The sequence below is a fragment of the Ambystoma mexicanum genome, chromosome 1p (assembly GCF_040938575.1).
Source record: "Ambystoma mexicanum isolate Mex_15411 chromosome 1p, UKY_AmexF1_1, whole genome shotgun sequence".
Classification (NCBI taxonomy): domain Eukaryota; kingdom Metazoa; phylum Chordata; class Amphibia; order Caudata; family Ambystomatidae; genus Ambystoma; species Ambystoma mexicanum.
The window spans coordinates 1,080,806,399-1,081,094,756 of record NC_090921.1 but is presented as its reverse complement, the minus strand read 5'-3'; the positions used below and the strand labels follow the sequence as shown (position 1 = coordinate 1,081,094,756).

The 288,358-nt window shown below is 44.9% G+C and overlaps 1 long non-coding RNA gene across 1 annotated transcript; it reads right to left on the bottom strand.

Annotated features, from left to right (window-relative positions):
- Window positions 1-99,076: 99,076 nt before the first annotated feature.
- On the bottom strand, window positions 99,077-274,138 carry LOC138568798 (uncharacterized). Its single transcript, XR_011302989.1, has 3 exons — window positions 274,019-274,138; window positions 101,895-101,970; window positions 99,077-100,301 (listed from the first exon to the last, which is right to left on the bottom strand). It is a non-coding gene; the product is annotated as an uncharacterized lncRNA (long non-coding RNA).
- Between the last annotated feature and the right edge of the window lie 14,220 nt (window positions 274,139-288,358).

Genomic DNA, 288,358 nt, shown 5'->3' with positions numbered 1-288,358 from the left:
AGAACCAGCATTAACTCGAAACACAGCAACAGAAGAGCCACGGAAACCAGATAACAAATTAATTAATTAATTACTTCACCCTGGAAAAGAAGGAACAGTCAAGGCATGGAAGTCGGCCTACAGACCAAAGGGGTTCCGGCCAATGCAGCTGCCGGCTGCTCGCACCTGGCTTGACCACCAAGGCATAGGTGATGGTATATGATCAATAGAGGCTACCCCTGCCTACCTAGGAATAAGAACCTAGAATCCTGCACCGGAGGAACAGAAGTAACTATGCTTGACTGGACGCTCTGGAGAATCATGCACCCAGCCTCCCATCTTAAACCTCCACCAGGGACCTGGAAACGGGCCCTCTGAGTCCTACTACAAAGCGTCGGGAAAAGGAATGCCCGACCAAGATAACACAGCACACCCTCACCGGCCAGTCTACCTCTCTCTGAAATGCATTACTGCGAACCACCAGAGCAGACACGGCCAGCGCACTAAGCTCTGAAAGCATCCCAAGAAGTGGAGCCTCCCACTGATAACCACAGACACTCATTCCTACCAATATGCTCACTCTCCACTTTACATCAACAAAAAATAGAACACAGCTACACCCCTCAATCAATTCGGCCTAGCTGTACACATACCTACATCGCTCCTAGAAGACCTCAACAGCCTGGTAGACTACAGCTATATCCCACTAAAAATCGGCCTAGCGGGACACATAATCTCTTACACAGGCCTCCCGGCAGCCAGAATGCAGACTTGGAGACAACCCTACTTGTTGCGCGCTTTACACTGATCTCTCACATCCACTGCAGCACACCTATCATTAAAATCCAACCAACCCACGCAACTACTCTGGCTGCACATGTACCAAGTGCACCCAAGCACTTTATGCCACACTACTCTCTCTACTGATACAGACCACGGTCCCCGAGGACATTCAACCCACAGTGCTTTGAGGCCATACCAATGGAACATAAGACACTTTACAAATGCACCATAACATAACTGAAAAGGTTGGGGACAGAGCAAACCTTTGCTAAAGCAATGGCAACTTTTCGCTTTCTGGCCATGGTTAGGCAATCTTGCACAACAAACCTATATGCAGAATCTGCAGGTTAGTAATGCTAAAACAAATTAATCTTGTGAGTAAGATTCTGAATGTATGAAACGTAGGCCTTTGTTACATTTGCCAAAGGACCGCCTTATCTGAAGTAACTACACCTGACACTCAATGGTACTTAAACAAAAAATGTGTGCAAAATACCCACCCCCTTCCACTAAAGGAATGGTTGCGTGCATGCCTCCAAGAGAAGTATTGATAAGGCATGTAAACAGAGAGGAACATTGCAGGCTGTCGTCGTCTTCTTCCCTGACCAAACAGCTCAATGGGCACCAACCGTAAACCCACAACGGCCCTCCTTATGTGTATGACAGTAATGTTAAAATGAGGTGGCATTTGAAATACTACCTGATTGCGAATCTTGAGGTACTTAACTCGTGGGGTGTTCAAAGGGAATATTGTATACTAAATATAACATGATAATGAGGTTTTAAACCTACAAATTGACATATTTGTACCTTCACCTAAAAGTTTGAGGTAAACATCTTCAATGTTTAAACGTTATTTTTCCTGAAGGGAAGGAATATGCCACCCTACCCTTAACTTAAAGAAATTAAATATGTTGGCACTGCGGATGGGGTGGTAAAGTGGGCATCCCATATCCCCACCACCTCAAACCCTTTGTAAGATACTGAAGAGAAGAGTTAATATTGGCCCTTAAATGCATTATTGGACGTATCAAAGCTGCTGTATGATCTACCACATGCACCTAATTCATTAGCATCCCACAAACAGGTAGGGAGATTGATATATTCTGGAGGATGCATAAAATTCACTAGCAGTTTCAGAAAAACTCCACGTTTCACCACCCTGTACACAACAAACACCAATGTGGAGGTAGTAGAGGCGGTTCGACTGTTAGAGTATAGTCTCTCTCTCTCTCTCTCTCTCTCTCTCTCTTTCCCTCTCTCCTTTTCGAAGAGTGCACCAACCCGTCTCCTGCCACCAAGATGGTGGACACTTAAATGGAAGACTCTGGGCTTTATCATTTCTGGAGTAAATTCCTGTAACTGGTTCTCAATGTCTAAGCAGCTTAAAGGCCTATCAGCGTTCGGGTTCCCTGGACGGGTCATACCATAGAAAGTGGTCAAACAGAAGTGGACAGACCCCAGATGATAGCGTTATTTGGCCTCTCTATTCTGGTAGACCTGTGTGCCTTTGCCGGATAGATGGCTAAATAAGAACGTACAGACTCCAGAGAAGTTGGTGTTGCAAGGTGCATGAACTAGAAGCGCCCCATAGTCCTCTTTGGTCCTGACTGTAGAACCCACTGCTGAGAAATAGCTTATTCTAACGGTGGTGACTGGGAAAATAACAGTTCTAGCCAAGCACTGCTGCCAAAGGGATCTTGGCAGCACACAGCGGTCCCCGAAGTACTCAGCCTGAGGCCATGATGTCATGGTGCCAGGATGAACTATGCCCTCTGGCCTCAAAGGGTGACTGCCATATGGCCCTAAGGGAAAGAGCTAGTGCTCCTTCGTCCCTGCAATTCCTCCCTGGCATCGAGAGCCGCATCCGGGGTAGAGGAGTGTTTACCATGTGTACTGAAGTGTGTTGTATATGAAGCATGCCTTAAAACTGCACACATATTTTGGAAGTTGGTGGAAAGCATTAGGAAAAAGATGTGAAAATACATTATGCTGTCAGCTGTCGAAACATAATCACCGAGTGTTGGTGCCAGTGTCAGCCTCTGGGATTTTCCTCGCCATGAGAAAGATTAGGTTAGTGACAATGTGCTTCTTAGCCTCATATTTCCTGCCTTCATAATCTGCCACAGGCATGCTACTTAAGAGGCAAGTGTCTATGTGTCTCCAGCAACGACTTTTTGGGGCTATTTTGTTCTTAAAATGTGCTTGTTAACTACTCGTTCCCTATATTTTCCCCATACACTTTTCAATAGATTCCCACTTCATGCCGACCAATGCAACATACACTAACCGCTGAACTCTTTGTTTGTAGGGGCGTAGTTAATGAAAAGAAATTGCATTTTCATTTTCATGGTTAAAATCATGTACTCCTGAAAGATTACTCTCCCTATGTGAGCATAGGGCGCAGGGGTGGACTGGCCTATCCTATAGGGAACTCTGTAGATTTCCCAGTAGGCCTCTGCACCCTGATCCTCTTTTGTATGGTAACCTAATTTATTTACAAATATTCTCATAGGAAAAGGGGTGGGCTTGCTGAAAATGTTTAATATGGGGCCACTTTGAAAACTATTTCCAGGGCCTCTTTTGGTTTCCAGTCCTCCCCTGATAGGACTCGGCTCTTCTTGCTCACTTCTTGGTTATGAGAGTCTCAAGCCCTTGCTTCGTAAGTGTCCAAGTTCTTTCTCAAGTGCAAAATGGCGCTCTAATACTTTCTACAGCCATCCTTCCAAAATGTCTGATAGTTCTCGAGGAAATCCTACCAACTAGAAGACCTCATCGCACTTTCTACACTCCCAACTGCATGCAGAAAACTCACCAACACTGCCACGTCAAACTGCTACACAGTAACTATCATGGAAGCATTCAACGAGAGCAGAGTGAACTTCCAAGACATGAAGCACTGGGTCAACCCTCTGCTGGACCCTGCTTAATGACAATCCACTGACAAATGCAATGCCATCAACAACCTCTTCACATACAAGATATATAGGCTAAGGCTGATCCTAACACACCACAGACATCCCACCCATACCAACCTGCAACATATCAAGCTGGACCAAATTCAGGAAAATTACTCATAAGTCCTGACCAACACTCTTGTAGCCCACTAACTACAAAGACAACATTCTCCCCTCCTACATTGTGAAGGTCATCAAAGGTGAAACACCAATTCTCAGCGTCATCAATGCATCCCTCATACAAGGCACTTTCCCAGATGTACTCAAACAAGGAGAGATCTTCCCTTTTCTGAATAAATCCACACTCGACCCAGAAGACCAGGCAACTACCAGCACATAAAGCATCTATACTTCCTTGGCTCAGTGATTTAGAAGACTGTTGTTATCCAGTTGCACAAAAGGATCACTCAGCACGATCTCCTACACGACTACCAACCCAGTTCAGTTTCCAACCACAATCCAACATGGAGACTGCCGCCATCCAGTTTATCAATGATGTTCTTGAAATCCTGGACAAAGGGGACCCCTGTTTACTCATCTTCTTCAATCTCCCTGCTTCTTTCAATGCTCTTAGCATGAAGCCATCTTCGGCATCCTTGGTACCTGCATGGGCCTTGAAACCACAGTCCTGCCGTGGTTCACCTGAAACCTCTTGAAGAGAGACCAACTCACCTAGATTGGACCCAGAAGATGCCAGTAATGTGAAGAGTTCCACAATTCTCTGTCCTGTTACCTGACATATTGAACATCTACATGGAGACTCTAGAGGAACTCCTCTGCAACACAGACATCAAGGTACACTATTAAGCAGATGACACCCAGCTTTTCCTAAGATCAATTGCATCAGCCACATCCATCAACTCAAGCACTGTCTGTCCCTCATCCAAGACAGGATGTCAAGCATCAATCGGAAGCTTAGCCCTACAAATACTTATATCATTGTGTTAGGAAACTCCACCAAACATGTCTAAGTCCATAGGTGCAAAACAGGGGGTGGGGGTCTGGGAAACTCTCTACCAGCACAAACACAGCCCATTGACTTGTTCTTGGGTGGATGGCCCCTGGGAGAGTCTCAACCAAGTCTTTAGCTCAGTGTTCTTTTCACAGATAAGAAATATCACCACATATCAGTCTTTATCCTGACCAGGGCCAGTTCAGCACCGAAATGCTAGGCAATTCTCCTCTGAACAAGAGTACCACAGCAACCCCATACACGTGTTTCAGCCTAGTTGGGCATAATCAGTGAGGTGAAGCTGTGTCTCCCTAAGAGCAGTGAGCAAGGGATCCACATCTGGAGTCCCCTGGTAACTTAGGGTGAGACCCAAAGTTACTTGGTATGCAAAACAGGGGGTGTCTGGGAAACTCTCTACCAGCACAAACACAGCCCATTGACTTGTTCTTGGGTGGATGGCCCCTGGGAGAGTCTCAACCAAGTCTTTAGCTCACTGTTCTTTTCACAGAGAAGAAATATCCCCACATATCAGTCTTTGTCCTGCCCAGGGGCAGTCCAACACCAAAATGCTAGGCTATTCTCCACTGAACAAGAGTACCAACAGCAACCCAGACACGTGTTTCCGCCTAGTTGGGCATCATCAGTGAGGTGAAGCTGTGCCTCTCTAAGAGCAGTGAGCAGGTCCACGTCTGGAGTACCCTGGTAACTTAGGGTGAGACCCAAAGTAACTATTGACTGTAACCTGTAATTCAAAACATACCTCACAAAGACAACCCATTCAGTATGGCACCAGTTTGAGCTCCTCTGCAAAGTAAAGCCTTTTATCGGTGCCCTGAGTTTCAGAACAGGTCTCCAAAGCCTAGTCCTCTCCCACCTGGATGATGGCAATTCACTATTTGCAGCAGCCCCAGCTGTCACCATGGCCCTTCTGAAAGACATCCATCACGCTGAAGCATTAGAAGGCAAATTCAAGCACATAACTCACATCCCGTACTTCACTGGCTACCCTTTCAAGCACACATCATGTTTAAGACTGCCTGCATCACCTTCAAAGCAATCCCAACCAAAACACCACTGTAGTCAGTGCCCCACTAGCAGTCACAACTTTGCCAGGCTGGAAACAAAGAACTGCAAAAGGCAAAACCAAAGGAAGCAATCCTTTTCTGATTATGCACCCTTCCTAAGGAAAATGCACCAATGCAGATAAGGCCGGCCCCTCCATCCACTTACACTTGAGGGTGGAACAGAAGACCTTACTCTTCAAAGAACATCTTGCCAATCACTGATCCCGCCACTCAACCCTGTTTCTCTCCCTCTGGAGTTCCCATCTCTGTGGCCCCCCCTTAACCCTCTCAACTACTGAGCTACCCCCGCACCTTACATACAACCCTATGGGTTAATCCCCTGTGTACCTGCTTCCCAGCTAGGTTTCGTGTGTGATAAATCCCATACCTACATACATACTTCATGGGGCAGACCTACCGCTACTGTCCCAAACAAATCCACTTTTAACATTCTCCCTAACCCTCTCTGAATTCCTCCTTCTGGAGCCACCTAATGCCACCTTCTCATGCCACCTTCTTAGATTCATTCTGGCTTCCTGATTAGCTGATTGGTTTTGTTTGTCACACCCCTTGCACCTTTCTACAGACTGTTTCCAGACTGGTTTTCATCGAAGGTGAAAGAAAAAAAAATCTCCTGTTGCATGATGTATGCCGTAATTTCACAACATGTCAATTGAGCCTGCATAGTTCTACTTCAAGAGTCTATTCTCTTATAACAAGACATGATCTGTCTCACAAATTGATTTAATTGCTAAAGGTATTGCTTCCTCAGTAGTTGTGTATAATGGGAGGAGATAAAAGTCTCTCTTTCAGCCCTTGCATGATGTATGCAGCCTGACTATCGTTTAGTAACTTGGCTTCAGAATGTCTTTCGTCCTATTAACCGTTGCAAGTGTATGTGGCTGGTCATCTCTTTGCATCTTAGTACATATAGTTATAATAATTATTATATCTGTGCCATAATCATTCCACTTAGGGGATCACTCCATACATTCAGTATCGGCTGCTGAAGTTTGTAATTGGAGGGGAGAACGTTTTTCCTACAAATTTGCAGGAGCGATCGAGCATACTCTGGGAGCCTGAACCAACCGAAGGAGTTTAATTCCCCCCGGAGTACATTTTTCAAATAATGGGTTAAAATTGTGCTTTTTGTAGCACACTTTGTGTGAAAAATTGTGTAAAAAATGTCAGTGTTTGTAATCGGTATTGCAGGGTAACTCATGGGAAAAATGCAATAGATGCAAGTCCCAAATAGTGCACAGGAGACTATTTCAACACTTTTTTTATGATGCCTTTTCCCGAAACATATGCCAGTGTAAAAAACATTTTTATGCTGGCAGTGCACGCACATTTCCATGCAGGCTGCACCAATATATACGCCAGTATTCCCATATAAGAGCATACTCATGTTTGCTATACAACAAGAAAATGTATCCATGCTGGTTCTGCAAGTATATGTATTCCAATTTAAGAACATACTACTGCTGTCTATGTCCGCAAAAATACCATGTCACAATAATAAAACATGTCCAGACTGGTTGCAGCAGTATAGGCTAGTATGGCCACATATACAAAATCATAATGTTGGCTTTAACATTGGCTGCCGGTTAAAAATGCTGTGCCACAGTAAGAAAATATAGCAAGACAGGCTGTACTAAAAAGGCCAGTCTATCCTTGTAATAACAATTATGATGTTTTCTTTACGTTTTATTGCCAGAAAAAACGGCATGCCACATTAAGAAAATATAGCCAGGCTGGCTGCACCAAAGTAGGCCAGAGTAGCACATAATAACACTCATCATGTTTACTTTATCATTGATGCCCAATACAAATGCCATGCCACACTAACAGAATATAGCCTGGCTGGCTGCACCAAAGTAGGTCAGTGTAGCCCATAATAACACTCTTCATGTTTGTTTTACCTTTGATGTCCATTACAAAATGCTGTCACACGAAGAAAATATAGCCAAATTAGCTGCACCAATATAGGCTAGTATGGCCACAAATAAACAATCATAATGTTGGATTTATTTGATGAGTAGTGAAATATGCCCTGCCACCGTAAGAAAGTATAGCCAGACAAGATGCAGTAAAAGACCATTCTAGCCATGGAATATCACTTATCCTATTTGCTTTAGACTTGATACACATTAAAGAATGCCATGCCAGATTAAGAAAATGTAGCGAGGGCGTCTGAACCAAAGTCGGTCAGCCTGCCAAGTAATAACCTTTATTGTATTTGCTTTACAATTGATGTCCAGTAAAATCACCCATAATGCAGTTCAAATAGCAAAGGTTGGAGCATGCCATATTCACAACAACCCCCATGTATGGGTGCTGGTAGCTAACTATATCTGTAAAGGACGCAGTGTCAGGCGTGCAAATTGTGGTTTGAGTTAAAACAACAAATTAGCCTGATTGAATACATGACTAAATTACACTTCCTGGTCTGGGGAGCCTTGCAACAAAACAGTGCAACACATTCGATTACACGTAAATACAGCCTCCCGGAGGCTGCGTTGAGTGACTTCATTTCGCCGCACATTTCCTCAATACCATAACGAAGAAGTGAGTGGGCACTCTGATATGGCACACACTTCAGGACTAGCTATCTCTGAGCCCTGATGTGCACAGCCAGCGAAGAGAGTGGGGGGGGGAGGGGGTTATCAGCTAAAAAGAAAGGTCTTCAGCCTGCACCTGGAGGTCAGGTATTTGGTTTCAATTCTGAGGAAGGGTTTTCCATAATGCACGCGGTGGAGTAGAAACACCCTCAGTAGAACAGACTGCTCTGACAAAACGTACCAACAAGCTCTTCAAGCATACTGCCAACAAATAATGTCATACTCACGCATGCACAGTATGCCTAATTATGCCGAAATTGAAGATAATGGCAGTAAGCAACTCATGGTATCGTTTGAGGCTGCAATATGTCACCTTCCTAAAATCAGCACCAAGAAACACTTTTCATATGTGCCAGCGCCGCATTGTGTTACAGAATTAAGGAATCAGCTTGCCAAAGAGATCCTTTTTTCTTTGCAAAATTATTGCACTGGAATAGGCAACTGGAAAACAGGGAACTGGGAATGGTAAACTCGAGAGGGCAGCCAAAACAAGTCACAGGGAAGTACTACAGTGCTGCATATTATGCCCGGGAGACAGTGCACCACCGTGAGAAGGAAGTACATACCGCTCCCAGCAGCCAAAGGCGATGAAAACCACACCCACCAGTTGACAAATGAGTGGGAAAAACAATACAGTGACAGTTTCCTTGTTGCTCATTTTGGAAAGGCGCGCGCAGGTGTTTGCGCTTTCAGTTGAACTAGCTTCCCACCTGCTATCAAATAGACATTAAGATTCAATATGCTGCTGTCCACTGTTCTCAGGAGCGTTCGCTAAACCGACTCCTACTTTAACTCCATGGTCCTTCCAGGTGAGCACGTGTTTCGTTTTAATTACTAGAAACGTCACAGAGAGAGGGCAAAAGAGATGGCGAGCACTGCATATTATAAGCATAGGCCTAGTTGGAGCAAAGCGGATATAAACGCATGAGGTGCCTTTTCCGCATCTGCCATTATCTCCAACGTTCATCTGCATGGAAGGGGACAGGGAGATAATTTCACCAAAATGCCTGGGGTAGCGGAAGTGACATCAGATGACCCTTGACCTCTGATGACATCACAGGAAGTGATGTCATTTGACCCCCACCCCAAAGTGACATCAGGGGAAGCGATGGAACACGACCTTTCACCCCTCTACAAAACAGCAAGTGGCATCACATAGCATTGTTTCTGAGTACACTACGAAAAATATGGTTACGAAATCACTGTGAATGGAAGTAGACGTCCAAGGCAAAACGATAATGATGGGTTATTATATACCATTTATGCTTAAGCGCTTCATATAGAACAAATATACATACAATATCACCCAACCTGTGCTGGTACTCATTTATCAACCTCAGCAGGATGAAAGGCTGAGTTGACCTTGCTGGCAGTCGAACCTGCGACCTGGAGATTACACACACATTACAGCAGCCAGTGCTCAACCCATTGAGCTATCTTACCGGCTATAGCTATTAGAAAACCAGCCACTCCAGAAACAAAGCGCCACATACTGCAGGCCATAGCCCATGAGTCTCAATTGAAGAAAAAAAAATCCCTTTTTTTGCAATATTTTTTAGGGATAGCAACGGAGACCACACGGGTAGCAAGGGAGACCGCGGGGATCGCCGTTGCAACCCCTGGCGACCCCTAAATGACATCCATGGAAGGGGAACTCTGCGAGGACACTTTTTCCCCTCTGGGCTTACTGCACCATGTGGAAACCTTGCAGCCTATCCAAGGAATCATTATTTTCTGATCCCTCCTATGGGCTGGGTGCCTACTGACTGCAGCTCACAAGCGCTGAAAACCACGTGGCACCTCGCAGGGATCCGGTGTGATGAGGTCCCCGTGCTTTTCAGGGCATGCAAAGGAAAAAAACAGGACACTGTCCTTCTCTTGGCATGTCCCTTCCTACTAGTACACCATCCCTGTGGCAAGCCAGACCCTGCCATCGCGCCCAGGGCTGGACTGCCCCACCGGGACACCGGGCCATCCCCCGCTAGGCCTCTGGCCGTAGGGCCTCTTTGGAGCGGAAGGATACACATGCAGCACACTGCGCGAATCCGTTTCTGCCTGGGGGGTTTGCCTTGTATTAGCTGCCTGCAATGCCGGCTGCCACCACCAACGAGGCGGGCGCTGCATTTATCTATTTTCTTCACAGCACGTCTCGGCCTGCGCCTGCACATGAGGGCCTCCTGGGCTGGCCTGGGTACCGGAACCACACATGCACTGCACAGTACAGACATTACAAGCGACTCGAGGTCAGCAGGGCAGGCTGCAGCAGCCGGCCCGGGCTGCATCACGTGAGGCCTTTGGCTGGCAACTGCAATGTCGACTAAGGTAAGCTGAACAATGATATTACTATTTGTATGAAGGAAGTTAAGGAACTTTTGTTATGAATGAGTTCCTACTGGAAGGACACCTGGGTGCACCGTGCTGCGAAAGGGTGCATGAAGACTTCCACACACCCACATGCTGGCAAGCAAACGCACCTAGTGTCAGGGTGACCAGACGTGCCAGGACCATCCCGCAAATTCCAACAACGATTTTCAATGGCCACCTTTGTACTGACTGACTAACACTTGTGTTCTAACACTTCTCATCTATCTCAATCACAGGAGAAGGATCGACCAGTGCACATACGTGCCTCAGTCCTGCAGCTCTAGTACTGGGACACAGAGGATGGTATCACAATGCCTCGCAATTATCCTGCATTGCATCCCCAGCTGTTCCAGAACTGGCAAACACGCTCGCACACTGGTGACTGGTCGGTCTAGAACCAAAACTACTCTGCCGTACACATCAGTCAGGGGAGGGCACACTATTACAGGGCAGGGTTGCACAGGGACACAATCCTGAAATGTAGAATGCGCGGCTGCTGCTCTCCGTGCAGAGTGCTGCCAATGCACCACCTCTGCTATTCGTGCACTAAGGACTATAATCCGTGGGATTTTTCAGCAGCAGGCATGGTGAAAAATGGTATTTGGTTGAGCAAAAGTGACTGATTGCTTGCCACCATGCCTGCCATGAAGAACGGGACAATAGAGGTAACGCTGTAGAAGCTGTGGCATTTGAAATGTGCTTTTTGTCACACAATAAATGTGTTTGTGGCAGAAATATACTCGCCCTGTTACAAAATTCTGTCATGGTCATAGTCCATATATGTGCCCAGCTGATGACGTTTGTTTGGCTTGTGCTTACAAATGCCATTATACTTTTAAAACAACAGCAGCTCCTGTGTCCACAAAATGCTCATTGCCATTCAGATGAGCCATGTGCAAAAAACAGAAGCCCAGCGTACACGTAAGCTGTCACCTAAAGCCACCTCGCAGCGGTCGATTCCTGGGCTGTAGATGGGGTGACCCTCTAGACTGTAGGGTGTCTATCCCAGTGTGTCTAGGTCCCAGGGCATGCGGTCAATGTACACTGGCCACACTACTGAAAGGCATGGCACTGTGGACCATCATATGGGAATCATGTTCGGGTGGGATGGAAAGGTCAAAGAAGCACATTGAATAGCAGCACTATTTTTTATTTTATTTTGATTTAATTTTGCAAACAATGTTTACAAAAAGAAGCAGAGTTATTTCGTGTTCAAGTTCTCAAGTTCATTTGTTTTGCTGTAAATTTATTAGGACTGACTTGAGTCTTATCTATTCCTCTCTCATTCTTTAATCTCTTGTATATTTAAACTGCCAATTGAGTGTATCCTTTTACCTCAAATCTCTTTATTTTAGCAGCACTATACAGCGACCAATGGCAGAGCTCACGCTTCACAAATGATGTACACAGTACGGATCTATGTGATCACTGCGACGGCCGAAAATGCTGACTTTTTCTTTTTTGAACCCTTTACACCACATATATATGCGGGGGGAGACCACCGCAGCCCCTCCATATTAATATCATACCATAAACCCCCCCACATATATATATGGTGTAAGGGAGGGGTTAAAAAGAAAAAAAAAGTCAGCATTTTCGGCCGTCGCAGTCCCCAGGTCGACATTTTTGTACGATTCCCATAGTACTAACCACTCAGCTTTAATTTAGGGCAGTAGTCTGCAACATTTGGTTCTCCAAATGTTTTGGACTACAACTCCCACCAGCCACCACTCATTTACCACAGAATCTGCTCTCCATGAACACCCATTTCCTACTGTTTGTTGTGTTTTCAAGCACCTTCTATCGGACAACTCACTGTCACGAAAAACATGCTATACGGCCAAACTACTCATAATAGAAAACGCTAACCAGGTGAGAGCTAAATCTGTCCCTTCTTTGGTTATTAATACAACTGAATTATTTACACGTGCAATGGTCTATCTGTGGCAACATTAAAAAATACAAACTTTCAGAACGTCGACACACGGGGCAACATATGCTGTGAATAGAGGTTACGTTTGTACAATAGAGTATAGCCTACTGTATAAGTATGTGTTTTTTTTCATCCCTTAACCGGGCACCAATGTTTTTTTGCAAGAGGAAAGTGGTATGTGACGGACATTGATGTTGCAAGGAGGGATGGGTAGTTGTGTGGTTGCAAATGGATGGGAGGAGAGTATAAGTCTCTTGCTTTGGGGCTAGAATGGTAATTCCAGTTCATAGTCACTGAGCGATGCTTTGCGGACTTGCAAATTAGCTGAAAAGCTAGAAAAAGAATTCCTTGCTTCTGGACGCTGGTTTATTGGGAAGATACATGGTTTCTGAAATACGCCTCAAGAAAGTGCCAAGCCAATCCTTTGCCTAGAAATAGCTGAATGCAACATCACAACAGGGCTTCAAGTTTAAGCTGAAAAGCATGCCGTTGTTGTTGTACTGGAAGGATGTCTTTGTCTTGTGAGGCAGCATTATCAATACATAGATGTATCGACCCCAGATAGGCAGCTAGCTAGTAATTATTGTGTTTTTGGAGGTGGCGCTCTAGTGGTCTCTGAATCAGCTGCTGCGGTTGGAAGTTGTGCTTGATTGGCCGAGCCGCAGTTGGAGGTTGTGCTTGATTGGCCGTGCTGCGGTTGGAGGTTGTGCTTGATTGGCCGTGCTACAGTTGGAGGTTGTGCTTGATTGGCCATGCTGGATGCATGGTTTAGTGGGGTTACGGGGAATATGCTGCAACGGGAAGTACTAGGGGGATGGGGCACATGAGATGGTGGAAGATTGTAGTACAGTGTGGGGGTTTGACATTTTTGAGTTTGCTCATAAGACACAAGTGTGGGTGGACTGACCTATAGGGAATTCTGGAGATTTCCCATAGGCCTCTCCACCCTGGGCTCTTTTATCTGGTATTTCTAAAATTCCCCATAGGAAAAGGCTTGGGCTTGTTGAAAACGTGTAAGATGGGGCCACTTTGAAAATTATTTCCAGGGCCTCTTTTGGTTCCCAGTCCAGCCCTGATCGCGCCTGCAGTTCAGGAAGGAACTCGAGGCCTTACTCTTCAATCAATAGGGGCTGCCTAGGCTGCTTGTGTTCCTGAATCACATCCCACTCCCCTGCCGGAACATTCCATGCCACACATTCATTTATATGTTACCCTCAATGAGATGTACAGCACTTTATTTATTCCGAGCTAGGTTCATGGCATGTAAAACCAAAATATATATACATGTGGGGTGGCACTGCTGACCGCGGCCTTGCGTGCATGCAAGCATGGCAGATAATATATATATATAATTGGTTATTTATAACGCACTTAATACCCAGAGTTTTCTAAGCGCGGACCCGTGGATCAAACCTGTGTTGCTCCGTGTCGTCTTGCTTCCAAGGTGAGCGCGTTGCCCGAGTCATTCGTATCCACTGCCTCAACCAGTGCCAGGTGTGGGAACAGTGCATTCCTGTGAACCATGAGTATCCGGCAATGCGGGCCCTCACCATGGAAGTGCTTGCTCTGTCCTGCAGGCGTGCTACAGCTCTTTCAGCGTGAGCCCCACGTAACAGTCCAGGGGCGGAGAGAAAAAGTAGCCCTCCTTGAGGACCGAGCCCGAGAATCAGCCACAAGACCAAACACTTTCCGTAGCACTCTTAATAAAGCTTTTTTAACTTGTTTGTATTATAGCCAAATGCTACAAATCAATTACATTTTCAATATCAAACACAATAATTACAGTCTTATGGTGTAAAATGAGAGGAAATATCGGTGCAACACACGGCAATAAATTAATTATTGCCCAGGTACCTCGCACCTCTCCCCCTATTGTGGTATCCCTTTATTGTCCCTTACTTGGTTATCCCTTACTATCAGCCTTCATTCTGGATGGACTGCCATTTTGTAAGGTCTGCAGAACGGACTATCATGAAGGATCATATCGCCATCGTTTTCAGGAGCAAATGCTTCTTCAAATGGTACCTCTTTCCCCTTAGTGTGCTGCTAGGTTTCCTACTGCAGAAGCAGGGCACTCTAGACCCTACAGTGCTATGTGTATGTTCTGACGGAGTGGCTGAACTCGTAGCTCCCACAGTCCAAAAGGGCCACATTGGCAGGCGGGGTCTGAAGAATTAATATTGCAGAGATGGACAGGGAAACCGGTGTCCTCAAATCCTGCCAGGTTTTGGGTCATAAGATCAGAAAGTTGCAGGAGATCCGTGGATCACTGCATGTGCACCTGGCTCCATATGTGGAAGTGCCTTTGCATGTTCCAGAAGATTACAAGCAGAGATGTACTAAGATGGAGGAAATGGGTTTTCCCAGGTCGTTCAATACGAATAATTCTCTCCCTCCAACCCCCTTCCTTGTCAAAGAGCTAGTGTTGTTTCTGATCAAGGCAAAGCTTTGCCATTTCTCTGCTATTTGCTGTGCCTCGTTTCGTTTCTTTACGGTTTGGACGGTACCACACTTGTCTGTAAAGGGGAGCTTTCTTGCTGAGAGTGAGACTGCGACATCATGAAAGAGTTCCTGAAGGAGACTCCCAGGTGGACGGACAGTCCACCTTTGTGTTTACTTGAGTTGAGCCCCCTCCTAAACCGGGAGCCAGGGAAGGAGTGTACTAGCTCACTGTCTCCAACAGTGTGCACGGTCTAGCATTCAGAGCACAGCTGAGGGTCATTTGGTGCAGGTACCATATAGCTCGATGGCTGAGGCAGTGGTTGACTGGCATCCAGCGGACATTAACTAGGGCACACTGCTATTCCCTAAGAGCTTCAGTTGGAGCTACCCAGCCCCACTGGCCTCTCTCTGGACTTCCCTAATGTGGTAGCACACCTGGAACTTACTCGAGCCAGGCCCTTGCCCCTTCTCTATGCTCCTGAGGGTCTGGGCACTGACTCACACCAGCGCTGCCACAGCACTAAGGGCCCTGCACATGGTTCTGCTAGTCAACAGATGCTGCTTAGTCTGAGGGGGCATAATTGACACCAATGAAAATCCAGCTCCAAAGCCCCTTGGCATAGGGCAGGGGTCTGCATTCTTGGCTTCTCCAGATGTTTTGGACTACAATTCCCATCAGTCCTAGCCAGTACTGTCAATAGTGAGGCATAATGTGAGTTAAAGTCCAAAACATCTGGAGAGCCAAAGGTTGCAGGCCCCTGGCATAGGGGGACGAGTGGGACACCACAAGAAGGCACCAGCAGCCTCCCTCACCAGCTGCTCATATCTGCAGCAGCCAATCAGGGAGAGCCGGCAGCCCGGTGGCTCGAGCTCCCTCCTTCCAGTACCCATTAGGGGCCACCTTATGGCTTCTCTCGCACTTAGCAGAGGAGGATTATCTCATTCTGGTCCTGGTTGTTCTGTCACTAGTTTTTAGGTTTATTCAGAGACTTGGGCAGCATCTGCCTCGGGCTCGGGAACGTAACGCGGTGTGAAGACCTTTAAACATTAGTTGCACCACAGAATCCTTTCTGAAAACTATATGAGGAAGTGGACCTTGAAAGGTTCAACGGAATGCAAAGGGTGAATGTTCGGGGTGGTCCGCAAAAGGTCCCCTGAAACCAGTGCATAACACTGATGACTCTGGCCCCGGCTGTGTGGAACTCACTTCCCGGGCAGCGAGGGGAGATTGGCGACCATCTAAGCTTCCGAAAAGCTTTAAAAACGTATCATTTTTTTAACAGAACGTTTTTTTTTCTTCTCTGTTCAGTGCCGCTCTGTATATTAACTGGTGTTTCTCCTAGCGCCTAGATGCCTCCACCCTTCGTTTGCGCTTTACAAATTCTGTTACATTACAAAAAATGTGGGGAATACTTGCAGTATCAATCCATGTGCATTTTACCCTCTAATATATTTGTTGACTGTGGGAAAAAGTTCAAATATATTCACATATCCCCATCTAATACCACTGCTGCGTCTTATTCTTTTTACCAAGGACATTGATTTAATATTATGTATCAAAGTGGCAGCTCAGAGTGATGTGTCCCTTACTTCAGCATGCTGAAAACGGCTGATAGATCAATGTGAGTACACATTTCTTAGGTATGATAGTGTACTAGTGCATATTAATTTACCAGCAAGCCAAGTGACAAAAGTGAAGGACTGAAGTCTGAAGAAGGATGCAGTCTGTTGTACCAAAGTGAGACACGAGGACAGGTATTTCCATAGGGCTCAGAAGAATGCAAAACTGCTTGGAAGCCCTGCAAAGTGAAGATTTTTTACAAGGTGGCAACTTTGGTGTTTTTTTTGGGAAGAAGAGAGAAAGTGTCCATCCCTGACAGCTGCTAAGGCACAAAGTTCGTGCAGTCAGAGGTGGCTTTTTAATTTCTGCACCCCTTTTTAAATTATAATAATTGTATGCATAACTGTGTCTGGTGGCACGCCAATCTTTAAATATAAGCCATGCAAAGTTGTGGCATGGAGACTGCTAAGAGCACACAATTATATTGCCACAGCAATTTGATATGACATCAGTGTCAGCTCTATGAGCAGAGTCAAGCTATGACAGGACTGGTGTTTATTTGGGTCCAGTCGGGCCGTGAGCAACAATAGCCAGGAAGCTGACTCAAATTCTCCTGCAGTAAGGACACGTTCCCCCAGGGCATAGGAGCATACCCCAGGAGGTACCATGTGAACCCTTGCTTCAATGGCAGGACTGACATAACAAAGCCACTCTCACGCCAGAGTGTTGATCACTGGAGCCCCTTTGAAGTGAGCAGGCAAGGGAAGGGGTGGTGATAGATAAGCCAAAATGGGGTGGCGCACTGGGAGAAGGGCCCCCCATATTGGTTTTTGTCCTTCTGTCTCCTCTATTTCCTTAAGGCAAGGCACTCTGTCATAATGGAAAGGGCACTGGTTACAACAACAGGGGATTGGGCCCTTTAGAACAGGCCTGCTTTGGAAAACCCCTCTAACATTTTGCCTTTAAAAGGAGAGGAAACCACCTAATTCTTTGATTCACCTTGGACTTCTAAAAAGAAGCTGTAGAGGAGGAGCCAAATACCCCTGCCAGAAGCTCCGCCCCCATGTTGCCTATATGTTGGGAACTGGAAATTGCAACACATGCAGTACCAGTGAGGATGCCTATACTGCAAATAATTCTTGAGACAAGGTATCCAATGAGAAAACCCTATATGCATTCACAAAGAAATGACGGTCTTCTGAACAGAGTCCCGGAAGAAGTGTGAAAATGGATGAGAATGAGGACTGGTGACGTCATGAAAAGCAGAACTGACGCACCCAGAAAAGACACAAAAGACGAAAGAACATAGACATTCTGTAAGATCTGAAGAGGAGGTGTCAGAGTTAAGCAACATTTCGGGATCGAAATGAAGATGCTCGTGCAAAGAAATGCTGAAGAAAATGCACAGTCATTTTACACTTGTACAGATGCTGTAACACAAGTAGACAAAGTCATCCTGAGGCTGGCTACGTAGTGAATAGATTGCGGCGATGCGCCAATGCATATACATAGGAATGTATAGAATCTGGATGTTTCCACAATGCATTTTTACAAACTTGAACCCCGTGAATGGAAAGAGCTTAAGTGTGGCGCAGTTAGAAAATAGCTTTTGGTGAAGGAGAATTCAAGAATGGCTGGCTGGCCCAGCACCAAGAGTCGAGGCCACCGTGAGCCTGGTTGTCTGTCAAGAAGCTACATTAACATGAGAAAGAAACAAACTTCCGTTTGAGGTGTGATGAAAAAATACTGAAGGAGTTAAGAGTTAATCATTTAATTGTATTATATGCAATGAAGAGCTCGAAAATGTGGTCTCCAGTCACATGATCAGATCGAAATAGACTTTGGGTCGAGCTACACTGAAACCAGAAGATAAGGCCATGCCATGCTCCCTTTTATTCTCAGGGACAGAGAGCTTCTGCATGGCCAAGTTCAAAGCCTCAATTGAATGGCAGACAGCAGAAGTGATGATAGATGTTGGGCTAATTGGGTGTGGAGGCATGACCGAGCTGACCCTCCCAGCACCTGGGGTAACCAGCTTGCATGCTGCTAGCAAGTGCAATATTCCAGAAGGGTTCAAGCGTGCCAACCATTTGTAGAGGGCCACGTATCAGAGAGTCCTATAGTTTGTAACCAATTAATTTTCATGTATTTTGTGACAATGAAGATGACTTGCACTAGAGGAGTGCTTAGTTGTTCACCTGATAGTAGAGAACCAATCACAACCCCGTCAGAATGGAACGTATACCAACATGTTCCCTGTAAGCCTATCACATCCCAAAGTAGGTTTTTGTAGTTTGCCAAGTAGTGTGACATCAGTAGTGACACATTTGTATTATATAAGAATGCTTTTTATGAAATTGTTGAGAGATTGCTTGTGCCACTTCCGTTGATGTCATTTGTACTCCCCGCTTTAAATCATTACTGATAAAACAGTACTAAGTTTTGGCAACTTCCTGAATCGGTTTGATTATTGATGTATGAGTAAGTTCTGCATCCCCATCCATCTGTAAGCATTGCTGCCTCGTCTTAAAGGGCCCCAGGTCCCGGGGTTCAAAGGCAAGAAGGACTCACTGGGCCTCTCTCCAAGAAGGATTCACTGGACCTCTGTTGGAAGTATTGGTCAATTCAAAGTCCTCTGCAACAGAAGTGAAGACAGAAGGCATCCAAGGTACAGGCGAGCTCTGCCCCTAGCCACCCTCTGAGAACAGTGTGAGTGACTGCTGTTGGATCAATGCCTCACTGTGGGCTGAAAGGGAGCAAGGGCCCTGTTCATGGAAGTGGAAGAATCCCCCATAGGCACCAACCAAGCAGCCTGCAGTGGAACTGCAGAACAGGAGGGCTCACCTTTTCCCTGGAAACCCTGGACTGGGTCTCTCAACAACCACAGAAACAAGGATGCAACCTCCAGTTCTCCCTGCATCTCCGAACCATCTTGAGGCCAGTTTGGGCTCCTTTGATGCATCCAAGCTGCTACAAGGGAACTGCTGCAGTCACACTTGACCTGACTCTCAATTGCTTCTGCATCTCTTAGCTCGACCGCAATGATGAAGCTCCACTGTATCCTCATTTGGAAACCTCCGAGTCTCCTAGCACCTCCAACTCAACATCACTAGCTACCTCAGCCGATGCATCTGGATTGCCCAGATGCTGTGTGGAGTCAGCTGTTCCCACTTGCCACTGCCTTGTTCTTGTCTCTTTCTCTGCCTTGTTCCTCAAGACATATCCTAGAACAGTGACATTGTGCCAATCTTGTGCCTGAGCACCCCTGCCCATCTACTCAGAGTGCCCTTTGCACAAAAATGTTGCTTTCTCTGTGTTCTGTTACAGGGGTGGGTTTCCTATTATTTCTGATAAGCCCTTTTGCATTTTATTGTTTAATTAAATGTCGATATTTTTATAGAACCTTGATTGGACAGTCTTTTATTTCGGAACCATTGAACGTAGGTTGTTTGAATTGCTACTGTTATCAGCTCACACCCCTCCTAAAGAGTGTAGCCTGCCCTCGGGCCATGTTCCCAAAAGAGTTGAAGGAGATATGCCTGTCAGGATGAGTCTGTTTCACCTTTATGATTGGGATCGTTGCTGGTTTAGTAGTAGTGTGCAGCTGAGTACGAACGTTAGCCACTACTCATCATGTGTACTCCTGATGTAGTAGTGCAGTAGTCACTTCATCACCCATGATCTCTCACCATTGACTATGCTGGCTAGAGCTCACAATAGTTGAAGTGCAAAACATCTGGAGAGCCAAACAATACAGACCCCTGCATTGGAGGAATACACTATAAAATATATATAACCAGTATTAGGGCAACTATTTTTTACTGAGCCTCTCCAAGAGAAATGCTGTATGGAGGGTGGCGGTGAGTGAGGTGTGGCAAAATGGCTGCCCCTACATCAGTGTTGTGCATTGAAGTTCAGTAACATCTGGTAGTGTTTTTCCATTATAATAAGGCGGACATTGAGGGTATTGAAGGATAGCCTACATGTTGGATGGAACAGTGTTGAGGGCCTCTTTGATAGTGGTCCTGGTGGGGGCTGCACATAGACAGCAGAACTGATGTTACACTGGATGGGTGCATTGAGGGAATATACTCTGGGTTATGAGAAGGTACATGTTGTTTTTGGTATGCTGATGTTTGGTTTGTAATCACAAGGGTCTGTCAGAGTTAAATTTACGTAACAGCAGTTCCATGTAAGGGGGTTAGTCCTGCTGTGGCATTGAACATTAGGATGAGGATCTTGTATAAAGACTTGCCTCACACGGTCAGCAATCTTTCCTGGTTTTAGTGCGGAAGGTGGATCTGAGAAGGTTGTCGAGGGAGATGGTGACAAAGCTGAGGATAGAGGCTGTAAGAAGTAGCAAGGTAGGCGAAGGATGGCAATGTTGTGGCAAACTTTGATCAATGTCTTGGTGGAGTGGGGGGTGATGTGTGGTGCATTTAGTGGATGTTGATTAGGGGATGTCAAGTGGAGGCAATAGTCGAGCTAATTAGCGTGCAGTGATAGATACAGTTGGCTGTGAAAAGGAAAACCAAGGTTGTGGGATGAAGATGAAGTGTGATACAGTTAAGAGTTTGGTGGGATATGGGATGCTTTTGTGTGCAGTGGAAAAGAGGGAGAGTGGGGAATATGTAATTTCAGTATTTGCATGGTTATGCATTAAGCACTGGATTGCCATCCAGCATTGAATGGCAGGGAGAAAGTAGTGCACACAAGTGTGTCTTTGAGAAAACAACGGGTGGAAAGAGTTGCAAGCCAAATTCAAAGAGGTTGTAAGATTGGCAAACTGTCAATATGTCATCGATGGGAGCGGTGTACAGGAAGAAGTGGAGAAGGCACATGGGTGAGGTACAGAGGGTACAAGAAAAGTTACTCAAACTAGTATGAGCAAACTCTGAACCATCCTATATTGGCAAGTTCGAACCCATTAACCTTTCTAATTGATTTTGTGGTTCTAGAGAAACGAATTTGAGCGTGTTTGACTTTGGCATGCATACGGCACATCCGTCCGAGGAATTCAGAAAGGCAGGGAATCCTTGTTAATCCTCTCTCTACACTAGGGAAGTGCTATTACATCAGAATTAGTGTTAGAATAGGTTTGAAAATTGAATTAGATTAGTGATTTATCTGAATTAGTCGAAATTTGAGGGGGAGGTGCAGTACACACATTTGTCTTTTTTAGTGAGACACTCAAACAACAAAGTGGGGGCGGGGTCATGTGAATGTTACAACTAAATTGCATGGAGGGTACAATATGCATTTCCTCCCCTCTATGCAATTTTGAATTTTTACACCACTTAAACCGGTAAAGAGTAAAACAAAGGTGAAATCTCCTTTTCACTTTACTTTGCATCTGCGTTTCTGAAAAAGTATAAATACCTCCCACCCTAAACAATTGTGGCAGGAATTCATAAGGGATCCCTAAGGAATCTGTCTGCTTTTACCAGGCGGTAATGTCAGTCAGATTCCATGGCAATCCTTCGCTTTGCCACCAGCATAAACATTCATGCTGGAGATAATACGCACACATTTGCTGGGTGTAGAAGGAACAGCAGGGATGGGGCATCTAAAGTCTGTCCTGCTTCCCAGTCCCGCCACACATATTGTGGGAAAATCCTGGGGATCGTTTAAAAAAGTGTTAAAAGTGTATAACCACTTTTATTGCCATCTTTACCAATCTTTGGGACCCGCAAAATGAAGCCCAGTGATTTCCTGCGGTGTGATATACTCAAGCAACCTTTTTGGGGACAGGAGCAGATACCACACTGACTGGTATAAGGTTGGTACACATTTGTGACTCTGTGAGGCGGGAAACTATATGCATATGCTTTTAGAGGTACTAACCTCACTTTACTGCACTTTTGTATTGCTATTTCAACATTTTATGTGATAGACACTTCAAAATCAGAATTAGGCATGACAATATTGATATATTTCCTTGCAAGTTTGTGCTTGTAATTATTAAGATTTCAACAATCACCCATCCCTCCAGACATTTAGCCCCTTTCCTGTACATAAACTGGGCTTAATTCACAAGGATTTGAACTGGAGGAAATGATACCTTGGAGTAGCTCAGATGTGCACAGGATACCTTACACCTGACCCACAAAGCCCGAAGCCTGAGAAAATCAGTAGCTGTCTTAAAAAGCTCACACATGTCCCCCAAGCAAACCATTGTAACCCCCATTTGCATGTAAGCATCTCAGAGATATCCCTGACATCTCCAGATGTGTTCCAGGTTTAGGCTCTGCGAATCAGGTGTAAGGTAGCGAGTGCGAATCCGGCAAGATCAAAAGTCTCTTCTCATTTACACCAGTACAAATATTTGTGAATCAGACCCATTAACCAGAACCTCACCCGTGTAATTCATACATTCTGAAACCAGATAGTTGCTATGTTTAAACGTTTTAAATGTATAACCTTCCCAGCCAGTTTCAATTTCTGCATTATACCTGCAGTCCTGAAATTGGTGTGGGTTAAGAATGTTACTCACTAGATTGAGATGTAACATGCATGTGCCTTTTCGGGTGTTACAGCAGAAGTTCACAGTGATAGCTTGAGAGTGCTATACACAAGAGATATCTTTCGGTGCCTGAGCAAAGCATTAGTTATTCCTTACATTTAATTTTGGGAGAGAGCCAAAAGTCACATTTAGTTAAGTGAGGTGCTTTTTCAATTCCACTGGTTCACTCCCTTGGGCTAAACGGGGTTTACCCACCAGTTTGAATCACAGTGTGTTCCAGTAGTTCTTGAACCGCGGGGTGAGGATCAAGCAGGCACATGAAACAGTTAATTGGTCACGAGGGAGCTAAATGTCTACTCATAACCCCTTAAGGATGTTAAGAATGTGCATGAGGAACAAATGAAGCTAGAAGAGGACAGGTTCACCAAGGAGCTTGGATCTTCAAGGACGTCCGAGAACAAGGACAGTGCAAGCTTGACAAGGTGTTCACAAGTATACTCTGATCCATTGGGACAAAAATGGTAGTGGGTACCAAATGGGCTAGAGGGGAAAAGTAATGAGATGTCCATTTGGAAATAAATAAAGGACTGTTCAACTGGTAAGGTGGAGACGAAGGTGGAGCAGGAGGCTTGCAAGAGATGGACGCCCTGGTCATTAGGCTCGCCAAAGAGGTCAAACTAAAAAAGTCAAGTGGGGATTGATATGCAGGAATTTAAAAAGAATTATAAACATGGGGAACACATTTCAGCGATAACAGTGAGAGATGACAAGGGACTGGTAATGGGATGATCTAGAGAGGGCAAAGCGAGCGGTATGCTTGGTGAGGTCAGCCAGTGGAGAGGGCAGCTCGAAACTTGCAGAAGTGTAAGTGCATGGAATTTCTGCATTTTTACAAGCATTGGCGGAAAATCATTAGTCCGGACAGGGGTTGGTGGTAATGGTGCAGATAGACAGGGAGCCAAGTCATAATGTGCACAACACACTGTTGGAGTTAAGTTAATCAATGAAGGCAAAGCAAGGGTGACTGGAGGGGTACTGAGCAGTCGGTGGATGTAATCGCAGTAGGCAGGAATGTATTTGGGTTACGGTTCATCTGCTGAAAAAATTGGCACGATTTTCGGTACAGATATGTGGGTGCAAGCCTGAGATAAGCATATGGATGGTAGAATGATCTGATCTGGGAGATATTATCTGAGTTAGTGCGGATATCTATAGAGTTAGAGGAGGATGTCGTTGAGGGAATTTCTGGTTGGGTGGTGTTGACCATGTGGGCGATCTTAGTTGCAGTTTCAAGTTTCGACATACACCTATGGTTCTCCAGAAAACCCTGTGTTATACAATGAGCTGTGCATTAAGTCAGGAAGATGGTGGAAGGAGGCAATTGGATTCTGGAGGATACGCCCAACCACCCTTTGTGTTTTTGTGTAACGGCGCATTGGGTAAAAGTTGTTTGGTGCTTGTCGACAACGGCTGGTATGCAGTATTTTGGGCTGGAGTCAAGTTTTTGTCAGCAAGATAAAGGCTAGTTATCTAGCCTGACAGTAAATAACAGGTTAACTCATTTTCAAAGACATAATATGTCCCTTTTTACATCCTTTTAATAAAAAATAGACCGTGAATAACACAAACCGAAACCATACTAGGACGCGCAAGCAATTCATTACAACAGCAGACAGCTACAAAAAAGTATGACAACCTAAACCAATAAAAATACATGATGTAATTAACTCAAAAATCAGGGATTATACACTTCATTATAAATTAAACTCTATAATGCAGGTGGCACACTCCCAAATGCATTCCACTTGACTCTGCCACTCCTAGGTTCTCTGTGTCTCTTGGCGAAAGGACCATTTTCTGTCACCGGGTTATAATCAGGTATTCATATCAACAGGAACTACTCTGGCTACGTTCCCAATGGATGTGCAGTCACATAGAGCCACAAGGGGAACAAAGAAGTCTAAACGATGTGAACTTGGCCCAATGTTTACCCAAACAACGTAAGTGCCTTCTCGAATTGCTCATGTGTTCAGTCTTTGAAAAGTGCCCCTCCTCAGTCTCTTCCCAACACAGTATGCGCAGCAACAAGAGCGCTCAAGGTCATGGGTGCATGAAGTGAGATGTTGCAATCCTGCACTAGAATAAATGCATGCCTACTTCCCTACCAAAGGACTTAAATGAACCAACGCTTGTGAAGTACCTTGTAATCTCTTTAAATTGGATGGCTCAATGCTAGTCTCATTTTGGAAGGGGTATCCCATTCCCGCATGCCCCGACGAGTGTTTGGCTTTGCTCGGGGGAGTTCCCAAGCGAGGCAAATCGGAATTTCAGTAAAAAGCTATTCATTTAATGGGGGTCGCTGGTGGCACATTGCCTTTGTGCAGGAAAATTGAGAATTAGCCAGTAAATAAACACGTGTGAATTGAGAAAGAAAACGTGGCATAAAACGAATGTAGAAAATCTATTTTCGCTTCATAATCAACAGTGGATTTTTAAAAAGAATTTGAGGGATATTTTCCGTATTTTTTGCAGACACTCCAATTTATATAAAATGATGAATGATTATTAAGAAATTGTATGCTACGTCTTAATTTTTCAACACAAATAATAGCCTGATGAATTTATAGAGGCCGACTCTCAAGTAAATTATTATGAGTAAATTTGCATTACGGGGAAGTCGGAGTAACAGAGTAATCTCTTATGTTAAAAATTAGCAGAAATATAGAACTCAAAATACCAAATTTTCAGATGGAATTGATGGGCGACAGCTGATGGGGTTTATGAAGAGGATTAAGCAGAGGAAGTTTGCACATGCTTTTTGTTAACCCTGCATTATTTTAAACATTATAAATGGGATGATTTCTGATTTTATCAGTTTGGTAAAAAGTTAAGGATTTTGTAGTAATTACCTGAAATGATAGGGGCCATCGCCCTCTAAATCTAGCCCTATCCACATAAACCAGGAGAGCGATGAATGCTGAACATATAAATAGTGCAGTTTCCTTGGTTGTAGAGGGGCACGCAAGGAAAGCCATCAGGTGAGACATGATTCAACAAGCAGATTCCATTGGATTTGGCAGATTTCAGCACAGAATTCCCAAAATCGATCCCCGTGGACCAAGATCAGGAATGCAAGTCTTGTATTAGTTAGTTGTACAGTATTGTACAGTAAGCACACGCCATAGCCTTTGGAAGAGTTTGGAGTCTGCAACCTTTGACCCTCCTTATGATTTGGACTTCAACTTTGATGATCCTTCACCATTGACAGTGCTGGCTATGGCTGATGGAATTTGTAGACAAAAGCATCTTGAGAGCCACAGGTTAGAGATCCCAGACTGTAACAATGTGTGTGTTATTTTGGATAGCATAAAAAGGGACTAACGTGCTATGTTTGCTGTACCTAGATATGTTGTGGCTTTATAATACCATAGAGCAGTGGCATATTTCGCCATGCAGTGATGACAAATCTGCCAATTGCAACAACAATGCTCAGTCTTTCCACACAATAGGTGTCATGTGCCGTACATCAAAAGTTGGCAATCATGTCCTACTCGTTGGCAGTGGCGGCTGGTGCATTTCTGAACTGGTTGGATGTATATGAATGTACCTAATATGCGTGAGTTACGGAGAGCAGCAAAATCCAAGTACAAAATCAGGGGGCATTCAGATTGGCCCCCCGCCCACTGAGAAAATGTTTTAAATAGCGGGTTGAAATGGTGCATTTTACAGCACTTTCTGTGAAAAAGGTCGCACAGTTTGAAATCAATTTTGAATGGTAGCACATGAAAAAACCCAATAGATGCAAGTTACCAACAGTGCCCAGGACCATTTTCCAATGGATTTTCATGACGCCTTTGCCCACAACATATGCTAGTAGATAAAATATTTTCATGATGGCTGTGCCCATACATGTCTATGCATGCCAAACTAACATATGTTAGTATTACCTTTTAAGGACTCTGAGCCAGTAAAAAAATGCCATGCCACATAAAGAAAGTATATGCAGCTGTCTATACTGGCCACATTGTATGCAGGCCAGTAACAACACTTGTCATGTATGGTTTACCCTTAATGCACAGTTAAGATCCACAGTAACTGTGCATCAAGGGTGAAGCAAAGCCAAGTGTTATTATGTGGATAGGCTGGCCTACATTCAATATAGAACAGTCTAACCAGGTAATAACCAGAGCTGTCAACTGCCAGGACTCGTGGGTTTGACCCACAAAAAATAACAACAAACCCTCAAGGCCTTAAAAGTGTCAGACTGCCTGCGAGCAGGGCAGATTAAGAAAAACAGTCATCACTTACTAAAGTGGTGACCCTTTTACATGTAAAACAAGCCTTTCTTCGCCATACAATATCTTTACTGAGGTCGCTTCTGCCAGCAATAGAGATTTGACCTCCTGTGATCGCCTGAATATGGCAGATTTCACAGTCCAGAAGTGTATAGCCTTGCAGCCAAAAGAAAAATGAAAGTGCTTTTTTTTAATGTGCCATAGTTTACCACAAGACCGTTCACACAAATTTAAAACATCAAAAAGGTACAAAATGAATAGTACATAAACATGAAAACAACTCTCAATCAGATACATAACATATTCTCAATTTCATTTATAAAGTGATTATATTAATACATAGTTCTTTAATGAGTTACACTCCTTACTTTATTGTAATTGAGATAATATTGTTTCAAAACCTCCATAATGATATTGCCAATAAAAGTTCATTCCCTGCTACTAGATGTTGCCAAAAAGGAAAGTTTTTGCACTGGAGGGACGTTCAAGGGCCAGGGGAGCGAGAGTTTCAGAAACTCAAGCTCCTCACAAAATTTTCAGGAGTTCTTGCTGATTAATCCTTTACTTCTTATGTAATTTATTTCACCTGATGGCAGCACATTCATCCTGCATCTTTATAATTGTGCACGCCAATAATGTGAGTTTAGTATACAGGTCAGATATTTTGAGATAATACCCTGACTCCTGATATGCCAAAAAAGGTGTTTGTACAGTTTGTATTTTGAGATTCCCTCCCTTGTGTTTAACCACTACATGCTAAAAATCCTCTTTTTCACCTCGTTGGGGTTAACAATTAAAAATGATGTTCTTGTCGCGATCAAATCTAAGATGTTTTCAACTTTTGATATCAAATCAGACAAAAGAGTGCATTTCTTTTTGTCATGTATTTGAAGGTTAAAAACTTAATAGAATGAGTTTCATGGGGGAGCTAATAGCTTCCCATAAAATTGTGCCAGTTTCCATTGGTACCAACCTTTGAATAACACCAGCCCCAATTCATATCTTAGTGCTGTGGATGGAATACAGTTAGGTAGCACCAACACCCTTTACCACAGCAAACTCCCCGGTTTAAGTGTTTTGGAGTACTGGTGGGTCTGGGTTGAAATAAATGCTACATTCTGAAAGTAGATCATGCACTGATATACAAGTGTTTACAATTGGGTTAATTGTGTAAGTCCAGATGATTGTGTTTGCCTCATCACTATATATATTCATTACTGATGTTTTAATTTGTCAAGAAAGTCACTGCTAGCATATAGAAATCATAGCTTAACCAGAAGTAGAATTACATGAAGCCACAGGCCTCAGAATTTGGGACTAAGGAAAACAGATTTCACAGCACACTGTCCAGGGTTCGTGCTTGCAGCAAAAGTCAGCGATGCGCCCACATTCCTGGCCCCAGAGACAAGGAGCCACCTGCAAAATAGCAAGCTCAATTTTGCGGTCTTCACCCACGTGGTGCGGCCGAGCTGAACAATGGCCATTCACCCGCGGTGGGAAGAGGAACAGTTTCCAGCGAAGCAGAAACAAAGTGATGCTTGTGCTGTTTTGCAACATTGGAACCCTGCAGGCACTCTCAAAGGCAAAGTGGTTACACTGATGGCAACAATGGGGACACATAGTCTTTCTCATCACTTTCAGAAGATACACAGAGCGCTGAGAACAGAGCTGGGTCCCAGGCCTGAAGAGACCCACTCCAGCCAATCATGGAACACAAATCCAGGGTGGATGGCAAAGGGCAAGGGCCAATGGTAATCCTGCGACCCTGCAACAATGTAATAGATAGTCTTTGGGGAAGACTCAGGCAAAGCCACCTGACATGAGAGGGCAATCAACTAACTTCTATAGATGCCGACTATAGGCACTACCACCCCAACCACCCAATCATGTGAGCTCATAGGTGTTTGGGGCAGAGCCACGACTTGCGATGTCACACCACAACAAAAGCTCCTGAAACGGGCTCTGGAGCTGTGATTATTGGAGATTTTTCTATTTCCTGTAGGATCCCTGTCTGTTATGGAAATTAAAAGACAGTTCTTACTTGCCCTTGGCTGAGTCCTGCATCTGTACACCGGGGAGGGTTCATTGGGCCCTGGGTGCTCTGAACGGTGAATGTGTAGTGGGAACTCGGTCCTCTGGTGTACCCAAACAAGTAGTAGCAGCGGGATGGTTCACTATGCCCGTTCCGCATAGAGCCGCCTCTTCCGTCCCAGTGCCAGTGCACCCCATGCAGAGGCAGTCAGGTGCCTTTTTGGAAATATACTGCCCGCAGTCCGTGAGGAGCCCAGCAGACCAGAAGAGGGGTGTGGCAATTTTGGGGAGAGCCACTGCCCGAGCAGCGTCAGGGGATCACAGAGTGTAAGTATTGACTCAGCCACATGGCAATTGAGGGGGGTGGTAAAGAAATGTTGGCAGCGGGGTGGTGGTGAGTATTGTTGAGTATCATTGAAGTATTGTTGAGTATTGTGAAGTTTAGTGGAGTAAGGAGAAGAGGTAGATGTGATTTGTTCACGGTCAGGGAACATTTGATCTTGAGGTAAAAGGTTCAGGCGGTTAGCCTAGACGATTGACTTAAAGGTATGGATAATAAATCAGAGAAGGGGACCAGTGAGTTAGGGAATGGTATATATTAAACATTTACCTTTTCATAAATAACAATAAATGTGACTCTTTAAATTCAAATTTAGTTTATCATAAAGAAATAAAAAATATCAATTCTAAAAAACATATCTCAAAGCATTATCACAATTCAACTCACGCACATTCATTCACTCCTACCGTCCATTCAATATCTTAAAACATGTATCAATCACACTTAGTTTGTTAACCCCTTGGTCAACATACAGTTTAATTCATAGTACAAATGTCCTCCACCTCAATAGCCGATGGTACTATCTGTGTTCAATCAATTCCACAGATTCAGAAAGTCTACATATGTTTCGGTTGACTATTTGGACTGCCATAAATTCGTCCACTCGATAAAGCAACCTTCTTCAGGACCACATATGGAAATTAAATCATTCCCATTTAACCAATTAGAGTGAGTTACACCAACTAAAAGATACAAATACAATACACCATATTAAAAATATATACATTTGACCATTCCCTATTTATTTGATTTGTACTATTAATGTAAATACACATGATTCGAATAAGTAATCATTAGGCCTCTGTCTTTGGATGTGGTGTCTATACATGGCAGAGAAAGAGATATATTTTGGATCAATCCTATTCACACTTCAAAAATAGGAATCAACCTGTATCATCCCACTTCAAGAAATGCAATAAAAACAGCACAATAACTTTTAGTTTAAGTTCTCTTTAAACTCTTTACAAATTTCCAATGCAACAAATACTTACTAGTAGACATAAATCGCAGCGTTTTTACTTTCTCTATCTTGTCACTCCAAAATATCGTTAACAAGTTGAGAGAGGTTCTCCATAGCCCAGTTGAATCTCGGCACTTAGCACAGGGCCATCATCTTCTTATATATCACTTGATATCCTGTAGTAAGGATAGTTTATCAGCACAATTATTAGTAAAGGGAACCCTAACTAGAGATCCATTAAAGAATAATGTTAACATTTCGTAAAAATACTTACAGCTTTACTCTTTAGAATTGTCTCACATCTAGTTGCGTGCTGCCTTAGAAATATTCTTGTCTTTCACAGCGCATCCTCTGTAACAGAACATAATGATAGTCCTGTGGTAACACAAAGAACATACCAATGGAATTATTGTGAATATATCTTCCTTACTCTGTTTATCTCTTTTATGTATATTCATAGCGCTAAACTACCGGTCTCAGCTATGCTGCTCTTTGGAGAATAACTTCTTTTAGTAAGTCAGCAACCTATATATATTCGTTCGTACTGCACATATTCCAATAGTACATACCATATTTGTTGAGACACCTGACTCACATTTAATTCCCCCACCCCTTTTTCCAGGAGTTTTTAATGCACCCAAGAGCTCGATAGGTGCTAAATTCCATAGGACGCCCATCCAGTTTGTGTGTCCTCGTAAAATGGAATTCACTTACGCTTATGACTCTACCTGCTGTCGTTGACCATGGAAGGCCAGATCTGCCCTCCGCACAGCCTGCTAGGCTGGCATTCCCACCCTAGCGACAGCCCTGCTGGCCCATTATCAGCCTCACTCTCTGCTTTACAGCTTAGAAATCAAAGACAACGTCGTAAAAGGAAAAGCTTTTTGAAAGCCCGAATGTTGCCCACTAGCACATCCAAATATTAAGATCAACTATCCCGACCGCGTTCAGATGTCTGTGCTCTCACCTCTTTACTGTTTATTTGCGTCTTAACTTGATGACAGTGTCCTCTATTCATGCTTGACCTATTTTCTATGCCAGCTGATGGCAGTAAAATGGTACAAGAGCGCTGCCTCCTGCGCACAGAACCCGGTGGATAGTAGCTGCCACGGCAATGGTATTTGGGGATAGCTGTCACAAAGCCTTGTGTCATGCTTAGCACTTCCTTTCAGTCCTAATGTTTAAGGAAAGGAGCATTTGCATATGGAAGACTTTGGTTTGCTTTACGCTTTCTGAGTGTGGGCCTATTAGTCCAGGAATGCAAAGTGTTTCTAACTAAAAAAGCCAGAACAGGCTGCAGGCCTTGCTCTCAACTAGACCCATTTCAGGTGGGTGCTGTCCACCCCGTCCTGTTTTATTCTTTGCATTATGGGACTTGAAGTCTTGAACTTACAATGAAAATTGGAAAAATACCAGTACCAGAATGCAAAGAATAAAAACTCTGCCTGCATCTAGTTGAGAGCTCTGCTGAAGGGGCCGCGCGGCATGGGGCTAATTGGCTGCTCCGTAAGGAAGTGCTGAGAGTACCTGGAACAGCTGCACCCTAAATAGGCGGACCAGGGTTATGACCAGTGAAAATAACAATAGCACTTTGGGCCTCCTTACGAGTTCGGGAGTATTGCCTTTTGAAATGCTGCTAAACTCATTTACCGTTCCTATATGCGGTAATGATGCAGAAACTGGAAGGGTCTGCCTGGTTTATTCATTGGAAACCTTTAGTTAATCCCCATGTGGTAATACCCAATGAGTAATACCGCACCTTATAATGCTTTTGTGCAGATGTAGGTTTTTGACTTATTGGTTCCGTGTGGAGCAATACTACAGGCGGTATTGAGAAATGCTGCAGTAATACCACAGGTGGCATTGTGAAATGCGGCATGTTTGAACATTACTGCAACACTCATAAAGAGGCCCCTAATAATGCAAGTTTCTAATGTTCACACCAGGACGTGGTGAACATTACATCAGTGTGGCCTAGCCTGGCCTCGTACCTTCTGTTAATATATGCACAATTACAACAACTTAGATGGAAGTTGCACCCATTTTTGGATTAAATCATTACCTACCTGCTAGGGATGGGGCTCGGCTTGTAGCCGGAGTAGACTGGCTGGCGGGTGCGGGAGGCTGTGTCTTGCTGGCTCCTGCTGTAGAATTTGAAATGATCGGATCCTTCTGGTGTTTAGGCTTGGCCCACGCTTGCACATTGTGGGGCACGTGCAGTTACAGACCGTAAACCCCTGCTCAATGTACAGGCATGTGCCAAGGCTTACTTTGTGTGACTCGGGCATTGCTGCAGGCCTGCAGCTCAGTCAGACAGAGTGCTGATTTATTGACATCTCGGTGCTATACCTTTATTTGAAAAGGAATCGCTCCGTAGCGGTTTCTTTTTAAAAGTATAGGAACAGTGGCACTAAAAAAAAAAAAGTATAGGAGCACCGCTCCCAGCCACTCCACCTCACTTCGAATACTGGCGCCGGACCACTCTGTATACAGTATCTGCCTTGGTTTACAAAATGTCAGGTATTCCTTGGATATTCAATTACATTTGCGTCGCTCTCCATGCACGCCTTGTAGTTTGTTCTTTGCAAATTTCTTCATACAATGTTGCCACTTGCAACCTTGGTTCTAACACAGACCGGTCTGCTATCAGTGTCCCTGACTCACGGGCTGTGCTGACTATAGTGAAGCAGCTTTCCTTTCAAAGCCAAGGACCGTACCACAGCGGCAATTGCTCCTCCCTGCCTCGGCTGTCGATGCAGGAAAACCCGGGTACCTTCGACACACAATGCACCTTTCTTCAGCTTTATCTCTGGGTCTTATGTTTCTTATCCTCGAGGGTTCATGAAAGCAGCGTTTTCTTTCCTGCGAATGGTCCAAGGGCAATCCCCTCCTTTCAACCCTCTCTGGTCTTGCTGTCTTTCTCCTCGTAGTAAACTGCCATCTCGAAACTGCTGCTTCCTCGTGTGTTTTGCCTTGCTCAGCGTGTGCTTCTGTGCCCCACCTTTTATCCCTATGGGGAAGAGAAATGGAGGTCAAGTGTGTGTTGTCAAGGTGTGGTGCCTGACTCTGCCTGAACTCATTAGCGGGGAACAGGCTCACAGGAAAAAGCCAGAAGTATTTCTTTTAGCTTTGTCTCAGGGTTTTGTGTGTGGGTCGTGAAATGAATAAGGGGGATTGTGGGAACTGGGAGACAGGGAGTTCGGAAAATAATAATCAGAGGTACGGGGAGAAGAATGACAGGGATGGTGGGTGTTATAATATTCCTGAGTAGGTAGAAAAGTAGTTGTGTATCAGCGAGACAAGGGAAGGTATATTGCGGAATGGGGGGGGTTTCGTGTTTTTCTCCCTTTCCTTGAACGTCCTCCTTTACTTCCAGTGGATGTTAATTTCAGAGGGTAGAGGTCAGGTAGATTATTGTTAAGAGGACTGGTGGGAATGGTTCTACATTTCAGAGAAGGACATGGTTGGGATGAGGTTGAGGTAGAATGACAGCATCCTACAAAGGCTGAGGGAACATCAGGCAAGGACATTAGAATAGAGGAGGGGGGCACCCTGTCTCATTTAATTGTGTTCTCCTCTTTTGGCATTCTGCCCCAAGCTTTCCACTCAGCTCAGCAGAAAGGGGTAAAACACCCTTGGGTCTTTCACATCAGTTAGTGATTTCTATCATTCCCTTACTTATTGAAGAGGTGATGTCACCAGTGCGGTCTGTTTATAGGACTAGGAGAGAACAAGGAGGTGCAGAATTGGGTTTTGCCAATCAAAATATTGACAGAGGAGGCTGTTCTGTGGCGGTGTGCAGAAGGCGCATGTGTGAGATTGGTGGGTGTGTCTGAGTTGGCAGAGAGTTGTAGAAGGGTGGTGTGCAGAGCACACCTTAGAACTTGGTTGGGAGCCAGAGAGGCTTGTGATATTTTTAAAAGAACTCGTATCTGTAAACTTAAAGAAACACAAGGTAAAATTAATGTTTATGTCTGAATAACAACAGAAGTGTCGAACACCTCAACTTGAGGTCAAGTAACTATTAAAAGCAATGTATTGTGGTAAAGGTGTGGTGGGGGAAACGCCCCTACAGCATCTATGTAAGGCCCTTCTGCGATATAAGGAAAAGATTTGTAAATGTTGCGCGAAATGGCAGAAAAGCACAGAAGGTAAATTGACTAACCCATGGTCAAAGGGCAGGAGCTTCTCCAAATATTTGCAGCAACCGTTACACAAACACATAGAAGAGGTTTATAAGGGAAAAAAGTTGAGCGATCGCATGGTGATATTTGAGCTCTGGAAAATGTTTCAGGATGATGGAGAGGATGTGGCGAGGCATCAATGGATGCTGAGCCAACAGGAGACCACAGGCAAAAAGCCCTTGGCCCTGCCTCCCACCTCCTCCTGGACATGGGAACAAAGGGGCTTACAGCAGGAGCACAGGGACTATACCCTACACAGGAATTGAGAGCAACAGAGGGGTACACAAATCCAACATTCGCACTTCCACCAAACACCCAGGAGGAGGGGTAGAAAGGGGTTGTACCAGCAGGAGGTGGAAAAGGGGTTCACAGCGAGACCCAGACAAGCACGAGGGAGGGGCTGGAGAATATAGCATCGAACGAGTGGGTGGGAGGACAAATAATCTTGAAATTAGATGGGAAGGCCGTTGGAGAAACAGGTGCGGCGAGTAAGAAAGTAGCTGGTGGCCAGAGGAACAGTGAAGCACAAGAGTGGGCAGAGATAATAGAAGAGGTGGAGAGAAAAGAAAAAGAGGAAAAGGATGAATGTGAGAGAGTGTAAAGAGAAAAGCAAAGGGCAGAAGAGAAAGAGTGGGAGCAGCGAGATATGAGGAGATAGAGAGAGCTCAAGGAGATGGAGAGGAGAAGGGAGAAAAACAAGAAGAAAAAGCAATTTTTAGTAAGGAGGGAAAGGAGGAAGTGGGAAATAGAGCAGCTCGTAAGAGAGGGCAAACTCAAGGAGGAGAAGGACCGTGCAGCGAGAGACATAAGACTAAGATTGGGATTGACAACGAGGGAAGGGATAGGCAAGCAGAGAAAGAGCACAGCAAGAAATATGATTGGACAGCTACGCTGCCAGACAAAGCTAACTCAGGGTCCTCCGTGATCGGGGACTGTGAGAACTTGATTGACCTAGATGGGGAACCACAGGGAGCAAAGGTACTGAGGAGATTGTGCTTCCATGATGATTTTGGCAGTGACTTGGGAGACAGAAGATGACTTGGTAGGGAGTGAGGACGAGGGAGTAGGGTGACCTGTTCATCAATCACAGGGAAGCCCACCAATTGAAGCTCGACATGGGGAACATACAGAGACACAGGGGGATTTTGGGGCGACAAGGATGAGAGACCACATTGGTCCAGGGCTACATTGCCCAGCATATATGACAATACCCATGTGCGCAGAGACTTAGGAACTCGAAGATGGGGAGAAGTGGGTAGGGCATTCACCACCACCAAAGACACAGAGAGACTGGATGGGGAGGTTAGGCTGTCACAGTTCCCCTTATTGGAAAAGGGAGTGGGGCGACCTCAATACATACCATGGAAACATGTCGACACGGAAAATTTGAGGTGTAGGCTACCTTCTTTGGCCGCGGGTGCAGGGAAATGTATATATGAAATGCAAAGAATGAAAACCAGACAGAAATTAGCAGTGGGGGACATAAACATTGTATTAGTGGTGACCCTCACAGAGGCTGCTGATGACATGTGGAAAAGGGCGGAGTACCCAGGAGTAACAACCCAGAACACAGCGTACAATGGTTCACTGTTTGCTAACAACTGCTCGGCCATATGGCAAGCTCTACGGGCTCAGTACGCAGACACGTCAGATATTAGTGCGATTACGGCATACAGAATGGGGGAAGACGAAGACCCCATACAATATATTCAGGCTATTCAAGAGTTATGGTGCCTTGAAAAGTGAGGAACGTGGGACAAAACAGTGGCATCATTCTATTATATATTATGCCAAGGGCTACCAGAGCAGGCAAGAGTCTTCTGACTTATTATCGCCTAGACAGGTTGCCCACATGGTGCGCCTTTGAGGACCTCTATGCGGGGGATGGGAAGGTCCACTGTTTTGCCTCTAGTAGTCCCCACCTTCTGGAGCGAGAGCCCCTCCTATTTAGACAGGTTACAAGAAAAAACAATATATATATAATGTGCAGTTATACATTTGTGCCATATGTACAGTATATACAGTTTGCATTGTTATAGTTAGAGTAAGGCAGAGTCGTCAGGCGTAAGAGATAGAAAATGGTAGAGTTAGTTTTTCTCCAGTAACCAGCCAATGACTTGTTTCCTGAAGGGTTGGAATGATTCGATTGATTTAATGTTAAGTGGTAAGGTATTCCAGAGTTGAGAGGCCAGGACCGTGAAGCTAGAACCTCCAGCTCTTTTTAAGGTACATCTGGGCACTGTAAGGCATAGCGTGTTGGACTATCTGGTAACCTGTAGCCGATTTTAAGGTGAATTTGTTGGTGAGATAGGGTGGGGTTAGATGGTTTAAGGCTTTGTAGGTGAGGCATATGGTTTTTAGGTCAATTCTTTGTTGTATAGAGAGCCATTTACAGGATATTCTAGTGGTGGAGATGTGCTCTCGCCTGGGGATGTTTAGTGCTGCTCTTAGCACTTTATTTTAGAGTACCTGTAGTTTGTTGATTACGGATTGGTTGGCACCTAGGTAGAGGCTATTGCAATAGTCCAGTTTGGACTGTATGAGAGCCCTAGCCAGCTTGAGACAACTATTGGTGGATAAGAAAGGCCTGCAGGCCCTGATCAGTTTCCCAGTGTAGGCAGTGGCTGAGGCAGTTATATTAACTTGTTTGGCAAGGTCAGTATTGGCGTCGAGCTAGAAGCCAAGGGTTTTCACATTTTTGACAATGTGAATTGTGTTACCGTCAAAGATGATGTTGTTGTAGTTGGGGCTAAGTTTCTGCAGATTGTTAGGAGATCCGACGATGAGAAGCTCAGTCTTCTCATCATTCAGGCAGAGGCCATGTGTGGCCATCCATGCCTGAATGATGGAGAAGATTTTGTTTATCCTGAGGACGTCAGCACTGTAGTTACCTGAGACGGTGAGGAGTATCTGGGTGTCATCTGCGTAGTTGGTGTAGATGACACCCAGATGGTCCAATATGTCAAAGAGGGGCTTTGTAAAAATGTTGTACAGCGTGGGGGACACACAAGAGCCCTGTGGGACACCACAGGTAATGGGGATAGGGTCTGCTGCTGCCGTTGATGAAAAAACACGCATGGTTCTGTTAGCCAGGAAGGATTGTATCCACATGACAGAAGAGGAAGAAAAGTGCGCTGCAGATGAGAGGTGGTTGCAGAGTATTTTATGGTCGACCAGATCGAAAGCCGCTGAAAGGTCTAGAAGGAGTAGGATGGCGGCATTACCTTCATCTTTAATGTCATCAATCTGACTTTTGAGGTCAACAAGGGCAGTTTCTGTTCCGTGTTGAGGTCGAAAGCTGGATTGACATATTCCTAGCAGTTGGCTGGTTTCTAGATAATTCTGAATTTGCAGGTAGGCAATTCTGTCAAGGATTTTTAGCAGAAAAGGAACTGTAGTGATGGGTCTGTAACTGGTGGGAATGGCCGGGTCTAGTGATTGTTTTTTTAGCAGTGGGAGAACTCATGATTGTTTTAGGTTACTAGGTACTGAGTTAGTGGAGAAGGATAGATTTATTAGTTTAGAGTTGAAGGGGGAAAGCTGATGAAGGGGCAAAGATCTCTGCAATGATCTGGGCAGGGCAGCTGTCCCCTTTGCAGTTTGATGGTTTTAAGGAAGTTATGATTTTTTGGACTTCTGGTATGGTTACCTTTTTGAACATGAAGCCAGTGTTAGTGTTTGTAGGAGGTGGTGTGTTTTGGACTGGAGGGATTACTACTAGAGAGCTGTTGTCGTTTGTCCTCAATTTTAGTTTGGAGCCCTGTGATTTTGTTGGCAAGGGCATTTTGGATGCTAGTGCACCAGGGTTTGTCTTTCACGCAAGTGTCCGTCGGTGGGTTAGGATTTTCTAGTTCCTTTAGAATAGCGAAGAGTTCTTTAGCACAGGAGCCTGCATGGCTTATTCTAACCTTATAGGCTTCCTTCTTGGTATGGATTATCTCCTTTTTGTAAAGGGAGGAGACAGTCATAAGATTGGTTTTGTTTTCAGCCAATGGGGATGTTTTCGAGAGGGTTTCCATCTTGGATTTCTTTTTTCTCAATATTTTGAGTTCAGGTGTGTACCAGGAATTCAGGTGAGCTCTAGGTTTGCCTTTTCACAACTTTAGTGGGGCGATAGTGTCAATGGTGTTAGTCATGGCGTCATTGTAAGTGTTGACCAGTAGGTTGAGGTCAGCAGTGGCTGGGAGCGTATTTAGAGTAGGGAGGACCAGGGGTATTAGGGTTTCCGCAGTAATGTTGCGCTTATTTCTGGTCAGACAGGCTGGTGCATGGGGGCACTGTTTGAGATTAGAGTTTATAGTGTTAATACCAAGTGATATGAGGTAGTGGTCAGTCCAGGCGAGAGGTTGTGGGGCTTTGCAGGTGATATTACAATTGAGGGCTGCAACCCAATCAATGATTCTGCCTTTCTGATGAGTAGGTAGAGAGCTGAGTGGGTGAAGTCGTGCTCAGCTAGAGCATTAGCCAGGGAGGATGCTGGGGTATCATTAGGGTCATTGTATCCTAAGTTAAAATCACCAAGAATGATATTTTGTGCTGAGGGTTTAGAGTTCTCGGCTATTAGGGAGGTGATGTCTTCCTCAAAGGTACCAGGAGGAACTGGGGGTCTGTATATTAGATGAATGGTAATCATACTCTTGGGGTGCTTTGGAGCTTGACAGTGAGGTGCTCGCATGATTTAAGTGGGGGGAGGTAACTGATCTGAGGTCTAATGAGGATTTAAATATGATTGCTAGACCTCCTCCGCGAGCATTAGGTCTGTCAGCTCTGAGGATGGAGTATTTGTCGGGGACAGCTAGGGTTAGGTAAGGTCCTGCTGCCTCGTGTAACCAAGTTTCTGTTAAGGCAAGGAAGTCGAGGTCTTCTGATAGGATGATGTCAGCGACTTCTGTGGGATGAGCAACAATGGATCTGACATTAAGTAGAGCTTCTTTTAAGGGGGGGGAATTATGTTTGTTAGCGGCAATGTCCTTATTGTTAGCCTTAGTTTTGGGAGTTGCAGAAGGCTTAACGGAAGTGACATGGAGTCTAGTGCCTAATCTGCTGTTGCGGGTAGTGAGGTTAGGGTTGACTGAGGGGGATAGCCTGGTAGTATGTTGTGCTTGAGGAGATTAGGATTGATGTTGGGGTAGTCATCCTCTGTCAAGAGTGGAGCATTAAGGTCTGTGTTGGCTGCTGGACTCCCCTCTGTTGTCCCACCTTCCTGCAGGATTTTGCCTTGAATTCCCTGCCACCATAGCCTTTTCGCTTTTTAATTGTCTTGTCATGCCTTTTATTTTTGTTCATTTTCCCAATATTGTACAACTGCCTACTAGCATCATGGGACCCATTTTTGGGGATTCTAGCGAGATATCCAATAAAGTTTCATTTTAAGTTATTGGAAATTCAGTGGATAAACAAAACAAAAACAATCAATGAATAGCAAGTAAATGTAAAAGGTGTAAAATTAACAATTTACTGAATGCATGAAAGTAGGCAAGAGTGGGTGTGGATCGAATCCTGGGGCAAAGGTTGATTGGGGGTTTTCCCAGTTCATGAGACATTCAACCAGTTGATGAGGCCCCAAACTGTCACGGCTGCACTGGGAAGGTGTCCACCCCATAGCCATCGTTGCCATGGAATGAAATGGACACTGAAAGGCCTATGTGTTTGATAAGATGTATCTACGTCACAGGTCTGTAGGGTAATGGAAAAAAGCGAAATATACAAACTTCACTGACAGTTACTGTACCTCTTTTCAGATCACTTTTCTTCGTAATGTAATATTAGAAACAAAGTAGGCAGCTTAATGTGTTTAAAGGGCTTTCAGACTTCTCAACAGTATCACACCTAGACCTGTAATCAAGACACTGAAAAGTCCCTAAAAGTGTCAATGACACAGATAGGAACGAAGGGTTCTCTGGGAGTGGGTACAGGTGTTGGGGGAAGGGAGTCAGAAAGAGGAAGAAGAAACATTTCAGCACCCAAGGAAAGACGCCCAGCCAATCAGGTGGCTGGAAACATGGACAAGAACTGCCACTGTACCACTTGCGTGTATCTAGCCACCTTAGGCCCTTTCCCAGGTGTTGCCAGTTTATTTTTGTGCGTAGCACCTTGGCTGCCAGACCCTCCCCAACCCTTTCTCCTTGCCTCCCTCTGCCCTCACCCCTCTGATCCCACGTCATCCCCCACCCATCCTCCCACCCCAGTGATGGCTTTTGACACAGTCTCCCTTGCTCCTTTTTGGCTCAACCCGCTGCCATAGACTCTGTCTCTTTTCTATATCTATGGTGGGAGCCATCTGGTGGTAGGGCTCACGCAATATGCGTTGAGCCTGTCTCCAGTAGCAATTTAAAAAAAACGTTTGCACCCTGGACAGAACTTGGGGGTACAAATACCTATTACATCCCCATCGGGGGGTGGGGGTAGGGAGGTGTACCTGACCGGTAACAGCTCTGAAATGTCACATCACTCAGGCCTGTCTAGGCTTAGGATGGCGCCAGGTAGGCCCTCTGACGGGGCATGGAGATTGCTACAAACTAAGGTAATAGATAAAATACGTAAAAAAGCAACAAAATGCAAACAAGTGATGATGAATAATATTTAGGAACTTTTTAAAAAAAAAGATAAATCCACGCATATACATAATCTCCCAAGCAATATGAAAGAGACATGAAAAATATTCAGGCTTTACAAACGCCCAGATTCTGAACTTGTGGTTATGACTCAAAGTGCTTTCAATATTAAAGAAAGACACTAGCAGCAACTGATATAACTAATACAACTTAAGTATGTGTCTATCTCTGCAAAAGACACACCCTGCCAAGAGAGGAGCAGAACAATTAATGAAAGTAAGCTAGATGCAATCTGGAAAAACCATCTGGCCAGGGAAGGAAATGACAGTGGATGAAAAACCAGACTTGGATCTGGTGAGAACAGACCATATCTGTAGATTGGTAAAATGAAAAAGAAGCAACACGTCTCAGTAAGCAGGAAATATGGCCCGCATTCAGCCGAGGCAGGCTCTATTTTGCTACTGTTGCCAGAAAAGGTGATTTAGTTGGCGACCTTCTAGGCAGTCATTGGCAAATGTTATTTGCCCCATGAACCATCAATGGATCAAACATCTACACAGACAATCGATTTCCTGCGTTTATTGAAACGTGCGTTGCAGGATCTACTGCCCGCTTCCCTTGTGAGATTTATAAAAATGCAGTGTAAAATGAAAACATGAAAGACTTCCACTTTTCATCCCCATAAATATGCATTCAGGATGCATTATTTTATTTCAGAATCAGAATCAAGCATATCATTGAATGGGAAATATAAGCCCAGCGAATTGTGCGAGCACTCATAATAAAAATGAAAGAGGTGAGTGTACTTGCTGAGTGGAGGATGACTTTTGACTCAAAAGAGATTTTATGCAGGACATAGAACAATACGTTAATGAATATTTCTAAGACAATCGTGATGCATACATGTATGTACTGCTGAAGGCATGTATTTGTAATTCATGATTGTAAGAGCCTTGGATATAAGAAGGTAATGGGTTCTGAAGTAATAAAAACAATACCAGATTTGAATTTTGGGAATATGGGGAAATGATACAGAGCTGGGGAATGATATATAGCTCCATGCATAGAAGATATCCAACAGCGGAATCCCTTCAAGGTAGAAGGTTGTAATCCCCCTTGTGCAACTTCCCTGAACCCTGGCTGGAAAAGGAATGCCTGCCACTTCATAGGCCACGTGGCCTTTTTATCCAAGTTAACCCATTATTTGAAAATCTTTAGTGGAGCGATAATACCCCCGCACCCCTGCGGTCCCCAAACCAGCATGTTTAGTTGAGGTTCCCTCCCTGCGCCCTGTTGCTCCCGAAAATTAGGCACATATCTGTAAAAATATTCACCAGCCGTCACTGCCCATGAGTAGGTTGCTTATGTTGGTCCGTTCCTAGCATGGGCCTTTGCTTCAAGGTCACGTGGCATATAGCTGTAATGAGCTACAACCATTTTTTATGTTCCACCTATGATGCTACACAGGTCTGCATTATAGAAAAGTATGCCTTTGGATAAAGTTGCATGCATGCTACCTTTCATATTTGGTTGTATGCATTTGAACTGGTACATTGTTGGTCAAAACTGGTTCACATGGAGACCTCCTCCTGCCAATTAAAGAACATGATCAAATAAACGAACAATAACCCAGATCTGTACCAATCTCATGCAGAAGGGGCCAAGTGACAGTAACAGACAAATGGGTGATGCAGGCATGTCTGCTGGCACCCCTTGTTTTCAAACTTTAAACAAATGATATCCTCCAAAGAAATAGGGCAAGCTAGGCTAGCCTATCAGGACATGGGAGCTCTTCGGGTTTCTGTTGTTGCTATTTATTTGTTTGGGATTTGGAACGCTTTCTAAATGGCCTACGGGGCCAATTTGACACAGAAATGGGTGTTGGAGCTCACGGGCATGGGACACACTTTTAATCTACATGGAAACAGTGGTGGACTCATATTGTGGAAAGGGATCCTCAAAGAGCTTCCAAAGGAGGTATTGGAATCCATATGAATCCATATGAATTAATCCTAAAGTCTTGGAGTGGGCTTTTTTATTTACCAAGAGCCAATGTGAAGCCTTTAATGCAGATGAGATAGTCTCTGTGTCACCGACCAAAAACATTTGCCTTCCCTAGTCCACCTAAAGTCCCAGATCCTCCTTCTAACCATACAGAACCAAGAGTGAACTTTGGCGACTAATGGCGCCTGACTTGCTAGACAACAGAGTGCTGCATACTCCCCCGCTAATGGTGCAGCGTGCCTGAATAACTCACACTTGCCACATTTGCCCCACGTTGATGCAGGCAGCTCTCGCAAATCATTGTTTGCCATTTTATAAGCCATGTAGGGCTTTGTGTTTCATTCACCCAATCAATCGGCTTTTATTAGGTAATTGGAGCAATATATTAATGAGCACTTAAAAACATTAGGATAAAACATGTTTTTGTCACAATCATCAGAGCAAATTGATGGTCTTACAGGTGCACATGATGTTAGCTTAGCCGCATCGTCCTTAAGGATCAGACGTTCCCTATGACTCCGTGGTCTGCAGCTCAGCGAAGTAACCAACCCCACATCAGAGTTCGATGGAGAGAACCTTAAGACCATGGCTTCTGGGATTGTGCGAGTTCCTGGCTCCTGCATAAGAGAGGAGAGATAAACAAAACATTGACGGTTGTCTCCCTAGCCCTAAGATCTCGCAGGTGCATACTCTCTGGGTCTTCCATTTTTCTCCAGAGGTCTAACAAAGCATGCATGTGTAACTCCAACTAGGGGACTCTTCTCTGTCAGTGACTCTTTTCACATCACTTAACTGAAAACATTATGTTCCCTTTTACTATTACCCACCTTATCCTCACAGACAGCTCCTGCTTCCCCGTCATGTCACGGGTCCTCACAGTCATTGGTTCACTCAACAGTCAGTCATGCAGTCACTATGATACAGTTGCTCCCTTCATATTTTCCTGGAGACAACATGCTGCCACCTACTGCTAGACCCCTGCCACCACAGTGCAATAAACCGTCATCATGGCATTACACCAGGAACTACTGCTCTGAGATGGGATTTAACCAAGTTATTCTTTTTCTTTCTTCAGGTAGTATATTGGCCAGGATTTGGAGTGCACGCCTCACCCCCCTTTTATTTTTACATGTAATCAGTGGAGATCCGGACTCCAGAGGCTGCAGCACCGGGGACATTTTGCCCTATAGTGGAGAACCATAGTTATGTGTTTCCCCCTCCCCCTGCTAAGGGTAAGATGTGTGCTCCTGGAGGGGAGTCTTTCCTTGGTCACCTGAATTGAACAAATTATTTCACTACAGCTCCCATAATCCTTAGAGACTGTATTAGCAATTTAATTGGATTCACCTGAAGAGAAAGGCAACACAGCCTCCCTGAAGAGTGTTGGGACACGAAAGCGCTAGGAGGAGAACAGCAATACAAATGCAGCGGAAGGGATCCAACCCTGTGAACATTTTTGCAACAATTGGGATCTAACCCAGTGAATTGGACACTTTGGGATTTAACCCAGTTATTCTTTTTCTTTCTTCAGGCAGTATATTGGCCAGGATTTGGAGTGCGCGCCTCACCCCCCTTTAGTTTTTACATGTAATTTGTGGAGATCCAGACTCCAGAGGCACTGGGAACATTTTGCCCTACAGTGGAGAACCATAGTTATGGTTTTCCGCCCTTCCCCTGCTAAGGGGGAGATGTGTGCTCCTGGAGGGGAGTCTTTCCTTGGTCACCTGAATTGAACAAATGTTTTCACTACAGCTCCCATAATCCTTAGAGACTGCATTAGCAATTTAATTGGATTCACCTGAAGAGAAAGGCAACACAGCCTCTCTCAAGAGTGTTGGGACACGAAAGCACTAGGAGGAGGAGAACAGCACAAATGCAGCAGAAGGGATCCAACCCTGTGAGCATTTTTGCAACAATTGGGATCTAACCCATTGAATTGGACACTTTGTGATTTAGCCCAGTTATTCTTTTTCTTTCTTCAGGCAGTATATTGGCCAGGATTTGGAGTGCGCGCCTCACCCCCGTTTTGTTTTTACATGTGCTCTGAGATGTAACCTCTTAGATCCCAGGCAGGATCTTCTCCATTACTGACCAGATAAATAGGAAAAGCATTATTCAGAGGCCACAAAATGGGTATACACAAATGTGACATGTTTCATATGTATCAATGTAAAAGTTGGCTGTAACCTTTTAGTTCAGCCATGTTACCAAAAGATGACGGTTCCAATATGCTTGTTTTCAGTGCATATACACTTGAAAATGACAGATTTTGTGAATGCGCCATGGCTCCTTTTCCCCTTAAGTCCTCGTTTTCTGCATGTTTATTTTTGCGGTGGGACACTGTGATTCTACAGAAGACATACTGTGATGGGAAATTGGACAGGGAGCATATGGGATATTGCCAACGAAATAGATACGAAGGCAGGTGGAAGAGGTTTGAGGTTTGCTGGGGTGTCCCATGTACACACAGAGGCAGTGGAAAATGGTGGAGGTAGGGCAGTGACACATTTGGGGGTCTCCATATGACCGCTTGGCAAGCAGCATGCAGGAAAACAGGTTCTGTGGCAAAGTCACTGAGAATGCTGACGAAATAGTAAAGACATGGCGCATGAAAATGGTAGAGGGTAAAGTGTATTTTAGGAATTGGCATACATGACCCAAATGGCATTCAGGACACTTAGCATCTCCCTATCTATGGACTTACAACTACCTCTGTCTGACAGTATCACTCAAACCAAATTTCTACCCTCCTTCCACCAAGAGGTAACCAAACCTAATTGTACTGCCCAGAAAATGCCAAGCATTTTCCAGCCACTCACAACAGCCCAATGGATCAAGCTCTTTGCCACAAGACCCACCCCTAACCTACCTTGCGCAACAAAAATCAGGAACTTGAGACTAGGCTCCAGATTTATGACAACCAGGCCGCTACTAACTAAGGGCAAAAGTAAAACCAACGTCAAGTCCCCATCTACAAGATCAAAAGCAGCTAACCTTCTCAACGGTAAAGTCACTAATGCTCCATCTTTGCGAGAAAGTAACACCATTACAAAAAATAACTCAGATAGCACTACCTTGCTCATTAAGGGAGTGCTCATGAACGCTAGATCCCTGACAGCTCACGCTCTAGATATTGCAGACATCATTACCAATAACGACCTTGACTTCACGCTGCAGCAGGGCCTTCACTCTCACTCGCCATACCAGACGAGTACACTATCATTAGACAAGATAGAGAATCCTCCAAAGGAGGTGGCATCGCCTTTATTGCAAAAACCGTACTAGGCCTCAGGCCCATGCCAAACCAAACATTCATGTCAGGAGAGCTACTATCTATCAAGTTACCCATCACGGCATCCCGAACAACAACCACCCACCTCATGTATAGACCATCAGGAACACTATCTTCCTTCCAGGAAGACATTACACTACTTCTTACAGCAAATACCAAACAAGGGTCTCAAATTATGCTGTTAGGAGACCTCAACCTAGGACTACACGACCCTAAAGAGGTCAATGCTCTAGCTGCCGCTAACACTATATCAGAGTTAGGCTTCATACATCGTATTTCTAAGTCTACCCACAACAAAGGGAGAACACTACATTGGATCACAGACATCAATTGTGAGATCAATATCCTCTCTAACACACATTGTGCTTGGTCTGACCACCATATTATCTCATTTACCATACAGGACAGTAACCGCCCAACCACGGCAATCCACTCGCACCACCTACACTTACTAGGAACAACCGTAACATAACAGTAGAGAAACGACTCCCTTTGTTACAACCTATCATCAACCAATCCACCCCTAACAATGGCCCCGCCACTCTAGTAGATCTGCACAATGACAAAATACTCAACGCCATTAATACAATAGCGCCACTGAAAATGTGTAAAGCCAAACCTCGCACTCATATAAATACATGGTTCACCCCGCACCTTAGAACCTTACGCAATAACAAAGAAAATGCTGAAACAATATAGAAAAGCACCCCCTCAACACCTAAGAAGGACACATTTTCAAAGCCTGCCTCGACTTTAAAGCTGCCACCAACCAAACAAAAAGTGACACCTATAATGATAGAATCACTAAAGCTAAATCAAGTACCAAAGAATGATTCAGCATCCTTAGAGAGTTTGAATCTCCCATACCTCCACCTGAGACTTGCACTAAAGACATTGCTTGGTGCTTGGTGCACTGATATACAGAAAGCGCTATTAGACAAAATTTAGCTCCTATAAACAAAAATAGAATCTAAAAAACATAACCTTACCGCTGACACATCCAAATCCCTACCTTCAGCATCTTCACCTGATCCACACAATCTCTTCAAGTTCTTCCCTCTCTCCACTAAGGACGTTGAGGGCATAATAATGAATCTGAACCATCTGCCCAGCAATAATCAGTAAAGAAGTGAATTGGAGGCTTCCAGCCCTTTAAGATGAGTAGCAATAGCCTGGAGATGGGTGGGGATGCAGATACTAATCATACATCAACAATCAAGACGACACAAATAGTTTGGCAAAGTTTGTCTGTTTTAGTGCAAGTCTTAAAACAGGCAGTACAACGAATATCAGAAATCGCTCGATACCCTGACTCTAACTACTTCATTAAAAAATATGGTTCTTATACCCATAATTGTTCATAGGTGACGTGTTGACCTGCATCATTACCAACGTCATCCTACGTGTAAAACTACAGAAACTTATCGGGAAGCGGGATTGGTCCTAAGTGAATAACTAAGCATAGGTACTATATCTGTATGGAGTAACAGAGAACGGTAATAGGATAGCTAACATTAGGTGGGGCAACTAAGCCCACCCTCCAAAATAGCCATATGAACATCACTAAATGTACGACATCCCATTGACTACACAAACTATACAACCTTTAACTGTGTGGTTCCCTACAAATGGTTGGCTTCTAAGCCCCATCCGTAATTTTCCACTTACGTGAGCAGCATGCAGACTGAACAACCAGGTGTGCATAAACTTGTCTTGATACCAGCTTCCCTCCAATTAAAATGGGATCCATCATCACCTCAATGGTCTAGTGTCAATTAGTACTTTGAAGTTGGCCTTGAGTCTGTACTGTCTTTGAGAATTATTAAGGAGTATGGGAACTCTCTGGCTTCCGTGCGTCGGTGTGACCATCTCGTCCGTCCAACTTTCTTGACACCTTTTGTGATTGCTTGACCTTCTTGAACAGGCGCTTCTGTTCTTTCACGTTAATTGTATCCAATGTCAGCCAACTCCTAGTTTTATAAGACGTTGGCTTTCTTGGCTCAGTGAACTCCTTAGCGCAAATATATTGGCCCTCATTACGACCCTGGCGGAAATCGAAAAACGATGGCGGAAATGCAATACCGCCATCGAATAGCGCTCGGTGCGATTATGACCCGTCACCGTAAAGTACGATGCCATTAGCGACACCGTAGTGAACGCCAACGCTAACTGCACCAAGTACGCGCACGCGCGCCATGCCAAACCGTAATTACCACCATGGCACAACGGTACGCGAATTCTGACCCTAGCGGACATATACCTAACGCCATCAAGCATGGCGGAAAGTACAATTCCGCCATGGTGAAAAGTACGGCATCGCGAACCAACCGTAAAAGGCCCTACTGAGTGCCTGTACACCACTCCCTGGCCACATTGCACAACTCCTCGTAGGTGCAATGAAGTCACAATGCAACCAGTGAAATGTACAAGTCACCCATGCATGCCAACGAACAAATGAATCTAGGGGCTCCAAGTGCCTTGTGAGTGGCCATCCATATTTGCCATGGCACCATTGCCGTACTGATGCAGCACAGGCATGTGAAGGTTCAAGTCCAGCAACATGAACTGAAATAGGAGACAAACAAAAACAGGCCCCCCATCGCTTGACACCAGTGTAAGGCAACATTCAAAGCAGTATCCTGAGTGAGACTGCACCAGCCCTGTACTCCTGCCAGTAAACAAACCAACCATCAGCATAAGCATGTACCACACAAGTTGGCAGAGTGACTGAGCAGCCAGGCTCATCTCAAGAGGGGCCAATGGGAGCTGCAGGGCACAGATGGCACGAATACAGAAGCTATTCCAATGGACATGACCTCAGTCTCCCTCCAAGAAACGCACGCAAACACAGGCACCTGTGACCAGCCATATTCTGATAATCACATCATTCCACCAATCCACCTGGCTGACCGGCATCTGTTACACAAAAGCTAATCCCCCGCCCCTGAGCATGACATCATTAAAACAGTCATAATGGCAGCCCCTGTCGGGGGGAAATTCTGCCGGGGTCGGCCGGGCCGTCCGCGGACCTCCAGGCAGGGAGGCCCCAACTCCTCCCGTGTATATCCCAGATGAGATGAGATAGAGTATGAGACGCACACAAGGAGCAAGGTGACTCTGCTGTTTATTAGACAAAACGGCAGGGATGGGTCAAGGAGCGTACGCGTTCGTCCTGACACACACACAATCGTGGGGCTCGCAGGCCCTTTTTACGGTATTATGACGCGCTACTTACGTCACTTCAGAAAGTTAACAAAAAACCTATCGCCACTCTTAATTGGGTGTTCGAGTGGTAGGGTTAGTATAGCACACATATAGAAAATGATATTAGTGGACAAGGTGTAGTCAGGTGGTATATCTGGGTTGTCCCTACAATTAGATACATGAGAATTGTTACATGAAGACTCCTGAGGATTGGCTAAATTTGCTGGCGTCAGTGATAAGAGCCCCATGTTCTGATTGGTGCGCCCGTGAGCTTCCCAGCCTGGGACCACCGTCGTTCCCAGCTCTCGGTGTACCTGTAAATTGTAACAATGTTTCACTATGGGTACATGCAGACAATGTGAGGACTTATTCATAGCTGGACGGGGGACCGCTCCCACTGTTGCAGATGTCCATTGAGCCTTTCAAGTGTATCTGCCAGTGTCTCGTAGCGAGGGATCCAGACGCCTCTGTTCTCCTGGGTTTGGCATCTCGTCAGGTTCGGCTTGGTCACGTGGGGAGGGACCGTGAAAGAGGCAGAATTCTGCACAATTAATATTGTTTTTCTACTGCGCGTCTGGTTTAATTTGTCGGGGTGACTTTAAAGTTGGTGCGTGGAGTACGAGGTTGCAACATCGTGCCTTTGATGATTTGCTCTTGGAACGTAGGTTTGCAACATTGCGACCTTGGCTGGTTGCTTCGCCAAGCTCATTCTGCAGGATCAGCAACTGACTCTTGCCTTGTTAATGTCCACGGGAGCTCTTGTTTGAGGCCTCCTTGGGCCTGGTGCATAAGTTGTCCGTTTGGTGTACAGGTGCTTTAGGTTATAGGAGCATATAATTTCATGACCAGTATTGTCTTCATTATACTTCTCATGGCGGTAACTGGTTTCAAGAGAAGCGTGAGCAAGCTAGTAGAAGAGTTCATGACGCGTCTTGCGTTTCTGCATTCTGAAAGCCTATGTAAAAATAATAAAGATGCACGTCCGTGAATATGCCTGTCGCCTACGTCATAGCACTGAGTATATTCTTCGTGTAGGTTGGTGTGGGAATGTCCAGTGTGTACATTTGTACAGATGTGCTTCCCGTTGTCTAGGTCGTCATGGCATCTCTAACGACGTGTAGGTTTTAGTCTAGTTGATCCGTGCCGCAGGTGTCGGCATGGCCAGTGCGGGCTGCTGGGCAGGCAGATGGACACATCCGTATGTTCCTGTACCAGGGTATCTGGTCGTCTGGCAAATGGACAAACTCTTCTCGTGGCGGGTGTTTGGGTCGTGACCCTCTAGGCCATGCGCGAGAGGCGAAGGACGGGAGCCTGGTCTTCCATTCTCCCACTTCAGTCCCCCCTCTGGTCGACTTGTCGACCACAAACATATCCTTCTCGTTATCTCCTCTTACTCGCCATATCTTAGTTATTCTTCCGAGATGTCCATAGTGGTTTACATGATCTTCAAAGGACCAATACATATATTCACAGGTACCTCCAGGAGTACAGTATACCCATCTTCCTATGTAGCTCCTGGGGTTTCTTGGGTTCTCGATCTTCACGGATGGTGGGTCTAGATGGTTGGTGATTATTTGGGTGCGTAGCTTCTCCCTCTCCTATATTATTACACCTGTATGCTGGCCGTCATCTGTTGGCATCAAGGGGTGCATTCCCACCATTTCCAGCAACTCGTCAGTAGTGCGTGCCTTCCGTGCCTTCCAAAATCTAATTATGATCAGGGTAGCTCCAGCCAATATAGTACAGCCCACTATTATTTTCAGTCCATCTGACAGCCAAGATGGCATCCATGACCATAACAGTGAAAACCAGCTCTTATCCTTGTTCACACCGTTGCTTTCATCCATCCTTTTGGAGTGCATCTGGGCCAATTGCGAAACTGCTTCTGTCAGTGTACCATTGTCAGCATCATTGGCAGGTATGAACGTGCAGCATGATTGTCCTATCTTTGCACAAACTCCTCCTTCCATTGCTGTGAGAAGGTCCAATACATATCTGTTCTGGAGTGCTACCATCCTTACAGCTCGCAGCTCCTCTTTTATTGCGTTGAACCCATTTACTGTAGAATTGATGGTCATCATTAGTTCCCATCTAGTTATTTGGAGCCATTTTGCGTTTGCGTAAGCCTGTAGTCCCGGGTGTATTATTGAGGAGAAGAACATTGCTGCTCTGCTAAATAGTCTGTGTTCTGGCGGTATTGATGTTAGTGCCGTTTCCGACCTTCCCCACAGGTAATTTCCTGTCAGCGGCTCTCCTTGTCTTTTTCTTCTATTTAGGACAGTGTCATTGCTGTTGGTCCTGTTCCCTTGCTCCTCCCGAAGTGGTGCAGATCTCTTTCTTCTCTTATCCCCTTCATTCATTCTAGGAAATTTCACCACATTGACATGCTTCTTAGGTACCACTAGTGATGGCACATTGACGTGTACCATTGTGCACACACCATTCCACAGGGGAGGCAGCGTATGGTATGCCTTTTCTCCACAGGCCCAATAATGGTCCATTATTACTGCTGTTCCCGCTCCCCCCTCAGGTAACTCCGTCACACTTGCACAATTGGTGTTATATCCTACGTCCACCTCTCCTTTATGCTGGTAGCATACCTTGGGCGCAGTCAATGGTAGTATCGTTATTGGGTCTTCATCTTCTTCTACCCACGTGAGCATTGGTACATACTTGATCCACGTCGTCCAACATCGGTGATTGTGTGTCTCGATGGTTGAGATAGTTTCTTTTGTTACCATGTTGCTGCCAATCACTCCTATCTCCCAGCTGTTGTCCAGATACACCTTTCCTGTTATCGTCAGTAGCGGCCTCTCCCAGCATCCTTGTTTACCCGGAACTTCAGTGGCGTACCAATCACATGGTAAATACTGCAGTGTTACTTTCTGTGTTTCTCCTTTTGCAGGGCCACTTGTTATATATTTGAATGCTTCAGCATGTAAACTGGTCTTGTGATAACTCAAGTAGGTCTTGAGGAAGTTGTTTTCATATGGGTATGAGTCTCGTGTTTTCCATGTCATGTGCACTACAGTTCCTTGGAATCTTCCTTTCGTCTGGAACAGTGCCAAGTATATTATGGACTGCGCTATCTTCTCTTTTATTTCTATTTATTTTTATCTTCTATAAGATAGCGCAGTCCATAATATACTTGGCACTGTTCCAGACGCCAAGACGCTCTTTCTTATTTCTGTGGCAACAAATGTTCGTGAAGCACTCATGGCGTATGGTATTAATGAGCAGACGTAGCAGCTATCCTCAGTTGTCTGCTTACCAATGCGGGTCATGTGTTGGTACCATATGTTGTTTGTGACGTGTGCTGAATCTTGTACATAATTATCAATACCTTTATTGTCTGAGTATGTGCTGCGTTTAACTCTATTTTGCTTGGGTGCAATGTTACTACTACCACCTGACGTAACACCTGTTGCAGCAAGGAACGGGGGTATATTAGGTTTGGGTGCAGCAATAAAATTGATAGCACAGCTGTACTGCCAGACAGAGGCAGCCAAAAATCCGGTGATCATCAAAATCCCTATTATTTTTATTACAACTGCTAATTTCACCGGCATTTTGCTCTTACCTTGCTGCAGTCCTGGCAGCGTATTCTTGCGACGTTAAAGTTGCCCGCCTAAAAATTCTCAGAAATGCTCGTTTTTAGATGTTAGTTTTGTTTTATTTAAGCTCTCCCTATCAAATAGTCATTCAGTGCCCAGGCGAAGAGCTGCTCCCACACTACTCTAAGTGATCGGTCTCTTAGGACCGGCAAGTATGGGCGGAGGTGGGGCATGTAATATTCTATGGCCAGGAGGAAGGCTGTGTAGTAGACACGTACCCTTCTTCTTTTTAGGTATGTTGGCCTTTTTATTTCGTATACAAATTGGTGTGACAATTCTTCTGGGTAATTATCGTCTGGGAGTACCATCTACGCCTGGACAGTGGACTTGTTAATTAGCTCTCTACTTAACAATACAATAATACGCAGTTCCTGTATGTGCGAGAGAAAAAGAGAACATTCACGTGTTTACATGTGTATTTGTGCGGCCAGTGGCTTTCAGTTTAAGTTACAACTGTCCTTGGGAGTCAATGGGCGGGGGGGGTTTTTTTGCGCTCAGATGGCGGAAGTATTTTTACTCTTCGAACGTGTGACCATGGGGTGGGCAGTGTAGGGATCACCCCTTTCTTCGTCAGTTGTTGTCTCTGGGGTAGCTGGGTAGTGAATTGGGTCGTTGTCTGTGGTAGAACTTCCTTCCGCCGTCGGGGATGTTGTTGCTGTTCTTCCAATGGACCTGTCGTTGGCGCTAGGGCGGGTCTGCAGTTTATATATCTTTACATCATGTAGGTGGTTCCAGGCACGCTTGTCCTTTAGTTTTACTGCTCTTGGTGATACGTCTTCTACCAGATGTGGGCCGGTGAACCTTTTGTCGTTCCACTTCCTATTGAAATTGCGAAGTAGCACGTGGTCACCTTTGGCAAGTTTGCACAAGTTCTCTTTTTCTAATTCTGTACTGGCGCCTTCTTCTTGATTTCTGGTGGACCCGCCCCGCGTGCGCTCGAGCTGTTGAGACACAAACACAACACTAGTAATCAAAGACGACACATATTGATACATTTCATCACCTAGTACACTCGCTGAACTTTCGTGGTCAGTGAATGCCCTTGACGTTGGCGTTAGGGGAAGGCGCATTTGACGTCCAGTAACCACCTCGTGTGGGGTGAGGTGGTGGTCGGACCCTGGCCTGTTCCTTAATTCGAATAAGGCTAACGGAAGGCAATACAACCAACTTTTCTTTGTTGTTTGTTGTATCTTTGCAACTGCCTCCTTCAATAAGCCATTCAGGCGTTCACATACACCGTTAGCCTGTGGGTGATATGCACATGCAAATTTGTGCTTTATGCTCAGCAGGGCTGTGATATGTTGGAACATTTCGTTTGCGAAATGCGGGCCGTTGTCTGATCTTAACACCTCGCACACTCCCCACCTGGGGAAGACCTCCCTTACTAGGAATTTGGCTGCTCTAAATGCATCTGGGTGTGAACAGGGCCCTACTTCAATCCACCTAGAAAATGGGCATACTACTACAATCATATACCTATTACCTTGACATATGTTGATCATATCAACATAGTCAATGTGAAGGTGCCGAAAAGGTCCTTCTGGCCGGGGTATGGTACCTCTTATCACTTTTAGGGTATGACCGGCCGTAAACTGTTGACATGTGAGACAATTGCTGATAAAATTTGACACATGAGAATTCAACTCGGGACAGAACCAATCTTCTCTAATTCGTGCTGCAATTATTTCCTTGCCTGTATGGGCTGGGTGATGTAATTGGCTCAGGGCGGTATTTAAAAGTGCCAATGGTATTACAACTTTCCCAGTATCACCCTGGCGCCATAGTGCGTCGGTTGGTGACATTGTACATCCTCTTTTTACCCATATTTCCTTTTCGGCCATTGGTGCAGCCGCTTGTAATTCCATAATCTGTGTGGCTGGGAGATGGGTGTACCCTTCTCTTATTAACATCTCCCTAGCCATTCCCCTCCCTCTCCCTCTCTGTGAGTCTGTGGGGTTCCATATCTCACCAAAGTATGCAGCATATTTCGCATGTGCGTCTGCTGCTGCATTCCCTTTTGAGACGTGGTCTTCACCATTGGTGTGTGCGGTGCATTTTACCAGGGCTAGCTCTTGGGGGTCGTTTATTACTTCAATTAATTCAGCCAACAAGAGGGCATGTTGCACTGGAGTGCCATCAGCTCTCCTAAACCCTCTTCTTCTCCATTTTGATAGCCCTGAGTGAACAGTGGATGTAACATATGCACTGTCGGAATATATTGTTACACGTTTGTTAAAACTTTCCTTTAATGCTAATATTAGTGCAACTAGTTCTGCGGCTTGAGCAGAGTAATGCTGTGGTAACTGTACACACTTCATAGCCACACACACCGGCGCCTCCATCATTTTTACCACTGCTGCCCCAGTCCTCCGTATCCCATCTCCTTGATCAATAGTTGATGACCCATCAATAAACAAAAGCTCACCTCCCTCTAGTTCAACTTTTCTAGTACATGAATATATTTCATTTAGTTCGGTGCAGTCGTGGGCGTAATCTCCCTCCTCAATTATTTCTGCTAGGAACCTTGCAGGGTTAACAGTGCTACATCTAACAATCGCTAGTTCAGCCCTAGACAAAATGATCTCATAACCTGATGCCCTTTGTGTCGTTAGTGTGGACTTGGGTTTATTCAATATTGCAAATAGTGCATGTTCCACAAACAGTGTAGTTGGACACCCCATGGTTATCGCTGATGCTTTTTCTACTGCAAAAGCAGCTGCAGCGAGACCTTGTTCGCAAGGGAAGTGGCCTAACATCACGGGGTCTAAGTGACCGCTGTAAAAGGCTACTGGTTTATAGCCCATGCTTGTTTTTTGGGCCAATACTGCTTTCATTACTGCTGAGTCGCAATGTGAAAATATAAAAAAGCGTCGCTCATAGTCTGGGGATGCCAGTACTGGAGCTGTTGACATCGCGTCCTTCAATTCGTCAAATGCCTCCCTCATTTCCATAGTCCACCCCAACTTTTTCTCCCCTTTATTTGCTTCCTTCAAACCCTCAAGCAGGGGTCCTATGTATGAACTGTAATCAAATACCCATGCTCTACAGTAGTTGCACAGCCCCAGAAATTGCTGCAGTTCTCTCACAGTCTGTGGCATGGGAGTGCTTGAGATGGCCTGTGCTCTTTGTGGTGCAATCTTTCTTCCATGTTGGGATATCAGTTGGCCAATGTAAAGTACCTGTTCCTGACAGTATTGTATTTTTTCCATGTCTACCTTGTACCCCTTTTCAGCCAATATAGTCAACATTTTTAAGGAGTCCTCTCTACATTTACTTTCATTTATACTGCAAATTATTATGTCATCCACATACTGTAACACTGTGCTTTCCACCTCAACGTTACCCAAATCCATCTGTATTACTCTATTGAAAATTGAGGGTGATTCACAATACCCCTGTGGTAACCTGGTATGTTTCCATTTTGTATTTCGGTAAGTGAAACTTGTCAAATCTTGTGAGTCGGGGTGTAATGGTATTGAGAAAAATGCATTTTTAAGGTCTATTACTGTAAATCGTGATGCTTCTGCTGGGATGCCACACAATATTGTGGCCGGGTTTGCTGTTACTGGATATTCTGCTTCTACTATGTTGTTCAAGGGCCTGAGGTCCTGTATGAAGCGCCAAGACCCTCCTTTAGCCTTGCGCACTGGGTACACAGCCGTGTTACATGGTGATTCTGAGGGGACCAATATGCCATTGTTTATAAGGGCCGTTATAGTTTCATATATGCCCTCATCTGCCTCTTTTGACAGTGGGTACTGCTTTACTCTTGGTAGTATGGCACCTTTTTTCAATTTTATCCGTACACCCCCTATGCTTTTTATGCATCCTACGTCATAAGGGCTAATGGTCCATAATGATTTGGGCACCTTTGACATATCCTCCTTAAAGAAAGGGACTGGGGTGCATGCAGGTGCCTCAAGTGCCATCGCAATTTTCTGTGCTATTTGTTTGTGAGCCACTCTTAGCCATATTTCTACACTCATCATGAACATCATTTCCCCCTCCTCCTTTTCTTCTGAGAACAGCTCCTCATCTGACACCTGGGTCAACCTACATCCTTCTGCTAGTGCTATCACTGCCCTCCATGCTCTTCCTTCTTTGTCTTGGGCGTGCACAGCAATATACTCAGCTGTTGCAATAATGCTCTCAATGTCCATTACAAACACCTTTCCTTCTTGTTCATTAACAGGTGTTTCTGGTCGGAACAGATAAGCTGCTGGCCTCCTCCATATTTTCCCTTCTATCCCTGGCATCCATGCAAATGCCATGTCTGTTCCATACTGGAATAGCTCGCCATCTCCTGGTTCCGCCCTAATCGCTGTCTGTCCGCAGTATGCTTGCATAATCTGTCGTGCTGCTAGCATGTTAATCCCTGGAGTAGAGCAAATGATACCATCCTCTGTAAAGGAGATTGTCATATTTAACCTATTCATTATGTCCCTCCCCAGTATATTTACTGGTGAGGCACTATAATACAAAAGTGGAACTGACAGATCATAATCTCCGATAGATAAAGGAACGTTATCAGTAAAAGGAACCAACCCTTTAGCCCCAGAAAATCCTTGGGTGTTCATGGCTTCGCCTGACATCTTAAATTTACCTTCCCTTATGCAAGACCGGGTTGCCCCGGTGTCAACAAGGAATGATAACTTTTTGTCACCTATCGTTACCTCTATGCGTGGCTCCTCCGCACTATTAGGTGTTACTGACAGGATGGGACACACCAAGGCCGTCTGTGGGCTGTCCTATTGGGGGTACAATGATTGGCCATTCCCTGTGTAAGGGTTGTGTCCCAAGACCGTCACCCTACCCAATTGCGTTTGTTCAGTTTGGGGTTGCTGTGTTAGCGCTACTTGTTGTTGTGGCATTGAATATGTTTATGGCTGTTGTTGCGTTATTTGTTGTTGTTGTATGCCCTGCTGTTCTTGTGATGGCCTAGGTTGTGCCTGTTCATTCCATGCTGGTGTTCCTGGCCTGACCCTACACGTACGTGACATGTGTCCTAATAATCCACAACTCCAACACACGGGTGGTTCCCTACTCTGCCATGGGAAGCTCCCTGTGTTGTCCTGGTATACCGGTTGCCCTGTGGGGTAGGGATTTCGTCCCCCCACCTGCTGTTGGGTATTATATCCGTATCCTCTCCCTCTCATAAATCCTCCTCTCCCTCTGTTATAACTATAATACCCAGCTCCTTGCATTGGGTACCCTCCTCCCACGTTTGGTGCGTGTAATTGCAGTGGCGGCACTTGCTGTGTTATACTTTGTGGGGGTGCTATTTGAGCTGGATCTTGTGCAGCCACTACTTGTGTGGGGCTTTGGGCCATTGGTGTGGGCGTAGTTATTAGTGCCCCTTCCATAGTGTATTTAGTAAGTTTTTTCTGTACTAGTTTGGCCTCTTCAGTTTTCCTGTCCTCTTCCTTTTGTTTCATTTTTACTTGCCATATCCTGCAGTGATGTACTATAGTCAGCTGTATTTCTGGCCACGGTTTTGCTTCCATTCCCACTACTTTCTTTAGTTGTTTCTGAACTCCTTCTGGGAGCCCTTGTACTAGTATATGATAAAATATGGCTGGTGTTTTATCCCATTGTTCTCTAGTTTCCATGCGCCACTTCTCTTGAATATCCTGGATATAATCAACAGGATCCTCATTCTTACGCATCTTACGGGAAGTAATTGCTCCTATGTCTGATGTGTCTGGGTACTGTACTCTCAGTGCCTGCCATAACGCATGCCTGCAGTTTGCAAATGGCGCCCCATCATGCGATGTGTTCGTTATTGTTACCCCATGGAATCCTGCTCTCTTCCAGATGTCGTCCGCTCTATCCCCTAATATTGATATTAACAGGCCCTTCACATCTCCTACTGCTAGTTTCTGTCCTGCGGTGTGTTTTTCCATTTCATATATCCACTTACCCGCACCTCCACTTAGTGATGGGAGCCTACATTTTATATTTTCTTTATCCGTATGCTTCCAAGGTACATACTGCGGTCTAACCCCTCCTCTCTCCAACAGTGGCATTAAGTTGTGTCTTGTGTCACCCTTTACGCTCCATAATATTGAGTCCTCACACCCCTCCTCTTCCCCCGTTTCCTTTACCACTTCAAATTCTTCCTTACTACCCCTGCTCCTACCTCCCTCTTCTTCCTTTCCCCTTTTTTCGTCATTTCCTGTGTTTAATATGGGTATGTTTATTTGTCTGTCTTGCCTGCGGCTAGGGAGGTCTCTAAGCCGACATGCATAGGGAGTCAATTCGTCCATGAAGGGCGCAAGCTTTATTGTGCGCAGCGAGCATGTGGCGGTTGAGCATGTAGGGTGCGATGGGGGAGGGCGTGATGGAGATGGTGATAGTGTGGCTTCATGGGTTTGTTTTTCCACTAGTTGGTGCACCCTCTCCTCACTTCGTTCTAGCTCCTCCCTTCTCTTACTGATCCATGGCGAGTCTATGTTTGTTCTAGTGAGGTACAGCTTATCTAAGCTTTCCCTTTCACTCTTTCTTCCTCCCCTCTCTACTCCTTCTTCCTCCTCACTGCAAAAATCAGTCATAAATGGTATCCCCCACTCTGCCTTTTTCCCTTTTACTGTTACTGTTTCTAAGTCTATTAGCTCCATTTCTCCTCTTCCTTTGTTACCAACTGCTCCCCCTGGTGTCGATGTTGTTGCTACTTCTCTACTTCTATATACATCCCCCCATTTTTCACTCTCCCTATTACTCCCTTCTCTTTCCCCTTCACTCCTCTCCTCCATCTCCCTACTATTTTCCTCTCTTTTCCTTTTTAGTTCCTCCATTACTTCGTTGCTCATCTGTTCCAATATTCTTTCATCCTCTTTCTTCCTTTCCCATTTCACCCTTTCTCTTTCTAGTTCTTTCCCCTCTTCATATTTCTTAGCTGCCTCTGATACTACCCTCCTCCTCCATATTTCCATTTCCCTTTCTTTATCTTCTTCTTCCTTCTTTTTTTCTCTCAACACTACTCTTGACACCCTGTCTGCTGCTGCTTTTACCCTTTCAGCTTCTATCCTTTGCTCCTCATTTCGTTCCCTTAATTTGTCCAATTCGTCTTTACCCTCTTTCTTTTTCCTCACTCTCTCCTTTTCCTCCTTCTCAAGCTGTTTTATTAATTCGTTCTGCTCATCCCTTAGCTTTGCCAATTTTTCCTCCAAAATCTCTTCTCTTTGTCGTAATAGCTCCTCCCCCTTCATCTCACTCTCCCTTGTACTATCCTCGTCTGTTCTCTTTACTGCCTCCCTCTCTTCTCCCGTTAGTGAGCCCCGTAATTTTAATAATATCTGTGCAGCTACCCACTCATCATGTCCTATCTCTACAATCTGCTCTTCTCCAATCCTCCCCTCCCCCACTGTCATCTTCCTATGAACCACATATGGTGGAGGGCTGTATGCCGGGTTCGAGTATCCTTCAGCCGCCCTTAACTGTCCTTCTATTTCTCCTAATTCTCTTAAAGGGTACAACCCTTCTCCCCCTGTTTTCACTCCCGGTGTTATGGGTATCTCGTTGCTCGGTTCCTTTTTTATGTTGTCTAATTTATCAATCTTTTCTCCTCACTCTCCTTCATTCCCCGTATTCTTTGTCCTTTCACACCCCTTTTCCCCATCCGTTCCTTCTTTCTTAATCTCCTTTTCTTCCGGTGTTTCCCCCATAGTGAACATTCCATTTTGTCCTGGTCGGGACCCCTGGAACATCCTCCATAAGTTAAACACCTCCACATGGTTTGCCAACTTCTTCCCCTTGTATGTATTGTGCAGATGGTTTAGCAGTGAATGTTGGGCATATGGATCGAAACTACCATTAGGCGGCCATGGTGTTAACATTTTGTTGTCCGTCCCCTGGGTCCACTCTATGCTGTACTTAATTAATTTCTCCCTATGTGGTGGCAGTGTGGTGCATATGTGTTGTAGTGGGGTAGTGAGGGTGTTCCCCCACCCTCCCGACCCTCTCCCGTATGACATAGTGGCACTCCCCTTGTTACCCTTCCCTTTACTAGCAGTTTACAATATACAACCTTGTATTGCTTACCTTGCCCCGCAAGTGTGGGGACTTACGACAATCCTTTGACAAATTATGCAATAATAATATAAAAAAAAAAATAATAATAAAAACAAATATATATATGTATATATGTATGATGTTATATTATATTCCTTCCCCTACGGCCCCCTGCGGCCGAAGCGCACGCAGCCCCCCGCGGCTGCGTACCCCTTACGACGATCTTATACAGTCGTCCTGTTTCCTCGTTCTCCTCCCCCTTTTACACTTGCCGTGGCCGGCGTTCTCCGTGAGCAGCCACGCTCCTTTCCCCTTCTCCTCTTTCGATCCACTCGTTTATCGTTTATCTCCGTATCCGCTCCTTTATCATGTTTCTCTTCCCCATCACTCTCAAACCCAAAGTTCCTTGTGCTCGCGATATCCTATTAAATTCCTACTGGTGACGTCACCGATTTCTTCGAGCTACTGGTACATTCTTATTATGTTCTTTAAGTTCAAAATACACTTGCAATCTACCCCGCTAACCCTACAGCTGTCTTCCTGTCTCTCCTGGAACAAGGTAATCACATCAATAATATAACCGGACTGCGCACGCTGCGTCGCCTCGCGTGTGATACGCCCCTCAACAGGAGGGCTTAACCAGCCAATTATCTTCCGTATTGGGCAACTATGTAACTAGCTACCGCCTACAGGGAAACGTCATCTACCTATCGAGTTTCTTGCTCGAACAATAGGGAACCTCGTCATCTACCTATCGAGTTTCTTGCTCGAACAATAGGGAACCTCATCTACTCATTGATCAATAAATGTCAAATCGTAGGAAACCACACACACCCACCCCTACACGTTAGTCGCGATTTAGGCCAATCAGTGTCTACGAGCGGCCACACGTGATGTTTTCGTGCTCCGCCCCCCTCTTTTTTCGTGATGTAGCCGACTGCTCTCGCACTCGTCTCGTCACCTATTCATTCCATTAGCAACACTCAGTTGTTAAACCTTCGCCGCGCATCTGTACAATACCTCCCTCCTCCCTTATTTACTCCCTCCCCCTCCCTCACAATTTCGCATTGCTCGTTGTGCGTGTCATGCTCACCAAGTTCTCTCGATGCAGGGCCGCTCGACTGCGTGCACCCCTCCAAGCGGCTCGCCACCTCCCCTCGTCTGGACCACGTCTGGACACTCGCCAACCGCGGGCGGGATACTTCTCAACCGGCTCCCGAGGGCCAATATCCGGATTGCGCTGTCCGGTCTTCTCGCAGCTCCGCGATGGTCCTGTAGTCCTCAGAAGGGGGCAACGGCAGAGGGGGCCGCGCCGCCGGGCCTCCTCGCAACGGGAGTGCCTGGAAAAAGTAAAAATAAAAAGTCGATCTTAAACAGATCTCAGCAGTGCCTCCAACTTGTCGGGGGGAAATTCTGCCGGGGTCGGCCGGGCCGTCCGCGGACCTCCAGGCAGGGAGGCCCCAACTCCTCCCGTGTATATCCCAGATGAGATGAGATAGAGTATGAGACGCACACAAGGAGCAAGGTGACTCTGCTGTTTATTAGACAAAACGGCAGGGATGGGTCAAGGAGCGTACGCGTTCGTCCTGACACACACACAATCGTGGGGCTCGCAGGCCCTTTTTACGGTATTATGACGCGCTACTTGCGTCACTTCAAAAAGTTAACAAAAAACCTATCGCCACTCTTAATTGGGTGTTCGAGTGGTAGGGTTAGTATAGCACACATATAGAAAATGATATTAGTGGACAAGGTGTAGTCAGGTGGTATATCTGGGTTGTCCCTACAATTAGATACATGAGAATTGTTACATGAAGACTCCTGAGGATTGGCTAAATTTGCTGGCGTCAGTGATAAGAGCCCCATGTTCTGATTGGTGCGCCCGTGAGCTTCCCAGCCTGGGACCACCGTCGTTCCCAGCTCTCGGTGTACCTGTAAGTTGTAACAATGTTTCACTATGGGTACATGCAGACAATGTGAGGACTTATTCATAGCTGGACGGGGGACCGCTCCCACTGTTGCAGATGTCCATTGAGCCTTTCAAGTGTATCTGCCAGTGTCTCGTAGCGAGGGATCCAGACTCCTCTGTTCTCCTGGGTTTGGCATCTCGTCAGGTTCGGCTTGGTCACGTGGGGAGGGACCGTGAAAGAGGCAGAATTCTGCACAATTAATATTGTTTTTCTACTGCGCGTCTGGTTTAATTTGTCGGGGTGACTTTAACGTTGGTGCGTGGAGTACGAGGTTGCAACATCGTGCCTTTGATGATTTGCTCTTGGAACTTAGGTTTGCAACATTGCGACCTTGGCTGGTTGCTTCGCCAAGCTCATTCTGCAGGATCAGCAACTGACTCTTGCCTTGTTAATGTCCACGGGAGCTCTTGTTTGAGGCCTCCTTGGGCCTGGTGCATAAGTTGTCCGTTTGGTGTACAGGTGCTTTAGGTTATAGGAGCATATAATTTCATGTCCAGTATTGGCTTCATTATACTTCTCATGGCGGTAACTGGTTTCAAGAGAAGCGTGAGCAAGCTAGTAGAAGAGTTCATGACGCGTCTTGCGTTTCTGCATTCTGAAAGCCTATGTAAAAATAATAAAGATGCACGTCCGTGAATATGCCTGTCGCCTACGTCATAGCACTGAGTATATTCTTCGTGTAGGTTGGTGTGGGAATGTCCAGTGTGTACATTTGTACAGATGTGCTTCCCGTTGTCTAGGTCGTCATGGCATCTCTAACGACGTGTAGGTTTTAGTCTAGTTGATCCGTGCCGCAGGTGTCGGCATGGCCAGTGCGGGCTGCTGGGCAGGCAGATGGACACATCCGTATGTTCCTGTACCAGGGTATCTGGTCGTCTGGCAAATGGACAAACTCTTCTCGTGGCGGGTGTTTGGGTCGTGACCCTCTAGGCCATGCGCGAGAGGCGAAGGACGGGAGCCTGGTCTTCCATTCTCCCACTTCACCCCTATCCCTGACCTCACTGGGCTTCGTAGGCAAACGCGGCCAGTACAGTACCACGCAACTATACTCAGAAGCCGGAACCCAATGCAGATCTTCTCACAATACATCGCTCCACAAATAGGAATATGCTACATTACTTGCAAAGAATAACGCTACACGGTCAATATCATAATCAAAATTTAATGCACAACAAAATCACCAAGCCCATACAGCTATTAGGTCATGAACTCCAAAATATATTTCATTATTGTGGGCTGCATCCGCAATAAATGACCAGCTTCTTCTTGTGTGACGCCCTGTTCCTTCATGGTACACAGGGGCTACATTCACGTTCAAAAAGGCAACATGGAAGCGCCTAGAACCGCAGGGCCGTCCCATTAGGTAGGCACTAGTCCAGCTGAAAGGTCGATATGTTGCTCCTAGCCACTAGTACTGCGTAAGGGCATGTGGCCCATTGGCGATCGTCCCATAAGATCGTAATGGTGCTCCACTGATTAACACGAAGCAGCAGGTGTCGGGAGTAAAAGCCATCTGCAGGAGTGGCATACAGATGGCAGCGGCAAAAGGGGAGGAGATACCTGTCACCCAAATGAAATGAAAAAGAATAGTATGGGCATCAGAACTTCATTTGAATTACTCACTTCAATGATCACACTAAATCCACAGCCATATGCATGCTAGCCCACTCAAAAGGATTATTCCCACCCAAAATTCACTTGCGAATCATAACTATACAAATCGAGGTGAAAACACTATTACAAACGAGTGTTTGTGTGCATGCGTCTGTTAAAACAGAATCCATTAGATGGGATTAGTAACGTGCATAGACACAAGTGTTGGAAGGCGCGTCGAGACAGGGAGGGTTCAACAAGGGCAGATAGACGATGGTCCCACTATGGCAGCCCTGCATCACATAGTGCAGGGGAAGTGGATAGATTCCAAAAAGCCCTGTACATGGCAAACTCTCCATTAAATCATCTGTCCATGCATCCATACATCATTCCCTCATCCCGGTATGAAAACGCCTGATTATTTACTCACATAACATGTGAAATTTCCATTGAGTCTGTGCGTAATGCAGTCTGCAAAATCCACTGTGCTCCAGCCCGGAATTCCAGTGTTGTGAAGTAACATGTATTTGGGAACGTCCTGCCTTATCGTCCACTACGCTATTGCGCATCCCATACTATTCATATCAATCATTGCATTCTCGCCATGGCCCCTGTCCGAAGGACATTAAACAATAGAACTTTATATCAGCAGTCAGACCTGTGGGCGTCTCCTCGCCGCTAGCTGAAAACCGAAAGCGCTGTCCTTCGAATTCCTCATTTGCAACATCACGTCGAAAAGGCATCTGTGACCGCTTGAAATCACAAATCCATCCATGTAGTGCGGCAGTGTGTGAAAATGGCAACTGGCTTCACTCACAAATGGGACGCCCCGCCCGTCGGTGAACCTCGGTACAGTGCTGCATGAGGGTCCAGCGTTAATCGAGTACTACATTCCACTGACCCTTCACAAGTTTGTTCGCGACTGCAAAGATAGTATGTGAAACAATGGGACCATAGCAGAATGAACATATGAACCAATATTTCACTGCCATCGGGATTAAATACATGATTGTAATAGCAAGATGCCATGCGTCGAATTGCAGCGTTGTGTGCGGGACGTGCTCGCACAAAGGGGATTGCAGCTTGCACAGGTGGAATGAATCACCACAGGTGGAGGCTATAAAGCCTGAAAACACATAAATTGCACACCCAACCCCCTCCCACAACCACACCCACTCCAAAATGCTACCGGCAGGACTAGCGATGTTGGCCCTGGGGGACCTGATAGCACTGCAAGTACTCCAACTTCAAGAAGAAGACGAACACCAACTACTACAACAACCGGCCGCACAGAGGAGACGCAGGAGGAGGAGGAGGGCAAGGCAGGGCCAGCAAGGCCCACCAGCACAGCCACTACCACCACGCAGGCAGCCCGCAATCCCACGCCTCCGAGCACATCCGTTCAACCTCACTGATGAGCAGATCCACACCCTCTACCGTTTGGACCGGGACACCATAACCGCCATTGTGGACATGACACACGCTGACCTTGTCAGCATGATAGATAGCCCAACCGCCATCCCACCCCTACTGAAGGTGGTGTCTGTACTACACTTCCTGGCCACAGGCACCTACCAGCACACAGTCGGACAGTTGCATGGCATTTCACAGCCACTGTTCTCACGGATACTATTGCAAGTGCTCGATGCCCTCCTGAAGCACGCAGACGACTACATCTCTCTACCACGCTCGGTGCAGGAAATTACGAACACAAAAGTGGGATTCCATGCACTTGGCGGCATACCGGGTTGCATTGGTGCCATCGACTGCACCCATGTGGAATTGGTCGTCCCACATGCCATGGAGGCCCAGTACCGCAACCGAAAACAATTTCATTCTCTTAATGTACAAATGGTGTGTGACTCCAACAGGATCATTACACATTGTTGTGCCCGATTTCCTGGATGAACCCATGATTCTATGGTCTTGAGGAACTCTACAATACCACGCTACATGGAGCGACACGCAGGGAACAGATCCTGGCTACTCGGTGAGTCTCATTTCATGCATGATGATGTGGGGTATGTGATGCGGCAATGACCTGGCAGGAAGGGGGGGGGTGCGTACGAGGCAATGTCATTCCACAAACATCCTTTATTGTCCACATACAGGTGATGCCGGGTATCCACTGAAGAGATGGCTCCTTACACCACTCCGGAACCCACAGAACCAGCATGAGGAGGACTACAACCATGCCCACTCACGTACCCGTGTAGTCATAGAACAGGCATTCGGCCTACTGAAGACTCGTTTCCGCTGCCTCAGCAGGTCTGGCGGGGCACTCCTGTACCGCCATGAGAAGGTTGCAAAGATGGTCATGGCATGTGTCATGCTACACAACATGTGCGTACGTAGAAATGTGCCCATGCCCCCTGAAGCAGAACTGCAAGCACCTGAAGATGGCCATGATGAGGGTGGGGATGTGGCAGCACCTCAAGGAGTCCGCGAGGCACAGGAGGGCCGTGAAATTCGTCAGATTCTCATAGATTCATGCTTCTAGCACTCACGCCTGGTGGCTGATACATGGACACGGGACTTGTGGCACTGTGTGTGTCTGGAACATGCACAATATGGACTGTACGCCTATAAAGGCCTCGTACACAAAGATCAATGTCCACACATCTCATTGGATGATTGTGCAATGTTTATAGCATATGTGAAATTATGTTACACACCCCATCGACCCGCCACCCAAGTGAGCCCAACACACCCCCTCCACTCTCCTACCTCCCCCCCGAACACCAGTGTCCAAAGATGCTCATTGTCAGTGGGCAGACGCTATTGCAAGCCCCCTCTCCGGGTATCAGGGGCACCCCTGCCTGTGGAGCGCAGGTTCCTCCCAGATCTACGTTGGGGGCTGCCCTGGGCGGAACTTGCAACGGATGATGTCTCTGCCTGCTCACGTCCATGCATGTCCCTAAGGGTTTGTGAGAGCTCAGTGAGCACACGGCGCACAGCGGCAAGTTCAGCACATACGTCTTTGGACGTCACATGCAGTTCCCCCCTCAGGCTCTCGGTGCTTCTCTCCATTTGTACTCTCAGGCTCTCGGTGCTTCTCTCCATTTGTGCCCTTAGTGTCTCTGTACTTCTCTCCATTTCTGCCCTAAGTGTCTCAGTTGATGTTTCTATGGCTGCCTTAGTACCCCCACATTCATCAGCATGGTCCTTGAGGAGCGTGGCCAGTTGCTGCTGTTGCACGATCACCTGGTCGAGGGACTGTTGCCTCTGCTGTGCCATGGCCATTTGCGGTGGTGTCACAGAGGGGCTGATCACCTCATGTTGCCTTGCCACAGGGCTTGTGGGGGATGGCCAGTCGTCGTCTTGTGGGTGCCCCTGCGTGGTATCCTCATGGTGTACGGGATGAAACAAACAGGGGGATTGAGACAGGTCATGGATGGATCCTACATCGACATCCCCGTTTTCTGTGTCGGAGCATGCTGCCATGAATGCAGTGTCACCTATGGTGCTGCTGCCACCAGAAGCAGTGCCTTCTGTGGCATCCATTGGGGGGACCTGTGGTGGTGCTGTTGTGGGTATGCTGGCTGCTGGGGTGCCTGTTGGAGTCCCCTCCTGTGTGCTGCCACTTGATTTGTGCTGCTGCCGTGTCTTGATCCGTGCAGCTGAGGTGGAGGGTCTTTGGCCGTTGGTCTTGGCCCTCTTTGCAGGTGTGCTGGTAGGGGTGTCCTGGAGCTCGTCGTTTGAATCGGACCCTGTGGTGGAGTAAAGGAGGGCGAGCGTTATTAATGGGTCTGTGGAAATTGGAATGGCAATGTATCACATGCATTGGGGTGGTACCTGAGGGTGATTTGGGTCAGGTCCTTGGAGGTGTTTCATTTTTTTGTGGAATGAGGATGCAGTTGTTTTGCAGCCTGCAGTTAGGGTGTGCCTGCTGCACGTGTAGAGGGTGTTTTTAGGATTTTTAATTATTTATGTATTTAATGTGACTTTTAAAGTGCGCTATCAGGCCAATGTATGTGGACGTTCTCCTGGACATGTGTTTCTGTTGCACTATGTGGACACATGGTACTTCACATGATTGGACATTGTGGATTTAGCATTGTTTTATTTGGGCCACCTACCTGATTCTTCGGATGTCTGCACTCCTTTCTCCATCCCTCCGACTCCCTCTATACTCTCCATTCCAATGGTGGAGGCACAGATTTCTTCCCAGGGGGTCAACTTGATGGGTGATTCCGATCCTCCCCCGGTAGCTGTGGCAATGTTACGGTTGGCGGATAGTATGCTCCGTACGCGTATCCGCAAGTCGTCCCATCGCTTTCTGCATTGCTGTGGGTTGCGGTCCCCACCGCACTTACCCGCTGTGCCACCAGGGCCCATATGGCCTTCTTGTTCGCAAGTGCCGTCCTGGTCATTTGCGTCGAGAAGACGACGGCAGCATTCTCCTGGAGGGTCTCTGTGAGCACGGTGAGTTCCTCACGGGAGAAGTGGACCTGCCGCTTGCGGTCGCACGCTTTTTTCGCTACTTTTCCCATTTTTATTGTTTTCGCTAGGGTGGATGACGGGTTGGGATGTGTCTCAGGGTAGCATTTTTAATGGTTGTGTGGGAATTCTGATTTTATAGGTGTACGGCGTGCTGTTTCCCGTTCCGGGACCATGTTTTTACTTCCGTTTCCGTATATTTACGGTCACCGTATTTTCCGATTGCCGCTCATTACGGTGACCGCTATGATGGGTGGCGGAATTGCACCTAGGGCGCCGTACGACGGTGGTGAGGGGCGTTTTGGGGACATTTCCGCCATCGCGGACTTTGCACTTCCGCCATGGCGTAGTGCTCGTGCCCGATGGGTTGGAATTAGCCGCACTTTACTCCGTCGTGCAATGGCGGAAACGCTATTTACGCTATGGCTGTCAGGTCAGTTACTTTCCGCCAGGGTCGTAATGAGGGCCATTCTGTTTAATTCAATTGCCTTTTGTAACTGCCACACTGAACTGAGACCTTCTTGCGCTGTTCAGTACTGCCTCATACGTAGTGGAAATATTCATTCTTACTTAATCCATATGTATCTATGAGTTATATAGGTATATGTTGGTGCTTGCCACGGTCTAATCTATTTAAGCATGTGGCTAGCTTCATGATTGCTTTGCTGCTTGCGTTTCATTGAATCTGCACACGTTTAAACTAACTAAATATCTACATTGCTTTTGTGGCATAAGTTTCTTCATCTTGATCCCAAGATGTCTCTTATCCTTGGTACTTCTTTGTTCTTTATAATTGTCTGCCTCTCTGGTCTGGTTATCTTTCTATCTGGGTGTCGATGCAACTTTTTATGATGTCACCACTCATCCTGGTCATTGGTTTCCTCAATGGGTACTTTACTTCACATATTATCTTAGGTATAGGTATTCTTATGGGTACTGCACAGGGCCCTCTCTCTTCTCTTTTTTGGTTTAACTGTTCAGTATACGTCACATAATTTGGTTCATACATTTCAGGTAATGTAGGTGGAGCAGTTGGAGTGGGGTACTTGGCTCCTCCTCTACACTCCCCCCTCTGGGCAATTTATCGACCACTCTCATATCATCTTTTACATCTAGACATTCTGGTCTGAAGAAATGTTCCTATCTTTATGACTCCCTTCAAGCATCCAGCTGATTTCACATGCTCGTCCTTGTTCCATGTCATGAGCATGCACTGTCCACTTGGACTGTAGAAGATCCATCTTCCCACATACTTCTTATGGTCCTTTGGATACAGGAACTTTGTTCCCTCGGGTGCATGGATACTGGCCTTCAAAAAGTCTCTGATTTCTTCATCAGTCAGGTCTTTATGCTTCCATACTGGTTCAACATCAATCATAATCTTCATGCCTATGGCTTTCTTTGCTGTCTTCTTGTATTGTGAGATTATTATTTTGATCACACAGAATCCAAGCATTACTAATAATAATAAAGCTCCTAAAAACTTGAACATATCTGCTATCCATTGTTGAAACCATGAGAAGAGTGATCCAAACCAGCTGTCATCAGCAATGTCTTCAACCTCTTCTATCTTCTGGCCATGTAGCTTTGTTAGCATATCTATGGCCTCTGTCAATATTCCATTCTCGTCATCATGAGAAGGTATACATGTGCAACATGATTCTCAAATTTTGGCACAAAAACCTCCATTCATATCTGTGATCATATCCAGGACATATCTGTTCGGGAGGGTCATCAATCATACAGATCTCAGCTCTTCTCTGATTGCATTGAATCCCTTTATGGTAGTATTCATGGTCTGTAGCAGATTCCACCTGGTGATCTGAAGCCACTTGGAATTCGCTCCAACCTGGATCCTTGGCATGAAGATCAACCTGAACACTGAAGAAGTCTGGGTGAACAGTCTATGTTCATATCGAATAGCATCAAAGGCTTCTATTGATTTAGCTGAAAAGTAGTTCTCCCTCTTCCTTTGATTCATTAGTTCCACAGATATCTTCTTTCTTAGATGAGCATCTGCTTTCAGGAAACTATCAATGATCAGAACACCTGTAGTAATCACTAATGCAGGAATGTGGACATTCACCAATGTGCAGATTCCTCCCGAGTCTTTAGGCAGTCTGATGTAGTCCTTAGATCCACACGCCCAATAATGATTCATGATTACTGCTGTCCTGATATTCATTCCTGGTGCATCAAAGATTTGTTCACAGTTCTCATTTTCCCCCATTTTTCTTGTACCATTATTTCTGAAGCATAATTTAGAACTTTCCATTGGTACGATCTGCAGGGGTTCTCCTCTGTCTTCGACCCATGTCAGTAGTTTAGCAAGTTTTGGCCATAATGGTTTACACAACATTTGTGAATTCTCGATTGTTGGTTAATAGTGACCCATTATTACCCAGTCTCTGCAGATTACTACTCCTTCTTCCCATCCATCTTGTGATAAGACAGTTACCCAAATCTGCATCTGGCCTCTGTTCTTCCATCTGTGCATATCTTCTGTAGAGTGTCGTGGAACTTTCAGTTTTTTTTATTTAGTTCTCTTCTTACTCCAGTTCCTTTTATTCCAGGTTTCTCTTATCTGATCACAGTATTCTTTGTTTTGGCATTGTTTCTTGTATTTATGCCTAAACATAGTCATCTTCATTTGGATCTGTTACTTCAGTTGCCCATTTGAGAGAGGCTGTTGGACCCATGAACTGGCACCTGGTACTACAGAAAGCTAGGTGCACTATGCAATGTGCAGTTAGGACATCTATTTCAATAGCTATGAAGAACTTTGACTTCCCCATGCTGTATGGCAGGAGTGCACATACAAAGCATTCTTCATCTGACGTCCTTCTTCCAACTTCTTTCATGTGTTGGTACCACATGTTATTTCCCAAGTGTGCTGTGCTGTCCAAATAATCATTCAGTTCATAATTATCGTCTTGAGTGCTTCTTTTGGTCCTCAAAGTCTTCATGTATTAACTTATAACTACACCTTTGAATGCATCTGTCGGGGGGAAATTCTGCCGGGGTCGGCCGGGCCGTCCGCGGACCTCCAGACAGGGAGGCCCCAACTCCTCCCGTGTATATCCCAGATGAGATGAGATAGAGTATGAGACGCACACAAGGAGCAAGGTGACTCTGCTGTTTATTAGACAAAACGGCAGGGATGGGTCAAGGAGCGTACGCGTTCGTCCTGACACACACACAATCGTGGGGCTCGCAGGCCCTTTTTACTGTATTATGACGCGCTACTTGCGTCACTTCAGAAAGTTAACAAAAAACCTATCGCCACTCTTAATTGGGTGTTCGAGTGGTAGGGTTAGTATAGCACACATATAGAGAATGATATTAGTGGACAAGGTGTAGTCAGGTGGTATATCTGGGTTGTCCCTACAATTAGATACATGAGAATTGTTACATGAAGACTCCTGAGGATTGGCTAATATTGCTGGCGTCAGTGATAAGAGCCCCATGTTCTGATTGGTGTGCCCGTGAGCTTCCCAGCCTGGGACCACCGTTGTTCCCAGCTCTCGGTGTACCTGTAAGTTGCAACAATGTTTCACTATGGGTACGTGCAGACAATGTGAGGACTTATTCATAGCTGGACGGCGGACCGCTCCCACTGTTGCAGATGTCCATTTAGCCTTTCAAGTGTATCTGCCAGTGTCTCGTAGCGAGGGATCCAGACGCCTCTGTTCTCCTGGGTTTGGCATCTCGTCAGGTTCGGCTTGGTCACGTGGGGAGGGACCGTGAAAGAGGCAGAATTCTGCACAATTAATATTGTTTTTCTACTGCGCGTCTGGTTTAATTTGTCGGTGTGACTTTAACGTTGGTGCGCGGAGTACGAGGTTGCAACATCGTGCCTTTGATGATTTGCTCTTGGAATGTGGGTTTGCAACATTGCGACCTTGGCTGGTTGCTTCGCCGAGCTCATTCTGCAGGATCAGCAACTGACTCTTGCTTTGTTAATGTCCACGGGAGCTCTTGTTTGAGGCCTACTTGGGCCTGGTGCATAAGTTGTCCGTTTGGTGCACAGGTGCTTTAGGTTATAGGAGCATATAATTTCATGACCAGTATTGTGTCTTCATTATACTTCTCATGGCGGTAACTGGTTTCAAGAGAAGCGTGAGCAAGCTAGTAGAAGAGTTCATGACGCGTCTTGCGTTTCTGCATTCTGAAAGCCTATGTAAAAATAATAAAGATGCACGTCCGTGAATATGCCTGTCGCCTACGTCATAGCACTGAGTATATTCTTCGTGTAGGTTGGTGTGGGAATGTCCAGTGTGTACATTTGTACAGATGTGCTTCCCGTTGTCTAGGTCGTCATGGCATCTCTAACGACGTGTAGATTTTAGTCTAGTTGATCCGTGCCGCAGGTGTCGGCATGGCCAGTGCGGGCTGCTGGGCAGGCAGATGGACACATCCGTATGTTCCTGTACCAGGGTATCTGGTCGTCTGGTAAATGGACAAACTCTTCTCGTGGCGGGTGTCTGGGTCATGACCCTCTAGGCCAAGCGCGAGAGGCGAAGGACGGGAGCCTGGTCTTCCATTCTCCCACTTCAGTCCCCCCTCTGGTCGACTTGTCGACCACAAACATATCCTTCTCGTTATCTCCTCTTACTCGCCATATCTTAGTTATTCCTCCGAGATGTCCATAGTGGTTTACATGATCTTCAAAGGACCAATACATATATTCACAGGTACCTCCAGGAGTACAGTATACCCATCTTCCTATGTAGCTCCTGGGGTTTCTTGGGTTCTCGATCTTCACTGATGGTGGGTCTAGATGGTTGGTGATTATTTGGGTGCGCAGCTTCTCCCTCTCCTGTATTATTACACCTGTATGCTGGCCGTCATCTGCTGGCATCAAGGGGTGCATTCCCACCATTTCCAGCAACTCGTCAGTAGTGCGTGCTTTCCGTGCCTTCCAAAATCTAATTATGATCAGGGTAGCTCCAGCCAATATAGTACAGCCCACTATTATTTTCAGTCCATCTGACAGCCAGGATGGCATCCATGACCATAATAGTGAAAACCAGCTCTTATCCTTGTTCACACCGTTGCTTTCATCCATCATTTTGGAGTGCATCTGGGCCAATTGCGAAACTGCTTCTGTCAGTGTACCATTGTCAGCATCATTGGCAGGTATGAACGTGCAGCATGATTGTCCTATCTTTGCACAAACTCCTCCTTCCATTGCTGTGAGAAGGTCCAATACATATCTGTTCTGGAGTGCTACCATCCTTACAGCTCGCAGCTCCTCTTTTATTGCGTTGAACCCATTTACTGTAGAATTGATGGTCATCATTAGTTCCCATCTAGTTATTTGGAGCCATTTTGCGTTTGCGTAAGCCTGTAGTCCCGGGTGTATTATTGAGAAGAAGAACATTGCTGCTCTGCTAAATAGTCTGTGTTCTGGCGGTATTGATGTTAGTGCCGTTTCCGACCTTCCCCACAGGTAATTTCCTGTCAGTGGCTCTCCTTGTCTTTTTCTTCTATTTATGATATTTAGGACAGTGTCATTGCTGTTGGTCCTGTTCCCTTGCTCCTCCTGGAGTGGTGCAGATCTCTTTCTTCTCTTATCCCCTTCATCCATTCTAGGAAATTTCGCCACATTGACGTGCTTCTTAGGTACCACTAGTGATGGTACATTGACGTGTACCATTGTGCACACACCATTCCACAGGGGAGGCAGTGTATGGTATGCCTTTTCTCCACAGGCCCAATAATGGTCCATTATTACTGCTGTTCCCGCTCCCCCCTCAGGTAACTCCGTCACACTTGCACAATTGGTGTTATATCCTACGTCCACCTCTCCTTTATGCTGGTAGCATACCTTGGGCGCAGTCAACGGTAGTATAGTTATTGGGTCTTCATATTCTTCTACCCACGTGAGCATTGGTACATACTTGATCCACGTCGTCCAACATCGGTGATTGTGTGTCTCGATGGTTGAGATAGTTTCTTTTGTTACCATGTTGCTGCCAATCACTCCTATCTCCCAGCTGTTGTCCAGATACACCTTTCCTGTTATCGTCAGTAGCGGCCTCTCCCAGCATCCTTGTTTACCCGGAACTTCAGTGGCGTACCAATCACATGGTAGATACTGCAGTGTTACTTTCTGTGTTTCTCCTTTTGCAGGGCCACTTGTTATATATTTGAATGCTTCAGCATGTAAACTGGTCTTGTGATAACTCAAGTAGGTCTTGAGGAAGTTGTTTTCATATGGGTATGAGTCTCTTGTTTTCCATGTCATGTGCACTACAGTTCCTTGGAATCTTCCTTTCGTCTGGAACAGTGCCAAGTATATTATGCACTGCGCTATCTTGTCATTTATTTCTGTGGCAACAAATGTTCGTGAAGCACTCATGGCGTATGGTATTAATGAGCAGACGTAGCAGCTATCCTCAGTTGTCTGCTTACCAATGCGGGTCATGTGTTGGTACCATATGTTGTTTGTGACGTGTGCTGAATCTTGTACATAATTATCAATACCTTTATTGTCTGAGTATGTGCTGCGTTTAACTCTATTTTGCTTGGGTGCAATGTTACTACTACCACCTGACGTAACACCTGTTGCAGCAAGGAACGGGGGTATATTAGGTTTGGGTGCAGCAATAAAATTGATAGCACAGCTGTACTGCCAGACAGAGGCAGCCAAAAATCCGGTGATCATCAAAATCCCTATTATTTTTATTACAACTGCTAATCTCACCGGCATTTTGCTCTTACCTTGCTGCAGTCCTGGCAGCGTATTCTTGCGACGTTAAAGTTGCCCGCCTAAAAATTCTCAGAAATGCTCGTTTTTAGATGTTAGTTTTGTTTTATTTAAGCTCTCCCTATCAAATAGTCATTCAGTGCCCAGGCGAAGAGCTGCTCCCACGCTACTCTAAGTGATCGGTCTCTTAGGACCGGCAAGTATGGGCGGAGGTGGGGCATGTAATATTCTATGGCCAGGAGGAAGGCTGTGTAGTAGACACGTACCCTTCTTCTTTTTAGGTATGTTGGCCTTTTTATTTCGTATACAAATTGGTGTGACAATTCTTCTGGGTAATTATCGTCTGGGAGTACCATCTACGCCTGGACAGTGGACTTGTTAATTAGCTCTCTACTTAACAATACAATAATACGCAGTTCCTGTATGTGCGAGAGAAAAAAGAGAACATTCACGTGTTTACATGTGTATTTGTGCGAGAGAACATTCAGTTTAAATTGCAATTATACAATAATACGCAGTTCCTGTATGTGCGAGAGAAAAAGAGAATATTCACGTGTTTACATGTGTATTTGTGCGGCCAGTGGCTTTCAGTTTAAGTTACAACTGTCCTTGGGAGTCAATGGGCGGGGGGGGGGTTGTTTGCGCTCAGATGGCGGAAGTATTTTTACTCTTCGAACGTGTGACCATGGGGTGGGCAGTGTAGTGATCACCCCTTTCTTCGTCAGTTGTTGTCTCTGGGGTAGCTGGGTAGTGACACGGTAAGGGAACAATTGGGTCGTTGTCTGTGGTAGAACTTCCTTCCGCCGTCGGGGATGTTGTTGCTGTTCTTCCAATGGACCTGTCGTTGGCGCTGGGGCGGGTCTGTAGTTTATATATCTTTACATCATGTAGGTGGTTCCAGGCACGCTTGTCCTTTAGTTTTACTGCTCTTGGTGATACGTCTTCTACCAGATGTGGGCCGGTGAACCTTTTGTCGTTCCACTTCCTATTGAAATTGCGAAGTAGCACGTGGTCACCTTTGGCAAGTTTGCACAAGTTCTCTTTTTCTAATTCTGTACTGGCGCCTTCTTCTTGATTTCTGGTGGACCCGCCCCGCGTGCGCTCGAGCTGTTGAGACACAAACACAACACTAGTAATCAAAGACGACACATATTGATACATTTCATCACCTAGTACACTCGCTGAACTTTCGTGGTCAGTGAATGCCCTTGACGTTGGCGTTAGGGGAAGGCGCATTTGACGTCCAGTAACCACCTCGTGTGGGGTGAGGTGGTGGTCGGACCCTGGCCTGTTCCTTAATTCGAATAGGGCTAACGGAAGGCAATACAACCAACTTTTCTTTGTTGTTTGTTGTATCTTTGCAACTGCCTCCTTCAATAAGCCATTCAGGCGTTCACATACACCGTTAGCCTGTGGGTGATATGCACATGCAAATTTGTGCTTTATGCTCAGCAGGGCTGTGATATGTTGGAACATTTCGTTTGCGAAATGCGGGCCATTGTCTGATCTTAACACCTCGCACACTCCCCACCTCGGGAAGACCTCCCTTACCAGGAATTTGGCTGCTCTAAATGCATCTGGGTGTGAACAGGGCCCTGCTTCAATCCACCTAGAAAATGGGCATACTACTACAATCATATACCTATTACCTTGACATATGTTGATCACATCAACATAGTCAATGTGAAGGTGCCGAAAAGGTCCTTCTGGCCGGGGTATGGTACCTCTTATCACTTTTAGGGTATGACCGGCCGTAAACTGTTGACATGTGAGACAATTGCTGATAAAATTTGACACATGAGAATTTAACTCGGGACAGAACCAATCTTCTCTAATTCGTGCTGCAATTATTTCCTTGCCTGTATGGGCTGGGTGATGTAATTGGCTCAGGGCGGTATTTAAAAGTGCCAACGGTATTACAACTTTCCCAGTACCACCCTGGCGCCATAGTGCGTCGGTTGGTGACATTGTACATCCTCTTTTTACCCATATTTCCTTTTCGGCCATTGGTGCAGCCGCTTGTAATTCCATAATCTGTGTGGCTGGGAGATGGGTGTACCCTTCTCTTATTAACATCTCCCTAGCCATTCCCCTCCCTCTCCCTCTCTGTGAGTCTGTGGGGTTCCATATCTCACCAAAGTATGCAGCATATTTCGCATGTGCGTCTGCTGCTGCATTCCCTTTTGAGACGTGGTCTTCACCATTGGTGTGTGCGGTGCATTTTACTAGGGCTAGCTCTTGGGGGTCGTTTATTACTTCAATTAATTCAGCCAACAAGAGGGCATGTCGCACTGGAGTGCCATCAGCTCTCCTAAACCCTCTTCTTCTCCATTTTGACAGCCCTGAGTGGACAGTGGATGTAACATATGCACTGTCGGAATATATTGTTACACGTTTGTTAAAGCTTTCCTTTAATGCTAATATTAGTGCAACTAGTTCTGCGGCTTGAGCAGAGTAATGCTGTGGTAACTGTACACACTTCATGGCCACACACACCGGCGCCTCCATCATTTTTACCACTGCTGCCCCAGTCCTCCGTATCCCATCTCCTTGATCAATAGTTGATGACCCATCAATAAACAAAAGCTCACCTCCCTCTAGTGCATTTTCTTCAACTTTTCTAGTGCATGAATATATTTCATTTAGTTTGGTGCAGTCGTGGGCGTAATCTCCCTCCTCAATTATTTCTGCTAGGAACCTTGCAGGGTTAACAGTGCTACATCTAACAATCGCTAGTTCAGCCCTAGACAAAATGATCTCATAACCTGATGCCCTTTGTGTCGTTAGTGTGGACTTGGGTTTATTCAATATTGCAAATAGTGCATGTTCCACAAACAGTGTAGTTGGACACCCCATGGTTATTGCTGATGCTTTTTCTACTGCAAAAGCAGCTGCAGCGAGACCTTGTTCACAAGGGAAGTGGCCTAACATCACGGGGTCTAAGTGACCGCTGTAAAATGCTACTGGTTTATAGCCCATACTTGTTTTTTGGGCCAATACTGCTTTCATTACTGCTGAGTCGCAATGTGAAAATATAAAAAAGCGTCGCTCATAGTCTGGGGATGCCAGTACTGGAGCTGTTGATATCGCGTCCTTCAATTCGTCAAATGCCTCCCTCATTTCCATAGTCCACCCCAACTTTTTCTCCCCTTTATTTGCTTCCTTCAAACCCTCAAGCAGGGGTCCTATGTATGAACTGTAATCAAATACCCATGCTCTACAGTAGTTGCACAGCCCCAGAAATTGCTGCAGTTCTCTCACAGTCTGTGGCATGGGAGTGCTTGAGATGGCCTGTGCTCTTTGTGGTGCAATCTTTCTTCCATGTTGGGATATCAGTTGGCCAATGTAAAGTACCTGTTCCTGACAGTATTGTATTTTCTCCATGTCTACCTTGTACCCCTTTTCAGCCAATATAGTCAACATTTTTAAGGAGTCCTCTCTACATTTACTTTCGTTTATACTGCAAATTATTATGTCATCCACATACTGTACCACTGTGCTTTCCACCTCAACGTTACCCAAATCCATCTGTATTACTCTATTGAAAATTGAGGGTGATTCACAATACCCCTGTGGTAACCTGGTATGTTTCCATTTTGTATTTCGGTAAGTGAAACTTGTCAAATCTTGTGAGTCGGGGTGTAATGGTATTGAGAAAAATGCATTTTTAAGGTCTATTACTGTAAATCGTGATGCTTCTGCTGGAATGCCACACAATATTGTGGCCGGGTTTGCTGTTACTGGATATTCTGCTTCTACTATGTTGTTCAAGGGCCTGAGGTCCTGTATGAAGCGCCAAGACCCCCCTTTAGCCTTGCGCACTGGGTACACAGCCGTGTTACATGGTGATTCTGAGGGGACCAATATGCCATTGTTTATAAGGGCCGTTATAGTTTCATATATGCCCTCATCTGCCTCTTTTGACAGTGGGTACTGCTTTACTCTTGGTAGTATGGCACCTTTTTTCAATTTTATCCGTACACCCCCTATGCTTTTTATGCATCCTACGTCATAAGGGCTAATGGTCCATAATGATTTGGGCACCTTTGACATATCCTCCTTAAAGAAAGGGACTGGGGTGCATGCAGGTGCCTCAAGTGCCATCACAATTTTCTGTGCTATTTGTTTGTGAGCCACTCTTAGCCATATTTCTACACTCATCATGAACACCATTTCCCCCTCCTCCTTTTCTTCTGAGAACAGCTCCTCATCTGACACCTGGGTCAACCTACATCCTTCTGCTAGTGCTATCACTGCCCTCCATGCTCTTCCTTCTTTGTCTTGAGCGTGCACAGCAATATACTCAGCTGTTGCAATAATGCTCTCAATGTCCATTACAAACACCTTTCCTTCTTGTTCATTAACAGGTGTTTCTGGTCGGAACAGATAAGCTGCTGGCCTCCTCCATATTTTCCCTTCTATCCCTGGCATCCATGCAAATGCCATGTCTGTTCCATACTGGAATAGCTCGCCATCTACTGGTTCCGCCCTAATCGCTGTCTGTCCGCAGTATGCTTGCATAATCTGTCGTGCTGCTAGCATGTTAATCCCTGGAGTAGAGCAAATTATACCATCCTCTGTAAAGGAAATTGTCATATTTAACCTATTCATTATGTCCCTCCCCAGTATATTTACTGGTGAGGCACTATAATACAAAAGTGGAACTGACAGATCATAATCTCCGATAGATAAGGGAACGTTATCAGTAAAAGGAACCAACCCTTTAGCCCCAGAAAATCCTTGGGTGTTCATGGCTTCGCCTGACATCTTAAATTTACCTTCCCTTATGCAAGACCGGGTTGCCCCGGTGTCAACAAGGAATGATAACTTTTTGTCACCTATCGTTACCTCTATGCGTGGCTCCTCCGCACTATTAGGTGTTACTGACAGGATGGGACACACCAAGGCCGTCTGTGGGCTGTCCTATTGGGGGTACAATGATTGGCCATTCCCTGTGTAAGGGTTGTGTCCCAAGACCGTCACCCTACCCAATTGCGTTTGTTCAGTTTGGGGTTGTGTTAGCGCTACTTGTTGTTGTGGCAGTGGCTGTTGTTGCGTTATTTGGTTGTTGTTGTATGCCCTGCTGTTCTTGTGATGGCCTAGGTTGTGCCTGTTCATTCCATGCTGGTGTTCCTGGCCTGACCCTACACGTACGTGACATGTGTCCTAATAATCCACAACTCCAACACACGGGTGGTTCCCTGTTCTGCCATGGGAAGCTCCCTGTGTTGTCCTGGTATACCGGTTGCCCTGTGGGGTAGGAATTTCCAAGTCCCCCCACCTGCTGTTGGGTATTATATCCGTATCCTCTCCCTCTCATAAATCCTCCTCTCCCCCTGTTATAACTATAATACCCAGCTCCTTGCATTGGGTACCCTCCTCCCATGTTGGGTGCGTGTAATTGCAGTGGCGGCACTTGCTGTATTATACTTTGTGGAGGTGCTATTTGAGCTGGATCTTGTGCAGCCACTACTTGTGTGGGGCTTTGGGCCATTGGTGTGGGCGTAGTTATTAGTGCCCCTTCCATTGTGTATTTAGTAAGTTTTTTCTGTACTAGTTTGGCCTCTTCTGTTTTCCTGTCCTCTTCCTTTTGTTTCATTTTTCCTTGCCATATCCTGCAGTGATGTACTATAGTCAGCTGTATTTCTGGCCATGGTTTTGCTTCCATTCCCACTACTTTCTTTAGTTGTTTCTGAACTCCTTCTGGGAGCCCTTGTACTAGTATATGATAAAATATGGCTGGTGTTTTATCCCATTGTTCTCTAGTTTCCATGCGCCACTTCTCTTGAATATCCTGGATATAATCAACAGGATCCTCATTCTCACGCATCTTACGGGAAGTAATTGCTCCTATGTCTGATGTGTCTGGGTACTGTACTCTCAGTGCCTGCCATAGCGCATGTCTGCAGTTTGCAAATGGCGCCCCATCATGCGATGTGTTCGTTATTGTTACCCCATGGAATCCCGCTCTCTTCCAAATGTCGTCCGCTCTATCCCCTAATATTGATATTAACAGGCCCTTCACATCTCCTACTGCTAGTTTCTGTCCTGCGGTGTGTTTTTCCATTTCATATATCCACTTACCCGCACCTCCACTTAGTGATGGGAGCCTACATTTTATATTTTCTTTATCCGTATGTTTCCAAGGTACATACTGCGGTCTAACCCCTCCTCTCTCCAACAGTGGCATTAAGTTGTGTCTTGTGTCACCCTTTACGTTCCATAATATTGAGTCCTCACACCCCTCCTCTTCCCCCGTTTCCCTTACCACTTCAAATTCGTCCTTACTACCCCTGCTCCTACCTCCCTCTCCGTCCTTTCCCCTTTTTTCGTCATTTCCTGTGTTTAATATGGGTATGTTTATTTGTCTGGCTTGCCTGCGGCTAGGGAGGTCTCTAAGCCGACATGCATAGGGAGTCAATTCGTCCATGAAGGGCGCAAGCTTTATTGTGCGCAGCGAGCGTGTGGCGGTTGAGCATGTAGGGTGCGATGGGGGAGGGCGTGATGGAGATGGCGATGGTGTGGCTTCATGGGTTTGTTTTTCCACTAGTTGTTGCACCCTCTCCTCACCTCGTTCTAGCTCCTCCCTTCTCTTACTGATCCATGGCGAGTCTATGTTTGTTCTAGTGAGGTACAGCTTATCTAAGCTTTCCCTTTCACTCTTTCTTCCTCCCCTCTCTACTCCTTCTTCCTCCTCACTGCAAAAATCAGTCATAAATGGTATCCCCCACTCTGCCTTTTTCCCTTTTACTGTTACTGTTTCTAAGTCTATTAGCTCCATTTCTCCTCTTCCTTTGTTACCAACTGCTCCCCCTGGTGTCGATGTTGTTGCTACTTCTCTACTTCTATATACATCCCCCCATTTTTCACTCTCCCTATTACTCCCTTCTCTTTCCCCTTCACTCCTCTCCTCGATCTCCCTACTATTTTCCTCTCTTTTCCTTTTTAGTTCCTCCATTACTTCGTTGCTCATCTGTTCCAATATTCTTTCATCCTCTTTCTTCCTTTCCCATTTCACCCTTTCTCTTTCTATTGCTTTCCCCTCTTCATATTTCTTAGCTGCCTCTGATAGTACCCTCCTCCTCCATATTTCCATTTCCCTTTCTTTATCTTCTTCTTCCTTCTTTTTTTCTCTCAGCACTACTCTTGACACCCTGTCTGCTGCTGCTTTTACCCTTTCAGCTTCTATCCTTTGCTCCTCATTTCGTTCCCTTAATTTGTCCAATTCGTCTTTACCCTCTTTCCTTTTCCTCACTCTCTCTTTTTCCTCCTTCTCAAGCTGTTTTATTAATTCATTCTGCTCATCCCTTAGCTTTGCCAATTTTTCCTCCAAAATCTCTTCTCTTTGTCGTAATAGCTCCTCCCCCTTCATCTCACTCTCCCTTCTACTATCCTCGTCTGTTCTCTCTACTGCCTCCCTCTCTTCTCCCGTTAGTGAACCCCGTAATTTTAATAATATCTGTGCAGCTACCCACTCATCATGTCCTATCTCTACAATCTGCTCTTCTCCAATCCTCCCCTCCCCCACTGTCATCTTCCTATGAGCCACATATGGTGGAGGGCTGTATGCCGGGTTCGAGTATCCTTCAGCCGCCCTTAACTGTCCTTCTATTTCTCCTAATTCTCTTAAAGGGTACAACCCTTCTCCCTCTGTTTTCACTCCCGGTGTTATGGGTATCTCGTTGCTCGGTTCCTTTTTTATGTTGTCTAATTTATCAATCTTTTCTCCTCCCTCTCCTTCATTCCCCGTATTCTTTGTCCTTTCACACCCCTTTTCCCCATCCGTTCCTTCTTTCTTAATCTCCTTTACTTCCGGTGTTTCCCCCATAGTGAACATTCCATTTGGTCCTGGTCGGGACCCCTGGAACATCCTCCATAAGTTAACCACCTCCACATGGCTCGCCAACTTCTTCCCCTTGTATGTATTGTGCAGATGGTTTAGCAGTGAATGTTGGGCATATGGATCGAAACTACCATTAGGCGGCCATGGTGTTAACATTTTGTTATCCGTCCCCTGGGTCCACTCTATGCTGTACTTAATTAATTTCTCCCTATGGGGTGGCAGTGTGGTGCATATGTGTTGTAGTGGGGTAGTGAGGGTGTTCCCCCACCCTCCCGACCCTGTCCCGTATGACATAGTGGTGCCCCACTTGTTACTCTTCCCTTCACTATCAGTTCACAATATACAACCTTATATTGTTTACCTGGCCCCGTAAGTGTGGGGACTTACGACAATCCTTTGACAAATTATGCAATAATAATTAAAAAAAATAATAATAAAACACAAATATATATATATGTATGATTTTATATTGTATATTCCTTCCCCTAAGGCCCCCTGCGGCCGAGGCGCACGCAGCCCCCTGTGGCTGCGTACCCCTTACGACGATCTTATACAGTCGTCCTTATTCCTCGTTCTCCTCCCCCTTTTACACTTGCCGTGGCCGGCGTTCTCCGTGCGCAGCCACGCCCCTCTCCACTTCTCCTCTTCCGATCCACTCGTTTATCGTTTATCTCCGTATCCGCTCCCTTATCATGTTTCTCTTCCCCACCACTCTCAAACCCAAAGTTCCTTGTGCTCGCGATATCCTATTAAATCCCTACTGGTGACGTCACCGATGTCTTGACGCTACTGGTACATTCTCATTATGAGTTTCAAAATATACTTGCAATCTACCCCCGCTAACCCTACAGCTGTCTTCCTGTCTCTCCTGGAACAAGGTAATCACATCAATAATATAATCGGACTGCGCACGCTGCGTCGCCTCGCGTGTGATACGCCCCTCAACAGGAGGGCTTAACCAGAAAATTATCTTCCGTATTGGGCAACTATGCAACTAGCTACCGCCTACAGGGAAACGTCATCTACCTATCGAGTTTCTTGCTCGAACAATAGGGAACCTCGTCATCTACCTATCGAGTTTCTTGCTCGAACAATAGGGAACCTCATCTACTCATTGATCAATAAATGTCAAATCGTAGGAAACCACACACACCCACCCCTACACGTTAGTCGCGATTTAGGCCAATCAGTGTCTACGAGCGGCCACACGTGATGTTTTCGTGCTCCGCCCCCCTCTTTCGCGTGACGTAGCCGACTGCTCTCGCACTCGTCTCGTCACCATTCATTCCATTAGCAACACTCAGTTGTTAAACCTTCGCCGCGCATCTGTACAATACCTCCCTCCTCCCTTATTTACTTCCTCCCCCTCCCTCACAATTTCGCATTGCTCGTTGTGCGTGTCATGCTCACCAAGTTCTCTCGATGCAGGGCCGCTCGACTGCGTGCACCCCTCCAAGCGGCTCGCCACCTCCCCTCGTCTGGACCACGTCTGGACACTCGCCAACCGCGGGCGGGATACTTCTCAACCGGCTCCCGAGGGCCAATATCCGGATTGCGCTGTCCGGTCTTCTCGCAGCTCCGCGATGGTCCTGTAGTCCTCAGAAGGGGGCAACGGCAGAGGGGGCCGCGCCGCCGGGCCTCCTCGCAACGGGAGTGCCTGGAAAAAGTAAAAATAAAAAGTCGATCTTAAACAGATCTCAGCATAGCTTCTTCTGACTGGTCGATTTGCAGGATCATCCATCCGGGTTCCCTCAGTAGAAGAAAGTTCAGCAGGTCTTTCTTTATCCATCTGTCTTTTTCTGGCAATAGCTAAAAAAGGCCATATAGATTCTGTTATAATTTCTGATCGTGATCTTTCTATGGGACTTGGGATTGGGCCTTTCGTTGCTGGACCAGGTGTGTTTGTATGCACTATTTTTGTAGGCCCAACCTTTGTCAACCCCTTATTTTGCCTAATCTGCCGACCCTGTCTCCGGCATTTAAAGGCAGTGTTTGCATCAATTTTCTGCTTTCTGGATGCCTTTAAGAAGTGACTTTCTCTTTCTCTCATGAACCAGTTTTTCCCCGACCAGGATGCAAACGTTCCTTTATCGTGAAGAAAAATGTCCTCGGTGAGCCTCTATGAATTCTGTTTCATTTATTAGTTCCCAATCAATGCCCCGAATCTGCTTCGGCCCAGATGACATGTTGCTTCCCTGTCAGCATGAACAAAGAGTTTTGTCCTTCATTCAGTCCTCGATCTGTCTCTCGGAGCAAAGTTTCTACACAGCTCTGTGATTTCTTTCAGAATAGATTGCCACCTGGATGATGATGCTTTCCTGGATCACATTTAAGTTTGCAGTCTTTCTTGTGTCTCTTAAGAATGTTACTACGTCTGTGTGTGATCCAACGAGATGCAGGTATTCTTCAATTAGACGAAAGAACCCCACACTTTATTTATTTTATTTATTTATTTATTTTATATTTATATAGCGCACATACAGCCCAAGGGCATCGCAGCGCTGTTACTTGTGGGTGGCTTGGTTACAGGGCAGACTTATACATGTAATTCATTTAGACATTTCAAATGAAAAACAATCATGAGATACATAGATACATTATACATTGTGAGGCAGTTACTGAAGGGTTTGTGAGGCAGAACTAGTCTGTGCTTATGTAAAGAGTAATATTTTCATGGCTTTGCGGAATGCTAAGAGAGAATCTTCTCCTCTCAGGGGTGGTGGCACTGACCAGTCTATGTGCTGCGTCGGTTGATAGGAGCATTTGTGGTTTCCTCACTGAACTCAGGCAACTTCAAAAACTCTTCAGTGATGAATATGAGCAATCTTCTAATGATCTTTTCATTGTCAGGATTACCAATAAAAGCTGGAATGCAGCAACTTCTATCCACCAACGTAGGATAAGAACGTAACATCCACTCAAGATACATAAACACAAACTTAGAAAGGTCATCACTGGGTAACACCATGAGTAGAGCCAAACAAGAACTCAGTGTAAAATGAATCAGGGCATTGTACCCTCTTCCAATTGCTGTGTCCATGATCAGAATTTGGCATATCCTTATTCTTATCAAGGCTTAAGTCTGCCTTAGTCCAAAGTCAATAAGCTACTGTGGCTTTCAAGAATGCAGATCTTCTTTTACTCTGCAACTAAGATACACACAGTGTTTGAATTTGTCCTTTTACCCTTTTATTTGTAGCTGAAAAAGGAGTGTCCAAATTAAGCCACAGTCCACTAGTAGGTTCCTTTCTTTCCACCTGTCAGGTTATGCATCCTTCTTCTTCATCATTTCTCGTCTGCACGTGCTGTGGTTCTTCCCCGATGTTTGTAGTTTCTTTGTGGTGGGGTGTAGGCAGAGGAGTCTCTACGGAGTAGGTCTTTGTATCTCCCAGGAAAATCCAAGCTCGCCTACCTTGCAGTTTGACAGCAGATGGCGTCACATGCTCAACAACAAAAGGTCAGTTGAAATGGGGCTCGTCCCACTTTTTTCTTGTGTGGTTACGAATTAGGATTTTATATCCTGGGTAGTTTTTTGGACGTAGAAATTCGGGAGTTTGGGTTGTTGAAGCATCTTCTTCTGTATTCTGTACTACCCTACACCCTGGTCTCTGCAACTGTCCTTAAATTACAGAAAAACTAGATGTTAAACAGTTCAGGTAATTTTGCAATTCAAGTCCTAGAATTTCTGACATTGGATGAGCATCACTTCTAACTTCTAACTCGGGATGGAGGCATTAAAGTTATCCTCATTCGCCTGCCTGTCACAATCTCGTGCGGCGTAAAATGGTGGTCAGAACCTGGTTGGTTCCTCAATGCATACAATGCCAGTGGTAGGCAGTGCAACCATCCTATTTTCAAAGTAAGCTTCAAGTTAGCTATTCTTTCTTTTAACAGGCCGTTGAGCTTTTCACAGATACCATTTCCTTGCAGATGATAAGCCGAAGAAAATGTGTGTTTTATACCTAGCAGCGAGGTGATCTGCTCGAAAACTGTATTAACAAAGTGAGGTCCATTATCTGATCTCATTACTTCACAGACTCCCCATCTGGGAAACACTTTGTGCACTAAGAACTTGGCTGCACAGGTAGAGTTGGGTGCATGCATGGACCTGCCTCTATCCATCTAGAGAAAGGACATATTGCAAGTAATAGGTATCTATGTCCATTACAAACTTGTATCATGTCGACATAGTCGATATGCAAGTGCTGAAATGGGCCCTTAGGTCTTGGGATGAGTCCTCTCACTATGTGCAGTGTATACCCAGCTGTAAATTGTTGGCAAACAATACAATTTACCATTAAAAATGCAACATGCTCCATTAGGTTTGGTACAAACTAATCCTCAGCAATGGTTACAGCAAGATTCTCCCTAGTTGTAGGCGCTGGGTAGTGTAGCTGTTCTATACCAGTGCTGTCTTGTCACCACAATGCTTCTGAGGGGTTTAAAGAACACCCTCTTCGCTTCCACAAGTTATTTTCCTCTTACGGTGCCTCTCCTTGAAGCTCCACTGTCTGTGTTTTAGACATATGATTATATAAGCTTCCCAGTCCTAGCGACTAAAACATGGAACTCTTTGCCCCCAGCGCTAAGAGATGAACACACCTTCCTTGCCTTCTGTTTCAAAATCAAAGCATGGCTGTCCACCACAACCTAACTCAACTAGACTAACACTTATAAGCCAGCAAGGTCCGCAACTGCCTAACCCAGACCTAATGTGTAATTACCTGTACAATTTATTTTGTATTCTTCTTACCCTCTGTATTGTTTACCATTGTGAATAACCTATATGCATTCCAAAGTCACGTTTGTAACTAACCTCAATAATTACATGTATTTCTGTATCTGTATGTAACTTCTCCACAAGCCTAAAGCGCTTAGCTACCTCAGGGTTCAGCACACTATATAAGCAAATAAAACAAACAAACAATATCCCTCATCCACACTCGTCACCACAGTCATTCTTTCATTCACGTTAATGGTTTCAATATTCATTCTCCCTGTATCTGTATTTGCTATGCGCTTGGCTTCAGCGTCTGCTGCTTGATTTCTGTGTGTGATCAAATCTGTCCCTTTCGTGTGAGCTGCACATTTGATGACTGCTATGCCCACCGGGAGTTGTAGTGCCTTAATGAGCCTGTCCAGAAAGGCTGCGTGCTGCACTGGTGTGCCGTCCACTCGGAAGTAGCACCTTGTTTTCCAGCACGCTAATCCTGCGTGTAATGTCGATGTCACATATACGTCGCTGTACACTGTTACTTACTGGTCTGACTGATTCTCAATTGCGAGTATCAACGCCAATAATTCTTCAGCTTGCGCTGAATAATGAGATGGCAATCGAGTGCTCACAAGCACTCAAAATTCTCCATTTGCCTGTATATCTTTGCCCATCATTTTGATCAATTATCGAAGATCTGTCAATGAAGACAATCTCTGCCCCTGCGAGTTCATTCTCCTTTACTCTAGGGTGCTTATCACAGAATTCTTCATAGTTTGCACAATCGTGTATAGGCTCTCCTTCGGTAATTGGCTCAGCTATAAACATGCCTGCATTCACTATTTTACATCAAACTATTTTAATCACTGGAGTTGATATGATAACCTCATAGGCAGAAGCCCATTGAGTAGTCAACGTGCCTTTTGGTTTTTCTAAAATAGCAAACAATGCGTGTTCAACAAATAACATCATTGAGCATCCCATCACTATGCTTGTAGCCTTTTCTATGGCAAACGTGGCAGATGCCAAATTTGTTCTCATGGAAAGTAACCTCTCATTACTTGGTCCAAAATTCTGCTGTAATATGCAAGGGGCTTGTACCCCAATGTTGGTCTCTGTGTGAGTACTGCTGTCATAAAAGTACCATCTGTATGCGAGAACAAAAATAATTCCTCTGCATAATTGGGGATCCCTAGAACTGGAGCTGTGCAGATTCCTTTTTTCAATTCATTAAACCCTTCTTCCATTGCTTCAGTCCACACAATGTTTTCTTTTGTTGCCTGTGCTTTTTTGAAGGCCTGTAAAAGGCGCTTCGTATATGAGCTGTAGTCAAATACCCATGCTCTAACATAATTACATAGTCGTAGAAAACTCTGCATTTGTTTTATCGTGTGCGGCTTGGCTGTTTTTAAAATGGCCTCAGCTCTTTCTTGGGTGAGCTACTTTCCCTCATGTGAAATCAATTGGCCTATGTACAACACTTCTTGTTGACAATATTGTAACTTTTCCTTGTCAAACTTATATCCTTTGATAGCAAGTATAATCATCAGCTTAACAGAATCGCGTCTGCACTCTTCCTCTGTGGTGCTGCAAACTAGAATGTCAACTACGTACTGCAGCACAACGCTCTCTAAAGCAATATTGCTCAAGTCCATCTGGGGGACTCTGTTAAAAGTCGATGGGGACTCACAGTACCCCTGAGACAGCCTTGTGCTTTTTAATCGCAATTGTCTAAAAGTAAACAATGTCAAATCTTGTGAGTCTTTGTGCAATGGGATTGAGAAAAATGCATTTTTCAAGTCATTCACCTCGAAATATCGTTCATCAACAGGTATATTACATAAAATCATAGATGGGTTGGGGACTAGAGGGAATTCTGCCTCTACAATTTGGTTTATTGGTCTTAAACACAACCCCACCGTTGGTTTCTTAATCGGATAAATTGACGTATTACATGGTGACTCTGATGTCACTAAGATACCTTGGTCCATCATGGCGGAAATTGTTTTGAAAATTCCTTAATCTGCCTCTCGAGACATGGGATATTGTCATGCTCAAGGTAAAATTGCTCCTGGTTTCAATTTAATCCTTACTTCCCCCATCTCCTTTCAGTATGCCTATGTCATAGGGGCCAGTGGTCCATAATGAAATTGGCACTTTCGCCATATCTTCATCAATATATTCAGCAGGCTTTATTGCTAGTATCATTCTCTGTGGAACTTCTCTCTTAATCGCCTTTACCCAATAAGTAATGCACATTTCAAATATCACAAAATTGTCAGATATGTCATCTCCAAACAAATCATCATCAGTGACGTCAGTCGCTCTGCAACCTTCCTCAACGGCAATTATTGTGCTCCATTGTCTACCTTTATCATCAGTTGCATCAAGCAAAGCTATATTTCCTTGAACTATAGCTGCTTCCATGCCTACGGGGAAAATGTGCCCCTCCTCTTCGTCCATGGGTATCTGAGGTCTAAATAGAAACTCATCTGCTATTCTCATGGTGCTGCCTACTAGACCTGGCAGCCATGTTAACAAAACACATATCCCATAATGGGACACTTTGGGTTCCAATGGTATCGCTCTAGGTGCTACTTGCCTTGCGTATGCCCTGAGCGCCCATGTGTTCCCTCCCGTCATTTTTTCTAACTCATGTATCCATTTTCCAGCACCAGAATTAAAATTTTGGAGTTTACATTTCAAATTTTCTCTGTCCATCTGGGGCCATGGTATATATTGTGGCCTGGCCCCTCCCTTTTCCAACAAGTAGAACTGTGACGCTCCAAACCCATTCTCATCTTGCATCATGTGTCTATCTAACGCCGGGGTAATATTCCCACATCGCCGTCTACCTGGCAGTGATCTTAGCATGCTTACATAAGGCGGGGATTCCCCCCTCTGACCATGCGGTTGCCTCTTATGTTGATCTGACTGTTTCAGTGACTGTGGTGCCTTAGACATAGGTATTTCTGAATCTGACCAATGTACTCCCTTATCCATAGCTGAACATCCCTCTGGACCACATATGTCACTTTTCCTTTCCCTCTGGAAGATTTCCCTTTCTTCGTCTAATACTTCTTGTGCCCAACTTGTGCAACTTCTCTCCTCATCATCTCTATTTAACGTTAGACTGTCTAAAGACAGCTCCTTATGTCTCGCACTACAGGAGGCTTCCTCTGTGTCATACAACTGAGTGCTCTCGAGACGATCCTTTTTTCCCTTCCCATGTGATTCTTTCTGGGCTTGCATTTCATGGTATACCTTATCAATCGTGTCCCCAATGCATCGTGAGTCAAACTCGTCTTCTAGATTTGCTCTAGACGTGCCTGGTAATGACTCAGACTCAGGGAAGAATTCCTCTATGTCTTCCCATGCTACTTGTGGATTGGGATTTCTTCTTACTTCCCTTTCCAAATACTTGAGGTCTTGTGCTCTCTGTCTTCTTTTACGTTTCATGTCGTCATTGACTTCTCTGCGCTTTCTCGCTTCTTATCTTACTCTATCTTCCTTTCTTCATATCCCTTCGTTCATATGCCCTTAATCTTTCCTCATCCCTTTGTCTTTGTATTCTTTTCTCTCTTATCCTTTCCTGTTCATCATCTTCTATTCTTTTTCCTTCTAGCTTTTCCTGTTCATCGGCTGTTCTCCTTTTATTATTGCGTTTTCTTTGCTCTTCTGCTCTCTCTTGTTTTTTAACTTGCTCATCTTGATATATCTGTTCTTGTCTTTGTCTATCTTTTCTTTTCACTCCTTCATCTTTTAATCGTTCCTCCCTCTCTTTGTCTTTTCTGTCTTGTTCGTCTTGATCTCCCCTTTGTCTTACATCTTCGATGCTTTTACCATCAAGTTTAAGTAAAATCTGACCTCCCAACCATTCGCTCTGTACGAGCGCTATCTCATCAGTTTTATCCTTATCTCATTTCCATCTCTTTATTTCTTCCCTTTTGTCTAGAGATGTGCTTGCTCGATCATTTCTCTCCATATCGCGTCTCTTCTTGTCCCTCTGGACTTTGGAGGTTATATCTTTCTCTGTGTCTTTTTCGGGGCCTTCGTCACTACTTTGCATAGGTGACTCATATGATCAATTGCTATATCCCGTCACTCCTTTAAGTTCTCTTAATGGGTATAATCCTTCGTCTTTCTTAATCACGTCTTTTATTTCAGATGGGGCGGGTGGAGGAGAAGGCTCTTCACCCCCCTCTTTGCATATATTGAGTATCCAATCTAATGGAGGCTGCTCCTTTTCGTGTTTATACATTTTCCAAAGCTCTAGACTCGCTAGGAGCTTTTCTAACTTTTTTCCCGTGTACGCAGCATGCAAATATGTTGTGATATGCTGCAGAACTGCTCTCGATAATGACCCGCCTTGTGGCCGTGGTATAAACATTTTATCTGCAGACTTTAAAATTACGTATGTCGACGGCCGATGGTATCTTATCTAACCATCATCTGCTACCAAGTGAACTGGAGGTTTCTAGCCTTTTAAGATGAGTAGCAATACCCTGGAGATGGGTGGGGATGTGGATTCTACTCATACATCAATAATCAAGACGACACAAATAGTTTCACAAAGTTCGTCTGTTTTAATGCAAGTTTTAAAACAGGGAGTACAACGAACACCTGCAATCGCTCGATACACTGACTCTAACAACTTCATAAAAAAGTTGGGTTCTTATACCCATAAACGCAGACTGATCAACCAGGTTTGGATAAACTCGCCTTGATACCAGCTGCCCTCCAATTAAAATGGCATCCATCATCACCTCAATGGTCTAGTGTCAATTATTACTTTGAAGTTGACGTTGAGTCTGTACTGTTCTCTGAGAATTTTTAAGGAGTATGGGTACTCTTCGGCTTCCGTGCGTAGGTGTGACCATCTCGTCCATCCAACTTTCTTCCATCACTTGACTGGACACCATGAATTGAGTCTTTTTGTGTATTTGATTTTATTCTTCAATAGTCCTCTGACAACTTTTGTTATTGCTTGACCTTCTTGAACAGGAGCTTCTGTTCTTTCATGTTAATTGTATCCAATGTCAGCCAACTCCTAGTTTTAAAGACCTTGGCTTTCTTGGCTCAGTGAACTCCTTAGCTGAAATATATTCTGATTAATTCAATTGCCTTTTGTAACTGCCACACTGAACTGAGGCCTTCTTGCGTTGTTCAGTACTGCTTTATACGTAATGGAAACATTCATTCTTACTTAATCCATATGTATCTATGAGTTATATAGGTATATGTTGGCGCTTGCCGTGGTGTAATCTATTTAAGCATGTGGCTAGCTTCATGATTGCTTTGCTGCTTGCGTTTCATTGCATCTGTACACGTTTAAACTAACTAAAAATCTTCATTGCGTTTGTGGCATAAGTTTCTTCATCTTGATCCCAAGATGTCTCTTTTCCTTGGTACGTCTTTGTTCTTTATAATTGTTTGCCTCTCTGGTCTGGTTATCTTTCTATCTGGGGGACAATTCAACTTTGTACGATGTCACCATTCATCCTGGTCATTCATTTCTTTGTTTCATCAGGAATCTCGTTCAAATGGCCATCATATTGTCTTGGATGCAAGTATGGTTTCCTCAATGGGTTCTGTACTTCCCAAATTCTCTTAGATATAGGTATTATTATGGGTACTGCACAGAGCCCGCTCTGTTCTCTTTGTTGGTTTAACTGTTCAGTATACGTCACATATTTTGGTTGATACTTTTCAGGTAATGTAGGCGGGGCAGTTGGAGTGGGGGTACTTGGCTCCTCATCTACAGAAGCTGCAAGGGATCTCACACATATTACTTCAATAATCAACGCCTCATTTGAAACTAGCATAGTCCCTACACATCTGAAAGACACATGGGTCCTCCCTTTATTAAAGAAACCTACCCTCGACCCTACCATCCCCACAAACTACAGTCCTATTACTACAGTACCATTCCTTCTGAAAATCCTTGACAGGGCAGATTACCTTCAGATTCAGGAACATCATAAAAGCAATAACCTCTTAGGCCTCCGACAATCAGGCTTTAGACACAGACACGGCACTGAAACAACTCTGTTAGATTTAAAAACACAAATGGATAACATAAAAGATAAAGGCAATTTAGCCCTCCTACTGTTACTAGACTTATCGTCTGCCTTTGATTTAGTAAATCACAAAGTCTTATGCAACCACTTCTTGACTGCATCCCACTTCTCTGACAAAGCGACCGCATGGATCCAGCCATTTCTGGATAACAGAACAACGAGAGTGTTCACATCTACTGCATCAGCTGAGCCAGCACCAGTCAAATGCAGAGACCCCCAGGGCTCTTGCGTCTCTTGGATGCTCTACAATATTTTCACGTAGCCCCTGTTCGATGATTTAGACCATTTGGTTGTCTCCTATACTAACTATGTGGATGACACCCTAATTATCATCCCCATCACTGGAGACTACAACATTGGGCCTCATTACACGGTAGGCGGTAAGGGTTTACCGGTACCGGTAAACCCTTACCACCTTACTACGAGGTCCCTTTGCGGGTTGGTACATTAACGCCTGCTTTCATCAGGCGTTAAAAAACGAACCCGCAAAGGGACTGGGGTGCTAATTACGGTACCGCAATTTGCGGTACCGTAATTGGCGCCTTCCCCATTCCCATTATGCCCTATGGGGCAAAAATGGGAATGGGGAAGGGCAATGGAGGAAGGAGGAATTACCGCCTTCCCAACCTTGGAATAGGGCGGTAATTCCCCTTTCCTCCAAGGCGGTACCGGTAAATTACCGGCATGAACCATGGCGCTAATAGCGCCATGGTTTACCGCCTACCGTGTAATGAGGCCCATTGACTCTAAACTACTAAACGATACATACCTAATCATACAAGCTTGGATGGCAAAACATGGACTCTGTCTTAATGATGATAAAACAGAGATACTCCTCATAGGATCCCAAACAAAACAAACAGTTCAAATCTTTTATATTGACAGCAACAACATTAATGTCTCCAAGGATGTGAAAACGTTAGGCATTTATCTTGACTCCTCACTAACACTGACAAGACAAGTCAATGTGACAGCCTCTGGCACAGCCTACACCTTTAAACTAAGAGACCTTTTTTGTCCACAGCCAATTGCACCACTTTAGCTAGGGCGCTCATCCTTTCCAAATTAGACTACTGCATTCCACTATACTTAGGAACCAACCAATGCAATCTAAAAAAGCTGCAAACACTCCAAAATAATGTGCTCAGATCTGCGCTGAACATCCCCAGATCCCACCATATATCTGAGTTGAGATGTAGTGTGCAGTGGCTATCAGTCAATCAGAGAATTGCATTCAAAACTTTATCACTTACCCACAAATGTCTTTCCAACCTAGCACCCAAATACCTGATGGACAATTTCTCACGAAACCTTTCAGACTGACCATCAATCCTCACAACTACACTGCCTTAAGATCCCTAGGTTTAAGCTTCAGAAGGCAGGGGCAGCAGTTTTACGGCTTTAACAGCAAAAATGTGCAACACATGATGGTAGAACCATCTTACTTCAATTTCAGGAAAAATGCAAACATGTGGTTTATCATGCAGGAAACACAATAACCTGGACGTCCTACTTCACTGCTCATCTCTGTACTATATGTGATGGACTTTATGGTTTTCTTGTATTGTCTCAATTTTATACAAATGTGTAACATATGTAAATGTAAGAAATATGTCCAGATACCTAAGGGTTCGGTGCGCAATACAAATAAACAAACAAACAAACAAATAAATAAATAACCCAGTAATAGAGTCAACATGTCTCCTGCCCACTTTAAAATATGAAAGTATGGTTAAAACACAAGTAACTCCTAAGAGCTCATTCAATGTTACTTACCACTGTGGTTATAACTGTAATATAGGCTTGGGTAAATGGTAAAAGAGGCACATGAGGACCGAGCCAAAAACTATCGGCCAATTTCTTAAGAGAGGACGAAGAATAGGAAAAAGAAATGCAAATAATGTGTGCGTTGAGAGTAGACGGATGGAGTTTCTCTCAGTATATATTTCTAAATCTATTGTATCCCTTTATCCAAACATATAAATCAACACATTGTTTTTACAAAGCATGTATTATTTCTTTTGACATTTATTTGCACTTTCTGTGTTCATAGTGAGTGACTGGAAGGTTTTGTTTCTAATTGAAATTGCCATTTTTCATTGTTTTCTTGTTTTGGTTATAGCTAAGGAGAACCTTAGCTCTTAGCCAGATCTGTTGCATGGCAATTTTAGAAGGACATGTGTCAATCATCTACTAAGACAAACCCAAATGGCTTCTGATTGGTGCATTGCCTCATGGTTATCCCCCACTAAATATGTAACTATCCCAACCTCATGTTCTACCTTTTCCTTTCCATGTACTGAAAGAGACAAAAATGATTGGCCCAAAGCCTTCTGTTAAAATAAAAATGTTGTTCACTCATAACTTGGATATTAAATATGTGCACAGTTCATGGAGCCCTGTTTTCTTGGTTGCCTAGCGAAATTGTAGTAGTATTCTTTATCTTAAAGTATTGCCCAACATTTGAAAGCTTAAGCGTTTATTACAAATGTTTGTGCCTTATTCAGTGAAGCTTTTATTATTAAAACACTGTAAGAAAGGCATACCAAGATGGCTGCCAAGTGTATAAATCGTGTTCAGTGTGCTTATGGCCAATGTCCTTCTGCGTTAGTTGGCTCTGTTCTAACAGGCTAAGAAGAGATTGAGCTTACTCATAGGCATATTCGTGTCCACTTCTTACCTCCCATGTTCAAGACAGTGTTGAGATTGATTTGATGATTGAGCAGCGAGGAAAATGACTGCACATTAGCTAAGGTCCGTACATCCACAGACATACCGGATCTCAGCCTGTTAAAAAAGAAAGAGGTTGATTTGGATCGACCGTATTGCAAGGTCCAAGTGTTGGGCTCTGAATGACTGTGCTCTTTTGAAGCACAGGTTTTAGCCTGGGAGATCTGATCTTTGATTTCCACCCCACTCACAAAATGGCAGGCAGTGTGAAGACCAGCAGAGACCTGTACTAATGGTGGCAGGCGAAAAAGAGGGTACCAGTGTTGAAAGGAGCCTTTGTCCATAGATGACACAGGAGTCTCAGGTACAAAAGGAAGATGTTTTACTTAAGTCACAGGTTACATAGATTCAGTTACAGATTACAGGACTCTGGTACGCGGGGACATATCCAGCGGCCACCCTCTCTCTAAGCCAGCCTCTCATTAACTGCCATTCAGAGAACAAACAGAAGAGAGCACTCACATAGCATTCCACTTTCAGGCACTCATGACCTCACATATATACTGAACAGAGTAGATAGGAGAAAGGTAAGACAAACTTCATCTCCCTCCTTAGGCGGAATAACAATGAAAGTTGTACATCCCTCAAAATCCAATTCCCATTCCACTTACACCATGAATCTAAAACTCCATTCAGTAGCAAAACCCTAACACTGTCCTCGCGCACCACACAAACACATGATCACATGTCAGCAGGACAAATCAACTCCAAACTCTACCAACCTTCTGAATGCAAAAGGAGAGATGGCACACTTCAAACAATGAAATGATTACCCAACACAACCCTCTTCCTCTCCCAGACTATCTCACTCCACATTCACTGTCAGGTAACCACTCAGAGACAGCATCTACTTAGGTGTCCAACACCTCTTCTTAATTGACAAGGATGTCGAACACCCTAAAAATGTCTGGGTGTCCAACCCCCACAAAATGGCAGAGTGCCCAATAGCCGTGAAATGGCCTGTTATCCAACACCTCTAAATGACACAGATGTCCAACACCCTAAAAGTGCATGGGTGTCCAACACCCGAAAATGCATGGGTGTCCGACACCTCTAAAATGGCCAGGTTCCAAAACCCCCTAAATGACCCAGGTGTCCAAAACCCTAAAAATGCATGGGTGCACAACACCCCAAAAATGCACGGGCGTCCAACACCTCTAAAATGCACAGATGTCCAACCCCATAAAAATGGCAGAGGTGACTAAAACCCCAACACGACACAAGGAACCAATATCCCATAGTGACTAGCTGTCCAATACTTCTTCTCAATTGACACGTCCTACCCATTCCTCACTTCACCCATTACGCCACCCAAATTATTTTACATTGTACAAGTTTGAGTCCATTCTACAGACTAGGACTATACAATGGACTCAAACTTGTGAAATAACAACAGTACAATGCATCTAACAAAATTCTGTTGTTTTAACTAACATACTCAGAGGCCATGACATGCCTCCAATGCACCACCTGGTCATCATACCAACAGACCCCGCATCACCTCAAAACTACTACATCTCTCATTACACTGAAACAGATCATTTCCGCTGAAGAACATTTAGCCCCCACAGAATTTAAATATGATCTCCTTCATCAGCCTGTGCATACTTTCCAAAATGGCAAAATAAGCACCTTTGCCGCATAGGCTCCAATGCCAGTCACGTGCCTCCCAGAAATCCACCCAAAGGGACGCAGGTGTTTCAACAGTGGAAGTGGCCCCACTGAATTGAATGACATCATTTTCTCCCCGACAGTACGTTGCTGCGCAATGTAAGATAGCGAGGAAACTCACTCTCACAACGTTGAATAAGAATTTAAAAGTATGCTGTCCACGCCATTCCTCAGGATGCCAAGAAAGCCTGATGACTCTTACATCTGGTCACACGTCACCACTCCATCCTCAGCACCCCGTTCTCCCCCTGCAGCGTTGTAGCTTCTCCGTAATATGTTGTACATGCTATTCATTGTAAGGTGCTTTTCTTTAACACTCTCTGCACGTCAATACTATCTGGATAGTCACAACATCAGGACTTCCCTTGAAGGACCTTTCAAGGTCATTGCCCTCGAACGCTGCAACGCTCCACAACATCATCATTCAAGCTCCGGTCACGGAGTTAGACAGAGCTCTTAGCTCGATACGCCGACGCCTGGGACTAACTCACCCAGGCAGCACCAACGAGTACCGAGCCCTCTCGCCCATGCCGTTCTGCACTCCAGCATGGCACCACTCCCCTGTTCCTGTTGCACAATAAAACAGCTGTGGATAACTAAACGGAAAATATAAGGCACTCCTGTACTGCCTACCACTCCCCGTGCTCCAAGGCCACTACTCTTCACTGGCCGCTTCTTACCCGTAGTCAGCAGGCATCTCTGTACTGGCTGCCCCAGGCAGCATCAGCATAGTCCACCACTCAGACAGACCACTAGGAGGCTGGCACTTTGCTTGCACTGCAGAGAGAGGGTCATTTTCTTCCTGGGTTTGGGGGGTGGTGGATGTCCCCTTCTTCAGCTGTTCCCCAAGCACAGCGCAGGTCCCTCCTACCACGGCGCAGTTTCATCCAGGATGTCGCCATTGTTAAAAAGTGCCTTCCACCACAGATCACACTGGCGCCTGAGTTACAAAAGGAAGCATAGATTCAGTTACAGGTATCCGGTACATGGGAACACATCAGGACACATCCACCGGCCATCCTCTGTCTAAGCTAGCCTCTCATGAACTGTCATTCAGAGAACACCCAAAAGTGAGCATTCACACAACATTCCACTTCCAGGCAATCATTACCTCAGATACATACTGAACAGAGAAGATGGGGAAAAGGTAAAATACAGCAACCAGCTTTTAGCAGGCATCAACATAATAACAATCAACACTGCTGTGCGGCAATAAAAGACTCTGCAATGAGACATGGGCATAGAGTGCAAGGCACAACCATAACCAGCAAGGTGTGAAGGTATGTGTGTGTGTCTCAGGAGGATAGCTCAGGGGCAACGTGCTCGTCTTGGAAGCAAGATGACACAGAGCAACACAGGTTCGAGATCCTCGGGTCCGCGCTTAGAAACCTCTGGGTATTAAGCGCATTATAAATAACCTATCATATCATGCATAGAAGGTCCAGCAGAAAGGTGGGTGAATGTGTGTGTGACCGGGCCATACCTGGATCGTTACAAAAATGCAGACCTGCTATGTCACGCATGATCTTTTTCCCGTGAAGACTCCTGGACTCTGCCGCTCCCATGCCTGGGTTTATCCTGCAGTCTGTCTGCCTGTATGTTCAGCTGACTACTGTCTCAAATTCTCTCCTTAGCTGTGTCCACTTTCTTTCTTGCTGCCTGTACCCGACTGGCTTGTCTGTCTTCTGTTGCCCTCTGCCTACCACTTACCCACTACATGCCCACCTGTTGCATACCATCTACCCGTCGCCAATTCAGTGCCATTCATAGAGAGTAACATTGCAAGCAGTAAAGGGGAACCTCCTGTTTGATGATCGTGACTGTATTCAGGTCACCCCACAGAGAGGAAGTTGAGTGAAATGCGCCCTTGGAAAAAATGAAATACAATGAAATCAGTGAAGAACCTGAACAAAGGTTCTAGTGTCAGGCTCCTAAACCCTTAAACTCTGAGGGAGAGTGTGGGGACCACCCACCTGCATTTGTGTGGTACAGTGTGGGTAAAGCAATGCAGAGAAATGGGATTTGATTAAATGGCATGCGAGCAAACCTCATGCATCTGCTTACTACAGAGCTCATAGGGGCTTGCAGGCTATTGCAAAGTAACCACCAGAAACCGGATGACTTAGTGCCATAAATGTAGTGCCAGCCTTCACCTAGACCCTGAGGGGCACCCACATGGATCACACATATCATCTAATGCCCTGCACCAACATGGACACCGCAGCAGTTCTCCGCCTCACATTTACTCTTTCGTTGTCCACCTCTCCTCATGGACATTTAAAATTGCATTCAGGGGACTCCACAGCACATAGGTGCTTGCATTGGCGGTCCCCTGCATTCAACTATCAATATTTTTATAAGACTGTTGATGTTTTACGTTAAATGGTTGATTATTTTCTAGGACTTCTTCATGGATGGTGTAATAAGATTGTCTCACTAGGCCTTAATTGGCTTCTGTGACGCATAGGTTTGACTGCATTTGTAAACATGCTCAAAGTCTTCTAATTGGGACGAGCTAATATGCGTGACTCACCAAATTCTGTGTAGGATAATATCGAATTCGGCTATGATGTGCTTGAAGCTTTTGTTATCTTTTCGTTGATGAAAATCTAAAAAAAAAGATGTTACAAAAAATTGATGATTGTGCCTAAAGTAAACTATACGCTCGACCCACTCTCGCTCCCTGGACCATTTTTCAAAATTCTAGATATTAGTTAAACAACTTCATACATAACGAGAAAAAGAGACTCCCAAAAGACTGAGTGGACTTAATTTTGAAGACTTTGGGCCTCATTACGACCCAGGCGGTAAGTTACCGCCTGGTTCGTACCTTTACCACCATGGCGTAAACTATGTTTACGCCATGGTGGTTGGCGGACTTACCGCCCCATTCCGAGTTTGGCGGGTTGGTAAGTCCCCAATCCCCATTTACCCTTCCCCATTCCCATTTTTGCCCCATAGGGCATAATGGGAGTGGGGAAGGCGTTAATTACGCCACCGTAAATTACGGTGGCGTAATTAACGACAAGGTCCCTTAGCGCCATGGATCTTAACGGCTGCAAAAAGCAGCCGTTAAGATCTCCATGGCGCTAAGGGACCTCGGAATCCGGCGTTAAGGGTCGGCGCCGTTTACGGCGCCGTAAAGCCCTTAACGCCGGGGTTGTAATGAGGCCCTTTGAGGAGTCCAAAGTAGACACATGCACCACTGGCACTACCGATCTCCAAACATATTCCCACGTGAAGGGTAAGGAGCTTTCAATTCTGTTTTTCACCTAACAGTCCTACCTTTAATGTCGAGGAAAAACAAAAACACATACCACATAACTGTGGAGACTTTAAAGGTAGGCCACAAACCTGAGTGCAAACTCTGAGTCAAACTACAATGTTCAGACCACATCACTTTGAGGAATAACCCACATCCTAAAATTAAAGAAAAAAGAATGTGCTGAATCAATTGGTTGGACAACATTATTCATGTGGCATCAGACCACCTCCAAAATGACACACTACTTAGTTTTCACCAATGAACTAAATGCTATGGCAGGGATGCACGTGAACACCCTACCATGTGTGCATTGATCATTATATGACAGTCTCATGAGTGGGCACTCACCACCCATGACCTCTTATCGTGTTTGACCAATTCCTCCAAATCCTGCCATGCAGCCTCCTGCATTTACAATTGGTGGAAGAATAACAAGGTAGCCACTTATACATCATGGGGAAAACCTGTGAATCAGATTCAGGGGTTTCATTTAATGTGGTACAACATCTGGAGTGGAGAAAATAAAACACTTGCTTCAGTATTACTATCATAACATGTTTTTAATGCTACACAAATAGTTCTGGATACCAGAAACATTAAAAGAACAAATGCCTAAGTCACAGACCAGTTTTGGCCTAAATCACCCAGCGGGTTCCCTTCCTTGCAAGCAAGTGGCTGTAAATCCCCACGATTGAAGAGTCTGCAACCAGAGAGCACAGATCTCCCTGGAATTACAAGAGTATTCATGACTGACTAGAGATCTCCTGGCTTACTTTTTTTAACTTTACTTTATTACATTTGTACCGCGCTCAATGGACCCATAGGCATGATGACGCATACATAACAATCACAGAAAAAATATAAAACATGAACCATAAACGGGAAGGTAGGATACATAATATAGAAAGGCAGCACAATTCCCAAATAGGAAATCTAACTCGCTAAAATATAGGTGATCAGGGAGGGGGTTGGTTAATCATGAAATAAAGAGTGAACCGTTCAGTCGGAAACATCAGAGTAGAAGTTTACAATTTGAACCACGCATGGGGAGAAATGTACATGCTCTGAGATAAGAGGGTAGAGTGCTAAGCTGACAACCCACAAGATCACAATCGCAAGTTTGTTGAGAGCACGAGTCCCTCAAATCTATCCTGCATAGCCCTGCCCTTTGTCGTAACGACACAAGCACCTTTTTTCGCAGTTATTTGATGTTAGTAATCACAAGGTTCCTTTGGTCCATGACAAACGTTTTGGTAGTCACATTCTCAATATTGGGAATTTATGATTTTCTGAAGTTCTTTTCCATATCTGCGAATAGACCTCTGCGGCATGGTATCAAATTAAAATGTGTAACTGTTTTACTATTTAATTATCTGTTAAAAAGGCTCCCTTCTTTAATCGTTGTGATCCTGTGCCTGCCGATATCAATTAAGCAGACTATTACATCACAGTAGTACCCGGCGAGGGACAATCAGATTGTTAAAAATGACCTGATTGGCCCTTATCGGGTCCCTACCAGCATGACAAAGGCCTACATACTAAGGGTTCTCCAAGCGCCTGGTCCATCCAAGTTCCTTTCTATTGTTTGTCTGGCCACCATGGAAAGGGAGAAGGGACATGGACTATGTGTAGTCCCTTCTCCCAGATCCATGGCGGCTATTTTCTTTTCTTTTTTTCTCGTGCTGAGAAACAGCTTTCATTCCATTTCACAACTCGACAAAAAACAATATTAGTACCCAGATATAACGTGCCAGGGTACGTATAGCGATGGAACCCTTGGGGGGGAATTATTGGTCTGGTAATGCCCACAGGGCTATGTTAAAGCACTTGCTTTGCTCGGGCTTATAACTATTGCCCCAGGGGCATTACCAGTTTGGTAATGCCCCTCCTCCTCGGGTTCTATTGCTTTAGTATTAAACCAAACTGGAAGCATGATTGGGGCAGTGTCCAGCAATCCTGGGCATTTCACATCCACTCTGTGGAGTGGACCCCTCATATCGTATACAAAGGCACTGCTTGATCTCAAGCGCACAGTCACAATCCAAACAATCACAAAAAACTGGAAACTGCAGACAAACTGCATCATGCTGGATGGTGGATAGAAATGTGTTTGGCATGGGATGCCATAACATTTTTAATAAGCATGTCTTCATTAGAAATCACAACAACAGACTATAGTTCTCTCTGGAAACCTACATTAGCAAGCTGGCTCATACCCCCTCACCCCCACCAAAGCCACCACATTAATTTCACTCACTAGCTTTAGACCTCTACTCAAAACGGTATATAGTTGTCTCATCCCCAGGTTTTTTTTCGGTGAGCTTTCTACCGAAAAATATAAAATGAAAAAGCTTATTGGAAAATATATAGGGGATGGGTAAGGGGATGTAAGGGGTTGGTTATACAGATTAAATAATAGGGATGGGAGGTTTGGGGGGAGCCCCCCAAATATAACCCTGAATACAAAAATAAAAATGCAATGAGTTTTTTCATTGACATTTTTTCAGCAAAGAACTCATCAAAAAGCCTGCCGATGAAAGTACATAGAACCCTCCAAACATCTTCATTCCAAGAGTACATCAATCATCATCTACATCATTGCTAAAAGGACCACGCATGCAGGGATCACCTGTACATTCACATTCAAAACATAAGATTGTTGTATATAGGTTCCTTTGAACCCATTCATGCACTTTACAACAAATGAAAAGTCATATCTAGGAGCTAACCACAGTGAAACATGAAAGCCATATGTAAGTCATATTTCACAACGATGACGTCACACAGCCGCACACTTTCTTGCTTGAAGGCTCGGCAGGTCCCTCTTCACAGTGCTGCTCCTGACACATGGCAGAAGCCCATAGCCTACTTCTGCCCACATGAACGGAAGCTTCGGTGAAACGAGAAGTGATGACCTCTTAGATGAAAGGACGCTGCATTGCCTTGGCTATAACGAAATGGGTTAATAGAAACCCAAATACAACATACAACTGTACATGTACAGACTCGGGTTTGTCACCTCTGAAACATTGCGCAGCCCTAACACTAGTAAAGTACTGAGTAGATATACTGGATCAATGCCAAACAATAAAGCACAATGCAACACGTTGTGTAGTTCGAAAAAGATCATAAGCCAAAGAGCTATTAGGAGTTATGTGATCAGAATGCAAACGAGGGCTACAAGTAATGGGGTTAGATCCCCTCTGGAGCTATGTTGACGGAAGGACGAAATGTTTAACTAGTACGACTCACAATCAAGATTACATTCTGATTACATAACTCCTCGCTACATAGCATATAAATGCAAAATTTCTGCCAAGTAGGTAATCCTCGGATTTGACATTATCTGTACCTCCGTGACTTGCTTCGCATTGCCTAACCTAGATGATCTACCACACGTTCTGCCTTAAAAAAGACCCATTGTTAAGGGTCGAAACACATGTCGGCATTTATGTTTTACATTGACTCTTAAAAACACTTCTAATAGCTCTTTGGCTTATGATCTTTTTCTAACTACACAACATGTTGCATTGTGCTTTATTATTTGGCATTGATCCAGTATATCTGCTCAGTACTTTACTAGTGTTAGGGCTGCGCAACGTTTCAGAGGTAACAAACCAGAGTCTGTATTTGTGTCAAATTAGCAGTTTTGAGGTAACTGCCAGTCCCTCATACGTGCGGCAACCCTTGTTTCAACTATTTGTCAGGTATTTTTTGAGGAATCATCTTACTCTTCTTACTCACTGTTAGTCCCAGCGCCTCAGGCCAACTGCATACCTCAGTCCAACTTTCTACAACTGTACATGGGTGAGTAAAGTAGCAACTAAGGAGAAATATTTCAACTCAGGGGTCAGGGTCACTTTATAGACAACTCCAGCTTTTCCTTTGTGATCTATTAAATGCGACTCTGAATCCCTTGCTTGAGTATTTCCTCGTAGTTGATAGTCACCCATGCACAATTCTGTCTGTACTGTGGAAATCTAAGGCTCAGTCAGTGCCCTATAGTTCCCACTGCATTTTACTCACCCGATTGTGCATCTTTGAACTAACAGATATCTCTTACAGTTCTGTTATGACATTGTTTCAATAAACTCACTTCGGAATCTACTTTGTATGAGTTTAAGTAAAGTAAACCTTTATCTTTTGGAACTTCAATCATATTTATTTATTTGTGTTTGTTTTCTTTACCAGTGTATTGTGACATATCTGCACGACCGTTTGCTGAACTTATTTGACTGTTTTTTCTTAAAAGTGAGTAAAAATAGTTGAACACAGCATTCTGTAATCTGAACAAGAGAATGGTTTTCAAAGCACAGTGCTCATAGTTAAACTCATTATATTAAAATGTTAATATTTGCATATGCTGACAATAGTAGAAACATCTTAGGTGTTATGCACTATTTTAAAGTAATGATCCGAAAATGTATTTGTTACATTTTTTATAATGATGTTTTAATAAAAATGTTGGGACCAGACCATTCCAGCTGGGCCACCAACTTTATAACCCTAGGCTTGACTCATAGCATCCACAATAAAGATAAGAATATTGGAACAAGACATCTTTCCATGCAAGGATCCATTATGTGAGATGCCCTGCAGAAATGGCTGAAAGAGCAAGAGGACCACCTAAGTTCTAGAAATGAGTAGTAAAGGCGGGGACTTTTTTCCAATGTGAAATTTTGACACATGGCAATGCCCCCTGGTTGTCTTTATGCGTTTGATTTCTTTTTTACATGGAATTTGATATCAATACATTTTTTATATCAAAATGTTTCTACACCAAATTATATATCAATTTGATATCCATTTTATATCAATGGCTACGTAAAGTGTGTTTGTATACTTTGATATGGTTTGATATAAAGTGTATATCGAAATGTTTTTATATGGGAGAGTGTGTGTGCGCTGTTGCTTGGTCGAGGGAAAAGTGAGTTGTGAGGAGTTAGACAGTGGGTGTTAGGGTTTGGTGACGTGGCAATGATGTGGGAGTGGGTTGTGGTCTTGATGGTATGACGTCATGATGTTATATAATGCTGGCCTTTGAGAAGCCTTTGAATAATTTGATATAAACTTTATATTATTTCTATTTATCAAAAAAATTGATATCAAAAAGGTATTTTTTATATCAAACATTTTTCATATTGGATTTTTATATCAAAATGATATCAGATTTGTATATAAAATGTTATCATTTGATATCAAAACTTTTTTTAGTGCAAAATTTAAAAAAATGTATATATAAAATGTACATTTTTATATCAAAACGTTTTTGATATCAACATATTTTATTTCTAAATGTTTACAAAAATGTGATTAAAAACATTTTGATATGAAAATTTAAAACATTTTTTATATAAAAATCTTAGAAAAATGTATATAAAAAAGGTTTTGATATCAAAATGATATTGATTTTTATATCAAAATTGAAACAGAAAATGCGATATCAAAAAAAGAATAATTACAGCTAAATTATTTAACAGCTGAGCTACAGCGCCTGTGAATATATAGTTTATAATATGCAACAAAATGAAAAGTGAAGATCTAATTCCAGGACTACAAAAAAAAAGACACAAGCAAACTCATGCAACATGCTGGGACACTGAATTCTACCATTCTCCCTGTTGTGCAGAAAGCAGTGTTCCATCAACACTGCCGGAGCATGCTTTTATGAAAATGCCACGGCAGGGCAGAGAATTCACAGATGACGACACACACATGAGGCCCAGAGCTCTGACTCAACTGTTTTGGTTTTTATGTTTATTACAAACGATATGAAGCCACATCAGAATGATCCAACCTTGCAATGAAACCCAGAGGCTATTTTAATCAGGCACTGCCATGTGCCTGGTGTGAATAAACTGTATTTGCATGGCCCTATTCATTGTAAAGGAAGCATAGCCCCAACGCGCCTGTAGTCTTCAACTAGCATGTGACTGCTGTGCCTCAAAGACCGACAGATGGGGGGTGTTCTGCTGAAGGGGTGGGGGGTGGTCAGATGTTTTTAAAACCTATGCTTGGAAGCCTGCCAGAACATTGCTGCGGATTTCGGGACAATTGCAGCCCCCGGCTGGAACTGAAGACCCCAGGACATCTAAAGTCTGGTGATGAAAGAGGCCTTCTACTTTTAAAAAGTGAGTTGATACTTTGTATTAATTGCAAGCTTGTAAATAAATAGTGGTGTTTTAAAATTGTACAATATTTTAAACAAGATGTGAAAACCATTTTAAAAGTGTATGTTCTAGAATCTAGACCTGTGTATTTTTATTTAATGGTGCAAACAGAGCTTTTAAAACTAAATTTGTGTATTCTTTAGCTTCAGGTAGGATTAACTGGCAGCCTGCATTTCCATATATTTAAGTTGAAGTGTGCAGGGAAATGGAAAAACTGTCTCTGGAATCTGCCCAGCATCATAAGGTCATTTTGTAATCCTCATTTTATGTTTTTTTAATGCAGAGGGTCTTTGACACGTTGGCTTTTAGGTAATTAAAATGTTTAAAATGTCAAGCTGGTTCATGAAGTTTCCAGCAGCGGGGACATTCTTTGTGTAAAATGAAAGCCTTGGGGCTAGGGTCTATCGCCACATACATTGCTGACAGCGCGCACAATAATATGACAAGCCGTGTGGTTTTAACATAGTTAAACTTTTTAAATGCTGATCATTGACTATGCAAACAAGCGCCATGAGGTATTGTGAACTGGCACACATCACTTGTCTGAATAGCCCTCTGTGCGAAGGAAATCATGGACAGCCCTAAAATAAAAATGCTGCTTTAAACCATGGTGCAAACGAGTACATTTTTAGAAGGAAATTGACAAACCCAACAGACACTGTATTTATATAGACACAGGGAAGATTGCTTAAAGCAGCCACAGTTTTATTTTATAACACATTTGTTATTTTAAAACAAATATTTGTTTTGGTTTGAGAGGGTTTTAGACCTGTATAAGTATTTAGAAAGTGCACAAGCCTTTTGGTTCTAAGAAAACAGCTGTGCACACACACTATAGGCACTTTGCGTGGTGTGGTTTTTAATTGTGGACCCGTGACAAAGCAAATAGATGTGGTGGGCCCTGATTAAAGTAACCACAGGGACAAAATGAAAATGATACATATGCACTTAGGGCCTGAATCTGTATGCACGCTCATACAACAAAAAGACATTGACAAAGGGAATAGGCAACACCTTTTATTTAGTGATGCAGAAATGTATTCTGGAGCAGCGTTTATACCAAATATATACATACGCTGCAAGCTCTTTCAAATTTTCTGGAGAGCACAGTTGACCATCAGAGACAGTGCAACTATTTGGACCATCAGGGACAATGCGACCATTTGGACTGTTAGGGACAGGGTGGCCATTTGAACCATTAGGGACAGTTGCGGTATTGAAGCAGCAATCCCAATGCTGTCCCTAACGGTCCAAATGGCCACACTGTGCCTGATGGTTACATAGTTGCTATTGTGTTGTTTTCTTAATTGTGTGTCATGATTTTAAAATATAAAGGTGCCTTTTTATAAAAGAATGTCCGGTTTGTAAATGTGTCACAGATGACACAAGTGGTTGAAATTGTTTTAAGCCGCCAAGATTCAGGATCTTATATTCTGACTCGGGGTATAAACGTTGGCATTATAAGCCGCTGATTCTGTATTTCTCTGTTTTTATAGAAATGGCCTACAACACCCGAATGGCACAGGCGTCGCAATCTTTGGATTTGAATTGTAGAGTGACTGATTAATCAAATTATGGCTGGCAGGATGGAGCGGGGTTGGCGCGTTTGGCAGCTGGTTCAACAAATCTTGGATGTCCTGAGGTGAATGGAATGATACAACCTGTTTCGACTGGGGCTTTTGAGGGCACTGGGACGGGGTTTGTTCTGCATGGAGCAACACATTTGGAAGGTTTCAACTAAACCACAATGGGTTACTCTCTTTTGTTACAGCATCATCTAGGGTTGTGGGTTTTGGGGACCTCACTGCTGCAGAGTTCTTTTGTAAATTCAACACCGAGCCCGCTTGGGTCTGCATGGCTCCCATTACGTCATCATCATCAAGGGTTGTATGCCAGAGGAGCTGCTGCTACGAAGACATCGATCACAGGGTTTCGACAACTGACACCACAGAGTGTGCACTGTTTTTGGTTCATCCCAATGGGGGCCCTGATGAATGTCTGGGGGGCCTTCATCAATGGAATGTCTTTGTTTTTGATTCACCCCGAGGGGGACCAGAGGAGTGTCTGTGGGCCCCTAGGATCAGAGTTATTTCTGGTTCACCAATCGGGCCTGAGGAGTGTCTGGGGGCCCCTACAATCAAAGTTGTTTCTGGTTCATCCATCAGGGGCCAAGGAGTGTCCGAGGGCCGTGCAACATGGAATTGTTCCTTTGTTTCATCCAAAGGGGCCTGTGGCACCAAGACCCCGAATTCTTCTCTTATTTCTGAAAAACCATGCTGTGAAATGCCTGGCAAATGCCAACACAGTGTTTTTTACAGGTGCGCACGGCTGAGGCGCTATTTGCTGAATGATTCATTATAACTTCTAAAGCTATGTTGTGTGTGATATATTTTGTTTGTGTTTTATACAGTTTTTAAGATGGATACTGCATCATGTTTTATATGTACAGCTTTTTTATTTTCAATTCGGTGTAAGTTTTGACATAGTGCTTAAAAGCTGGGTAGAAGCATCCAAATGTAGTAATGTTTCTTTTATCAACATTTAGAAGCTTGAAAGGTGCACCATTCGATTTGATTTAAAATCGCCGAGAGGCTCATACTTGGATATCTGCACATGATTTGCTTATGCGCAAATATTTGTAATTATGGATATCACGCTACAACACCCCTTCGCGTGTGTGCTGGCAGGTCTTTCTTGCTGTAGCAAGAGTTATTTTGTCAAAAAACGTTTAGAAAACGCCCATGCTGTGATATCACATGCCCCAGAAAATATTATTTGGTTTTACAGCTGCTGGCAACCTCTTTCCAACAACCTGCAACAGCAGTTTAAACACCTTTGGTTTGTAGAAGGTATGCTTGAGAATCTCAACGACAATCATTTATTAACACCCTGCTTGCTGAATATGATTGTTGTGGACAATTTGATGACTGAAGGGGGTGAGAATGCCAAACTAGAAAAAGCCTTTACTCAATATTTCCCATCACCGCAATCTGAGCATATGTTATATATCATGCAAAACATATTTACCAAGGGGAAGAGTAGCAGATCGATAACACTAAACGCTAGATACATAGTGTTATTTAAAAACCCCCAGGAATAAACAGCAACTAACCATGATAGCCTGCCAGATGTATCTGACGAAAACACATTTTTTGTTGGAAGCTTTCGAAGACACAACCAGTAAGCCCTACGATTATCTCCTGGTTGATTTAAAAACAACCACTCTAGAGGATTATAGATTGTGCACTGATCTATTTACGGCGGGATCACCAGCTGTTTATATCCCGAGAAAGGCATCTAAAAAACAACATCAAGCGCAATATCGAGTCAGTACCCTTTCAGCATGTTGACACGCATATGAAGAAACATTGCACTGTTGGAAATGCTTGTATATGCCCCCTCAACAATGTAGGGCCATTCTAGCCACTGCCTCCGATGATCTGGTGGCAGAGATTGCTCAGAACACTTTAAAGAGATACGTCCCCCTAACACATCATCAAATAAGTGTGTTGAAAAAGAAAAATAAGGTCATCAAGAAGCTGTGCAATAAGCAAATATTGCTAAGGACTAAAAGAAAAGTGATCTTGCAGGTCGGTGGGTTCATAGGATCACTCACAGGCATGGCCCTACCACTAATCACAAGCTTCGTCGGGGGCCAATAATGGAACACACTCATAAAATGTATCTCGTGGACAAGCATCAGTTAGAAACCCTGACGACTCCCACAGCCCCGCTGGATTGAGATATACAAATCATTCTAGCATGCATCTCGACTCGAAATGAAGGATGTTTTGAACAGATCAGATTTATTGGCGCATGATAAAGCGGCAGTATATTTAAACATTCTGCACAAATACTTAAACCATAGCTGACACGGCGATACAGAGAAAAACAAACTAACTTTATACATGCCGCCCGAAAAATCTAGCAGTGCTAGGGACCCAGTGGGGACCAATTCGGTTATCGCTGATGTGTTAAACATGTTTAGCCAACACTCTAAACTGAATGCAGAACTATTGCTACATAAGATGAAACTTGTGAATGATGTGTCACCGTGGACATATAGGGGAGAGTTTGTTTATAAAGGCATGGTTTTAAGGGTTTCGAACTTGCACAATCTAGCATGAAGTGTTACAAACCGACACCCTACTTCTACAATAAAGGCCCTCATTGGATGGAATGAGTTTATGCAGGCGGTGGCTGATTTAAATATACCAACTGGTCATGGGTAATGCCGCCCAACGCCGCCTTCTGGAGCGGCTAAACACTGGGGCTCCCGTCACTCCTCGCCAACAACAAAGCCTATTAAACACACCCATAAGCAGTCCCTGCTCACCGAGCCCTGAATGGGGATGGATTACCAGTTAGCTTATGGATTCTTTAGCGCCTGCGGCATGCATACCTCTGAAACGTCTAGACCCCTACAAGGCTGTTACAGGCCTATATGGTTAGCGGAGTAATGCGGGCGGCCCTTGTTGAATGTGTATGATTCTTCTCCGCTATATTCAGCATTTTTCTTAATAAATGTTTTCAATTCATAAACATGACTGGTTGTTTATTATGTTATATTATCTATTATGTATAATAACACACGCTACATGGTTTACAAAAATGCTATTTTATTGACACATGTATCAGTGTATAGACGATACACATTTACAATTTTGACACACTGTAAACATTTTGCGAGATCTATGCATGTTGTGTAGCATCTTCTTAACAAATCTGGTCACCATTTAATCATTTTGGTTGGGGTTGCTCGAATACATTTTCAAAACAGCCGACAGGGCTCTCTATTCTGACATTTGAGTGATAAAGAATATAGTGTTGACCGAAGGTCATGGCTTTAGAGTCTTGAACCAGTACACTAATATAGCATATATACTTTGCAATTATTCGTACATAGTCTGTTAAAACTCTGGCGTATATGGTGGGTGCAGGAAGCGCGCCAAACTGTCAAACTGTGTTAACACACCCCCTCCAGCCACAGAGCTTGCCAGTGTGTTCAACACCAGTCCTGCGGGTCGGTGTTCACCACCAGGCTTACAGGGCGATTTCTGGGTAGATGGCTGGGACATGTATTGCTGGCATACACACTGTGAAATGTTTTTAATTCACGTCTATGCTTGCGCAGAAATTCTCTTATCTGTAGACTGTCCATTAAATATCAAAAATCGCTATTGAAAACGCTGCGCATTAACAGTGAATGTGTAGCAGTTAGGTTTCTTTCAAATTTATCTCAGCGCATGGGTTTCTGGTCCCCCGTGAGGTTGAAAGACCGCGGTTATACGTTATCGTGTCTTAGATCAAAGGCAGTAGGGTACAGCCGAGAGCATATTTGTTGCGTGTAAATGACACACAAAGCCCCACTCCATACATGACGGAGGCTCCACTAAAATATGGTTGATTGCCGTAATCGTCTTGGTTCATGTAATATTCCACGTAAACCCTTGGATCTCCATAGTTCTTCACCACCACCATTATAGCATTGTTTTTTTTAGTCTTTTAGCCGAGGGGTCTGAAGTGCAACCGCAGCCAGATTTTTCCATATTTAAATGATACAAACTGCCCCTGATCATCTTTTATATGTATGGTGATGATGTCAAAGTGGTTTTTACACCCAGGGACATGCTCTTGTTTGCTGTATTGAATATTCACAATATCGTTATTTCTTTTAATCTCCACAGTTCTAAGCAGCGGGGCCTAGCTGTCCCCCACCCTTTGATACTCCACACTGTGGCTATAAAGCAATAAAGCTATAAAAAAAACCTGTTAATATCGGCGCAGGTTTTGTCCTACGGTCCTTCACTTCCAATGTGTTGCACTGTTCCCAAAATGCTGCGCAGCCTCACGGTTGTTGGAAACCTAACAGATGAGTCTGGGTCCTGTAGAAAAACATTCTGCTGGTGCAGGTCTAGATGTGGAGTTGTGTCCTCATACTCGGGTATACATGCTATGCCCTTGTTGATGATTCTGTCAAGTTCCTGTATATTTGGATAATGTCCCTCGGGTAATCCTCCCAGCCAAAGCCTCAGAGTGTTTGTTCATTTTATTATAAACATAGCTTCCCCCAGGGCCAATGTGTGCCACGATCAGACATACTGAACCTCAGTGAGCGCAATCATCCATTGAGCCTCCAGATGTACGGGTTTGGCCAGCTTCACAGTAAAGTTGGATACTTTGTTCCCTGGAAATATCTCAGCTGAAGCGTTGCTGGGAAACATGATATAAAAAGATGCAGGCTCCATTTTAACCGCAGCTACACACTCGAGGCCTCTAGGGATCCGGCGGGTACCCAACTGTTGAATTTGTCAGGCTATCCCAGCCATTTAACAAAATATTGTTTTTTGGCTCCACAGCCTTTATTTGTTATGGTATTTTCGATTCCATAAATGCGCTGCTGGTTTTTACTGACTTTCTGGATCTCATCCTTATAAAAAACACCCTGAACACCTTCCCCCAAATAATCATTTAATCTATATATATATATATATATAAACACCCTCCCTTTGAACCACCCTGTATGTAATAAATCTCGTTCGGCTCATACCCATTTGTGAAGACGGCCTTGTTTTTCGAGATCCGCACATGATCCCCCTTTTTAAGGGGTATATCTTTTGTCTTTTTAAAAAGTCTTTTGCCTTAGAGTTTTTTCCAGAAAGCCAGGCAATTCTGCGGTGTTACATCTGCCAGTATGGTATTAATAGATCTATGATGCGTGTTGTCATACACATTTATAAATGTGGGTAACACCTCCACATATCTGTGGGTGTTTTTAGCTCTAATAAAGAGCCACAGTCATGTTTTAAAGGTGCATATAAAGCGTTCTATAGTAGAGGCTTTAACTTCAGAGTGTGTTACAAAGTGGTGTACAGCGTGCTGCTTCAGAAGGTTTTGCAGCAGTTTATTTAAAAACTCTTTACCAGCATCCATCTGTAGTTTAGCAGGGACTTTGCCATTGTTAAATATGCACTTAAAAGCCACTGCTACACTGTGCACCATCTTGTTCTTCAAAGCCTCAACATAGGAGTATTTTGATAGAACGTCGTTGACGGCAAAAATATAGCGGAAACCATCAATGTCTTCACTGAGTTGACTCAAATCCATAATATCTGTGTGCCAATGTTGATTGACGTCACATACCACGGTCATTCACCGTTTATAATGTTTCTGGGCCAGCTTATGCAGTGCGTAGACCACCTCCCCTGAAAGCCATGTCTTAACAGTCCCCTGTGACACCTTCCCCCCATCGGCTCGCAATTTAACGATACAGGCTGTCAACCCCGCCCTAACTGCCTACACCTCCTTCATCATAATATATTTTTGACAGCTTCATGCCGGACATGTCTCCCCGTAAAAACTGAACATAAATACACAGTCAGTTTTTATAAACAACGTTTTTTATTCGCAGTTCAAAAACGACAATTTTATTAAAAATATATTCACATTAAAACATTCAAATTAAAATAACACTTGCGAATACTGCACAACCACATTGAGTGGTGCTGCTTCGTTAAGCACTCCTGTTACACTCCATTTATATATATTTTATCCCCGTCCAGTTGGGAACTGTTTTTCCAATGATGTTTCTAGCACCCATCTGACTCAAAGGCGACTAAACTGCTACATTTTCAAAAGTGGGTTATTCACCGATTCTAAAGCCCATAATGTTTTAGATACGCACCTTATCTGTTAGCGGTTGTGTCATTTGGAACAAATCTATAATGCATTTTGGGCTCAACACAAAACATATTTTATGTAGCAAATTATCTGTCTAAGCTTTTTCGAAACACTCGTGAGCATCCTGCTGTGGATCATTAATTTTATGTCCGTAGCACCACCTGTAAAAGGCTTGTTTTAAACATGCCCCATTACGATGGCCATAATCCCCTCAGTGGCACGAATATCAGCACAAAGGCGGGCCTTTGTGTCCATGTCAATCTTCATTAGCACAATACAATCCTTGCACAGATTGATATCCGCCAGGCTTTCAATTTATTTTGAACAACAAATGCATTGAATAGTGGCATTGTCTTTAAAGCCGTCAGTGGCCTGCAGCGATAGACAGACCTTACAGAGACTACTTTCAAAAGAGCATGGGGTTTCAAACCAGCTGGAACAGCAAGCACAATAAATAATAATTGTCTCTGCCGTAGTCTGGTTTGTCCCACCTCCGCACACTTGGCGCTCTTTTTCATCAGGTTTCCGGGACGGCAGCGGTCTCCATTGTCATTGCTGCATGCACCGACATCGCCATAGCTTCGCAGTCCTCATCTTCACAGTTTGCGTCAACCGCAAATGATTGCTACAAAACAGCCTTGTCATTGTCCCAAAATGCTTCCGGTTCATAGCCAAAAACAAAGAGGTGATGGCTGGAAGGTTTAGAATTAATCTTAACCACTGGCAATGCTCTGGGCAACCCTCCAGACCACCGTTCTTCGCCTGCCAAGCCATTACAGAAGGGAAAGACCATATGCAAATCAGGCTTGCCCCACCCCAAAAGGGGCAGTCCAGCCCGAACCGCTAGGCCACATCCCCTCTGCACGAGACCACAAGCATCCCCAAACATGTTTCGCCCTTGTTGGGGCTCATCAGTGAGGAGTAGCTTGGGTCTCTAGGCCCAGCAGGCACGGGACCCACGTCTGGGCATACCCGTCCCACTCGGGGTGACATAGCAAAAACAAAGAGGTGATGGCTGGAAGGTTTAGAATTAATCTTAACCACTGGCAATGCTCTGGGCAACCCTCCAGACCACCGTTCTTCGCCTGCCAAGCCATTACAGAAGGGAAAGACCATATGCAAATCAGGCTTGCCCCACCCCAAAAGGGGCAGTCCAGCCCGAACCGCTAGGCCACATCCCCTCTGCACGAGACCACAAGCATCCCCAAACATGTTTCGCCCTTGTTGGGGCTCATCAGTGAGGAGTAGCTTGGGTCTCTAGGCCCAGCAGGCACGGGACCCACGTCTGGGCATACCCGTCCCACTCGGGGTGACATAGCAAAAACAAAGAGGTGATGGCTGGAAGGTTTAGAATTAATCTTAACCACTGGCAATGCTCTGGGCAACCCTCCAGACCACCGTTCTTCGCCTGCCAAGCCATTACAGAAGGGAAAGACCATATGCAAATCAGGCTTGCCCCACCCCAAAAGGGGCAGTCCAGCCCGAACCGCTAGGCCACATCCCCTCTGCACGAGACCACAAGCATCCCCAAACATGTTTCGCCCTTGTTGGGGCTCATCAGTGAGGAGTAGCTTGGGTCTCTAGGCCCAGCAGGCACGGGACCCACGTCTGGGCATACCCGTCCCACTCGGGGTGACATAGCAAAAACAAAGAGGTGATGGCTGGAAGGTTTAGAATTAATCTGGGGACACCACCTCTAAATGGTGGGCAGGTACGGGCACTTTGTCATAGGGGCTATTTCTTAAAAGAAATGTATAAAGCGCTTTATTCCAGATTTCTACCATTTCTGAACACTGAAATAATAGCTGTTATTACAACCCAAATGAATGGTATTCAATTATATACTTGTGAACACAGAAGGTGTTGGCCCTTCTGGAGTTCACACTTGCAAAGTGCAGACTTGCCACAAGTTAGAGGTAGGCTCTTGACTAAGGAGTTATACACCTAAAATACAGATTGGCAGAGCATTAGGTGTACTGCACTTAAAATGCTTAAGAGTGCTGTAATTTAACTGCTACAGAAGGTGAGCAAGAGAGAGAGCAAGAAAGAGAGCTGCACATAAACTGCCGAAGAGGAGATCTGGGGGAATCAGTGCACTAACATTTGGGAAAGGGAGAGCAGGAGCTGGGCTGCACCTATTACCATTATTATTATTATTATTAGAGTATTTATTGAGCAAGGACCTAGCTTTAGGACGTAACAGAGCGCTTTACACCTCATATGGGGAAGTACACAGTGAGGGAAGCCCAAATACAAGGAAGGCAGCTCTAACAACAGAGGACGTGTGATTGGGCAATTTGGCAAAAAGTGATCAACAAACAACCCTGGGATAAAACCTGGGGGAGCAGAATACGCAGTCACAGGTTAGGAGTCCTGTCTTGTATGGTTGTATATTTGTGTCTGTGTGTGTCCTGATGCCTGCGGGTTACCGGCGCATTATAAATATAAAATAAATACATTCAAATAAATAGGTGGGAAGTCTGAGTAGGCCTGGTTGTTAGGAAGGAGCCATTCCTAAACCTAAAGGTCTGGTCAAATAGACACTTTGGGGCATTTATGAAAATGGTACAGTAGTGGTATGTGCACAATACATTTTGCTCTTCAAACTGATTGTGGAAAATGGATATAGCAAATATGCAGACATAAAGCATCCACCATTTACTGCAGCCACAGCCGAGGACATGCTAAGATGTTCGTTGCGCTTTCCTTGTTCTTTGTGTGCCTTTCTTCGGTGCCTGGAAGCACCTCATCTAACCCTGCAGCCTGATTGGTTCATGCCCTTGACAAATGCAGAGACCTAGCCGAGCCGTGAGGCGAAGCCGGGTCCGCGCATTTAAGGGCCGTGCTTAAAGACTTAACCTTGTCTTTTCCCTGTCCTTGCCCGGAACTTGCAACGCACCACGGCTGGCTCATCCAAGGTAAGATGTGTATGCTTATGCTCATCTTTTTAGTTCAATCGCCGACCATCTTGGTGTCTACCGTTGACTACGCTATCCGAGATCCTCTCCGCTTAATCCTAACTCTATCACTTGGCTCCTGCCTGATGTCATGTTCACATCTCCTCTTCATTGCAAATGCTTTGCTACATCCTGGAACCTTTGCGAAAAACTCAGTAACTATTTGAACTTTTCCCTGCTTAACACCTTGAGCGTTGCACCTGCTTTGAACATTTCGCACTGAGTGTCTCTTCTCCTTGGTTTTTTCTCCCTGCCATACTCCTGCTTCCTGACTACGACCCTCGTCATACTGTGTTTAACGCGCACACGTTATCGGGAATGTAATTTGTACATTTTTTTTGATCTGCACGCTCCAATCCCTAGTGAGTTAGCTATCTTCTTACTTGCAATCTTATAATCACTCTATTTGTACTATTGTTCAACTACCATTGATTACATTGTTTAAATCTGTAGGAATTTTGCATTTAAGTTGCTCGTTAACTTTGCTAAACCTGCATAGCCCATTGTCATCACCTTGGCATTAATACATCTTCTCAGCTATCCCGGCTTATGCAACTCTGCATATCACTACTGGTACAACATTTTACTCAGTATACTGCTCCGTATTGCATCCCCTATCATTACCTTTGTTACCGTATAAATGTTGACTACCCTTGAACCGCGAGTTACCTAACCACTGCCGCAATGCACCGTCTTGCTTCCACCTCCACATTGTGACATAATACTGTGGCCAATGTCTCGTCCTGGCTTCCCCTCTCTGTAAGTGAGTAACCCTGTAGTTCTTAACATGTACTCCTCTTCACCTACTATGCTCCCTGCAACACGAGGTGAACCTCCATTAGCATATTAATTCTGTTCCAACTATGACGTTCGTGCACTGATGATAGCGCTTACAGTAAGGCTGACCTATTATGTACGTGTGGTAGTTCCCTGCAAGAGGCGAACGCTCCATACTGCACATCCTTGCTAACTGATTTGACCCACTATGTACTTGATGAAGTTCCCTATAAGAGGTGAACAACCATCTTTCATATCCTTGCTACCTGATTAGACTTATTATGTATGTATAGTTCCCTATAAGAGGCGAACGTTCCATACTGCATATCCTTGTTAACTGACTTGACCCACTATATACTTGATGAAGTTCCCTATAAGAGGTGAACGATCATCTTACATATCCTTGCTACCTTATTAGACTTATTATGTACATGTAGTTCCCTATAAGAGGCGAACGTTCCATACTACATATCCTTGCTACAAGATTTGACTCATTATGTACGTGTTGTAGTTCCCTTTAAGAAGCGACGATAATCTTACATATCCTTGCTACCTGATTTGACTCATTATGTAGGTATTGTAGATCCCTGTAAGAGGCGACGGATAATCTTACATATCCTTGCTACGTGATTTGACTAATTATGTACGTGTTGTAGTTCCCTATAAGAGGTGAACGCTCCAAACTGCATATCCTTGTTACCTGATCTCACTTATTATGTACATGTTAAAGTTCCCTATAAGTGGTGAACTCTGCATGCTGTATATATCTGCTACCTGCTCCGACCCTATTACGTGTCTGTGTCAATTCCCCACTAAGGTGAATGAACCATTTTGCACAAACCTTTATGTATGCTTACTTTACCCTCTGTAATTGATTACTTGTGTTAATTTACCTATACCTCTTCCATTGTTTTGCCTTCCTCTGTAACCTTGTATGGCACTTATTGTAACCTGTCCTAAGTTAAGCGCTAAGTTGTCTCAGGGCTGTGCGCGCTATATGAGTAATACGGCTCCTGCCCTCTATAATCTTTTTACCAAACCTCTCTTCGATAAACTGGACGCACTTGGGATCACATACACCAACTACGCTGATGATACCCAAGTGCTCCTCCCGCTCACAGGACTCTACCATCAAGACGCAGCCACCCTCCAGAATATATACGCCACCATCCAAGCATGGATGGCCACGAACGGCCTATGTCTTAACGGAGATAAGACCGGAATTCTCATCATTGGTCAAAAATCCACTCTCACGAACCTCGACCCACTCTACACCAACTTCTGCATAGACAATTGTGTCATCCCAGTTCTACCATCTGTTAAAACACTAGGAGTCCACATTGACGCCTCACTCTCCATGGACAAGCAAGTCAACTCCATTGTTTCTGCCTCCGCCCTGAGCACTAAGCTCATTAATGCCATCAAACCTTTCCTAACCAAAGATAACTGCCTTTCTATTGCCAGAGCCACCATTGGAGCCAAACTAGATTATTGTAATGCGCTATTGGCTGGCACCTCCAACTCCAATCTCAATAAACTCCAAACAACACAGAATAATGCACTAAGAGCAGTTCTCAATATACCAAAAAGGAACCACATTGTGCAGGCCAGAAAGGCAGCACACTGGCTACCTGTCAAAGAGCGCATTACATTCAAAATACTTACCACCGCACACAAATGTATCAACCTGTCTGCACCCTCATACCTGTCTGATACGCTAGCCAGATCTCACTCCCCCAGACCAACTAGGCAATGCCACACCAACCAACTTAGGGTCCCACACATCAAACGAGCTAGAGCAGGTGGAATATGTTTCCCCTACATTGCCCCTAAGCTATGGAACGCACTACCTAGCACGCTCAGAGCAGAAACCTTTCTCACTGCCTTCTGAAAAAAATTGAAAACCACCTTGTTTAACTAATTCCTCTTCCTTTGTGTCGTTTACTCTTTTCTCCTCCTCTCCTGTAGCTACTACTCTTCTCTTGCAACTAAGTAATGACTTCACTGTATGTACAACACGTCATTTTCATATCTGTAACAAGCGCCACGATGCCCTCCGGGCTGCCTGTGCGCTCAACAAATGCGAATAAATAAATAAATAAATAAACCAAACCAAAGGAAATGAATTTTCAGAAACATTAGCTCGAAAACCACACTGGTGGTTTTCCTCTAATGACACAGATTCACAGACATAGATTCCATCACACTCAAAATGTGCCCCAATGAAATTTAACTTCACTGCATTCCTTTCCACATTAACTATTAGAAACATTTAACATTTGACATAGAATTGAATTTGCCATATTAGTGCACCTTTGGACGCATACAGTGTTAATGATTGGCTTATCTGCAAGCTATAGAAAACGATATAGCTTGCAGAATCTACGAACACCACTCCGTGTACGGTTCGGTGTCGCGCCGCCATTACACGTTGATGTCAACTGGGTCCGGAGGTGCTGGGGGGGGCCTGGTCGAAGCAGGCCTCCGTAAGCCACAGGCAGAACTCTCAGCGTGGCGGTCCCTCGGTTCATGGAAGTGCCACGCTGAGAGTAGCCATGCTGCCTGTAATGGTCACCTCCTTGGCATCTTCGACACCCAGGCCACAGCTGACAGACGTGGCCCGTGCACAGGGTAGGACTTGGGCATGAAATTGTCTCGGGCACCAATGAAAACGTGGCCCACAGTTGCAAAAGTCAATTCATTCCTTCTGTGACAGATTGCTTGAATAGTACCCAAGGGACAGGTTTTTGATCAAAAGTAATGCAAATTGTGCAATTTAAAGACTATTTATTCACCAAATATTTCTTTATTTGTTGTTTATTTATACGTGCTGTCTTGCTTCCAAGTTAAACGCGTTACCCCAGAGCTATCCTTCCTCCCGTTCTTAAAACGAGAAGCCACACGACCTCGGCGGTAACGCCAGCACTATTAGCGCGGGGGCTATTAGCGCGACCGCCATAGCCCCCGCCGCTAATAGTGCGGGATCACGAGTTGGGCGGACTTAGAAGTCCTCATTCCCCATTGAGCCCATTCAGGAATGCCACATTGGGCTCAATGGGGAAATTTCGCGCTCATACCGCCGGCGGATTTCCCGCCAGCGGTATGAGCGCGAATTCTCGGCAGATTTCACACCAGCTCAGAGCTGGATTGAAATCCGCCGAGGCCCTGATTCGGCGGACCCTTAAACCCGGTGGTAATAGCGCTACCACCGGATTTAAGGGTTACCGCCGAGGTCGTGATGAGGCCCAACTGGCACACATTGGCCAAAAAACTGGCCCACACTAGCATTTTGTGTTTTTGGTTCAGGCATTGCCCTGTTGCCCTAGAGGCCAGTCTGAGCCTGCCCGTGCACTTCATAACGCCACCTGCAAGAGGAGCAGAAGCTTAAGGTGATAGACACAATATTAAAATGATTACACTGAGGCAAACTTGGATGGAAAATTATGATGAACTCAACACTCACGATGCGTCCTTTTGGGCGCATCTGGGTCAGGAGGGGAGAGGCCTTCTCGCCAGCCTCTTCCATGTTTCCTAGTTTTTTTTCCAGTTCCACTTCTGGCTGGCGCCATGTTTTATCCAGTGGGTTGAGGGCATCGTCACCCCTTACCCGTGCCTCCACTAGCCCACGACTTCACACAACGATCGGTTCTCCGCACTTTCTTTTTCCATGGCCTTCTTATTTAATTCAGCTGCGTTAAAAAGGCAAGTGTGCTGTGCGCGGCTTCTTCCAAGACCACAGGCAAAAGCTCGGCTGTCCTCCAAGTGCCACTGTATAGTGTGCAGAATTTTTTAGGACTTATGACAATGTTCCGTTGTCTGCGCGGTCATTAATCATACTTAAATTGACAGTGTGCAGTGTACGCCATTTGTGCACATTACGCCAATGATCTGTTGTTTGCACTGACCTCTTGCCTTAAACGTGCCACCGTACAGTGTGCACCATCCTTCATATTACAATATCTAACGTAGGGTGGCAATAAAATCTACTTGCAAAAAGGCTTATTGCTAAACGTCCTGCGTGCAGAGCGTGGCTGAAAAACCCAGATATATACAGGGAAAAACCCGCCCGAGGAGATGAACCTCACAGGCACTGAGCGGCTGGATCCAAGGCCAGTTTCGACCCAGCTGGTCAAGTGGTGGACTTCTACCCGGCTTCTTCCTGGCCCCTGTTGTGGACTTAACGTTACCCAAAGTGCTTTAAGTGGGATTGGAAATCGAGGGAGTGAGGGGGCTCTATTAAGGGGCTGTGGCCTAGGAACATGCCCCTATTTAATGCGAGTGCCCCTCGATTAAGAGCAGGGGGGCGGCTGGGGCACATTGGTATTATTACCTTTGATGCGCCCAGCCCCTGCTTTTCAACAAAAGAAGGGGCTGGGCGCACCAAAAGGTGTGGCACCAATGTGCCTCAGCTCGCACGCAGCAGGCAGCCCTTTAATTCAAGAAGCTCCTTGAATGAAAAGTCTGTCTGCTTCTGGTGCCTCTGTACTTGAAACAGGAGCAGGGCTGGAGGGGCCAGTCTCTCCTTTTGTTTCCGAGTAACTAGTATCACCCAGCATGATTCATGCTGGGTGATACTAGTTACTCTGAAACAAATGGAGGGCTGAGATGTCCAGTACTCCTCCTGTTTTGAGTACACAGACATCAGGCAGCCCGTACTGCACGGTTAGTCCTGCTGCTTGCAGATGTCAGTACTTCGGTTTAGAAAACTGCAAGCAGTTTGTGTAACAGTGCAGCCTCTACACGGGCTGCCTGAGGTGTCGGCTGGCTGGGGCTAGTCGGCGGTGGGTCCCAGCAGGGCCCCGACTTGGGAGTCCTTTCTGGAGACTGCCAGGGCTCGGCCCCAACAGGCCCCAGCCCACATAAAGCCCTGGTAATCCCTTGAAGTAATGGTGTAAAGACACCATTGTGTCTCTTCTATTCTGGGTTTCCTGGGCTGATGGAAGAGCAGAAAGGGGCGCCTGGCAGGCACCTACATCTACCCTCCACCCCTATGGTTACCTACCCACTTCACTCCCCTTACCACCTGTGCCCCCGAGCTACATAGCCCAGAGCCATTCCGCATCACAGGACACTCTCATCCTTACCTTAGAAGTATTGGGTCCCAGCTGCTGCAGTCTTCTCCTGGCTGCACCTGTCAGACGTGGGCAGGCCTCTGTCACCGCCCTGGTCCTCGGCTCTATTACTTTGCCCATGGGGGAGAGGGCACAGGAGTTTGCTGCATCAACTCCAGGAAGCCTTGCCGAGCGGGAAGCTTTTTCTGTGGCCCTGCCCCCCTGCTTACTCGTATCCTATGCTCAACCCCGCAGGGTGAAGCTTGCGGGGGAAAGGGAGCAGGAGTTTGCTGCATCAACCCAAGGGAGCCTCGCAGAACAGAATGCTCTTTCTTTGGCCACACCCCCATGCTTACTTGTACCCCGGCCTCCCCCTGCAGGGTGAAGCCCACTGGGGAAAGGGTACAGGAGTTTGGCATCCCACAGGGAGTTCGGTGGGTGCAGGAGTAGGGGTGCCTACTGAGCCAACAAAGACTGTACTCTTGCTTGAGAGGCAGTAGCATCGATGGGAGACCAGGTGAGAACTAACGAACTCTGTGATATGATTGTGGGCCCAAATGATTTGGGGTCGTCCTCTCACAAAGGGGAAGCAAGAACAAAATGGAAACCTTTGACAGTCAAGCGGCAGCTGGTGGTGGGCCCGACATGTTCAGGTCCTGATCCCGGGCATCCGCTCACAAAAGAGTCAACCCTCGGGTCCAATGAAAATTAGGGGGGAGGCCTGTTTCTTGATCCAGGAAATAAATCAATTCCTGGGTATTAACCATGAGGACAAGGGTGATGAAATCAATGACAGTAAGACAAGGGAGGCCCTCGACACGCACTGTAATAGCACGGTGGTCTGTGATCCTGAGCAGCAGCAGGAAAATAATGACAACAAGAGTGATCTTGAGGCCAAAGAAAAGTTGGAAGGTCAAATCCATGTCATAATTGTGGTGTAGGGGATTATTAAGGGAGGAAACAGCTTGGAAGCCGTCCTTACCCCCTCACCATGTGAGGAATTGAGTACCCATAACATCATTGTGATGGGCTTAGTGTCAATGGACATTTCTCAACCCACAAAGTATGATGCCATGGGTGAAGGTGACAGTGGAGGATGTGGGATGTATCAACCCACTCATCCAAGCCTTGCAACATCACTGTGCATTGCTGGCAGCAGAAACATCATAATGGCCGCCGGAAAGCATGCTGCTCGCTAGAAATCACCAGAAATTGCGCAATGAAAACCTGAAAAATAGGCCACCGTCCACTTTTGCCCATCTTAGTGAGCACAGGAGATCACTGCCAAAAACCATCATTGGGCTACCCACAAAATAGCCTGAAACCACTTGGAAATAACAATGCTGATTGAAAAAGAAACATGGAGCTGTTGGAAAATCTGTTTTCTTGATTGTCAAAAATTGTTAAAATCATGGCTCACAAAGCACCTAAAAGATCCAACCTCTTTGTTGGGTGTTCCACATCATTACTGTAAGAATCCACATCAATACAATGTCAGCAAAAATCATATGTTCTCAGAACAAAATCCTCTTTTAAAGATCCTTGATGGAAAGACAGCTGTCCAAAATGGGTGTTGCTCACCTCTACCAGAAAGCCGGCGTTATAAAACCATTTTTTGTAAAGTTGACCAATTGAACCCCAAACTATGCCCAAGAAGGACTTGCTATCAGAAGCCTAAGAGGTGGATACAATTTAAAACTATATTCTGAAAAGGCTTTAAGGAAGAAATTGTTTAATGTATGTGTTAAAAATGTGGGTTATATTATAAGAAAAGACAATTTGTAGACATTGAGTTTAAGAATTAAGAGTTTCCCACACTGTGCTTCAAACGAATTTCACACCTTTTCCCTGGACAAAGGAAGCTTCCCCTGCCCTTGGCCACGAGATTGACAGGCTGGTGTGAACAGGAACTAGCAGAGGCACCCTGGCCTGTTGCTCTCAGTCAAGACAATGGATTCTTTGGGATGAATAGGAATATGCTAAATTTGGGTGTAACTGACAACAAACTGCTGGAAGGAAACAAGACATGTGACCCTCTGAGTCAGCCCAGCTCTAGGAGGAGGACCAGACTGAGATGTGAATTGAAAAAGCAAATGTATGTTTTATAAAAATGCTTATAACAAATAGGTAGGACACACACATTTTTCCACTACTCAACTGATTTCCTGGCGTAACACCCTGCAGGAAGACTCCAGACTCCAGATCTAGACAGAAACTCTAGAACCAAACTCTAGAACCCTGAAGCAGAGGCCTAACCCAAAACTGAACTCTATGCAGCATGCCTTCAGAACCTAGTAACCTGATTCTAACCCCTAAACTTCCACGAGGCTTACTAAACCATTCAACAGCCTGGCTGAGCTGTTTTGCTTCTAGCTAAGAACCCTGTGCTAGAACCAAGATCCAGACCCAGAAAGCAGCGCTGTATCCAGAACCCGTCAGATCCAGTCCAAGAGGCCGTTCAGACCGCAGTGCAGTGCGGAGAGCAGAACCCAGAGTGCCTGAGACCTGTCCGGTGGCGAGAGTGAAGCCAAACCCTTGACCAGATCTTTGACGAGGCCCACTCCATTCTAAAGCCTAGGAGGGAGTATTTAGTCTAGAACTGTCCATAGCAATCCCTTAGTTTAAAGTAATCCTCTTCCATCCATTTCAACCTGTCCAGAACTGCATTATAGAATCTTGTGTCCATCCTGTTGATTCCAAATCTTTAAAGCGAAATCTGTCATTTTGAAATCTTGACTTTATTTCTGAAAATCTACCTTCATAAAAACCTCTGTAACTTTTGAACCGCACGTCCTAGATTTTAACTGTCATTTTGAAGCTAAGATCCTTAGCTTTCCAATGAACCCAAAATGACATTCCAATTCCTTATAGTTTTTCTGTAATCGCGTTTCACGCACGCGGAAAAATTGCAGCGAATTGCTATTTAGCTCCATTTCACCACATGTCAGAATAGCTGCTTCTTGTTTTCAACTGCTGAAATTCGTTTTCAGTCTGATAATCCTTCATGAATCATTGCTAGTGTTGACCTGTACCAATCCAAAGTAATTCTCAATAGTGCTGAATCTCCTTTAGTGAATTAAAATCATTTTAGCATATTTTCCCATTCATTGCTATCACATCAAAAGTATTTTTGCCTGTTTTAAAATCCTACCTGTTTTCTCTAAGCTTGCTCGGGGGAACTGGGATTGAACGGCATTGTCGATTAATATTCCTGAAACCTGGGTGCCCTCATTTCCATCTCTTCATATTGCATAGTGGGGAGAGTGTGTAGTCACAGGGGAAATGTCTTTTGATTGAAACCATATCTAGTTTATTTCTGTGCTGCATTCTTTCCCATCTTGCATTTCCTTGAACCATAAAAGTATTCTCTGCTACCTTATTCTCCTATTCCTACTCTTTACTGATTAAAGAGATTGTTGAGATTGTAATATTACCCATTGCTGATCATTGTCATATTCATAAGTGTGCTATTCAGAGATTATTTTATTCATAAAAGTGTAATATATATATTGTTCAATTCTTCAAATAAACCTTTTAATTTGCAAAACAATCCTACTTCTTGGCTCAGTGAGGTCGGGCGATTCAAAGAGAGGGGCGTTATATAAGGGTTCATCATCCAGATTTAAAGAACTTTGTCATAAAAATATATAAATAAGGTCTTCCATTGGGCATCCCAGACTAGGCATTGACTTAGTTGGAGTGCTGGATTGAAGTCAGTTACAAGGAGTTGAACTTACTTTGGCTCCCGAGGCGTTTTTGCCTAGTGAGCACCACCAAATGAGCCTGAAAAGGCAAGGACCGCTGAGGGGAACCTAGCTGCAACTGGCCAGCCCGAGCTGACCTCAAGTCCACTAAGTCAGGCTGCCCAACCACATAAGCAGGTTTTATCCAGGGAAGTAGACCAGGTCCATGGAGTTAAAATGCCAAGTGAAAAGCTAATACTTGGGGTTAACCATGCAGCACAAAACCATGCAAAAAAAACTGTCCACCCTACGGCCCGCTGAGTACACGCGGTTGGGGCCCAAAGCGTTGTTATGTTTATTTGCACCAGGTTCCCAAACTATCTGAGTATCAGCATGAATCTAGGGAGGCCTTGATGAATAAAAGCTTATATTGGCTTCACGCTGCATGTGGTGGCTTATTTGTACCCCGGGAGACCATATTGAATTGCACAAGGATGCATTACAGGGGGGAGAGTGCCCATGATTCTATTCGGGAAGAACTTTGGGATCAGAGCACAGTTAATTGCATCCTGGGCTTCAATATGAAAAGCTCCACATTATCCAACAGCACCATTTTAATTGGCCCTCATTTTGACTAAAACATTGATATGCCTGCTGTAATAGGGCCCCACAATACTGTCTTATTTGGGGACGAATGCTCTACCACTGGGGAAACGGACTATGGGGAATGGCTGTAGGTATCCTGGGACTATTGTAAATATGGCGCTGATTGCAGGGCGGCTACACTGATTACATTTCATGGTCTCTGCTATGAATTGATTTGTTTGCGTTGTATATACTTTTATGGCCTTATGGCCGAATTAAGTTACTGACTGACTAAATTACTTTGCCGGCCCACACCCGGCATTGCAGCCGAACTGTGTAGTAAGATCCATCCTCTCCTCCGCCCTCAGCTTGCTCCTTTGCATTTGCTTGAAGAACACAACATACAGCAATATCTCCACCTGCTAGTCAAAAGCCTGAAAATGTAAAATTAGCTCCTAATTGCATTTCTTTTTCAAGATCTAATTGAACATATGCAGGCTTTTGACCAGCAGGTGGAGATTTTATTTTTATCTTTGTTAATTTAAACAACGAGGAGTGCACTAACCGCCTTAAAGACCACGCACTAATGCAGTACCGGGAGTTACTTTATTTATTTGCATTTATAAAGCGCACAGATACGGCCCTGAGGCATCGTGGCACTGTTACAGCGAGCTGAAACTTAACATAGGTAAGATGTAACATAGTCGGTTGCAGTAGTATAACAAGATTACATACTTTGAGTGCAGCATTGAGACACGGGAATGACAAGTTGTGAGAGACAGAACGGGTCAAATATGGTGCTTTGCTATGGTTACAGTGCAATAGCATAACTATGCAGGCTGGTTTTAAACATTAGCGGAACAAAAAGGTTTTTTCGGTTTTTGCGGAAGGTGGTGTATGATTTTTTATTCCTTAGTGAGGTTGGCAAGGCATTCCAATTTTTGGGTGCGAGGTGTTGGCAGCTAGACGCTCCGGCTTTAGTTCTTTTGAGCGTAGGTACATAGATCTGGTTGGCACGGTGGGCTCTAGTGGGTCTGTTAGAGGAGTTGAGAGTGATTCTTTCATTTTATGGACCTGTACACCTCGTAAAACGCCCAGGTTGTGCTCCAGTCTTTAACTCGAATTTCAGAGGCCATACCTTCTGGTCCTGCACTCTGGCCAGGTCAATAAGTCTTAATTAGCACAAGGGTTCCATTATGGACCACCACCAATCAGAATGCTCAGAATGCAGACTGTACTCTCTAGTATGGACCTCATTCCAAGCATTCTGATATGAGTGGGCAGCCTGACAAGCAACACCGAAGCAATTCTCTTTAGTTGTGCAAAGGCAGAGAGGAACAAGTGCACTTCAACCCTCCAAACTAACAAACAGCAATGAAAAACTAAATGTGTACTTTATTGTTACTGGTAGCATGTTGTTTACATTTATAAGTTACTCATGACTGCTCATTTTCCCCCAAACAATGAAAAGACTGTCGTTTTTAGTTGCACAGCTCCAAGCGATATTGACTCCTCCTGAGGTGTACAAGGCTATTCGGCGGCTTCGTATACTTCAGGAGGGGTCATTACCGTCGGGGTAATGCCCCTTCCCCTACTTGTAGCCTTCGATTCGTCCCAGGCAATAACCTGGGGCTGGTTCATTATCCCACAATAATGACCCCTTCATGAGTCTCAAAGGCTTCGTCTTTAACCGATATTTCAATTGAAAAACAACAATGCATTTTCATTTGAGACCTGGAAGCAGTTATGGAAGGCTGGAGATCGACAGCCAATCACGAAGGTCGCTGCCAGTCCGGGCAGGCCTGCACTGTCTGCATACGGACACTTTAATGGTGAGGATTTATAGTCGCTTTTCCAGGAGGCTTTGCCTGGCAAGGAACAATGACATTAGGCTTTGGAAACCGCTGGGTGATTTATGAGGGCCACTGAGTCAGATATTGGGCAGCAAAAGCGGGAATGAGAACAGCCTCGCGGGCGCTGCTTTCCCCACGCACGCACCACAATAACGTGCATTGCCCCCGTCACATGCACTGAAACCCCTGCTGGAAGCCAGCCCGAGTGTGAGATCAGCCCGGCCATGTTATCTTCTGCTGCCTTTGTGTAAATGTTTCATTTTCGTATTTTCTTGATAAGCCCCTCACTTTGTGTTGATTGTCCATTGTGCCCCTGAATAATGGAACACGTAAACGAAAATAAAATGGGGGCAGCAATGGAAATAATGGGATGATTGCCAGACTGAAAGGTGTGCCTGTTTGACTTTCGGTCTATGTGTGCTGATTGGATCCTGTAATCAAGATATTTGTTCCCGTTATCCGGTTAAGACAGCTTTCTATGCCTCATCACGACTTTGGCGGTAACCCTTAAATCCGGCGGTCGCGCTATTACCGCCGGATTTAAGGGTCCGCCAAGGATTTCGGCGGATTTCGCCCCAGCTCTTGTCTGGGGGGAAATCCGCTGTAAATTCGCGCTATTACCACCGGCGGGAAATCCACCGGCGGTAAGAGCGTGAATTTTCCCCATTGAGCCCAATGGGGAATGGGGCATTCCTGAATGGGCTCGATGGGGAATTACATTACCGCCGAACTCGTGATCCGGTGCTATTAGCGCCGGGGAGTTCGGCGGTAGGGCTAATACTGCCGGCGGTAATACCGCCGGGTTACCGCCAAAGTCGTGATCAGGCCCACCAGTTGCACAGGTGCAAACATGTATGATCCTGCTGGTGAAGTGCCATTTTTGCTCCCACTCCCTTGATTTGGGGCCATATTTGAATTTTAAAGGACTAAAATTGAGCTAAAATGGAGCTCGCTGGTTCCCCCTCACTTCACAAGAGTGTACTACTGGCAGCTACAGGTGGAACTGCATAGTTGTTTTTTTAGTTTAAGCTATTAGGTGGCGCTTAAATGCCACTTCTAAGCCGAAACTACTGTGTTGGAGTACAGGTAGAAGGGAGCTGACATGTGAGGAGGGACACAAAGCTTGTGGGTGTTGTTTGGTTATTTACCCGTCCATTGAAGGGCCGTGCTAATCTAGCGGGCCATTCTCGCCCACTCCTTGCCCCACCCTGCCCAAAACACCTCCTCACAGGAACTCTTTGAGCTCTCGCTATCAAGTAGTAAAAGCACGCTTTAGCCTGCCAGTGTTTCTATAAGCAGCCTGCTGAGGGTTAATGGCTCAATTGCAGCTGCAAGTAGCCTTGGTGTAATAAAAAAAGTCTTAACCAAGTGTGCATTTATTCACTTGATTTATATCTGTCCCTTGCACTCTAGTCCTGACAAAAACAAGCAATGCCAAAACCAACAATCTTGGCTTGAGCGATTCAATAAGCATTTGCCAGGTACTGAAATCATATGCCCAGGTCATCACTCCATTCTCCAGCTGCTGTGATCGGATGGCCTTTATCTCCATGCCTAGCAAATGCCTATCCCAAAACCACACAAAAGCCCAATCTTTGCCAATGCTTGATTGGGATTTGTCGGCGGTCTATGAGACTGCAGACCATAGGATGGAGTGTTGAGGGCACACAACTTTATGTGATTTAGTCGTATTAGTCCAACCGGAAGCAACACATCTCCTTACAACTTTGTTTACTCAGCTGAAACTGTAGTCAAATGTGGTGTCCCGCAGGGGGCAGCTCTTTCCCCTTTTTGATTTAATTTCCACAGGCCCTTCTGTCGATGACATTCAGATAATGGCTTTGGTGACAGTGGGCCTCATTACGACCCTGGCGGTAAGGGGTTAGCGCCAGCGTTAGCTGCGCCGACCCCTTACCGCCAATTACGAGTTCCCTTTCCGCCATGGCGGTTTTTACACCTGCTTTTAGCGGGTGTAAAAAACCATGGCGGTAAGGGAACTTGGTGTTAATTACGCCACCGTAATTTACGGTGGCGTAATTAACGCCTTCCCCACTCCCATTATGCCCTATGGGGCAAAAATGGGAATGGGGAAGGGTAAATGGGGATTGGGGATTTACCGCCCCGCCAAGGTCGGAATGGGGCGGTAAATCCCCTTACCGCCATGGCGTTAACGTAGTTAGCACCATGGCGGTAAAGTCACGGCCCTGGCGGTAACTTACCGCCAGGGTCGTAATGAGGCCCAGTGTGTTATAAATTAAATAAAATACAAATAATATTGGAGATTGTAGATGGAGTATAAATGTAGAAAGTAACAGATTTACTAGACGCTGTCCGCCCTTCTATTCCCTGCCACCCGGTACAGCTGCACCCCTCCTCTGTAACCTACCCCATGCTGTATGTCTGTTCTGTTGTTACCTCTGTAAAGTGCCCCACCATGCATCTGTATTGTTCAAAACCTCTGTAAAGTGCTTCGTTGCTTCTCAAAGCTAGGTCTGTACTCAATAAATAGCATAGTAATAATAATAATTGAAAGATCACATGCTTGCTGTCAACAGTTCGATGTGTAATAACCCACTCAAACATAACCCTAGCAAGATTGAACTTCTGCCGCGTAAATTGTCTCTGATCCTAGAGTTTTTGACCCACTAACATGGGTCCTACTACAATACCTTCGACCATGGTAAAACAATCTTGGTGTCTTGGCTGACAAAGAATTCTCACTCTCTTGGCAAATCTCTCTCTCAACAGGGCTTTTTCTAAATCTTCTGAAGAATCTTGTTCAATTCCTAGCTCAATTACATATATTTTAGCCTTTGTCCAGTCTCGTTTAGATTATGCTAACTGGAATTAGAGGATCAGATCAGAAAGAAGCAGAGATTTCCAATTGCGGTGGATCAACGTATTCCAGGAACTTGGTGGCGAGAGGGTGTTACCCTGGCTTTGTGAGCCTTGCATTGGCTTCCACTGAATACCCGTGTTCAAGTTAAACGATTGTGCTCAAACATTGCGCTGTTTATGCACAGGGCTCCTCCCTTTTCTCCAACCGACTGATCAGATTTTGACCGGCTAGATCTCTCTGGTCCGCATCCCGATAGATTTTCTCTATTCCTCACATTAGCAGAGCTAGAGCGGGAGGCTGTTCCATTTCTTCCCTTCCTGTCACTTTGTGGAATTCTCTTTCTTTCCAACAAAGAGCCAAGGAAAACCATTCACTAAGCAAATTACTGAAACCTCTCCTTTTCAAATTCAACAACAACTGTCTGTAGCTGCACACATACTTAGCATTAAAATGCCATGTGTGGCAAATGTGTGCTCTACAAGTACCCAGTACCATAACATAACATACTGCAGCATCCTAACATACAGTCATTAGAGATTAAAATTGGGGGCGGAGGGGGCAAATCACACTGCTAGGCTCCCAACATGCAGCACGTTATTGATATGTGTCTACTTTGTCACTTGCACTTCCTTGGAACAGATACTGGCACTGTGAAAAGGTATTCATCTAGCCAATCCTGAAAAGAATTCAAGAGCGCACGCACCCAAGGATACAACTTCAAGACCTCAACCACAAGGCAATGTGAAGCCTGTCTCACCCTGCTAAGGCATTCAGTCAGCCCTGGCATGTCAGCTCATACTTAAGGTATGCTTCTAAAAATCAAACTGCAAAGGCGTGCTCTGAGAGTACGGCCAGTGAGGATATCTCCATTCACCTTTGAAGACATTTTATAATAAATTCCCTGAAAATGAAGTCCTTCAAGATCATCGAATGGCTTTCAGGTGAGCCTTAGGACACCATGAACTTCATACAGCCATGACAGTTATCAGCCAGTATCCCCCAGACTTGATTAAGCTGGCAGGCCCTAATCAGGCCTTCCAGGATATTTGCTAGACTTCCTACAAAGAGGTAAAATCACAGAAGCTAGACTCGTCATTAGGCGGTAAAGGTGGAGACTCATCAGGCCTACTCTCTGGAGCTTCTGTTGGCTGCTTGGCAAATGCTGAATCTAGTTCCCTATATTTCATACTACGCCATACTACCACAGCAATGGCTCAGAATCCACCTAGAACTCATGAGTCCACTACATGCCCCTCACAATGCATCAGTCCAGAAACACTGCCCTCGTAGCAGTCCCACGCCTCAAACTAAAGGTCAAAGGGAATCCCCATTCTCATTCATGGCAACAAATCTGTGAAACATCCCTCCCAGGTGATTCTGCACAATGCAAACATCACATGGCCTTCAAAGTATCCACAGATAAATTAACAGAGACAAGTAACTTACAAATACCTAACCAACAAGATACTTCCAATGCTCTAGCCAAAATGGACTGGAGCCCCAAGACCCACCTGAGCACTAACCTCTCCATCGAAAATGCAGTTCAGACTGGGCTGAATTGGGACAGTCTCACACATGTCTGCAAACACACCAGTACACAACCTTTAAATCGAGAACGCCCTCAAGATCAGGCTCAGATTGGTCATTCTCTACACTTCGTCCTCATCATACATAAGTTATCAACCCCCATACCTTATTCAAAGGCCAAACTGGGGACATATATTCCATAGCACTGATAGCATAACTGCCAGCTTTGTCTCCGCTGCATGGCTTTTACTCTAATAAAATCATACATTAAAGCCTGAAAGGTCAGTATAACCATCCACCACAGAGACCAGACATCTCAAGATCTCTGAACTACCATCCCCCGACAATCATCAGCAAATGGATCCAAGACCAGCAAGTACCCAATAAACAGGCCAATACCGACACTACAGGACCTCTGCTTTCAGCTTGATTAAAGACTGGGACCCCAGTGGTTTGGTCCACCAGTTTGCCTCCAAACTACATATGTTCAATCTTTTAAGATATTTACACCATACACAGGTGCCCTCACCCCACTGAAGCCTTATGTCTGCTAGCACCACCACTGTAGAGCCACCTAGAGCTCACTGAATGGCCGGCAACATTTTTAGCCCTACCACATACCTGTCTCCTTCTACCAGGCTATTGGCTCAGATGGTGATGTAGCAATGGCAATTCAGAGACCCTGGGTTTTCCTCTCTGGCTAAAACATACACCCGAGTTTCACTGCCGTTAACCATATAGATTCATGCCAACACACAGCACCTCAGCACTTCTGTCCTGGGCCCATCAGCATTTCAAATTTCAACACGTCCTCTCCCTCCACTGACCCCTCTCCCCCTCCCCATTTTGTTAAAGAACTATGCCTCAAAAGGCAGACATAATGCCAGAAGTGTGCCACACAAGACCACCTTCCATTACATCTTAATACATATTTTTGATAATGTGTCCATCTGTCTCTTTTTTCTCTATGAAAACCTCATCAAAACAGGTTTTTCCCTATTCTTCCAAAACCATCAAGGACCACATTGACACCCTCGCTCTAGCCCTGGCTGATGTCTGCAACCACACTTTCACCTTCAGGACCTTCCCCTCACCCTTGAACCACTCTCTTGTGCATCCTCTTCTCAAGAAACCCTCTGCCGACCCCTCCCTTCCAGCTAACTATCGCCCGATCACTATCACTCCTTTCCAGGCCAAACTCCTGGAAAAGTTTGCCATCTCCCAGCTTAATCTTCACACTGAATCTGTTGGTTGTCTCCATGACCATCAGTCTGGCTTCAGAGCAGGCAGAAGCATGGAAACTGCTCTCCTGAACATTCGCAAAGACCTGCTCTCTAACCTTGATTCTAATCTCCCCTCTGCCCTCATACTACTTGATCTCTCTTCTGCCTTTGACATGGTCAACCATGCCATCCTGCTCAACTGGCTCTGTGAAATACTGGGTATCCCTGATCAGGCTCTGGCCTGGCTGACTTCTTTCCTCTCTGACCGACCTTCCCAGCTCCAACCTGGGTCCTTCCTCTTTCTCTCTCTCCCCTTGCAGTGTTCCCCAGGTGTCTAACCTTTCTCCCCGGTTGTTCAACCAATACCTGGCACCTCTCGCCCACTACATTGCCGCTATCTGCTCCACCTTCAAGTGCAATGCGGATGGCCCCCAGCTCGCCTTCAGGCTCCCCTCTGCCGCCTCTTCTCCTTCTCTCGTCCCGGATTGTCTGACGGCAATCCAGGAGTGGTGTGCCACCAATGATCTCTGCCTGAATGCAAGCAAGACAGAGATCCTCCTCATCAGCACACCCGCGCCCCTCTTTCCTGCCATTCTCTGGCCGGCCTCCTTTGGCCCTCCTCCCACCACCACCACTGAGGTTAAGAACCTCTGGGTTATTTTTGATTCCTCACTCTCCTTCTCTCCTCATATTTCCAACGTCTCTAAGAAGTCAAACTACCAACCGCACTTCCTCAGAGGTATTCTTTCTTTCCTCTCCTTCCCCCAGAAACTCACTGTATCTAGAGCCCTGGTTCTCTCTAGGCTTGACTACTGTAACAGCCTCCTTTTAAATCTGCCTGCCTCTACTCTCCGCCCTCAGCAACTCATCCAGAACAGAACTGCAAGACTTGTCCTTGGCCTGAAGTCCAGGGATCGTCTCTCTCCAGCACTGAAATGTCTCCATTGCCTCCCAGTGGCTGCAAGGATCCAGTTCAAGACCCTTTGCGTTGTCCACAGGACCTCCTGGGGCCTGGGACCAAAATATATCCAGCTTTATCTTCTGAGGTATCTTCCTACTCGAGCACTTTGCTCCTCCACCTCCAACTCCCTGAGGGTCAGGTGCTTCTCCAAGCGATGAGTTGGGAGCAGATCTCTCTCTTCGGCTAGCTCCTCCCTCTGGAACAGCCTCCATGCCTCTCTGAAACTTGAGCATAATCATCTCTGGTTCCGAAAGCAGCTCAAGACTTTCCTCTTTGCTTCTGCCGTCTCTCTTCCTCTTCCCTGCTGATGTGTCTGATACTGCACTGGTTACCTGGCTACCCTGTGAACCACGGGCCCAGGTTCCTGCTCTCCCAGTTACACACCTGCACTGCCCCCTGGCAACCCTGTACTTGAGGCTGTATCTGCCATCCTACAACCCCCCCCCCCAATTGCACTTATCTATCACCTATTTTTCTGCACTTAACCCTGCACTGACAGCTGCTGGCCGAAACCTCTTGTTTTTCAATGTTTGATCCTATGTCCTGCACTTGCTCCTCCTCCCCTTCCCCTGCCACTTCTCCCCTTCCCTCGCCATTGCACTTGCGCGATTTCAATGTCACTGGGCCTAGTAAGGTCGTGGTCTTGTTCCCCTTGTTCCCCTCTCTTCCCTCCTTCCGCCTTGAAACACATAGTATAGGCGTGCTATAAATAAAATATCATATCATATCATATAGAAAACGAGGGGGAACTATTTAGAGGGCTTAAAGGGGAGCTAGCAGGGGGAACCTTTTACGAGGAATCCAATGATGTATTTGAAAGTTGCTGAAGTGGCGCCCCCTGTGGATGAACTGTGAACTAATCCTCACTGGTGGATGAACCTAGGACTAATGCTTAAAATGGAGCAAAACTAGGTTGCTTCAGATACAACCATAACAAAAGCAAACAATTTGCTTAGCAAGTGACCATAATAAAAGCTGAAAATATGCCAAAGATTGAGACAAGAATCGGGGTAAATTATGAAAAGAGAATCTCGGAAATGAATTCTTGACTCCCAAGAAGTACACATCCCCAGTGACAAAAAAACTGTAATTCAATCATCGTGCCACCCAAGAGACAATATACTTTTGGAGACCCCAGAACAAGATCAAACCAAACAAACGGCTGATGCAATCAGGCCAACAGCACAAGTACTGCAGAAGAGCCCACAACACATGCAAAGCATACAACAACTCGATGCCCTTAGGCCTGCTTCAAAACAGCAGCAAGACACACCAGATCAACAATCAAGCTCTGGTAAATGTTTTGTTATTGCCACTTCTGGAAAAACAGGCAACATCGGGTGGGGAGGATAGCTCAGGGGCAACACGTTTGTCTTGGAAGCAAGACGATGCAGGTTCAAATCCTGCTCCTGCTTAGAGACTGGTCTCCGGGATTAAGCATGTAATAAAAGGTCAACTAATTGTGTATACTGAGGTGTTCTGTGACAATGCTAACCATTCTGAAGTATGTACATATATGACTATGCAATGATAAAGAATACAGAACTATTTGGCCAGTTGGTGTTTCTTGGCGTTCACCGGTGGAAAACCATCTTCAATGTTTGGTTACTTTTTAGCCCGGGCAACACCGGCTATATCTGCTTGTTGCTTATAAAACTTGAGAATCTTTGCCAGGAATCACCCTCTTTTGGAGGGCCCGGGTTCCCTGAAGGAGGAATTACCGGGCCCTCCAAACTCAGAATGGCCCGGTAATTCCCCATTCAGGGAACCCGGACACGGTTTTGGAGGCAGCCATGCCCTTATTAAGGGCATGGCTGCCTCCAAAGTCGTAATGAGGCCCTATGTCCCAAACAGAGTGTCAGATTTTCTGGAAGTGTTTGTTCTTGCCAGGTAGCCTACCACTGCCTTCTTTACACCCAGACTGTGCCACTGCTCCTCTTTGTATGAGGAGGGTTGATGGTAGAAAGTTGGCCACACAATGTTCTGGCACTAGGACGGATCGTACTTGAAAGCCAGTGCCTGGATGCTCCTTTAGATCGAGCACACAAAAGCTCCAATTTCTTGGTCTTTGAGCTAAGATAATGGCTACCAAAGGGATAGTGTTCAGTATCAGATATTGGAGGACTTTATAATTCTTTAAGGAGCAGAGGCAGATGTCATGGGGGCATTATTTTTATTTGTATTTTTTATCAAACAACTTCATTTTTATCATTAACTTATTTCATCAGGTCTGTCAATCCCTGCTGATATTTTCCAGCAATACAGTAGTATATGTTTAGAGCTTTAGTGGATCATATAAATAAATTCCTCAAGTAACATCCACATATTCATGATAGCAATACTGCCACACCTGCCCCACCTGACAGCATCTCCTTACTTAAATCTTCTGATTCATAGAACACCACACAAAGAAAGACAAGAAAGGTTACTTTCTAGGTGAAGCAGATTGCAAATGATTTGTGCTAAATGTGTTTATAGGCAATTTTTTAGATCTGCCTCCTTTTGCTAGGTTTGTATGCATTTGCATAGCAGGGGCTGTGCCAGTCCATAGCCTAATGGGGTGAATGAAGGCTGATCCCCCCAGACTGGGCCGGGTATGTCTGCGGCTTCCTTGTGCACCACATCAGACAGGAACCAGGATGGTCTCCCTGCTTTGTGGTTCCTGTCTGTGAGCAGTGCGGGAGCCTGAGGCCTGGAATGACGCTGTCGACCAGCAGACCAAAGCTGCAGCTGGAAACCAGTAAGAAAACGTTATTTCTTTTAGTAAGTGTATTGTGCATGCATGTCAGATATATGTATATGGTGTATGGGTGAGTGACTGGGTATGAATGTAAGTGTGTGTGTGTGTGTGTGTGTGTGTGTGTGTGTGTGTGTATGTTCTGGGTGGTTGTCTGTGTGGAGATTGTAGTGTGAATGAATGTCAGAGGTGTATGGATGAGTGACTGGTGAGAGAATGGGCATGAATGTTATTATAAGTGATTGAATGTTGTGGGTGGCTGGGTGCTCGTGTAGAGAATGCAGTGTGAGCGAATGTGATAGAAGGTGTATGGGTGAATGACTGGTGGGTGAATGGGTATGAATGTGATTGTGGGAATTTTCTGGGTGGGTGCACATGTTTAGAAGGCAGTGAGAGAAGGTGTATAGGTGAGTGAGAGGTGAGTGAATGGTTGTGAATGTTCTGGATGGGTGGGTGCTCGTGTGGAGAAGGGAGTGTGGATTAATGTTAGGGAAGGTGTTTGGGTGAGTGACAGGTGGGTAAATATGTATGAATGTGACTGTGAATGTTCTGGGTGGATGATGCCCAGGTGGAGAATACAGTGAGAATGTTCTTGGTGCATGTGTCAGTGACTGTGAGAGAAAGTGTATGGGTGGCTGAGGGGTGGGTGAATGGATATGAAAGTGATTATGTGTTGGTGCGTGGCACTGGGAGGTCCGGGGAGCACCAGACCATTGCTGACATCTCCTTAATTGACATGGCATGCTTTAATGGCATTTTTTGAGAAAACTTGATGTGTGTTATTATGTGGCTAGGCTGACATTTTGGAGCAGCCAGTGTAGCATTGCTTACTGTGGCATAACATTTGATTCTGGGCATCTATGATAAAGCAAGCATGATATGAGATTATTTCGTAGCTAGACTGACATGTTGGTGCAGTCTAGACATTTCTTATTGTGGCATGACATTTTTTACTGAGCATCTGTTATAAAGCACGCATGATAACTGTTCTTACGTGTCTAGACTGGCCTACATTGGAGCCAGTTTGTAGCTGTTTTATTATTGTGGCATGGCATTTTTAACGGCAAAGCCAACAGGAGTATGTTCTTACGTGTAGGTACTGGCATTTGTTGGCAGGGCCAGCTTGGACATTTTTTCCTATAGTATCATTACTATCATTAATCTCAAAGCAAACATGAGTATGTTCTTATATGAGGATACGGGCATATATTGCCACAGCCAGCATGAAAATGTGTTTTATACTGACATATATTGGGGGAACCGCATGAAAATGTATTGGGAAATGCTGCTGTGCATTGTTGGTGAATTACATCTATTGGATTTTTTCATGCGTTACCCTACAAAGCAGATTGTAAACTGGTGTTTTTCTGAATTTTCACAGAAAATGCAGTATAATGCACCATTTTAACAGATTATTCAAAACATATCCTTAGGTGTTGAACCACCCAGAGCTCCTTTTCATTGGTTCGAGCTCCCCTGCTATTTTTGATCACTCGCAAAAACTTGTGGCAAATATTTATGCCCCTACAGTAAAGAATTCACCAGCCAAAACTGATGGCGGTACATTTGGGTACCTTGGGCCAGGCACCGTCCCCTTGTTTCTATAGTATTTTAAAGATTGAAATGTGATTAATAAAATACTTTTTTTTCTTTTTTTAATTCTTTTTTATTGGTTTTTAAAACAACACAGAGTAACAATAACATTATTCCCCTTCGTTCCCATCCCTCCCCCGGTACATGCAGTTGGAAACATTGCCCCCATATTCTAGTTTCAGCTGCATTTTCATTCGAAGTGTTCCGGGAGTCGTCATCATGCCACAATGTGCAGGCTCCCAGCGGCTGATGGGCAGAGTCCAGTAGCTGATCATTTGGAGCTGCCACAATGTCCATCAAGATTTGCCTCTGGGTGATGTCATGCAGGTATGTCCCATCCGAGCGTATTCCCGCCATTCCTTGAGAGGCAGTAGCAGGTACTATCCCTCGTGCTGGTTCTGTTGGGGTGTATTCCGCGGCGTGGGAGGTTCCTTGTCCTCACTGCCAGATTGATTGATCAAGTAGAGCATGTACGCATCCCACATTTGTCTATGCCCTCACCGGCTGCCCTGCATATTGCCCCATCTAGTCTCCATATCGTTGCAGTACAAAATGTCCTTTGACCACTGGGCAACCGTTCGGCTTTGTCTCCCTCCCCATATCATTGACACCCTTCGTTTAGCCAGTATCAAAAGTAGACCCACCGGTTTCCTCGTGGCTTGGTATACCCCAGCAGAGCCATTACCGGATCAGGCGTCATCTCCTGACCCGTGATACCCCCAAACACCTCAAAGACTTTCTCCCAAAAGTGTCTGATTACCCCACATTCCCATGCTACATGGAGAAAGCTTGCAGCGTCCTGACCGCATCTAGTGCATTTCCCAGTGGTCTGCGGAAAGAATTCCCTCCTTCGGGCTGGAGTGTACTAGTATTAATGTAGATAATTAAAATGAATCAGTTTAAATCTGGCGCAGATGGCTCCCTTTCTGGTCATCTCCCAGCAGTATCACCACTCTGTGTCTGGTATTTCCCTTCCAAGTGTCTGTTCCCAGGCCACCCTCGGGTTGGCTATGGTTTTGGGTCTAGCAGCCAACGCCTTTGCCTGCAATGCGGACGTAACTCGGCTTCCCAAGGACCCCCGCACAACACTATCCAGTGTGTTCGTGATATGCGGCTGTTGGGGGAAGGTCGAGAATAGTCGCTGTAAGGTGACGCGCAGCCTGTAGTATAAAAAAAGCCTAATGCTGACAGTGGCCCCCTTTCTTTTAGCTGTTCTAATGTTATAAACATTCCGTTGGGGAATAGTTGGCCGAATGTAGTCACTCCCAGTCTTTTCATCAGGGATACAAATCCTTTCTCACTGGACAGGGGGAAATCTGGGATGTGGATGACCGGAAGCTCGGGCGAGAAGAGTATATCCCCCCTGGTTTTACAGTCTAGGGTAGTCCAAGCAATGCATGTCAGGCCCACCATATGTCTATTCCTGTGTGGTTGGCTTGGGGTGGTTAGAATTATTGATCGTAGCATTCCCGGAGCCGCTGGTGCTCTCTCGATCTCTAAATGCCGCCGGTCGCTGTTTGTCCCATACCAGTGAAACCCGGTCTGTGCACATGGTAGTATATTTCAAATTCTGGTAGTGCTAAGCCCCTCCCACACAGGTGCCATGAGCTTGCCACAGGATATTCTTGCTCGTTTTCCTGCCCAAATGAACTGCGTCCCCGCCAACCTCAATTCTCTGACGTATCTTACTGGTACTGTCGTAGGTGCGTTTAGGAATATATAAAGGAACCTAGGGAGTATGGTCATCTTAACCACCAATATTCTCCCATAGAGGTTGAGTGGTAGGGAGTTCCATCTAAGCATCGCCGTTTTAGCTATTTCTAGGGTCTTTATGTAGTTGCTGCAATATACCGTTTCTACGTCCCTTCCCAGATAACAAGTTTGTAATAGATCCCATTGGAACCCCCAGTTATCCTGGAACTGTTTCACCACGCCTGTTAGAGAGAACATGATCGATTTACTGGCATTCACCTTGAGGCCCGATAGGTCACCATTTTGCTGAACTTCCAGCATAATTGGGTCTAGGTTGTTGTGGGGACTTGTATAAATAGCACCATGTCATCGGCGTATAATGACATAACCACCCTATAGGTATGAAGCTGAATCACCCTATGCATACGTAGTTCTCTTTTCGGTTCAGCCAACGGCTCGATCTCCAGGGCAAACAGCAGGGGAGACAGCGGGCAGCCCTTCCGCTCGAGTGATATCTGTCCCGTCATCTGTCCGTTCACTCTGACTTTTGCCACCAGATCTTTATATAATAAAGATATTAGGGTGATAAACAGTTCCCCTGGAACCCAATCGACACAGGAACGCGAACATGAATGACCACTCAACTGAATCAAACGCTTTGGTAACGTCCAGCAAGGCTGCCACTGCGGGTTCATCTCGCAGTAGTGGCGCCATTAGGCCAAACATCGTCTGCAGCTCGTACGACGTTGATCGTCCCGGGATGAATCCTGCCTGATCTGCCCTAACCATTGTTGACATTAGCCGCGACAGCCTTGTCGCCAGTATTTTGGCCAATATCTTGTTGTCAAGATTGATAAGGGATAATGGGCGTTAGAATGAGCAGTCATTACGCGGTTTCCCAGGTTTTAGCAGCACCACCGCTTCTCTAAGGGAATCTGGTAAGTGCCCCGCTTCTATGGCCTGTTGGTATACCTGCAGCAGGTAGGGTGCTAATTTGTCGATGTAATGTTTATAAAATTCAGCTGTGTACCCGTTTGAGCCGGGGGATTTCCCGGACGGTGGGGCTTTGATCCCTTCTATAACATCCGTCAGTGTCAGTGGTCGGATTAGCCACTCCCACTGCTCATCTGTGCACCAGTATAGTCCCACCTGGTCCAGTCTATTTCTGCCTGAGCAGCGTGTGTTTGGGCGGAATACAGATGCGAATAAAATCTTTGAAACTACCAGACTATTTTGAAGTCTTCGAACTGGTCCTCCCCTTTCTCATCAGCTATCGCCACTATCCTGTCCTCCTGGCCTCCCACCCTGATCACCATGGCAAGTGACCAGCCTGCACCTGACCCTCCTCATATTGCCGGGGTGCCATCCTGTCCCAAAGATACTTTATCTCCCTTTGTGCCAGGGCGTGAAACTCCTGAATTTTCAGCATTATCACTGCTTGTTGGGCACATGTGGGGTTGGGTGAGGCCTCTTGCAGGGCGTGAATGGCCGCCTCCTTTTCGGCTAGTTATTTCCTAATCTGCCTTATGATCCCAGATTCCTTTGCTATACATTCCCTACGGATCACACACTTAAACCCCTCCCACAGAGTACCCACTAAGTCCACAGACCCCTCGTTGATTTCGAAATATGAGTCTATTGCTGCTGTCAGCCCTTCTCTGAAAACTGTATCTGTAAGACCTTCACTTTTGAACCTCCAGGGGGGCCTCGACCCTCTGTGTCTGACTAGAGTAATAGGTAATAGGACAGGGGCATGATCCAACAGTGTTCGGGCTATGCCCATGCCAGTGGTTTGGCCCAGGATTGTTTGGGATATCAGAAACAAGTCTAGCCTCAATGCTGAATTATGAGGGGTGGAGTGGTGCTTAAATTGGCCTGTCTCCGGGTTCCTTACCCTCCACACATCTTCTACACCCCATACTAAGAGCATACCTTGGAGCTTGCTAGTTCCCTTGGTATTCGGCCATAGGAACCGTCGCGTGAGGTCTCGGGTGGGATCTAATACCGCATGAAAGTCTCCTGCCCATATTATTTCCCCTTCGGGTATGTCCCCCAGCTGTCTCCCAATCCACTCCAGGGACTCTGTTGTGTCCTGATTGGGGCCATATAGCTAACCAGGGTATACAATCTTCCCTAGATAAGACCTTGAACTACCAGCGCTCTGCCGTCCTGGTCTTTCAGGACCAATGTTAGCCGGAATCCCTCTGAGTCGTGTATTAGAATGCACACCCCTCTTGCATATCAGGAGTATGAGGAGAAATACCTGTGGCAACCCCAGCTCTTCCCGAATTTGGCCTCTGATTCCACCGTTAAGTGAGTTTCCTGCAGGAGGGTGACTCCCACTTGATGGCGTCTCATTTACTGCAAGACTTTCCGGGACTTAGAAGGGCAGTTGAAACCTCTTACATTCCATGTTAAAAGTTTAAGTGCTGGATTGATAGGTTTGTGTAATCCATTCCCTCTTCGGCAGGAGGGCTGTTCATGGCAATGGCGATGCTGTACTCTGTAGTGTGTTTTTGAGCCACCCCCCTCTGTTCATGTGTTCCCTTCCACCAGTACCGGTGACTCCCCCCCTACCTCTCATACCCACAACCCCAACTCGTCAGTGATATACCTCCCTTTGCTTCCCCGCACCGACCCTTCCCATCCCAGTCGCAAACTCCCACTCCCCCCACTGAATACCCCAACATTCCAGCTCCCCAAGATCCTCAAACATTTGCATTACTCAGCTTCCGCTTGAGGGGCAGCTAGTAGACCGACCCTCCATGCACTCTATAGGTTTGCGGTATCCAGAGCCACCAAGTCAGATTCAACCCTTGGTTGTTGTCATGTTATCTTAGAGAGTCTGGGTCACCCATGTGCTGCTTCAGGCATTGTTCTCGCGTGAGCATGGAACTCTAGGCAGCATATCGAGAAAGGATGGAGCTTCATGCGGGGTTTGGAAAAAGATAGGTCTTCCCTCGCGTTCGACTCTTAGTTTGGCCGGGGACATCATGGCATATTTTATGCCTTTATCTCACAGTCGTTTCTTGACGGCGATGAATGTTCTCCTTGACACCTGTACCTTGTCCGAGAAATATGGAAAAAGCATAATCGTATTTCCCTTGTAGCAGACTGTGCCCTTTTCCCTTGCTTTTTGGAGAGCTTCTCTGTCTCGATAGTATAACAGGCGAGCTATCAGTGGTCGGATGGTGCTTCTGGCATTGGTTTCCTTCCACTTGGTATTCTGTGTGCCCTCTCAACGATACATAGCAGTGAAAACTCCTCAGCACCCAGCGCCTCTCGCAGTATACCTTCCACCAGGGCCTCCATGTTCCTTTGATCCGACGATTCCAACAGGCCAACAATTATAATATTGTTCTGTCTTTGCCTCGATTCTAGGTCCCCCAGTTTCTCAGTGAGCTCCTTAAGCGCCCTCTTCACCTCTGTCATTTCTCTGGAAACAGAGGCCAATTCATCTTCTCTTCTTGACACCCTGCCTTCCGCCTCACCTAATCTCTCTCCATGTTTGTCCAAGCGGACCTGCATGTGATCCACCTTGCAGGTCAGAGTGTCCTGCTTCCCGTCGAGTGATTGTATGCCTGATTGTAGTTGTGTGAACATGGTTTTAATGTCCTGCAATGCCGTCGCCGGGTCCGGGCTGGGTGTCGGGGACTGTGGCTCCTGTGAGTCCTCCATCGTTCTGCTGCTTTTTATCTGTGGAGCTGTCTCGAAATTAAGTTTCGCCTATTGCTTGCCTCCCTTACCAGACTTGGACATGTTGTTGGATCCGGACCTGAGGGTGAGCCGGTGTCCCGTGTGGATCAATGTCCGTTCTATTAATCCCCTCTGTGACTCCTTCGGTGCTGGAGTCAGGGGGGTATGATCACGTCTGCTTTCCTGGCCCACTTTCAGTTAGCTGTTGCAAGGGCTAGATGGGATCTGTTGACCACTGAGGTGCTGTGCAGTTGTTCCCTCCCTGCTGCTTAGTTGGTGGGTTCCTTATGCTTGAGTTTCCCTGTGGACCGCGGGGGATCAGAGCAGTTGGGTTAGTTGGTTTTGTAGGTGTTGGTCTGCTCCTACAGGTGGGGGCTCTCCGGACCTGCATGGCCTCAGGCTGTTAATGTTCCAGCAGCTTCACTGTCCAGTCTTCCTTGCGGTTATCCACTGGGGCTCCGCTTTCCTCCCCGGTCCACTCGAGGGTCTTGCCAGCCCCTCTGATGCTCGTCTGCTGGTGGTGTTGTGAGTAGCGGTTTGTTTATTATTGTGGGGCCATGTCAATTGACCCATATGCCCTCTGCAACTTTCGCCGTCTATGTTGAAGCCCTAAGGCTCCCGAGTAGTGCTCTTTGAAGCATTCCCCCTCTTGCGGCCTAGCCTGGGGGGTAGCGATGTTGAATAGGCCCAGTGCCGCTCAGCCGCCTCACATATATCGGGGCACTGCTCTGCTCACTCTATTGCCACTCATCTCGTATCTGGAATGTGGATTGTTGGAGGGGCCCCCCGATTGTATCTTTGTCGGGTTGACTTGATGTCCGTTAGGCCACCCATGGTGCTCTGTCCCCCGTGCAGAAATTTAGATCCGGAGCCTGGGAAGTATGCAACATGAGGCCCCGGGCCTCTGCCGTGGACTTACTTAGTACTCCGCTCTATCTCTGCCGAGTTTGTGGGCATCCAGGTTCATCATCAGTTCCCGCTCCATCTGCTTGGAGCGGTGTCCGCATACCGCCTCACCCCTCAAGTTCGTGTCGGCCGGGGTGGTGGTATGCTGATTGCTCCCTGGTGCGCAGTTTCGGCTGGTACCCGCCGGTGCCCTCAGGATCACTGGTGGTCCTCCCAGTGTCCGCACGGCGGATCTGCGAGGTTGCCGTGCGGCTCCTCTGGTAAGGTGATGCTCGTCCGAAGTGTTGCGGCGAGGTGCTGGCTGCTGCTGGCAACGCCCACTGCCTCCAGCATACGGCGCTCTTAGGGGATGCCGGGTCCAACTGCTCCGGAAAGACCTTGGTTGTGTGTGCAGGAGACCGCGTCAGCCCCAGCTCTTCCTGCTTGCTGGTGGCCTGAGGGCTCCCGTCCCAGTGAGATGGACCTGCACTCTGGACGTCCACCACCTTGCTCCGGACATCCCCGCTACAGCAGAGCGGGTCCCCACGCAGGCAGCACACCTCTGCGGTGCGCAGTCGTGACGGCTCCTCCTTTGCTCCGCGTTGCCCTCGAGGCCTCCCTTGGCCCGCGCGACGCAGCTGGTCGAAAAGGGGTATCCCTGCACTGTTTTCTCCCGGGATTGTTCCTGCCGAGTCACGCCGTTATTCACTACCTCGGTCTGCAGCTTAATAAGAGTTGCTGGATTGGAAACCTTCCGAATATCAGACCGGATAGTGCAGGTGCTGTGGAGCTTCACAGGCCCACGGCCATCTTGGTCGGGCTTGCTAGCGCCCCCCATTAATAAACATTTGCATCTTTCACCCAGGGCAGTGCATGCGTGCCCTTGCAGCGACATGATCATGATTGACATTGCACACGCATGGTGTTCCATGCCCGCCAGGAGTGTGTCATCTCCCTTGCTTTGTTGGGGGGCTGGAGTGCTCCCTCAGCATGGCACAAAGGGGGTCCACAAAATGTTGTATTATGCCATAGTTGGTATGGCACAGTTGGAGAGAGAGGCAGACATAACTGGCGTCACATTAGACCCACAAGTTAATTTCATGAAGGTGACTGACTGCACGGTAAAAGCAGGAAGATTCCATAGGAATCCATTTTAAAGTCGTCCTGCAAAGCATACTTTGCAAGTGGCATTCACACTTTTTAGTGGGAAAGGGTAAGAGTAAAGGCGGAAATCGCCCGTTTCTTTTACTCCTCATTTTCCAATATGTGAATATGTGGTGGAAAGGAGGAACATTGCATGGGGGGATGTTTTAGCTCAGAGGTGCAAACAGATGCTCCCTGAAATGTACTAACCTGAACCCCAGGGACACTACACGAGAAAGAGAAAGGGTGAAAGCACAGGAGAGCAAAATGCTGAGGTTCGGTAGGTAAGCGGGAGTGATGGGGAGCTCCAGTGCAGTAATTCTCCAAGCTAAGCCATGTCTCTTCGCAGTGGCCCATCCTGCATTCCGCCTGGATCTGAACTCTGCCTTTCCCTGTGGACCACCGCCTCGCGCTGGGAAACAGTTCCATTATCGTCATAACTCTTGTGTCCACTGAAAGACAAGGCCGTCGTTTAAGGTGATAAACGACGAGGATGTCACCGAAGTCGGCTCGCAGACTCCAACAGCTGCACGTACATTTTATCCACATTTTATCCACTGACAGGACGGTGCCAGGCGGCCTACAGCCGTTTTATGGAGTCTGGCAGAGCCATGCACGTGTGAGGGCCTGGGACGAAGGGGAGACAGCGGTGAGGTAATGCATGAGCAATCTGCAACATGGCAGTATTCGGAAAAAGCGAAAGATATCAGAAAAAGGCTTTCGTTGAGGATGTAGATAATTTGTTTTTTCAGGCGAAATGCCTTGCTGATAGTGGCGTTTGTGTCTTTTCGCAGGGGTAAAATATTTAACAAAACACCACAGGAAACTGCCCAATCCTACATCCCATTGATAAATTATCTTAACATTTCCCTGGGCCTCAGAGTGGGTGGTAGTGCTGGGGAATGGCCGCCACGTTAGGGGCGCAGGCATGCTGGAAAATCTGCCGAGGGCGTGATAGGTCCACGTGCACCCTCTCAAACTATTGCTTTTAATCCCGCTTTGCCACTATCATCTCAACGACTACTATTTTTTGGCTTCCTCTTCCAACTACTAATATTCCCGAGAGGAAAGCCCATTCAGACAAGCCACACCTGTTAATTAGGCACTGATGAAAGGGGATGGGGGTGGGCTTGAGCAGCTCTTGTGTGCAGATCCCAAATGCCCCCTCCATTCTCAATCCTTGGCTGTAGAGAGCAACTATCTTTTATCAAGTGGCAATTCAGCAAATTAATTCAATGAATTGATAGGATGAGAGTAATTATTCCAAGCGATAATGACTACTCCCGAGGTCAATAATGCTTTTAGCACATACTCGGGAGAGCAATATAGGTTTCCAGAGTTGTGGTTGTCAAGTAGAAAACGTTGTTTAATAGTGAGTACAATACTCAAGCCAATAAACTAAAATGTGCTTTTCTTTTGTAATATTTAAAAAACAGGTGTATTCATAAATTAAGCAATCAATTGAAAATTTGGTGGAACTGGAAATGTTTTAACATGAGCATGCATTAAATGTAATGTAAAAACAAACACGTTCTCTATAAGAAACAGGGAATGTTCACATGTTTTAGCTTCATCTGGTGTGTTAAATTGGATGTTGCATCAAAATGGATGCAAGTGGACTTTAGTGGGGACTTTAGTGGGGTAACCATAGAAAAGAAGTAGTCACTCACAGCCCTGTGAGTCATCAGAGATGTAAGATGGACACAAAGGTCAGGTTTTCTCAAGGTTTGTGATTTATTAAATGAAAAAGGTTGGGATAAACGCCTACCTTTCCCTATCCTGACACAGAGGTCCCTGCCTAGCAAACTAAAACTAAAGAAAAGTGACCTAGTGTCCAAAGTGTCTCTGACCCTCACACTAATTCACATAATAAAATGATACAAGGAAGGTACGGCTAATTTTGGTGCAACAAAACAATTTATCAGTTCAAACTTAAAGAGTTTTGAAAACACTCCTTGTGTTCCCTTCCCCTGGATCAATTCAGGAATACTTTGAGTACAGTTTTGATCCAACAAAGTTCTGTTCAAGATAACACAAAAAGTCTCTTTCACCACCGTGTCTTTCCCTGTGAAACAGCAAATGTCTTTTCCACAAATGTGTATTCACAATTCAAACCATTGGTGTTTTTGACAATACAATTCTTTGAAAGCTAAATTTCTTTCTTTCATAAAACAGGATCAAAACCAAAGCAATTGCTCTTTTTAAAATGCCCAACTATTATTAGCATATCACACCTTCTTCAAATAAACTACTTTTGTCAGAATAGCATATCAACATCTCTTAGTGATACCGCAACTTGTCAAAACAAAAACATAAGTTCTTTGATTCAGCAAAGACCTTTTCATCAGACCTTTTTGCCACAAACATACTTCATTAAACCATCTTCTTCTTTCCTGGTATACTTGCCTGCCAGGACTAACTACTATTTTCCCTTTCGTGGTATACTCGCCTGCTAGGAAGAAAACTCCTACAACTACAATCAAACTTGGTGGCAATATTGATTCCAAGATTCTCCACACCACTGTCTCTTGGAAGGATGGCTGAACAATATTTGTCTATTCTTAGGATCTCTTGACTCTGCGTAATGTGTGTTTCAGTTTTCCCCAAACTCAATAGAGAAGAATCATTTTCAAAGGGTTTCTTAACTGCTTCTTGGCAATCTTTGACTGTTGGCAGTGTGGGTTAAAAGTTTCCCCCAGTTGATATTTCACAAAAGGAGAGTTGTGCCCTTGTCGCCTCTGTATGGTTTCCCAGTCTCTTGGCTGTTGGCAATGCGGGATATAAGCTTTCCTCAATGTATATCTCCTAAAATGGGATTTGTACCTTTGTTGTTGTATTGTGGTTTTCTCACAGGCTGTTGGCAATGCTGGTTGTAAGATTTGCCCAATTGTAATTCCTTAAAAGGTAACTTACGTTCTTGCCACTTCTGCTCTGTTTCTCCAATTGTTCGGCATTCACAATTATGAGGTTTCTGCTTTGTTTCATTAATTGTTCAGTATTCAAAATGATGTGGTTTCTGCTTTGTTTCATTAATTGTTTGGTATTTCAAATTATTATCAACAATTTTCTCATCCCTAGAATCAACATTTGCATCTAGCCAACTCACCGGCTTTCTTCAGCAGCTACTTCTCACTGTCAGGTGTTGCGGCAGACCTCTGGCGTCCTGCTAGCTCTCTCTCCTATTTCCACATACATTCTGTGAGCTGCAAGTCGGTCTCCTCGAGGAGCTCTGACAGCTCCATTGATCTTCCGTGGCTTCTTTCTCATCGACACTCTGTATGCTGAGTTGGGAGCACATCTTCTCATCAGCTGGGCTTCTTCTTGACACACTACTTCCTGCTGTGCATGCTCTGCACTTCTGTTCGCCTCAGCCTTAGTGATGGCTTCCACTGGTGATCTTCTTTCCGTGACTGTTCCGGCACTTCGGACAGACTCTGCTTCAACAGCTACGCCTTCTGCTTGGCCTTCAGCATCTCCTTCACCTATTGCTTTTTCCTCTTCTTTCTCCTCTTCCCGCAGCTGTGCCTCATTTTGGGATTTAAATGTTACGCACAGGTGCCTTGATCAGTAACAACTAGACTGCAGCTTTTGATAAACAGCATTCTGAATCCTCAATGCCTCTGAGCCCTTCTTTCTAATCCCAGTACCATAAGCATTATGGGTACTGAAGCCCATAGGGTATTGTGTAACATAATTTTTTTCTATTTTACCTTCAGTTAGTTTTGCCTTCTTTGGGTGCTGAGAATTATTAGAGAGAGCGAGAAGGTTGTGAAAATGGTTTGTGATTCCACAATGGAGTGAGGATTTCTACTTTAGGCGGATTTAGAACAATTCAATGATTGCACTTCTAATTCTTGAACCACTGAGGCACCAACCTTATTCTGTCTAGATATTTTCCCAGGACAGGTTATTTGAATAGTAGTAGAGGAGGTGCCAGACATGGCCTGCACCCGTGCCCATCATTTCGAGGTACCAAGAACAGACTCGCAAAGGTATGTGACGTATGAGGAGCAGATGAACCAACAAAGTACTGCACTGGGACTCTGCCTAGTGTACATCAGAAGATCCATACCGATAGAAGCGCCCATAACCAGACAGCCCTGGGCACCACGGTACCCTATCAGACAGCCGTACCAGTCGCTGAAACAAAATGAAGAGTACCTACAGACGGTCCATGAAGAGACCCAAAGAGCTGTAATGGAAGGCCAGTGGAAATGACACAAGGGCCTGGACAGACTCGCAAATGAACGAAAGCAGCTATCGAAGATAGCACGCCAGTGCGAGTAGCTATGAAAATAGATGTAATGGATACAGGAAAGAGACGATGTTAAAACGTGAGGAAACGTTGCCAACCAGTTAAACGTGTGGAAATAAGCATGGAATGCAAGAAGCTAAGAAAACAATACTGTTTGCAATGCTTAGTAGAAGAATGGAGCGACAAGCGCCAACTATATCTACCTCAATAAGGCACGCTATACAAGTGCGACTCCATTTTGTAAAAGCAGAAGTATGCCCAGGCGGCCAGAGGCCTAACAGGCCTGGTTTCATATCCCAGCCAAAGCCAGGAGAAGGAGCAGAATCGAAACTCAACAAAGAGCAGCTCATGCCTGGGAAATCGAGGTCAACCAGAGAAAGGGAGGAGAGCGTCAGCTAACAGGAATCGAAACTTCAGAGCATACCAGCCTGCCTCATGAAGGTCAAGATAAGGGAGGCCCATGCAGGTGGTGAGGCCGAAAAAAGAATTAAATATACTAAAAGCTGGAGACTAAAGCAGATTCACGGTGAACAGACATGTGACCAAGACATGCACAAAGAATTACCAACGTCTGATGTCACCCAGATCCAAGGGTGCCATAACCTTTCCAGATAAGAGGTTACAGTTTCGAGGCCATGCCCAGCCAACTAATTGACACATAGCCCCAAGATACTGATTGATGGAAGGGAGGCAGGGTGAAACTTGGGACACCAGGCACCTGGGTGTCCATTCTGCATGCTGCTAATTAAAAGTGGAAATGTATGTCTTGGGGTGTAACCTGCCCAATCACAATGGACCAAGTTGTCTAGGGTCCTATATATCGTAGAACCAATGAGACGTTGTACTTGTAGTGACGTCTATCACGTGTGATGTAGAGGAAGGGGCGTAGACGCCCACCCGATAAGAATTATCCAATCCAAATGCTCTATTATCATATACAGATATAGCACCTATACTAAGTTACCTTTCCTAACCAATTATATTGCATGTCGAGTTTTTTGTAGAATTAGACGTCAATGATGACATGTTTTATGCATAAAGGTTGCTGTTCAACTGAAGTTCGTGGAAGTCGAAGCAAGACAGGTGATCGCAACTATGCTGATTCCCAACTGCTTCCCTGTTTGATGTACTTGTACTTATTGAGTTGTGTTGGAGTTAGAGAATCCTGCACCCCCATCCCTCAGATGATGCAGCTATCTTGTTTTAAAGGTGCTAGAAAGTGAGCACTGCCCTATCGGCCCGTCGGTGGATATCTCGTCCTCTTTTACACTTGGTAGTGTGAGGATGGTTTCGGCCATCGATTATGGATTATTGATTAATATAGTTATAAGACACCTATAGACCGACGGCACGAAGTAACTCTAGGCCTTCGGCAATATCACAAGTCCTTTTGCCATTCCAGCTGAGTAGGCTGAGAAGCTTCCCATGGACAATGATAGTGTAAGTCTATAAAAATCTGCAGTGGGTCTGAAGGAACCCGCCTTTCCAAGCATAACTCTTCTCATTCCCACGGGCAGCCATCGGACAAAAAGACCGCAAGAGGCCGAAAAGGAGGGGCGGTGATCCCGAAAGCTCCAGAGAGGACAAGATGCGATCGGTGAGTAAAACAACAAACTTGTTACTTTGGTAAATGTCTTGTAGGCATTAGAGCAAGCAAGGGAAAGGTAAAGGAGGGTGGCGGAGGAAAAATAAAATAGTCGGAAGTAGAGAAGACTGTATATATACATAAGGGGTTAATAACTCAAGTATGAAAGAGAAAAACGTAAGGATACCAGGTGGCACTCGAGAGAAAAACGTAAGGATACCGGGTGGGCACCCGGGAGAAAAGCGTAAGGTTACGGGGGGGCACCCGAGAGAAAAACGTAGGGATACAGGGGGGGCACCCGAGAGAAAAACGTAAGGTTACCGGGGGGCACCCGAGAGAAAAACGTAAGGATACCGGGGGCACCCGAGAGAAAAACGTAAGGATACCGGGGGGCACCTGAGAGAAAAACATAAGGATTCGCCTTGTTACTGTGCTTTAATACAGCGGTCAGAAGAAACGTGAACTCATAGCCATATAATAAGGGACAATTGGACTATGATGACGTTTAAAGACACATTAAAGAAGTTTGTTTAACTCCATGACGGGGTATTGATTAGAAGGCAGGTATATGTATGACCAGCTGGTGTCCATCTAGTCTGTCAAGTGTCTGTCCTATGTGTTCTGTTGTATGTGGAATTAAGATAACTGTATCTTTGATTGTGTGAGATGAAATTTGATTTTACGCGATTCTGTGAAGAAGAGGGAATCGCCAATGAATTGATGGTTTTGAGTTAATTGATAGTATACATTTTGGTGGGAAAGATTGGATTGGAGCTTGCGTATCTGGTGCTCGCTCATACTAGTAGAAGGATAACAAACTGTATAAATATTGTTGTTAACGGAATTAAAATGGAGGAGGTCACCCCACTTGCGCATCTATGCAAGCAACTACCTAAGCATGCACCTAAATTAAAAAAGTATAGCACAGAGTGGGTTAAGGGTACCGCCCACAAGATGTTTATGCCTTGGCCACAGAATGGGTTCCTATCAAAAGCCGTCTTACAGCGCATGACGACTTATCTACATGCCACATATACAGGCAAGAAGCTAGAGAAACGTCTTGCTGTTCTAAAACTATGGAAGATGTTTGAGCAGACGAAGGAGGAAGAGCCTCCTGCAGATTGGATATTAAACGTATGCACGGAGGGGGGTGAGACGCCTACCGCACCACCTGCCCCGCCTGAGCCAGCCATCGAGGGTAGTAAGACAGAGGGGCTCTACCCGCTAAGAGAACTAAAGGCAGCCACGGGGTATAGCAACCCCGCATATGAGTCGCCTACGTATAGTAGCAACAACAATAAAGAAAAGGACCAGGAAACTAATCTTGCCTACGTAGTCCCGAGGGACAAGGAGAGACACAATGACGAAGGAAAGGATCAGGCACAGAGTTGTGCATCTCTCATTAGGGAGAGAGAGGGAAAGAAACGAAAGGAAAATGAAGGTAGAACTGATGAGATAACATTCGCAAAAGAAGAATGGATGGGAGGGAAGATATTGAAGGAGATACAAGGAGTTGTGTAAACTGGGAGGATTCAGAATCTGACTCCGGTGGGGAAACGGAGGATGAGGCCCACAAGGAAGGGGGACGGTATGAAAAACGGCTCCCAGGGGACCTTGGGGTGCAATGGTCAGACGCTAGCGAGTCCGGAAGTAGGACACCGAAGTCTTCTGCACAGTCCGGCTGACATGAAGGAACACCCCACGGTCAGAGGGGGGCGTCAGCACCTGCCTATGAAGATAGATTAAGGGCATTGCCAGGGAGACGGCAAGGCGGAAATGCCACCCCAGCGGTAGACAGGAGAGCTATGGGGAAAGAAAAGGAAGACTGCGCATTCCAATTCCCACTGCTAGAAAAGGGGGGAGCAAGACCACAATATATTCCATGGCCACACATAGACCGAGAGAACCTAAAAAATAAGCTTCCAGTGCTGACATCAGGAGCCGGGAAGTGGATACATGAGTTAGAGAAAATGACGGGGGGTGTCACCTTAGCTATAGGGGACATTAAGGGCCTCCTAATTTCCATACTTGGTGAAAGAGCAGATGATGTATGGAAACGGTCAGGCTACCCTAGGGTAACCCTAATTAACACCTCCCATGATGGAGCGCTATTTAATAATTGCAGAGCAGCAGTGTGGAGAGCGCTGCAAACGCTATATCCAGACACTTCGATATGGGAGCTATAATGACGTGGAAAATGAAAGAGACAGAGGATCCGTTGATTTATATCCAGAATTATCAGGAAGTGTGGGTGCTCGAAATGCATGAGTCTCGGACGAAATTTATCCCTGTATTCTACCATATATTATGCCAAGGGTTGCCCGAGCCAGTGCAAAAACAACTTAAGAAATTGGTAGGAATAGAAGCCAAACCATGGGCTGAAATACAGTTGACAATTGCACATTACTGTAGATTGTTGTAAGAAAAGAATCGGAAAAAGGAGGCAACTCGTAAGGGTGATGAGGCGAAGCTGGTGCCAAAGAAACTCTCAAAGTATGCTCTAGAGGTAGCCATGCTGACAAGCCCATATGAACCACACGCACAGCAAGCGACTAACCCATCTCAGAATAATCAGGGTAGCGCGGGATTTTACCCGAGGGGAAGGGGTTTTGGAGGAAGAGGATGGCAGAGTAATCGGGGTGGGTTTCGAGGTAATCCACGTGGCTTTCTGAATAATCAAGGTGGCTTTCAGAACGCGTAGATGGGCAGTCCAGCTGCACCAGATGGACAGATGGCCCGACCACCACCAGTGTGTTGGCTGTGTGGAATGACAGGACATGTGGCGCACATGTGCGGAAGCCAAGGCATGTGGCAAAGTGGCCAAGGAATGGGAATAGGCATGGTGAATCAGCCTGCCTTCCCATACCAGGGCGGTGCACAAAATCACACAGTGCAGCAGCAGGTGCCAGGCTTGCAGCAGGTAGCACAGCAAGCGGTTCAATCCCCGCACATGGAGAACGTACCGCAGGGACAATCCCAGCAGGCACCACCGCAAATGTCGCAGGGCACTAGCTCCGGAAGGGGAGTCAACCCTGGAAATGGGGGAAATCAGCAAGTATACAGCGGGCCGAATTTATATATGAAATAGGAAAACTCACGGGGGACTCTGATGTGTTCTATCCTATCAGTGACACCAGACCCTAATAGGGAACCTAGGATGAATGTCGTCATAGGGGGTAAAGAATATTCCTTCTTAGTTGACACGGGTGCGACACACTCGTGCATATGAGAAGGCAAGTTTTCCTTGTCCAGCGAGGCCATAGATACTCAGAGTTTCACGGGAGCTCACAGTAGTGTTCTCTTCACAGACGCACTCCCAGTCTCTGTGGGAGAGCGCGAAATGTACCCGTATTATATCCTGGGTCGGGACTTAATGAATAAGTTGAATATGACAATCTTGTTTACCGAGAATGGTATAGTATGCTCCACTCCAGGAATGCATTATTCAAACGTGTGCGAAATGATCAGAGCATACTCCGGACGTATAGCCATGAGAGGTATACCATTGGAGCCAGAAGTCTTCGCATATGGCGTGCGGGTGCTCATGGCGGGATTGCCAGGCCTCGCAGATAGGACTATGAGGACACCTGATGAGTTTCTATCCAGACCCAGAATACCTATGCACGAAGAGGAGGGACAGTATTTCCCTTAATGATACAATCTGCCGCAGTACGAGAGAAAGTGGTATTGGTCGAAGGATATGACGACGAAGGCAGACAATGGTGTGCGATTATCGTCATCGAAGAAGGGTATCGAGTGACTGACGTCACAGATGACGATTTGTTTGAAGAACACCTTAACCTAGAAGAGACAAGGGTGGAAGTGAGTCTCATATTTTGGGTCAAAATGATCAAACGGGAGGTGCCCCAGAGAATGATGCTGGCACTGATACGTCCAGAATACTTCGAAGATGACATGGCCCAAGTGCCTGTCACAGTATGGACTACAGGGCCCTATGACGTAGGCCTCCTGAAGGGGCCAGGTGAAGTGAAAATTAAACAAACCAGGAGAAATTTTACCAAGAGCACGACAATATCCTATGTCCAGAGAGGCAGATGAAGGGATCGCGAAGACAATTTCTGCCATGATGGAGCAGGACATCCTAGTGAAGTCAGAATCACCTTGCAACACAGTGATTTACCCTGCCAAGAAATCAAAGGGAGGGTCCTGGCGTTTAATCCAAGATTTAAAAGCTTTAAACGATATAGATGAAGCCGAGTTCACTCTAGTCCCTAATCAATCCACAATTCTATGCAACATACCCACTGAGGCAAAATATTTCACGGTGATTGACTTGAAAAATTCATTTTTCTCAATCCCGTTGCACCTTGACTCACAAGACCTGACGTCATTCACTTTCAGGCAAATGCGCCTGAAAAGCAGGAGGCTGCCACAGGGGCACTGTGAGTCTCCATCCATATTCAACGGAGTTCTGCAGATGGACCTAAGCAATTTTGCAGTAGACAGTGTTTTGCAGTATGTGGATGACATTCTGATCTCCAGCGTCACTGAGGAACAATGCAGGTGCGACTCTGTCCAGCTACTGACTATCCTGGCTGAGAAGGGATATAAAGTTGACAAGGAAAAGCTACAATACTGTCAGGGAGAGGTGCTGTACATAGGCCAGCTAATCTCACACGAAGGGAAAAAGGTAACCCCAGAAAGGGCTGAAGCTATCACGAACACGGCTAAACCGTTAATGGCAAAACAAATGCACAGCTTCTTAGGCCTTGTTCTACTATGTCAGAGCATGAGTCTTTGACTACAGCTCGTATACCAAGCCCTTTCTTCAGGCCCTAAAGAAGGCCCAGGCGACAAGGGAAAAAATCAAATGGACTGAAGCAATGGAAAAGGGGTTTGCAGAACTCAAGGGGGTGATTTGTAAGGCCCCAGTTCTCGGAATTCCTAATTATGCAGAGGAATTCTACCTGTTCTCACACACCGATGGTAATCTTATGACAGCAGTGCTCACTCAGCGAACCTCACTGGGGTACAAGCCCCTAGCATATTACAGTGGGAGTTTGGACCCGGTCATGAAGGGCCACTTCCCATGCGAACAAAATCTAGCTGCTGCCGCGTTCGCCATTGAAAAGGCGTCATCCATTGTGATGGGGTGCTCCATGACATTGTACGCCGAGCACTCGTTATTCGCCATATTAGAGAAGCCAAAGGGCACGCTGACATCTCAGAGAGCATCCGCATATGAAGTGATTATCACTAACTCATCGATCAAAATAGTGTGATGTAAAACTGTGAATCCAGCTAAATTCATGGCTGAGCCAGTCACAGAGGGAGAACCCGTACATGACTGCGCAAATTATGAGGAATTCTATGATGAAATCCCCAAGGTAAAAGAAAATGCCCTGGCAGGCGGTGAGATTGTGTTTACTGACGGCTAATCAAGAATCGACCAAGAAGATGGACAAAGATACACAGGCGTGGCCGTGATAAAACACCTAGTGAATGGAGAGTTCCAGGTACTCGTCAGTGCACAAATACTATCTCACTATTCTGCACAAGCTGCAGACCTATTGGCGCTAATACTTGCCATTGAGAATCATGCAGACCAGGAAGTAACGGTGTACAGTGACTCTGCCTATGTGACATCTACCGTGTACGCAGGCTTAGCACGATGGAAAAGGAGGGGCTACCTCCGAGCGGTCGGCACGCCAGTGCAACATGCAGCCTTTTTGGACAGGTTGTTAAAAGCACTACAACTCCCAGTGGGCATAGCGGTCATGAAATGCGCCACCCACACCAAAGTGACAGATTTCGTGTCACATGGAAATCATGAAGCGGACACGGAAGCCAAGCGCATGGCATCCAAGGATGAAACAATCATGGACGTGGAGGTGGCACTTACCCATGAGCGTATGATGATAACACGAGCCATACCAGAGGCCTATAGCAACATGGGACAGACTCAGCTAATGGAACTCAAAGGGGAGGCACCTCAGGAGGAGAAAAATTTGTGGGAGCGTCGAGGGTGTTCCTAAACCCCTCTGACGGGTTGTGGAGGCAAGACAGCACTGGTAAACCAGTAATGCCTGTCACCCTACTGAAAGTAGCATTGTAGCAATTACACTACCCTATACATATGTCAAAAGAAAATCTCGCCGCAACGCTCGCAGAAGACTGGTTTACACCGAATTTATCAGAGCATGTTGCGTTCTTCGTGGTGAACTGCATAATCTGCCAGCAATTCACCGCTGGGCACACACTAAAAGTAGTAAGAGGAGTTATCCCCCGGCCAAATGGGCCATTCAAGTGTGCAATGGGTACAGGTATTTAATTGTGGTGGTGTGTCCATTCTCTAGATGGCTAGAAGCAGGTCCCTGTGCACACCCAGGCTCTACCTGTGCTGCCGAATTTCTAGTGAGGGAAGTGTTCCCTAGATGGGGAGTGTGCGAGGTAATGAGATCAGACAACGGGGCTCACTTTGTAAATGCAGTTTTCAAGCAGATCAGTTTGTTGCTTGGTATAAAGCACAAGTTCTCGTCGGCGTATGATCTGGAGGGGAATGGTATATGTGAGCATCTCAACGGCCTGTTAAAGGAGAGTATAGCCAAGTTGAAGCTCACATTAAAAAAGGGATGGCTGCACTGTCTACCACTGGCATTGTATGTACTTCAGAACCAACCAGGCTCCGACCATCATCTCATGCCGCACGAGAGAGTCACAGGCAGAAGGATGAGGACCCCTCTTACCTCCCGAGATAGAGCTAGATGTGATGTCCAGCCAACAAAAGAGGTCTTGGGGACAGAGATGCAGGACTACTTGAATTGTATGACATCCAGCGTCTCTGTCATTTCAGGCCAGCTGCAGCGACAAAGAAAAGGGTGCAGCGCAGCACAAAATATAATAGGAAGTACTGAAACAGACTCCGTGCAAAGTCTATGTGTGCCACCCATCTTCCCTGGTGATGCTGTTCTCATAAGGAACTTTACAAGGAAGAAGTGGGATGAGCCATGATTCATTGGCCTATTCATTGTAGAGGACTGTACTCCTTCAGACGTCAAAATCCAGTGCAGAAGGGCATGGCTCTTCCTGAATGACATTAAACCTTATATAGGAGAGAGCCCTCCAGCTGCATCCAACCACAAAGAAGCCACAGACAACATGGAAGAACCTCAGCACGTGTAGACAAGATCCATGGTGAGGAAGAAGGACGCATGAGCAGCAAAACAATGACAAAAGAACTCTGTTTCAATTTGTGACTTTTTTAAATAAGAACATTTCCCCAAACCAGAGAAAGGTGATAAGGAACAATAATACGGACACTGTGCACCACAGTTGCAGGATAAAGAAGAGAACTACATACACAAAGCCACACCAACGCTGTCAAAACGAACTTTTGAAATAACGTTATGCTCAAGTAGTATAAAGAATCAAGACTCTGATAGACTGAAAAAAAAGAAAGACATTTCTTGAGAGCAGAACACAGCATCTTGAAAGCAACCAGTGTCAAGACTTTGTTCACAGAACATATGGTATCTCCCAGCAGAGACCTCAAGTGGGATGTGCTCACCTACTTCCAGCTGATGGTGATATCATATCCGTCACTCATAGGGAGAGAAACCAATGCCAACAAGAAAGTAATCTGGCAACTACTGATCGTCATCGCGGAGGCTCTCGCCGAGCTACCCGAGCACAGCGAAGAGGACACAAATGCTTCGCCGCCGGTAGACATTGATGAACTCACATTTACCTTGTTCTTTCAAATAATCGAGAAATGCCCAGGACTCATAGGGAGAACAACTGACACACGCACTTTCATCAGAGACCCAATAAACCTAGCTCAGTTGAACCAGCTGTGGTAGTTCACGCAACAGGAAGGTGCAAAGACTGTGTGAATCAAAAGGAAAGCTCATGGCCAGGACCTAGCCAAACAGGACAGATGTCCCTATCACCCGAGCACACCCGGCTGGCGCACAACATCCTGCTTAGACTAGTCACAGACTATCCAGAAATGGTGGGGAGGCCTGCAGATGTTGACATCATCACCTTCCTTAGAGATCCAGCCAACGTTTCACACATGTGCACACTCCTCCACGGCATAATGCTTCCAGCGAGAATATCTAAGGAAGTTACAGTGAGACTTACCGCTGTGGGACAGATCGAGGAAACAGAGAGAGAGTGCTTATCTTTCCACCGTGGGACAGATCGAAGGGACAGAGACACAGTTCTTCAATTTTCCACCATGGGACAGACCAAGAGAAAGAGACACAGTGCCATATTTTCCGCCGAAGGACAGATCGAAAAGAGCAGAAACAAGAAAGTTCACCATCTTATTTTTCCTTTTTACTTTTCCACTATTTTTCCTTATTTATATTCTTATTTTTTCCATGTTCACTTTTATTTTTATTTTTACGTCATTTTATTTTTGTGTGATTTTTGGCAGTTCCGTCTTTTCATTCCTTCGCATTGAACAGGTTCCAGCATGTCCTCAGGACCAAGGCAAATACAAGGAGTGCACTAAGACTTTACCTACTATAGATATGCATCATGAATGTGATGCGCCTGTTGATGCTAGCCTAACCTTTTTTTTCCATAACTAAACACTGCTGGTTACACCCCACCCAGCCAGGCGTTCTCCTCAGGCCTAACGCAGCCACAATCGGACTGGATAAATCCTGCCAGAACTAACACATACTCTTGATCGCTCAACCACCACACCTACCGCTAAGAAGCAGCTATTACATGAATACCACACCAGCTGCACACATATCCGGTGCTCACACGCACCTTTGACTCTCTCTACTCTCTCTACTGACCTGAACTTCAGTTCCCAAAGGCGTTCAACCCACCAGCGCCTTCAGACCATACTAATGGTATATAAGGCGCTATATAAATGCAAAGTAACATAACATAACATAACATGGTCTAGCAAAAGGAACTGTACTGCATACTCAGAGATTACTGACATCATCTGCAAGAGGGGGGACACTTGAAAAGCACTCATCACTTTAAGTTGTAATGAACTCTTGAGCTACGAGATCAGAGCAAGAGAAGCAATAAATAACTGACTATGGACTTGTTCGGAATGGGGGCCCAGAACAGTAACTTAGTTTTACCACCAGCAGAGGGGCGCCCCCGCTTCCCTGGAAGGAAATGCTGCCAGATGTCCTACAAGTCCATTATGTGTATATGCGTAGTAATTATCATTGTCTTTCTGTCGTTGACTATCAGAACTGCTTTCTTTATTGGTGCACGAAGCATCCCAATTTCAGTGTATCCCCAGATAACGAACGTCTGGGGCCTACGAAAGCACCCAGACCCTATATAGTGATCCCAGTCCCCAGAAAAGCTGATGGTAAAACATATGAGATAAAACTAAATGTAATTAGCAGTGATTTATACAGACTTGAGGTAACGATTGAAGAAAAAGGCTGGAGACAGGGTCAGCACAGAGTGAATGAAAATGTAGCACTGACCACTGCACACATACGCACACTGAACACACACAAACAAGGGCAAGTGTCAATGGCAACAGGACCTCAAACAAGGGCAACAGAGAAAGTGAAACTGCCTACAGAATGAACAGCTCCAGAAAATAGTGGAAGTAACCAAGAGGAGCCAAGTGAGAAACCCAAGGGAGAGGGCATAGCAAAATCCCTCAAAAGAACAGAAGTAGCCACAAAGGAACTCACAGAGAAAACACAAATGCTAATGGACCATCTGTTCCCATTCATAGCCAGAGCTAAGAAACTACACGAGAAACTGAAAACTAGAACTACAGAGACTATAACAGTAAGCACGCCAGCTCAGACGCAAGGAACAAGCACCAGACCTACGGCACAGCCACGCATTGGGAAGTTGGTGAGCCAACGGCGATTAGAGAAAATCTACGAAAGATTACAAAAGGAAAGGAAATGCAAAATCTTCTCCTACCACAGCCATACAGGTAATGAAACCTGCTCCGCTAACAAGCATGCCCAAGAATCCTCCAGCAAGAAATAGTCACATAGACGCATCTAAAGACGTGATTATTGCTAACTACAGAAGGACATTGAGGATCAAGAGAAACCCACATGAAGACAACAATGAACTCAACGATAACCTGGACAGCGCAGCCCACCTCGGAAACAGCATATGGTACCAGCACATGAAGGAAGTAGGACGAAGTGAGTCAGAAGAAGAATGCTTTGTCTGCACGCTCCTACCATATAGCATGGGAAAATCCAAGATCTTCGTGGCTGTAGAAATTGATGTACCCACAGCACACTGTACATCACATGTAGCAATGTGCAACACCATAGGACAATTTATGGGAAGAGACGCCTCGTTGATATGGGCCAACGAAAAGTATTACCCGGATGAAGATGGCTACGTCCAGGACATTAAAAAAAGAAACAGGGCACACACAAGGAACACGTGATGGGATACGAGAATCCTGACGTCAAAGGATCAGGAACACGATGGGTAACAAACCCGAGACTGAACATTCAAGGAAAAACTGCAGAAGAGGCACAAATATAGAAAAACAGAGGCCAAATGCAGATCTGGGGAACAGTGGTTTCCCCAAATGGATGGGAAGAAGGAGTAGTGATCTGCCGAGCTTGGATGGTCCTTGGAGCCTGCAAGGAAGCAATAGAAAACTCTCAAAAACTGTGCAAACCCCTATGGCCAAAGCTAGTAAAGTTACTAACATGGATCGAAGATAGAGGGGGACCCCTACAGATAGTGCCACTGGAGAGCCCGAAACTATGCTTCAGAAACAATGGCACGAGGAAGATGGGAGAGAATGTAAACTGCGGACGAATCTTTGAAGCCCCAGGAATGACGCAAGGGACCGCAGTTATTATGGACCGTTACTGGGCGTGTGGATCCAAGGCATACATAAGACTACCGAAAAACTGGGGAGGCATATGCACTCTGGTGAACGTCCACGTTCCCACGCTAGTGATCCCTAAGAATGACCTGAAGTTGGACAGTTTCCCGAAAGCAGATGCTCATCTAAGGAGAAGGAGATCTGTGGAACTGGTATCCAGAATGAAAAGAGAAAATTACCTTTCTACCAAATCAGAAGAAGCCTTCCATGCAATCCCATACGAGCACAGACTGTTTAGCCTCACCTCAACAGTATTCGCAACAATACTCCTGCCCCACGTCCAAATTGGAGTGAATGCTAAATGGTTGCAGATAACCAGATGGGAGTTATTACAGACCATCAATACCACTATAAAAGGATTTGACGCGATCAAAGAAGAGCTGAGAGCAATCAGACTGATGACCCTGCAGAACAGATATGTGCTTGACATGATCACAGCAATGGATGGAGGTGTTTGTGCAAAAATCGGAGAATCATATTGCACATTTGTACCATCGCACATTGAAGAAAACGAACCCTAACAGAGGCCATAAGTATGTTGACAAACTTGAAAAACCAGATGATCGATGAAAGTGATGAAGTGGACGATGACAGCTGGTTTGGAGCCTTGTTCTCATGGGTCCAACAATGGATGGCAGATATATTCAAGTTTCTGGGAGCCCTACTAGCAATGGTACTGCTAGGATGCTGTGTTATCAAGATAATCATTACACAGTGCCAGAAAACTGCGAAGAAAGCCATAGGGATGAAAATAATGGTTGATGTCGAACCAGGATGGAAACCCAAAGACCTGACTGATGAAGAAATACAAGACTTTGTGAAGGCCAGCAAATTTGCGCCAGAAGGAACTGTCAATCTGGAAAAGTGAATACCCTTCATTTGAATGATGGATGTAACTTGATGGCCGTAGGCCAACCGTCTTATGCACCGAATTATAGAAATACAGACTGCTATGCTTGACCAACAAGCGGCCATTTTAAACCTAGCAAGAATCGCCATTTTGCTTGTTAACCATTGCTCATTGCTTTCTGTCTAAAACTGCTTTGCAGCTTGCAATTCTTGCGAATTCTGCTTACTCTGCTCAACTGTTAACATTGTTGTCTGAATATGAAAGGGCAAGGTCGCGGGACTGAGGAGTTTGTTGAAACTCCTCATGAGTAGCCCAGAAAGGAATGCCCACGCTCCCTCTCTGTAGCCTTGAGGGAGAGCTGCAGGGCATTTAATCATTTCTCAGCTGCCAGCCAGTCTCGTACTGTGGTAGAATATGTTAGAATAAAGCAGCTAAAGGCTTGAATTATGCTCTTCTTACGGCCCCCCTTCGCAAAACCCTTTAGAGTGTGTCAACTCTCAGGACACGAATAGTAGCTCATAGATAGCAAAGTTTGGAATGTGACTCTTCCCCCGTGTGCAGCTTGCTTCCAAGAACAGAACCATTGTGTTCTGTTCAACAACTAAAAGATGCCTCCGCACTTTCTAATTGCACATTGTTACTAGAATAGACATCGAAAGTGTCATAATTGTCATACCCGTCGGAAATGTCCATCGTCAGCCCGAGTTCAAAGAAACTTAATAAAGGAGGGTGTTAAACATGACATAGCTGATTGTATGATATGCATTTTGTATATATGTAACTGATGTACGTAATTCGTCTCTCTTGCGTCCCTCGAGGTCTAGGAAACTCACGTCGCGGGGCGTGAGACCACAGTTGGCCAATTGGGACTATTTTTGCTTGCAATAAACCCTTGCATTGGGAATTTGAACCTTGTGTCTGGCGCATCTTTTTGTGTATGGTTATTGCCTTGTTTCCATATTGCGAGGGACCCCTAGGGGTCCCTTTCAAGATGGCGCCTGAATAGGGACCCTCCCCCACTTGCCCCATCGTATACGTTATAACGGAGTAAAGGCGGAAGAACGGCGAGGACGGGACGATCGAGCCGGGATCAAGAGGTGTACGGGGCGCCCTGTAGAAGTGAGGAGAGATTCCTTCGCAGATCTGCACACATCTGATCCCTGATCGACGTACCGGGCCAGAGGGCAAAGGAGGAGAGGGTCCTGAAACGAGGCAGAGGCCAGAGAAGCGCAGACACGACGTTGGGAGAGGTTGCGTTAGGACAGGCGACTTGTTTTATCAGGTGAGTCATTCCCCGATTCAAACGAAAACCTGATTTTTGGTAGAGTGTCGATTTTGCAAATTCAAACGTCCAGGTAAAGGTTAGCTAACAAAAGGGGAAGGTTAAAAACATGCCTGGAGTACTATCCACTTTAGCGGGGCTTTTCCGCTGCAGTAGACAGTCCTTGGAATTTGGCCAAAGTGCATCGCCTGGGGGAACGCCGGCTTATGACATGTATGCAAAATATGGTGTGGGTGCGATAATATTTTGTGAAATTTGGCATAGGCAAACTAGAAAGCAACAGGACCATCAGTGGCTGATTAATGGTAGTTTTGAGATTGGGAGGATAGATAACCTAGAAAGGGTGCTGATTAGGAAAAAAGCGTGACCCGCAGCTTTTGAGACTGTCAAAGATTGGAGGAGGGAAGCAATGCTCCGATTTAGGAGTAGAGAGAAGCATGCGCGTAGGCACAAATCGAAGGTTGAGGTAGCAGAAGAAAAGGAGGAGGAGGAGTGGACGGCAAGTCTAAGACGGGAAGGGAGACGTGAGCAAATGAACATAGAAGGAATATACCCGCAGCAGGAATTACACATAGCAGACAAATTAATGGAACATTTGCTAACTAATACAGGTCGAGGCCCAAAACCAGAATCGGAACCAAACACGCCAGTAGTAACTGCGCAGGCCCAACCAGTAGTTCTCATACACCCTCCCAAAGCCCACGCACTTCCCCTCACGCAAGCATTAACTCAATCCCCACCCACAGCTCGAGCCCACCCACAAGCGCAGACCGCAGACACACAATTTCCCAGCACCCAGGAAGGCCCTTCACAGATGCCACCTGTGTCACTTGTCCCATCCGCACCTCCCGCTCCAGAAACAGATTCAGCACCATCCGCCCCTCCCGAAGTCGTAATTGAGACCGGGGAGGCGAGAGGCGGGGCTGAAGGAACAGGATTTGGACGGGTAACTCGAAGCGCGATCAGCAAAGAAAGAAAGATTGAATTACAGCAAGAGGCAGAAAGGTACATAGAAGGAAATGATGGGATGGCAGCATTGGCCTCATTGTATGGGTACCGAAAAAGCAACGAGAGACAGGTAGTGATGGAATGCATGGGGGAAATATTGGTGGGAGAATGGAAAAAGATACTTGGGAATGTACCGCCACAACGATTGTTAGATTTGAATAAGTTAGCACGCAGTGAGCAAAGAGATGAGGATGTAAGAAAACTTGTGTACATACTGATTGAACTAAAAAATGAAATGGAAGATAGATATGCTGAAATGTTTGCTACACCTGAATATAGTAAGGAGAGTATTAAGAAAGGTAGGAAGGAGGCATCGAGGTTGTATATGCAAAAATCGTGGCCGAGAGTTTTTTCAGGTGGTGCAAAGCATTTGCCGGTACCGGGACAAAAGGGTGATAAACAGAGATTGCAGGCATGGGTGGGGGAAACAATGCGATGGATGTCAAACAAAAGAACGTCAGTGAAGGAAGTAAGTGAGATATGTAATGGGTACCCATTGGAGATGAGAAAAGAAGCGATGCGAACGATAGTAGGAGTGTTACTGCAGCAGGTCATTGGATACAATAGAGGTAGAGGAAATGCACAAGGCAGGGGAAATTTGAAAAATATGCACGGGGTGTCATTGGGAGTAAATCAATGTGCATACTGTAAGGAGGAAGGACACTGGCGAGCGCAATGCCCGCACCTACAGAATAGAGGTGGGTTTGGCCAAGAGAAGGCCTCATAGAGGACATCAGGGGTCAAATGGCCCAAGCAGAAATAGCATGCATCAGCAGCAGGGATATACCAATGGAGGTAATCAAAACCAATCCTATGGTCAAAACCAAGCTCAACAGAACCAGGCATTGAACCAAAGTGTTCCGAACCAAAATCAGGGCGGGCAGGGCCAACAGGGAAATGATCAGAGTGGAGGACACCGAGGGGGAAATGGGAATATTTTTGATACACAGCCAAACACGTATTATAGCAGCAGCAGTGACTACACATCGGACAATGTGTTATTTTCGCAATAGGACAGCCCACGGCAGGGGTCGGAACCAGTGTCTGTTCCCGTGAATCAGAGAGGACCCTACGTAGAAATGAGAGTCGGGAATAAGGGGCACCGTTTCCTTGTAGATATAGGGGCGCAGAAGTGTTCGATAGACCACCACTTGGTTCCGGAGATCCCACTGTCGGGGCAAAAGAATGTTTCTGTAGGGTTCGCAGGTACACCAGCAATTAACCCCATGTCCGAAGCTGTCCCGATTACAATAGGACCATTTACAGAACAGTGTCAATTTCTTCTGACAGAAAATTGTGGGGAGAACTTGCTAGGATTAAATTTGTTGAGAAAATTGGGGGCAGTTATACATTGTACGGCAGATGGGGTGTTCCTCACGATGTGGCCTCCTGATGCACAGGTGGCGGAATTTATGTCAAAAGCATTAAAAGGAAGAGCTAAGTAGAGTACCAACCTGTATGTGGGCAATGCATGATAACGATGTAGGATGCTTGAAAATAGAGGCAGCAAAAATAACTTTGAAAGAAGGTGTTACATTACCACGAATTCCCCAGTATAAAATTTCTGTTTAAGGTGAGAAGGGATTAAAGAGTATTGTTACTGACCTAGTGAGATTGGGGGTGGTTGAAGAAATTGCAGGTAGCACGTGCAACAGCCCGATTCTTCCAGTTTACAAGAAAGGAGGCAATAAAGTACCATATCGTTTCATAATTGATCTGCGCACATTGAACAAAGTGGTAGACCGACAATTCCCTTTGGTCCCAGATGTCACAACAATACTGACAATGATACCGGCCACTGCAGAAAACTTTAGTGTAGTTGATTTGAAGAACACGTTCTTTAGCATTCCAGTGGATAAAAGCAGTAGATATCTGTTCGCGTTCACTCTAGGAGGTCGATTATTCACATTCACACGCATTCCACAAGGATACACAAAAAGCCTGAGTATTTACAGTAGAGCGCTAAAAGAGCAGCTAGACATGCTAGAATTACCCGAAGGTTGCGTACTCTTGCAGTACATAGATGACTTATTACTAGCTGCTGACACAAAAGAGATGTGCAAAGAAAGTACTATATTACTATTGACACACCTAGCGACCCATGGTCACAAGGCAAGTTGGAAGAAATTCCAGTACAATCAAAAGGAGGTGTCTTATTTGGGTTACCTACTTTCGAAAGAAGGGAGAAGATTAACACCAGAACGCATAGAAAGTATTTCTAGTATGCCTATTCCAAAAACTCAAAAAGGAGTGAGAGCTATAATAGGCATGGCCTCTTATTGTCGGCAGTGGATCAGTAATTTTGCGTTGATTGTGAAGCCGATGATAAAGTTAACTAAAAAGGATGCAGTGATGCCTTTACATGTCAGAAAGCGTTTGAGCAATTGAAAGCTGCATTGTGTGCTGCGCCAGTTTTAGGCACTCCTAACTATAAAAAGATCTTTAGACTATTTGTGAGCGAGAGTGAAGGATGTGCATTGGCGGTTCTGACACAGGAACAAGGTGGAAGAAATAGGCCGTGCAGCTATTATTCTTCTGCGCTGGACCCTGTAGCGCGCGTATTACCACGATGTTTGCGATCCGTCGCAGCGGCTGCTGCGTCAGTGAAACAAACGGAAGGAATGGTATTGGGGCACACTTTAATTCTGATGGTGCCACATGCTATAGACGTTCTATTAAATAGAACACAGACGCAACACCTCACTTCTGCTAGACTAACAAGATATGAGCTCATCTTCTTTGCACCCCACATCCAAATTATGAGGTGTAGCACATTGAATCCTGCAGAATGAATGCCACTGCCCATAGCAGAAATTGATGACAACGAATCACCACCCCATGATTGTTTAATGGTCACTGAAGAAGAGACAGGGAAGAGTTGACTTGAGCGACATCCCAAAGAAAGAGCCAGATGCGGAGTTGTTTTTTGACGGCTCTTGTTTTAAATTACCTGATGGCACATCAACGGCCGCATATGCAATTACTACCCTAGAGAGTGTTGTAGAAAGCAGAAGAATCCCCTACAATTCGGCACAAGCTGCAGAAATAATAGCACTGACCCGAGCCTGTGAACTCTCTGAGAATTCGAATGTGAACCTTTATACTGACAGCCAGTACGCCTTTGGCGTGGTTCATAACTTTGGCCGACTCTGGGCTGAGAGGGGTTTCTTGACATCACATGGGGCCAGGATTCAGCATGGGCCTTTGATTGTGCGATTGTTGTCTGCACTCACGTTTCCAAAGCGCCTAGCTATAGTGAAATGCGAGGCGCATAAAAAAGTAACATGTAAAGTGGGAGAGGGAAACGCATTTGCAGACAGGATTGCAAAACAAACAGCCACAGATTTGGGAAATAAGATGATGACAGTACAGACTTAGGAAGTACCTTGTATTATAGAGAATGGAGTTGCCAAGGTCAAAGAAATGCAGGCTGAGGCCACCACCAAAGAGATTCAGGGGTGGGCTGAGGGCTCTGCTGAGTTAGATTTGGAAGGATGTTGGGTGGACAAAGAGACCAAGAACTGGATGTTGCCAAATTGTTACGTAACCGCAATTGTTACAATGGCGCATAGCCCTACCCACATTTGCACGAAGAAGATGGTACAGCATTTATCCACAGTATGGAAAAATGAGCACATAAAAAAGAATGCAGAAAGGCTAGTGCAGAATTGTATTACGTGCCTGCAACACAATGTAGGGAAGGGAACCGTGACTCCAGTAGGTAGTTTTGGCCCACCCTCCATGCCATTTGAGGTGATCCATTTTGATTTCATAGAAATGGAAAGGTGCCAGAACTACAAATATGTGTTAGTGGTGATTTGTGCATTTAGCAAGTGGGTGGAGGCATATCCTTTAAAAGACTGCACTGCCATGTCAACAGCAAAAGTAATGTTGAAAGAGTATTTCTCCCGGTTTGAGTTGCCCCGTGTCCTGTGGTCAGACAACGGCCCACACTTTGTGGGCACAGTAGTACTACAGATCTGTGCAGGTCTACAGATAGAGAAACGATTCCACAGTTCTAGGCATCCCAGTTCTGCCGGGCTTGTTGAGAGACATAATGGTATCTTAAAGTCAAAGATAGCTAAAATCTGTGCTGGGAGCAAGTTGAGTTGGGTGGATGCATTACCCCTAGCGCTATTGTGCATGCGCACGTCTGTGCAGGCTAAAACCGGGCTCTCCCCCTATGAAATTGCAATGGGGAGACCAGCAAATGTATGGTGCGCACCGCAGCCCAAACGATTATGTGAGGTCGAGCATCCTATGTTAAGCACGTACTGTGGCCTTTTAATGCAGAAGTTGCGTTTAATTCATCAGCAGGTGCAGGAGGCGTTACCAGTGCGATACACCGGACCGGGGCACTCGCTGGAGCCTGGAAGCTGGGTCCTGATTAAAAACTTTGAGCGGAAGACACCATTAGCACCCAGTTGGCGCGGCCCCTATCAAGTACTTTTGGCGACGCAAACGGCCATTTGAGTCGACAGACGGAAGGCATGGATCCATGCGACACATGCCAAAAGATTCCCAGGACTGCTGACAACTTCCGACGACCAGAGAAAGGAAACGGTCTCGGAAACGAAAAAACTGTTGCCAGTCCATTGCCACAGCATCAGCCTGAGCGAGAAGTGAAAGTTGAAACAAAGCCCAAGCGAGAAGTGAAACTCGAAACAGAGCCTGAAGAGGCTGCCAGTAAGGGGAAAGGGCGAAAAATGCCCCAACGTTGCTCAGCAGAAACAACATCACTGCCGAGCGACACAAACCCTGCATTGCAAACACGAGCAGAAACAACGCGTGTACCCCTTTGGCGCCCGCCAGTCTCTGCAAACGCACCAAAGCCAAAGAAAGAAACTACATCACTGCCACAGCGCTCATCGCTACCCATCATTGTGCAGCAGGCTGACACTGAGCCTGATACTGAAAGTGCAACGATACTATTCACGGATCATACAATACCAGGAGTGAAATGGTATAATTTGCGGCCTCGACAGGCAAAGTGATCCACAGATCTTTGGTGCTTTTCTTTTGCCTTTGGTTCCAGTCACGGACGGAGTAGGAGCCAGGGGCGTAGAGGAGAGAAGTGTGGAAGTTTTGCAAGTCGGACAATTCAAGACTCATGGCTCCTCGGTGCACTTTTAAAAAAGTACATGTGTCAGGAGCCAGAGCAGGACAAGCTGGACGCACATAATACTCTATCAATAAATAATTGTTCAGAAATTGTCTGAGCAGTGGGAGAAAGAACAACTAATCTTGCTCGGAGTGGATAAGTGATCAAGGCTGTGAAAGGGCTGGCAGAATTGAACTGTGACATTTTCGTTGAACTTTTCTGGCATCAAGAACGAGAGACATTTGCGACGCATTTTGCCAGCTAGAAGAAGGACGATGAAGAACAAATCAAGACCGGTTTCAGCCTCCTCCTGCACCCCTGCTGAGAAGATGATAGATTTAGAGACTGTAAATTTAGGGAAAAAGCATGGTAAAAGGAATAAGGTACTGATTTGGACATTGGTCCTGTGTTTCTTAAGTATGGTAGTACCAACAATAACAGCTATTACACTATGGTTCCTGGAGTCCGCGCACCCATTAGAAACACTTTTGCCAAAAGCAGCTACTGAAAGCCCGGTTCATGTAATCACTGGTACTTTGCCCCGAATGGAAGAAAAATATAGAGAAGGATATGGCAACAATACATTTTTTCTCATCATGAACATGACCCATGCTGTTTTAAAGAAAAAAGATTGCTGGGTTTGTGCCCATTTACCACAGCACGGTGGGAAAGGGAGAGGCTGGTATGTACAACCATTACCATTGGTTTGTTCATGTGAAGTATCGTTGAGTGCAATGTTCTTTGGGAAATGGAACAAGAGTAATACGGGTCAGCTAGATGAGACCAATATGAATGAATTTGAGGAAGTGATCATGAGACCTGTGGGTTGTTCCATATTCCACAAAGCTCGCGTGTTTTCACCAGATCCCATGAGGAAGAATGCACGAAAGACAACAAGACTAGATAGATTACATAAGCAGAATAGACCGACCCCGCCAGCAGAAGAAACATCAGTAATGACATTTCGAATGAGGGATGAATGGAATAAAAATGCTGTGCCCCCTGCCTATACAGTGGATCACAGCCCCGAAACTGCTCCCCTATGTTTACAGAAAAAAGGTTCCTATAAAGTAGGAACGTTTAGCAGCTGCCTGAACATAGTAGTTTTAAAGCACAAAATAGAACCCGTGTACGTAGAGGACCCTGTTTACTTCATATGTGGGGCAAAAGCATATCCATGGTTACCCAGGAACTGGGGAGGTACATGCTACCTAGGTCTACTGTTTCCAGGATTGTTCCTCTTAGAAACAGCAGAAGTAGCCAGACGAACAAAAGGTAGAACTCAAAGGAGTAGCGAGGATGGAATGATAGCAATAGATATAGCCAAATAATTTATACCATTCTTGGCCCAAATAGAAAATTCCTACAATATAAGAAAACTGTCTAGAATATTAAAAAATACAATAGATTCAACAACGGATATTTTATTGAATATGACGTTAGAAAAAGGAATAAGACTAATGGCACTACAAAACAGGATGGCTCTCGATATAATATTAGTTGATCGTGGGGGAGTTTGCAAACTCGTAAAAACTGCATGCTGTGTGTATATATATGATTACTCCCCTACGATATTTAAAGCAATCCGGAAATTACATGTCCTAAGTTCCACACTCTCTACTGAAGAAGGGGGTTGGGGGATAGGATCCTGGTTGTGGGGACTGTTGCGATCCTGGGGATGGAAGTTAATTTCGATACTAATGGTGGTACTTGGTATATTCATAACCTGTTGCTGTTGCATACAATGCCTACCAATAGTTTGCACTGAAACAACTGAGGGATGTACTAAGGGATGTATGCACATGGTGTCGAGAGGAAAACAAACGCATGACCGAAATAACAGAGACACTGATGAAACAAAAACAGTAAAACAATTCATGGCTATAGACGTTAATGATGAAGGTGATGCTCATGATAGCATGAGAGGTTCAGACATAGATACCCAGACTTATCCTCATCGGAGGAGGATACAATGAATGAATAAGACGTTTGGCATACGGCCAAAAGGAGGGTTTGTCAATCCGGAAAAGTGAATACCCTTCATTTGAATGACGGACTAACTTGATGGCCGTAGGCCAACCATCTTATGCACCGAATTATAGAAATACAGACTGCTATGCTTGACCAACAAGCGGCCATTTTAAATGTAGCAAGAATCGCCATTTTGCTTGTTAACCATTGCTCATTGCTTTCTGTCTAAAACTGCTTTGCAGCTTGCAATTCTTGCGAATTCTGCTTACTCTGCTCAACTGTTAACATTGTTGTCTGAATATGAAAGGGCAAGGTCGCGGGACTGAGGAGTTCGTTGAAACTCCTCATGAGTAGCCCAGAAAGGAATGCCCACGCTCCCTCTCTGTAGCCTTGAGGGAGAGCTGCAGGCCATTTAATCATTTCACAGCTGCCAGCCAGTCTCGTACTGTGGTAGAATATGTTAGAATAAAGCAGCTAAAGGCATGAATTATGCTCTTCTTATGGCCCCCCTTCGCAAAACCCTTTAGAGCGTGTTGGCTCCCAGGACACGAATAGTACCTCATAGATAGCAAAGCTTGGAATGTGACTCTTCCCCCGTGTGCAGCTTGCTTCCAAGAACAGAACCACCGTGTTCTGTTCAACAACTAAAAGATGCCTCCGCACTTTCTAATTGCACATTGTTACTAGAATAGACATCGAAAGTGTCATAATTGTCATACCCGTCGGAAATGTCCATCGTCATCCCGAGTTCAAAGAAACTTAATAAAGGAAGGTGTTAAACATGACATAGCTGATTGTATGATATGCATTTTGTATATATGTAACTGATGTACGTAATTCGTCTCTCTTGCATCCCTCGAGGTCTAGGAAACTCACGTCGCGGGGCGTGAGACCACAGTTGGCCAATTGGGACTATTTTTGCTTGCAATAAACCCTAGCATTGGGAATTTTAACCTCGTGTCTGGCGCATCTTTTCGTGTATGGTTATTGCCTTGTTTCCATATCGCGAGGGACCCCTAGGGGCCCCTTTCAGAACAAGGTTCACATTTCCTAAGAAAGGTATGAAGGAAAATGGATCTACTGCAGTCCAAATGGACGATGTCAGCTAATGACATGGAACAAAGACGAACACGTGAAAACAGCATGGAGTTTGAAAGGGGTGATAAAAATATGGACTCCAAAGACTCACACATTCACACCATCATGTAAAAACCCTGAAGACGATGAACATAACACTGAAGAATCAAAGGAAATAAATGCAAAAGAGATTGCAGAAGTGGTCGATGAACCGACCAGAGGGGGGAGTGTAGAGGAGGTCCCAGACATGGCCTGCACCCCTGCCCCTCATTTCGAGGTACCAGGAACAGACTCGCCAAGGTATGTGATGTATGAGGAGCAGATGAACCAACAAAGAACTGCACTGGGACTCTGCCCAGTGTACATCAGAACATCCATACTGGTTGAAGCGCCCATAACCAGACAGCCCTGGGCAGCACGGTACCCTATCAGACAGCCGTACCAGCCGCTGAGACGAAATGAAGAGTACCTACAGATGGTCCATGAAGAGACCCAAAGAGCTGTAACAGAAGGCTATTGGTAATGACACAAGGGCCTGGACAGACTCGCGAATGAACGAAAGCAGCTATCGAAGATAGCACGCCAGTGCGAGTAGTTATAAAAATAGATGTAATGGACACTGGAAAGAGACGATGTTAAAACGTGAGGAAACGTTGCTATGAGACAAGATGGAAGTAACCAACCAGTTAAACGTGTGTAAATAGGCTTGGAATGCAAGAAGCTAAGAAAACGATACTGTTTGCAATGCTTAGTAGAAGAATGGAGCGGCAAGCACCAACTATATCTACCTCAATAAGGCACGCTATACAAGTGCGACTCCATTTTGAAAAAGCAGAAGTATGCCCAGGCGGCCAGAAACCTAACAGGCCTGGTTTCATATCCCAGCCAAAGCCAGGAGAAGGAGCGGAATTGAAACTCAACAAAGAGCAGCTCTTGCCTGGGAAATCGAGGTCAACCAGAGAAAGGGAGGAGAGCGTCAGCTAACAGGAATTGAAACTTCAGAGCATACCAGCCTGCCCCGTGAAGGTCAAGATAAGGGAGGCCCATGCAGGTGGCGAGGCCGAAATCAGAATTAAATACACTAAAAGCTGGAGACTAAAGCAGATTCATGGTGAACAGATATATGACCAAGACAGGCGCAAAGTATTACCAACATCTGATGTCACCCAGATCCAAGGGTGCCATAACTTCTCCAGATAAGAGGCTACAGTTTCGAGGCCATGCCCAGCCAACTAATTGACACATAGCCCCAAGATACTGATTGATGGAAGGGAGGCAGGATGAAACTTGGGACACCAGGCACATGGGTGTCCATTCTGCATGCTGCTAATTAAAAGTGGAAATTTATGTCCAGGGGTGTAACCTGCCCAATCACAATGGACCAAGTGATCTAGGGTCCTATATATCATAGAACCAATGTGATGTCATACTTGTAGTGACGTCTATCACGTGTGATGTAAAGGAAGGATCGTAGACGCCCACCCGATAGGAATTACCCAATCCGCATGCTCTATTATCATATAAAGATATAGCACCTATACTAAGTTACCTTTCCTAACCAATTATATTGCATGTCAAGTTTTTTGTAGAATTAGACGTCAATGATGACGTGATTTATGCATAAAGGTTGCTGTTCAACTCAAGTTCTTGGAAGTCAGAGCGAGACAGGTGATCGCAAAGATGCTGAGTCCCAACTGCTTCCCTGTTTGATGTACTTGTCATTAAAGGGACTTCCCTTTTCCAAATTACTGAGTCCTCATTATTGAGTCGTGTTGGAGTAAGAGAATCCTGCACCCCCATCCCTCACATGGTGCAGCTATCTTGTCCTAAAGGTACTAGAGGGTGAGCACTGACCTATGGGCCTGTCAGTGGATATCTCATCCTCTTTTACATAGTCATATGGGAGGGGCTCGTACATTGATCACACACCATTAAGTATCTGGGAATTAAATAACTTTCATCCTCAGAAGAAGATGAATACTGAATCTCTCCAAGCAGAGTCACACCTACCCCTGATAGTCTCCTCCCATGTGACCCTCCGCCTGATACAACCTCCAGGGTTAGGATTAGGTAGGGGATGCCTTCTCCTGGCCACATGGGAGGAGACTTTAGGCTGGGGTTTATCACAGCCCCCAACAATAACATCCTCAGGTGCACTGTCCATGCACTCTCCTTTCACCAATATTCTAACACTTACATAGATGGAAAAGATTAACACATCTCTTGTGTTTCGCAAGCAAGGAACTCACAGAGATCACAAACAGGTTGCACTCACATAAATACAACCAATGCTGTTCCCAGCTTCTGGCAAAACAAAAGAGGTGATGGCTGGGAGGTTTATGCAACAACCACACCAGCTGCACACATATCCGGTGTGCCCATGCACCATGCGACACTCTCTCTCTCTACTGACTTGAACTGCGGTTCCCGAGGGCTTCAACCTACCAGCACTTTGAGGTCATAACAATGATATATAAGGCGCTATATAAATGGCAAGTAACATAACATAATATTACAAAAGGGGAATGTCCATATGGAAATCAGGCTTGGTCCCACCCCCAAAGCAGCAATCCAGCCCAAACTGCTAGGTCACATCCCTTCACCATGAGAGAACAAGCATTCCTAGACATGTTTCGGCCTCATTGGGTGTCATCAGTGAGGAGTAGCTTGGGTCTCTAGGCCCAGCAGGCACGGGACTCACATCTAGGCATACCCTTCCCACTTCTGTACACCATGCCCTGCCCATCATTTAAATGTGCTAGGAGCAACACTCCTGCTGCTGGTGCACTTGAGCTCCTAGAGTCCAAATAAACAGGCTCCGCTTGACGTTTCTGCCTGAGAGTCATTCCTCAGAAAGAAAAAATTGATGCAAACCTGGTCCCTGTTATGGTAGGAAGTACTTGGTCAGGCTAGCTAGGGCTTCCTGACACACAGTAAACCATAGCATCTTCCACCCTCTGGAAACCCAATTACGCTGCATGGCTAAATTCAGGTTGCTCTTGTGGGGGGGGGGGGGATTGGCAGTAGGAGTCTCCATTTTGTATCTCTCATGCTACAGCATGTTTCGGTCCCTTTTGAAGCTTGCCCCCACTGCGGTACCACAGGCTTGGTCTTCACAGTGATCATGCACAGGGCATTTACTCTCAGTTATGATATAAACAATGAGGCACCCACCAGCCATCTGTTCTCTGTCACAGCTCAGGCCCAACTGACACACACACATACACGTACACATAGAGTACCAGTACACACGTACCAGTAGACCCTTGCTCACCACACATCTACAAGATCATCGTCACCCAAGAGGAACATGCAGAATACTTCCGGGACCTTATGAACCATTCATTGGCAACAGGAACCGTACAGTGAAGTTTCGAAGTGACACACGTTGAACCACTCCTCAAAGACTCCCTGGGAACAACAAAAGACTTATCCAACTGACGGCCTATTTCAAACATCCCTTTACCCTGCAAAAGCCCTATAATCCTATGTATATGAACACATCTTTGAACATGTAGAAAGCAATCAGATGCTAGACTAGGCATAGGTCAGGTTCAGACCCATGAGAGGAACGGAATCAGCACTACTATCCATCTGGGATGATCTAAAAGCTAACCATGACTTCAACATCCCTTCAGCACTAATACAGCTTTCAATACAGTACACCAGGAACACTCATTAAAAGACTCCTACAAATAGGGATCAACCACACAGCCTTGCTATTGGTAAAGTCCTTCCTAATAGAATGGGAATAACCTGGGTACCCCCGTTCAGCTCAGCACCAAACTTACACCAACCCGTGGGGTTTCACAAGGCTCATCGCTCTTGCTACTACTCTTCAACATCTACATGACGCCACTCATGAACATCATCAAAAGACATGGACTTACTTGCTACAACTCTGCATATGACATTTACATCATCTATAAAATCAATGTCACAGAAGAACTAGAGCTAACCCCAATACACTGCCTCACACAAATGATCAGATGGATGAAAAACAACAGCCTTAAACTCAACCCAGACAAAATAAACCATCATCACGCCGAACAACCCATCGATTAATACCACATTCCGGGGACTAACAAAATGGGAAACCGACCGGAAGCTTCCAAAGTAATATAAATCAAAGAATATTAATGGACAATGACCTAACACTAGAACCACAAGTCAATGCAGTAGTAAAGAAATGCTTCTTCCATCTATGCACAATTAAACAGATACTACCCTTCCTCACCTTCCCACACAGAACACTCACCGTCATTTCACTCATCCTATTGAGTATACACTACACCAACAGCAACAAACTTGGAATGCCAGACTCTCTTACCCAAAAACTACCATGGATAAAGGACACAGCAGCAAGACTACTCCTCAGACTCGTGAAGAGAGTGTTGGTTGGTCGATAAGGGTCCCACACAGAAAGAAGGGTTCACGTTGCATGTGCCATATTGGTAACTGGGCAAATGGAGAAGTTGGCACGATGTTGCAATTTAGCATCTATCTAGTGTTGTGTTTAAGTTGGTTCGTTTTATAATTCACAACCGAGCAGCAAGATAAATGTCAAAACCGCTGATTAAATATAAATGCAATATAGGTATGGTGTGCCACGTAGCGCCTAGGAACTGGCCAACAAGGAGCTTCATAATGCGCATGTGAGAAAGGAGATTTGCAATGAAGAAACCACTGTAAAAAGGATGCAGTAGCTTTAAACATACATGCACTGACATACATACATGGGGACCTAAGGGATACATGTTTGGACAGTTGGGAGTACGGGGGGATATAAAAATGTGTATACCGTGTGCTTTTCCATAGTTTGGCCAGGCCCTGCAGCCAGGGTTTGTGATGTGGATTCTGTGTGACTGGGAAAACTGATTTTGCAAGGTTGAAGGCCAAGGAAAGGCAATGAGCAGCTGCAATATTATCATATGGTCAGTTATGGGCAGGCCCAGTTTTTTAAAGATTTGGTAATATTGCAGAAAGGAGAAGCAATCTTTAAGTACATGGGAGTCTGTTATTTATTGTTCAGGGTAGTCCGGCCATCTGCTTTTGACCAAGCAATAAACCTAGGGTGCAGGGACACCCAAGGGCAGAGTTGAACAATACTTTATGGGTTTCGGTTATTTTCTCAGGTTGTGTTTGGAGGCCATGTGTGTTGAATTGGTAGTCGTTTAGATTAGAGCGAATCAAGGATGCCAGCAAGTCTGGACGGGTGAGATAGTATCACCAGTTCAAAGGGAACGTATTTATTCTCCCCCTCCTCATTTTATTTGAAGTGTTCTTGCAAATCATGTGCATCACGTCCAGGGTTAGAAGGTCACTGTCCAGCTGGAACTTGTAATGAATTATGTTTGTATGTGAATGTGCAACTATGTGATGCTGTCATGACCTTCCACAGAAAATCCCAGGAAAGGGTTTGTTATGAATATGAGCTGATGCTATTAGTTAAATAAATGTGTCCAATGAGAACATAAAATTGGAGGAGATTGTATTTCTTTTGTATAGGTTTGAACAATCATGTGTGGGGGGGATGACGTAATAAAATATGTTGGAGTGTTTTAACTGTTGCAAAAATGTATATAATGTCTCAACTTAGTGGTTCAGGGACACTCGGTTTAGTTTGAGTCTCCAGCGTCATTTAGCCGCTCCTGGCTTTTTGTACAATAAACTTGCTTTACGGACAAACGTGCACTTGTTTCTTGAGTGGTGGACCTACTTTGGGTTAAGGTGATTAGAGGTCCACCCGCACAATAGAACACATCACACAAGCACTGAGATTCCTACACTGGCTACAAGTCAAAAAAAGGATTTACTTCAAAACTCGTTTCATAACCTACAGAGCAATCCAATCCATGGCCAAGGAGTGAAGGAGTGGAATTCTTGCAAGAAAGAAATCTCTGTCTACAGACAAAAATTATCCCGGATATCCAACAATGACATACGCCCTGAATCAAAGAAATATTTGAAATTAGAGAATGGTGAATCAGCCTTCTGAAGAATCTCAGGAAAGTATTGGAACTCGCTCCCCAAGGAACCACAAACAGAAGACGACCTGACCTGCAGGAAACTACTAAAAACATGCTCTTTAATTTGCCAACCTAAACATGAAGCACCATCTAAGAGAAACACCCAACCTTGATACAATGAGCCTCTACAAACCACAGAACCACCATAACCAACTCAACTGAAATGGGCAAACTCAACAAAAGAAAACATAACATCTCTGATCACCATATAAGGGATTTTCAGCTTAAACAGAGCAATATAGTCTACAGGGGTACATGGAACTTTCTCACTATCAACCCTACTAAAATCCTACATTTTCCTACAAGCACCCAGCTCAGAAACCCAATAGAGCACACGCATACATCTACCACAGCACCAACTTGTAATCATACTACAAACTACACAACCTCTCCGACATCCCACCCTATCATAACACACTCAATCCCCAACTGTATGCCACAGATACACAAAACGATCCTATATAGACCCACACACCAAAACACCAAACCCGTGCCATCTAGAAGCAAACTCAACAGATTGACCGTTTTTTTTCTCCCAAACTGACACTACAAACAGAACAGCAAACAAAAAAACATTTGTGCTCCACCTCTCCTCCCACTAACAAGCCCTTTCCTCTTCCTTTCAGATCTGCCTGAGCACCTGCAGACCATAACAATGGCATTGGTGTGCTGTTTGAATCTCATTAACATAGCATAGCAACAAAGAAATCAGACATGGAAACCTCCCCAACTTGAGTGTTCATCCTCAAATGGGATTCCCAGATGAAGGCAAGGTTCTTAACCTTTTCCACATGTGACGTAGGAAGACCAAACAAGCAAACAAAATGAGGGCTTGAGGGAAGGTTTTGGGATCTTTGAGAAAATGAGGCATGCTGAGGAGTATCACTTCAATTTTGAGGGAGTCACTTAAGGGTGCTCACCAGCATCCATCCCGTTACAGGTAACATACAGGAAATAAGCTCTGAGAAGTCATCGTGAGGTTCAGACGCTTTTAGGTAGTCCTGTATATCATTGGCATGCAAGCTTTACAGCACGCCAAAGCCATCCAAAAGGAAAAAAATAGAAGATGCAAATAAAAATTAAACGAAAAAGGGGAAAGAGGAATGTTTTGGCACCCTTCCGCTCACAGGAATAGAGGGCAAATGACACCAATTTCTCAGTGATCAGAAAGAAAGGGGAGAAAACAGGCAAGTTCATAATGGCCATGCCAGTCAGATGTTACAGTTGGGAGAACAAAATATTATGATCAACCATATCAAAGGATGATCGAAGGTCCAACATCACCAAGTGGGAAAGATGGCCCTCAGCAGCCCATCCTATCATCACCAGCCCATCCTAGTATGTAATCTCAGACTGATACCAAGCAACTCCCGATCCCATGATTGGGTCGCATGTGAGACTGAATGATGTTAAGCATTTTTGAGGGTTCCAGAAAACCCTGCAATTGAGAGGTAAACATTTTTCCTAATCAATAGCCATCCAAGAAGGCACAGCAATTGGGCAAACGTTATTGAACAACTAATGATGATGTTTCTCTTAGCAAACGGGAGATTGAGGATCCAAATGACACAATTCCCTGGTTAAAAGAGAAAAATCAAATTGGAAACAGGAGTTGCTAAGACTGAAGCATGTGAGTGGGCAGCTAGGGCAGGAAGGGGGTCAGAGAGATTACAGGAGGGTTTAATAAATGCAGCAGGGGAATGACATGTTTCCTGTACACATTCAAGATGTCACACTTGTCTCTATTTAATGGTACCTTCAAAAGACCTGCTGTGCTTTTACACATTCAAGACTTCAGCACAGTAACAAGAATGGTGATCTTGCAGGTTATGGCAGAGGTCTACGTGGTCGTGGCTGGAAAGATAGAGATTTTGCTAACTGTGGCAGAGTCGTCACACACTGTGCACTAGATAAAGGGCTCACAAAAAAACAAAGCACTGGAAAATTACTCATGTGCCAAAGGAATGACTCCTCTAGAGATTTGCTGATGTTCCATGATCTCCTCTGGAGGGCAGTGTTCAAGGTAAGCAGCCGGTATAGATTACTCGAGAGTGCAACCAAACAAAGAGACTGCAGGGCAAGGGAACAAGGACAAGAACAAGGACTCTGTGTGCATAAGTAAGGAAAACTGCACATGGCTTGCATTATAGGTCTCAGAATTTTTGGAATGCCAATCAGAATGTCAATAAGAATGTTTGAAATGTTGTCTCTATTAGCACCCTCGGCGGGTGCGTCTATCAGCCAGGTTGTTCAAAGCCGTGGCTGAATCTAACGATCCAAGCCCGGGTTCTGAGCAACCTGAGCAGTGGAAGCACCCAGCGGCCATCTACCCTCCCGCTCCCCATCTGCCCTTCTCTGTTCTCCACCACCCCCACTGCCAACCCTCGCAGCGCCACGCCTCACCCGACTCCACTGATGGCTGTCATGGAAATGGAAGAGGGGCTCCGCACCGGAGCCCCGACTTCCAGTTCCATGACGGCCATCTTAGGTGAGGAATGGATGCCTTTGTATGTATCAACGGGGTGTGTGCCCAACGCGACCCATTGATTCATACAAATGTATTGCTCTTGGCACCCCGAGGGTTAGCCTTCGGGTGCTAATAGCAATAAGCACCGGTTCTGTGGGCTTCATTGGGTGGTAACAGCACCAGGGCCCAGTGTTAAGGCCTTAGTGAATAATTTCATCCCCGGGCCATTACCACACTGTAAAGCGCCCAGAACGGGTGATTATTGATATAGTGAAGACCATGTTCCAAACATTGTGACTTGATCAGCAACCTGACAAGCAGCACAGAAACAATTGTCTTCAGCTGGGTAATGGCAGAGAAGGGATTGTTCAATTAGGTTCCCTAAAGTAACACACAACAATGAAACACAAAATGTGTAAAAGTTTATTATTACTAGTTCCATGTTCATTAAATTAACATTTCAAGTAGCTTGAGAGTGCTTATTTGTTTCCTCAGAATAGCAACAGTTTCCTTTTTATGTGCTAATGCCATATACACCTTGGGAAGAGTTATTATCCCTTACAATAACGACCTTTCCCCAATTTATAGCCGCTTGCTTCATCTCAGGCAATAACCTCATGGGCAGGTCATTATGACAAGTACCGAGCCATTCAACAGTCCGAGCTGCATTCATACCGGTTTCGGGCAGGGTTGTCTCAGTCATTGTGTCAACCACCAGATACTAGACACCCACAACACAGAATGCATATTCGTCACACACTCTATTCACCCAGGTCCCACCCACAGGAGGTACCCACAACATACATCACCGGGAAGGCTCCAGCTAGTCTGGCCGGGCCTTCACAACAACACCATATATGGCATTTCCACCCAACAGTCAGTCAGGGGCAAGGGACAGAGTCAGGGCTTCCCAGGACTTTGGGAAAACAAGGTAATGGGTAATAGAAAGCAAGAGGCCACAGGGGCCATCTTGTTTTCCATCAGGAATCAACTGATCCCAATGGCAGGGCCGGGGTATCCCAAAATGGAGGATACTCCGCGCACCTGTCAACTTCAGCATGGAGCTGCCACCAGCCCATACCCTGCTCTGCGGGCCACCCACAGGTGCCCAAAAACATACACTAGGGGCACAGGGTTGTACTCCCATCCATGGGTGCCATAAGGGTATCCCACGGGTCCGTTCACCAAACCAAAAGAGAGAGAGCTGCACCGCCAGGAGTCTCACATGAACTCCTGCGCGGAAAAACGACAAAACACACGATAAAAAGCAGTACAAGGATACAGAGGCCCTGTCCCTCCGATGCATTTCCAGCATCACAATTATCTTATGATAATGACCCTTCAATCGTTATATAATGATTAAATGTAAGTAACCCACTCAACAGTTTGCATGTTCCTGGATGCAGCCCCAATCTAAATGGGATCTTTGTGCCTATAATAGCCCAAGTCTGAGATGTCTGTGTAGCAGTCTTGTTAGGGATGAGAGCATCTCAGGACCTGGGGTATATATCTTAAAAGTCTATACAAAAAGGACGAGCATACTCGTCCTTCGCACTTAAGGACAGCACCGTCTCAGTTTAATCTAATCACATGAAACGGATTCTTTCAAATTTCACACTTTCCTTTTTTCTGAACTATGGCTATTGGTGTTTTCACAAGTAGCTGGTTGTCCTATTTCATCCGGATGCATCATATTTTACATTTCAATAGACAGTGAATAATAACCCAGACAGAACATTGAGCAGTTAAAATAAAGATGTAAAAATAACTCGATTTGCAAGTAATGTAAACAGTAATAAACCGTTATTTTAAGTGAATTGAGTAAAAGTAACTAAATGTATTATTAAACACTACAACAAATTCTGTTCAGTTGAAACATATTAAACAGTAATACGTGCCATGACAAACAAGCAATGAATGACAGTGAAAGACCATAAAACAGTCAGAAAAGGCCATACAAAATAGGTCCTAACACTCCTACATTCACAGGGGCCTGTGACAGGATTAGACTAAGATCTCCCAGGTCCTGGCTTCCACTAGGCTGGCAGTGCAACCCAATGGACAACAATGAAAGAAGCTTGACCGGGGCTGCAGGCTTCTTCCATAAAAGAGGTGCCACCTAGCACTGATGAAGGCCAGATGGTGCCAAATGAAGTGGTGGACGGCAAAGACCACCATTTGACTCCTCCACTAGTGCTTCTTGGAGATGCCTGAAAGTGGCAGCAAAAGGTAGTCACATATATGGGGGATAGAAATAAGAAGTGGTGTATAGCCTCCAAAGCGGTGGCACAAACATGAATGCATTCAAATATATCTAGCCCTTACCACTTCCCCACTTGAAGATGAAGATGGAGGGAGATGTTTGGAAACCTAGTGCAGAGGGCTTGTACACCAGGGGTACCCATAATAAGTAGATAGGATTCACAGCCCACATTGACTTTATAACAATGTATATTATGAATCTGTAATTCACGATGCCCTTTTCAGGATTTCCTGGTCCTGAGGGCATGGCTGAGAATGTGTGGAGCATGGCTGAGGGAATGCACAATGCATGGGAACATGCACAGAGTGCGCACAGCATGGTTGAGGGAGCTTGGCAGAGGGCTTGCAGAAACAGGCAGAGGATGTGCAGAGGACAGTGGACCATATGTAGAGTACATCACCCCTGCCTTGTTGCCTTCAGTGTCAAAGAGGAATTGTGCAAGCTGGTTGCGTGCAGAGCATGCCTTTGGATAAGTAGTGCATAGTTCAGCATGTGTGTTACATGGCTGTAGGAGAGCAGAGTGCAAATTAATGCATGCAAATCGTACAAAGATGCTGAAAATTACCTGAGGTGTGCAATGCGTGGTTCAGGATTGGAGAGGTTTATGGTGGACCAGGGTGTGGTTGTGTAGTGTGTCTGATAGTGTGCAGTGTTCGTCGATGCATGTGTGTGGGAGTTCAGAGGGAGGATCAGAACACCGTGATAGTCTCAGTGCCTATTTCTCAATGCCATAGGGTTGCCGTAGATGCAGAATGCTAAAAATACATTAGTAAGGAGGGCTGTTGTCGACCAGCAAAGGGCCTTAATTTCTAGTACGGCTAAATGCGGTTCTATGTGATTTCCTCAAAACCAATTGGTCGGTGGAGATTTTTCCAATTTGAGGTTTTTGTTTGGGACAGTTTAACACAAATGTTTGCGGGGAGACCCCCGTACCTACTCTTCCCCATCCCATCTCTTTTGTTACCCAAACCCCCCACATTTGCATTGAAATATTTGACAAATTCTCCCTCGACCAATTCTGCTGCGGCAAAACCGCCACATCCCCTAAATACATAAAGATATTTTAGTCAAATTAAAAAACACATGATTATTCTGCACCTAGAGTAGAGCAATCTGCAGCCGACTGGGGAAAGAGGCGTTAGGTGAACCCAGAGACAGCATAGAGTTGACTTTGTGGTTCTTTGACTCACCGCATCTGGATAGAAATTAAGAGCTGCAGAGTAGTAACACCTCAAGCTGGATACAGCCACAGCTGCACCTTTGCTTCATGTAGCACCACTCTGATATTACAATAACAAATTAGAGCGCACCGAGTGTCAATGTTATAATCCAAACAGGAGACAATTGATTGCAAAGGTTTTTTAGGGCAATTTTTAAATGATTTAGGTGCTAAGAACCGTTGGCTGAAACACTCCAGTGGAGGGGTCTCAGGCTCTCGCTAAGAAAAAAAGGCATAGGTCTTAAGTGGTATAAAATGTTTGGGGGTAGCATGAGGAAGAGCCGCTGTGAATGAACGGGGCAGCCAAGGATATAGAGGGGGGGCGCACCACGCAAGATTGAGGGGGTTAAAGGCAGAAAAAAAAATTAAAAACTACAATGAGAAAATATGTTACACTGGAAGCCAACCTGCGTGTGGTGTGTAGGGCAGTGGTGGGAAACGTACGTCCCTCCACATCTTTTCGCCTACAACAGACATCAGCCCTACCCAACATAGTCAATGGTGAGGGATCCTGGGATTTGTAGACCAAAACATCTGGAGGGCCAGACATTGGCCATGACTGTTCTAGGGGAAAGTTGGTGGGACTGGATTTAAGGAGATTGAATGTGTCATGGGCTGTAAAAATTGGGACCTTTTCAAGGGGTTTGAGGATGCAAAAGGTCTATGTGGTTGCTGCTGTAGTAGCCCAGTTTCCTGATAACTACTTCTTTAATCAGTGTCATTAGTGTGCAGAAGGTCATGTGGGGCAGATTTTGTGAATACTGAGCCAGTGGTAGCAGTTTGAGGTGGCCATCAAGATGATGAGTATGGAGAACATGACTTTGTTTCCACATGCAGCAAGGAAGAAGATGATGAATTAGAAGGAGATGGGAAATTGAATGATTTTGAGAGAAGTGGATGAGGGAAAATCGTGGCCACCTTTGTGAATCCAAGATCACTTACTGACCCTCATCCACCGCTGTCAAAAATCAAATGCAAGCTTATGTGAGCACTGAGTGCTGCCACTTGATACTGGATGGTCGAATTAGCTTGCAGTAAGCTTGCAATTGCCTGGAATAGGAATAACATTTAAGATTCGTTGCTCAAGAGTAGGGCTGGCAGAAAATGCCTGTTTCAGTACTCTGGGGCTGAATGGCAGAAACATATGTATTCCCCCCCAAGCAATTCCGCATTCAGTGATTGGCCCCTAGAGGCTCTTGGATTGGGTGAAATGTCACCCAGTCAGGGAGGCCAATGATTCCCAAAGTGCTAGAGAGGTGAAGATTTTGCCCCATTAGGAAACCAACATTTTCTTCTTTTCCCCGATTGGCTGCAATCTCTGGCATTTCAACCTTCCAGGGAGTTCCTGGCACCTGTATGATTGGTGTGCTAGCAAGCCTCTCTAAATTGCTAATTGTGAAGATTTTCAGCTCATGTGTGCACCCTGTTTCACCAAAGTGTGGACATCTCGCAATACCTCCAGAGTTGGCTTCTGGCCATCCACGTCGCAGGGACAACTTCCACGGGAACCAAAATGGATTTAACGTCCCTTCCCATGGAGGACTCAAACTCCTTTGCCTATTTCAGTTTGGCATACTTTAACAGGATCTTCTCTCATGGGTTCAGGTGGCACCACACAGAGGGGTGGGGTAGGGAGTTAAATACTCGTTATTTCCTTGGGTAATCATTAGCTAATGCGAGATACAATGCAGACCCTATATTAGCCCATTGAGAGCCCACCCTCAAAACTGCTTCAATGACAGACAAATTAGGGTCTAAGCTGGGGGGCTTCTCTCCAATGCGTGAGGTTTGAGAGCCATTTTCCAGATGAGGCTAATAAAAACCTAGCTGGGTTGGCCAACAAAATCCTAACAATTCTCTTCAGTATGTAAACTCATTTGGTGACTAAAGTTCATCAAAGTGGGTGGGGAAATGATGTTGTGAGTGATCACTCCATGACCCCTTTTTCTGCTCCCATTCCCTCTCCTTCTTTACTGTTCAGGATGTCCAGTGCATCCAATTGCATAGGAACATCCCTATGTGCCCTGATTCTCTTATTTAAAAATGAAATGGACGCAAAATGATTTGCCATGGATACATGTCTGCGCTAAAGAGACCCGCTCCCCTTCAAAGTTCAGTGTAATCTGGCATTTCTCCTCAAGTTCCACCTGTATTCTGAATTTCATTTACGTGTGACGTTTGCTGCCACCGTTTTGGCATGAAACCATACAATACACATCCAGACCCCAACACCACATGACAGCTACTGACCGAAAATGCACCAACGCTCAGTGAGCGGTTTCTTTGAACTGAAGCTGCCAAAAGCTCACTTGCTCCTCTCCCTCTGAACCCCACTAACAAACACCAACCCCTTCCCACTGCAGATCCGCCAGAGCGACAGGAGACCACACAAGTGATGACACTGCGCGGTACAAGACTCCTTAACATTAACTGGGACGTCACACACTTCAGTGCCGCACATTATTACCAAAGCAAGTGTCCTCATCCAGTGTTGTGGAGGTTACAGCGTGGCTTTACGCATCTGTACTGCACAGACAACTTGGCCACATGCCAAGGGCTAGACCTATGGAATAGAGTCAACACTTTGCGTGCACATCTTTAATTAACAAAAAAACAGCAGATATCTGTAGTGAAGCAGTTACCCAAGAGTCCCAGGTAAATTCCAACGGTATGGTCTTTATTAGGTTACATCTTTAACATGCATTTCTATGCCATTTTGTGTTTATTGAACATCTCGTCTCGTGACTCGTCCTTAGCCGTGGCATTTTCCCCACTCCACGCCAGGCGAGTACACTCTGCTGAGCGTGGACTCCTGAACCCCTTCCCTCTGGTGGCACCCGGTGCTCACAAGCACATCCTCTCTGCGGGGCCAGCGAGCTGGAAGTGGCCAATGCATTGCTAAGGGCCACAGGTTATGGGAGCATGCACGCGGTGTCTCTGGACCCTGATTCACTCTGTTATACTGCTTAACACTGAAGTGAGCGTACGGAAGTAGCTGTGTGGTGTATGTTGAAGTTTCATGTGTGATCGGGTGGACATTATTTATATTCCAGAAACGCTTCTTTTGGACTGACTGCTCATAATAGCTGTATCTGCGATGTTTTCAACAAGTGTAGACTTTATTAACCTTATGTCTCTGCATAAATTGTTTTTTGTTCTGCAAATTCCATCTTTTTTTTTAAAGTGTGCAAATATCTAGTTTTACATTTCCGGATTTTTTGGTGTCACAGTAACATGTTTGTTTCCTGGATAGGCACCTGCATACTTCGTTTAGCATCCATGTTCTTTGTTTTGTCTACATGGTGTGCGTGCATGGTCAAACAGCATGTTTTGTCGATCTGGAAAGACCGATTGATTGGTGGAAGTGATTGCATGTTTAACTTTCATGGGTGTTTTCCACACGTGGGTGAGTTTTTGATATGCGCTGCGCATGCCCACTTTGTTAACCCCTGCAGCCGTCCATTTGCCTTTTTACCGCCAATTATTCTTTGCGCATGTACCCCAATGCATTTCTCCCTATCCCCCATAAATTGGTATGGCACAGTATTTCAATTGGCAAACTTGGCTGCAGTTTTATTTCCATGACAACAGAATTATTTGTACACATTTGTGAACTTCGGTCTGTACGTGTGGCGCTTGCTTGCCGGATTTCCTTTGCTTCCCCCTATACTTGGTATAGTAGGCCCCCAACTCCCCCGACCCATTGTACCTGTTCCTATCCTGCCCGTGCAGGTGTCCGTGGGTGGGGAGAGCGCCGTTTGTTTTGGGGGAAGCTGAGCCTTATTTGTCCCTACCAGACGCCCCCGCCGTTTAGGCCCCCAAGAGGCGCTGGTCCGGAAGAGCGAAGACCCATTCCGTTTCCTTCTGGCTCGTCCAGAGTCTATCATTTGTGCTTGGTTGCCCAAACAGTGCCACGCCAACTGGTGGCTTCCCGCCCACCGTGGCTCCCCCTTTCCTCGAACCTTCTCACAACTCTAGCAATTTGGTACAAATGTTCCAGAAAAAGAGCTCCATTCCCTTTGTGGACAGGTGCACCCCATCCGCTAAGAAGTACTCGGGTGCCTTCCCGTCAATCAGGCCATGTCTGACCTGATGAAAACCTCTGCCCCTGCAGAACTTGGCCATGGCCCTGTTCAGCTTCCTCCTTGATTTCTCTACTGCTGAATGGCTTTCTGCCCCTCTCCATTGCGCCCGGGGAATCACCTCAGACCAGATGATCTCCGTTTCACCCAATTGTGCCGATATTTCCTGTAGTGAGTTTATCATGTTTTTCAGCAAGACCCCTCTCCCCAAGCTGGTCAGGTCGTTCCCTCCCAAGTGTATCACCAACACCTCCGGCTTCCGCCGCCTACCCAGCAGCTTCTGCAAATGCCCCTTCAGCTGCGCCCATTTCATCCCTGGCACCCCGTGCCACTCGATCCTGAACTCTCCAGCCGTCAAAATCTCTTGCTGTTGAGTCCAGCTCGCCTTTGCCCTTGAGATGAATGAGTGCCCCACTACCCACACTGTGCGTAGTTTCCTTTGGTGTACCGCTGGAAAATTAAAATGGAGGGAACGGCAAGGTTAACTCTTACATTTTTCTGGTCTGACATAGCGTTTATAACATCCTGATGACCATCTCCCCAGCCTTTTGATGTCCTCCGTCCCCAACCCCCGACCGCCGCGGAGGTGGCGGCCCCTATCCGAAATGAATGTGTCCCAAACCCCCCCCCCCCTGTCAGCCCCATCCTTTCCAAACCTTGCGCCATCACTTTCCTGAACTGAAAACGGCTTAATGCGGACCCATCCCTGTGCATGAGCCACAGCGCCTCCACCCCTGATGGACGCCGTTGCGGCATAAAGTTTGCTGCCGCCGCCACCGGGCAAACCCTGCTTGTCTGAATTGCCTGTAAAGTCAAAGCCGCCCCTTTTCCCTTCTGATCCGCCTTGGACCTCCTCACATAAATGACGACTTGGGCGCTTCCCACTTGGACGTCCCTGACGCGCAAGAACCCTTTCCCCTTGTCGTCCTTGTTCTCAGGCACCAGTTAGCTGACTCTGAGAGCCCCAAAAAACGCCACCGTGAAGGCGGCCGTGAAGAGCAACCTCTCTGCCTCTTCACTATATACTGATTTTAGACATTTAATTAATCCGTGCAATTTCACGATATCAATTGGCCGCCTCTCGTCTGGTTTTGCTACTGCTTGTCTAGCCCAGCCTCTCATGGCTAGCATGACGTAGTGCTCCTTCGTGGGGTCCTTCTATCCTTTTACTTTTGCAAAATGTGCTATGGCTGCCAAGTGGTAGCCTACCCACGTTCGGGTCTTCCCTGTCTTCCAGCACCAGCCTATGAATGCCCGCACCGGGTTCACCCCTTGGTTATCTGCAAGCACCTCTTCCTGGAATTGCAAAAAAAACGATCCCAACAAGCCCTGTACCTCTTGGCTGTACCTGGTGCTAGTGCCGTTTCTACCAACGAGGTCAGATCACCCCAAACATCCCCCACCATTGATCGTCGGATGGGGTCATCTCTTTCCTTGCTTCGGGGCAGCTTTCTCGGAACCGGTCCCACTGTAAACTAGACAGAGAATCAGCTGCCGTGTTTTTTACCCCTGGAATGTGCCGCGCCCTGACCTCGATGTTCAGTATTAACAGACTTCTGGTTAGTTGCCTGAGGAGCCTCAACACCCTCAGATTGCTGGTTGACCCTGTGTTAATAATCTGCACCACCGCCAAATTATCTGACCATAGTGCGACCTTTGAATTCTGCAGCTGCACCCCCCACAACTTAAATGCAACCACTATGGGGAATAGCTCCAGCAGTGTAATGTCCTTAGTGACCCCTTCCTTATGCCATTCCCTTGGCCATGCCATGCCACACCATCTGTCCCCCAGGATCGCCCCAAAACCCAGGGATCCCGATGAGTCGGTAAACAGCTTGAGCCTCTGTCTGCTTGCCCAATCAGCCCTCCAGATTGCCACCCCGTTGGATTCTGTCAGGAAGCTCTCCCACATCCTGAGATCCTCCTTCACCTCTGAGCCCAATCTTACGTGCTTTGAGGCGTGTTGTAGGCCCACAGTTTTTAGTTCCACACTTCTGGCAAAAGCCCTACCTGCCGGTATCACTCTACCTGCGAAATTGAGATTCCCTGCCAATGTCTGCAACTCCCGCAAGGTCGCCTTGTTTTTCTCCAACAGCTCCTGAATCAGGCCCCTCAATTTTTGTACCTTGTCCTGCGGGAGCCTACATTCCCCCTTAACCGAATGAATCTCAATCCCCAGAAATGTCAATGTTGTAGCTGGACCCATGGTCTTCCCTGGTGCTAAGGGGACCCCTAGCTGCTTCATCCGCTCTTGAAATTCCTCCATCAGTGCCCTGCACTCCTCTGGCTGGGTCCTACCTGGCTAGGTTGGGCCACCATCCTTGTCATCCAGTCCGGGCCATGGGTTGATGCTGCCACCCTGGCCATTTCCATAAATGCCGCCAGATCCATTGCCTGCTGCCCACCTGCCGTGGCAATTACCTGCTTCCTGACCCTCCTGGGCAGCCTGTTGCTGTTGCCCGTGCTTCCTTTGTTCCCCTTGCTGTCCTGGTGCCTCTTCTCCTGCACCCTCTCTTTGGTGAGTGCTCACACGGCCCCCACCTCCTGCCCACCGCCGCTCACACGGAGGCTGCTGCTTTGCGGTTTGCCGCGTGTGTTCCTGTGAGGAGGGGAGCCTTTGCGCTGCCGTGCCCCTGCAGCGTGTGGCAGGCCCTATGTTCGAGAACCTCCGTCCGTAGGGGGGGGAGCTCGCTCCGGTCAGATGGGGCCTCGATGCCGGGTTACTGCCCCGGATGTCCTTGCTGTGCCTCCTTGCCCCCTGGGCCCTTGCCCCGCCTTGGCGCTTGTTCGCGTTGGCGTCCCTCACCTGGTCCGCCCCTCCAGCCATTTGTTGCGCCGAGCAGTCTCCTCTCCTGCTCGCTGCCGGTCCTGTGATGCTCTGCTCCTGGTCCTGGGCTCTTCTCCGCTGAGCGCGCTCACTTCACCGATGTGACTCCACGGCCCCGATCAGCTGGGCTTTCTTCCGACTGCTGGGCGGTCCTCTGGCGACCGCGGCTCTGCTACTGGTCCCGGGCTCCAGCCCTGCCTTTCCGCTGTGCGCGTTCTCCGCCGGCAGCGACTCCGCGGCCCCGATCAGCTGGGCTATCTTCCGTCTGCTGGGCGGTCCTTTGGCGTCCACAACTCGATCAGCCGGGCGATCCTGTTGCTGGTCTTCCAAACGAAAACGAAATCTCTTCCACTGGCGTGATGACCGGTTCCAAGTGCAGGAGCGAGATGCCTGGCACCCAGGCCCTGCCTGCTTATAACTTGGAGGCCCCGCCCCTTTTCCTTTGTTCAGCCCTTCGCGGGCTTTTTGGGCCATTTGGCCTTTGGCGCCGTTCCGCCCCTTGACCTCCTCCTGTCCCCAGGGGGAGGGTCCCAGGTTACTGGCGGCATGACCCCGCAGGGGTTAACCTGCTGCCTCCTCCATTTTGGGCTGGTTTTTTCCGTCGTCAGCGCCAAAGTTCTCTGTTTTGGCATGCAGAGTGTCTTTTCCGCTTCATTTTTTATATTTTCTGCATCTGTTTTTTGCAGGTTGTGCACAGATTCCCTTTTAAGGTGTCAGTAGTGGTATGGTGTGTGTTCTTTACATTTAATTTTAATTTGAAATATTTCCTGCTTGCAAGAGCTTGTGGATGGATGAGCACGAGACACTCCGACTCAGGTGTCCACAATTAGCAACATTCCAAGGAGTAATGTAGGACTCTTGGGGCTGGAGGTATTGTCCAAGTGCTTTAAGTCAGATGAGAAAGGGGGAGGCGGGCTAAGGAGGGTGTGTGACATAAGTTCAAGGTGTCGCCTGAAGAGTGCAAAGAAGGGCGCCAAACTATGCATGATGACACCCCACAAACATGGGCTTTGGGTCACTCAACACGGTCTCAATTGGTCTTATTAAATTTAGTCTGCATAGTATAAATGTAATCTCTCTCTGGCTCTGTTTGCAAATACATGTTTATCTGCAAATAGGCCAATTTCTCACTCACTATATAAACAATTCAATTACCTTAATCACCTAGCAGAAGGGGAGGCAGACACATAGTAACAGTGTGGGTTCCTGGCTTCTTTGCATAAAACCAAAAAGCATTTTGGGAACAAATGAAAAACCATAGAACATTGTGGGAACAAAAGGAAGACTATAGATGTGACAAATATGTCTGTGAAAGTGATTTAAGCATGCAACAATTCTGATAATCAGACCCTCTGGCTTATAGCGATTTTGCGAGTCCGGAAAATGAAGCGAAAATGGCAGTGTTGAACAAAATGTGGTGAAAATGGCTATTTTGTGCAAAAACTGCATCTTTTTAAAAATGTTATTTTTTTTAAATAAAAAATAAATCTGCAAAAACTACTGTTTAAAAAAAAATACTCAGGGTGCCAGGCTCACAAAGCTTTTTTTCACGCAAGAAATGAAATGCGTTAACACATCTAATCACTTGCACCCAAAAAAGAGTAGCCCAATCCACAACGGACACCTGAATGGGCACATTTAAATGCGTGCCCATTCAGGTGGCCTTTTTCACCTCTTTGAGCAAATCGGGGGGCGTTTCTGCCAACTTAAAAGCGCACCCCTCATTTCCAAGCAAGATGCACTTTTAAATGTGCAGAAATTGTAGACAACCCTATGCACACAGGATTTGGGGGTGCCACTGCATGACAGAGTTTTTCCTGACCCTATAATGCGTTTCTTTTAAGGTATGAACCGCTGCTGTGTCGCTTGCATTTCTGTTCCTCAAACCAGGATAGAAATGCGTTTTTTGAGTCGCATTTTACAGTGGCATGCCCCTGAAGGGCCTGTCCCTGTGAAAGGCACTGGGAGCTTGCAGAACACTGTTGGGAGAGCGCTTCTATTCAAGGTACTACCCATTTTGACCGACAAAAATCGATCGAATGGTACAAATTGACCTATTTCAGCGAGTACCATTCGATCGATTTTTATAAATACCGAACATGTGTTGCTGTGGTGTCACCCGCTCCCCATGTTCAGTATTTTTGGGCTTGGGGGATTGCAGGGGTGTCCCCGCTTCCTAAAAATTGGAGGTGGGGGACCGAAAAAAAGAAAATAACTAAAAAGGCACCCTGCAGAGTCACATCTGACCTGCGTTAGAGGGACGGATCTGACACCGCAGGGTTGCAGGGAAAGCAGCAGCGACCAAGCAGTTAAGTAGGGGTTGGGTGGGGTGGTGGTGAACGGTACATTTTTGGTTGTTTGACTGAAGTGCAAATCAATTCGCCATGAAATTGACTGTGGTCAATTCCACCGCAAATAATTACACTTCCGCCAAACAACCAATAACCATATTCAAGGCAGCTGGCCAGTGCACAATTTGCGCTACAGCTTAAACCCGTGGAAATGCGCCAGTCACCTTTGAGAATAAGGTGACCTGCTCATTTCCAAAAATGGGTTGTCTAAAAATAGCATATCCTCGGCTCTATTATTAAATGCCCCAGTTTTTGAGGATCTGGGTCAAAATCTACATTTAAAAAAAATTCAAAAATGGTCACACTATGAGAGGGAAAGGAGAGAGAGGGAGAGTGATGGGTGAGATGTGAAGTTATAGGCAAAAAAGCAGAGGGAGAGCAGTGGGTCAGAGGAGGAAGCGGTGCACAAGAGAGCAGAGGAAGCAGTGATCCGGTGGGCCAGAAGTCTGAGAGCAAGCGGAGGTACAGAAAGTAGAGGGAGCATGTGGTCAGGGAGCTAGAAAGCAGACAGGAACCGGTTGGCCGGAAAGAGGAAATGAGCCGTGGATTGGGAAAAAGGATGAGGGAAGAGTGCGATAGAATGGGAGAAAGGATGCAAGATGTAGAAGCAGCACAAAAGAATGAAGAACTGTATATTGCGGGAGGAATTGTAGAGTGTAAGGTGTGAGTTGGGAGTATGATTTGGAGTGTGGCAGGGGCTGTGGAGTGCAAATTTTGACTTGACAGTGTGACATTGCATGTGAGTATTTGTATGACAGAGAGGTTCAGGAATGCAAGTTGTGATGGGCAGTTGGTGGGATGTGTGATGTGTGTTGGTGAGAGAGGTGAGTGGGTGTTTGGGGGATTGGAGAACATAGAAGGGGAATATTTTCAGCATTACAACTGATAATTATCAATTTAGTTAATACTATTAAATAGGAATGCACATTAAACCAAAAATGTAGCCAAATCAAGCCCTGTTCTGCCAAGCCAGAGACATCTGGGACTCTTCCTATTAAATTAATACAAAAGATACATAATAATGATACCCTGGCTCTCTTGTAGCCTTGCACTCTGCCTCTTTCCTGAAATGTGGAAATGTTACACCCTCCAGTTAATAAAAAATGTCCTGGATAAAATGTCACAGTAAATAGGGGTTTGTGCCGCAATATTAGCTATTTCATGCCACAAAATTTGCCATTTCATGCCGCAAAATCCTGGAAGGTCTGAATAATGTAATTCACAGTGGGCTTGGTGCTCATTTCATTTGTCACCACACTCATCCTAACAGTAAAATGTCTGTAGCCAAAATATATGTATAGCAATTTGGACAGCCTGAGCTTTTGGATGTGACTCTTGGGCTGTCCCGAGCTACATACATTCCATTCACAGATTGTAAATTGATGGCTACATGCCTGCAATTCTGAAGCATGCTTTCAGACTTCCGAGCACGCATAGGAGAAATTGTGTTGGGTGCTTATTAGTGAGGACAGTGGGAGCGTCGGCTCGGGAGCCATTTATGGAGACTCTCGGGCTCCAGCCAACCTAAAGCCCTGGATGATCCATAGGGAATCTTGAAAAAGGATTGTGCACTGAGAAATAATTATAATTATATAGAATCTATATATAGATTCTAATCTATATAGATTAGAATCTATATATATATTATATTTAGAAATAATTATATAGAAATCTATACCCATCAGAAATAGTGCATGCTGAGATTTGGAGTGTGAGTTAAGGATACTTCAAGCACGGAAAATAATGCTGATTCCTAGAACTCAGGCCAGGAGTTCCTAGAGCAAACAATGAAAACCATGCCATTAACAAAAAAAACATTGGTTTGGACCGTGAATTTCTGGGGCTCTTCGAGTACTGCTTTAGTAACTAACCCTGCATGCTGAAACTCAACCAATGAATTCCTAGAGCAAGCAAGTTGTGACAATCATACCACCTAAATAGCTTGTTGTGGCTTTTGGAGTGTGAGCACATTAGAATTTTGAATGCCACAGTTACAAAGCTATGCTTCATATATTGGAACTCAACCTTGATTTCCAGGAGTGAACACAAACCACAAAAAAGGCGTGCTGAGAATGAGAGCACAACATTTGCAGATGACTCAGAGAGGCACATTTGACAAAGTCACTGCTTCCTGGCTGGAGGAGTCTGAAGCCTCAAGCATCCGAGAGAGAGACACATTTGACAAACCCACTGTATGCTTGATACAGGCGTTCCGCCTCCTTATTCAAATGATTAACAGGCATTTGACAAACCCTTTGCATGTTACACATAGGAGTCCAGCTCATCGAGGAGCTAAGAGAAAATAATTCAACAAAAAGTTTGTATGCTCCAGGTAGGAGTTCCAACTACACAAGCTTCTGAAACAGATATTCGACAAACTGTTGTAACTGAATAAACGAAAACCAACTCCTCAAACCTCTTAGAAACATTTCATAAACCCATTGCATGCTGGTTAGACGGTTTCAAACTCCTCATGCCAATGGTAAAGAAACATTTGTGAACCTCACCGCTTTCTGGCAAAAGGGGCCCAACCCCTGAAGCTCTAAAAAAGCACAGAGAAAGAACATATTTGTATTCAGCCACGCAATTAAAAATATAAAACAATACAATGAAAAAGTAATACAACCATTTAAATTACAAGCATTAAAAATAATAATCACCAGAAGGATAATGCAAAATACAAAGTGTGCAAAGTGTCCATATTTCATTAAGAATGTCTACCCATCCTTAAACGAATGGTGCGCTCAAAAATATTATTGTCCCGAGGGTTCAGGCATGTGTTTTTAAGCATATGTTGAACGATCGTACAAACATTTCCTATGCACCTTGCCGTAGTTTTCCTCTTTTTTACACTAGCAAAATCAGACAGCAGGTCGCGGCCATCTTGTGATAATCCTATCTGTTGTCGCATCGCCCAAGGTACTGGCGGCACTAAATCATATCCCCTGCTCCTGAGGCTGACATCACTAGACGTGTACCACCCATTTCACAACGCCAATGCACGTCACGTGTCAACATTCTCTGCGCTTCAGCTAATGATGTGTCTCCATGGAAATGGCAGGATGCCTCTTTCCTCAATAAGTATAAACAGACCGCTTCTCATCAGACAACATCAGATTTGCTTTTCCAATAGTTTCACTGTCTTTTTTTGAGTATTCTGTGCCTTGTTTCTGTGCTCTGCTCAGCTACCTTCGTTGCTTGTAGTCCGTGCAAACAGATACTAGTACCATTACTATCCATTTTTATTTTTCCCCCATAATGGCAACAATGCAGCCCTACCAATACGAGCCAGAGTATTCCGAGGTGGAATTACTCAAAAGAGAAAGATGCAGAAACGATGGGGCTTCGGATGACAGTTGGGAGGATGATTCAACAGATCAAGAGCCTGAGCCTAGTCGCATGGACGGTGTACCTGCAATCGGTGCGCACTAATGCCAACCGAGGAGGAGAACTGCTGCTGCCGAGAAAACTCTGGATGTTTGTCCTACATATCGGAAAGCGAGACACGGCCGCAATGCGTTACCGAGCTGCCAGACTTCAGGGCAGCCTGCCTCACACGGTCTGTGTTGAGGATTATGATGGTGCTTATGCACGAACTTCGAGCAACACTTGGCCCTTGCAATCCAAGTAACGAGTAAGTGTACTCTAGTTGTGATGTCACTTAGGCCACTGCCATTTCATGGTTGTCTCCAATATTGTCGTAACTTTGATCTATCAATGCCAAACAAATGTAGTCTTGCAATTCTATACATCACTCGCAATATGGGGAAATCATAGTGGTCTCCTTATGTTTATTTCATGTACAACCATGAAGCAATATTTCTTCGTGTCCCAAATGTAATGGAATGCATAGTCGTTCAATATTGTACAGTGTCTAAGTAACATTTGTATTGACAACAATGCCATTGGATACGAGATTTGTCATTGTCAACTAATTTTTAATACACTTACCTTGTTAATTTAAAATCAGTGTGTATCTTTCTCTTTCACAGGTGGTACAGGCTGGTGGCCCTTCGTTCATTTACACTGTGGTTTCATGGGAGGCTTGGGCACTGCGTTCGACGAGTAATACCGCCTGTGTTGTTGGTGCCATTAGAGAAACTTTCCCCAGTGACAGCGGTCAGTACAGGGGATTTTACACACTGTGCTGCAACCAGAAGTTTATAATGTGTAGTACATGTGTGCCATCAAAATCAGCAACATAATAAAACACAACAGAACTTTTATCAATGGTTGTTTCAATTTTTCAGTGAATCAAGTGAGTCTCCATTCAACAGTGTTCCGGACCTTTCCTTCATGCCTCAGGCCCCTCCATCCACCCCTCCAGAATCAATGACTGTTAGCATCTGTGGCTGTGCCCTCCCACTGGGGGCTGACAGGGGTTGGAACGGCCAAGGTGCCAAACACCATGTACTCTTCAAAGGTATCTTACGTGCAGGGGTCATTGTTCACATACCCTCCTCAGACCCCGTGTCTCCAGCCAGGCTCCCCTAAAGCAGGCCGCGCCTGTACAATCCACATATGTGTGTCTCCATTCTGCAGTGTTCTGGCCCTTTCCTGCACGCCTCAGGCCCCTACATCCACCCCTCCAGAATCAATGACTGTTAGCACCTGTGGCTGTGCCCTCCCAGTGGGGGCTGGCAGGGGTGGGAACGGCCAAGGTGCCAAACACCATGTACACTTCAAAGGTATCTTACGCGCAGTGCCCATTGTACACATGGCCTAGCCAGACCCGTGTCTCCATGCAGGCTCCCCTTGAAACAGGCCACGCCCCTGCTTTCCACATAAGACCACGCCATATACACGTCATTCATTCACATACACACCCACTTTTCTAATTCTTTATAAACCACTTGATATTTATCATGAGAACATCTTTGAGCACTGCAAGTCAACTCGTGAATGAGCTACCTGAGAACTTCTGTGACCACTGCGGGTCAGCTCGTCATCGTGCTACCTGTGAACATCTCCCTGTTCTCCTGCTACTAACTACCCTGCTTGCTGAATCTAACTGTTTGTTGGTCAAGGTAAGGGCAGGTCAATATCTCCTTGACCTTTACATTTCTATGCATTTCGAACAAACGTACCCAGTAGTGTAATGTTCATTCATCTCATTGCCATTGACTAGATTTTAATTTGTTATGTTATCGATATATAGCAATTGTCATCAGTGTCAATTGGGATATAATTGCATCCTTCGCGGACCGTGTCTATAAGCATATTTCCTTTTGATGCACGATAGTACATTCAAGGCACGAGTAACATGTTACGATTTGCGTCACATCAATGAATTGTGTATGAAAGTTATCCTATGATACAGCCGGCTACGCTACACAGGTTTTGTTTCGGTGACCCAAACATAGATTGCATAGAAAAAATTCATGATATAATTCCATCTTTCTCACGCTTTTATGCAAAGTAATTTTCTAATAATGTTGACCTTTTTTTTTTACAGAATTCCCAACAATGCCTGCATGTACGGTTTACGGTTGCCGGTCTAAAACCCATAACAAACCTAAAGGCACTACAATGCATGTATTCCTGAGGAATATAGCTCTAATAAGAGAATGGGTCAGATATTGCGGATTTGCGCCGGAAGAGCTTAAAAGTAGAGCCCATGAAGTCTTGGGGGACTCGAGGGGTGATCGATTCCGCATCTGCAGCCTGCACTTTGCCAAAAATATGTACAACCAATCGCAGTACACAAAGAAGCATCACTCAGAACGTCTCGTAAATTGCTTCCAAATGCAATTCCGACTCTATTCATGCACACGCTGCCTCAGGTGAGTCACGGTTCCTGATTTAGCTGTAGGACTTGGGGTACTGAACAGGTAACTACATGGACGGATTGGTGTTTTAGTTGTAAATGTCCCTTATAATACTCTTCAAATTTACAAGATTGTATTGCTTTATAACTGGACCCCATTTTGCTAAACATCTGTCCTTGGTTTTAGGAGCATCATAGAAAACGATTTATGGGCACAGACAACTATGCCATAATGCCCTTGTAAATAAGCATAATCTTTTCTTAATTGGTCACTTTACATGTCAATTTTTTAGGTTATCATTTCTAAATCAAATCTAATTTTCCCTTTACAACTCCATGACGATGCACTGAATGTGAAGGGGCAAGATTCTGCAACCATGTCTTCCCTGGAGTCAACAACAACTTTGAGTGCGCATCAGGTAGTTTTATTTAGCTATTCAGTTCCGGAACTGTTTTATGCATGGAATTTGAGATACTATGATCAAATGTACTTATCCTGTCGTTTGTTTACATAATGTTTCATTTATGGGTTTTTATTGATTGGTACCATTGTCTGCATCACAATGTGTGTTTTCAATTTCCCTTGTTTCATCCATACTAAAACAAGTACTGTGTTACAGGGTGATGCTGGTACTTCGACTACAATTACATCATCCTTCGGAGCTGATACAGAGCCAGAGGTATGCGTACTGACAGTTCCCTCGAATGAAAAAAGTAGGTCCTAGATCTGATACCATTAGACAGTGACATTATTATAAACAAGCATCTTTTGCAAATTGCTTCAGTGCAACATTTCAATCAGTGGGTTTTGCACAGTCATCTTTTATCGAGTAAACTAGCCATCAATCAGGTGAAATTCAAAATGTAAATTTTGACTAAGTGACATACACGGTGTACAAGGGTATCTGTGTAAGCCATGTGTACCATGGAATAATTTGATTTTAAGTACGAATGACTTATTTTTAATAATACTCTTTTCTAGGGATGTATACAAGATCGGGATATAGAAGAGGAGGCATGTGGACCCGAGTTGGCGGGCCAGCTTGCTGGTGCAGTTGTTACAGTGAAGAAGAAGGTTTCATAGAAAACCAAGAAAGCAAAGGTAACTAACGAACAATTTCATTTCCAAACAGGGTTTTGTGCTGTTACCTTCATAACATGCTTTTAAAAAAATCTAAAGTGCCATATACTGTATGTTGAATTTACATTGAACATGTTTTTCCAACTTGTCTTCTAGTTGCCCGATGGTGTATGAACTATGCAGACACAGACAGCTACAGAAATCAGAGATGTTGCTTGCCAAACTGATTTCACCATGGAGCAACTATTATTTGAGGCGTAGCATGTTCAAATCAATAAGCAGACAGAAGATGCTTTTGCCCACTGGCCAGAAAATCAATTGAATGTGACCAGCGAAGCCAGCAAAGTGTTGTTGGACCATTGCTACAATGTGAGAGCTCCACCAGATGAAGATGAAACTGAATGTAATGAAGATGCTTTTGAATTAGTCGCAGACCACTTGACACAATCGACACCCGCCAAAAAAGGGCCACCCAAAAAACAATCGACATTGATGTTTTCTCCGATTCGTGTTCAAGTAACAGAAGCTGAAATAACAGAGACTGAAGCATCAACACAATTGACCAAGGAACTAGCCAAAGATCTCAACTACAGTTTGTCCACTTGGGTTGATATGTCAACCACAGTTGAGTCAGAAACAACATTCATGCAGGATGATAGTTTAATAAAGGAGCCCAAATACATTGTATTCGACAGCTGCTTGTTGGAGATTATAATGATGCTGAAATGTGTGCATCCAGTGAGAGGGGAAGTATGTGGGAAGCCATTGGTGAATGTGACTCGTGTATCACAAGCGAGTAACCTCAAAATACAAGCCACCTGTGAAATGCTCCATGCAAAATTTTCATTCTCCACTCAACCGATGCTGGGGAAACTGCCAGCTGGAAATCTACTGTATGTAGTGGCTTACTTTTCAGTGGCTCTAGTTTCAGTAAATTGGCCAGTTTCTGTCAATTTGTGGGACTCCAGTTCCTTTCTAAAACACAGTACTACAAATATCAAATGTCAATATCTATTCCCTGTTATTAGTGAAGCTTGGAAAATTGAACAAATGTCTATTCAAAGTACATTCTCCGAAAAACGGTTCAGGCTAGCTGGCGATTGACAGTGTGACAGCCCCGGATTTTCAGCAAAGTACTGCACATACCACTTTCAGGACATGGAAACTAAAATTGTGAGTTTGGTGGTCGTGCAGGTGTCCGAATGTAAATCCTCAGTGGCCATGGAGAAACTTGGTTTTATAAAATCCCTGGAAGATCTCCAATCCCAAGGGGAATGCAAATCGACCTCGTAGCCACAGACAGACACGTTTCAATAGCCAAGACAATGAGAGAGCAGTTTCCAAATATTCGGCATCTATTTGATGTATTGCACGTTGCCAAATCAATCAATAAAAAATCTCAGCTGCAGGAAAAAAAATAATTCTGAAAATATTTTACAGTGGTCCCAGTCTTTCAGCAACCATATTTGGTGGAGCTCCAAAACTTGTGATGGGTCTGTGGAAATTCTACTAGAGAAATGGCGGTCACTAATGCACCACTGTTCCAACATTCACTCTTGGACAGAAAACCAACATTTACACCAATGTGCACATGGCCCTTTGTAGCCGGAGCAGGAACGGAAGACGAAGTGGTTGATTCCATCTTCACCTCCACACAAAGCTCCTGAGAAGATTGTGTTTGATAAAACTCTATCAAGAGATCTGAAGGGACTCACAGAATTCTGTCACACGAGAGATTTGGAGGTGTTCCACAGTATGTGCCTAAAGTACAGGCCAAAGAGATTGCATTTCGGCATATACAGGATGCAATATAGGACATTACTAGAGGTGTTAGCGCATAACGAGAATGTGGACGTGACTACCGAGGACTGTGGGAAACTTTGGGATGCTTTGCTACACAATTGCCTTTACAAAAAGAAGCAAACTATGGGTGGTCAAGCCAATATACGAGGAAATTAAATTTGATTTTGTGAAAGATCTTATTATGACTGTCTTGGACATACATACGCACAGAATCCCATGCGATGTTGTTCCGAGGAAACATACATTGCCACAAAACATTGCAAACGTGCCATGTCCATCTAAAGCAGAGCTTGTGGAACAGTTCACTTCCAGGTACAAATGATTACCATCTGTTTTTTTGATCAACAATGTTTATTTATAGGGCCTCATCACAAGTCTGGCAGTAGCCCTTAAATGCGGTGGTAGCGCTATTACTGAGCTGGGGGCAAATCCGCCACAAATCCGCCGATTTTTCACGCTATTACCGTTGATGGGAAATCCGCCAGCAGTAATAGCACAAAAATTCCCCATTGGGCCCAATGGGTAATGAGGGATTCACGAATGGGCCCAATGTGGAATGGGAAATACCCGCTCCGCCAAACCCGTGATCCGGCGCTAATAGTGCCAGGGGGTTTGGGGATAGCGCTAATAGCCCCGGCGCTAATAGCTCCGGGGCTACCGCCCAACTCTTCATGAGGCCCAAAGTGTCCAAATAAAGCATCCAATTTGTCTTATGAAATCTATCCTCTTTGTCAATTTTTTTCAACAAGTACAATTTTTACGAATGCCATACAATGTAAGGCTGTGCTTTCACACTTCCCAGTTTCGTCGAGCTACTGTGGGACCTTCACTGATCATGGGAGGGCCAGATGGATAACAGCATGAAAGCAACTTTAGGGTTCTGCAGTTGCCCTACCAAACAGTTGCCCAAATAGCTGAATAACTACTCGTCCCACAAAATGGATGAGACCTAGGCTAGATAAGATACTCAGCACGCAAGAACTACTGACTGTGAGCAAAACAGCGCATCAAAATGGGTTGTTGGTGAGAAATAGCTGCACTCTGACCAATATATTCATGGGGGCATGTGTTGGGAGTTGTTGCTAATGTAAGGAAGGAGTGGGTTGGTTGAGCCCCCGGCCTCCATACATTATACACAAAAGTGACACCCTGCTCTTGCACTTGTGGGGGTGCCTCCTTTGCCCTCCTGCAGCCATGGGGAAGAAGGCCCTGGCATAAGCGGTGGGGCTATTGCTAGACACACTTGGACTCCTTTTGTGTACCCTCGACTCCAACTTTGGACTAGGCCGCATTGTGTCATTGCAAAGTTTCCCCTCCCCCTCAGCAGCGCCGCGAACAGCGAGCACTGACAGACCCCACCTTTTTCGTCCTGTGCCTCATAAGTCCCTTTCTCATGGATGCGCCAAGACAAGATGTTGCAAACTAAGAATGTATTAATTTAAATCTTCCTCTGAGATTACTGTCCTGTATGTGTCAGGGCCAAACCATGACTTGTAAGTTGTTCAAGCTCAACAAATGTTCTCCTGCACCTCTCACCCCTGCTGCAGGAAAATTACTGCTTGTTCATCCTTGTGCCCCTCCAAAGCTATTCTTTTCATGTACCAGAAGTGTGACCCTTCCTTGCTAACCACCCCAGAGTGCCTCCCAATAAAACAAGACCTCAGTCAACGTATATTCTGTCCTAAACTAACATGTGTCACTCCACCCTCTTTCTAGCTCTGATGTGCCAGACCTGTGAGCTATCAATCCTGACCCCCGCTGGTTGCTTCAGGAGCAAGACACCCATGCCCTTCACCTCGCTAGTGACCCAAAGTGGGATAGTACAAACACACGTGTGCAATATATAGGCCTCTAATATATGACTGCGGTCATGGGTTCAGGGGACCGCAGCCTGGCAGGAGGGGGTTGCAGCAGGGCTTGCTCGGACATTCTCGTGCAAGCACATTTTTTCAGGGCTTGAGACTTGCTCCTTGGGAAAAATGTTTACGTGATTTGCCGTGTGAACACGAGATGGGCTGAGCTGACAGGTGGTGTGGGCTGGCTTTGGGAGTCGCTGGGAGAGTGCGAAGTTCTCCAGAGGAACTAAGTAAAACACTAGAAATTTTGCACGACATTGGATGACAGCAAACAATTCATATGTTTTCCAAAAATATTTCTAATGCCACTATAATCTGAAGGACTATTGGCTCCCATTCTGAGTGAAGGTAAGCAGCTTTGAATGTTTGCTTGTGAGCTGAGCAAACCCACGCATCGTACACAGTATAAGGTTCAATTGTTTTTTGACCTTGAAAGAAAGGGAGGATTCAGAAAGGATTGAATGAAGGGAGGGGTATAATACCTTCAAATATGATAAGGTTCACCATTCCAAAACTGGACAACGGAACATGTAATTTAATTTTATGAAAATTTTTTGATCTGAACGGAGTCTCTGAGTTACGCCGAGAGAATGGAAATGCCGAATATTATGTAAATTTTACATTCAACGATTTTATAGACCAACGAGTCAACTTATCATTAGCCAACCATTATTGCTGGCTTACATTGTACTGGGTTGTTCTTTGTGGCATATTGCAACGACACACAAATACAACCTGTGTGTGTACTTGTCTTTGTCCCGGGTACATGGGCAGTCCAGCATCGAGATGCATGTAGTCCACCACTGGGTTCCCCCAGGTTCCACAAACGCCTAATTCAATGCTTATATTTAATTAGAATGCTGTCTATGTGTTCTTTGAATTCTAGCATCAGCTTCTGCATCCCATTTCGAGCTGAACATACTCCATAGCACTAACCTCGGAAGCAAATTGTAGACTACTTTCCACATTGTTTTCTCTGTGTTCCCATTGTTTCACGTCTGTGTTCATCATTAGTTTTAAAACATGGCCGAATTAATGGGTAAAATGATAAATTGTGATAAAGATCGGCTACTGAGACACATTTCTGTTATGTTTTTCAAACAGCTAAATCCTGCCTTGTCATCGATTCCAGATACCAACTGACAAGTTTTTTAACAGCCAGCCGCAGATACACTTGAATGGCTGAATCACAATGACGCTTTTTTGGGACGATCGCCACGGGCAATATGCCCTTATGCGGTTCCAGCAATAAGGAGCAACCTGACTTCGTTTACGGAGGCCTAACGCAAGTCTGATGCCAAAGCCTTGCGAATCATGGTGCGTCCAATGCGCTTCTTATACCCAAAAGGAACACTGCGTGACTCACGATAAACATTTGTGGATCGAGAACAAAGAAAAAAATTACCCATTTGCTTGAATATGGCAATCAGCGGATGTTCTCAGAGTGTTTATTGTGAAATAAAAGTACTTTACAAATTGTACAGTTTTGCTATTTCCTTTAAAATATAATTTTATATTCAAAATTGGGACGTGCTGTGTTGTGAGATGATGTGTGTTGATATTCCGGGTTCTGCATTAACTAACGTTAACAAGTAGGTGATAACTGGGCACGTTTGGCTACGCTGCCCTGTAACGTCATGGAGATAGGCGGCGAATATCACTAGGTTTGGTGATGTCAGCCTCAGGGGCGGGGGATGTGATTTAGTGCCGGCAGGGCAGTACACCTTGGGCGATGCAGCAACAGATAAGATTATCGCAAGATGGCCGTGCCCTGCTGCCTGATTTCGTATGTGTAAAAAAAAGAGGAAAACTATGGTATGGTGCATAAGAAATGTTTGTACGATCGAACAACGTATGCTTAAAAGCACATGCCCGAACCCTCAGGACAATAATATATATATTTTTTTAAATTTGAATTTTATTGATTATGAAACGTAGGGTGGCATAAACAGGTACACTTACATTACTTTCACATTGTTAAAAGAATACAGTATCATTATATTCCAATAAGTACCATGCTTTTATCGCAGTTAAGTTTCTTTCCCTTTTACGTTGGGTTAGTCTTTGCCCATTCCCCCTGCCCCTCTCTATACGGTCAGGCGACATCTCATTTTTCGTTGGCAGGAACTTGTTATGTTCTCAGTGTCAACTGGGTCATTTGTTTCAATGTTGGCCGCATATGTTCATGTCGGGCGACAGGCCCCTTCACCTAAAGGTTGGTAGATGCTGTGCGGCTCTGATGTAAGTGGGTAGCTTTATGAGGGTTCAGGGTCTTCGGGTTGTCTTCGTATGTGGTTTGGGACATGTAATGAGGTGAATTCACTCCATGTTTCTTCGTGGCGTGCTGCTTTTCCATGGAGAGCTGCTGTGATTTTTTCCATCGTATATATATTTGTGGCAATGTTGATCCATTCTTTTTTTGTCGGGAGGTGCGGGGATTTCCATTTAATGACTAGTCCGGCTCTCGTTACTAATAGCAGTGGGAATGCTAGATCCTTTATCCTGAGTAATTCGTTGTCTTCCTCTTCTAGGCCAAATAGCGCCAGGAGGGGAGTTGGGTTTCTTTCAATGCCGTCTATTTGTTTGATCCATCCCAGCACCTCGTTCCAGTATGTGTAGGCTTTTGGACAGTCCCACCACATGTGCCAGTAGTTTGCAATTGTTCCTCATTGTCTCCAGCATTTTGGGCTGTTTGTTGGATACATTTTTGATAGTCTGTGGGGATCATATTGCCATCTATGGAGTAATTTTATTGTGTGTAATTTATATTGTGCCGCAATTGATATTCGGGGACGGTGTTTTGCATATCGCGTCCCATGCCTGTTGTTCAAATTCTCTATTGAAGTCCTTTTTCCATTTTTATTTACGGTGCAGGCTTGAGTTCTGCCCCTTACTGATCAGGGCAGTGTGCATGCGTGATATTAGACCTTTATTTGCAGTGGTCGTGTCAAGCATTTTCTCGAAAGCAATGAGTTCTCTGCGTATCTTGCTGCTCCATTCTCGTTTGGATAGGACCTTTAAGGTGTAAATAGAGGAAGATTGGTATTGGGTGCAGTTAGAGGGCTTCCTCCAATTCTGTAATGGGCATGAATTTGTCCTCTCTCCATAGCTGTCCGACCCTTTCTGGTCCAGCATAGAACCAGGCTTGATACATGGGTTGTTCTGGAATTTCTTCTCTGACCCCGCGGGCCCATAGATGGCTCAGGGGGGATGGCCATGTGGTTACTCTCGTCATTCCTTTTCCTTCCTTCCATATATCCCATATTTTCCCCAGTATGGGGTGTTCTCATAGTTTGTGTGAGCTTTGGTCTGGGAACCCATAGCCATTCTGAAAGGGTTGCGGGGGTCTGATTATCGTTGTCTAGTTATAAACACTGCAGATCATTTCTGTCTCTTAAGTGAAGGATGAGGACTCTTAGCTGGACCTCCTGGTAGTATAGTTCTGTGTTGGGTAGGCTGACCCCCACCTCTTGGTCTTTAGGTAGTATGAGTGTTTCGTAGGATATTCTGGGTTTCTTTCCTGCCCACAGGAATCTAATTATCACTCTTTTCACATGTTTGAAAAATTCATTCGGGATCTTCACGGGGAAAACTTGGAAGGGATATAAGAAGCATGAGCAACTCAGCATCTTGATGGCGTTCAAGCGTCCCATCCAAGAGATTGTGAGGAGTCGCAATTTTGCGAGGTCCGCATGGAGTGCAGTGAGAAGTTGGGGAAAGTTGGCCTTGTATATGTCAGCAATGTCTCTCGTCAGATTAATGCCCAAATACCAGAGTGTTGTGCCCCGATGGTAAGGCCTAGTTGGTCAAATTCAGCTTTTTGATGTTCGGTGGGTTCCTGTAGTGGGAAGAGAATGGATTTGGTTCTGTTGATTTTAAGGCCTGATAGTGCTCCGTATTCTTCAATGAGTTGAATCGCTTGGGGGATTGATGTCATCGGGTTTTGTACATGGAGTAGGATGTCATCGGCGTATAGGGCCAATTTGTATTCTCTTCCGTTTACACGCATGCCCTCGACTCTCTGGTCGGTTCTGAGCATTTGGGCCAGTGGTTCCAGCATTAGCGCGAACAGTATTGCTAAGAGGGGGGATTCTTGCCTAGTGCCTCTGCTAAGTGGGAACAAGCGAGAGTACTGAGAGTTCACTGTTACCTATGCTCGAGGAGAGGTGTATACTGCTTTGATTCCTTGACGTAGTGTCGGACCAAGGCCTATTTTCTTTAATGTTGCTTCTAGGAAGTGCCATTCGACTCTATCAAATCCTTTCTCTGCGTTAATTGAGAATAGTGCTGATGAATTTGGTGTTTTCTTAGCTTCATGTATAAGGTGGAGGGTCTTGCGGGTGGAGTCTGCTCCCTGTCTGCCAAGGATAAATCCAACTTGGTCGTTGTGGATTATGGAAGGCATGTGCGTTTCCAGCCGTGCAGTGAGGACCCTTGTTTAGATTTTAGCGTCTATGTTTAAGAGTGAAATGAGGCGATAGGATGCCACTGCTTGGGATCTTTGCCTTCTTTGGGGATCACAGTAATTAGTGCTTCGGAGAAGGATTCAGGTGCGGAACCGGTTTGAAGGATGTGGTTAAAGAGCTCAACCATAAATGAGAGGAGGGCATCAATGAAGGTTTTGTAGAACCCCGCTGTATAACCGTTGTTTGCTGGGGCTTTCCCTGTTGGGAGCCTTTTGATAGCGTCTTCTATTTCTTTACCAGTGATGGGGGGATCGAGTGCTTCTGCTGTTTCCTGGGGAAGACTCAGGATAGTTATCTTGTTCATATATTCTGTGATTAATTCCTGATTTGGTCTGGCCTAGGAGGTATACAGTTTCTCATAGAAGCCGGCAAAGGCTTCAGGGATTTTGGTGGGGTGATCTGTGTGGGGGTCATTCTCGTTTTCTATGGCCGACACCTATCTTTCTTTGCGTTTTCCTCGGAGTCTGGCTGCTATGAGTGCGTCCGCTTTATCCCCTTTCCCATAATGTTTCTGTTTCAAAAACTGGAGTTTGCACACAATTTGATGGGTTTCCAATTGACGCAGTTCTTCTCTCTTGCTGGTAGCTTCCGCTATTCTCTTTTCTCTCTCTGTGCCGACTGATTGGGCACTGCGGTCCAATTGTGCTATTTCGTTTCTGAGCTTATTTTCTATCATATTGCGCTCCCCTTTCTTTGCCGCGCTTTCTTTGATCAGTATGCCTCTCCATGTGGCTTTCCCTGCCTCTCATACCGTGTTTTTTTAGACTTTGTCTGTGTTATTTCATTCGAAGTATTCGCCAATGTCCTTCGTCAGTTGTTCTCGGAATATCGGCTCCTTGCAGAGAGTTTTATTACAGCGCCATTTCGAACTTCTGTGGGGGAGTGCCATCCGAGAGAGAGTGACCGTGACCATATCATGGTCCGACCAGGTTATGGAGGATATTTTTGACGTGGATAATGCCTCCGTTAGAACTGGTGTGAGGTATATGTAGTCGATCCTGGTAAATGTGACGCAGAGTAGAATGTATAACTTGTCTGTTGGGGGTTCATGTGGCGCCATGCGTCCTTGAGGTTGTAGGTATTCATCATGTCCATCACATCTGAGCGACCAGCGTCAGGAGGGTTATTTGCATGTGGGGTGCCAGCTTGTCTGTCCAGTGTTGGGTCTGCCCACATATTGAAGTTGCCTCCTAGTATCCTAGTATCACTTTGCCTTCTGCTTCAATCATAACTTCGGGGTTTATCTGTTGCAGGAATCTGGATTGTCCAGAGTTGGGGGCCTATATAGAGACAAGTGTGATGGTGGTGACCTGTGTTTTCCCGACCAGTACAATTGCTCTGCCGCTTTTTTCAGCACTTCAAATTGGAGCCCTTTGTTGATCAGGATGCCGACCCCGGCTTTCCTGAGTGGGCTTGAGCCCCAGTGTTCGGTACCGATTTTGACATACAGAACCTTTCGTTCTTTTCCTTTAATGTATCTGGTTTCCTGTAAGAAAAGAATGTCGAGGTCAGCCCTTTTCAATTCCCTGGTAACTAAGGACCTCTTGGTAAGGGAATTGGGTCCCTTGATGTTCAGCGTTCTGATTCTGATTGTGCCAAGCCTGTCGCTTATTGTGTTGTTATTGTTGGCCATTGGTACGTATTCTTCTTGCGTTCGCTGTGTCCCATGTTTTCCTTGTGGATGCCAACGAGGTTCGAATGTTCTGTTGGATATGCCTGACCGTCTTGAGATTCAGTGTTCTTTCCTCCCCACCCCCGACCCTCCCCTCGGTGTTCTTCAGTCTAGTGTCCCTTTCCCTCCATCCTCGTTTTTCTTCTTTTCCCTTTCTGTCGAGGGTTTCCATCTTGATTGGTGGTGTCTGATTCGGACTGACTAAAAGCTATCAGTCCAGCGTCGGACCACCGGTGGGAACTGTTACGTCACGGTCCTCATCACAAACATGATCACTTTAACGTTTTGAGCCCCCATCCTGTCCCCCCCTGCCCTGGGCTTAGGACACAACAATAACTTTTGTAAAAGGATATACGGTGGTACATGTAGTTACGTGGTCCATCGTCAGCTGATTATTCCGCTCCTCTCCCCAGTGGGGTCTCGCCAAAGAGTCTGGCCCCATGTCAGAAAGGTATGGGTCGCCTTGTCATTGATGGTTACTCACAATGCGTTTCACGGATCCCCGTTTTTTGAGTACTGACCATTCTAAAGTTGCTTTAATTTATCGTTGTCCGGTGTGTTGTTGCCTCTCCTGTACTTTCTTGATCCCTTCACTCTTTTTCTCCATGGTCCCTGTAGTTCCCAACGCATTCTATTCTGTTCAGGTTCTTCTTTGTCTCCATCTCTTGGACCTGTTCCTAGGAGTACTGCAATGCAGTCCCGGATCTCTTCTTCCGATTTTAGCTGTATCCTCTTGTTTCCGTGCTGGAAGGTCAGAGAGAAGGGAAAGACCCATCTATATCTGGTGCCTTGTTCTTTGAGCCATTTCGTTAGCAGGTTACAGAGTCGTCTCAGTGCCAGGGTGAGCGAGGACAGGTCCTGGAAGATGGTTATTTTGGCACCTCCAAGGGTGAGGGGACCTCCAGACCTGGCTTTCTCCAGAATCCTTGCTCTGTCTTGGTAGCGATGGAATCAGGCAAGGACTGATCGCGGGCCTCCAGGTGGACCTCCAGCCCTGTGTATTCTCTCCATTTTCGGCTCATCAATATCTTCATCAGCTGTCAAGATTTTTATTATATCATGAATTGTTTTTTGAGATCTTCTTCTGTTTCACCTTCGTGTTCCGGGATGCCGAAAAAGCGCAGGTTGTTTCTTCTCTCGCGATTTTGTAAATCGTCCATTTTTAGTCGGAATTCCTCCTTTCTCTTCTCAATTTCTCGTATTCTGAAGTCCATTTGAGTTTCAAGAGTATGTATGGAGGCTTGATTGTTCTCAACCCCTTCTAGTCTTTCTTCAATGTTGTCAATTATCTGTGTTATCTTATCTATTTTGCTGCCCAGATTGGCTCCAATATTTTTTATCTTGTTCAGCAGGGCTGCGATGTCGCCTTTGGTGACAGCCGCACCTATCTCTGAGGCCTCCATTATCACTGTATTCTTAGTTTCTGAGGTCGGTAGGAGTGGAGTGTAGGCTTATATGGTTAGTCCTAATAGCGGCACGTCCCCTAGCACAGACAGTAATTCTTGCAATGTTTTTTCACATCCACACAGATAAGCGGTCTCACCCGCGCTTTTCTGTTGCGCATCCCCATCGACTTAAACTGACATCCAGCCACCATACAGCGAGCTAGCTGGAGACACACTCTCATCCACAGGCCCCTTCAGAATACATGACACGTAGCCTGCGGCACTTTAAAGCAGGTACGTGTTGCTTGACCCACAATGTATTTCTGACTATTGTAGCAGGGCAAGCAGGGTTATGTAACTAACTAATTCTACCTTTATCTAATTTATCTCCACCAGATTTAACTGATCATTGGTGGACTCATTCTGCCATCTTTGAGTTACCAAATGGAGGGATGAAAATCCCCCCTTTCCTTCTGGCAGCCGCATGACTTTATGCCTGAGATTCAAGTACATTTTGTGGTAGGTAGTAACACCCTATCCGGCACCGGCAATTCACCCACCTGCCATAGAACAACTGACACCCCTTTTCTTTCTGTCCTTTCGCCTTCCTTCTTTCACATTGAATATCGATTCTAAAAGGCTTATTACCACATTATTCTATTTCACATTACACGATCTGGGACTTTAAACTTCTTGTATGCACTTGAGATCTTTTTTCCAGCACACTGATTCTGTAGTGTACAGTGAACTCCTTGGTTTTACCTTCCAGGAGATGGTAATGTCTGGCCGACCACGGTTCATCCAATGTTCCTTTTTTTCTTTTTAAGTACCATCTATGTTCAAATGTGTATGCATTACTCAATAGGTATGATTTACCTATCAACCATATTTGGTTGTTATTTTTTAGGGGCTGAATAAACAATCTACTATCCTGACGAAGGTGGTTTAGCTAGATTACTTCACCACCGAAACGCCAGTTGCGCCACTTTTTCCACACGAGGACGGTCTTCTTACTCGTGTTCAATGATGATGGCCAACCACGCTTTTCATGACTCACAGGAGCGGATGGCGCAGTACAACAGTAAAACAGTACAATTTATCAGCCTCATCCACTTTTTTCTCTCTTTTTTTCTGCATTAAAGCTTCCTAATTCATATTTGTGCAATATCAAACCAAAGTTGTCTACTGGTTACTAAAGTTTGAACTAAGTAGCTGTAATTTAGTCAGGGACAGTTAGTTACCTCTGAAAAAGCTTCACAGACAAATACAGTCTGCTATCATTTATGTTACAATACATGTACTTCGTTGAGCCGGATTGGCTTTATTTACTTTAAATTCCTTCAACGGAATTGTAATATTTTAGTGAATCAATCTATGTTGAACTTTGCCAATTGTTGTGTGTTGTCCATTTGGAATTAATCATCTCCGTTTTATTTTCGGTATATTAACAAGTAGCTATATTTGTTTTTCCTAAACAATTCCCTTTTTATGACATTTATTTAGTGATTGCTGTTTTTTACATTTCTTTTGTACCATTGAAATACCATTAAAAAACTTTATGTATTTGGTCTTGATGTGTCTACTCTGTCATACCACACATTGTACAAACAGAACATGATTGGTACTATATGTTGTTCTAAATTATGTGATTAATTCATTTTTAGCACCAAGCTTAGTAATTACTGCCGGCTTCTAAATCATTTGATTAATTGAGTTAAAACATGGGAACACCCCATGGCTTATCTTTAGTCGTTTGCTCCATTTCAGTTCCCGGAGTACTGCGGAGTTCCTCTTTTGTTATCAAGATTTTGATTATATCATGAATTGTTTTTTGAGATCTTGTGTTTGACCTTCATGTTCCGGGATGCAGAAAAAGCGCAGGTTGTTTCTTCTCTCACGATTTTCTAAATCGTCCTTTTTTGGTCGGAATTCCTCCTTTCTCTTCTCAATTTCTCGTATTCTGAAGTCCATTTGAGTTTCAAGAGTATCTATGGAGGCTTGATTGTTCTCGACCCCTTCTAGTCTTTCTTCGATGTTGTCCATTCTCTGTGTTATCTTATCTATTTTGCCGCCCAGATTGGCTCCCATATTTTTTATCTCATTCAGCAGGGCTGCGATGTTGCCTTTGGTGACAGCCGCACCTATCTCTGAGGCCTCCATTATCGCTGTATTCTTAGTTTCTGAGGTCGGTAGGAGTGGAGTGTAGGTGTATCTGGCCAATTTCACCTTAGCGTTCATGGGGTGACTACTGTGGCAGAGGAGACACACGCCCCTAAATCGGGGGTCCAACCCTCTGCACTACAGTGTGCACGGGTGGCTTCAGAGTGATTCCAGGTATTGGGCGGTGTTCAGAGCCACAGTGTTACTAGGAGGCAGGTGAGGGGTGCATAGGTTTTGTTGGTTCGCCCTGGACACTGTTCGGGCTCCTTATAGTAGGGGGCTAGTTCTGCAGTCTTCTGAGTCCTAACTCACTAGTTTGCCTCTGTCCTGCGGGAATTAGGAGCAGGTTTTTATTCTGGGCAGCCTTGTGTGTTTCTATTTGGTGGCTGCTTTATTTAAGGGCAGTGTCTCTTTCCCACTGTGGTGTGAGGCAATACAGTGATCCACTGTGTTCTGAAAATGGTATGGGTTCATTAGTGGGGCCTTGTTTCGGGACGTATGGGTCATGAGATAGCTGGCCCTTCCCTTCTTTGTCAGCTCACTCGCCTTGGCCTGCAGCTGGGTGAGTGTTTTAGCTATTGGGCGTATGTCTGCTCTTGCTGGTGATATTGTTCCTTGTGGGGACTGTTCATTAGGGCATCCGTGGGGCTTTGATCAGCTGTGCAGGCTTGTTAACTGCAGTCTTGTCATCTCGTTATGGGGTGGGGGGCGCCATGAAGCAGCTATGTAGGATCCTGGAGTTCGGTTGCGCATTGCAGGGCTGGTGCTGTTCTGCCGTTGGAACTGTTATGGGCTTCAGTGGGTTTTCCGGCCCCTCTTTTCTCACCCACAGCCCGTCAGGTGTCGCGGGCGGCTGGCCCCGTGTTGGCGCACCCGCCCGCGGGTTCAGTGGTCTTCCGGCTGGGGGGGGCACTGCTCTGGAGTCTCCCGGGCCTTGTGCTGGGTCGTGGGCGCCCTTCTACGGGGTGCTTGGCCTTAATGTGGTGTGGCCTCGCAGGGTCTGCTGCTCCGTTTATGATGGGGAGGGCCCACTTACTGCTTATTTCGGGTGGGCGTCCTCTGATTCCCCAGCGCGCACAGGCAGGAGTCCACGGCAGAGTTGTTCCATGGAGCGCGCCGCCGGCTTCAACTGTTAGTTTTATTCAGCCCCCACTGGGGGATGGGTCGCGTGGGGGGAGAGTCGGAAAGGGTGTCACGTCCACCACTTGCCCAGGCGTCAGCTTCTCCGAGGATCCACTTCAGGATACTGCGCAGGTTCCCGGGATTTGGTTTCACTTTCGAGTGGTCCACTTCAAAGGGAAAATCCACTAACAAGCCATCAGAACCCAAAGCACTCCCAAATAATTAACTCTGACAGTACGAGCCCAGGCAAGAAGAGAAAAGGGAAAACTATGCATCATTTGTTTTTGGAAGAAGGTCCACAATAATAGTTAGCTGTGACTACTTTTAACCAGAACATTATGGCCCAACTAGATACTGGGAGAAAACAGTCTATGGTAAGTCTAGACATTTTACCACCTCGTTGGGCCAAGAGAGTTACTTGAATAGTCCATGGGCACACAATACTCTACCACTAAATTGCCTATCTAACTGAATCAACAAATTTGAGAAACCGAGGTGGTGGCTTTGTCAAATTTTCCTGTCAATCTTATCTTATGCACCAAGGCACCCGGCTTTCATCAATGGATAACATGGACATCGTCTGTGTACCAGAAAGAAGAGAAAAGACTCTGAAAGAAAGTTAAGAGACACAATTCCAATGGCTCAACAAAACCCAACCTCCACAGGAAAAATCAAGGGGGAGCCAGAAATAAACAGTGGGGGCATGTGATGAATCAATGTTTTCCTCAACTCACACAGACAACATATCTCTAGAATCTTATGGAGTCAAAGGGAGAGGAATGGCTATTCAAACTGGCAACATGCAGCAAGATGTGCTGCCAGCATGGAGACAGGAAAAACATTTCTCAGCTGCAGGAAAAAGGCTACAGTCTCCCTTAGCAGTAAACAGCTGCACTACTGGAATAGCACAGTGGTAGAACTCCCATGTAGAAGACATGGGTTCTATTGCCCATTAAGGACTGTGGGTAAATTGACTCTAAATTAATTCAATAACATCTACAACACCACAAAAGCCTGGGGAAATAAAATAAAACCTTCTTTCATGAAGGAAGGAGAACACAAAGAGCTGTACCTACCATCTACCCAGGAGGAGCAAACCAGACAAACCGTATATATGAGAGTTAATTGGAACTTCTAACTATTCAAACTGACCATTAGGGGATGACCTGCTCTGCGAGGATATGATGTAAGTAATACTTCCACCAATGGCAAAGCTGGACAGCTCAACCAATCATTAGTTTGCCTGGGGGAGAAAGGACTGAATAAAAGGAGCGCAAGCTCAGTTGCAAGTTATCTCGCTTGCTAAGGGAAAACCGTGGAGGAGAGGACAAAGCCTGGAGTAGGAGAAGGAAGGATGCCATGTGCCTGCTGGCTACCCTGTTATGCTGAATATGGAAACCGGATAGAGCCCAGATGAATCCAGAGGGGGTAGGGAAAGGGGCCCACACCCCTCTGATCCAGGTGGCCTAAGAAGCTATAAGAAAGGTGGCCTGCGCTTGCCTATGGAAGGGGCCAGGCAACCCAATGTTCCCCAGTGAAGAAGGCAGCCTGACTACTCCTGGAGGGCAAAGGGTGAGCCCATTTCAAAAGAGTCCTGTAAGAGACTCATCCTATTACTCTGAGTGAAGCGAACTTGCTAACTTACGATACCCCAAAAGAGGTTAACAAGAATTGAAAGAACCCAGAAGAGAGGGAAGATACCCTGGAACATGGATGAAAGAGAGAAACAAGAAAGAAATACCCAGAGTGGAATGAAAGAGCCTGTGAATCCCTGGTGAGGATCAAAAACACTCCATAGTAGGGTAAACTAGTGACATTTTATTTGGAATATTTAATCATTACAGTGGCACATGAGGAACTTTAGATCGAGTGGGGAGAAAACCTGAAACAGAAGATAGTAGTCATGCATCTTTTTACTTGTGTTAGTTTTGCTGTAAATATAGTACACTAGTAAAGGATTTCGACTTGGGGCTTTGTTTTGATTCACCCTGAAAGGAATATGTTTTCCTTAAACCTTTGAGTTTTAGAATAGGGAACTATGCATTTTGAGTTAATTTTCATTATTTTCATTATTTTCGTTTGCTAATTTCTTTTTGAAGTTGGCCAAGAGGTCAGGCTAATTGGTTAAAGAATAGTAAAATCCATGAATATGATATCCCAGAGTCTGAGTCATACTTCTGGTCCGCCATAGGTGTTTTATAAACTTACCTATGATTTTGCTCCCACCATACCATAATATTTGACATACCTCTAAATGAAGAACAAATGCATGAAGGTGGGCGTGAATCTATCTGCTCAAAGCTCTACAAGTACATTTGCTTGCTTTTTGGTATTTCTCTGCCATTTCTCATACCTGGGACTGGCTGTACCACAGTGCTGTACATTTCATTAGTGCCATTGGTTCAATGGCTGCACCATTTCCTATAAACCTGAAGTTGACCGGTGGGGTGTACTTTCTTTACAGTTACTTACGTCTCTCTATGTCGTCAGGCTCTGTGTCTTTTAGTGCTACCTTCTCTACGCTTTTTTAAAATTTTATTTGTGGATGACATTGATTGGCAGGAGGTGTGACTGTGATGCTCACTGCATGAATGTTAGGACAATTTCTGCTGTCTTTGTAGACACTGCAGGTGCACACCTTTCCATTGCCTTTCTATAGAAACCCATTGTGTCTAAAGTGTGAATCCCCTATGTCATGGAAAAGTGCGGTGATAGTGCCTATATTCAAAAAAGGGACAGGGCAAACCCTCATGACTACAGGCCAATAGCACTTTTGGATGTACTTGGAAAGGTGTATGCCACAATGTTACAACAACAACTATCAAAATGGATTTCTGATTCCCAGCACATAGATTTGCGACAGTCAGGCTTTGTGAAGGGCGTCGGATGTGGGCTAAACTTGCTGATTCTAAATCTAATGAAAATGGAGGCCATAAGAACAGAGGGCAAAGTGTACATGGCACTGATCGACTTCTATCATGCTTTCGATATCATTGATAGGGAAATCCTTTGGTCCAAAATGAAGACCTGGAACTGCCCCCGGACCTCCTGGCTGCCATTAAAGAGCTACCAACTGCCACCAACGTCAAGATTTGCCTAGACCAAACTGGCACCCTCTCTGCCGCAATTCTTACATTCTACAGGGTCAAGCAGGGCTGTCCATTGGCATCCATTATCTTCAACATGTTCATATCTGACATTGGTCGGACTTTTGAAAACGTGTGTTCATTTCCACCGAAAATACATGGAAGCCACGTGAGTTGGCTGCTGTATGCTGATGAGCTTATTCTTTTGGATGCCAGTGCGATCGGGCTTCACCGAAACTTGGAAGCCGTAGAAACATACGCAAAAGTCAATGGTCTATGCTTCAACAAAAACAAATGTGAAATTCTGGTTCTACAGAACATGAGCTCTAAATCCAGAACCAAAGGGAAACAGTTTGAATGGCGACTAGGAACTGAAACTCTCAACGTTGTGACCAACACTAGATATATGGGGATGCAGATCAGTGCTCATATTAATGACAGTCCTTGGGCTGAAAAAGCAAAAACGAAGTGCCGACAGCTAGCTTGTCAAGCTTCCATCATCAACAAAAAATATGGCAAATTTTCGCCGCCACTAGTACTGAACTTTTATAATCAAAAAGCAGTTCCGGTGCTAATATTTGGAGCGGAGTGTGCTTTGGGCTGTGCACACGAACTGTGGGCAACGCTGGAAAACATATTCTCGACAAAAGTTCTGCAAATTCCAAAGGGCACAGCATCTGTGTGCATTCGATACAAATTAGGGCTCTTATCTCTCAATGCACGAATTTGCTGGAACACATGAGCCCTATAGCGTAAGATCATAATGCAAGACTCTGCTCCTCAATTTGCAATCATACATCAACCAAAAAATGGCAATACAGAAGCTTTACTAACTTTGTGGTATAAACGTTGTGAAAGCATACTAAATCATCTGGAGACTGACTGCCTAACCTTACAAAACAACCCTGATGCAGTCAAAAGCAAACTTTGGAGGCTTGACTGGATCACAACTGTAGAGTTAAGAGCCAGCCAAAGACTAATGAAGGATGTCCCATGTGAAGCAAGAAAGTACAATGTGTGTGAAAGCATTGTGGAATATTTTCCAACTCCTCATCATAGAACCACATTTCTGCGATTTTGACTAAACTCTTTCAAAACCAAGGAAAGATTGAGCACTTGGTCTAAAAATCGTTACGAGGATCTGAAATGTAGGTTCTGTAGCAAACATGAGGAAACCTTAAAACATTTGGTTTTATTCTGCACTGCCATTCAATCACAAAGGACCAAAACGACTGGTCTCTGTCATTGAAAGCCAACAAACTCTTAGCAGTGATGAATGGTGGCAACTGATGTTTAGTGGGCAAAACAAAAAACGTAATTATGCCTTAATGTTCTTTTTAGAGGACCTAAGAAACTTACTGTCCACAACACCTAGTTGACTTGACTGAAGATCTTACTTAGTCTACCTTTTCTTTTGGAACAAACATTTGTAGGCGGCTTTGGAATATGTTGCCATTTTCTCTTTTTCTTCTTTTTGTTTGTTTTCCTCTTCTTTTTTCTTGGAATTTGATAAACCACGAACTTGTGACGTGACAGAGGAAGATCGCAATCAAAATGTCACATAAGGGTTTTTCCATTTATGTTTCGTTTTCCTTGTGTATCCTGTAGCTTTTTTTAAAAAAAAAGGTTTGTATAAACTGAGCGAAAAAAATAATAATAATTTAAAAAAATATAGAAAGCCACTGTAGGATTTGCAGCTGACCAGAAAACGAGGTGTAATCCAATAGTATACAACTCTTTCCTTGCAGCATCCTCAGGTGTAGAGTTGGTGGATGAGGGGATGTCGTATGTTCCTGCATGAGTTGAGTGAGGGCTAGGCTTAGTAATAGGAGCATTTGCCATCTCAGACCCTCTCCTCTGTAACCAGCCCCATGTGACAGAGGAACCACATTACTCCAGATCCAGAAGTTTTGCAATGCCATCCTAGTGGTACCTTGATGAAGCAGTGGTAACGAGGGAGCAGTAGTGCAGCAGTGATCTGTATTCTGCCCACAGATCCTCAGTGAACTGGAGCAGTGAACAGGCTGGAACCATTTGCTACTGTGGCATCTGGCCTGAAGCACTGTGTCAAAAGACCAGAACGAGTCCATCCATAGAAGATTCGCCAATTCACCAGGGAAGTGTCTGCGCCCCCTCTCTAGGAGGAGCCATCATGTTTGAGCAAGAAAGCAAGTGTGAGCATCCTTATTCTATGGCCTAACTAATGGAATCTTTGCACTAGCCGGGAGCATAACGTCATTCACGACCTCCCTTTCCCTCTTCCCCTCACAACCAACTTATCCCCCTCTCTCAAGCCACACCTCTTTCTTTCTCTTGAAGCTCTGGAGCAGTATGTTTCTGCCAGTGGTGCATTATAACACACTGAAAAAAAACAAAGAAATGCTGCAGAGATATGGCCAGTGAAGTGACCACGAACAATACTTTTTCCTGCACTGGTCAATGGAGACTGATTAGGAAGTATCTTATTTGATAATTGGAGGGAGGTTCACAAATATCCATTTCTACTTTCAGAAGCTCTTGTGCAATATAGTCCCAGCTGTACCCTGATTGCTGCTGACTCTGAGCCTGTCAGCAGTTGTGTTCATCGCCAAACAATCAGCTTCTAGGGAGACCAGTTTGAAAGTACTTTTGGCATTTCTGCAGCAAGAAACCTTGGTTTTGTATGTTTCTCTGAGTTTTGTAGGTTCAAAGAAAGCATCCAAGGTTGGACGGACACAATGATTGGGCAGATGTCATCATATCCTCTGGTTCTAACCTTACTAGAGGTTACTAGCAGACTCTTGCATTACGGACAAAAAGCCTAATTCTCAGCGAGGACAGGCATTCTTATAAATGCACCAGAATTATTTGTATTTGTTCTTCTGCATCCTAGATTTGATTCCTGTAGCTTCTCTCATTTCTATGTACCTGAATTGTTTCACGCATTCATTTCCATTTTTATTTTATTTTATTTGTTCTAGAGGATCTTATAATCCATCCACTGTTCTAGAAGGGGCCTTAATGCCCTGAGACTTGCACAAACGCAAGACACACATTTTTTACCAGCATGGGATGATTGAATTATGAACTTGGTGCTGTGCTTGTATTTATTTAAATGTTATATTTCTATATTATATTAGCTTTTGATCATACATGACATGCAGTAGCACATTTAAAGATGGCGGTGGCATTCCAAGGAAGGGGGCGTGTACAATAGCACAAAGATGAGAACAAATGGTGAGGTACTTTATGAGGGTGATTACAAATTGGGGCATAGGCCAGGGACAACTCAAAAAATGGGTGATTTACAAAGGTATATCTTGTGGGAACTGTTAAGGTAAAAGCTCAAGGTGACATATTGAAACTTACTGACACTATAATTTTACAGAGAATGCTTTAATAACGAACACTTTATAATGAAAACATTTCCCCCAAACGCCTTGTTTCTCTATGCTTTTAAACCCATCCAAACCCCTCCACACCTGTTTTGACCCCTTACCCCACCCCATATATATGTTAAAAAAAATTAGATATTTGTTTGTTATTATTGTTTCTTTATTAAAGTTATTGTCTGTTTTTTATTAGTTAAAATCACTGGATACCGAATCCGATCTGTCCAACGTCCAACCCTGCTGTGTGCAACATACCTCTGTACAACAGATTTGATATTTCAACGGGCAGTATAGAACGTAATGACACTGATAATGCTACTAAGCAGGACAAAAGGGATAAGAGGAGGGGTGAGTGATCCAAAGGGAGAGGGGGGAGTAAGAGGGCAAGAAGAGGGGTAGGGGCTGCAGGGAAGGAAAAAACTACCATTAGAGACACTGCGAAATCTACACTAGTTATGCCTAATCCTTGACCTGATGTCTGTGACTGCAAATTGATGTCAAGAGAGGTTAGCACCTTAAATAGCTCAATCAGAGAGCTGGCTGGGGAAAGAATGCAATGAAGAAAATTATGATAGATTTCCTCAACAAAAGATCAGGAGACACTGGAACCTCAGAAGGTAGAAGCAGAACAATATTGCTAATTATTACCAATGCTACAGATAGGAGCAAGTCTTGTGGTGCGAATGTGAAGGGTTCGGCTCATGGGGACAAGAGATCGTGAGTGTCCACTCCTGTTCTGAGTAGCACAACAACATGAGCAGTGTGCAAAAAGAAAAAGGTATAGTGCTCTCTAACAGGGCACACTATGAGGGTGCATACCCCACAGATTTCAATAACAGAAAAGCTGTTTTCGCGACCAGTGATCGAGTAAAAAGAATTGAAAGAGTTCATGTAGCAAATGAAGGAAACAAAACACATGGAGATTTTGGGAGCGGAATGCTGGGGAGAAATGTAGCGTGCACGTGGAATGTCCCAAGTCTTGCTGCAGGAGTATGCGAGAATAGGGAATCATTGACAATCAAATGTATTCTCTGGCTGTGTCCTGTACGAGGGTGCTGCTCAGTGATATGAGATAACATTGTCCGTAGTACCCGACACTCTATGCAATAGACTACTTTGGGCGATTACATCAGTATCGAACTGAGATGGGACAGTCTTGCACAAGGAATATTGGCTATTGAATATAGAACTTATCCACCATTGGGCTACAAAATGTAACTTTGAGCATCACGACGCCAGAACTATGTAAGAGAACAAAAACCTGCGAGTAGAACAGGTACCATCCCTAAATGCTATGAACCGAGGTGGAGAATTATGGGGCCCGTACGAATATAATAAGGGTTAGGTACGGTAAGAGAAGGGACAAATTGTTACAGAATAATGTAGATGTTCATGAGGTATTAGACTGCGCAGATTGACAAATAAGGAACCCAGAGGACTTTACGATAACCACAGTTGAAAATTCCCCTTCAAAAGGTGGAAGAAGATCTAAGTGTCATTTTGTGTAATGCAGCTGGGTTTGCTAAAAATATGTCAGATGTATCATGGTGTGAGTATATGAGAGTATGACATATAGGTCCTGATTAATGGAATTATTTGCGTGTAAAACTGGAATTTGCGTGCCATTCTGCCTTCAAATACCCATTCGCCAAACAGGGATTTGTGGGTAAAATGGTACGCAATCCCCATTTTGCCATAGTGTCTTTAAGAAACTTGGTCAATTAGTAATGTTCATTTCCAAGGGTATTTGTCATTTTACATTCCACCCAGTAAAATGTATCGTGGAATACAGAGTGGGAAATTAATAACATGGATAGATCTGTTTCTCAATGCACAAATCACAGTACGCAACACTGACACGTGATCTCCAAGAATTACATACTGAACTTGAAACTAGCTATAAAATACTAATATTAAATATATACAATAGACCTAATGATACAAACGGCATGAGAACTATAAAGCTAGCCAAAAATCGTATAGAGAAATGGAAGAACTAAGGGCATGGCGATGATTCCATTCTGCTGTTGGGAGATTTCGATCTGCAGCTGGAACCTTTGGATGCAAAAAGGAATGCCATGGAGGATGAGGATGCATCTGGGACATATGTCCCAAGCTGGGACATACCTAATGTAAGATCTACGTGGCCCTAATGGGCAAATAAATGTACCCTGGGTGTGGCTCGTATTTAAACAATTTAGAACTCAGATCCTGCAAGGGCAGGGTACCGTTGGATAGCCCAGCAGTTGCAATGTATCATGGAATAAAACTTCCCATAGTGGTTATATTTTAGTCAATGTAAGAGATTGGCATAGAAATAGAAATGTCACAGTACAAGAAACATGTGAGAGTGATCATTGACCACTTAGTTTAGCCCTGATAAATGAGGGACAGTTCAATTACAGAAACAGGGATGTGAGAAATATGATAATTGTAGTCCATGCACAGGGAAGGCCTACGGTCAGGTGGGAAACCCTGTACTTGGATAGTATCTTATCAAAGCTACAGGAGAATAGCTTACTAATTCTAGAGAGATATTTTAGAACTACTGGTCTAGTAGACAATGAAATGCTCGATTTGTATGCTGATGTGTTGAAAGTCATATATCCACTGATAACCAAACATTGTAGCAATGTAAAGAAATGTGGCGATCGTCCCGCGTGAAGGAGGAGTCTCGTGCGTACCAGAATTGAGATCCCTATACAATAGACATTTGAGGAGCCTCCTAACAGGAACTAAAACACTGTAGCAATGGCTATCAACTGACAGACGGTTGCGGAATCAACCGAGTGCTAAGAAGCCCACCCTCTGAAATTATACAAAGCTTTAGAACTCATTTCTCATTGGACACTTTTTGAAAGAGCCACCCTGCCGTCGCCACATTGGATATGTACTAATGTTGAGTCATACATATACCGTCGTTGTCTGACAAGAAAGAATAACATCCCCTCACCTGTTGAAACTCATATTTTTCCCTGTAGAACTTATGTCCTGTGGGCTAAAATTACTCACACCGGTTGCGGAAAACCTGTGAAACAACTCTGGGGTACAAGACAGTATTAGTACCACATCGAAGAAATCAGTCCGTCCTGAAGAAAGCCTGAAATAGTAATGTGTGTAGTGATACTAGAGATAGTGTCTAATGGAATTGGTAATGGCCGAAACATGTCGACAATCTGAAAAGATCTCCAATCTGTTAAGAGTCTTGTGAATCTAGTTATACTCACCCCTGTATGAATTATAGATATATTTTTAATTGACACATTGAATTTTTGTTTCCTGCGTTTGTTTTTTGATATTGTGTGGTGTAATTATTAATAAATTGTAATTTTTTATAGCCAACCTACTTGTATGTTTGGTTTCTGCAGGTGTTTCTCTCAATGCTTGATATAGTGTTGATTTAACATGTTGCCTCTGTAAAAGCACAACCAACCCTACCTCTCACCGGTAGTGAGAGGGGTAATCTTTTCTCACCCTCTTAGTATACCTATAATTCCGTCCTTTTGAGAAATAGATCCCCCTTATAAAAACTGGGAGTTTACCTTATGATAGGTCTTGCAATGTAAAGAAAGCCATACTGATAGAAGCAAAGTGGTTTGATGAGGACTCCTATATAACAAAACAACGATTAAGTTAACAGAGGAAACTTGCGTTTGAACCCACAGCCATACAAAAGCCATATAGCTAAAAGAAGAAACTCTTTTCCGAACTAATATCGGCTTGAGGAAGACGAGGAAGGTGATTCTTTTAAATTTTTAAAGTTGATTCCAATTAGGGCTCAAGGACTAAAAAACGTAACACACGGCAGTCTGAGTCCACGTGGTTCAATCATTTTGAGCATTGTACAAGGAAGGTAGGTCCGAACATAATGTCAAGACTGTAATGCCGATGTACTACCTTCATCAGAGGATCTAAAACATACAATGGAAGTAATATGCAATGCTGTCATGAATCAGAATTCTGGTAAAGCTGCAGGCCCTGATAAAATACCAGTTGAAGTTTAAAAAACCGAACCAGGTACATGAATTATGTTTCTATTTAGATTATTTATACAGTAGCAAGGCTTTCCAAAGTCCCTGATTCTTGGGTTGTAGCATAAATGGTCCCTATTTATAAGAAGGTCAGAAAGGATTTACGAGTGAACGACAGACCAATCTCTTTGTTAGATGCAGAGAACAAGATATCTGCCAGGGCTCTTTTAGGGCATCTAGATAAATGGGCGGGGGAACAAAAGATTGTAAGCTACCTTCAAGTTGGATTCCAGCGAGGAAAGTACCCTTATGTGTGGTATACATAGATTTAAAAACTGCGTTTGACAGAGTACCGTGGTCTAACCAGTGGTAGTGACTAGAGAGGACAGGCATTTTGCAGCCACTTCTAAGATGTGTTATAACCCTGAATTAAAATAATGAAGTCACATGCGCTGGAGTCTTACAGGTGAGCAAACCAGAACTTTCCTGGTTGAAAAGAGTGTCCACCAAGACTGGATCCTTGCCCTCACTTTATTTTGTCTTTCCGTTGATACTTTAATTGAGAGAACAACCCAACTTTGGGCAAAGATAAAATCCTTCTCTTACTCTTTTCAGACCATCCAATACCTATCTCCATGCCCCTGGTTGCTCTAAAAAGACTGTTTACAATCCTCCACCAGTTCTGGGAAGCTAGTGGACTTGACATCAATTATGAGAAAACCAAATCAATGGATTTCCACCCAACCTAAAAAAGAGAACCTAATGTATGTGTTTCTCAATAGATTTCTACACTTATCTTGCTGTCAGGTTTAAGAGCAACTGTTCCTGGGGTAATCAGAAGGAAAAATCACACATGACACTTGAAAGGAGAAGTAACGCGATAGTAAATTTTGCATCAATCCATGGCAATGGTTTTACAATGCATGCTTTAAAAATGTATAAAATGAGGGTAAGGCAGGCAGCGTTGTTTGGGGACAAACATAATGGCTTGAAGCTAATACCTTTAGAGGTCAAACCATTGATATACTGGGTGTGGATTTGTTGATTTCACTTTTTCATGTGAAATATAGGGAAGCATTAGCAAATTTGCTAGCCCAAGATGGAGGGCCTTCTACCCCATGTTATAGGCATGTCAAACGATGGTATTTTCTTTGGACCTCAAGCGCATGTGTAAAGAACGACTGTTATAAGGTGTAAATCTAAGGGATTGGTCAAATTGGCCCATTCAGGGAGAGTTAAGGAACTCATAGCCGTTATCAGCAAAGAGGTGGTAGTGAATACCAGATGACAAGATAAGAGCACAAGTGTACCGGGAGAATAGCAGCGGTACAAGGACTGGTTCTTGAGTGATGATGACAGTTAGAAATGTGGGGTCAGAGTTTTACGAATTACAGGACATTTTAAAGGAGAAGATTTCAGGAAGGCGGGAATCCAGGCTAGAGAATATTTTCCCAAGGCCCTATAGAGAGAGGAGGAAAACAGAGTGACCAACAATGTCCAAAGTAGCCCAGAGGTTTAACAGCATGAGTACAAATGAGAGTTTGGAGTGGTGAGCATCACATAGAAAGTTGGAGACATGCATGAGTGCAATGACAATGGAGTCCTTACTACGGGAGGCAGATTGAAATGGCTCTCCAGGGTCATTAGCCACAAGGTACTTAGTGATCCGGTCAAAGACCACCCACTGAAGTGCGTTTGAATAACTGGGTAGGAGGGGAATAAGCACTATTTCACCGGTATCATTGGGTCGGCAGAGGATTTCTTCAAACGGGATAGGATGTTTGCGGATTTGAAGGAGGCAGGGAAGAGTCCAGCGGAGAGACGGAGAGGTTAAAGATCTCTGAGAGCTGACCACAAGTGAATTGGGGTATGGTCGCTAATTTGTCAGGCGAAGTATGGGAGATGCAGTCTACAGTAGAAGGCACAGGGCAGCGATAGGGTGGATAGAAGCAGGGTCGCAGACGGAGAGATAGGAGGGTTGTGAGAGTGTCATGAATGTTAGAGATTATTAGAAGAAAAGTAGTGGGAAAAGCCATTAACAGAGAGGGAGGAAACAAAAGATATTGATTAGGGAGGTGTGAGCAATGTTTGGAAAAAAGTTAAAAGTTTGCAGGGATGATTCCAAAGGCAGCAGATTAGGTCTGTAAATTAAGAAGGTTTGGAACTAGCAGTAAATTAGGGATCCAGGATTTGTGCCAGCAGTCACTGGTCAGTGTACATGTTTGTTGTGGGGGCCTGGATCACAGCGGTTATCCAGAGCTGTGGATGGGGCTCGGGAAGGTGTAAGGGTGCACGCAGGAAAGTGCTGCTCAAAGAGAGTCCTCAAACACATTGATAGTCAGAAAAATCACAGATAATGGAAGGTCTGCGTTGGGCTAGACGGGCCAGAGACAGCAAATGGCCTAAATGGTTTATGATAGCAGCAGAAAACTTCTCAGTGAGACAAGTATCATTAAGAGCCTCAATTGAACAGAGAACAAAAAGGAGAGCAACAGAACAGTCATTGATCTACCCTCTCTAGGTACAGTAAAGTAGTGAGGTGTGACATCCACATTGTGAACTATATGATCAAACACAACCTTCTGGGCATTTTACTACCTAGGCTCAATTGGTTAGAACTCTTGAAGGGCCAATCTGTAAATCAGGGATGACATGTTCAGAGGCCAGAACCTCCTTCACAGCCCTCCCAAATCTGTTAACTGTTTCAAAAAGGGTGAACTGGGAAAAAACAAGCGTTTTTTTGACAGACATCCACTGGATGGAACTGGATGGAACTATTATTAGAACATGGGAATTTTGGCAGCTCCATTCCAGACAATTCACTGGCAGAGGGCTATAACAGACAGCTTGTATACATCCTTTGTCTTAACATTCTGATGTTTCTCCTCATTTAAATTCCTTAGCACTCATTCCTGATCTCCTGTCTATTGTCTTGTCTGGCTTGTGTGCGCCCTGAGGCCTTCGGGCAAGCTGGTGCGTTATCAAAAATTAAAATGAATAAATAAATAAATGTCTCTCCTGGTTTTAAAAAGAATATTCTACCCTCATTGGGTCGAATGTTCTAATAGCAATAATACCCTCTTCCTCTAGCCATTGCCAAGTGATAACCTCCCTTGGTCCTTGTTAAATGCCATCACCTCACTTGGGCCTTTAACTTGGACCTAGGGCTAGTACCACCTCATAATGGCCTTGGTACATGGTCATATTGCTTAAATCAAAGAGTTGACAACTATACCGCACCCAACCTGGCAATCAACCTAGGTGGGTGTTGCAGACATGCATTCTGTTGCCTATGCTATCCAACGATTTCAGGAAGCAGCGGGAAAGTAGACAGCATGCAGCAGCTCTCAACCAGTGGCGACTGACACATAACTATACCTACTTGTCTTGGGCCTGGAGGCTGTGGCTCCCTGAGATACTGAGAACTTGATATTCTGACACTTCCTCAAGAAAAACATCTCGAAGATGAAGTTCATGTTGATCCATTTCCTTAAGGGACACTTAGATACTAGCAACGGCCTCTGCCTGACCTGGAAGGCTTCCCAATTCAAAATGGACGCCTTTAGAATTCAATCACAGTCTTATCCCGTCACCCATGCTGCCCAACATAAAAAGCTCCCTGAAGCGTGCCTTCTCCACTTACTGCATCTTGACCTAATTAGGAAAATGAAGCCCTACGCTCTCAAAATGACTTCCTGTTGGTTGGCATTGAGCAGAAATTACACTGTGGATACTCCCTCTTCATCGTTGGACACGTTGTATATTGAATTATCGTACAGGCTGCATGTAACTCTGGCTCTGTTCTTGTCAGAGAAGCTTCCTAACTTGCGCATGTCTCGGTCTTACCCTCAAGTTAACACTGGCTTCAGTTCCAGACCAGAACGGTTGGCAGGTCCTTCAAAGAACGCGATGATGGTGGGGCCCCACCCTGGCATATTAAAATAAAATACCAGCTACGTTTCTGCGGGTGGATATCCCACACACAAAAAGATTCCACTGCTGGAGATTCCTAGGTCCAACAAAGACATGAAAGCAGTATTTCCCCCGCTGCCCCCACCTGTGCGGGAACTCCCTTGCATTGGCACTCTGTACGACCCAACACGAAATTGCATTTGGAAAGCACTTAATAGCCATCAATTTTATTAGACAGCCAGCCTAGAGGAACAAAGTCTGCCAAGGCTTTCAGCCGCTCTTTTGTTGTAATGCCGTACCTCCGAGATCAACAAAGGTGTGGTCCCTCCACATAACCATAACTCTGTACACATACACACATACACATCTTTCCGACCAAGAGGAAGTTGGCTTTTTACGCATTTTCGTTCTAGGCGTAGTTTAAGATCCAGTGATGTCAAAGTTTCACATTCGAGGAGATCAAATTCCACCAGTACGGTTGATTAATTTACTGTCAAAAGGGCAATTATTTCTGTGGGCTAAATAGAACTACAATTTCCTACTGAGCCTTTCTGGCAATGCCGGCTGAATGCCAGAGCGAATGAATCCTTTCTGAATGACTCACCTCTGGGTTGCAGGATGTTTTAAATGGCGTGAGCCTCGCCCAATATACCAAGTACAAATTAAAATCTGGAGTGATTGTGCCGTGCAGTATGCAGATGTTAAAAGCGATGTAAGCTATTTACTAGCAAGAATTGTGCAAACTTAAAGTGCAAAGCTGGGCCTGGGCAAGCGGACTAGTTTGTAAAGTTGCAAAGAATTTTTCAAAACATCAACATGCGCTGGGACTTGCAGTGCACACTTTGAGGACCAACCTGTACAGTTTGCTAGTACGTATGGCATCCCAGGAGATTAGTGCGGTTTCCTCCTGCATGCAAGTCTTAAGCAAATCCACTGCGGCTTTGCACCTGTGCAAATCAGGGTTAGTGGCAGTTGGGGACTGATGGGTAGGTGGAACTGGCATACTGGCAATGGTGCATGGCGAGCCACTTTCCCCTCAATTGGATAGGCATGAGCACCAAAGGGTTAGTCAATGGTCACCCAGTCCCTGCTTCACATTATGAGAAATGTTGCAATGACAGCCATGTTGCAAAATGATCCCAGGGACAAACATCTGTAATGCTCACATCCACTGTTATATTAAACAACTAGCGATCCCACCCGGCAGTGCACGGGTCTGTCGCTGACATGCACATGGGGGTCTGCTATAGCCTTGTGTATGTTTTATGGTGTCATAACTTCCTATTTTTGAAAACTGCAAAATCGGTAATCTGCAATTGCCTATACTGATAGCACAGGGACGGGCCCCGTGGGGTTGGTCAAATTTCACTATCGCAAGTACACCGCAGACTTGTGTGCCGACATCAGGCCAAAGTTTCAGCCCACCAACTATTATGGGGCTGGATCTAACCTTGAACATACAAACACACTTTCACAAATATATAGATATACACAGCTGCACTTAGAGCAATGCTGCCCTGACTGCACTTTCTCCTTCTCTCCCCCTGGCACTTCTCCTCTCACTCTCACCCCTGCACTTGCACGATCTGAATGACACAAGTCCTAGTAAGATTGTTTGTTTCGTCCTCCCTATGTCTCCCTACCTTGTCCTGTCGTGCTTAGAAACTCGTGTACACTGGCTTTATAAATGACTCATCATATAATATATCATAGATAGATTGGCACAGCTTCTGCTGGCTGAGGGATTTATAAGGAGGCTCATCCTCTGTGCAGGGCTTGCGTTCTTCTCACGCACCCACAAAGAACTCCACATGATCAAACATCTGCCACTTAATATTCTCTTGATAAAACTGTGAGACTTCCTCCTTCTACGAGTACCCCGAGGTGCATACATGCACTGAAGTTTAGCTAATCACCAAGGGCTTGTGAGCCCTCTTTGGCAATTTATGGTTAATTGGCATTCTAGTTTGGCTATCTCACACGCCTGCCCAGCTTCATGCATACATCCATTATGTTTGACAAAGTTGAGCAGTAGATCTGATAAAGCTAGTACCCACCACCTGCAACGAGTAGCACAGGTGCAGCATTCCAAGTTAGAGACCTTTGCAATAGTCCAGTCTTGAATCAATTATGACAAATTCCCCCATAACTTTGTTGGTCAGTGTCAGAAAAGTCAATACGCAAAGAAGAATTCCCACTTAAAAAGCATGCACTGATATATTTATTTATTCATTGGTTTTGGTAAACGTTCATTGGCTTTTGTCTTCTTCGTAGTGACCTGTGCTGTGCTCCTTCCTCCTTCCCATCGTGCACCACTAGACTAGCCCTTTTCCCCTTTCCTCCTCCACCTCCAATCCAGAGGGTGGTTCTTGACTTTATCCTCCTCCCCATGCTACCAGCCCAGGATGGCTCTCTGGTCTCCCTGACCTTGGCTTCCATCACTTGAGTTGCTCTATGTCCCTTACAGTGCTCTTGTCCTCAATGGATAATGTAACTCTTACCTACCTGAGGTATGCTCTTTCATTTGCACATCATCCAATGGAATTGCTAACGTCCTTATTTGTCCTATGTTTGGAGTTTCATTGACAAAACATCTTCTGCTATTACCAATATGTACAAAAACAAACTCCATCTACCAGGCCAAGGTTAGCTGGAATAGGCATGGATGGAAAATGACTAAATGACTGGGATACAGGCCCCTGTATCTGGAACACTATGGAAACACAGGTAAGCACATGTGCACTACTAGGCAGTCTACCCACCTCGAGGAAAGTCCAAAAACAGTGCTTTTCAAAGAAGCAACCTCTTCATCACTAAGAGTATTGGATCACACACCCATTCCAGGAGCAGACGGGCCTAGTCAGGTGCAGCGTTTTTTTGATGGCAAAATGACATTCTGATAAAGGTTTGTTCAAGTTGAGTCTCAAAGAACCTTAGCAAGGATAGTTTCCTTTTGTAATGATGGGAAGGAGGAGGGAGACTAGAAGCAGCATAGGGCTGAGGTGGTTAATGGCAATGAGAAGAAGGAGGGAGCCCAGAACATCCCATGGTTGGGTAGCAGAACTTTGAGGAGGAGGAAGACAAGACCTCGGCATACAGTGGGATGGAAGGACCCCAGGTCGCTTTGCTTGCCCATGGATGCCTCTGCCCCCGTACTCCCGCACTTCTCAGAGAGCTCACGCTTTTCTTCTCTCTCCTTGCTTCTTTCTTTTCCCTTCTCTTTCCAACTGTCCCTTTTCAACTGTCTCTTCTTAATTCAACTCCTTACTTGGAATCATTGCAATGTACGTTTATTCTTGTTGACAGGAAAGATCTGCCCATTGTCCCTACTCACAGTGCGCTATGTGTCCCCCATGGTGGGGAAACCTAGCACAGTCAGGTAAGTCAAATCAGTCAGAGCACAGTTAAACACATACACTTTAATAAAGAACCTTTCAAACCCCTCACTGTGTCTGTGTCTTCTCTTTTCTCATGTCCTATTCTTTAATACCCCTTTACCCGAACCAACCTATAACACCTCAGCTGAAAGTGCCTGATTTGGGCCGGGGTTTACATAGCCCCCCTATCGCTCCAGGAACATTACCATCCTGGGAATATACTGCCCAGGTGCCTGGGGTGAAGTGGGTGTTAACAACAAGGTCCTCTACACTGGGGCCCTTAAGGGCCCCAGCCCAGCTCATCAGAGCCTCCAGTGAGAGCCTCCAGGGTAAGCTCTTGGTTTTTCTGGCCTTTGTCCAGAGGAACAGGCCTGATTAATTGTCCTGGTCCATGGAGCACGCTAGAACCACCGCACCCTCCCAGACCCGCGGGGGAGGTGAGGCACTGAGCATGCTGCAATAAATTATATTCACACTGGAGATAGTCACACAGCTGGGTTCCTGTTATCGAATAAAACACAGTGCACCGGAAGGGAGTTTTCAACCCTTGCAGGCATTTATAAAACACATACAATTCCTAAACACTCTTCACATCCCTTTTTGCCCCCTTTGAAATTCCACTCGATGTTTGTTTTTTCATCCCGAGGGTACGGATACCCATCTAAAACAAACACCACACCATATGAACCTTGAGTAGGTTCCTACTCACACCATCCCCCGGCCTCCCCCCTCAGTCCCTACCTTTCCCCCTTTTCCACCAACATCTCTTCGTTTTCTTTTTCATAACAAGGGCCGCTGCTGTTTGCCCTTAGAGAGCGCCTCCGTCAAAGTCTATGGGCCTCATTACAAGGAAGGCAGTAAACCCTGGTGCTATTAGCACCATGGTTGCCGCTGGTACCATACCGGCACCACCATGGAGAAAAGGGGAATTACCACCCCATTCCAAGGTTGGCAGGGTGGTAATTCCCCCTTTCTCCATGGCCCTTCCCCATTCCCATTTTTGCCCCATAGGGCATAATGGGAATGGGGAAGGAACTAATTACGGTACCGCAAATTGCACCAAGATCCCTTTGCGGGACCCAACTTTAACGGATGGTCTACACAAGGCGTTACGGTCGGTTCCCGCAAAGGGACCTCGTAGTAAGGCGGTAAGACGGTAAGGGTTAATGGTCACCGGTACCCTTACCGGTGACGGTTAACCCTTACCGCCTTCCATGTAATGAGGCCCTATATGCAATAAGTCAAAGTACAGTACCTTCATGATGCTGTTGTCTGCTCTTGTTCAGCCGGTCAAACCTCTGCTTTGACGTCGGTGGCTGCCACGGGCTACATGAGCTGCCCATAAGGATCTGGCATGGCTGACATTACAATCTAAGTTTCCTATGTGGCAGTGTTATTCTTCTTCTTAGAACTATAGCAGCAAACGATACTAAATGCTAAATATAAAGCAGAAATTAGGAGACCCAGCACTTGCACTCCCCCATGGCTTACCACAGCTATAGCCGGCGCTGGCCCACCAATCTTGGAAGCGTCCTTGGTGCAGCCTTGGAACGTAAGTGCGGCTTGACTCTGTGTCTGGTGTGCATTCATACAGGTTCTTTGGTGCTTTACTCTAGCAGATTCTTTCGCTGCTGTGGTGTTCGAGCGAATGGGATTACAGCATTCCTTGCAGTTTGCAGTTTGCAGCTTGCTCCCGTACGGCTCTGCCTGAGCTCTTGGGCTTGGCTCCTGGTAAGCCTGGTAAGCCTGCCGGTGCAAGATTGGTGGGCCAGCGCCGGCTATAGCTGTGGTAAGCCATGGGGGAGTGCAAGTGCTGGGTCTCCTAATTTCTGCTTTATATTTAGCATTTTGTATTTTGCACTTTCGCTGCTTACGGCAGGAGTGGGTGTATTGGAAGCGCCCTGTATTGGGTGTTGTTGGTTTGCCAGGAGATCACAGCCTAGCAGCGGGTGTCCATGAGAAGCCCTGGTTGATTTCTGGCAGGGTGATCTCTGGCTCTGGTGATCGTGGAGGAGGTGGGTGAACCTGTCTGTGTTGCTGGAGGAGTTTGCTATATGCTTTTTCTCCCTCATCGACACTCATCGAGACATCTCAACAACTTGCTTCGCCTTGGAGTGGGCAGTCCTTGCCATCTTTGACGTTTTAAAGGAAGGTATTGCTTTGTTTTTATGATAGCCCTAATAACAGGAAGAAGCGACACTTGACCCACATTATGCCAGAAACCTTTCAGCCACCTGTGATTTCCATTTGGAATAGGCGTCATACAAGCTGAGTCTGTCTGGTGTCCGGTGCCTCGAGGCGTGAGGCTAACAGGTCAACACCTACCAGATATGACTTTATAATATCTAAATACTTTGTGATGAAGCATCCCACGACATGAAAATACGGGCTACGCAGTGCCTCAGCTCGTGCAGTGTTCGGAAGAAGGGAAGATCATCCCAGGCCCACCAGCGCTTTCGGATGAAACAGAGGCCTGTGAATGTCCAGTAGGGTTTGGGGGAGGTTAGATGGGGGAGGGGAGAGTTGCTAGAGGTCATAGTGCAGGAAGGGGGTGCAGTTTTGCGGCTTAGTATACATGGGGAATCAAAAGCCATCTTAGATAGTTGCAGCCATATTGGAATCAAGTCCTAGTTTTGTGCTGAAGCCAGGGCTGCAGGCCCGAGTCACACACATAGAAATAAAGCATTTGCAGACGGGAATATGTTGTAGTTTGGGCACTGGTTAGAAAGGCCAGAACTGCTGAGATTCATAGACCCTTCAATGTCACATGTTGCCAACATTTCGTATCCCAGAAGGAATGCGCCCTGCATGGCCACAAGGAGGTTGAGAGCTCACTGTGAAAAGCGAACCCACGAGAAGGAGGGCACGAGCCTCCAACCTTTCCTGTCCCAGCTCTACGTAATAGCCCCCGAAAACAGCTGGCCCAAGACACCCAGCATTCCAAGATAAAAGCCAGTCTCAGACCACCAACCATAAAACTGTTAGACCCCAATCATTCAGAAAAGATCTGAAACAGGGATCAGTTGCCTTCACCATAGGTTGCGTGATTTGTGCTGCGAGGTGCCGGGAGGGTCAAAACAACATAGCTAAAACGAGGGTGGGGAACTTTGGTGGGGTGCCAATGTGTCTGGAATCTAGCTGTAGTTTTTTAGAAGCGGTGGCCTCAAAGTATCCTCTTAGCCCATGTCTGCAGTACCAGGAGCACATCAGGTCAGAGATAGAGCTCGTATTGTTTTTCTTCACATAATCGCCAATCGGTGGTAGCTTCGCGCCCGATGATGCATAAGGAGGAACCTACGTGGAAGAAGATGGACAGAAGAGGCTTGGACCAATGGCCTGGTATCCCTTATGGAGCAGGTAGCCTATGTATAGTGTCTCGACCAACCAGCCATGTGGGTTTGCACATTATGTAATTTACGACATTGGTGACGCTGTATGCCTTCATAAAGTGCTGTTCATACTGATTTTGGCAGAACGTTCCGTGGCAGCAGAGTTCTTTACTGGTGCATTTCTTTTTTTGTGGAAATAAAGGCCTTTTTCCCTAGAGGGTTGTATTTTTTCGGTGTGATCATTGAGGGGCTTCTCTACAGCAGGCAAAATACCTAGGATCCCAGCAATGGATCCAACAACCAGAGCCCATGATTCTCGCACTAAAAAGGACAGAGGAGCTTAGGCACACAGCCTGCAATCACAGGTTTTTTCGATTCCATCCGAGCTTCCCCTAAGTCTGACCAACATTCTAACCCGCCGCCTCTGCATTCCAATTCTGAAAATAGGGGCCATGTTATACCGCCCACAATAGATAAAAACTCCCTGTTAAACATGTGTATAGGTTTACAGACAGCATCAATAGGAGTGGTAAGTCCCTAACATTGAGCAACGCAATGAAAATATGATAGGAACAAATCTTTTGATTACTCCGGATTTGACAACTTTTGTTTCTCCCTCTGATTGTTCGGAATACTCGGACTCTGAGAGCGATAGTGACTCTGCCTCTGTTTTTCAAGATGGACCTGCTTCTCCAGTCAATTAATGCATGCCCCATAAAACTGCAAACTTAATAATTTCCAAGGCTGATGCTCTTGGAGCTTTAAATGCAACTATTGCAAAAGAGCAAGTAGATTTTAAAACAATTCTGGCTAAAATTGTTGATTTGGTCCTGGCGAATTCATCGCCTGATGTGGCTGTTTACCCTTTGTCACCTGTGAAATCTTCAAATACCTTTCCTGTTTTATCTAAACAAAACAGGAAAACAAATGTAAAGCTCTTGGCTCGTTAGATTAGCCCAGACACGGCAAATTTGAGGGAAGAACCAGAATGGTCCACAAAGGAGTGAAAATATAACAGGGCATCCATCGCCCACTTCCTGCTCGGACTGGGACTATGAAGAGATACTTATTCCTTGAAAACCTTGATAACCAACACACTCCTTGGATGGCTCTACGAGGCGGGTTCAACTTCAGGGTCCTTTGGCCTAATGGCTGCATCTAATACCACCCGCCGACATGGTTGCCCAGCCCAGTTCGTCATTGCAAGGTCTTAGTGCCTCCAGGTCTCTCAACACAGTGTCACAAGCTTGTCATCAGATGGCAGGTTCATTGCAAGAAACAAGTAAATCGACCCTGTCAACACAGACTATTTTAACTAATCAATCTGTTGTAAATCGTTCTAATACTACGAACTTCGCCAAACCTAGATTTGTGGCTTCCCAGGTTGGGAGAACTTATATGGTGGACAAGGACAAGTGTGCGTTGGGACAATGGGTAATTTTAGAGGAAAGTTATCCCACTAAGTACAGCCCCTTTCTAAATTGTGCATATATTCTGGACCTTTCTAGTAGAATTAACCAGCTTAGTGTCATTTATTCAGCTGACATGCTCCAAATAGAATTACTGCGGCTTGGTATCGCCTCTAACTCGGCACTCATTGAATTTACTTCCCCGATGATGGTGGCACCCTTAAAATCGAATGTTCAGGCAGTGGAGCAAATGGGCTTCTCACTGACTATCTGCCATAAAACCAAGAAATTGGTTCAAATTTCGGACAGCCTTCAATCAAAAAAAGAGACTATGCAGGTTGTAGACTCTCATGATTCAGAGCCTGCTAAACTGCGGGCTTCTCAACTTTCCGGTGAAAATTCCTATGAAGTTGCGCACTGGATCCCAGAAAGGGTCCATAACGGGGTTAATTGACAGATTTTGAAAGCCCCGCCTTCGACTTGGCTTACCTGGAGCACGCAGGGTTATAGATCTTTTCTTACTCACCTCGCAGATTATGCCACGATCCTGGCCTCAGACTTCTTTATTTTACAGGAAACATTGATGACTAGGTCGTTTATTATTGATGGTTATTTTATCCTACATATTTAGCAATACCTTCCAGAAGGGGTCGTGTTAGCGGCGGATTAGCTATTGGGGTAAGGTCCAGACATCATTTGGAGCCTTTTTTTGCAATATAGTAGCTCTCCTTATGTTATGTCAGCCATGTTTTACTTATATGAATGTCCAACAGTCAGAACGCTCATAATTCATGTTTATGACCCACCAACTGGTTTATAAAAAAAAAATCCAGAGGTTAATCAGTGAGATAATCATACTTTGGCATGAAATGCAACCCAAAGGCTGCATATTGAAAGCTGGAGACTTAAATGTAAAAGATTTGCATTTGGACCGCAGTACCTTGGGTAGTTCGGATCATCAATGGAAACAGTTTTTAACTAGGAATGGTTTGGAATGTTTGGAAAGTTTGCCCTTTAATTTACTAGTAAAAAAGGACTTTACTTATACCTGGTCTAATGGTCACTCTTGTTCTCACATTGATTAACTGATTCTGCGATGGCTAATCGTTGTGGCTTATTTAAAATTCAACCTAATACGGTGAGTGACCATGCCTCACTATGCTGACAGTAAACATAGCTGCCAAGCATCCACCACCTTCAGAAACATGAATCTAAGGTTTAACACACAGGGTAACCGAATCATTTGGACCGGTGCAAAGGTAACAGAAGTTAACCATACCTTGATTGCAAATCAAACTCAATTAGAGTTTTGGACGACACAGGAAGGTTGGCACATGAAGGTGCTGATAAAATATATCACACACTCCACTCATTTAGATAATATCAACCCATTTGGTAAACCCAGTAGTATTCACTCGACCCCATTTGACGCACTGATACACCAACAAACACCGGCCTATCACAAAGCTAGGGCTCATAACAGAGGTTGTGCCATAATGTCTAGTAAAGAGAAAAAGACTAGTCAGATTAATTTGGCACCACGTTATAATAACTGGCAGTGCCAGCATAAACATTCTCTCAGAAATGTGAACTGGCAACTATTGTTTGGACTATTAAACGACAACGCGAATTCTGGTCTGGTCGTGTTTTAACGACACTAAAGTGGCTTTTACTTCTATGGAATTAAATGCAGTTCCCAAATCCCTATGGAGATTATATATTGGGGAATTATACACTGTTTCAGAAGGTGATAACTCTAAGGTGACTTTATCTTCTTATAGACGGAATGCAGCACCCTTGGCTTATGACCTTGATGATTTTATCATAATCATAGGAAATCTGAAGCCCTCATGAGCTCCTGGGCCAAACAGCATCCCTAATATTCTCTTTAAAGTAAATCTCCAGTTTTGGGCAAATGTATTATTAAATATTTCTAATGTAATAGAGAACAGTGGAATTATCCCTAACAGTTGGCACAGATCTGTACTCATCCCAGTATTCAAAAAAGCAGATAGATTCGATCCAGCAAATTACCTCTTGTTGACAATGCTGGACTCGAGCCCAAAAATGTTTGCCACCATCTTACTTAAAAAGCTAATCCGTTCCAGACAGGTTTTAGAAAGACATATAGTACAATCAACAATATTTCTACTATCAATACCTGATGGCAGAAGTAACTCGAGGTATAAAAAATCACTTGGATTGTTGTTACGTCGACAATAGTAAGGCCTTTGACTTAATTTCCTGATCAATACTATGGGGCTAGTAAGAGTCTTGGGGGATTGATTTGCAACTATTATATTGTATAAAGTCCCTATATACGAACACATCAGTTACCGTTTGCTTGAACCAAGCCGGCGAATTGAACGAGTACTGTAACACAAATCGTGTCCTGAAACAGTGATGCGTCTTAGCATCTATGCTGTATAAGTTATACGTAGATGACTTGGCCGATTCCAGCAATGCTGTGCCTAACTTTCCTCCAAAAATTAACGACGAGTCTGTTTATAGGCTCGCCTGCGCAGACGATACTATTTTATTCGACTTGACCCCGGTCGGCTTGCAACGATCTATTGATGCTCTTACAACATCCGCCCAAAACTTGGTATATATGATATGATATTTTATTTCTATCGCGCTCGTACACAAGTATTTCAGAGCTCGACAAGGCAAGGGAGGGGAACAGGGGAGAACAAAACAGCAATCTTACTCGACCCAGTGACATTGAGAACGCGCAAGTGCATGGAAGGGGGAGAAGTGGAAAGTGCAAAGCAGAGGAGAAACAGATAAATAACAATAAATAAATAATAAAGGCAACAAACAGTCTTAGTGCAGCCAGCAGTTTGCAAGTGCTAGGTTTAAGGCAGCAGACATGGTAGGTCTGCTAAGTGCAGGAAGAAAAAGAGGGGGGGCTGTATGGGTACAGATACAGACCCCAGTGCAACGGGTGGCCCGGAGGCAGTGCGGGAGGGTGACAGGGTGAGCAGGTACCTGGGCCGGAGGACAGAGGGTGGCCAGGTGCATGGTGCCAAGAGAGAACAGATCAGCAGGGGAGAAGGGGAGCGAAAGCAGACGAAAAGAGGAAGGTCTTGAGGTGCTTCCGGAACCAGAGATGGTTCTCCTCAAGTTTTAGAGTGGCAGGGAGGTTGTTCCAGAGGGAGGCCCCAGCCGAAGAAAGAGATCTACCCCAGCTCGTTTCTTTGAAAAACGACTGACCCTGAGGGAGTTGGATGTAGAGGAGCGAAGAGCTCGAGGGGGGGTGGTATTTGCAGAAGGATAGCTGAAAGTATTTTGGACCTAGGCCCCAGAAAGCGTTGTGGACAATGCAGAGGGTTTTGAATTTACTCCTTGCATCAACTGGGAGCCAATGGAGAGATTTCAGGTCTGGAGAGATGCGATCCCAGGGCTTGTGGCCAAGGACAAGTCTCGCAGTCCTGTTCTGGATTAGTTGCAGAGGGCGGAGAGTAGAGGCAGGTAGATTTAGAAAGAGGCTGTTACAATAGTCCAAGCTTGAGAGAACCAGAGCTTGGGATAGCATGAGCTTCTGGGGGAAGGAGAGGAAAGGCAGAGTATCTCTGAGGAGGTGCAGTCTGAAATTTGACTTTTTAGAGACCTCAGAGATGTGAGCGTAGAAGGAAAGGGTGAAGTCAAAGATGACCCCGAGGTTCTTAGGTTCTTATGTTTATTAACATTTCTCAAACCAAAATCATGCGTCTTGGTAGAGGCACACCAACACTACTTTCATTTGTTTGGAAATTAAACAACGTAAAACTTGTAGTAGTCAAAGTATACACCTAATTTGGTTTTCCAATCAAATTAAACCCTACTACACATTTTTTATGGTGATATGATTATTCCCAGGATTTAGATAAAATGAATGTGGCAAAGCATTACGTAGATGAGAGCAGGGGTCATAATATAGAGACATTGCTGGAAATCTACTGTGTCAACATCATTCCTAGTTTGCTTTACGGCCTTTCAGTAATTTCACACAGACATATTTGCTTGCTCCATAAAATTGAGGGAAACAGTTTAAGTTCTTTAATCAATCTTCCTTCCTCTAGACCTGTGGAAGCTTTAAGGATGGAATTTTGTTTAACTTCACTAGCTTTGATTTGGTTAACACAAAGAACTTTATTTTATCTTAAAACAGCCCCACCGCTGTAACTTCGAATGAACTACAGAGATTTATTGGCAAGAACTGTGAAATTGAAGCCGACAACACGTTTGTTTCTGAACTACAGCAGACGGCTCTACATTATATGACAATATTAGAAAATGTACCCGAAAATGCACAAACAGTTATTGTGAAGAACAAATTTAAGAATTGGGACAAAGTTTGTAACATTAAAAAACTTTCTAGCATGAGGAGGTATAAAGAATATTCACGCCAAAGCATCATATCAAATACTCTATGATCTTGCCTCACTAAATTCTGCTCAATTGAACTAAAATGTTTTATTTTACAATTTTGCCTAAATCTCCTTCATACATAGAAGTTTGTTGGGGCATGGATAAGAATCCCATTGGAGGATCGCCTATGCCATCTTTGTGAAAAGAATTTATTGACACAAGTCACCAAATATCCTCTTGCCCTATACTAAAAAATCATTATGCTAGGGGTTATAGTAATTTTGTTAAGCACCTTGACCATATTGAATCTGACCAATTCGGCAGCATGTTATTAGGAGCCGAATCGGTGGAAATTACTGTAGCAGCCCATAACATCTGGAAAGAAGCTTTAAAGCTGTTTGACACTGGCTTGAATCATGTTTAGCTTTCAAGGAAAAACAAAATAAAACATATTTTAGTCATTTTGTATGTTGGTCCATATATGAATTTTAGTGTGTTTTATTTGGATATTAATGGGTATATGCTAATCATGTTATTGTGAAGTAATTTTATTGCTTACTTTTCTTAACTTTGTATTTTATTGTTGTATATTTCTGTGTTTAAGGCTTTCTTAATAGCAAGATGTACAATAAAAAATGAAAAAAAGCTATAGCAGCACATGTTTACACCTTGGTGGTGAATTTATCTTTCGGTCTTATGAAGCTCCACTTTCCTCTGTGGTGGTGTATTTCTGTTTGTGCTTATGGAGCCAGCTTTCCTCTGTGGCGGTGATGTGCACCAGGACAGTGACATTCTTCACCCCCCTACCCCTTCTGGATGTTTTCCTCTGCACCCTTGCACACTGTGAAACAGATGCTATCATTGTTGGGCTATGCCCAAGTCCTGCCTCCTTGGCGGAGTCTACTGTGAACTGCACACTCCTGCCCTGTACCGTGGATGCATCTGACATATCACAGGCTCCCGGCAAGTCTCTCTCCTTCACCGCCATCCCCATCTGGTTTCCAGGGAGGGTGTAGTCTGCACAGGCCTCTTGTTGATGCGAGTGGCCCAGCACATGGCGCTTGGCAAGCGAGTTCATGCAATCTACACCACGTGCCCCGTCTGACCGTTGGGTGTGAAAACTGCTCAGTAGGCCAGGCGCGCTCTTCACCCGGGCTTCCATGCACCACGTGGCCCAGGACTTCGGATTGTCTCTGGTCTACCCGGTCTGGCCCCCAAGTGGGCTGAACGCCTCTCAGGCCATGCCATGGTTTGGGAAACCCCAACAACGCTGTCATGGATTGGGGCGCCTCTTCATCCAGGCTGCACTTCACATTCGGCCCGGGGCTTGATTCCTTCTCAGCCCTTCTGTTCTGCCTGTCCAGGTAGGCCATTTACCTCCCAGGCTGTGCCACTTGCCTGGAGTCACCCAGCGAGAGCGACCTCGGGCTGGGGCACTTCTTATCCCCAGGCCGCACCCCTTATGTGGCCCGGGGCTTTGATCTACGCTGGGATGCAGTTGGCATATGCAGTCCAGCTAACTGAATCCCCAAGGCCATGGGGTCCACTTGAGGCAATACACATCTCCAAGGGAGCTCACACCTTTCTTCTCCTTCCTTGCTTCTTCCTTCCTCTCTCTTTTCACTTCTCTCTCCAACTGTCCCTTTTCAACAATCGCTTCTTTATTCAACTCCTTGCTTGGAAACCTTCTAAGGTACGTCCATTCTTGTTGACCTGCCCTTTGCTTTAAGTCCCAGTCTTCTATGAGTCACCGCTGGTGGGGAAACTAATACAGTCAGGTAAGGCATGTAAATCAGTCACAACACAGATAAACACATACATTTGAACAAATAACCCCTTAAACCCCTCACTGTGTCTGTTTCTTTCCTTTCTCCTGTCCCATCCTTTAACATCCCATTACCTACAACTTCCAATAATCCTCCAACTGAGATGGGGCCCTTTGAGGCCAGGCATTCCAAGGGTCAAGAGGGTGAGTCAGAAAGTGTCCAGTAGATTTTGCCTGTGGTAGAGTAGAAGCCAGGAGCTGATATTGACTTGATAGAGATTGGGCAACCCATCCCTAGGGAAAGAACCCTTTGCATCAGTGACAGCTGCCAGCACACATGTCATGTTAAGTGCACTTCTAAAGCACAACGTACACCCAAAGGCATCTTGGCGCTTCAAACCTTCAAGCCCAGACCAGAGCAGCATGACATAGGGGACGAACCTAAAACAGGTAGGTTTTTAGTAAGCAGTGTAAGAATAGGTGAGGCGTCACAACCCACAGAGCACGGAGGAGGGAGTTCCCGGCTTTCGCGGCAGCCACCGAGAAGGCGGCCTGAATGTATTTTATAGCACGATATGTGCACAATACATAGAGTCTTGAATAGGACTCGTTTCTGTAATTGGTGTAGAAGTGGAGTCATACAAGAGCCAAAAGGAGGGTGAAGAATCACCCTGGCTGCTATTTTTTGTAACCGTTGAAAAAGGTGAAGCAGATGAGCTGGCTGTGCCAGTTGGGGAAGTTGCAGTGGTCAATGATACTGAGAACCAGAGAGGAGACCACTGGGCAATGAAAGCAAGAGGGGATAAAAGGAAGAACCTTACAACGAGTCTGCAACTTTAAGGTCCCAGATTGACAGACAGTGGAGACCTGGCCCTTCATCGACAGAGTGGCAGAGATTTTTACACTTAAATCCTTTGCCACAGCAACTGCAGAAGGGCAGCGCCCAAGAGTGGAAGGCCAAACATCAGGGGTCCAGTAAAGGGAAGGATCAGAGCAGCCTACAACCAGCAACCTCTGTTTTCTCAGCATTAAGCTTCAGCCAGTTGTCGGTCATCCAACCCACCATGGCATCAAGGCAGTCCCTCAGCCGTGCAACTGTCTCAGAAAAAAGAGATCAAGCCGCAAATTAATCTGCGTGTCATCAGCGTAGGAAAACCACATGAAGCCATGAGAGAGGATGAGTCTGACAAGTGGCTGAATATAAATATTAAACAGAATGGGAGATAAAGCGAAGCCTTGAGGGACTCCACAAACTAAAGACATAGCTTTAGAATAGAAAGGTGATAGAAAAATAGACTGAGACCGACCCTCCAAAAAGGAGGAAAACCACACAAGTACCTGTATAGAGAGTCCAGCGCAGGACAAAGGGGTGATCAGGGTGGGGCGGTCAACAGTATCAAAGGTGGCCAACAGGTCTAATAAAATCAGTACCCCCACTCCGCCCTGATCAACAAGGCATGTCATATCATCCACTACTGATACAAGTATGCATTCCGTACCCCTACCAGGACAAAAGCTGGACTGAAAGGGATTCAAGAAATTAGAAGACTCTACAAAGGAACTAAGCAGGGGAGTGATCAAAGATTCCATCCATTTCATAAGAAATGGTAGAAGTGAAATTGGTTGAAAATTAGATGGTACGGAAGGATTCAATTGTGGTTTCTTTAGGAGCGGGATCACACAGGCATGCTTCAGCTCCTCTGGGATAATTCCTGCTGCAAACGATTTGTTGACTGCGGATGTAATCCACGGGGCAATCTGATTTTAAGTGCGGCAAAAGGGATAGGGTTCAAGGGCGATGCAAGATTTCAGTGTATTAATAGCTTCACAAACATCCTGAACTGTAATAGAAGGGAAGGTGGATCACCCTATATTTGGGTTACAAGCAGGGTCAGGCAAAGGCTGAAGACCTGACAGGGCAGTAGAGTTAGCTATATCACTGTGAATGGTGTTGATTTTACCCACGAAGAAGTCAGCCAGGGAGTCACAAAAGGTTTGGCATGGGACGATGGAGGACTGGTTGGTAGCAGAAGAGGACAGAGAACGGACTACGTCAAACAATTGTTTAGGCTGATTTATTGCACCCTCAATTCTAAGACAATAGAATGTTTGCTTAGCAAGGCGTTTAGCTGTCTGATAGGAGACAGAGGCTAGACGAAGTAAATCTTTGTCTGCTGGTCTATATGCTAACCACCATTTTCTTTCGGCTTGTCTTAACGTAGCCTTGAGTAATTGCAATTCCTCAGTTAACCAGGGTTCAGCAGGGCAATTCTTTGCTTACAGGTTTTCAGAGGAGCAAGACAATCAGCAGCCTCGCTGAGTGATTGCATGAGAGTGAGCATATTACAACCCACAGGGGCCCCATAGTTCTTAGTATTCCCAGCTCCAGCTCCTGAAAAGAGACTGTATGCCACTTACGTTGCAGGGTTCCCACTTTTTTTTCCAATGCGGCAGTGAGGAAAACAGAAAAGGAAAATGGTATAATAATATATGATCAGACCAGATAACAGGAAATGCAGCAAAGATTGACAGAGAAGGATCTCTCAAGATCAAGGGTATTCCCTAACTGATGTGTTGATTCATTGACATGCTGACAGAAGCCCAGGTCCAGCATGGCACCGACAAATTGAGAGCACAGAGGGTAATTAATTTTGTTGGCAACAAGGTTGAAATCGCCAACAATAGTCAGGTTTAAGTGTTATGGAAATGCTGACCGTTGCCATAACTTGCAGAGTCTGTTCGACGTAAATGAGATATAAAGTTCCATTCAGCGGAAGCATCTGGAGCAGGCATCTGGGTTGATCCAATTAAGTCGAACCGAGATCACCTTTAACTGCTTTTGTAATGAACTGGTTGAGATTTTCAGAGAGCACATTTTGATGGTAACACAGCACACAAGGAGCTAATAGGAGGTTATCTGAACAATCAGCCTCTACTGCATGTTGTTTATTGTATTTGCGTTTGTAGTTATTGAGGAGGAAATCATGCTTTGACAAGAAATGCAAACATTGCCACAAACTGTAGCTCAACTGTGTTGGTTCCTTACAAAAGACTTGCGCTATGAAAAATGGACTATCTGACTTTTGGGTGGAGGTAGACCAGGAACTGGCGACAATACAAAGCCACAAGGGGCATTCAAGAGATATTTACGGTCGGATGTCAGAGTACATATCATGATGGCAGGGTAAGTGTTAGAGAGGACATTATGTGGGATTGAGGGTGTGCCCTTTCAGTGAGAAAGCTTTTCAGAGTGTGGGGGCAATATGCTGTGAAAACTTGTAGACTCTTGAATTGAGAAGGAGATAGAGTTTGAATTGAATGCATGAATATAGATGGTATGTTTGATTTCAGGGGGCAGAGAGCGCCAATGTTGGATTCAAGGAGTGTGAAGGATTGCAGTGTAAAGGATGTAAAGGGCTGTTTGATGGATGACGCGACTGAGAAATGTACAGGACTGATGGGTGCGACATGGGACGCAGCGGGTGATAGGGGCAGCGAGGTTGGGGAGGCTGCACAGGCTCTTGAATGGATGTGACAAGAAATTTGAAGATTGGTCGCTTGTGCAGAGAGATGCAGCTAGCGTGATCCTCAGTGTGAGGGTCAGTGGAGAGGTCGAGAGAATTAAGTGGCAGAGAGCTTGAGGTAATATGTGGTGGTGAGAAAGCTAGAAGAACGGGCTTGTGCTGTTTCAAAGGCATGACAACTAAAGTATCCGGACTGGAATAATCACAGAATCCATTTGATTCCAAGTAACTGGTTATCCTGTTGAAGACCACTCATTCCAGGAATTTAGAATAGTGGGGGAGAAGAGGAACAAGTTGATGCTTTACCCAGAGGGAGAGAGAGCTTATACAGAATAGATAGAACTGTGGCTACCTTAAATCAAGCAGGAAATATGTTTATGGAGATATTGAAAAGGAGAGAGGGAGAGAGAGAGAGAGAGACTGAAAGAGACAGAAAGAGAGAGAGAGAGAGAGAGAGAGAAAGAAAGAGAGAGAGAGAGAGAGAGAGAGAGAGGGAGAGAGAGAGAGAGATTTTAATTTCAATTATATAGTGAGGTTTGGAAAAGCTAAGGACATTTCAAAGGAATGTCGTGAATTGCTAGTCACAATGTGTAATGTACTAGGAACAGCGTTGTTTTACATCCCCAGCCAGCAGTAAAATGGGACTTCTGTAAGGATCATTTCAAGCACTAAATGACATCAGAATGTGTCCCAACTTTCTATGGGCGGAGGAAAAACGCCATCTTGACACACTGTTTGGAACTTGAAGGTACTAATAAGTCTTCTGGAATTTACGGAGTTGGAAGATGACAGGCACCTCATTGAATTTGAGAGTTGTTTATTGAAATTGGACAAGCATTATAATCACAAGGGGAGCGGGATCCTGAAAAGATGCCATTTTAGAATGCAAGAATAGAAGTATAAAGAGACTGGAAGAAGATATCACAGCAATGCATGATCTAGCAATGTCATGTGTTTGTGCACAACACATGTTATGCTTCATTGCATTAGAAATGGGATTTGGAAGGAGCTCTGGTTAAAGGAGTTATTTCTATTGTAAAATTAATAGAGTATTCTATGAGTTTTGTCAAGGAAATAGGCATGGATTTTATATTAGCTAAACGAGAAAGTAATGCGATAAAACAAGATCATTCCTTTTCTAAGAGATGCTCCTGCTAATTAGAAACCTAGGAGGCATTATTTCAGATGTGACAGGCCTGACATTTGCCATACACTGAGGATTTTCCTGGGATAGGGGTTTTGTACCATATTTGCAGGCAGAAGGGAAACTATGTGAGTTATTGCAAAACAAGAATGTTATTGGTGTGACCAGAAGGGTAGACAGGTAAAGGGATTGCTGCTAACCGTTAGAACATGAATATGTAGGGAAATAACATTTGCATTGGTTGACTCTGCCACAGATAATGCCCTGGTGTGTGAGAATATGTGGAGTGACTGCTTTAGTTGAAAGGATTTGCACTGGAATTGCCTTATATATAGACAGGTGGATATATGGACATTTTTATTAAGATTGCAGGAAGTTAAACGTTGAATTGAAATGAAAAGAAAACAAAAATACAGGCAATGGTTAGGTTTCTAAGAAAGCTGGTCCCTTCTGTGGTAGGATAGGGATCCTGTACATCTTGCTGCATTGGCAATTTCGCTACTTGCATTTTCTTTTTAGGTATTTCGACACTACTTCATGAAAATACTACCACCACCCCCGCTAGAAATACTGCAAAACAATTGCAGAGAAATGGCCCATCTCCAAATGCAGTGAAATGGATGCGCTCAGATGGGGGATATCGTAGGATGAACAGTAGATTCTAGACATTAGCCTTAACCCAACAAGCCACAAAAGGTGAAAGTAAGATATGTTAATCAGGAAACAACATTGCTGGAGATGATATGGTCGTGTCAGTGTTCTCTGGCAAATTCGGCAGCTTGAGGAATTTCTTTCATGGCATTAGATTTCATAAAGGAAGAAAGTATTATTTGCTGAAGATTAGGAATAATCCTATCTCTTAAAGACTTGAGGTTCCTGAAGAGTTTAAGAGAATGCAAACAAGGGCGGACTGAAAGGTTGGCAAGTACAGAATAGGTTTCTCCTTCGGTCAGAGTGCTTGATTAGCACATCAATCCCTGCATGGACTTAATCAATGGGTTATTGTAGAGACTTTTACCTTTCCCAAAATAGGGAAGTAAGTTGTTTAGCTGGAGACGTATCTGCTTTCAGTATGATTGACCTTAAGTCAGCTTACCATGAAGTGTAACTGCACCAGCTAATCAATGCCCTTAATTGCATTTGTTACACGGGAAGCAATGCTCCGGTCAGAAGAATGACTTTGGGTCTATGTTTGCAGCCGCAGGGTTTTGAGAGCTGCAAGCACTTCTTGTTTTGAAAGAAGGGAGGGATATTTTGCTTTAAGATGATTCATTGGTTTGTGGTAAGACAGATGAGGAATTTCATAGAATGTTGAAGTCTTTTCTGAGCCTGCCTTCAACAGTGGTTCAGGAAAGGCAAATGTACATTTGGTGGTAAAGGCATCAATTATTTAGGATGAGAACTATACAGTGAGAGTATTAGAGAAAAGAAGGAATTGTGGAGTGCAATAAGGTCTGCCAAGATATTTATATATATTCAATGAAAAAACTTTGTTAAAGGGACGTTATGGTTACAACTAAAACTGAAAACCCCCAGAAATTCACCAGTTATGGTAAGCCAAGCAACCATAACTTGCACCACCACCGTGCACTGCTAAGACTAACACCCAAGACATCAAAGATGACATCAGAAATGTCATTGATGACATCACTGATGACATCACATATCTGGGCCACTGGTTTTTGTTCACTGACATTATACATGCCAGGTGGTTTTGTTCACTGACAGTCAGAATATTAAAATTGAAAAGGTGCTATATATCTAGACCTTGTCATATGTTCTTAAAGTACTTTCTTTAGGGTTTGGTCTCAGCTCATGGAGCACATACATGTGAAAATGAGCAGGTCTCAAACACACAATTCATTTGTATACATGCAGATACACTTTAATGTTAGTAACATTTTCTGATGATGCTGTTTCTTTCTTCCTTCCTTTAGTTTCTCTGTATGTGCCTCTGATTAGTATGCATTGTGGTTCTTCAGATGTATTGTTTATACTAGCACAAGTGTTGTAAGTCTTGAATTGTTAGCTAGTTATTACATGTTTAACATTAATCAAAGCTCTGATAAGGTAGCATTCATTATTGTACTATCCGAAATTACTAGAATATAAATATTGTACTTCTATGGTGCATGCTGCAGTCATTGCCTACGTTTATATATGATTAGGTTTCTGTATTAACAACAACACTCCAATATAATGATTTTAGATGAGTAAATTCTTTAATAGATTAAGTAGTTCATGATAGGTCTCCCGATCACCCCTGACATCTTGTTCCCAACAATATAAACACAACCCCTTGTAGGGACTTTTCATCAAAATTAATTTCACATTTGATGTCATCAGTGATGTCATCAATGACATTTGTGATGTCATCTTTGATGCCCTGGGTGTTAGTCTTAGCAGTGCACGGTGGTGGTGAGAGTTATGGTTGCTTAGCTTACCATAACTGGTGAATTTCTGGTGTTTTTCGGTTTTACATGTAACCATAACGTCCCTTTAACAAAGTTTTTTCAGTGAATTTCATAGGTTTTTATAAGTGCAACATAACCATAACGTCCCTTTAACAAAGATTTTTCAGTGAATTTCATGGGTTTTTATTAGTCAAACTTAACCATAACATCCCTTTAACAAAGTTTCTCAGTGAATTTCATGGGTTTTTACCAGTGCCTGCTATTTTCCTAGAACTTACTAATATCATACTTACCCAATATAGCAATATTTTTTTGTCCATTTTACATAGTGTCACCTTAAAAATTTTACTTCCCACCTTCTAAAATCATTTTTAACACTGCTATACACTTTTTGCAACAATTTCAACTAGTTTTGCATCCGTAGACTTCTACGAACATCTGACTTCATTACAAAACGTTCGGACTGTGCCACATGACCATATGCTTGCGCGCGGCATGATTACGTGTCCGAGAACCCGTCCGCACTTCAGAATAAAATCTGTACTTTGCGGACAGTTCGGAACTGCATTTGCTACTGATCTTGGAACTTTCAACTTGAAAATTTCCCTTGCACAGCTCCAACACCTATTCCTACTCATCCATTAACATCTAGTACACGGTATATACTTTTAGCAAAACTTCTTTTTATCTTAAAATTGAATCAGCTAATGCCATCCCGCTGCCCCAAGAGACACCACACTGCTGTAATCAAGGAGCATGAGAAACACTGCTCCCTACCTTAGAAATAACACAGGCGCAACATTTTTCCCTGTCCACCTGCCCCTCCATATAAGTGTTTGGTGCCTCTTACCTCATTTCCCTCCCCACCTTTCATTCCAAGCTCTCCTGCCAAAAAAGAAAATACATCCAAAAACAATAAAAGAAATGTTCTTTTAGGACCCACCTTTTACAGTTAAAAAATAGAGCTAAGAAAAAATGTATAGACTCCATCTACTTTATATCTCTCAGTAAAGCACATAGACTCAATAAGATTTTCCAACATTACCATTTGCATTTTGTGTTATGCTAATAGAAATATTGTGGTGTTTCTCCCCCGTTTCAGGGACTGGAATGGTGGATACCGTCCTGGCAGCCCAAGTTATCAGCCCAAGCGAAGCGAGGGTGGATAATGAAGTCTCCAGACCATTATCCCCCCATTCCAGCCCCTGCAATGGGGGATGAAGGCCATTGGCACCCTACGTTCCCAAAGCGGGAACCCAGGGTGCTAAAAAGAAAATGTTCTTACTACACCGGGACGCCTCCAGCAACCCGGTGTAGGAAGGAAAATCCTTTTCCAAGATGGCCACCATGGAAAGGGAAGGCGAGGTTCCGTACAGGGCCCCTCTTTGCTTTCCATGGCAGCCTGCAGAAGGCGAAAAGAGAACCCTATGACCATATTACCACAAGCACATTTTTCTTCCCTTTCAAACCTATCCCAATTTTGAATAACTTTACCACAAAGTTAGTCCCAGGTGGAAATAGCCACTTTATCCCCATGTGTTGTCCCTCGTGGTCATGGACAGCAGTCAGATTGTCCGGATCATGACCTTATTCCATGACCCGGACAATCTGGCCACTACCCATGGCCATAGACTAAACCTCAGTCACCAAAGGTATATCACTATTTTTTGTACCTACATTATGAGACTTGTCAAAAAATAAAACATGGGCACATTTGCAAAATCATGCTTTCAGGTCCTTGCGAATGTTCATTACACAAGTTTGCTCAAATCCACCCACGTGAAATGTTTTCAAAAGTGTCAAATGTATGCACATATAATAGTCATATAACCTAGCCCCCACTTGACAAAATCCATTCTGACTTTACGAAAACATTTATATCTAGACCTATAATCTTTTTACAAACCTTTGTGTAGATTTCTCAAATGGCACCACATTTATAAGCCTTTACAATATTTTGGTATCCCCCTCTAATGTTGCCCCCTCTTGACAAAATCCTAAAAAACTTTGCAAAAACATTTATATGTAGATCTATTATCAGTTCGCCAAAGTAAGTATATATGTGTCCAATGGCACCTCATTCATAAGCCTTTACATTATTTTGGGACCCCCCTCTAATTTTGCCACCTCTCGACAAAATCCCACCAAACTTCGCAAAAACATTATATATAGATCTGTTATCAGTTTGCCAAATTAAGTGTACATTCATCAAAAGGCACCTCATTTATAAGTCTTTACATTATTTTGGGACCCCCCTTTAATTTTGCTCCCTCTTGGCAGAATCCCACAAAACTTTGCAAACTCATTCATAATTAGGTTGAGAATAAAATTGCGAAATTTCATGCAGTTTCATTAAAGAAATAGTGCGCTCAGAAATATTATTGTCACAAGCATTCGGGCATGTGTATTTAAGCATACGTTGATCGGTCGTAAAAACATTTCCTATGCACCTTACCTTGGTTTTCCTCACTTTTACATATATATTTTGTGCTAATCTTATCCGTTGCCGCATCACCCTGAGCTCAAGTGTCCTTTCGGCTCTAAATCATAGACCCCGCCCCTGAAGCTGACATCACCATTCCTAGCGATATTCTCTGACTATATCCATGACGCTACTGTGCAGCGCAGCCAAACACAGCCAATCATCACCTACGTCCAGACGTCAGTTGGCGCAAAACCCGGAATATCAACGCACATCCTGTCACAGCCACAACGTCCCAATTCTGAATACAAAACACTGGGCCTCATTACGATCCTGGTGCTCACGTAATGAAGGGTGCCGGTACGGGACCGGCACCATTCATTATGTGAGCGCCGATTACGAGGTTCCCTTTGCGGGACCCGGACTAGACATCTGGTAAAACCAGACATCCATTCTGGGTCCCACGAGGGGGAGAGGGAGGTAATAATGGGCCATCTGTAATGTTCCTGTTATTACCTCCCTCCCCATTCCCATTGAGCCCTACGGGGGCTCAAATGGGAATGGGTAATGGTTCCTTCAAGGAGGAATTACCGGGTCCTCTAATGTTGGAATGAACTGGTTATTCCTCATTGAAGGAACTTGGTAATGGAGCCCGGTTTGGAGGCAGCCATGGTGCTAATAGCACCATGGCTGCCTCCAAACTCGTAATGAGGCCCACTATCTTTAAAGGAAACCACAATACTCTGCAATTAAGAATGTGCTTTTATTTCACAATAAACGCTCTGAGAACATCCACCGATTTCCATATTCAACCACATTTTTTGTTGCTTTCTTTGTTCTCGATACAGAAATGTTTATTGTGAGTCACACTGTGTTCCTTTGGGTATAAGCTCATTGGATGGAGGCACTGTGATTCAGAAGGCTTCGGCATCAGCTTGTTGCTACACCACCGTAACGTGTCAAGGTAATCCTTATTGCCAGTACCGCGAAAGGGCATATGGGCCCGGGGCGATCATCCCAAAACAGCGTTATGCTCATCCAACCATTGAGGTGTATCATCAACTGCTGGCTGAAGAAGCCATCAATTGCTATCTGGAAATTATTACATTCGCAGTAGGGCAGGATGTGGCTGTGTAGAAAACATAACAGAAATGTGTCCCAGTAGCCATTCTTAATTCTATTCTAAACAATCCATTACCTCTCAATCACATAGTTGACTCCAACATTGCAAGTTGTTTTCTCTGTGTTTACATTGTTTCTCGTGTGTGTTCATCCTTAGGTGTGAAACCTAAGGATGAACACACACGAGAAACAATGTAAACACAGAGAAAACAACGTGCAATGTTGGAGTCAACTATGTGATTGAGAGGTTAGTGCTATGCAGTGTATTTAGCTCACAATGGGAGGCTGATGCGGAAGTGGACTGAAGAATTCGAATAACACATAGACAGCATTTTAAAGTAACATTAGCCTAGAATTGGGCGGTGGTGGTACCTGTGCGAACAATGACGTGGACTCCATTCATTTTGGTGATGGACTGCCCACATGCCATGGGACAAATACACACCGGTTGTTTCTGAGTCTCCTCATCAATTGCCAAAAACAACAAATCATTTCAATGTTAGCCAGCAATCCATACCGATCCTATAATGAAACCTTGACTTATTTGTCTACAAATTCATCTACAGTAAAACTTACATAATAATCAGCATTTCCATTCTCTTGGCGTAACGCAGAGTGTCTGTTCAGATCGACGATTTTCATTCAAATGAAATGAAACTTTACTTCGTCCAGTTTAGCAATGTTGACCCTTATCATGTTTCACGTTTTCACATACTTCATTCCATTCCTTTCCTTTCCTTACGAATCCTCCCTTTATTTCCAAGGACAAAAAACAATACAGGCTTATGCCTAGCTTGCTTTTCATAAATGGAAGCGACAAATTACCTCGGCAGGACGCGAGGGAGTAGACAGCTAAAGGCATTGACCTTGAGGCCCACGGCATGGAGTCCCACATGCACCACTGTAGGATTAGGAATATTTATGAAAAACAAATTGTTTGCTTGCATACACCAATGCCGCATGAAATTTCCAGAGATTTACTCATTTTATGAAAACACTCGGAATTCATAATCCACCTGTTAGCTGAGTATGTCTCCAGTTTCCTACTAGCGTGCTCCGTGCACAGGGCACATCAACAGCCCCCACCTTTGCAAAGGCTGCACACAGTGAACAGTGACTACCCTCCACCTTTTCCCTCCAGCGCCTGTGTCAGACTAGGCTATTTGACATGGCTGGTCCACCGCAAAGTGTTATAATTCAAACAGTGTATTGGTTTTGCTTACACAATGTATACTTTTGATAGCTTTGAAATTCAATTTACATATATTTTCCATTGGTCATGTACAATGTCTCAAAATTGTTGAACATACAAATAGCTGATAATCATTTGTATCGGGATGCCATCTGTTCCACGAGTTCTGCTTTCGGTGGAAGAGCACGTTTGCAATGTTTTGTGGCAATGTATGTGTCCTAGGAACCAAACCACAAGCGATTCCATCAGTATGCATGTCCAGCACACTCAAAATCAGATCTTTCACGAAATCAAATTCCATTTCCCCATATATTGGCTTGACCACCCACTTTTTGGTTCTTTTTCCAAAGGCCATCTCGTATCGAAGCATCCCAAATTTGCCAGCAGTTCTAGAATGTTGTCTGTCTATGTTCTCGTTATGGGTTAATAACGCAAGTAGTGTGCAAGATTCCATACCCTATATACCGAAATGCAATGTCTTGGGGCGGTACTTTAGGCACAAATTGTGGAACACCTCCAAATCTCCTGTGTGACAGAATTCTGTGAGTCCCTTCAGATCTCTTGATAGAGTTTTATCAAACACGATCTTCGCAAGAGCTTGGTGTGCAGGTGAAGATGGAACCAACCACTTCTTCTTGCAATCCTGATCCTCCGTTAAAGGTCCATGTTCACATTTGTGAAAATGTTGGTTTTCTGTCCATGAGTGAACGTTGGAACAGTGGTGCATCAATGAGCGTAATTTTTCAATTAGAATTTCCAACAGTTTTTCACCAACCCTGTAATGCTGAGGTGTCCGTGAACTTCTCACGGTTTTTCGCAGTGAAAAACTCCCATTTTTTTGCTTGTTGCAGCCATATCCCATCCCATCCTCATCACCCCTCCCCAGAGATTATCTGATAAGTTTGACAAGTGCAACATTGTGTTTTTTAAAATGTTTTACTGCAATACCAGTTGCTGTCCGCAAACTCAAGATCGCAGGCGTTTCCAAAAATCTGACACACTTCACGCTTTTCACCACCCAATCAGTGGGCACGTCCGATGTCTGCAGAAACCACGCTACCTTCTAAACCAATCGGATTCCTGTCCGCGTAGCAAACAGGGAAGTGTGTCCACAGAGTGGTCATAGATATCACACATTTTTGGGACCTACTTTTTGGTTGTTTTAAAAAAAACGACTGAACTGATTTCCACCAAATTTACAAAAGTACACTTTTGGAACCAAGCCGTCGCTCCTGCCACAAATTTGGGGGAAATCCATCCAGCGGTTTGGGCTGCAGGCGTGCGCAAAGATTTTTGTCCATTCAGTCTATGGGAAAAAAAGAAATTTTGGGACCCACCTATAACTTTGCCCCCCCTTGAACAAACCTCACCAATCTGGCAAAACTATTGAGAGTGGGACATATACTTTTTCTGCAAAGTTTGGTGAGGATTCGTCCAGGGGGAGCGAAGTTATAAGCCACCCAAACTTTGCAACAAAAGTATATGGGCCACTCTGAATTTTTTTGCAAAGTTTGGAGATGTTTGGGCCACGGAGGGCAAAGTTATAGGGGGGTCCCAAAACATCTTTTTTTCCCATAGACTGAATGGGGGAAAAACTTTGCACATGGCTACAGGTGAAACCGCTGGACGGATTTGCGCCAAATTTGTGCCAGGGGCAGGGGCTTGGACCCGAAAGTGTGCTTTAGTAAATTTGGTGACAATCCGTCCAGTACTTTCCTTTAAAACAACCAAAAAATATGTCTGAATAAATTAGTGATATCTATGTCCGCTCAGCGGTCACATTTCCCTGTTCGCTCCGCGGACATGATACCGATTTGCCTGGGGTGGTGACGTCATCACTGCGGACACGCAATGTGTGCGCCGATTGGCTACAGCAAGCTGTGATGTACGTCAGAATGTGTGGATGCGCCTGACATCTTGGATCCAAAGACAGCGCGCTACTTACCAGAGGCGAAATGCTGTTTTCGAAACTGTTTTGCTCTCCTATAGTGCATGGGGAGGATCACAGAGAAAGAAACGGATGAAATATTGTACTTGTTTGGCCGGCAATTGTCTATTATGAATTCTGCATTGACACGTTCTTCAGGATGTTTGTACGTGGAGAAAATGAGGGATCTAATAAGGCTACTATTTGAGTCCGTGCTGTGTACAGGCACCTTGAAAATGTACGCAGGACACGCGTGGTGTTAGGGACCATTAATTTTAAGTGAATCTCCCTATTATATTACAGTTTGCTATGGGTGTGTTATTGCTTAGTACGCCACCATGGTCAAGACATGCTGCAGTGGTTATGGCCAGAGCCTATATAACCTGCATTGGCGTCTTCTTCAGGATGTTTGTACGTGCAGAAAATGAAGGATCTAATAAGGGTACTATTTGAGTCTGTGCTGTGTACAGGCACCATGAAAATGTTTGCAGGACACGTGTGGTGTTAGTGATCATTAATTTTGAGCATATTTCCCAATTAAATTATATTTTCCTATGGGTGTGTTATATTTTGAGTGTATTTCCCGAATACATTATATTTACCTATGGTTGTGTTATTCCTTAGTACACCACCATGGTCGTGACATGCTGCAGTGGTTGTGGACAGGGCCTAGAGTCTTGGATGCATGGCCGTAGGCCGAAGGCCATATTTCCAAGACTGTAGGCCCTGCTGCATGTCACAACCATGGCTACACGTGTAGTATTCATTATCGGTTACATAGTTGAGGGGAGAGTGTACAGTGTTGGGTGCATGGCCAAAGCCCATGCACCCAACAAGAAAGTTATAAGCACTGGAGTTATAAGCCAGTGTACATTAACACATTGCAATAATATCTATGTACAAACAGGTAGGAGGAGTGCAGTGTCTGGCCAGAATAAGTGAAGCATAGCACACCTATCAATACACCCATACTACTGTACATCACTGAGGTAATTGTGGGCAGGATGTAGAGTTTTGCTTCCATGGCTGCAGCACATAGCCCATACATCATTGTCGTAAAACCTTAGGCCCTGCCCAGAAACACTGCTTCATACTACTGCAGTGCATACACTCGTCCTATAGGTTAGCATGTCAGATGGTTCTGGGGAGGGTGTACAGTGTTGGCTGCATGGCCGAAGCCCATGCACCCAGTAACGACCTTGTTAACGGTGGAGGCATAAGCCATTGTACACATAAACATTCAAAAATATGTGGACATATATCTTAACCTCAAGATCCTGGCGGGACCCACTGCAGCACATTCGAGAGGGACGTTCCTGACTGTGTTGCTTTGGTGGAGTGGCTGTTTCCATAGAAAGAACTGTTTTTGGCTGCCTTATAACTGTCGTACCCTTGGACTCATCGTCGCCAAAGTTTGGAAAAAAAATATATCGCCTATTCTGACTTGGTTGGAAAGTTTGGTCATGTTTGGTGCAGGGGGCGAAAGTTATAAGGGGGAAGGGTTCTCAAAACGTCTTTTTTCCTCTTACACTGAACGGGGGGAAAGGTTGTGCTCACGACCATGTGGCTCTTTCCCAGATTGTTTGCAAAATAGCATGTAGTAAGGTGGCCCCCTCTCTTCTACTAATGTTTTCGTGTGCACGAATACTGCCAGAAACAGTTCCAAAACAAGACATCATTATAATTCTCACACTCAAGTAATAGTATTTCACAAGTTGACATTTCAGGGCGCCCAATGAGCTGTGGCAGCACAAAGTGAAAAATTGCAGTTTTCTTCTCTGCAAAATGATACGTTTAAATGGAAGTTCATGCTCACTGCACCACGACCAATTATAGCATGTGAATTAAAATGTGTTTTGCACTACTATTTCCCTCACATTGGCCTCTACAGTTTTGAGAACTAAGGCTACCATCTGCATTGTTTGCTTCAAACAGTGCTTCTGAAGCTGTATGGGAGTACAGGTTGTTATAATTAGATTTCATTATGTTGCTTAAAGCAAAAATGTATTTGCCTTCTGAGTGAAGGCCACACAAGTTGCTTTTTTGGTTGACCGCTCAGTACGCCCGCGCATCCGAGTAAAAGTAAAGGGGCAATCGTTTTTTGACCTTGAGCCCAAGACAAACTTGCATGCTATTCACGGAATAAAAGGGTAAAAAAAAAACGCAATTGATAAGGTTATGTATTAAAATGTTTGTAAGTGACATGCATATCAGTCAAGGATGATTATTTACTGCAAACACATTCGTGACTGACTTGCCGAAAAAGAATGGAGGCTGTAAATATTTTGTAAGTGTAATTTGGCCCACTGTACAGCAATCCGTGCTTTATTTTTACATAACTGCCCATCTAATTGTGCTAATATACTTAACGTATTATTTTTCTGCCCTTGTACAATTTTCCTGTAACGTTGCAGAGTGCACACGTTACTCATTTGCAGGGTATGACTGTACTCAATCTTTTTTACTATTTATGTTCCTGATTTGAAACGCTTAGTTTGCCCACATAGGTTTGTGTGTAAGTTTGCACGTTTTTTTGGTCTTCTTTGAAATGACGAGACGTAATTTATCTTTATTTGTTCACTCATTTTTGTTTCATACCTACATTATCGTCTTTCTGTGTACTTGCCATTTTATTTTCTCTTACGGTGCATGCAAAATCGCACCATTTCTAACCTCCACCTAAAGGTACATTTGGACATTAGTAACATATTACTTAAATGTCAAATTTGAGCACGTAATTTTGTGTACCACATTGCACAGTTGCGATTTGATCTTTTCAAAAATGTTGGTACAGGTTGGTTACTGACACTTATTTTTTGAAACTTTTCTCGATTAGGTATATTGTGCTGTACTGTGCGTGCCATGGTTTTCAAATCCCGAATGAGGGCTTCTTCGGACGGCAAATACAACTGCTGGTGAGCGGTTGCCTGTCCATAACAATAATGTGGAATGACACTGTAAGCCCGCTTTGTCCATTCGCTGAACTCGTTATTCGGAGCAACGTGACATCATTTATGGTGCAGTAGGCTCTACGTCATGACGACGTTTGGGAAATAACTGTGGAAACAAAGCGACTGCTTCAACGAAGACCCCAAAATGTTTGTTTGCGCAAACAACACAGCCTCCTTATCTTCAACGTTTGCAATGCCTGCCTAACCAGCATTGTAATCATTGCATTGCTTATGCGATTATTCCGATGGTCTCTGCAAGTTTGTTATTAAATAAATCTAGTTTGTAACCTGTAAAATGGTCACGTGTTGTTTACCATTCCTCTGTTTTATTTGCAAATGTAATTTATTAGCTTGTACGTCGCTGAATGTTTATTTATAGTTTCTGCGTCACGCCCCGTTCTTGTGCTTTTTGCAACCTACAATGGAAAGGAAAGAGGGCCTATGTATGCAATAACCGCCTTCCCTTTCTATGGCGGCCATCTTGAAAGAGGATTTAGTTTTGTGATCCTTACTGCCAAAGTCGCCTGGGATTACAAGAAGTACACGTCCTTTTTAGTAGCACATGTTACTGCATTTGTAATTTAGACTATTGCTGGCAAAGATTATTGCGCCTATGTACTTTACAGAGAAATAAGGAGTACGTGAAGTGTATTCAAGTTTTATTTTGTTTTCAATTATACTGTGAAAGGTCGTTGTTAACCCATTATTAACTTTGTTTACGGGTATCTTTATTTTTTACCACGGCAGGCAATAAGGTAATATGCGACTGGCATTGAGCAAAAAGGCATCAAACGGTAATATGAGTGACTGTATGTGTGGCAACAATTTTTTTTCTGTCTGTTATGTGCTAGATAGCAACACAGTTTCTTATGCTTTTCCATTACACCACTGCTGCTGTTTCTTTAGGAGGAAGGCTGCATTTAGCTGATGTCTTTTTCAGATAAGTACAACTTTCCCTACCAATATATAATGTGTAGTGCATTCGCAGTCGCTGCAGACCAGTACGTGTTGACGATGTTTAAGGCAAATGTTGAAGATATACATTCCTACATGCATATAAAATCTATTTCCACATTGCCCAAGAGGCATACTTCGTTCAGGTAAGTGTGTACTGCTTCTGGGACATGTCACGGTGATGCACAACAGTATATTTTCATGTGGCATTCTTCGGAAGCTATATATTGTTAACCAAACGACCCTTCCTAAAGGAACCTTTTGGTTATGTTGCACTATTGAAAATCTGTTCCATGCAGTACAACATTTTTTTTCTTAGATACACCTTATATGTAAATTGTACTACTAAAAACCTGTACAATTCACTAAAAAATAACTTTGTTGAGGGGACGTTATGGTTAAGTTGCCCTAACAAAGACCTGTACACTTCACTACAAAAATACTTTCCACCTCCCCTTTATGCTTCAAATTAAAACCGAAAAACCCCTGAAATTCGACAGTTATGGTAAACTAAGCCCCCACCCCTGCCATCCGCCCCTATACACTGCTAACACTAACACCCATACCATGAAAGATGTCATCTGAAATGTCAATGCTGACATCACTTGTTTAGCCCCTTTCTTTTCCTTCCCTGCCATAAATATATATGTGCATTCAGTAAAAAAAAATCACTAAAAGAATGTTATACTTCACAGTGCAACCAGACACCACTGCACATTCCCCCATTATAATAAGCTAAGCAGCCATAACTCGCACCATCTATGTGCATTGCTAAGACTAACACCCAGGACATCAAAGATGACATACCTGCTATGTGACTACCTTTTGTGTCCTGCAGCCTCACTCTGCATACCTGCTATGTGACTACCTGTTGTGTCCTGCAGCCTCACGCTGCATACCTGCTATGTGACTACCTGTTGCATCTTGCAGCCTCACGCTGCATACCTGCTATGTGACTACCTGTTGTGTCCTGCAGCCTCGCGCTGCATACCTGCTATGTGACTACCTGTTGTGTCCTGCAGCCTCGCGCTGCATACCTGCTATGTGACTACCTGTTGTGTCCTGCAGCCTCGTGCTGCATACCTGCTATGTAACTACTTGATTTGTCCTGCAGCCTCGCGCTGCATACCTGCTATGTAACTACTTGATGTGTCCTGCAGCCTTGTGCTGCATAAATGCTATGTAAATAACTACCTGCTGTGTCCTGCAGCTTTGCGCTGCATACCTGCTATGTGACTACCTGTTGTGTCCTGCAGCCTCGCGCTGTATACCTGCTATGTGACTACCTGTTGTGTCCTGCAGCCTCGCGCTGTATACCTGCTATGTGACTACCTGTTGTGTCCTGCAGCCTCGCGCTGCATACCTGCTATGTAACTACTTGATTTGTCCTGCAGCCTCGCGCTGCATACCTGCTATGTAACTACTTGATTTGTCCTGCAGCCTCGCGCTGCATACCTGCTATGTAACTACTTGATGTGTCCTGCAGCCTTGTGCTGCATAAATGCTATGTAAATAACTACCTGCTGTGTCCTGCAGCTTTGCGCTGCATACCTGCTATGTGACTACCTGTTGTGTCCTGCAGCCTCGCGCTGTATACCTGCTATGTGACTACCTGTTGTGTCCTGCAGCCTCGCGCTGCATACCTGCTATGTGACTACCTGTTGTGTCCTGCAGCCTCGCGCTGCATACCTGCTATGTAACTACTTGATTTGTCCTGCAGCCTCGCGCTGCATACCTGCTATGTAACTACTTGATGTGTCCTGCAGCCTCGCGCTGTATACCTGCTATGTAAATAACTACCTGATGTGTCCTGCAGCTTCGCGCTGCATACCTGCTATGTGACTACCTGATGTGTCCTGCAGCTTCGCGCTGCATACCTGCTATGTGACTACCTGATGTGTCCTGCAGCTTCGCGCTGACCACATACCTTGACCATGATTTACAACTACCGGATTTGTTCCTGGCATTATTGCGATGACCACGTTCCCTATCTCTACATTGTAACCTGCCTGACTCGACCACTAAGCACTTGCACTTTGCAACTACTTTGCAACCACTTTAACTATATTTGCAATTCCTGTAACCAATTTCTTAAGTATAAGCGCCCAGATACCTTTCGGTTCTGTGCGCTATATAAGTGTCTAAATAAATAAATAAATATATGTAATCTAGGGAACAAAAATACAGCGTTCAAATGAACAGAACAGTGTAGAGGAGACTTTGATTAAATCAGAGGTGCAATTGCTAATGATTCTGTACTCACAGGATTGGATATACTTAGTGAAATGATTTGTACACAAATAGTGGTGACTTTGGATTGGTGCTGTGGGGCTGAGCTATGCGATGTACTTAATGAGAAAGAGGCACTAGGCTACCTACTGTCAGGGTGATTCAAATGTTTAAAATATGTTTTATGGGGATCACATTTCTTATTGAGAATGTATCACATGCCACTTAGATTTGGGCGTGTCTAGAAGATTAATCACTAGTCTATAGCCTTGGCAATTTGAAATGGAATATGTGGCAGGAAAACTGAATATGGGTGTTGATGGGTTATCAAGGTTACCCATCAAGTGGGTGGATAAATAGGGGAAGAAGGGCTGGGTAGCAGTTTTTAGGGTGTCGGGGCAGCGGCCAGTCAAGAAGAGCAGAACAGAGCACTTGAGGAAGATAAAATACGGCAAAGGGTCAGAGAACACATTAATCAAATGTATTTAGATTTATTATTAATTTGTTTAGTTCATTATAAACTTTACACATATCAAATTATAAAATGCCTTTTTAAATAGTATAACATCATCAAAATTATTAAAATGTTGCAAAATCCCTGTACAATCAGTGCAGCATCTTACATTTGATCAAACATTACTAAAAACATTACTTAGTCCAAAAACAAATATCAAATTTAATAAAATTTGGGAGAATTTCCAATGATGAGAATGAGCTTCTAAATGAGTTTCATAAAGACATGCGTGGGTTTGAAGGTAACATGTTATGTGGGAAGGGGAGGCTAGTTCCACGGCTGCGCATGAAGAAAGGGGTTTTGCATTTGGCGCGCACGGGCACTTAGGAATGTCCAACTCAAAGGCATGTACAGGATGTGATTATTGGGGGTCAAGTGAAGATAGTGATATAGGGCCTGATTCATGCAGCGTTTTCCTAAGGGATTGCGCCATTATAATACACTTCCATGAATCAGGCCCATAGTGTACTAATAGGGGAGTGCCCTAAATGTAAGGATAATGATGACGCTGTAAAGATGATATGCCTCTGGTCATCCCGAGCCCAGCAGAAAAGTAGAGCGAGGTTCCTCCTTATCACATGTCCTGGGGGGAGCATAGCTCTTGCGAATTACATTTCCCCCAAAAAGGTCGGCATCAAAGAGCCTGAGTATATAAGTCTGCACCTCCTTCAATGCCTTCTCATACTTTTGGCGATCGATTTATACAGCACCACTTACAGTGATCGAAGCGAGGACGGTGTGGAGCAAAAGGTGACCAACAGAGGCAGAAGGTAGAAGAAAGAGGGCAGGGGGCACCTCATTCACACCAGGCCAGTGGTGCGTTCCTGAGCGCTAAGTGCAGAACTAAGAAGTATTCACTGGGAAGGGTTAAAGGATCAGTGTCCGCCATGTGTGAGATGATTCTCAGGTTTTCCAATCCTCTTGACGGCTTAGATTCAGGGTTACCGCTTTGTCAAGAATCCACTTGAAGTGAAAACAGGAAGGCTGTAAGTGGCTGGGGCAGTTTTTATGCTTCCTGAATTGCAGGTGGCTTTCGGATAGTCTGTGGATTTCCCGGGGAGATCATTCCAGAGGGTCGGTCCTGTCACCCCGAGTCATTTTCTACTGCTACGTGCTCTATTTGGATATACCAGCCGGGTGGGCCCGCTGCTCAACATTCACCAACCGCAATGGTGCCATGTGAGGTGATAAGAGGTCAAACAACTCATTCTATAGGGTTTCTACGCTGGCTGGAGAGAGGTAGGCGTGCTTTATGGGGAGACAAGATATTGAGCCGCAAAGTTCTAAGGATAAATGAGCCTCCAAATATTACTTTAATTGAAAGAAAAGCTTATCAAAAAGCAAAGGGAATGGCAGGTGATTTGCGTAAAAGGGAATTATTTGAGTTAGGGAACATAAGGTGCTTCCCAGGACACAGACCCCAGAAGGATTGTTAGATGTAGGAATTGTGCGACTGTGACTGAGTACGTGGGAGGGAAAGACAAGCAAGGAATTGTGGTGCGCAGGAAGTTAGGAACCTATAGCAAGGACAATGAATGACATTTGTGGTAAAGAAGTGAGGTGTTTGATATACATAGAATCAGACTTTGATATGGGAATAAAGGTGGGTGGGTGGGCTTGCAGAGGAGGCAGCTGGGGTAGTGGGAAGTAGACTTCCTGGAGGATGGGGATTTTTTGCTCCGGGGGTCATGATTTCATGTATTTTATTTCTTAAGAGAATAGAGTCAAGAGTCAATTCCTTATCTGTGGTCTTTGGCTTTCTTGCACAGATCCATACTGAGATGTCCAGCCCACAGCAGGTTCTTAGGGAAGGGCCCAGATACTGTGAACTGCTTGTGGAGGGAAGTCGATCCATATGAGAGACGTAGTCCACTAACTATGAGTTCTAGAACAAGCTGATCATATCTTTGACTTTGGGGAGATTTTTGATGACAAATCCTCACTCAGCGTACAAATAAATGCTCGAGTCAAATTGTTCTTCATACGCAGCATCCCTTCTGTAACACCATTTTCAAATACCATCAGTATCTGGCAAATGAAGCCTTGATTAATTGCATTTTTGCTTTTGGCAATTAGCTGGCGCTGCAATCACCTATCTATAAGCTGAAACATCTGGCATAGGAAGTGAACATGAGACAGAGATGGAATGTGAGGAGGGACACACAGCCTGTGGGTGTCTGCCTTTTACCCGCCATGCTAGCCTGTATGGCCATGCTAGTCTGTATGGCCATTCCCATCTACTACCTACCCATTCCTGCCCAAAACACACAGACCCTGGGACATATTTGAGCTGGTTCTGTGCTTCTACAGGAATTCCAATGTTATCACCAACAAGCTTTCTGGAAGGTAATGGCTAAGTTGCAGCTCTAAACCAGCACCTGGTTTACTACAAATGTCTTAACCAAATGCACCTTCCACCACTTGATTTATAAACAATGTGTGTCCTTGCATCTATTCCTTGAACTGAATTCCTGTTAAAAACAATAATTGGCAAAGACAACAGACAGACATTAAGATTAGCAGGGACAGGTAATCACAGCATTTCAAGCTGTTGCCATCTAATGGCCTGGTAGTACCATTATAGCAATGCCTGGTAAATGTCAATTGCATACCTAAACAAACGCCAAAGCTGTTGGCTATACCAGTGTTAGTTTGTTTTCTAGATTTTAACTATTGCATACATTTCGATCAACCAGTGACACCACCCCATAAGTTCTAAAAAACTGCTGCCGCACTGGACCTCGGTGTCACCCACCTGTAACATGTCACCTCTACCCTATAGTCCTTGATTTGTTCCAATGTCTGCAGCCATGCCCTCTGCGTCGTTGAATGGATATCGTAGTGAAAAGCTACATTTTCTGCGGAAGAAATTCTCTTCATTGCATCAGCCCCCACATCCTATCTTGTGCCTTAGCCCTTTCTCCTTACAAATGCCTAGTTTAAGATTGGGGTCCTCTTGCAGCAGGTTTTGAGATCTGGAATTATTTTTGGGACTAAATCAGAAATCTATTTGATCATAATGATCTGCAGGTACCCCCCCAGCCCCCACCCCTCGAACTCAGTATCTGTGTAAACCTCATCAGAAACTTGGTTCCTCCAACTCCACCCACCTAGACGTACCTAAAAAAAAGAGATCACGACATTTCAGAGACTACAGAACAAGGCTGCCAAATTCTGTTTCCATTTGATGGTGCACGTTTGAATCACACCCAACCCGGTAGGCCGTTCATTGGCTCTCAGTAAAATAAAGAATAGACCCCAAAGTTCTGTTCATCATCCATGCAGCATTATGTGGTAGAGATCTGAAAAACCCCTAATCATTACCCCCTCAAATCACCTAATCGGTGCTGCAAGTGTAAGCCACTTTTCCTTGATCTGTGAGCAGAAGGTGACACATGGTGGACTGCTCCTTAAGCACAAATAACTCAAAAGAGACTTAGGGTAAATAAGGACGAGGGAATCATACCCTTAATGTAACTATAAGACCAAAAAGGATCCCAACACCACTACACTGTTTCAAGGTATTTCACAAACTTGACCAAATCAGTTTTTACAATGGATTCTTTCTAATCTTACCACAATTATAAATAAATTACAACACATATAGGCGTTTTCAGTCTGCATGTAACATCATAATATAAGCATTGGGCCTCATGCCAAGTTTGCCAGTCCGGAAATAAGGGTGCCGGTAAGCTCACTGGCACCCTTGTTTCCAGACTGGCAAACTACGGGTTTGCCTGCCAGAGCCGCTGTCGCCGACAGGTCTAATCCTGCTGAGCACAGCAGCCACGGAAAGCAAAGCCATCACAGAAGCAATGAGAACTTTGGTAGGTCTTACTTCCCTCACCAAACGTTAATATCTAATAGTAGGTACTTGCTAAATAGCAATTATACTTTATTAAACATGAAACAGTTAATTTTTAGAAGAAACCTGTTACTAGGTCCTTGTAGATATGGATGTCCAATTCATTCTTGCTGTAACATGTTTCGTTCTTCATAATGTTATTGTGCAAATCAAAGTACTTCTTCAGGTGGATTTATTTCTTAGAACGTCAAGGGTTGTTCTCAACATTCATCTTTTCTTAGACCAAGCACCCAATTCCGAAAGTAATGGAGATACATTCTTCACTCCTTTGTGTTAATACAACTAAAAAAAAATGTAAACAGCCTTATTAGTGCTGTTGATAAATTACTTAATGTCCTTATCAAGAAATTTAATAACTCGAGAAGCATTTACCGCTAACTTTTCATTAGTTTCATACAGCGGCTGGTCAGGAGGCCTTAAAATTAGACATATATCTGTAACCACGAACAAAGGATAACAAAGGAGGGGTGAGCAAATTCTGCCCTCAACATATTCATAGTTCATAGTTCCACCCCCGTGAATAGCTAATCTATATTATACTTCACGGGTTAGAACAACTCTCATCCTACTATTAGTAGGTGTCTCTTATACTTCTTTAGAGCTTAGCCATATTGATCGCTCTTTAATACCTATAGCTATCTGTGTACACGTCATACATTGAATGGTCCAATTGTGCAGTCTCTATTCGATCACGTAAGAAATTATATTCTGGTTCTGCCACTATGACGATAATTCACCAGCTAACAACTTCAGTTTCATAAAGTGCTTAATAAGTCAGCAACACGTCTAGCTGGAAACAAGAAAACGTTATGACTTTACTCACGCGCAATGACCAATTTAACACGTGGTTGTCCTTTCTTCATGAAGTTACAACAGTTTGTGTTGCATTTAGAGGCTTTTCATATGAAGTCAGTACCAAGCTGTGGAATGGTACAGGAAACAACAGTGAGCGCTATTTAAAACATGTGTCTCTGGTCCGTAATGACTCATTTGTCTTACCCTGCATGACTCAAACGTATTATTGTCAATGAGACCGCTGTCCCAAACAGTATCAGTCCATGGAACCAGTGGGTTCAATTCTTCAAACTCGAGTACTTCACGCGCAGGCATCACTTTAAAGTGAGATTGCAGAGATTAGATCTTCCAGCTTCGTTTCATCTAGTCCGTCTTTTACTCATATTTCAATGGTTGTCAGCTCCCAATGTGTCGGCCATCTTGTAGAGAATAATATATTTAGCAAATAGAAGCTAATACTTCTTTACTCAGTAGAAGTTATTACATTTCATATTTACAGCAACATTCATTAATCCAATGATAAAAGGCAAGACTGTTGCTAACACTGATATGACCAGGTAAACCACTTTCTGTTAATAGAGTGGTTTTATAATAATTGTATACCTCCTCAAAATACTTCAGTCTCTAAAGTACCATATTTCAAATAACGCAAAAATTATCATATATTGTGCCAGTCCACCATTTTATTGAGCCCACATCTACACTATTGCTAAATAAAATGAGACGTTGTTTCTTTTCATATAGTCTCTTCTTATCATTCGTCATATCCCCATTATGTGGAATTTGTAACAATACAGTCCATCTTAATGTGTCATGGGAATGTTGCATTGCAACAGAATCTCCCACCAAGGGGGCTGTAAGTACTATGGTTTTAATACAACTTTTGTGTTCAGTTATACATATCTTGATTTTTCTTTTAGTCTTTCCTATATATACCTTATTGCAGGGACACCAGAGGGTGTAAATCACCATCTGTAAGTTACAAATAGTAAACTGATTTTGTGACCACGGCCTAATGAGGCCAATGTTCACTTCCTTTGTTCTTTTAGTAGAATTACAACAACTACAGGATCCACACGGTGTGTGACTTACGGGTTTGGATAATCCCCAAGATTCAGTGATGCTCATTTGTTTCTCATTTGATCTATAAATATAATTTTTGTTTAGCATATCTTTCAGGTTGAACCCACGCTTGAACGCACAGAGTGGTGGCTCAAGGTGGAACGCACCTCCATTTAGAATATGCCAGTTCTTTTTAAAAATACTATTGATCTTACTGGAAAGATTATTAAAAGTGCTCACAAAGACTATTTTATCATTGTTATTGGATTTTCCTTTGTATTCTAGTAGAGCCTCTTGGTTGTTGTTACCTGCTCATTTGAATGCCTTTTTAACAATTGACTTGGGATATCGTCTTGTTTTCAATTTAGAACTAAGTGTAGTAGCTTCAGACTCAAAAGTTATTTTATTAGAACTATTACACCTGAGTCTCAAGACTGCTCCTAAAAACCATGGCCCGCCACTCAGCGGTAAATCACATTATCGCCAATTCAGGAAAGAGCTCACACCTGCTCTTCCAATAAAAATTCTCAATGTGTAACATTGTGCAGCAGGACCACTCCACCTTCTTTATGAAACACAATCACCCATTGCACTTCCCCTCAGAGTGCTAAGGGTACCAGCGGTCTAGAACCCCTCCACGAGCCAGTAAATCGAAACAAATTCTATTATTCAATGCAATGGGACAGTCCAGAAAAAATCAACAAAATCTGTGAACAGCCAACACGTGTACCACACAGCCACAATGTGGTCTAGCAGAAGTGGGTGGTGAAACACGGTGTGCAGTGAAAAAGTCGAAAACATTATGTCGAAAGTCATAATGTCGAGAAAAAAAATGTCGACATTTTTTTTTCCAAATTTTTTATTTTTTTATTTACATGTTTTTTTGGGGATCTGCAAGTAAAAAAAAGGGGTAAAACAAAAAAAAATTACCAAAAAGTGGGGTTGGGGGCTAACCCCCGCATTTCGAACAAAAAACAAACAAAAATAGACATTCGAAAAAAAAATGTTGACTTTTTGTTTTCAACATTATGACTTTCGACATAATGTAATTCGAAATTATCACTATAAACCGTGAAACACACAGTGAAGTATCTAAACAGTGATCTGTTACATCAGCTGCAAACCCCTTACTAAACAGAAACTCCAGCAACGAGGAGGCGGAAGCAGCATGGGGAAGTCCTGAGGGCAAGCATTTGCTTAATGAAAAAAATAATATTCTTTTAGCGTATTCTTTCAGCAGGGTAATGTTTGGCCTAGTCCTAAAAACATTCCCTAATAGCACTAGAGTAAGCTTGCCCAAATGTACGTGGCCCTAATTATCATATCATTCCCAGGGTGCACGTGGGCCTAGTGCTAATAGCATTCCCCATTATCACTACAGCAACCATTGCCCTAATGCACATGGCCCCAGTGGTAATACCATTCCCTTCCAACACTAGAGTAAACAGTGCCCAGGTGCACATGGCCCTAGCGATAACACCATTCCCTTCCAACACTAGAGTAAAGATTGCCCAGGTGCACATGGCCCTAGCGATAACACCATTCCTTTCCAACACTAGAGTAAACATTGCAGGTGCACATGGCCCTAGCGATAATACCATTCCCGTCCAACGCTAGAGTAAACATTGCCCAGGTGCACATGGCCCTAGTGATAATATAATTCCCGTCCAACGCTAGAGTAAACATTGCCCAGGTGCACATGGCCCTAGCGATAATACCATTCCCTTCCAACGCTAGAGTAACATTGCCCAGGTGCACATGGCACTAGCGATAACACCATTCCCTTCCAACGCTAGAGTAAACATTGCAGGTGCACATGGCTCTAGCGATAATACCATTCCCGTCCAATGCTAGAGTAAACATTGCCCAGGTGCACGTGGCCCTAGTGATAATATAATTCCCGTCCAACGCTAGAGTAAACATTGCCCAGGTGCACATGGCCCTAGCGATAACACCATTCCCTTCCAACACTAGAGTAAACATTGCCAGGTGCACATGGCCCTAGCGATAACACCATTCCCTTCCAACACTAGAGTAAACATTGCCAGGTGCACATGGCTCTAGCGATAATACCATTCCCGTCCAATGCTAGAGTAAACATTGCCCAGGTGCACGTGGCCCTAGCGATAACACCATTCCCTTCCAACACTAGAGTAAAGATTGCCCAGGTGCACATGGCCCTAGCGATAACACCATTCCTTTCCAACACTAGAGTAAACATTGCAGGTGCACATGGCCCTAGCGATAATACCATTCCCGTCCAACGCTAGAGTAAACATTGCCCAGGTGCACATGGCCCTAGCGATAATACCATTCCCGTCCAACGCTAGAGTAAACATTGCCCAGGTGCACATGGCCCTAGTGATAATATAATTCCCGTCCAACGCTAGAGTAAACATTGCCCAGGTGCACATGGCCCTAGCGATAATACCATTCCCTTCCAACGCTAGAGTAACATTGCCCAGGTGCACGTGGCACTAGCGATAACACCATTCCCTTCCAACGCTAGAGTAAACATTGCAGGTGCACATGGCTCTAGCGATAATACCATTCCCGTCCAATGCTAGAGTAAACATTGCCCAGGTGCACGTGGCCCTAGTGATAATATAATTCCCGTCCAACGCTAGAGTAAACATTGCCCAGGTGCACATGGCCCTAGCGATAACACCATTCCCTTCCAACACTAGAGTAAACATTGCCAGGTGCACATGGCCCTAGCGATAATACCATTCCCTTCCAACACTAGAGTAAACATTGCCAGGTGCACATGGCCCTAGCGATAACACCATTCCCTTCCAACACTAGAGCAAACATAGCCCTGGTATAAAAGCACACTGAAAGCATGTTTTGTGAACAAGTCTGAGGATGGCAGTCATGTGTTTTAAGAAATGTGAGTGAACCTAATCCCCAATATTGAATTGAATGGAAAGCAGCAATCTCCCAGAACCGCCTCCCCCTCCCCTCCACATTGGTCTGACCCATATGGCGCCACCATTCATTATGTGCGGCTGTAAAAGAAAACCAGGATGTGGCCAAGCAGTGTGAGTCAGCACAGCTTATCACACCTACCGATGAGATCACTTCTTACCAGGAGGGAAACACAAATGTAGAAGCCTGGATTAAGGGCAGCAAACAGAGAGTAAATCCGTTTATTACACAAGTCACCAGCCCATGTACACTCGCACTATGGTGACCATCGGGAAACACAAACGGGCAGGTGAGCCACTCCTAATCTTTCATGTGTTTGACTGGCACATTTCCCAGTGGCAGACTGAAGTCAGCAGAAGAGATTTAAAGACCTAGAGGCAACGCCTGAAGCCACCACTGTAATGACTCATCCAGGAAGTATGTGTAATCCTAGTGCTGTTTTATGGTGGTAGCTGTGGGCTTTGTGTGGGGAAACTGTGGGCTCCGAGGGCTTTGGGCTGCTCTCACCTGGTGCTTGTGTACTTGACGGCAGCCTTCCTTGGTACCCCAGGATGCTGCATGGAAAAACAGGAGGGCCACAGCCTTCTGGACCTGGTGATCTGCACTTCCTGCAGTGAGCCAGGCATGAGGCATCCCCAGGTACCCCCTCAAAGATCTAATTGACAAACAAATTAATGATGCCAATGGCCCTTAGAAGCCGCCGCACGCCCTTTACACCTGCTTCACGACGTCATAGCTTGGGGAGGAAGGAGAGCTCAGGGGCAACGCGTTTGACTTGGAATGTGGCACAACACAGGTTCGAGGCCTGGTCCCACGCTTATAAACCACTCACTGGTATTAAGCACATTATAAATGAACAATAAAATAAAATATCTTTCCTTTCCACTCCTCTTGGGTGTATTGCCTTACGTTTTGGGTAGAAGACACAATTCAGTTTGTGATACATGCTATTTAAATACATAACTGGTGGTGCTGAGGCCATTGGTGTCCACTTGCACCAGTCACTGGTTGGCAACAGCAGTGAGTTCTAGTTCAACTTCCACATCTGACGCAGCTTTCCCTTAGTGCTGCTTATCTTGCTAACGATGGCCATTTATTTCCACCTGCTAACTATTGGAGAAAACATTTCTTTGTACAATAACCGAATGTTAGGTTGTTATTTGACTTTTATACTGCTCACATATCACAGTAGTGGTCTTAAAGCACCAGGTTTTGTTCGTGAAAAGACAGGGTGACAAGAAAATACAGACTCGGCTCACAACATGTAGGGAAATGGAAAGATACGCGTGGGTGATAGTGGTGGTTGGCATGGGTGGATGGTTTGCAACTTTTGAATCAGAAGAAAATGTAATCAAAGAGAGTTTCTCTCATTGGTCAGCAGAGCTTTCATGTAGGACATTACTGGTGTGGTGGTGGTGTTACATTAACTGATGTGAATGCGTGATGGCCTTCATGTGTGCACAAGAGTGCCTATAAGTTGTCTGGCGACTAACCAGATAATCATATTGGATTCCCTCCTAGCGAGAAGGCTAGCGGTGTTCTGGGAAAGCCGAGCCCCGTGATAGAGGCGTCAAAGTCAGGAAAAGACTGTGCAGCATGAGTGCTGGGGGACACAAAATCAGAGTTTTACAAAATCATCACCCCGGCCCAGGCCCACCCAGATCCATATCGGGTGGAAAAGAGAGCAGGAGGGTTGCCCTTGTATGTAGTGAAATGGTAAATAAGCTAATGGAATGCAGTATGAGAGAATTACACTAGAGGTAAGTTTGAAGAATAATTCATAACTGGCTAGCAAGGTCGAAGGAGACAATCAACATTACAAACTCCACTCTAGAGGGTAACTGTCCATTATATGGCCAACACGCAGAGGCTGTCCAACACGTCAAGCGCAAGCTTTGAGGCCTTCACACACTCTCTAGGTGTATTCAAATGTACAGAAGAAGAAACGTAGACGGGACATTTTAAAGCTTTATGATGAAATTACTTTTAACAGTAAAACTCAATTGAAATATGAAGTTGCTTAGGAAGGTAGTTTAGATTTGTATCACCAAGGCCAGCAGGGTATATTCAATGATGTCTTTAGCAGGCAAGATGCAGAGAGTCTGCGCGGCTGTTGACTGGATGAATAATTCTGCTGACTCTGGTTGCAGTACCTCAGCAAAATGGAATACACAAAGCGCATTGGCGCCTTTGGAGGGACACAGCCCCATCCATAGAACCCCAGCTGATGTTTACCATTCTAGTACGTATTGGAATACACAAACCAAATTAACAGAGGTATCGCAGGGTGCCGCCATATGTGGTAAAAAAGAAGAGGGAGTGAATCCTGCTTTGGGTAAGATAGTGCCCCAAAAGAGATAGATGGTTATGGACCGCTCTACTGGATAAGACTTCGGAAACAACCAAATGCCTGGCGTTTTAGTACCTCATCCCCCATTTGGCCAAAGATTTGAGATTCAGGGAATATTACTACATCGAAAAGAACTAGATATTCAGTTTTTTCTCTTTTAGATTTAGTGATGTGCATGATTTTGGAAAACAGGTTTTTATTTTTAATAAGAACTTACAAGTGTATATTTTCCTTTCATGTAAGTATGCATGCATGTATTGTCATCGTTGACAACGAACAAGAGAAAGGCCAAGACAAACTTTATGAAAAAACAGGGACTTTATTAGGATATAAAGTATACAATAGGGGCACAGCCTTTAAGGAGGTGTTGCCTAATGGCAGGCAGGCGTCTACTGCCAGGCAGCCCTTCGCACAGATCATCACCCTCTCCTGGGGTGAGAGGAAGCTGATCCCTGCAGCTTTTAGCTAAAGGGATGCTTGGCGGGGGTCTGCACCATCCCTTTTCATCATTAATGGTGGTGATGACCCCTGCGAGGCATCTTTTTAACTAAGAGATGCAGCGATAAACCCCCCGCCCCACCCTCGTGATGGCTGCATCTCTTAGTTAAAGGGGTGCCTGGTGGAGGCCAGTGCCATCATTATGGAAAAAAAAGCAGACCACTAAAGTTCAAGGCCTTTTTTTCTGAAACCTTTGAAGCTCTGGCATGAGCAAAAGCTTCAAAGGCTTCAGACAAAAGGTATTTTAGCAGCTTTGCATTTTCTTCCATATTTGTGGTGCCATCCCCCAGAAAGCACAGGGGCCGGCGCCATATTAGGGAACAAAAGGCGTATTTTCCTAAAGCCTGAAGCTCTCCCACATGAGCGAGAGTTTCAGAATGTAGGGAAAAGGCCAGAGCCTCTAGCGGCCGCATCAGCTGGGGACTTTAGGGAGCCCTGGCAGCTCAGCTCTTCAAAGACATTTTGCAGAGACTGCGGGGCTCTGCCCTGGCTAGCCCTGGCCTACTTTAAGCCCTGGGTGGCGTTTCACAGGGGTGCCTGACCATGATTCCTCTTTAAGGCATGATGTGGTTTCAGAGAGGTCCCTGCCCTTATTCCTCTTCAATGTGCGGCACGGATTTAACAGAGGTCCCTAATCATTATTCCTCTTTAAGTTGTGGTGTGGTTTTCCGAGGGATCCCGCAACCCTATTTCGCTTCAAGGTGGGGTGTAGGTTTCACAGGGGTCCCTGGCCCTTATTCCTCTTCAAGATGTGGTGTGGGTTTCCGAGGCATCCCTCACCCCCATTTCCCTTCAAGGTGTGGTGTGGGATTCAGAGGGTCCCTGAGCCATATTCCCCTTCAAGGTGGGGTGTGGGTTTCACAGGGGTCCCTGACCCCTATTTCTCTTCAAGGTTTGGTGTGGGTTTCATAGGGTCCCTTACCCATATTCCTCTTCAAGGTGTGGTGCGACTTTCACAGGGGTCACTGGCCCTTATTTCTCTTCAAGGTGTGGTGCAGGTTTCACAGTCGTCTCTGGCCCTTATTCCTCTTCAAGGTGTGGTGTGGGTTTCCGAGACATCCCTCACCCCTATTTCTCTTCAAGGTGTGGTGTGGGATTCAGAGGGTCCCTGAGCCTTATTCCCCTTCAAGGTGGGGTGTGGGTTTCACAGGGGTCACTGGCCCTTATTTCTCTTCAAGGTGTGGTGTGGGTTTCAGATGGTCCCTGAGCCTTATTCCCCTTCAAGGTGGGGGTGTGGGTTTCACAGGGGTCCCTGACCCATATTTCTCTTCAAGGTTGGGTGTGGGATTCAGAGGGTCCCCGAGCCCTATTCCCCTTGAAGGTAGGGTGTGGGTTTCACAGGGGTCCCTGACCTATATTTCTCTTCAAGGTTTGGTGTGGGATTCAGAGGGTCCCTGAGCCTTATTTCTCTTCAAGGTGTGGTGTGGGTTTCAGAAGGGTCCCTGGACCTTATTGCTCTCCAATGTCATTTGTGGGTTTCAGAAGGGTCTCCAAACCCTTCTTTTCCTGTAAATATCCATTGCAGTATTCAAAGGGATTTCCAAACCCTGCTGTCTCAAAATCCGGATTTCTAGAGGCTACTCCTGTCTGTCTGTTTCCAGGGACCTTTTGAAGTGGGCTCTCGTGATAGGCAGATCACAGAGAAGATCTGCCTGTTTTCTGGGACAAGCTCCCTGCCTCCTCTCCTCAAGGTACTGGCCCAAGCCTGTCCCTCAACCATCTCTGCACTCCATAGCCTCCATGCGGCATGCTGCTTCCCTCTCTCACCTCACCTGTTTAGGGGCATCCAGGCTGGTAGGGCTCCTTTCACGACCTCCTTCGTTTGTCTCCAACCTCTCCCTGCTGCTTGCTCCTGCTTTCAGCCACCTTCATTGGTTACCACCTAATCCGCTCTGTCTCCAACCACCTCTGCCTCCTGTTGTAGCCACCTTTTTTTTCTTCAACCAACTTCTGTGCCACTGGGAGTTACAGCTTTATCCCCATACATATTGACATGGAGGGGAGTATCCATGGATAGTGGCAACAGTAAGCAGGAAGCTAGTCGTCTCGATGTGTCATGGGTGTGCTAGAAATTATTTGAGCCCTGGCACTTAATTGTTCACAAATTAAGCACTGAGGGGATAGTCATTCAAACCCCACCAGCCCTCCTTCACTAATGGGGGACACTAAAACTTCCTTCTTAGCAACTTGGGACCCCAAAATGTGACCCGGGGTGCCGCAAACATGGCATGAATGCCCTGCACATTGCCACTTGTTGTGAAATTCACTTCCTGTACATTCTGTTTTCTTATCTATTTATTAATTTGACCCATTCTTGCCACAAAGTGCCTAATACAAGCTTGTTTACTTTATGCTGGTCTGTGTATATGTCTTGCTCCCAGTAAGCGGGTAATTGACATTTGGTGTCTGAAGTGTGCCCCATTTGCTCTCTCATTGGTCTTCCAGGAGATTGGCTTGGAATGTTGGAGGGGGGTGTGGGAAAAGGGGGACCTACTGGCATATGGTGGTGATGCCATAAGGTGATGTAATTTTGGAACCAAATATTGCGTTGGATTAAGGAGATTGATGCAGTCCAAAGGGAGCTCAGACCCGTGTTAATCCTCTTTGGTGTGCCGTCTCAAGAAGAGGGTGAACATAAATTGCTGATAGGGCATTCAATGTATTGCTGGCAGCTAAGAGTATGTGTGTCCACAGTGTGGAAGAGCTCACACGCCCTCATGAAAGGAATAGCTGTTGCGACGGTGGAAAATATATGGAATGGAGAGGGTGATGACCCCGGTTAGTGAAGCCGGGAAGAACATAGAAGATCAATGGTCCCCTTCCTGGAAAAGTATAGGGAATGAGACACACTATTGTGTGACAATCTGGAGAGGGAGGAGAGGGGATGGAAGGGCCAGGAGTAGTGAACTGTGCTTAGAAACAGAGACAGCTGGTACGATGGATTTGACCACCATTGGACGCCAATGCTCTAATGCCAGGGTTGGACTGGTTGTATAGGCATTGGGTGGAGTGAAAGGGAGAGATTTATGGTTTGACTTAGGATTGTTGTTTGAATAATGTGTTTATTGGTGTTTTGGAGAATTGACTTTGGTTTCTTATTTCATGTTTGTTACTTTGATATGACAAGGCATTTGATATGATATGATAGGATTAGGCATTTATACCGCACCAATAGACAAGTGTTTCAAGGTGCGACAAGGCAAGGGAGGGGAAACAGTGGGCGGACAAAAGACAATGATCTCACTAGGCCTAGTGAAATTGAGATCGCGCAAGTGCAGGGGAGAAGGGGAGGGGAGAAGTGCCGGGTGGAGGGATGGGAGGATGTACAAGTGAAGGACAAGAAATCAACACAGCAAGTAGTGCAGCCAGCAGGTGGCAAGTGCGAGTGTTAAAAGTGCAGACAACAGGTGTATAATAAGTGCAGGAAAGGGGACTGTAGGGTTACAGATACAGGCCACAAGTGCAGGGGGTGCCAGGAGGCAGTGCATGGGTGCGGCTGGACGGGCAGGGACCTGGGCCCGAAGTCTGTGGGTAGCTAGTTGACCAGTGCAAGTATCAGACAGAAGATCAGCAGGGGAGAGGAAGAGAGAGGGCAGAAGCAAAGAGAAAGGTATTGAGGTGCTTCCGGAACTAGAGATGGTTCTGCTCAAGTTTCAGAGAGGCAGGGAGGCTGTTCCAGAGGGAGGCGCCAGCCACAGAAAGAGATCTGCCCCCAACTCGTAGTTTGGAGAAGCAACTGACCCTCAAGGAGTTGGAAGTGGCGGAGCGAAGAGCTTGAGTAGGAAGATATTTCCATAGAGAGAGTTGGAGGTATTGCGACCCAGGACCCAGAAGGCCTTGTGGACAATGCAGAGGGTCTTGAACTTGATCCTTGCTGCCACTAGGAGGCAATGGAGAGATTTCAGAACTGGAGAGATACAATCCCTGGGCTTGAGGCCAAGGACAAGTCTTGCAGTCCTCTTCTGGATGAGTTGTAGAGGAACGAGAGTAGAGGAAGGTGGATTTAGAAAGAGGCTGTTGCAGTAGTCCAGTCTAGAGTGAACCAAAGCTCTGGAGACAGTGAGATTCTGGGGGAAACTGAGCAAAGGAAGAATACATCTGAGGAGGTGCAGCTGGTAGTTTGACTTCTTAGGGACGTCAGAGATGTGAGGAGAGAAGGAGAGTGTGGAGTCGCAGATGATCGCGAGGTTCTTAGCCTCACAGGTAGGAGCAGGAAGAGGGCCCAGAGTGGCCGGCCAGAGAGTGACAGAAAAGGAAGGTGCAGGTGAGCCGATGAGGAGGATCTCCGTCTTACTGGATCAAGCAGAGATCATTGGTGGCACACCACTCCTGGATTGCAGAAAGACAATCCAGGATGAGAGAGAGAAAAGAGGCAGCTGAGAGGGGCCTGAAAGCGAGCTGAGTGTTATCCACATAGAACTGAAAGTTGGAGCAGAGAGCAGCAATGTGGTGGGCGAGAGGTGCCAGGTATTGGTTGAACAGCCAGGGAGAAAGATTAGACCCATGGGGAACACCACAGGTAACGAGAGAGAAAGAGAAGAGGAAGGACCCAAGTTGGACGTAGAAGGGTCAGTCAGAGAGAAAGGAGGTCAGCCATGCCAGGGCCTGATCAGTGATACCCAGGTTATCACAGAGCCAGTTGAGCAGGAAGGCATGGTTGACAGTATCAAAAATGTATTCAATTAATATTTCCTAAAAAGGCTGAAACCCTTCAACCAGCAACAGGGAGTCTTTTGCTCTTTTCCCCGCACCATAGTATATCTTTCCGGGAACATGAGGAGAAATACTAATCACAAAGTAGCAAGGTTATTCTCAGCTCCCCCATCCAAACATGTTTTCAAGAATCCCTTTAAGTCTAGTGCACAGAGTTATAACACCATCCCACTTCAACGCCGTTCCCGGGCCAGGATCTCTTTCTCAATAACCGCTTCAGTGGTTCTGTCCACTTCTGAAGAAAGTTCTGGGCACTCATAGAAACCGGTGGAATGGGGATGAAAGCAAGTCCAACTAAGCAGATGTGGAGAAAGAGCCAGGCCTGCAATTTGTCTGCTTAACACTTGACACCTGAAGTCCTACCCACCAAATCCCATGGAACTCAGCCCTTTAAATCCTTTCTCCAAGAGAGCTAGAGATTACTGCTTGAGAGCGGATCCTCATGGAAACTGCCATTGATGTGTAGATTCCAGTTATTTGCTATATGAGACTGATGGCATTGCACCCAGCAGTAGGAGACAAGCAGATGCAACGTGCGAACATCTGCCCAAATAAGATGATCATCTCCATTAGAAAATGGACAAGATGCCCCACTAGATTATGACAGGGTGTTCTGATAGCCTGCCTAGCTGTGGAACCCCAACACTATCACAAAGCATCCACATGGCTGAGATGGGGCCACCGGACTAACCTGACTCAGAGCATCCACAATCTGGACACCAAAGGACCTGGCCAAAGAAGACACCACGGCTTGTCAAGCAGCAAGATATAATCAGAGGAGTATGTTGGGTATGTTGGCTTGGGTCACCCCGACTGATGGCAAGTTGATCGGCATGGCCAAGCTCCAATTCTGGTTATCTCATCAGGGCTATCAAGACCATTTACCCTGGTTCCTCCAGGCAGTGCAATGAACACCCAGGAAACGTTCAGGCTACAGAATAAGGGAAGTCCGTTCTACAGTTTCACTTCCATCTCAGGAGCTAGGAAAAGGTCAGGCCACCCACCCAAAGGTTGTGTTGACAGGACCACCAAGATGCAAATAGGCAACTTGCTCCACCTAAAAATACCAGAGGGAAGTCTGATCAATCTAGGAAGCTCAGAAGAAAAGAGGGAGACTTGGACATCTACCCTTGGTGGGAAGCCTGAAGGATGAGAGTACTCTCTGATCTATTCTTAAAGGTTTCAATAAAATCAAAGAACCTACCCAAGAGAATTATCCGGCCACCACTTAAGCTACCTAAATACCAGTGCCAACCCAATGGACTAAAGAAGGAGTTCCCAGATTTATACAGGTGTTGTCAGTATTGACAGATCATCAAAGGAGATTACAGGGTGACCCAGTGCCGTAACAAGGAATGTGAGGTCTCCCTGTGAGCCCTGCTGGGCCCACACCCCAAGTCTCCTTATGGAAGTGCAAGCCTACCAGACCCACAGGCTGGCCTGTACCACCACGCTGGCACAGCATGCATGATGAACACGTTGCCACACAAGTGCACTTAACTAGGCAAAATTTGTAAGTGCATTTTAAACAAACCATACATCTTTATTTCTAGCATAGAAACAGGGGCTGACACCTGTTGCTCAAGCTTACCAGCCAGCACTGTGGGGGGAAAGTAGGTAGAGCAGCTTTTGGTGCCACAGGAATTAGCGTTGTAATAAATGTAATGGTCCAAAATCAGTAGTAGCAGACATTTTTAGTGGAGGGGTGTTATTATTTCCCACAAATTGGTAAGAGCGACCAACCGCAATGAAGAGGGCTTGTAGAGTATCCCCTAAGAAATTGTTTAAGGTAATGTTTTGAAATGTTGCCTTTTACAGCATAATATTTGAGAAAAATTGGGTAAAAAGCCACACAATTCTTTCTCTAGGGTAATACATGAATAAATACAGCAGAACACGAGAAGGTTTTACAACATTTCCATAATGCATGTTTCCACAGCATTGTCATTGTAAGTCATTGTAAGTCAATTTCATGCAGCAATGCCAATCATGTATGCTAACATGGTCACTTTAAATCTCTTTCGTGAAGCTGTTGCAACAATCTATACCATTATGGTCACTGTAAATCACTTTCATGAAGCTGTGGCCGTGGTCAATGCCATTGCCATAACTGTAGTTCTCTTCATTGCATGGTGTCCACATGTTGTGCCAGTATGGTCACTGTAAATCGTTTTCATAAACATGTGGCTACAACCTATGCCAGTATGGTCACGGTAAATCTCTTCCATGCACTGCCGCTGCAATTTATGCCAGTATGGTAATTTTAAATCACATTAATTAAACTGCAGCCACAATGCACGCCAATGGTCACTCTAAATCAGTTTCATGAAGATGTGGTAACAATCTATGCCAGCATGTTCACTTGAAATCATTTTATGAATCTGAGGCTACAATCTATCCTAGTAGCAGTCATTGCAAAATACTTTCATGAAGCTGGGCACAAGATCTATACCATCATTCTCAATAGAGTATTGTAATGACTTTGAACAAATCATTGCCACTATAAATATGAACTTCAGCACACCCAAACACACACACACACACACACACACACTGCAATAGATTCAAACATGCTCACATGCAAACATATTTTTAGTTTTACTTAGCTTCTGTTTTACTTACCTTAGAGTTCACATGCAGCTGCATAATTGTTCTTGTCCAGGCGTTTGCATCATGGCGCCCCTCTCCACATGTGTGTGCGATTACACATGTTTTGGTTCCTTTTCTTAAAGGAATTCTTGCTTGCTTCCTGTTTTTCAAGGAAACCTGCCCAAATACTTGTGCAAATAGATATAAAACATGTGTAAGCAACATTGTGTTATGGAATTGTGGGGCTGCTGCTGGTTTGACCACAGCAGTGTGACTGGCCAGAGCAGTATCAACGTTCCCAATCCTGCCCCGGGCCCCTCACATTGTTGGAAGCTGCAGAGGCCTTTCCTATGTGAGTGGGAGAATCCACTCATTAGTGAACCAGAGGAGGGCCTTGGAATTTG